This window comes from Miniopterus natalensis, chromosome 1 (assembly GCF_054644295.1).
Source record: "Miniopterus natalensis isolate mMinNat1 chromosome 1, mMinNat1.hap1, whole genome shotgun sequence".
NCBI classification, from domain to species: Eukaryota; Metazoa; Chordata; class Mammalia; order Chiroptera; family Miniopteridae; genus Miniopterus; species Miniopterus natalensis.
In genome coordinates this window covers 97,418,005-97,706,362 of record NC_142081.1, presented here as the reverse complement: position 1 = coordinate 97,706,362, position 288,358 = coordinate 97,418,005, and the positions used below count along the sequence as shown (strand labels likewise).

General features: G+C 43.6%; 5 protein-coding genes, 1 long non-coding RNA gene and 3 pseudogenes across 9 annotated transcripts; 5 read left to right on the top strand and 4 right to left on the bottom strand.

The window, feature by feature from the left end:
* Positions 1–749: 749 nt before the first annotated feature.
* On the top strand, positions 750–2,487 carry LOC107535214 (uncharacterized). Its single transcript, XR_015714265.1, has 3 exons — positions 750–957; positions 1,172–1,339; positions 1,916–2,487. It is a non-coding gene; the product is annotated as an uncharacterized LOC107535214 (long non-coding RNA).
* Positions 2,488–26,452: 23,965 nt separating this feature from the next.
* Positions 26,453–27,329, bottom strand: LOC107535202 (small ribosomal subunit protein uS2 pseudogene; annotated as a pseudogene).
* A 44,041-nt stretch (positions 27,330–71,370) lies between these two features.
* Positions 71,371–72,927, top strand: LOC107535215 (large ribosomal subunit protein eL6 pseudogene; annotated as a pseudogene).
* Positions 72,928–76,964: 4,037 nt separating this feature from the next.
* Positions 76,965–134,043, top strand: ARID3B (AT-rich interaction domain 3B). Of its 3 annotated transcripts, none has more exons than XM_087824315.1 (9): positions 76,965–77,053; positions 79,972–80,587; positions 112,837–112,908; positions 113,106–113,178; positions 125,739–125,922; positions 127,125–127,405; positions 127,587–127,775; positions 129,178–129,276; positions 131,616–134,043. In XM_087824315.1, the coding sequence occupies exons 2-9, from the start codon at positions 80,051–80,053 to the stop codon at positions 131,771–131,773; spliced, it is 1,593 nt and encodes a 530-aa protein (XP_087680441.1). In that variant the 5' UTR covers positions 76,965–77,053; positions 79,972–80,050; the 3' UTR covers positions 131,774–134,043. The 3 variants fall into 3 exon arrangements, with proteins under 3 accessions (XP_087680441.1, XP_087680430.1, XP_016066008.1); XM_087824304.1 differs by having other exon boundaries at positions 127,521–127,775; XM_016210522.2 differs by lacking the exon at positions 76,965–77,053 and having other exon boundaries at positions 79,254–80,587; positions 127,521–127,775.
* An 8,959-nt stretch (positions 134,044–143,002) lies between these two features.
* On the top strand, positions 143,003–156,742 carry CLK3 (CDC like kinase 3). 2 transcript variants are annotated; one of them, XM_087824338.1, is made up of 13 exons: positions 143,003–143,055; positions 146,379–146,530; positions 147,194–147,410; positions 149,250–149,346; positions 149,623–149,689; positions 151,240–151,356; positions 152,092–152,258; positions 153,720–153,814; positions 153,906–154,035; positions 154,288–154,370; positions 154,824–154,903; positions 155,173–155,263; positions 155,884–156,742. In XM_087824338.1, the coding sequence occupies exons 2-13, from the start codon at positions 146,379–146,381 to the stop codon at positions 156,058–156,060; spliced, it is 1,473 nt and encodes a 490-aa protein (XP_087680464.1). In that variant the 5' UTR covers positions 143,003–143,055; the 3' UTR covers positions 156,061–156,742. The 2 variants fall into 2 exon arrangements, with proteins under 2 accessions (XP_087680464.1, XP_087680468.1); XM_087824342.1 differs by lacking the exon at positions 143,003–143,055 and adding an exon at positions 143,857–145,599.
* Positions 156,743–156,763: 21 nt separating this feature from the next.
* Positions 156,764–193,670, bottom strand: EDC3 (enhancer of mRNA decapping 3). The gene is made up of 6 exons (XM_016210524.2): positions 193,441–193,670; positions 189,747–190,066; positions 174,463–174,798; positions 166,025–166,178; positions 161,389–161,606; positions 156,764–159,169 (listed from the first exon to the last, which is right to left on the bottom strand). Exons 1-6 carry the CDS (start codon positions 193,602–193,604, stop codon positions 158,835–158,837), a joined length of 1,527 nt encoding a protein of 508 aa, XP_016066010.1. The 5' UTR covers positions 193,605–193,670; the 3' UTR covers positions 156,764–158,834.
* On the bottom strand, positions 168,316–169,045 carry LOC107535172 (transcription factor BTF3 pseudogene; annotated as a pseudogene).
* Positions 193,671–236,550: 42,880 nt separating the features above from the next.
* On the bottom strand, positions 236,551–239,069 carry LOC107535216 (cytochrome P450 1A1). Its single transcript, XM_016210586.2, has 6 exons — positions 238,233–239,069; positions 237,621–237,747; positions 237,446–237,535; positions 237,229–237,352; positions 236,999–237,085; positions 236,551–236,836 (listed from the first exon to the last, which is right to left on the bottom strand). Exons 1-6 carry the CDS (start codon positions 239,067–239,069, stop codon positions 236,551–236,553), a joined length of 1,551 nt encoding a protein of 516 aa, XP_016066072.2.
* Positions 239,070–253,058: 13,989 nt separating this feature from the next.
* On the top strand, positions 253,059–259,010 carry LOC107535217 (cytochrome P450 1A2-like). Its single transcript, XM_016210588.2, is given in 10 exon segments — positions 253,059–253,103; positions 253,987–254,398; positions 254,401–254,426; positions 254,429–254,529; positions 254,531–254,807; positions 255,326–255,443; positions 255,873–255,956; positions 256,221–256,345; positions 257,431–257,531; positions 258,713–259,010. Coding segments are annotated over 9 exon segments (1,533 nt in total). The 5' UTR covers positions 253,059–253,103; positions 253,987–253,995.
* Positions 259,011–288,358: the final 29,348 nt, after the last annotated feature.

The following is a 288,358-nucleotide window of genomic DNA, read 5'->3' as shown; positions in this document are numbered from 1 at the left end:
AATAATATTTCTTGCTTGCTAACTGAAAAAATATAATTGTAGCCAAAAAAAGAAAGTATAAAAAATTGTGTAGAATATCAATAAAGCGGAACAGTGTCACACCACCTCTGAGTCGTGTAGTCTACTCTCTCCCAGCGCCAATGCCTTACCCGCCTTCGGGACCCCTGACTCCTGCTGTGGCTAGACCGCGGCACCCTTCCCTGGCTTGGTGTGCTGGCACATTCTTTGCCGATTTCCTGAGTCTAGGCTCCTGCTGTGGCTGCTACTGCACTGCTCTGGGTGGCCAACAACATCCAAGGTCACCTGAGGAGTGGACCCACATTTCCACTGTCTGGAAAGTTTAATGGATCCACGAGGAAGGTGGAGTGTGAAATCCAATGCAGCAGGGTAGAGGGGCACAGAGTGTGTGGCACCAGAGGGAGTGCCTGCCAGAGGTTCTGTGCGCCTGGGGAGGAGGGAGAGAGGGTGGATCTGGATGAGTGTGAGTGTGGTAAGTGTGAGTGGTGGCACACTTGAGCTATAAGAACCCTGCGGGGAGCAGGCTGTGCAGATGGAGCTCTAGCTAAGTGGATCCTATTTTGCCCTCAGCACAAGGGCAGACTCCTCTTCCGGGAGCACGCCCTCCAGCTCTTACCAGGACATGCCAGGTAAGTCTCAGGAAAGTGTCATGCAGGCCCCCTCGGGAACCGGCAGTGGCCCAGGAAAATGCTTTACTCAGCAGCTATGTATAGCACTGGCAGAGGGTGTTCCTCGGGAATTCTCAGTTTGAGTCAGGGAGTGCATCTGTCCTGTAATTTTCCAAGGAGAAAGATGAAAATATGAATTTGGAGAGTATCTGAGCTGAGATTCTGGAGCTGCGCTTGTGCCTTTCTGTTCTTCCTCCTGAGATCTGTTCTCCCTCCTCCAGGTGGCTTCCTGTTTGAAGGGCTCTCTGATGATGAGGATGACTTTCACCCAGTAAGTGTCCTGGCTGCCTGTTCTTTGGGGAATGTGGTGCCAGGGATGCCCTCCTCCCTGGGACCTGGAGCCCAAGCTGTGAGGTGGTCATAGGCCTTTAGTGGCCAAGTCTATGTCATACTATTGCTTTCTGAACCTGGCAGCGGGGGGTTGAGGGGTTGTCTGGGATTGTCACAGGGCCACTTTGCTAATTCTGGGTGCCTCCCTTCTCCAGAGGGCCAGGTCCACACCCTCTAGCAGCACACCCAGCTCCCGCCCAGCCTCCCTGGGGTACAGTGGAGCTGCTGGACCCCGGCCCATCACCCAGAGTGAGCTGGCCACTGCCCTGGCCCTGGCCAGTACTCCAGAAAGCAGCTCTCACACGCCAACTCCTGGCACCCAGGTATGGAGAGAGGGCGGGAAGATGGAGGCCGGGCCCCCAGGAGAGATGCTCCCCAACAGTAGAATGGATTTGCCCTTGCTGACCCTGGTGCTAGATCTGATTTGAGCTGAACTCTGCCTGGACCCTCGCAGATTTCTCACTGTGAGACTTTCTTCTCACTTGCCTTTAGGGCTCAAACGACCAGGGTGTAGCACAGTCCTGATTGATTCCTCCTCTTAGTAGTTCAGCAGAACCTCCCCTCACATAAAGTGTGCTTCCCCATTCCTGACATCCTTGACGAGGCCCAGCCTGAAATGGCTTAAGACTCCTAGTGGTAGTTACTGCAGCTTCCAGTACTAGGGTCCAAGGCTAGGCCGGGGGCTCGATTCCATTTCTCTAGAGCGGAAAAGAATGGAGCCCTTCCTGTCCACCTAACGAGCTTTTAGGTACCTCTGTGTGGTTATTTCATGCAGGCCCCTGTTGGGAGGCAGTAGTTGAGCACCCCGGGAGCACCGTGAGGTGATGTGACAGCAGTGGGTATGTGCTGGGAGACTGAGGTGGCTCTGAGGGTGGCCTTGACTACTGGTTTGTCTCTAGGGCCATTCCTCAGGGACCTCGCCAATGTCCAGTGTCCAGTCAGGGACGCCCATCACCAATGATCTCTTCAGCCAAGCCCTACAGCATGCCCTGCAGGCCTCTGGGCAGCCCAGCCTTCAGGTCAGTCTTCCCCGCTCCTGGTATCCATGCGGCTTTTCTGGTTACTTTGGATACTGAGCTTTTTTCTGCTCTCTGGAGGGCCTCCCCACTTGGCATGCTTCACTCCAGGAACAGCCCGGGCATGGCGGTGTAACAGGAGGATACTCCCAGCAGGGGCAGTCGTCCCTGTGACTTCCATTCCTGCACCCAGTGACCATGGCCTGACTCCACTGACCACCTGGCTTGGATACTTATGGCAGTTTTGGTCAATTCATTCATTCTGTGAGCATTGTCTGAGCACTGAGCATGTAAATACTGAGCCTGGACCTGGGTCCTGGACCTGGTGTAGAGATGAGCCGTCCTCATTCCTGCCACAGAGGGGCATCAGGCAGTTAGTTACTGAACTTGGGGAGTAACAGAGCAAGAAGCCCACCCCAGGCTTGAGGTGATGGCCTAGGTCAGGCAAAACTTTTCTGAGAAAGGGGTGTTTGAGCTGATTGTCAAAGAATAGTGAGAGGTTAGCCAGGCAGGGAAGGGGGTGTTTGGGGTGGAGGATGGTGTCCAGGCATGTGTGGAGGGACATGTGACAAACTCAGAACTACAAGGCCTGAGGCAGTTTCCTCTTGGAGAACATCCTGAGATGTGGAGCCAGAGTAAAGGAGAGCTGGCGCCTGCCTGAGTGTAAGGACCAGAGTGCCTGGGTAAGGTGATTAGGCTTGATCCAGTAATCACTAAGGAGCCGTGGGAGGTTTTAAGCAGGGAGTGACACCATCTGCTCTGCTTCATGGCATGGTCACCTTAGCAGCTAAGTGGAAGACCCAAGGGATCAGGTTTTATTGCATGTCTTTGAGCACAGCTGTCTGCTTCATTCTGTTCTCTTTGCTGCTCTCAGTAAGTGTGGGGGTGAGCATCATTTCTGGAACTTGTCAGGGTCAATAAGCCAGGAAGTGGTAGAGACCGGGTTCAAGCCCTGTGGTTTTGTCTACCCCATGTGGCCCAGGTGGACAATGAGGGGAATGGGAGCAGGACCTGTGGACAGCTTGTCCTTTCCATTTCTTCATCCTCCGCAGCTAGAGGCCTGTTCACCTTGCTCTCCAGCTCAAGAGCTTTCAGTGGTTCCATCAGGCCTGCAACCTGAGTCAGAGTTGTTTTGTGCGGGTTTTTAAAAAGGCCTCCACATCTTCCCCCTCCTGCCTGCACAAATTTGCGTTTCTTCCCCACTGCTTTTTTCTTTCCACAGTGAGGTAACTGTTATCTTGGCATCTAACACCATAGATGAGTTTTTGCCTCTCTTGAACTTCTAAATGGAATCTTCAAATATGAGAATATTCATCACAGCATTATTCCCAATAGTTCTAACTGGGGAAAAATCCAAATGTATGTCAACATAGAATTAATAAAGACATTCCACATATTAATAAATACATCCCATGTATAGATGTTATAAATATATCCACCCCATGCTATACTATAAAGCAATAAAAATGAAGGAACTACTGCTATTCACAACAAACTGGAACACTCTTATTAATATAATGCTTAATGAAAGAAACCAGACACAAAAGACTAGGTTAAACATGTACCACATCTTTATCCAGTCCTCTATCGCAGGACACTTTGGTTGTTTCCATGTCTTAGCCACCATGAATAATGTTGCAATCAACATAGGGGCGCATATATTTTTGCAAATACATGTTTTTGAGTTTTTCAGGTATATACCCAGGAGAGGGGTTGCTGGGCCAATGGTAGCTCTATTCTTAATTTTTTGAGGAACTGCCAGACTGCTTTCCATAGGGACTGTACAAGTCTACATACCTACCAGCAGTGAATGAAGGTTCCCTTTTCTCCACAGCCTCTCTAACACTTATTATTACTTGTCTTGTTGATAATAGCCACTCTAACAGGTGTGAGGTGGTATTTCATTGTAGTTTTTATTTGCATTTCCTTAATTGCTAGTGAGGTTGAACATCTTTTCATATATCTGTTGGCTCTTTGTCTTCTTCGGAGAGGTGTCTGTTCAGGTCCTCTGCCCATTTTTTAATTGGGTTGTTTGTTTGGTGTTGAGTTATATGAGCTCTTTATATACTCTGGATATTAAACCTTTGTCAGAGCTATTATTTGCAAATATCATCTCCCATCTGGTTGGTTGCCTCTTTGTTTTGTTGTCAGTTTCTTTGGCTGTGCAGAAACTTTTTAGTTTGATGTAGTCCCATTCATTTATTTTTGTCTTTAATTCCCTTGCCTTTGGGATCAAGTTCATAAAATGTTCTCTATGACCAAGGTCCATAAGTTTGGTACCTATGTTTTCTTCTATGTAACTTATTGTTTCGGGTCTCACATTTAGGTCTTTGATCCATTTTGAGTTAATTTTTGTCCATGGGGCCAAATATAATCTAGTTTCATCCTTTTGCATGTGGCTTTCCAGTTTTCACCACCATTTATTGAACAGACTATCTTTACTCCATTGTGTGTTCCTGGTTCCTTTGTCAAAAATTATCTGCCCATGTGTATGTGGTTTTATATTTGGGCTCTCTATTCTGTTCCACTGATCTGTGTGTGTTTCTGTGCCAGTATCATGCTGTTTTGGTTAGTGTAGCTCTGTAGTATAATTTGAAGTCAGGTAGTGTGATATCTCTGGCTTCATTCTTTTTTCTCAAGATTGCTTTGGCTATTTGGGGTCTTTTGTGTTTCCATACAAAACTGGTGATTTCTCATTCTATTTCTTTGAAAAATGACATTGGTATTTTTATGGGAATTGCATTAAATCTGTGTATTGCTTTGGGTAATATGGCTTTTTAACTGTTGATTCTTCTAATCCATGAACACAGGATATTTTTCCATTTTGTTGTGTCTTTTTCAATCTCTTTTAATAAAGCTTTGTAATTTTTAGTATATAGGTCCTTCACATCCTTTGTTAAGTTTATTCCTAGGTATTTTATTCTTTTAGTTGCAATTGCAAAAGGAATTGCCTTTTCATTTCTTTTTCTGAAGTGTTTTTGTTAGTATACAGGAAAGCAGTGGATTTTTGTACATTGATTTTGTGTCCTGCAACTTTACTGTATTTGTTTATTATTTCTAATATTTTTTTGGTAGAGTCTTCAGGATTTTCAATATACAGAATCATATTGTCTGCAAAAAGTGACAGCTTTACTTCTTCCTTCCAAATTTGGATGCCTTTTATTTCTTTCTCTTGCCTTATTGTTCTGGCTAGGACCTCCAGAATTATGTTGAAAAAGAGTGGTGAGAATGGGCAACCTTGTCTTGTTCCTGATTTTAGAGGAAAAGCTTTCAGTTTTTCACCAGTGAGTATAATATTAGCTGAGGGTTTATCATATATGGCCTTTATTATGTTGAGGTACTTTTCTTCTGTTCTTATTTTATTTAGTGTTTTGTGTGTGTGTGTGTGTCTTTGGGTGTTTTTTGTTGCTGTTGTTAATCCTCACCTGAGGATATTTTTTCCATTGATTTTTAGAGAGAGTGGATGGGGGAGAGAAAAAAACAATGATATGAGAAAGACACATCAGTTGGTTGCCTTCCACCCACACCCTGACCAGGGTTGGGAATGGAAGTTGCAATCTAGGTAGGTGCCCTTGACAGAGAATCAAACCCAAGACCCTTTGGTCTGAGGGCTGATGCTCTAACCACTGAGCCAAACCAGCCAGGGATAGTGTTTTAATCATAAATTGATGTTATATCATATCAAATGCCTTTTCTGCATCTATTGATAAGATTATGATTTTTATCCTTTCTTTTGTTGATGTGGTATATTACATTGATTTGCATATTTTGAACCATCTTTGTGCCCAGGAATGAATCCCACTTGATCATGATGTTTTGGGGTTTTTTTAATGTATTGTTATATTCCATTTACTAATATTTTGGTTAGGATTTTTGTATCTGTATTCATCAGAGATATTGATTGGTCTGTAGTTTTATTTTTTGTGTTATCCTTGCCTGGTTTTGGTATCAGGGTTATATTGGTCTCATCAAATGTGTTAGGAAGTATTGCTTCTTCTTTAATTTTTTGGAAGAGTTTGAAAAGGAGAGGTTTTAAATCTTTGAACATTTGGTAAAATTCACTGGTGAAGCCATCTGATCCTGGACTTTTGTTTTTTGGGAGTGTTTTTTTGTTTTGTTTTGTTTTGTTTTTTGTTAATCCTTACCCAAGGATATTTTTAGATTTCTAGAGAGAGTGAAAGGGAGAGAGGAGGTGAGAGAGAGAGAGAGAGAGGGAGAGAGTGAAACATTGATGTGAGAGAGAAGCATCGATTAGTTGCCTTCTGCACTCACCCTGACCAGAGCTGGGGATCAAACCTGCAACCCAGGTACATGTCCTTGACCAGTAATCCAACCCAAGACCCTTTGGTCCATGGGCCAATGCTCTAACCACTGAGCCAAACTAGTCAGGTCTTTTGGGAGGTTTTTGATGGTTGTTTCAATTTCCTCACTACTAATTGGTCTATTTAGATTTTCCAGTTCTCCATGAATTTAGTCTAGGAAGGTTATATGTTTCTAGGAACTTACCATTTCTTCTAGGTTATTGAATTTGGTAGCATATAGTCTTTCATAACATTCTAGTGTGATTCTTTGTATATATGTGATATCTGTGGTGACTTCTCCTCCCTCATTTCTGACTTTGTTTATATGGGTATTTTCCCTTTTTTCCTTAGTGAATCTAGCCAGGGGTTTGTCAATTTTATTAATCTTTTCAAAGAACCAGCTCTTTGTTTTATTAATTTTTTTGTATAGTCTTTTTGTTTTCTATTTCATTCAATTCTCTAATTTTTATGATTTCCTTTCTTCTGCTGACTTTGGGTTGCTTTTGATCTTCTTTTTCTAGTTCTTTAAGGTGTGATGTTAGGGTATTTACTTGGGATTTCTCATTTCTTGAGACAGGCCTGTAATGATATAAACGTCCCCCTTATTACTGCCTTTGCTATACCACAGAAGTTTTTATATGTTGTATTGTCATTTTCATTTGCCTCTATGTATCTTTTGATCTCATCTTTTATTTTTTCTTTGACTTAGTCATTTTTTAGCAGTATGCTGTTTAATGTCCATGTTTTTGTGGGTTTCTTTACAGTTGATTTCTTCTTGCAGTAGATTTCTAATTTCAAGGCATCGTGGTCAGAGAATATGCTTGGTATTATTTCAATCTTCTTGAATTTATTGGTGCTAGTTCTGTGACCCAACATATGATCTATATATGAGAATGTTCCATGTGCACTGGAGAAGAAAGTATAATCTGATGTTCTGGGATGAAAGACTCTGTAAATGTCAGTTATGTCCATTTGGTCCAGTGTGTCATTTAAGGTCAGTTCTTTTAAAAATATGTCTTTATTGATTTCAGAGAGAGGAAGGGGGGAGAGAGAGAGAGAGAGAGAGAGAGAGAGAGAGAAACATCAATGATGAGAGAGTCATTGATGTGCTGCCTCCTGCATGCCCCACACTGGTGATCGAGCCTGCAACCCTGGCTTGTGCCCTGACTGGGAATCGAACCACAATCTCCTGGTTCATTGGTCAATGCTCAACTTCTGAGTCACACCAGCCAGACAAAGGCCAATATTTCTTAATTGATTTTCTGTTTGGATGATCTGTCTAGAGCTGTCAATGGAGTATTAAGGTACCCAACTATGATTGTGTTTTGATCTGTTTCTGTTTCTTCCTTTAGTTCTGTGAGTAGTTGCTTTATATATTTCAGTGCTACCTGATCAGGTGCAGATATATTAAGAAGTGTTGCCCTGGCTGGTTTTGCTCAGTGGTTAGAGCATCAGCCCACAGACTGAAGGGTCCCAGGTTTGATCCTGGCCAAGGCACATACCTTGGTTGCAGGCTCCATCCCCAGTCCTGGTTATGTGCAGGAGTGGACCAATCAACGTGTCTCTCTTACATCCATGTTTCTCTCTCTCCTTTCCACTCTCTCTGAAAAGAAATTGGAAAAAAAAAAAAATCCTGTGGCCCTAGCCAGTTTGACTCAGTGGTTGGAGCATCGGCCAGAGGCCTGAAGGGTCCTGGGTTCAATTCTGGTCAAGAGCACATACCTAGGTTGCAGGCTTTGCCCCAGTAGGGGCAAGAGCAGGAGGCAACCAATCAATGTGTTTCTCTCACATTGATGTTTCTCTCTCTCTCCCTCTCACCCTTCCACTCACTCTGAAAAACAATGGAAAAAAATCCTTGGCTGAGTATTTAAAAATATATATATCTTCCAGTGAGGATTTAAAAATAAATAAATAAATAGATAGATAGGTAAATAAATAAATAAATAAATAAGTCTTTTTTTTTTAAGAGAGAGTGGAAGGGAGGGAGGGAACGAGAGAGAGAGAGAGAGAGAGAGAGAGAGAGAGAGAGAGAGAGAGAGAGAGAGAAAGAGAGAGAGAGAAGAACATTGATGTGAGAGAAACACATTGATTGGTTGCCTCCTGCACACAGGATCGAACCTGCAACCCAGGTACATGCCCTTGCCTGGGAATCAAGCCCGAGATCCTTTGGTTCATGGGCTGACATTCTAACCACTGAGCAACACTGGCCAGGGCAAGAAGTTTTTATGTTTTCTTGATGTAATGTCCCCTTTAACATTATAAAATGTCCATATTTGTCTCTTGTTATCTTTGTTATCTTGAAATCTATTTTGTCAGATATAAGTATGGCTACACCTGCTTTTTGGCGGATGTTATTTGCTTGGAGAATAATTTTCCACCCTTTCACTTTGAATTTAACTTTGTGTTTCCAGCTTAGATATGTCTCTTGAAGGCAGCATATGGTTGGGTTTTGTTTTTAGATCCACTCTGCTACTATGTGCCTTTTTATTGGTGAATTCAGACCATTTACATTTAGGGTAATTATTGTCGTATGAGGATTTCCTATAGCCATTTATCTTTCATCTTCTGGTAGCTCTGTGCCTCCACTGGTTCTTTTCCTTAGTACTTCTGTTTGATGTTTATGCTTAGTCATGTTTCATACTTCTTTCCTCTGTGTTCTTTTTTCTAAGCTGTGTGTCCTGGTTTGGGGATTTTTGTGTATGTTTACCATTAAGTTTATAAAACATAAAGCGGCATGTATACAATAGTATTTTTTCTTTTGAGTGCATCTGATGTTCATCCTCCTTTGCCAGTTCAGACCTTTACCCCCTCCTTTTATGTTTTTGTTGTCACAAATTATCCCTGCTTGTGCTGTAAGTTTTTTGGTGATCTTACTCATAGCCTTGTAACCTTATGCTCTTTGTTTCAGGTAGAATAACTCCCTTGAGTATTTCCTGGTGAAAAAAAAATCCCTCAGCATCTCTAATTCTGGGAAAGCATTTCTCCTTCATCTTTAAACGATAACTTTTCTGGGCATATTATTCATGGCTGGTAATTTCTCTCAGTCATTTGAATATTTGGTTCAACTCTCTTCTGGCTTGTAGAGTTTCTACTGAGAAGTCAGATGACATTCTAATGGGTTTTCCTTTGTAGATCACTTCCTTCTTTTCCCTGGCTGCTTTAAGAATTTTTTTCTTTGTCATTAACTTTTTTTCAAGATTCTTTATTGATTTTTAGAGAGAAAGGGAGAGAGAGAAAGAGCCACAAATATCAATGTGAGAAACATTGATTGGCTGCTCCCTGCACACCCCCTAACTGGGGATCAAGTCTAAAACCTGGGTATGTGACCTGATCAGGTATCGAATAGCAACCTCTCAGTGCAGGGGAAGACACCCAGTCAACTGAGCCACACTGGCCAGGGCCTTTGTCATTAATTTTTTTCCTTTTTAAATTATTGTTGAAAGTATTACAGATGTCCCCTTATTACCCCCATTGATCCCCTCCACCCAGCAGCCACCCCCACCCCCCAACCCCGTTATTAATTTTTGAAAGTTTTAAAACAATGTGCCTTGGAGAGAGCCTCTTTGGATTGAGGTATTCTGTTTGCTTCTTGGATTTGAAGATCTAGTTCTTTCCATAGGTTTTGGAAGTTCTCATCTACTATTTGTTTGAACAGACTCTCCATTGCCTTCTCCCTCTCTTCTTCTTCTAGATGCCTATTATTCTTTTTGTTTGTTTGTTTGTTTTTGTTTAAAATATTACAGATGTCCCTTTTTCTCCCCAATGACCCATTCCACCCCATCCCACCCCCCTCCCCAGTCCCTCACCACACCATTGTCCATGTTCCTGGGTTGTGCATATATGTTTATAAATTCTTTGATTAATCTCTCTCCCTTTCCCCACCTGCCCTCCACCATCCCTCTGACATTCGTCAGTCTGATCCATGCTTCCATGTCATTGAATCTCTTCTGTTCATCAGTTTAAGTTATTTAGATTCCATATATAAGTGAGATCATGTGATGTTTGTCTTTCTCTGCCTGGCTTATTTCACTTAGCATAATATTCTCCAGGTCCATCCATGCTGTCCCAGAGGGTACAAGATCCTTCCTCTTTACAGCTGCATAGTATTCCATGGTGTAAATGTCCCACAGTTTTTTTATCCACTCATCTACTGATGGGCACTTGGGCTGTTTCCAGATCTTAGCTATTGTAAATTGCGCTGCTGTGAACATAGGGGTGCATATATTCTTTCTGATTAGTGTTTCAGGATTCTTAGGATATATTCCAAGAAGTGGGATCACTGGGTCAAAAGGCAGCTCCATTTTTAATTTTTTGAGAAAACTCCATACTGTTTTCCATAGTGGCTGCACCAGTCTGCATTCCCACCAGCAGTGTACTAGGGTTCCCCTTTCTCCACATCCTCCCCAGCACATGTCGTTTGTTGATTTGTTGATGGCAGCCATTCTTACAAATGTGAAGTGATACCTCATTGTGGTTTTAATTTGCATCTCTCTGATGATTAGTGATGCTGAACATTTTCTTATATGTCTCTTGGCCATCTGTATGTCCTCTTTGGAGAAGTGTCTATTCAGGTCCTTTGCCCATTTTTTAATTGGGTTGTTTGTCTTCCTCTTGCTGAGTGCTATGAGTTCTTTGTACACTTTGGAAATTAGCCCCTTATCAGACACATCCCCAACAAATATGTTTTCCCAGACTGTGGGGTTCCTTTGTATTTTGAGGCTGTTTTCTTTTGCTGTGCAGAAGCTTTTTAGTTTGATATAGTCCCATTTATTTATTTTTTTTGTTTGTTTCTCTTGCCCTAGGACATGTATCAGTGAAAATCCCACTACGTGGGATGTTTGTGACTTTACTATCCATGTTTTCTTCCAGGATTTTTATGGTTTTGAGACTTACATTTAAGTCTTTTATCCATTTTGAGTTTATTTTTGTGTACGGTGAAAGTTGGTGGTCTAGTTTCATTTTTTTACATGTATCTGTCCAGTTTTCCCAGCACCACTTATTGGGGAGACTGTCTTTACTCCATTGTATGCTCTCACCTCCTTTGTCAAATATTAACTGACCATAGTGGCGTGGGTCTATTTCTGAGGTCTCTGTTCTGTTCCATTGATCTATATGCCTGTTGTACCAATACCAGGCTCTTTTGATTACAATGGCTTTGTCATACAGTTTAATGTCTGGTAAAGTGATCCCTCCCACTCTGCTCTTTTTTCTCAAGATGGCTGCAGCTATTCGGGGTCTTTTTTGGTTCCATATAAATTTTTGAAATGTTTGTTCTGGATCTGTGAAATATGCTGTTGGTATTTTAATAGGAATTGCATTGAATTTATAAGTTGCTTTGGTTAGTAAGGACATTTTAATTATATTAATTCTTCCAGTCCATGAGCATGATATATTTTTCCAGTTGTTTATATCTTCCTCTATTTCTTTTTTAAGTGTCAGGTAGTTTTCCTAGTACAAGTCTTTTACATCCTTGGTTAAGTTTATTCCTAAGTATTTTATTTTTTTAGTTGCAATGGTAAATGGTATTTTTTTAAACTTTTCTCTCTGAAAGTTCATTGTTGGTATAAAAGAATGCCATTGATTTCCAAATGTTGATTTTGTATCCAGCTACATTGCCAAAATCATTTATCAAATCTGGTAGTACTTTGATGGAGTCTTTACGGTTTTCTATGAACAATATCACGTCATCTGCAAATAATGACAGTTTTACTTCCTCCTTCCAGTTTGGATGCCTTTTATGTTTCTTCCTGTCTGATGGCTATGGCGAGGACTTCCAGTACTATGTTAAATAAGTGTGGTGGAAGTGGACATCCAAGTCTTGTTCCTGCTTTTAAGGGAAATGGTTGTAGTTTTTGCCCATTGAGTATGATGTTGGCTGTAGGTTTGTCATATATGGCCTTTATGTTGAGGTATGATCCCTCTATTCCCACTTTGCTGAGAGTTTTTTTCCAAAATGGGTGCTGGATTTTGCCAAATGCTTTTTCTGCATCTATTGATATGATCATGTAATTTTTGTCCCTCATTTTGTTTATGTGGTGAAACACATTTATTGATTTGTGGATGTTATGCCAGCCTTGCATCCCCAGAGTAAATCCCACTTGGTCGTGGTGTATGATCTTTTTAATGTATTGCTGGATCCAGTTTGCTAATATTTTAGTGAGTATTTTAGCAGCTATGTATGTTCCTCAGGGATATTGGCCTGTAATTTTCTTTCTTTGTAGTGTCTATCTGGTTTGGGGATTAGGATGATGCTGGCCTCATAAAAAGAGTTTGGGAGTTTTCCCTCCTCTTGAATTTTCTGGAATAGTTTGAATAGAATAGGTGTTAATTCTTCTTTGAATGTTTGGTAAAACTCACCTGGAAATTCATCTGGTCCAGGACTTTTGTTACTCGGAGTTTTTGATTACTGCTTGTTTCATTAGTTGTTGTCAGCCTATTCAGGTTTGCTTTCTAATTCAGCTTTGGAAGGTTGTATGCTTCTAGGAATTTGTCCATTTCACCCAGGTTGTCCAGTTTGTTGGCATATAGTTGCTCATAATATTTTCTTAAAATCCTTTGTACTACTGTTGGGTTGGTTGTTATATTGCCTCTTTCATTTCTGATTTTATTTATTTGGGTCCTCTCTCTTTGTTTCTTAGTGAGTCTGGCTAAAGGTGCATCAATCTTATTTATCTTTTCAAAGAACCAGCTTTTGGTTTCATTGATTTTTTTGTATTTTTTTCTTAGTTTCTATGTCATTAATTTCTGCTCTCATCTTTTTTATTTCCTTCCTTCTACTTCCTTGGGGCTTTTCTTGCTGTTCTCATTCTAGCTCTTTTAGTTGTTGTGTTAGTTGATTCATTAGAGCTTTTTCTTGTTTCATGAGATAGGCCTGAAATGCTATGAATTTTCCTCTCAGGACTGCTTTCGCCGTGTCCCATAGATTTTGGGTTGTTTTCTGTTCATTTTCGTTACTTTCCGTGAAGTGTTTGATTTCTTCCTTGATCTCCTTGGTAACCCATTCATTGTCTAATAACATGCTATTTAGCCTCTATGTGTTTGAATATTTTTGAGGGTTTTTTTATAGTGGTTGATTTCTAGTTTCATGGCATTGTGATCTGAGAAGATGCTTGATATGATTTCAATCTTCTTATATTTGTAGAGGCTTGCCCTGTGCCCTAACATGTGGTTTATTTTTGAGAATGTTCCATGTGTACTTGAGAAGAATGTGTATTCTGCTGCTTTGGGATGAAATGTTGTGTAAATGTCAATTAAATCCATTAGGTCTAGTGAGTCATTTAAGGTCTGTGTTTCCTTGTTGATTTTTTGTCTTGATGATCTGTCCAGTGCTGACAGTAGGGTGTTAAAGTTCCCCACTATGATTGTGTTGCTCCCAATGTCCCTCTTAAAGTCCACCAAGAAATTTTGTATATATTTAGATGCTCCTATATTGGGTGCATAAATGTTTATAAGGGTTATTTTCTCCTGTTGGATTGATCCCATTAGTATTATATAGTGACCATCTTTGTCTCTTGTTAAGGTATTTATTTTGAAGTCTATTTTGTCAGAAATAAGTATTGCTACTCCAGCTTTCTTTTTCTTTCCATTTGCATGGAATATTTTATTTCATCCCTTCACTTTTAGCCTGTGTGAATCTTTTACTCTCAGGTTTGTCTCCTATAGACAGCAGATATTTGGGTCCTGTTTTCTTACCCATTCAGCTACTCTGTATCTCTTGATTGGACCATTTATTCTGTTTACATTTAAGGTTATTACTGATATATACTTATTTAATGCCAATGTTAATGTTCCTTTTATGCTAATGTACCTTTCTCTTGCTATTCCTTCTTTTTCTTAGAGCAGTCCTTTTAGCATTTCTTGCAATGCTGATTTGGTGGTACTGAACTTCTTTAGCCTTTTTTGTCTGGGAAGCTCTTTATTTCACCTTCAATTTTAAATGATAGCCTTGCTGGATAAAGCAATCTTGGTTGCATGTTCTTGCTTTTCACTACTTTGAGAACTTCATGCCACTCCCTTCTGGCCTGAAGAGTTTCTGTTGAGAGATCTGATGTCAGCCTTATGGAGGTTCCCTTGTAGGACACTGCTTATCTCTCTTGCAGCCCTTAATATTCTCTCTTTGTCCTTGACATTTGCCATTTTCATTATGATGTGTCTTGGAGTGGGTCTCTTTGGGTCTCTCTTGTTTGGCACCCTTTGTGCTTCCTGAACTTGTGTGGCTTTCTCCCTCACCAGCATAGGGAAGTTTTCTGTCATTATTTCCTCCACCAAGTTCTCTATCCCTTGATCTCTTTTCTCCCCCTCTGGCACTCCTAAAATGTGAATGCTGTTTTGCTCCATGTTGTCCCAAAGCTCCCTTAGACTATCCTTATGCTTTTTAAGTGTTTTTTCTTTTTGCTGCTCTGATTGAGTGATTTTTTTTCTACCTTTTCTTCTAAGTCACTTATTCTATCCTCTGCTTCATTGAGCCTGCTTTTAATTCTTTACAGTGTATTCTTGATATCAGATACATCATTTTTTATTTCTGTCTGATTTTTGTTTATGTTATGTATCTTTTTTTTTCTTCATGTTTTCACTAAGATTCTTGATCTTATCATCTAGTGCCTTGTTTTTCTCATTAATTTCCTTGAACATCTTTATAATCCTTACTCTGAACTCTGTTTCTGATAACTTGCTTAACTCCATCTCATCAAAGTCTTTTTCTGGCAATTTTTCCTTTTCTTCAATTTTGGGGTTGTTTCTTTGTCTCCCCATTTTGGTGGCTCTTAGTGTCTTTATCTATATATTAGATATATTTCCTGTCTCCCAGTCTTGTGGGGTGGGATTTTGTGTTGTGGATCCAGTGGAGCACACAGGTGTGTATTCCTTATACTTCTGAGCTCTTTGCTCTAGGCATGTCCCTTTTGTGGCTGTCCCTTTTGTGGGTTCTTTGGCTCTCCTGTTATGGTTGGGTCTAGATTATTGTTGACCCATCCTTGGGAGGACTCTCCTCTCAGGTTGGCTAACTGTGTTTCTTAGCCCCAACCTCACTGTGTAAGCTGTTGTATGGGTGCTGGCAAGGCAGGACAATACACAACTATACTTTCAGGAAACAAGGGGTATCTTACAAAATATCTTGACAATCACAATGAGAACAACCCAAGTGAAAATAGAACTGGGAGAATGAAGGGACAACACAAATTCTAGAAAGAAAAAAAAGAAAGAAAGAGAGAAAGAAAAGTAAATCTTAAAGAGGGAAAAGTATAGTGTTGTTAATAGTGATGAAAATTTAGAAAATAATAATAATAAACTAAACTAAAATGTAAAAAATAGAGAAGCTACTGGGAGAAAATAGGGGCAGAGAAACAATTCTGAAAGAAGGTCCAGCAAAAAATTAAGGGAGAGAATAGGAATTAGGATAATAGTTGAAAATGAGAAAATAAAAATACAATAAAAAGAATAAGAGAAACTAACAATCAAAAAAAAGACAGAAAGACAGAAGGGAGAAAAATGAAAGAAAGAAAGAAAGAAAGAAAGAAAGAAAGAAAGAAAGAAAGAAAGAAAGAAAGAAAGAAAGAAAGAAAGAAGAAAAGAAGAAGAGGAGGAAGAAGAAGAAAAAGTTATGCCAATGGCTCGAGAGGAGAGAGAGATAAGTCCAGGGCAGAGAGGGAGTCCAATAAGAGATTTGGGGGAAACTATAGAGAAAAGCAGTAAACTTGTTGGTTATAATGATAAGGTCCCAGCAATTAAGCAGGAATATCAAGGAAGTCTTGATAGTAGAAGCAAGGATAAAGCAAACAAAGCAAATAAACAGAACAAAACAAAGAAACAACAACAAAAAAAAAACAAACAAGATAAGCAAAACAAAATTCTTTAAAAAAATTAATTAAAAATTTTTTTAAAAATTTTAATTATAAAATTTAAAAAGAAGAAAAAACAAATAATTCCCCCCCCCCTTTCTCCTCCTCCTAAGGGAAAAAGAGAAGGGGGGGGGGGAAAGACAGTCAATCAGATGAGTTTCTTCTGGGCAGCTTATGTTGTCTGAGGGTCACTGTTTTTTGTGATTTCAGTTCTCCTGGGAGGTACTTGTGTATCACCCAATGTGAGGAGCCGTCTAGGTTTGGCTCTGGTGTCCTTAGGTAGATGGTTGATCTGAGGCTCTCTGTGGAACACCTCCTCTTGTCAGCTGTTTTGCAACCTTGTAGTTGCCTGGTCTTACTCCAGAGTCTTCTGTAGAGTCTTTAGAATGCAGGATGGCTAGTGTTAGATGCCTATTATTCTTATATTGCTTTTTCTGATGTAGCCAGTTCTTGTAGAGCTCTTTTATTTAGCTTATCCTCAGGTCTCTCTCTTCTTCCCTCTGTGTCATTTCTAGATTCCTGTCTTTGATATCATTAATCCCTTCCTTCATCTGGTTGTCTCTGTTTTCTATGCTCAGTAGCTCATTCCTAATCTCCTTAATTGCAAAAGTCTCCAGGATTTCTGATTGGTTCTTTTTTAAAGTTTCAATCTCTTTGGTAGAGTACTCATTTTGTTCATTGATTTGTTTTCTGAGTGCACTGAATTGCCTGTCTGTATTTTCTTACATCTCTGAGTATTTTCAGAACTGCAATCTTGAATTCTCTGTCATTTATATAACATATTTCCACATGTTCCAACTTGCTTTCTGGAGATTTTTCATTTTCTTTCTGACCTTCCTCGTTATCTTGGTTATTCATGGTATTTGCTGGTGTCCTCTGTGTAGGCATCTATTGTTTTGTTCACCTTTCTCTAGCAGCTTTCTGTGAAGAGATCTTTCTACTGTTTTCCAGTAGGTGGTGGTGAATCACAAGGTTTTTACTTCTGTGACCTCCCAGAGCTTACCTCATGTTTGGTCTAACTGTACAGCCTTGCTGCCTGGGGGTGGGATTTGTTTTGCACTCACAGTAATGGCAACACTGGACCACCTCAGGGTTCTCTCCCCACCTGGGGATCAAACACAGAGGGAAACAGCAATTCTACCTCAATTTCTCTCTATTTGCAGATAATGTGCTCCTCTACCTGACACCAAGAGCAACTGGAGGTGAGTTTTGGGGGTCCAAGGGCAGCAGGGCTCTGTGGCCACATTTCTTTGTCTGTAACACCACCATTCGACAGTGGACAGCCTTGGCAGAACCTCTATACTGTATCCTTGCCTACGCACCTCTGCTGGTTCAAATGCTGTTCACACTGCTCATTTGTCTTGTTGGAAAGCCCACCGAGACTCTCTGTTCCTCCAGGCCAAAGGAAGCACCTGCTACCACTGGCTTCCTCCCCTCTTTGGGCGAAGCTGGTCACCAGCTCCGGGGTGCAAGGCTGCATCCATGTGCTCTCCTCCCTTCTCACCTCCCCTTTTATTCCCAGCTGCCAGTATTTAGATGCTTCAATGTGCGAATCTCTTAGGCGTGCTTCTATATTGAGCAGGGAACCCTTTGCTGAGTTATAGTTAATCAACGTGTTAGAGTTTCAGGGAGAGAGGCCAAGGGGATCTCTCATGCCACATTCCTCTCCTGTTGCTGCTTTAAAGATAGAGGGGATCTCATGAGAAGGAGTCCAGTCAGCCTCGAGGAGCAGGGAGCAGTCCCCAGCTTAGAGTAAGGAAACAGGACCTCAAATCCATCACTACAATGAACTAGATTCTGCCAACAACCTGAGTTTAGAAGCAGGTTCTTCCTAGAGCTGCCAGAAAAGAGCCCAACCCAGTGGACACACTGACTTAAGCCTTGTGGGACCCTCAGCAGAAAACCCAACCAAGCCCAGACTTCTGACCTACAGAATTCTGAGATAGCAAGTGGTATTGTTTTAAGCTCCCAAGTTTATGGTAGCTTGTTATACTTCAATAGAAAATGAATACACATAGCTACACATAATTCTTAGGAAGTTTGGTGTCTCCAGCTGGCCATTCGTGTGCATTGTTAAATTCCGGGGCGGGGGGGTGGGGTGCTGTGTCTACATGAAAGAAAGAGAAGAATGAGTACTGCGGAAATAAGATCTCCTTCCTTATTCTATAAACCTACACTAACCAATATTGTGGACAATGGCCACATGTGAGTTATTAAGTACTTAAAATGTGGCCCATTCAAAATGAGATGACCTGAAAGCATAAAATACCCACTAGATTTAGAAGACCTAGTATGAATAAAAGAAATGTAAAATATCTCATTAAGTATACTTTGTATTTATTACATTTTGAAATAACATTTTTTATATAGTGGATTAAATAAGATATATCATTAGCCTTAATTTCAACTTGTTTCTTTTTACTTTTCAAAAATTTGGTTACATTTGTAGCTTAAATTTAGTTGTAGCTCTTACTATAGTTTTATTGGACAGTGCTGCTGTAAACTCTTTTGTCTCAAAGTTTTTTACGTGTACATGAATTGAATTTTTAAAAACATTTATTTTTTCATTCAACACTAGTTTTAAAAAGGCAATATTTCCATAAGAAATAATGGCAAAGGAGAGAAATCTTAGTTATACTCAGCAAACCTGTTTTCCAAGACTACTTTACTACCCTAGTTGATGCACGCACATGTATGGGAGAGGTTGGAGGGTCTCGGAAGTAAAGGAAGTTTATGAATGACTTAGATGACCAACATCATGGAGATGGAGATGGTGCTTACACCATTATGATTCATCCTTTGAGGCTGGGCACACCACAGTCCTGAGTGAAATCTAAGTTCTAGTAGCAAAGGCGGAGCGGTGGCTGTTATGTGGGTAGATTTCACAACCTACCATTATGGGAGAGTGAAAAAGGGCAGTCTGTCACAGCCAGCTTCACCAGGACACATATGTACTGCCCTCTAGTGGACTATGGTGGCACTTCAGCCAGGCCGATGAGAATCCACTTCTTCCCACTTCTCCCGCCTGGGTCCAAGGAAGCACCATCATTTCAGGCAAGAATTATCCTAAGAGATTCCTAATTGGTCTTCCTCCTTCCACTCCTGTCCACAAGAATGATCTTTTAAAACCTTCATCAGATCATGTTATTCCTCTGTTCAAAACTCAGAAGTAACTTTCCTTCTCACTCAGAGTAAAAGCCAAAGTCTTCACTACCCCCTTACCCCCACTTGTTTGCCCCTTACTCACTCCACTGTAGCCACACTGGGGTGCTTGCTCTTCCTCTGCCAGTATAACACAACAAGCAAGCTCCCATCTTGCGTTTGTTATGTCTTCTACTTGGACTGCCTGGGTTACTCCTTCATGGCTATGCTCAAATGTCACCACATCACCTTGTCACCCTAAATTTAGAAACAAAGCAAAACAAAACAAAAAAAAAGCCCACCTCCCATCATTCTATATCCCCCTCAACCAGATGCTTTTTTTGTCATAGCATTTAACATCATCTGACATATTGCCTGTTTACTTGTTATATATTATATTATGTATTTATTGCCTGTGTCTCCCTACTAGAATGTATACTTCAAAACAGCAAGAACCTGGTCTGTTTTGTTCACAGTTGTATCCTCAGCATCTTGAACAGTGCTTAGTATGTAGTAGGTACTAAAAAATATTTGTTGAATAAATGAACAAAGCAAGAGCAAGGACCCCACTCTGCAACTCTGGCAGTTGTGTTGAGGGAGGCAGTCTTGAGGAATGGAACCAGACTAGTTAACAGGAGCTCACAGGGCAGCAAAAGTTGTGACAAGCTTAGTGTCTAAGTGGGTTATATCTCTTCCCGAATCATATCAGAATCTTGTGAAATGGGTAAACAGGAGAGGATCACAGGAAGCCAATCTATCATACACTTTCCAGGCAGGGCAGAGGTGGGTGGAGAGCCCTGTTTGAGGTTGTGGCTGATCCTTGGTACTAGCTTTTTCCCCTGGGGGCAGGAAGCCCTAGGAAGAGGGGACTGTAAGGTCCCCAGGGGATCTTTCCTCCCTCCCTTGCATGAGGCAGAGGAAGCTACCTGCCAAACCCCTCCCTCAAGGAATGGCCTTGCCTGGGAATGCCCACCACACACACACCCTCTTCTTTTTTTTCTAGTCAAACTCTATTTACTCCTTGGCCTGCCTCCTTCCTTCCTCCCTCTCAGTCTTTACTTCTGATTTCTGTTTCATGGAATTTGGGATTGAAGTTAAACTACAACAATGCTGCCAACACCAAGTCTTACAGGAAAAAAATACAAAGAAATTTAACAACAACAAAAAAAATACATTAATAAAAAAATTCAAAAAAGAAAAAAATTAAAAATAAATAAATAAATGAAGTAAGGTCTGAACAATGAACAGACATTGTATGGTTTTCACTGTTTCACTCTCAAATATCAAAACTTGATGTAATAAAATTATCAACTCTACAAATTTATACAAAATTAATAAAATTCCAATTATAATCTTTACAGATTTCTTTTTAATTTGATTAAATTATCTTAAAATTCATTTGGAAAGAATAAAGTATCTGTGAATAGCCAATATATGTAGGAAGAATACACTAAGGGTTCATGCACCTTACCAGATAAAGTTACCATAATAAAATCCATATGATATTGGCATAGGAAGAGACAAACGAATCAATGTGACAGACTAGAAAAATCTCTTTATAAGAATATAACATATGAAAGATGACTTTTTTTTTTTTTTTGAAAGATGACATTTTAATTCAGTGGGGAAAGGATGATTATATAGTAAATCATGCTGGTATTATTTACCAGGGGGAAAAAATTGGACCCCTATTTTATACTATTTACAAAAGTAAGCGCCACATAAATTAAATGCTAGAATGTAGTTGGTACTACATAACATAAGTTCAAATATTGTTAATTTTGTCCTCATACTTCTATAAAAACATATGACTGATTTCATCACATTTATATTGCACATCTTTAATCCCTTTCCTTTATTATTATTTTTTTCTTTCTTTCTCCCTCCCTTCTTCCCCTTTCTTTTAAAAAATGTCATTTCATGGCTGGGACCAAACAGAGTGAGGAGGTAGTCAGTGTGGGAAGAGCGGGCTCGGTAGTGAATAAGACTGAGGTGTGGGAGCCCGAGCACAAGGTGAGTTTCCACAGGGGAACGCAGATGTGGCAACAGCTGCCCAGCTGGGAATGTCAGCGTCCAAGCCAGGTGAGGAGAGAAGAGAGTTCATGAAGGGGCAGAGCAGTGGCAGCACAGAAGATGCAAAGGACTGATCAAGTAAGTACAGTATTTTGAGGATAATGAGATAATGGGAGCCAAGTTCCTCAGTTTAACAAGTGAAAGGACAGCTGGCTGCAGTGCCTCAGTTGGATGGAGCATTGTCCTGTGCACTGAAAGGTTGCTGGTTCAGTGCCCAGTTGGGGCACATACGGAAGTCAACCAATCAATGTTCTTCTCTCACACCTATGTCTGTCTCTCTCCCTCTCTCTCCCTTCCTCTTCCCTTCTTTAAGCATGTCCTTGGGTGAGGATTAAAAAATAAATAAACATGAAAGGACAGCCTTTGCTAGGTAGCTCAGTTGGTTATATTTTGTCCCAATACACCAAAGTTGAGGGTTCAATCCCCAGTCAGGGCACATATAAGAATCAACCAATAAATGCAAAAGCAAGGAGCCCACTTATCACCCATCATTTAGATTCTGAATGCTAAGAAGCTTGGCAGAGACCATCTTAATCAAATAAATCAAGTAATCAAAGTTAACATCACGAGTAATGCAACAAATTGAAATTATGCCCCACCTGACAGGATGCAAGGGGTGGAACACAGAACCGCTTCGTGATATTCCTACCAAAGTGCGTAACTTGAATCTACACGTGAGGATACAGCAGACAAATCCAGATCAAGGCACGTTCTACAAAATAACAGACCTGTTATCAAAAGTGATCATGAAGGTCAAGAAAAAACTGAGGAAATATTCCAGATGAAAGGAAACTAAAAAGGGATGAAAACCAAAACAAGGTGTGATCCTGGGTTGGATTCTTTTGCAAGGACAGTGTTGGGACCATTGGGGAAATGTGAATGAGGACTGTGGAGTAGGTTGTATTGAAGCACAATTGTCATGTCCTGTTCTGATGGTTGTGTACTTAATGTAAGAGAATGTTGTCTGTAGGAAATACACACAGTATGTGTGTGATTGACAGGGCATGTTGCTGGCAACATACTCATAAATGGCTCAGGATGAAAAAGTTGGTTGCTCTAGTTTTGCAATTTTTCTGTAAGTTTAGAATTATTTCAAAATAAAAAGAAAGGAAATAAATCTTGTTTGAACCACTGATCCAATGGGGGGTGGGAGAAGAAACAAAACAAAATTGCACAGGTACAATTCTAATTCACATTTTTTGGTGTACACATATACATACTTCAACACAAAATAATTGTCAACTTATAGAAAGAATGATTTGATGTATTTCTAGAGAGAAAAGAGTATTGGACATGGAAAGCCAATTTTTGGTCACCCATACCAGTAATCCATGTTATCCATTCCAGCATAATTCCACACACTGTGGCACATCTCTCCTGTCATATTGATTCAATGTGTCCTACAGAATGGCATCCCATCTTTATGGAGAATTGCCTCTATTCAGCTGTGCCTTTAGCAGACTGCCCCAGCATGCTGCCAAGCCAGAATTTTCTTTTTTTCTTTTCTTTTTTTTTAATCCTCACTTGAGGATATTTTTTCCATTGCTTTTCAGAGAGTGGAAGGAAGGGAGAGAGAGAGAGGGAGGGAGGGAGAGAGAGAGAGAAGCATCAATGTGAGAGAGACACATCGACTGCTTGCCTCCCAGGCACGCACCTTGATCAGGGCCGGGGATGGAGCCTGCAACCAAGGTATATGCCCTTAGTTGGAATGGAACCCGGGACCCCTCAGTGTGGGCCCAAACTCTAACCACTGAGCCAAACCAGCCAGGGCAAGAAAGCATCTTCCTATATCAGGTACAGCATAGGATATGACCATTAATACCATAGTCATGGGCCTACTCCCACAATTTCTTTGCTGCAAAGTGGGCCCCTGGACTGCTAAGTGGGATCCTATGATAGTGGATGAAGTACTCAATAAGTCCTTGATGAGTTGTACTGGCTGAGACCCTGCGGGCAGGAAAGGCAACCCATTCCTGGAATATGTGTCTGTTCCTGTGAGAGTGAACTGCTGGCTCTTCTGCGATGGAAAAGGGCCAGTGTGTTCTGGACCTGCTTTAGGTTCACTCAAAACAGTCAGCCTTTGGTGCCATAGATTGGAGCAGTCTCCCTAGGTGTGCCATACATTGACTCTAGGACCTGAAGAGGCCCACCAGGTGGTGTGCTTCCTTCTTTGTGGTAGAGGTAAGATGGTAATAAATTATCTTTTACTTTGGAGTGGGGTTGTCATACCCCTGACAACTGGATTCCTAAAAATTTTATGCATATCAAAGGCCACGACTCTTCAGAGCTCCCTCTGGAATGCATATGCCTCCAGTGTACTACCCACCCTTGTTCACCTGGCCCATTAACTTAGTGTCACTGATGTGGTGGATCAACGCGATTCTCTGCAGTACGCTGCGACAGGCTGAATCTCTTCGGGCTATATTATGACATAGGGTAAGAGACATTGCTCTGGGAGGAAACTTTAACTGTATACTGTTGTCCATTCCATGTAAATGCATATGTTTTCTATCTCTTTTTTTTTCTTTTCTGATTGGGATAGAAATTAACACAGTTTTCAAATCAATGGTTGTATAGTACACACTTTAGGCCAAAGTAACATCTCCAGCCAGTTACCACATCTGGCACAACAGACATAATCAAGACTATATTACCTGGTTGAGCTCATGGTAGTCTGCAGTCACCTTCCAGGATCATGTGGGCTCTGCAGAGGTGAGAATGGCTAATTAAACAGGGTTATGATGGAAACTGCCATCCTGCATCCTTTAGATCCTTAAGGATGAAACTTATCTCTGTTACCCCCACTCACAGCACTTTTCTATGCTGACACGCAGGGGTAAGCCAATTCCAATTATACACTCGGATTGGGAAATGACCATTGAGTGGGTCCAAGCACCCAGTGACCCAAAATAAGCTAAACCTAAGACAGGATTCCAATTATTACCTGCCCCCATTTGCCTCTCCAGCTTCAACTGCAGATGTGGGGGCAGATGACACTTCAAGTCTCCAGTATCAATGTCAACATAGACCCTATGTGCAACAGATCTTGATATGTCCAGGTATTCCCTTTTTCCCAGTGCAGTTATCCAAGTAAATGGCCAGAGATTTCTTTGGGAAAGGACTGGGGAAATCATTGCCATGTGTGTTTTTTTAATTTGTCTTTATTGTTGAAAGTATTACAGATGCCCTACTTTTTCCCCATTTAACCCCTCCACCCTGCTCCCTCTCCAGGCCTTCACCATACTATTGTCTGTGTCCATGACTTGTGCATATATGCATATAAGTTCTTTGGTTAATCTCTCCTTACCCCTCACCCCCCCATCCTTCCCTCTGAGATTCTTCAGTCTGTTCCACATTACCATGTATTTTTGCTGTAGTGTTGAGTGTTCCTCCACCTAAGGACCTGGCCACCTCTTCAGTCATGGAATTCCAGATCTAAAAACTGGCTCAAGTCTAGATACTGGGTAAGGGATTGTGACTTTTTATTGGGGCTACTACCTTCAGTCTTCTAGTCACATATCTTGAATTTCTTCTGCTGGTACAAGCTAAGTGGTACCCTTGACAATTGTCTATTTTGCCACTAGAGATGCTTTGCTCTATTAACCATCTCCATAACTTTCTGTGGGCCAGGTCCTCCTGGCTGCCACTCCAACCTCACTATCAAGATAATTGTCATTCCCTAGCTTCTGGAAGTTAAGCAGTGCCACCTGGCCTATATCATTTCAGGTCCTAGTTGTCTCCATTACTGTCAGTGAGCCAAGTTCTGTAACAGTCTGTTTTACCGTCAGCCTTGGTCTACAGAGGACAGCTACCACTTAATTCTTTAGAGATTCTGTGTACCTCTCACCAGCAAATTCTTTATGGCCTTGGTAAATAGTGTGTCTTCTGGGCTTCTCCATAACATACTTATCTGACAGATCTTCTGGTTATCCATAGTCCATTCCAGCGTATCCACTTACTTGAGTCTTTCCATCCCACTTTCACCATCAGCCATAGCAATTCTAGCATTTAAGCTTGCTTCAGCATGGGTCATTGCTTTTTCCATGCTTCTAGGAGCCATCCTAGTGGTGAGTTCACACCATCTCTCCTTGTGCTTGCTTGGATATTGAATTCTGTAACTCGAGAGATCCTAACTCTTCCCTTTCTTTTATTTTTTATTTTTATTATTTTGTTGTTATTGTTGTTAATCCTCACTTGAGGATATTTTTTCCATTGCTTTTTCAGAAAGAGTGGAAGAGAAGGAGAGAAGGAGGAGAGGGAGAGAACCATAGATGAGAAAGAGACACATCGACAGTTGCCTCCCACAAGTGTCCTGACCAGGGGCAAGGAGTGAACCCATAACCAGGTGCGTGTCCTTGACTGGGAATCAAACCCAAGACCCTTCGGTGAGCAGGCCAATGCTCTAACCACTGAGCACATTGGCCAGGGCTAGACTCTTCCCTTTCCAATTTTATATTCTTTCTCCCTTCATAAAGCACCCTTAGAATTCAGTTCCATGTGTGTCATCTCTGGCTCCTGCCAGTACATTCTGGTTAAGCCTTGCCACTCCTATGGCATATAGTTCCTTTTTCTCCCTTACCAAGCCCAGCACTAACCTAGGGTTATGCTGCAGCTAATCTAGTATAGGCCTAGCAGCTAGGAGGGAAGGTGGGGTAGCTGTTGCTTTGTGAGGTAGAGGCATCTGCATTGTCTTCCAGAAGATAGGGTGTTCTGGCTCTTACTAGGGAGTTGTGGGCAACTTCAGCAGACTCAGAGATTCAGAGGAATTTGTGGCATCAAAATTTTCAGGCATCCACCCTGATATATCCATTCCATGCGTCAGGGTCCCAGGTTTTTTCAACCAGAACCCTAACTTTAACATAAGAGATCTATCTGCCTTATTTGGCACTGGCCTGTCTTTGAAGTCTGTCCCTCAGACGATTAAGTCCTTGGCTTCTCCATCCTCTCACTGCAGGAGATGTGGGTTTCCTGTGTGAACCAAAAGGCCCTCTGATTTTTTTTTCTTTTAGAAACTATTTAATTTCTGCCAGGCTTATTTCCATTCTGTTAAGTGTCTATGGAAGGACAGCTTAAGACCAAGCAGTGGTGGTTCCTTACCACTCAGTGGCCTGAACACTGAGGGCTGCAGACCAGTCTTCAGTGGCAGGCTGAGCGCTCCAGGCTTCAGTCAGGAATTGCTGGACAGGCACAGAGGGCACCGGCGCCTTCAGACCAATCTGCATCTCAGGCTGAGCAGCAGTGACCTTGGGAGCCAGAGCAGTCCATTCACCCTAAACTTCCTCCTTGCTCACAGCCTTTTCAGCAGCGGTCTGCTCTTTCTTTTCAATCTCTTCAGTGTCTCTATAGAAGTAAAGATCAGGCATGACTTCCCATGGGTGTTCATGGGAGATGGTGCCACGCATGCACAGTACTTCCTGGGCCAACATCCACCACCTCAGACCTACTGAGTGAGCCCCGTTGTTGTTGCAGAAGATGGCAATGTCCACACTGTGCAGAGGAGAGTCTGTGTTATACAAAGCAATGGTAAGCAGGTAAACATAAGATGCCTCTGTGAGAGGCTGGTGGTCAGCCCTGGGATCAGTAACTATTGAAGTCTTGTCTCCCAGAAGGCTGCCTGGATCTGGTTAGTAAAGGTTCCAGGAGTGAAGCAGCCGGCAACAGGAGTGGCTCCAGCAGCAGCCGCAAACTTCAGCACAGCTCACTGGCTGATAATGACACTGACATCATGGGGTTTTCAATGGCACGAGCTGCCAGCAGAAGCTTCTCCCAGGTTCTCTTCAGATTTATGATGCAGATGGCATCACTTTTCCTTTTGTAGATGTACTGTTCCATTTGGAAGTCAAGGCTCATACCACCTGAGTGGGTTCCTGCTGCACGAAATTTGAGGACATCCTTCTCCTTTATTCGCAGGGCATCAAGGGCTCCAGACACTGTGAAAGTTTCCATTAAGTTATGTGGGAACCGAGAACAATGCTATATGGGCCCCTCCCTGGGTAGCATAGAAAAGGTGGCCCTCTGATTTTCACACCTGGTTTTCAATTGTCTGTTACTGGCCCTAAGTTGTTAATTATCTTATAGCACATCCACGGAGCTTGGCAATAGCCACCCAGTTCCATCATCCTTATAGCTACTATTCCCCCCATATACCCCAAGTATCTGATACATTGTGCTTTCTATCTAGAACATTCCATTCTATTGCTCTACTCTCCCAATTCACCATTGGTTGTCTGGCTTCCACCTTCCTCCAGTAATGGAATCCTCATTGTCAGATGGGTAGTGATCCAGCTCCAAAAACCCCATCTTATCATCTGCTTTCTCATTTACTCTGGTATGAACTATCTAGTTCAGGTTTTCATGAAAGAGATTGAGTTTAAAATGCAAAACAATTATTAAAGACCCACGCCTGTGAAAAGAGGGAGCAAAAGCAGGATTGGGCTTTTCTCCGGCAGTGGGATGGTGAAGAAGTCAATCTGTAACAAAAACTCAACAAAGGTTCGGGGCAATCAGCAGGTCACTCTGGAGTGGGAAGTTCCATCAGAGTTGTCCAGCATCAAGTCTAAATGGCTGGACCTTACATCTCTACTTTGTTCAGTCACCAGATTCAGGCTGTCCTAGGAAGGACATGACCTCAGGCAAGATGGCCTTCTGAAGATTCTGAAGGAGCTGACAGCTGGAGACTGCTGACCACTCTCCCTGCAGCTGGGCAGCAGCCACCCTGAGTCTCACAGTAACATGGAAGTACATAAATCTTGAGTGTATAGTTTGGTGCACTCACCCAGGTAACCATTCCCCAGCTCAAGAAATAGACATTACCAGCAGCACCACAGAAGCCCCATTTACCCTTTTCTCAGTCAGTGTATCTCCCCAAAGGTAACTATCCTTTTTTTTTAAATCACCATACACTCATTTACCTGCTTTAAAAATTTTTTAACTGTGGTCAAATACACATAACATAATATTTACCATCTTAGCCATTTTAGTACACAGTTCGATAGTGTTAAGTACATTCACATTGCTGCACAACCAATTTCCAGAACTCTTTTCATTTTGCAAAAGTGATCCACTATACTCTTTAAACAACTCTGCATTCCTTCCTCCCCCCAGCCCCTGGTAGCCACCATTCTACCTTGTCTCTATGAATGTGAATAATCTAGATACTTCATATAAGTGGAATCATAAAGTATTTGAATTTTTGTAAATGCTTAGTTCACTTAGCAGAATGCCCTCAAAGGTTCCATGTTGCAGCATGGGTCAGAATTCCCTTCTTTTTTAAAGCTGCATAGTATTCCACTGCATGTGTTTACCTTACTTTGTTTATCCATTCATCTGTTAATGGACACTTGTTTTTCTTCCACCTTTTGGCTATTATGAATATTTATAAATATGAGTGTACTTGTTTTCCTGCTTTGAAATTTTATATAAATGAAATAAATTATACCATGTGTATTCTTTCTTTTTAACTTATCTTTATTGTTGAAAGTATTACAGGTGTCCCATTTTTCCCCCCCAATTGACCCCCTCCACTTCACTCCCACCCCCTCCCCAGGCCTTCACCCCATTATTGACTGTGTCCATGGGTTATGCATATATGCATATAACTTCTTTGGTTAATCTCCTCCCACCCTCCACCCCACTTCCCTCTTTCCTCTGAAATATGATCGTCTGTTGCATGTGTCAATGTCTGGATCTATTTAGATCGTCACATTTTTTGTTCATTAGCTTATTCTTTTTTTTTTTTAAATATGTCTTTATTGATTTCAGAGAGAGGAAGGGAGAGGGAGAGAGAAATAGAAACATCAATGATGAGAGGGTCATTGATCAGCTACTTCCTACACGCCCCTGACCGGCTCCTGACCAGGGATCAAGCCCACAACCAGGGCATGTTCGCCAACTGGAAATTGAACCTCAGTCTCCTGGATCCTAGGTCAATGCTCAACCCTTGAGCCAGGCCTGGCCAGGACATTAGCTTATTCTTAAAGAAGACCCTTCAACATTTCATGTAGTACTGGTGGTGATGAACTCCTTTAGCTTTTTATCTGTGAAGCTCTTTATCTGACCTTCAGTTCTAAATGATAGCTTTGCTGGATAGAGCAATTGGTTGTAGGTTCTTGTTTTTCTCACTTTGAAAATTTTTGCCACTCCCTTCTACCCTGCAAAGTTTCTGTTGAGAAATCAGCTGACAGTCTTATGTGTGCTCCCTTGTAGGTAACTAACTGCTTTTCTTTTGCTGCTTTTAAGATTCTCTCTTTGTCTTTAACCTTTGGCATTTTAATTATGATGTGTCTTGCTGTGGGCTTCTTTGGGTTCCTCTTGTTTGGGACTCTCTGTGCTTCCTGGACTTGTAAGTCTATTTCTTTCCCCAGGTAGGGGAAGTTTTCTGTAATTATTTTTTCAAATAGGTTTTCAATTTCTTGCTCTCTTTCTTCTACTTCTGGCACCCCAATAATATGAATGGTGGGCCTCTTAAAGTTGTCCCAGAGGCTCCTTATACTATCTTCATATTTCTGGATTCTTTTTTCTTTTTGCTCTTCTGGTTGGGTGTTTTTTGTTTCCTCATGTTCCAAATTGCTGATTTGATTCTCAGCGTCCTCTACTCTACTGTTAATACCCTGTAAATTATTCTTCATTTCAGTTCATGTAGCCTCAAATTTGGTACTTCATTATGTCATCAATTTTCTCAGTGGTTTTCGTAATAATATACTTGAGCATCCTTATAAACAAGATTCTGAACTCTATCTGTTAGCTTACTTGGATCTATTTCATTTAGTTCCTCTTCTAGAGATTTCTTCTGTTCTTTCCTTTGTGACATGTTTCTTTGCCTCTGCATTTTGGCTGCTTCCTGGTGTTTGCTTTTATGTATTACGTAGAGCTGCTACATCTCCCGGAATTTGTGGAGCGGCTTTGTGTAGTAGGTGTCCTGTAGGGTCCAGTGGCTCAGCCTCCCCAGTCACCTGAGCTGGGCCTTCTAGGTGCTCCCCTGTGTGGGCTGTGTGCACTGTCCTGTTGTAGTTGAGCCTTGGTTGCTATTGGTGTCACTGGGAGGAATTGACACCCCAGGCCAATTGGCTGTGAGAACCAGCTGCAACTACAGCCAAAGAGCTGCTGTGCTGGACACACCCCTATGGAGCAGGATTTACTTCAGTGGGGCTTTGGTGTTCACCGAGTGTGCCACTTGAGTGTGTCACTCGTGGATCTGGTAGGGTTGTAATCCAGCGTGGTCAAGTCCAACCACCAAGTGCACTGTCTCTGGGGCCTCCCGGGAGGTGCAAAGTCAGCCTCTGCCAGTGCCTTGCCCAGGGCCACCCAACATGAGCTACACAGCAAACCATAGCTGGCTGGTACTTGTGCTGGGTTTGGCGGTGTCCAGGAGAGGCCAAGCTATGAACTAATGCAGGCTGCCACTGGTGCCTGGGGCCACTTATCAAGCCATGTGGGACACGCTGCTGCTTGTTTGAGAGATTTTAGGGAAGTCCTAAGCATAAGGCTCCAGAGGCCATTTGCACAGAAAAGCCACTGGAAATGGCTTGGATGAGCTTGCAGGTAGGGAGGGGCGGGGCCTCTGGGAATCACCAGGCCAGGGTGAAAGGTGTGAGTCAGGTGCTGGAGACTCAAATATGGTGCCTGCCTGCCGGCACTATGGGAGGAGGACTCGCCAAAGGAGCAATGGCTTCTGCCAGCTCTTCTGCCTGGGAGAAAGCTGCTCCTCCACCTCTCGCCCCGATTTCAGGCAGGTTAGTTCCTCCCCAAGTGTCCAGGTTCCTTTCAAGCTGCTGCCCAGCGCTGGGGCTTAGAGGGAGGGCATCCAAGTGAGTCCATGTGCAGGCCCTTTAAGAGGAGCTGCTGGGGCTCCCGCAGCCTCCGGGACCCTCAGCCACAGTCCCCCCTGGTTTTCACAGCCTGAAGTTGTGGGGACTTCTCTTCCCAGCCCTGGAGCCCTGGGCTGGGGACCTGATGTGGGGCTGGGACCCCTCACTCCTCCAGGAAACGTCCACCACCTGGATGTCCCTCCGGGGTTTAAACCACCACTAAGTCTCGGTGAACCAGCCCTGGTCCGCCCGCGTCTCCACCCCTCCTACCCTTCTGGATGCTTCTTCAGGTCCCTGGCTGTGGGGCTTCTGTTCAGCCAGATTTCAGGAGGTTCTGAGTAATGGCGGTTCTGTATTTTAGTTGTAATTTTGATGTGGTTGTGGGAGGCAGCGGGCACAGCTATTACCTACACCACCATCTTGTTTCCTCTCACCATGTGTATTCTTTTGTGGCTAGTTTCTTTCCTACATTATGTTTGTAAAATTTATCCATCTTATTGTATATAGCAACAGTTTATTCTTTCTCATTGATATATAGTATTTCATTGTATGATCATACCTCAATTTGCTTATCTAGTCTACCATTGATGGGCACTTGAAGTTGTTTACAGGTTTTAGCTATTATGAATATTGCTGGTATGAATAGTTTTGTTTGTGTCTTCTAGTGTCCACATGTATGCATTTCTGAGGTTATATACCTAGGAGTTAAATGCTGTTATGTATATTTTGTTTTACTAGGTACTGCCACATAGTTTTTCAATTGGCTGTACCAATTTACCCTCTCAGGACACTGAATAAATGTCCCATTTGTTTCACATCCTCAACAACACTTGATACCATCAGTCATTTTCATTTTAACCATTCTCATTGGTATAAAGTGGCATCTCAATATGGTTTTAATTTGTATTTTCCTGATGACATGAGGTTGAAAATTTTTCATGTTCATCGGTCAACTACATATTCTCTTTTGTGAAGTGCTGGCTCATGTCTTTTGTCCTTTTCTTAATTGAGCTGTCTGGTTTTCCTTATTGATTTTTAGTATTATAGTATGTGTATATACTTTTCAAAGGGTGTTTAATTCTGTGCTGCTAATTGCATGGGCTTGCCTCAGAACCCAAAGGACCCTTCTGGGGCTTACCACAAATTACACACACACCATCTTCTGCCAGCACCCCACCCCAACACATATATAATATAATATTTATTGTATAATATATTGTATATTGTATGTAATATATTGTATGTAATATATTACATAATGTATAATATATAATATAAATATATAATTATTTCCTGAACTAATTGAGAGTAAATGCAGATATAATGCCCTTTTACCCCTAAATCTTTGAGTATGTGTATCCTAAAACAAGTTTATTCTTTTACATAAAAATAAATATCAAATTATAAAATTAAAAAATAGCATTGATACAATAATACTATCTAACTACAGATCTTATTCAGATATCATCAATTGTCTTAATAGTGTTCTTTATAGCAAAGAAAAAAAATATTCTCGTCTAGGATCATATATTGCGTTTAGCTGACAAGTTTCTAGTTTCCTTGAATCTAGAATAACTCCTCAGTCTTTCTTTGACTTCCTTTACTTCGACACTTGAAGAGTATAGGCCAGATATTTTGTACAAAGTCCTTAAATTTAAATTTAGGCTATGCGTTTGGGCAGGAATATCACAAAAGCAATGCTCTGTCCTTTTTGGTTCATTAGATTAGGAGGCACATGATGCTATTTGTACCATTACTGGAGATGCTAATTAACTGATTCCTAGATTAAGGTGGTGTCTGCCAAGTTTTCTATTATAAACTTATTTTTTGTCCATTTGTAATTAATAAATACCGTGTTGGAGGGGCATTTTCATACTATATCCTATTCCTCATAAAACTTTCACCCACTAGTTTTAGTATTCATTGATGCTAAAATTACTAATTTTTTTCATTGAAAACATATATATGACCCAGTAGTTAAAAGATCCAAACAACATAGTGACTATATTGAACAGTACAGTGAAAAGTAAGTCTTCTGAGATCAAATCCTCAGACTCCCTCCTCCCGTTTCCTGTTGTTTGTGTATCCAGTGGCACAGAGCTGTGGCACATGATACTAAAATCCACTTTACTCTCTTCTTCCTGGGCCTGAAGGGTGACAATGTTTCATACTCTGCCTTGCAGTGAGGTTGGGCCCATAAGACTAGATCTGGCTCAAGGGCCATGAACAGAAGTGTCCTCCTGGGTCAAAGCATTTAGAGCCAGTGTATGGCTCCCCAGCTCTCTCTTCCCTTGCTGCAGCAATTGTGGAGGACTTGCCTTTAGATGGTGAAGCCACAAGATGGAAACAACCTGGATCCCTGAGTCACCACATAGAGAACAGCTGCTCTAAAGAGTAGCCCACCTTGCACTGGACACATGCATGTACAAGAAATAGAGGTCTTTGCTGTGGTAAGCAACTGATATTTCAAGTTTAATGTGTTGCTACAACATGATTTAGTCTACCCTGATAAAATTTTTCTGGAGCCCGGCTGGGCGTGGCTCAGCGGTTGAGCATCGACCTAGGATCCAGGCGATCGGGGTTCAATTCCCGGTCAGGGCACATCCCCAGTTGCGGGCTTGATCAATGACTCTCTCATCATTGATGTTTCTACCTCTCTCTCTCTCTCTCTCTCTCCTCTCCTCTCTCTGAAATCAATAAAGATATATATTTTTTTTTAAAATTTTCTGGAATACTTTTCTCACATATTAAAAATATGTATTTTCAGCATAATTTTATTGGCTGTATATAGATATATTATGCAATATTCTGTATCTTCCTTTTCTTACCTAACAATATCTTTGATATTTTTCTACATCATAATATATAGCTCACTCTGCCTTGGTAGCTCAGTTGGTTAGAGCATCATCCTGCTATACCAAGGTTGTGGCTTTGATCCCCAGTCAGGGCACATACAAGAATCAGCCAATGAATGCATAAATAAGTGGAATAACAAATCGATATCTCTCTCTCTCTCTTGCCCTTCCTCTATCTCTAAAATCAATTTTTAAAATTCTTTTTTTAAAAAAAGGCATAGCTCATTCTCCTTAAGATTTGGAAAGTCCCTATTGTATAATGTACTTTAATATATTTAGAAGGTATATTTATTCATTTAAATTTATTGAATAGGTACTACACACATATAGTTAAAAACTAAAACAGTTCAAAAGACTATATGTGAAACTTCTCCCTCCCACGACTTCCTTGAGCCAATATACTTCCCACCAAAAGTAACCAATATTTCCTGTTCCAGAGATACGTTATACATAAGGTGCTTGAATGAACCTCAATTAGTCTCAGGTTTGGCTGACACCCCAAAACAGTAAAGTCATATTTAAAGTTACATGCAACCTGAATAGAGACTGCTCCAAAGAGGACATACAGATGGCCAAGAGACATATGAGAAAATGCTCAGCATCAGTAATCATCAGAGAGATGCAAATTAAAACCACAATGAGGTATCACTTCATACTTGTAAGCATGGCTACCATCAACAAATCAACAAATGACATGTGCTGGGGAGGATGTGGAGAAAGGGGAACCCTAGTACATTGCTGGTGGGAATGCAGACTGGTGCAACCACTATGGAAAACAGTATGAGGTTTCCTCAAAAAATTAAAAATGGAGCTGCCTTTTGACCCAGTCATTCCACTCTTAGGAATGTATCCTAAGAATCCTGAAACACTAATCAGAAAGAATATATGCACCCCTATGTTCATAGCAGCATAGTTTACAATAGCTGAGATCTGGAAACAGCCCAAGTGCCCATCAGTAGATGAGTGGATAAAAAAGCTGTGGGACATTTACACCATGGAATACTACGCAGCTGTAAAGAAGAAGAATCTCATACCCTTTGGGACAGTATGGATGGACCTGGAGAATATTATGCTAAGTGAAATAAGCCAGGCAGAGAAAGACAAATATCACATGATCTCGCTTATACGTGGAATCTAAAGAACTTAATAAACTGATGAACAGAATAGATTCAATGACATGGAAGCATAGATGAGACTGACCAATATCAGAGGGATGGAGGAGGGTGGGTGGGTGGGTGGAGGGGGAGAGAGTAACCAAAGAATTTATATGCATTATGCACAATCCAAGGACATGGACAATGGTGGGGAGAGGAACTGGGGAGGGGGATGGGACGGGGTGGAACGGGTCATTGGGGAGAAAAAGGGACATCTGTAATATTTTTAACAAAAATGAAATTAAAAAATAAAGTTAGATGCAAATCCACCAACACAGGATTTGCAGCAAGAGATTGTAGAAAACCAGCTTTTCACTCTTAGTTCACCACCCATCTCCAGCCTACAAAATATCTGGAAGAGATTGAAAAGGATAAGAGGTTAAAGGTTTTTAGAGAAAGCTATTGGTGTTCTGCGTCATTGCCACCACCCATAACTTCACCATAAGAAGTGTATGCTCTTACCTCACACTTTACTGAGATCACACAGAAGTATATAACATGTGTTGCTTCCTATTTGAAACACACAGCTGCCGATGTCTGGATTATGCCCAGGATGTAGTGAAGGGTGAATGGCTGGTTCTGGCATCCTGTGGGGTAGAGATGAGGCTATGGTTTGGGATATTTCCTCTAGCTTAAATATGGTATGCATGAGCTCATGCATGAGCTCTGTAGAAGAACTGTCTTGGATACTGTTCAAGAAAGCTGCCTAAGAAGTGAGTGGACTTCAGCAGAAGGAAGGTGGAAGCATATCACCAGATGGCCAGGGTCCTGAGAAGGGGTTGTAAACAAATGACTAAAAGCAAAACATTCATCTATGGGGAAGAAACTGCAGAGATGAAGGCCCTTGTGATGGGAGGAATGAGCTTTAAAGAACTCAGGAATACAGCTTCCCTTCCACATAAAAAATAGTAAGCCTTAAACATCTGCAAACCCCAAAGCATGCAGGTGCCACTCATGACAGTATTAGACAAGTACAAACTTTACTGTCTCTCCTATTACTTCCTCCATATGCAACCTTAAACAGGCCTTATGGTTGTATAAGTCATTCACTGAAAAGGGTGCCTGGATGCAGGTGCAAATGAGGGCTGAAATCCAGCCTGCTTTTCACTCTCCTAACCATATGCCCTGGCAGGGTTGGGTCCACTTGGAGGAAGAGTTGCTTTTTTCAACCTGACACAGAGGTTCAGCCCTCTCACCACAGGGTTGCATCCACCCCAAATGGGAACCTTTCTTTGATGTATACAAAGATACCAGATGGACTAGTAGCCACCCTGCTTGAAGGGATCAGAGACAGTAGCTAGCAGGATGAAGGAGGAGGGGAAGCACTGAATGAAGAGAGAGTGGAACTAGTCAGCAATCCTTTTCTGTAGGAGGTGACCCACCTCATAGAGACCCAAGCTGGGAGAGAGGGAAAAGCCTTCGTTTTAAATAAATTTTTAAGTGATGACTATTAGAGGGGACCAGGCATTTTTGTTACTTAACTGATGCTCTTTGGAAGACAAATGTGACAGGAGGACTTTTAATACATGAGTGATCAGAAAAGTTGAGGGGTTTGACAAAGGTTTCATCTAAGGGGCAAAGGAAAACTAGCACCTGAGAATAAATTAATGGGCCAGTGGAAGACAAAAATTAAGGTGCTTTCCACCCTATAGTGGAGACCTCTAGTTCCCTACTGATAGACCTTCTCTCCTTTAGGCACAAAGCTAAGCTATGTTTCCCAGTGTTTCTTGCAATTTGATATAGCCTTTAGATTAAATTCTCTCCAATGGAATGTGACATGGGTTAGGGTTAATATGATGGGTGCCACTTCCAGCACTGGCCTAGTAACCACCCCACCCCCACCCCCGCCCAAAGCTGGATGCAGATGGTGACAGGGCACAAAAGATAACAGAAGGAAGCTGGGTCCATGAAAGACAGCAAGAATGAGAGCTGCCCCATCAAGCTAAAGACCTGTGCAAGACTACTATGTGAGCAGGAAAGAAAACTCTATTTTGTTAAATCATTAAATTTTAAGTTTGCTTGTATTAAAGCAATCATAAATCTTTCAAATCTGAAAAAGCAAAGGTAGGGTTATTTCTTGCTAGGCAAGAGAGAACTGCAAGGAGACACGTAATCTCTGTGAACTAAATATAAGATAGGGTTTATATGGGGCTTGGGGGAAATATGGGATATAGGTTAAATATCAATGATTGCTTTTGATTGGCTCAAAGTGAAGTGGAGTTAGTCATGATTGGATGGGTTTCAAGAGCAGATCTATGGGAGCAGGGTTTGGTGTCTGGGTAATTCAGCCCAAGACTGATATTGACTGATCTGACAGTGTCCAGTCTAAGTACCTGAGGGCAGAGAATTACCTTCAGGCAAGAGTGGAATTTTCCATTCTCATCTCCCTTTTGGTCCTCTTTGATAAGTCATGGAAGAAAGGGAGGCTAAACAGGGATGGGTTTGTTGTTGTTTTCTGTAAAGCACTAGCGGATAAATGTTTTATGCTTGGTAAAAGATACTGGCTCTGTCATAATTACTCAACTCTGCTGGAGCAGCACAGAAGCAGCATAGACAATATGTAAATGTATAACAACTATGTTGCAATAAAACTTTATTTACAAAAATAGGTGGTGGGCCAGATTTGACCCATAGGTCACAGTTTGCCAATCCCAGGTTTAGAACTCTAGATCTAGACTAGATGTGATTATGGTACCTCTTCCAGGGTGAAAGATTTTATAGTTTCCCTAACTTTTTTGATATAGAAAATCTCTCTGAAAGATCTTTGGGACTATAACTGTAACATTTTACCTTTAGTGCAGTAGAAGTTCCTTTTTGTGAGATAAGGGGGATGTCTAAGGCCACCCTATTTTGGCTTATTCCCTGTTCTATTTTAGTGACTTCTTGCAATAACAAAAGGAAAGCTTGAGAGGTCTTTGTTAAGCTTTCAGTCATTTGTGGAGCCATACACTTGAAGAACTCTCCTAAACTTTATTCCCTGCAAGGCATGCTGTGAAGTTGCCTCGGGGTAAAAAAATACTTTCCAAATTCCCTTTCAGTAGTCTGTCTCCAAGTTAAATTCACACCTATGTCCTTAGCCATTATGGCAAGGTTTGCTCACATATATCAGGACTGAAGGGAAAAGGGTCTTTGAGTGAAGTCCTGAATTATTCTAAATGCAGGCATATGCTTCCACCTCAGCTGGGAACATGTGCTCTGGGTGACTCAGATTTTTCACTGCTTTGGGCATACATGTACTTGTCTGCGAATGACCTTGAAAGCACCACAAATATTTATTTTGGGGTTAGAAATAAATTTTAGTGAGTAGATGAATTTGCTAATGTGGAATGTGGAATTCATGAATAACGGTGATCAACTGTATCACTCTTTTTGAAGGATATTTGTTTTCTGTCAGTCAATTGCTATAATAAATTAAGTTGCCATGAACATTCTAAATAAATAAATGGATGTATGAATGAATGCAGCCAACAGTGCCATAAATAGAAACTTACTGCCAATTTGCAAGGAGTAATCAGGAGGCCTTTATTCCACAAATCAAGTACCACTCATTAGGAGCTATCTTGGAACTGGGTTCAGGCCTGAATAATCCAGAATTCTCATTATGGATCCTGGTAAGGTTAGTGGACCTGAGAATATTTCCATTTTAAACTAATTTAAAATGTCTGAAAGAATGCTTTGGTATGCCTCTGTAATAAGAGCTCCACAGATTAAGCATATTTTGGACGAACCATGCCAATGATTCTTCCACTGGGCTGTCAATTCTGTAAGTTTGATCACACAAAGTGGTCCCCGCCTTAGACTCTTTAGTTTGATTTTTGTGTAAACAAAATTGTCCTATTCTAGGCATGATAATCAATGGTATTGGCAGCTTGGCATTGTTAGATTTGTGATGGTGGTTATCAGTTATTAAGAGTTTATTGCTTGCCCGGCCAGGCATGGCTCAGCTGTTGAGCATTGACCTAAGTAAGATCCAGGAGATCACAGTTCGATTCCCGGTCAGGGCACATGCCTGGGTTGTGGGCTCAGCTCCCAGTAGGGGACGTGCAGGAGGCGGCCGATCAGTGATGACTCTCTCATCATTGATGATTCTCTCCCTCTCCCTTCCTCTCTCTGAAATCAATAAAGATATATTCAAAGTAAATAAACAATAATTTTTAAAAAGAGCTTATTGTTTGCCCTGGCCAGTGCGCTCAGTGGTTAGAGCATTGGCCCACACACCAAAGGGTTGAGGGTTCAATTCTCAGTCAAGAGCACTTACCTGGGTTGCAGGTTCTACCCCCGGCCCTGGTTGGGACATACAGGCAACCAATCAATGTGTTTCTCTCATATCGATGTTTCTTTTTCTCTCCCCCCCTTCTTTCCCCCTTCCACTATCTCTAAAAATCAATGGAAAAAATATCCTTGGGTGAGGATTAAAAAGAAAGAAAGAAAACCAAGAATTTTTTTAAAAGACTTTATTGCTTATGAATTCATTGATATTATTTATAAGGGACTTATATGATCTAAAGGAAAATGAGTGGAGCCCAGCAACTAGATCTAGCTACACTATGGCCTAATTGTGCACAACTGTTTGATGGATAGAGTTCACTAAAGGCAAGAGTGCCAACAACAGAAACAGAAAAAGCCCATGTTGAAAGGAGCCTTAGCATATTAAAAGCTGTGTAGTTTTATTGTATCCTACCTTCTGGGTAAGAAATAAAAGGGGGCCCTGTCCCAGTAGCTCAGTTAGTTAAAGCATCATCCAGATACATTAAGGTTTGGGGTTTGATCCTGGATCAGGGCACATACAAGAATCAACCAATGAATGCATAAGTGAATGGAACAACAAAACAATGTTTCTTTTTCTTTCTCTCTCTCTAAAAAATTAATCAATAAAAAATTTTAAAAAGAAATAAAAGGGGGAGAAATTAGAAAAATATACATGTATATATTTATTTGTACAGAAAAAAACAAGATAGATAAACTGAAAACTAATGAGATTGGTTGCCTACAGGAGATGGTGATAGTGGGATGGAGAGAAAAGGAGATGGAAACAGACTGGAAGGGATGGAGAGAGGGGCACCTCTCTGAATACGCATATCTTTTTGTATAGTTCAGAGTTTTAGAACCACGTTAGTGTCTCAAATACTCAAAAAAGGAAATCACTAAGGCTGGGGGGGTGGGGCCCCCAAATGGAATATAACATGTGACCCATCTGCATTTTCAAATAAGTAACTACAATGAAGGGGAGAAACCTAACTTTTGAACATAGTATGTTGACTATATACTCTGAGGCTAAAGACCAAAATAACCTACCGAAAAAACTGGAAAGCAATATTGAACTCTAGTTAGTGTGTTTGTTTTTCACAGTGGTATGGGTTATAATTTTGAAGCTACTTTATGTGTATTCTAGGACTGAGTAAATAAATATATTGTGGAGAATGAGAGCCAGGTTTCTCACTGCTCAAGAGCATTACAAACATGGGAAAATTAAAGACAAGTATTAACCCAGTGGTGTTGAACTGAAAATTAGAGACGTCAATATTTATTCATGTTTTTAATAGGTAGGGAGAGATATATACATACATATATGTATACATTTTATATATAAATTAATAAATATTAAATTTATAATTATGTTAATTATACTATATATAATTTCCTGGCTCTATCTGTTGAGAGGGCCTAAAAGCAACAACACAATAACACCACATGAATAATTCAGATCTTGTCCTCTTATATACTATTCTCCACTAAAGGAACCAGGGATTTTTGCAGAAATGGGTAAGTCCAGAGAAGGTACAAGATGTTCTTTCAGAAAGTGCTCAAAATAACACAGAAGACAGCTTGAAAAGGCTCCCAATAACCAAATCTGAACCATTTTGAGAATTAAAATAATTATATTGGGATAAAATAAGAATCCATTAGTTCATATTTATAAATAAATAAAGAAATGAATATATAACAATAGATAGTGGGGAGGACTGTTCCTTACAGTAGAATTCCAACTATCCCCATTTGTGGAGTCTGGGGATAGGTTTCATGGGAATTCTTTGTACTAATTTTATTAAATGTAAAAAGAATTATGGAATTGAATTAGAAAAATTACCTTTTGGCAACCAATGTAGTAATAATTGTTTTAGGCCACAAGCATGAATGGATGCTAACACTAGTTGACAAGAGTTGATGAGAAACAAAATATTTTTTATAGTGTCTCAGTATCTCTCCACATAAAATACTTATTAATTACAAAGGGAAAAAGAGTAATGGAGAAACACAGACACCACTTTAACCAAATGATCAAAGTTAATATCACCAGTAATGATAAATATTGACGTCATATGCCTCCTGATATGATGCACCAAGCAAAAAATAAACAAAAAAGACACCACTTCTGTATTTTTCCTGCCAGTAATGTGTATCCTCAATTTAATCAGGCAAACTCAAGCGGAAGGACATTGTATAAAATAACAGGCCTGTACTCTTCAAAAATGTGAAAGTTATAGAAGACAAAGACTGTAGATTATTGACTTAAAGGAAAATAAAGAGACTTGACAATTTTATAAGCAATGTGTGATCTGAACCAGAAAAAAAGTTCTTTATTTTGTTTTGATATGAAGTACATTTTGATGACATTTGGAAAAATAGGAATATGAGCTATAAATTAGATAATGTATTGTATCGATGTTAATTTCCAGATTTTGAGCATTATACTATGGTTATGTAGGCAAATGAACTTGTATTTATGAAATACATACTAAAATATTTAGGCATAATGTGACATTGGGTCAACAAATTACTCTGAAATGGTTAACAGAATATGGTAACAATATGGATACAGAGAGATAATGATAAAGCACCTTGGCCAGTGTGGCTCAGTTGGTGGCGTGTTGTCCCATGCACTGAAAGGTACCTGATTCAATTCCCGGTCAGGACACATACCTAGGTTTCAGCCTTGATCCCAGTTAGGGAATGTGCAGGAGACAGCCCATCGGTTCTTCACTCTCACATTGATGTTTCTCTCTCTCTCCCTCACCCTTCCTTTCTCTCTCTCTCTCTTAAAAAAATCAACACAAAGAAAGAATGATAAGGCAAATGTGGTAAAATGGTAACATTTGTAGAGTTTGGGGGAGGTTTCATGGGAAATTTTTTTTTTTTTTTTTGTATTATTCTGACAAATGGGTTTGTTTTTTTTCTTTATTGTTAAAAATATTACAGATGTCCCTTTTTTATCCCCATTGATCCCCTCCACCCTGCATCCATCCCACTCCCAGGCTTTCCCCATACCAATGTCTGTGTTCATGGGTTATGCCTATAAATATATAAGTTCTTTGATTAATCTCTCCCCAACCACTCCCCCTTCCCTGCCTTCCCTCTGAGATCCCTCAGTCTGTTCCATGCTTCCATGTCTCTGGATCCACTTTGTTCATCAGTTTATTTTAATATATTCCACATATAAGTGGGATCATGTGGTACTTGTCCTTAGACTGGCTTATTTTATTTAGCATAATACTTTCTAGTTCTCTCTATGCTGTGCCAAAGGATAAAAGAGCCTTCTTTTTTACAGCTGCATAGTATTCCATGGTGTAAATGTGCCACAGCTTTTTTATCCACTCATCTACTGACTGACACTTGGCTATTTCCAGATCTTAGCTATTGTAAATTGCGCTGTTAGGAACATAGCGGTGCATAAGTTCTTTGTGCTTGGTGTTTCGGATTCCTTAGGATATATCCCTAGAAGTGGGATCACTGGGTCAAATGGCAGGTCAATTTTTAATCTTTTGAGGAAACTCCATACTGCTTCCCACAGTAGCTGCACCAGTCTGCATTCTCACCAGCAGTGTACTAAGATTCTTTTCTCTCCACACGCTCGCCAGCACTTGTCGTTTGTTGATTTGTTGATGGTAGCCATTCTGACAGGTGTGAAGTGATACCTCATTGTGGTTTCAATTTGCATCTCTCTGATGATTAGCGACATTGAGCATTTTTTCATATGTCTCTTAGCCATTTGTATGTCCTCTTTGGAGAAGTGTCTATTCAGGTCCTTTGCCCATTTTTTAATTGGATTGTTTGTCTTCCTTTTGTTAAGTTGTATGAGTTCCTTATATATATTTTTATATTAACCCTTTATCCAATGTGTCATTGGCAAATATGTTCTCCCATATAGTAGGCTCCCTTTTTGTTTTGTTGGTGGTTTCTTTTGCTGTGCAGAAGCTTTTTATTTTGATGCAGTCCCATTTGTTTATTTTCTCCTTAGTTTCTCTTGCCCTAGGAGATGTATCAACAAACATATTGCTATGAGAGATGTCTGAGATTTTGCTGCCTATGTTTTCCTCTAGGGTTTTTATGGTTTCATGTCTTACACTTAAGTCTTTTATCCATTTTGAGTTTACTTTTGTGTATGGTGTAAGTTGGTGGTCTAGTTTCATTTTTTTGCATGTACCTGTCCAATTTTCCCAACACCATTTATTGAAAAGACTGTCCTTACTCCATTGTATGTTCTTGCCTCCTTTGTCAAATATTAATTGACCATAATGGCATGGGTCAATTTCTGGGTTTTCTGTTCTGTTCCACTGATCTATATGTCTGTTCTTGTGCCAGTACCAGGCTGTTTTGATTACAGTGGCTTTGTAGTATAACTTGATAACTGGTATTGTGATCCCTCAAACTTTGTTCTTCTTTCTCAAGATTGCCATGGCTATTCAGGGTCTTTTTTGGTTCCATATAAATTTTTAAAGTGTTCGTTCTAAATCTGTGAAATATGCTGTTGGTATTTTAATGGGGATTGCATTGAATTTATAGATTACTTTGGGTTGTATGGACATTTTAATGATGTTAAATCTTCCAATCCATGAACATAGTATATTTTTCCATTTGTTTATATCTTCTTCTATTTCTTTTTTCAGTGTCCTGTAGTTTTCCGAGTACAGGCCTTTTACATATTTGGTTAAGTTTATTCCTAGGTATCTTATTTTTTTAGTTGCAATGGTAAACGGGATTGATTTCTTAGTTTCTCTTTCTCAGAGTTCATTATTGGTGTATAAAAATGCCATCAATTTCTGGGTGTTAATTTTGTATCCTGCTTCCTTGCTGAGTTCATTTATTAAATCTAGTAGTTTTTTGGAGTCTTTAGGATTCTCTATGTACAATATCATGTCATCTGCAAATAATGACAGTTTTACTTCTTCCTTTCAATTTGGATGCCTTTTAAGTTTTCTTCTTGTCTGATCTCTGTGGCTAGGACTTCCAGTACTATGTTGAATAAGAGTGGTGAAAGTAGACACCCCTGTTTTGCTCCTGTTCTTAGGAGAAATAGTTTTAGTTTTTACCCATTGAATATGATGTTGGCTCATGGGAATTTTTTGTATTTATTTTACAACTTTTCTATAAGTCTTAAATTATTACAAAATAACTTTTTAATTATATAAACTTAAGCATATAGAATGGGAAATTATGGCCAGTAGGACAAAGAACAAAAGCATGAAAAAAAGGGCAGTTCAGTCAGTGGCTCTTGGATAGAGCTTCCTACTTCATACTGTCATCAGCTTGTACCAAGGCTCCTGTGCTCAGTAGCAACTTCTAAGGATCACTGTTTTGGGGTGGCTCTCTAGTAACTTCAGTTTAAAATTTCCAGTAAGTGCAATTTTCTCATTTTTATTACTGTTCCCTGGATAATGTCACTTTAGCTAAGTAACATGAATCCAAAGATCAGTCCTTTGGAGTTTGTGATAAGGTCCTTTTTTTCTTCTTTATTTTTCTTCTTAACAAGGTCTGAGTTTCTCTAATATTGTGAAAATACCCAATCACCTTGTCTAAGGTCATTTAGAAGCCATTTAGGTGGCTGGCAAGGGAATTCAGCCTGTGCTTATTGGTGATAAGGCTGAGTATACTAGGTGAAGACTTTACAACATTTAGCCAACTCTGCCTGTAAGAAGTTAGAATTAAGTATAGGTGGAGAGATTCCTAGTCATATGGGCCTGCCTGTCTTGCCAGTGACCACTTCATAAGAAGACAATCTATGAGTTCCTGAAGGAGAAGAACACAAAATTTTAAGAGCCAAGGATAGTACTTAAGGCCATGAGAACTTAAGTCTGATGATTTAGCTAATTTAAGTTTTAACGTACCTTTTGTTCTCTCCATTTTTCTAGGTAATTGAGAGGATTAAAGACAGCAAGACTTCTACATGAGAGGCATAGCTCAAGAGTAATTGCCCCAGTAAAATGTTCTTCTATCATTAGATAACTAAGTTGGAATATCCTACAGCGGGAATGTTACCTGTAGTCAGGGGAGTCTCCCCCATTGGCCAGGATGGCGCAGGGGGAGGTTCTTACACTGAGCTCACCAAAAGCTGGAAAAATGAATGGATAGGGCCTGAGCATACCAAAAACTAGCAAGATAATTGGATAGAAAAAAAAAGCCCTCCTCTCCCTATCCTTGTACGACCCTGGGTTTCAGCAGGAAGAGGAATGATCTTTGTGACAGAGGTGAAATGAGATTGGTCTTTGAGATGGGAGTCCACCATTCTCCCAGGTTGTGTGGTTCCTAAATAAAACCTTTTTCCTTTTGCACCAGCACCTGGCTCATGAGTTTGGCTTTCTTTGTAGCAGGCAACCAAACCTCTGTTGGTTTGTTTGTTTTTTAATCCTCATCCGAGGAACTTTTTCCATTGCTTTTCAAAGAGAGTGGAAGGGAGAGAGAGACGGAGGGAGAAAAACATCGATGTGAGAGAGACACATTGATCGGTTGCCTACCACATGCAGCCCAACCGGGGCTGGGGATCGAGCCTGCAATTGAGATACATGCCCTTGGCTAGAATCTAACCCGGGACCCTTCAGTCCACAGGCCAGCGCTCTAACCACTGAGCCAAACTGACCAGGCCCGAAACTCTGTTTTTCATTCACTTACAGTTTTTGGTGACTCTAGTGGAACAGCATGGACCTTGGTAAGTCCTAGAGGGCTCAGATTGGGGTCCCAGCTGCCTATCGCAGGCTGACCATGTGAGAGTGGGACTGTAGGGATTTCCCAGCAGCTGCTGAGAGCTTTTCTAGGGGAATTTTTCTGCACTCCTTCTCAAGGTGTCAGCCACCTGAAATGCCTGGCTAGTGAAAGAAAATGGGTTTCTGGGGAGCAGACAGACTCCAAGACTGGGTGAGTTGAACAAGGATGGACACCAGTTTTCCATCCCTGCTACTTGGGCTAGAGCCACTTGGGCTTCATGCCATTTGGGTCCTGTCAGGACTGCTTGTGGTATCAGTTGGCAGGAGGTAAGATGCTAGAAGTTGCTTGTGAGTGCTTATTTGGAATAACGGAATTATGGACCCAAGTTTGGTTCATATGTTCCCACTTTGTCTGGGGTCTTTCTATGGTTATGGTTTAGGTTTTGCACTTTCATGCCATCAGGGGTTGTTCTGTTTTGACTCCTGAAGGAAGCCCACTGGCCTGAATTTTAACAGATTGGTCCATGTACCGCTGTGATCCAGTGACTAAGAAGGAGTGGTTTTCTACTGTAACACTGCTTGGCCTATGTATCTGTTAGACTATGGGGAAAATGGCCCCTAAGTGGTTCCTTAAATTACTACACCATCATACAATTGGAATCATTTTGCCAACAGTCAGGGAAATGGGACAAAATCCCTTACGTCCAAGCATTTATGTCTTTACACAATAAGGATTCAGCAAAGAAAAGCAACAACCGCCCGGCCGGGTGTGGCTCAGCGGTTAAGCATCGACCTAGGATCCAGGCGATCAGGGTTCGATTCCCAGTCAGGGACATGCCCGGCTTGCAGGCTGCAGCCGATCAATGACTCTCTCATCATTGATGTTTCTAGCTCTCTCTCTCCCTCTCCTTTCCTCTCTCTGAAATCAATAAAGATATATTTAAAAAGAAAAAGAAAAAAAGAAAAGCAACAACCTAATGATGCAGAGAAGAGAATTGTCTTCAAAACCCCTCCCTGATGGTAAGACAGGAAGAGAAGGAAAATGAAGAGATGAGTCTCCTTAATGCCCTGAACCCGGGGACCCAGGATTTGCAGCAGGAAGTATCCCCGCCACCACCTGTGCTGCTAGATACTCCTAAGACAGGGCCCAGAGGGGCAACAGCCACCCCTGTATGATGAAGGAATGGATTCCCCCTTGAAGACTCAGCGGGCACCCAATTTGGTCAGGGAGCATCCCTATCCCGAGCAGGACAATTCCCTTTCAGGCAATGTCCTGTAGGGGGGTAAACCAGGAAGGCCAGCCTGCTGGCTACTATGGGCCCATACTCCATTTTCCATTCAGATTTACTGAATTGGAAGAATTCCTACCCCTCATATAGGGAGGGTGCTCAGAAAATGGCAGCTCTTATCACATCCATTTTTGCCACTCACCATCCAAACTGGGCAGACGTACAGGTTCTCCTTAACATCCTGCTGATGGCAGATGAAAGGCGGCTGGTTATAGACAAGGCTAGTGAAGAGGCTGGCCGCCTCCATCAAGAGAATCCCAAGGGGACCCCCAACCCAGCTGGGGCAATTCCCTTGACAGAGCCTGAACAGTGGGGACCTAGCCTCCCTAGAACATTACAAAAGGTGCCTCGGAAAGGCACTTAACAAAAAAAGGGTTTAACAAAAGAGCCTGAATATGATACAAGCCATTCAACAGAAAGAAAGCTAAGATCCTTCTGAATTTTTATAAAGGCTCTACCAGGCCCATGGAAAGAGCACCGATGCTGACCCACGGGCACCAGAAAATGTCCAGATGGTAAACATGACTTTTATTGGGCAAAGTGCCCTGGATATCAGAAGGAAGCTCCAGTGTTTAAACAGGGCATTGGGAATGAATCCCTCCCAGCTGGTGAACATAGCTTTTAAAGTTTACCATGCCCAGGAAACAAGGAAATTAAAGCAGGCCACCATTTTCTTAGAAACAGTGCGGGGAACCAGGAAAGGTGGGACCCAAAAGTAAAGGGAAAGACCCACTAGGCGCCAATCAACGTATTTATTGCAAAGAAGGCCATTTGAGAAAGACTGCCTAGAACTCAAAAATAAAAATAAAAAGGATAGAAACCCTCACCAAAAAATGTTAGAAAGGAATGACAAATCTGATCACAAATGAGAAGGCCCAGGGACTCCCCTAAACACCTCCTGACCTATTACTGTTTCCCCACAGGAGCCCAGGTACAACTAACAGTGGGGAATAAGCTAACTGACTTCCTCGTACATACGGGAGCTACATACTCAGTGCTAAGTACAAAACTAACCAAGAAAAGTTCAGCTGTGGTGATGGTTACTGGAGTGACTGGGAGGTTACAAAAACAGGTTTTCCTTCAACTCTAGAATGCCAGCTTCGGGATCAAAAACTTACGCATAGTTTTCTCTCTATACCAGACTGGCCCATTCCATTGTTGGACCGAGATTTACTTTGTAAATAGCATGCACAAATAACTTTTTCCCCTGAGAAGCAGCAATTATGTTTAGCAGTCCCTTCGGAACATGCTCTCCAACTGCAGGTACTCCCGACTTGCCCAGAAGGAGCCGGAGGTGAACTCTTCCCACCCGAGATCTACAAGCAGGTTGATCGAGCTGTTTGGGCTGATGGAACCCTGGGTAGGGTGGTTAACATCCAACCTGTAAAAATTAGCCTAAAAGAAGGGTCGTGGATCCCACGAAAGAAACAATACCCCCTTAAAAAGCAAGCTTTAGAGAAGAATTCAACCAGTATTGCAGAAATTCTTAAAATCAGGATTAATTTGGCAGTGCTAGTCTCCCTATAACATCCCCATTTTGCCAGTCAAAAGGCCTCACTCTGATGAATAACCTTGGCACAAAAGGTTGGAACTCATAGACCTCACCAGAGCTTTAGAATTATCCCAGGGAAAGAATGTTAACATCTACACTGACTCTAAATATGCCTTCATGGTAGTCCATGCCATGGGGCAATATGGAAAGAAAGAGGGCTCTTAACCTTGGGTAATAAGGACATCAAACATGCAAAAGAGATTTTAAAATTGTTACAGGCAGTGAAACTACTGAACCAGATTGCCAGGATACTGGAAGAAAGGTTCCCAAACAAGCCAGGGAAACCAAATTACCCATAAAGCAGCAAGCCAAGCTGCCCGAGGGCTGCCATTTCTTGGGGCTTTAATTTCCCACCTATACTTGTCAGAATTTAAACCCCATTACACAGAACAAGATGAGGATGGGCCCGTGAATGGGGATTCTTTAACACTAATCCTAATTCTATATGGAAGATCAACACTCATGCTATGATCTTACTCCCTTAAGCTCTAGTATATCTCATCCTCAAACACCTACATGAAGGGACCCATTCATTATAGAAGGGATCTTTAATGAACCTCATTAGACCACGTATGAAGGACCCTCATTTACAAATGACCATTCAGAAGATTATCCAAGTCTGTCAGATATGCACCAAAACAATCCTAAGACAGAACATGCCCCAACAGGAAAGGGGGTACAATATAAAGGGATAGGCCCACAGGGGACTGGCAAGTTGACTTTACACAGATGCCTAAAACCATAGAAAACTTTAAATTTTTATTAGTTTTTGTAGACACTTTTTGTCTGGATGGGTAAAAAGAAGCATATGCCACTAGAACTGAGAAGGGAACTGAGGTAGCAAAACTTCTACTCAAAGAAATAATCCCTAGGTTTGCACTTCCTTACAGCATTCAAAGCAACAATGGACCCTTGTTCACTTCAGAACTCTCCCAGAAGATAGGCAGGCACTACTGATTCAATGATACATGCATCTTGGAGACTTCAATCTACAGGGAAGACTGAGAAAATGAACCATAGAATAAAGAAGACCCTAATGAAAATATGCTCAGAAACACATTTGAAATAGAATGAGGCACTCCCTATTGCCTTGCTCCAGATTAGGGTAGCGCCCTAAAGTGGACTTAAATTAAGCCCTTTTGAAATAGTTTATAGGAGACCCTTCTAAGTTTCTGTTTTATGAACACCTCCTTTATATTTAGAATATGAATCAAAAATCAAACAATATGTACAACATCTAGGGCAAATACTAGCAACTTTGCACAAGTTTGCTCATTGCAGGTATATCTACCCATCTGATGAGTCCTTACACCTGTTCTAGCCGGGAGACAAGAGTTTTACAAAAGACCTGGAAGACTCAAGGTCCTGAACAGCAGCTAGCCAAGCAATGGACCTGTCCCTATCATGTCCTACTGACAACACACTCTTCCCTAAAGCTCACAGGAATCAAGCCTTGGATCCACCACACACGGATAAAGCAGGTAACGCCTGAGGATTCAGATCTCACTACTCCTGTTGATATTGCAAGAGAAAGCTGGGCCTGCACTCCTGAAGATTTAAAATTCCTCTTTTGGAAAGGGACAGCACCTCCCAAAGCTAAGTGACAATGTTACTTTTTGTTTTTATAATCTTCACCAGAGGACATTTTCTCCATCCATTTCTAGAGAGAGAGTGGAAGGGAGGGAGGAGGGGAGAGAGAGAGAGAAACATCAATGTGAGAGACACACTGAATGGTTGCCTGCCATACGTGCCTGGGGCGGGGAGCATGAAACCGAGGTACTTGCCCTTGACCGAAAATTGACCCTTCGGTCTGCGGGGGGCCATCGCTCTAACCATTGAGCAAAACTGGCCAAGGTGACAATGTTACTTTTTATTTTAGTCTGCATTTCCCAGATAGTGGCTTCCTCAGCAAACTTATCCTGTTGTTGGGTGTGCCACCCAAAACCCTGCTCATGATTAGATAATAAGGGATCCTTTAGTCTCCAGCTTCTGATTTCACTACAATTTCTCCTGCATTACTAGGCATATCCCTCACTAAACACTTGATTGTTTGTCTGCATAATAGGTCTCACTTTGGAAGCCCATTGTACCACCTCCTGAAATATGAAACAGTCTACCCGCTTCCCCTTTCAGCAGTGCCGTCCTCTAGACACCGCGTATGCTGCCTTTCTGAAGACAGCAATCCTCCTCCCTGGCGCAAGGGCTCCCCTCCATTCTTGACCCCTTCTTCCTTTAGTAGATAGTGAGAATCTCTGGACCTGGGGATAGGTGAGACTAGGCCCCTTGATAGCAGGAAGAAACTACAGAAGATGAGATCTCCATCCATTTTCCCTTGTAAGATTACAAGAGTCCAGAGTTTTGAAGGGGGGATTGTTCCCTAGGCAGGCAGGCAGGCAGAGTGCCAGGGAGTCTCCCCCATTCGCCAAGATAGCGGCAGGGGGAGGTTCTTACACTGAGCTCACCAAAAGCGAGAACAATGAATGGATAGAAAAAAACGCCCTCCCCTTGTTACCAGACAGGGTCCAGCCTGAAGCTGGTCTGCCTCAAGCCCGCCTGTAGTGTATGGGTCCTTGACTTTGTGTAGGAAAGATTTTGCAACATGAGTCCAGATGGGTTTGAAAATATGTTTATTAATGCCGGGGACAATGAAACAAAGAAGAAATTAGGGTAGAGCCTGGGCAGTTCTCTGCTTTGGCTCCCTAGAAATGTTATAGGAAAGAAGTGAGCCAAGGCAGGGCTGCTCTTAGCTCACTGGGAAGTGAAGGACAGTAAAAGGAGTGAGCTTAGGTGGGGCTACTATAGCTCACTAGGAATCAGAGAAAAAGGGTGTCTTAGAGATAGGATCAAGGGGTGGGCCTGGGTCAAGCTCCCACTGCCCACTGCTCCCCTGGCTGTGAGTCTCATGGGGACCCTTGTAATTAGGAAGAAATAAAAAGTTCATGCCCGGGATGGGGCATGGGCATGCTCTGGAGTGAGCCCACATTGAGTCTTTGTCCTGAGGGCTTTTAATCTATTTTCTTCTCTGTAAGCAGGAGTCTTAGGGGAGGGTTTCAGTAAAATATTCATCAGCTTTCCAGCATTTTTAAATATGCTGATACATTAAAATGAGTGTATAAAGGAGTCTTGGATAATTCTTTTGTCTGTTTTACTTTTATCTTAGGTCTGTCTGGCTTTAGAGGGCTTTTTTGTTATTTGTTTCCCAACTTCATCTGTCCTTGGGTTTAGCTGGCACAAATGGCATTAACTGGGTCTTTGTTCTCTATTTCCCAGGCCAGGGTGATTTAAGTTATATATTCTATGGTTAGGGAGGAGGGTATAAACCATTCGCTCTCAAGTGTCCTTGGTTAGGGAAGATAAGGTCTTACAGTTCATAATCTGGCTGTAAGCTGCCCAAACTGTTTGGCCTTGTTTAATTATCATGTTTCAGTTTCCCCATTCCACTTGCCCAGGAATTTTCCTAGCTTATTACTACCCTACTATACCCTCACTTTCCCTATAAGACCCCTGGGCTTGAGCAAGAACAGGGATGATCTTTGAGAGAGGGAGATAAGATTGATCTTTGATAAGGGAGTCTACCATTCTCCCAGGTTGTGTGTCTTCTAAATAAAACCTCTTTCCTTTTGCACAAGCACCTGCCTCACAAGTTTGACTTTCTTTGTAGCAGGCAACCAAACCTCTGTTTTTTGTTCAGTTACAGGAATACAAAGCTCACTGTGAGTTTCTTAGTCACTGTGAGTGCTGTGGCTTTTTTTCTAATCCTCACCCAAGGAATGAGGATTTTTTTTCCATTGATTTTAGAAAGAATGGAAGGGAGGGGGGAGGGAGAGATAGGGGAGGGGAGAAACAGAGAGAAAAACATACATATAATTGCACTGGCAACCCAGATACATGCCCCTGACTGGGAATTGAACCCAAGACCTTCCGGTGCACAGGCTGATGCTCTAACCACTGAGCCAGGGCTACTGTGGCTTTTTGACAGGGGGATGCTTCAACTCATCCAGAAAAGAAACACACGTACACACTATTACCAATAAATATTCTTAACTCATAAAGGGAGGTAATTGTGTGAGGTCCCTTTGGAGATGGCTCTAATCTATATATCTCACCTTTTTAAGTTTCCCAGTATATACTGGTCACACGTGAGGCATGCACTGGCAATGTCCTCTGCTATTTCCCCAACAATATTTAATGTCGTGCCCGACTTTTCCCCTCTGTGGTGGTAAGTCTCCATTTGAAGTTTTCTGGTGCTATTGGAGGCTGTCCTCATAGGTCTTACAACCAATCTTGTGCATATATTATGAATCTTTCCATAGGCTGATTATCAGTTTGTTTTTTGTATGTTTTTTCTTTTTGTCAACATTTTTTTGAGAAATCAAGCAGCAACCAAGAATCAAACTGACCACCTTTTAGTGTACAGGACGACGCTCCAACCAACTGAGCCACACCAGCCAGGACTTATCAATTTGTTTTTAAAAGAAATTACTGTCCCATCTTGTGCCAGAAGAATGCCCTCAAAGAATATCAGGCACAGAAGCCAGATTGAAGGAGTTCCCACAGGCTAAACCTGGGACAATATGGGCCAAAATAAGTAACAATACTTGGTTGCAGACTTGATCCCTGGCCCCAGTCGGGGGGGGGGGGGGCTGGAGGAACCAATCAATGTGTCTCTCTCACATCAATGTTTCTCTCTCTCTCTCTCTCTCTCTCTCTCTCTCTCCTCTACTCTCTCTGAAAAGCAATGGAAATAATATCCTCGGGTGAGGATTAAAAATAAATTAAATAATGATAGTAATAGATTATAACCCATTGAATAAAATCAGAATCCATGGATTTATATTGACAGATAAATAAATAAAAGAGAAGGAAAGACCCTATAGTAAAAAATAATAAATGCAGAGAGATGATAGAATTTAAAAATCACTATCTGGCAAGCATAGAGTAATTTCATTCAAGGAAGAGCCATCAAGGTACTATAAGGAACAGGATATTCAAAAAACTTCAGGTTAGTTACTCATTACAAAGCAGAAAATAGTAACTTTACAGTAGAAAAACTTAGAGGTGTCCAGGTCTTGGTGATCAAATTTAACATCACCAATATGGGAACAAGCCACAATCTCATGCCAATGGGATCAATGAGAACACAGAATCACTTTGGGGGTATTCCTGACACCTATGCATAACCTAAATCTAATGAAGTATCACACAAAACCAAATTGAGGGACATTCTATAAAATAGCTGGCCCCAGTTTTTCAAAATGTCAAAGTTGAGAGGAAAAAAGACTAAGACTGATCCAGATGAAAGAAGGCAAAAGAGACATGACAACTGAAATGCAATAAGTCAGGTGATCCTGGATTGGATCCTAGACCTGAAAATTTTTTATTGCAGAGGACAAGTAGGACAATGGGTGAAATCTGAATAGTCTGTGGGTTGGATAACAGTGTTTTATCAATGTTAATTTCCTGATTTTGACATATTTGCATTGTGATTATATAAGAGAATGTCTTTGATTTCATTTTATTATTTTATTTTCTTGATTTTTTAGAGAGAGGGAGCGGGATAGGGACATAGAAACATCGGTGAGAGAGAAACATCATGGATTGGCTGGCTGCCTCCTGCTTATCCTCTCATGGGGACTGAGCCCGCAACCTGGGCATGTGCCCTTACTGAATCAAACCAGTGACCTCTTGGTTTGTGGGTTGACAACCACTGAGCCACACAGCCTGAGCTTAAAATTTTTTTTTAATTTTTCATACAAGTGAAAGAAGTTACTGTTTAAAGATTTCAGACAGCAGCTTGTTAGCACAATGTTCTGCTAAAGTGTTGCCTCTAACTTTTTTTAGTATGAGCTTCTACTTAATGACAGCAATTTCCAAAACATCAGGAAACTCATTTATTTTATTTCCTTTTTTTTTTTCTTTTTAATTTTCTTCATTTTGTGTGTGTTTATTTTATTTTAAAATATTACAGATGTCCCTTTTTCTTCCAATGACCCATCCCATGCCTTCCCACCCCCCTCTCCAGACCCTCTCCTCACCATTGTCTGCGTCTTTGGGTTGTGCACATATGCGTATGAATTCTTTGGTTAATGTCTCCCCCTCCACCCATCCACCCCCTTCCTTCCCTCTGAAATTCATCAGTCTGATCCATACTTCCATGTCATTGAATCTATTCTGTTCATCAGTTTATTAAGTTCTTTAGATTGCACATATAAGGGAGATCATGTGATGTTTGTCTTTCTCTGCTTGGCTTATTTCGTTTAGCATAGTATTCTCCAGTTCCATCCATATTGTCCCAAAAAGCACGAGGTCCTTCTTCTTTACAGCTGTGTAGTATTCTGTGGTGTATATTTCCCACAGCTTTTTTATCCACTCATCTACTGATGGGCACTTGGGCTATTTCCAGATCTTAGCTATTGTAAATTGTGATGCTATGCACATAGGGGTGCATATATTCTTTCTGATTAGTGTTTCAGGATTCTTAGGGTAGATTTCTAGAAGTGGAATCACTGGATCAAGAGGCAGCTCCATTTTAAATTTTTTGAGAAAACTCCATACTGTTTTCCATAGTGGCTGCACCAGTCTGCATTCCCACCAGCAGTGTACTAGGGTTCCCCTTTCTCCACATCCTCCCTAACACATGTCATTTGTTGATTTGTTGATGGTAGCCATGCTTAGAAGTATGAAGTGATACCTCATTGTGGTTTAATTTGCATCTCTCTGATGATTACTGATGCTGAGCATTTTCTCATATGGCTCTTGGCCATCTGTATGTCCTCTTTGGAGAAGTGTCTATTCAGGTCCTTTGCTCATTTTTTAATTGGGTTGTTTGTCTTCCTCTTGCTGAGAAGTATGAGTTCTTTGTACACTTTGGAAATTAGCCCCTTATCAGATACATCCTTGGCAAATATGTTTTCCCAGACCGTGGGGTTCCTTTGTATTTTGAGGCTGTTTTCTTTTGCTGTGCAGAAGCTTTTTAGTTTGATATAGTCCCATATGTTTATTTTTTCTTTTGTTTCTCTTGCCCTAGGAGATGTATTAATGAAAATTCCACTACGTGGGATGTCTGTGACTTTACTACCCATGTTTTCTTCCAGGATTTTTATGGTTTCAAGACTTACATTTAAGTCTTTTATCCATTTTGAGTTTATTTTTGTGTATGGTGAAAGTTGGTGGTCTAGTTTCATTTTTCGCATATATCTGTCCAGTTTTCCCAGCACCACTTATTGAAGAGACTGGCTTTACTCCATTGTATGCCCTTGTCTCCTTTGTCAAATATTAACTGACCATAGTGGCATGGGTCTATTTCTGAGGTCTCTGTTCTGTTCCATCGATCTATATGCCTGTTGTTGTACCAATACCAGGCCGTGTTGATTACAATGGCTTTATAGTACAGTTCAATGTCTGGTAAAGTGATCCTTCCCACTCTGTTCTTTTTTCTCAAGATGGCTGCAGCTATTTGGGGTCTTTTTTTGGTTCCATATAAAGTTTTGAAATGTTTGTTCTAGATCTGTGAAATATGCTGTTGGTATTTTAATAGGAATTGCATTGAATTTATAAATTGCTTTGGATAGTATGGACATTTTAATGATATTAATTCTTCCAATCCATGAGCATGGTATATTCTTCCACTTGCTTATATCTTTCTCTATTTCTTTTTTCAGTGTCAGGTAGTTTTTCTAGTACAAGTCTTTTACATCCTTGGTTAAGTTTATTCTTAGGTATCTTATTTTTTTAGTTGCAATGGTAAATGGTATTGGTTTTTTTTAGCTTCTCTCTCTGAGAGTTCATTGTTGGTGTATAAGAATGCCAGTGATTTCCGGATGGTGATTTTGTATCCAGCTACCTTGCCAAATTCGTTTATCAAATCTGGTAGTACTTTGATGGAGTCTTTAAGGGTTTTCTGTGTACAGTATTATGTCACCTGCAAATAATGACAGTTTTATTCCTCCTTTCCAATTTGGACATCTTTTATGTTTGCTTCTTGTCTGATGGCTATGGCAAGGACTTCCAGTACTATCTTAAATAAGTGTGGTGAAAGTGAACAACCCTTTCTTGTTCCTGTTTTTATGGGAAATGGTTTTAGTTTTTGCCCATTGAGTATGATGTTGGCATATATGGCCTTTATTACGTTGAGGTATGTTCCCACTATTCCCACTTTGCTGAGAATTTTTATCAGAAATGGGTGCTGGATTTTGCCGAATGCTTTTTCTGCATCTATTTATATGATCATATCATTTTTGTTCTTCATTTTGTTTATGTGATGTATCACACTTATTGATTTGCAGATGTTGTACCAGCCTTGCATCCCCAGAATAAATCCCACTTGGTCATGGTGTATGATCTTTTTAACATATTGCTGGATTCAGTTTGCAAGTATTTTGTTGAGGGTTTTAGCATCTATGTTCATCAGGGATATTGGCCTGTAATTTTCTTTCTTTGTAATGTCTTTATCTGGTTTTGGAATTAGGATGATGCTGGCCTCATAAAAAGAATTTGGGAGTTTTCCCTCCTCTTGGATTTTCTGGAATAGTTTGAATAGAATAGGTGTTAGTTCTTCTTTGAATTTGGTAAAACTCACCTGTAAATCCATCTAGGCCAGGACTTTTGTTTGCTGGGAGTTTTTTGATTATTGCTTCAATTTCATTTGTTGTTATTGACCTAATCAGGTTTTCTGCTTCTTTTTTTTTTTTTTTTTTTAATATATTTTTATTGATTTCAGAGAGAGGAAAGGCGAGAAAGAGAGAGAGATAGAAACATCAATGATGAGAGACTCGTTGATTGGCTGCCTCCTGCACGCCCCCCACTAGGGGTCGAGCCCAAAACCCGAGCATGTGCCCTGACCAGGAATGGAACACCGATCGCTTGGAGCCTAGGTCAATGCTCAACCGCTGAGCCATGTCTGGTTGGGCTCTGCCTCTTCTTGATTCAGCTCTGGAAGTTTGGATGCTTCTAGGAATTTGTCCATTTCACCCAGGTTGTCCAGTTTGTTGGCATATAGTTGCTCGTAGTATTTTCTTACAATCCTTTGTATTTCTGTTGGGTTGGTTGTTGTATCGCCTCTTTCATTTCTGATTTTATTTATTTGGGTCCTCTCTCTTTGTTTCTTAGTGAGCCTGGCTAAAGCTGCATCAATTTTATTTTTCTTTTCAAAGAACCAGCTCTTGGTTTCATTGATTTTTGTATTTTTTTTTACTCTTGATGTCATTAATTTCTGCTCTGATCTTTATTATTTCCTTCCTTCTACTTCCTTGGGGCTTTTCTTCCTGTTCTTGTTCTAGCTCTTTTAGTTGTTGTGTTAGATGGTTCATTAGAGCTTTTTCTTGTTTCTTGAGATAGGCCTGTAATGCTGAATTTTCCTTTCAGGACTGCTTTCGCCGTGTCCCATAGATTTTGGGTTGTTGTCTGTTCATTTTTGTTACTTTCCATGAAGTGTTTTGTTTCTTCCTTGATCTCATTGGTAACCCATCCATTTTTAATAGCATGCTATTTAGCTTCCACGTGTGTGAGTATTTTTGAGTTTTTTTTATAGCGGTTGATTTCTAGTTTCATGGCATTGTGATCCAAGAAGATGCTTGATATGATTTCAATCTTCTTATATTTGTAGAGGCTTGCCCTGTGCCCTAACATGTAGTCTGTTTTTGAGAATGTTCCATGTGCACTTGAGAAGAATATGTATTCTGCTGCTTTGGGATGAAATGTTCTGTAAATGTCAATTAAATCCATTAGGTCTAGTGAGTCATTTCAGATCTGTGTTTCCTTGTTGATTTTTTGTCTTGATGATCTGTCCAGTGCTGACAGTAGGGTGTTGAAGTCCCCCACTATGATTGCGTTGCTTCCAATGTCCCTCTTAAAGTCCAGCAAGAAATTTTTTATATATTTAGGTGCCCCTATATTGGGTGCATAAGTGTTTATAAGGGTTATTTTCTCCTGTTAGATTGATCCCATTAGTATTATATAGTGACCATCTTTGTCTCTTGTTAAGGTATTTATTTTGAAGTTCATTTTGTCATAAATAAGTATTGCTACTCCAGCTTTCTTTTTCTTTCCATTTGCATGGAATATTTTATTTCATCCCTTCACTTTTAGCCTGTGTGAATCTTTTGCTCTCAGGTTTGTCTCTTGTAGACAGAAGATATTTGGGTCCTGTTTTCTTACCCATTCAGCTACTCTATGTCTCTTGATTGGACCATTTATTCTGTTTACATTTAAGGTTATTACTGATATATACTTATTTAATGCCATTTTCCCCCTTTATGCTGATGTACCTTTCTCTCACTAGTCCTTCTTTTTCTTAAAGCAGCCCTTTTAGCATTTCTTGCAATGCTGGTTTGGTGGTACTGAACTTCTTTAGCCTTTTTTGTCTGGGAAGCTCTTTATTTCACCTTCAATTTTAAATGATAGCCTTGCTGGATAAAGCAATCTTGGTTGCATGTTCTTGCTTTTCACTGCTTTGAGAACTTCATGCCACTCCCTTCTGGCCTGAAGAGTTTCTGTTGAGAGATCTGATGTCAGCCTTGTAGGACACTGCTTATCTCTCTCTTGCAGCACTTAATACTCTCTCTTTGTCCTTGACATTTGCCATTTTAATTATAATGTGTCTTGGAGTGGATCTCTTTGGGTCTCTCTTGTTTGGCACCCTCTGTGCTTCCTGAACTTGTGTGGCTTTCTCCCTCGCCAGCATAGGGAAGTTTTCTGTCATTATTTCCTCCACCAAGTTCTCTATCCCTTGTTCTCTTTCCTCCCCCTCTGGCACTCCTATAATGTGAACATTGTTTTGCTCCATGTTGTCCCAAAGCTCCCTTAGACTGTCCTCATGCTTTTTAAGTGTTTTTTCTTTTTGCTGCTCTGATTGATTTTTTTCAACGTTGTCTTCTAAGTCACCTATTCTATCCTCTGTTTCATTGGGCCTGCTTTTAATTTTTTCCAGTGTATTCTTGATATCAGATACAGCATTCTTCATTTCTGTCTGATTTTTATTTATGTTATGTATCTCTTTTTTCATGTTTTCACTAAGATCCTTGATTTTATCATCTAGTGCCTTGTTTTTCTCATTAATTTCCTTGAACATCTTTATAATCCTTACTCTGAACTCTGTTTCTGATAACTTGCTTAACTCCATCTCATCAAAGTCTTTTTCTGGCAATTTTTCCTTTTCTTCAATTTGGGGGTTGTTTCTTTGTCTCCCCATTTTGGTGGCTCTTAGTGTTTTTATCTATATATTAAATATGTTGGTGTCTTCCAGTCTAAAGGGGAGGGATTTTGTATTGTGAGTCCAGTGGAGCCCAGAATTGTCTTTTCCATATACCACTGAGCTCTTTGCTCTAGGCGTGTCCCTTTTGTGGGTGTCTCTTTTGTGGGTTCTTTTGCCTTTCCTGTTGTGGTTGGATCTAGATTTTTGTTGGCCAGTCCTTGAGAGGACTCTCTTCTCAGGTTGCTTAACTGTGTGTCTCAGCCCCAACCTCATCATGTAAGCTGTTGTATGGGTGCTGGCAAGGCAGGACAATACACAACTAAACTTCCAGGAAACAAGGGGTATCTCACAAAATATCTTGACAATCACAATGAAAAAAACCCAAGTGAAAATAGAACTGGGAGAGTGAAGGGAGAACACAAATTCTAGAGAGAAAAAAAAAGTTTAAAAAAGAAAAGTAAAGCTTAGTTAGACAAAAGTATATTGTTGTTAATAGTGACGAAAATTTAGAAAATAATAATAAGAAACTAAACTAAAATGTAAAAAATAGAGAAGCTACTGGAGATAAAAGAGGCAGAGAAATGATTCTGAAAGAAGGGCCAGCAAAAAATTAAGGGAGAGAATAAGAATAGGATAATATTTGAAAATGAAAAAATAAAAATACAATAAAGAGAAGAGAAACTAACAATTGAACAAAAAGATAGGAAGACAGAAGGGAGAAAAACAAAAGAAAGAAAGAAAAGAAGAAGTAGAAGAAGAAAGTTATGCGAATGGATTGAGAGGAGAGAGAGATAAGTCCAGGGCAGGGAGAGAGCCCAGTAAGAGATTTGGGGAAAACTATAGAGAAAAGCAGTAAACTTGTTGGGTATAATGATAAAGTCCCGGCAATTAAGCAGGGAATATCAAGAAAGTCTTCAAATTAGAATCAAAGATAAAACAAAACAAAGCATACAAACAAAGCAAAAAAGAAATAAAACAAAAAAAACATGCTAAGCAAGGCAATTTTTTAAAATAAAATTTAAAAAGAAGAAAAAAATAATTTTTTTCCCTTATCTCTTCTTCCTAAGGGAAAAATCAAAAAAGAGGAAAAAGAAGACAATCAGGTGAATTTCTTCTGGGCAGTTTATGTTGTCGGGGACTCACTGTTTTGTATGCTAATTTCCGTTCTCCTGGGGGGTACTTGTGTATCAGCCAATGTGAGGAGCTGTCTAGGTTTGGCTCTGGTATAGATGGTTGATCTGAGGCTCTCTGTGGACCACCTCCTCTTGTCAGCTGTTTTGCAACCTTGTAGTTGTCTGGTCTTACTACAGAGTCTTTTGTAGAGTCTTTAGGGTGCAGGATGGCTAGTGTAGCTCAGGGTATTGTTCCCCTTACTTAGAGGTTTCACTGTCAAGCACTCACTGTGAGGGAGTTAGTCTCTGCTCCACAGCCAGCTCCTCAGTCTCTACCCTGTCCTCTTATTCTAGCTCCCCATGCTCTGTCCTGCTGTAGCTTCAGATTGATTTCAGCCTGTTTCCTCTCTGTATGGGCTCAGTGGGTTCACTTAAAAAACCTTCCAGTGAGCCCTTTGCCTGCCAAGCCCCCAGCAGGGGTTTCAGCTTTTCCTCCAGTTTCCAAACAACAGTCCCTTAGTGTCTTATTCTTGTAATGTCCTCCTGTGAGCTGCTCTCCCTTCCCCCTCAGGACCGTGCCCTGCAGGGGGTACCTGGAGCCTCAGTGAGCTGAACCAACCGCTTTCCTCTTGGGGGTGGTGCTCCCAGGCTGCAGGAGAGGTAGGTGCGCTCTGCCCCGCCCTTCCCATGTCTGGTTGGCTGGCCGCACCAGGCACACCCCTCAAACAGTCTACTGTTCAGACCCAAATCCCAGCTTCTGCTGGTCTGTCCGCCCAGTGCATGCGGAGAAGGTGGAAGCCAGTTTAGTAATCAGAAACTCAAAAACCACAGAGCAACATGCAAGCAGAGAGTCATCTCGCTGCCCACGCACCAAGGCACCCAGCAGGAGGGGACCCAAAGTCAGCTCCATGCAGCTCCCTGCACCACTGATTTCAGTAAAGCTGGGGGGGCTCCATGCCCCACCAGAGCACCACTTAGGGCTGGTCCAAAATCCGAGACTCTCCCCACCGGAGCTCAGCGCCACCAGGGCACCCTCAGGCCTGGTCACAAATCCCAGACTCTCCCCACCAGGAGCTCAGGGCAGGAGGGCTCTCCTCCCCTTCCCCACATCACGCAGATTCAGTGCTTTCTGGGGCTCAACACACTGCCTTACAGGGATGCAGAGGGTCCCTGCATGTGACAGCTCAGTGCAGACCTCTGATCCCTTACCTCTCGGGTGCCGCACACTTTGGGACAGCCTTTCCTATGGCCGGCACCCTGAGCATTAGATGCTGGTCATGGCTGCCAGGAGAAGCTTTGTTTCCTAGAAAGATGCCGTCCCCTCCTCACGAGCACACTGCTCCCCTAGTCCCTCTTCCTTCTGAGCGGGGCGCTCCTTCCTCCGCTCCGGGTGTGGGATCCCCGCTTTTGGAGGCCAGTCTGCACTCCCAAGGGGAGGGAGCTTTGCAGCCTCCAAGCCTCGGGGCTCGGAGCCCAGCACAGGCTTCAGGGGGGGGACTCCCCTTTTCTATGCCCCACTCTCTTACCAGACTCTATGGTGTTTCTTCAGTGCTCCCTGCTGGCAATATGTCCACTCAGGCATGTTTCTCTGGTTTTTTCCAAGCTGGCTATGTAGGATTTTAGGAGTAAATTGAGTCAGTGGCTGGGGGGGTGGCACACTCTGCTGCTTCTCACAGTGCTGCCATCTTCCCCCTCCTGGTGTCCATTTTTAATAGGGATACTTGAGGAGGTTAAAAAAACCTTTCTTTCCATGATATTTTGAAGTCATGGGCCATGAGTCAGAATGTTAGCGTGTATTGGTTGCTCCTTGCTGTGTTTAACAAGATATTGTAAGAGATAAGCTCAGGCAAGAACATACTGATTTGCAAGCAGAAATGAAAAGGAATAGGAGTCCAGAATTGGGGCCTTGAAAGGTTGGAGAAGCCATTGAACCTCAACAGCAGGAAAAAAGACTGAAAGGCTTTGAGAAACAAAGGTCCCCGAAGATATTTCAATTAAACAGAGGAATTCAGCACTATTGCAAACAACTGTTCAAAGGCTTTCCTTCCTCCTAAGCCTGTCATTTCATGTGGCCCCCCTGTAACTTTCATAAAGTTGGAATAGAGAGGCAGGCATGGAGTAAAGAAATAAAGAGCCCAGCTGGCGTGGCTCAGCAGTTGAGCATCGGCCCATGATCAAGGAGAGCTTGTGCCCTGGTTGAAGGCTTGATCCCCAGTGGGGGGCGTGCAGGAGGCAGCCGATCAATGACTCATCATTGATGTTTCTCTCTCTCCCTCTCTCTGAAACCAATAAATACATATTGATTGTCTTTATTAAGACATATAAAAAAAGATAATAAAGAAATAAATGGAAGCGCTGGCTGGTGTGGCTCCATTGGTTGAGTGTTGTCCCATGCACCAAGAGGTTGCCGGTTTGATTCCTGGTCGAGGCACATGATGGGGTTGCAGGCTCGATCCTCAGTGCAGGAGGCAGTTGATAAATGTTTCTCTCCCTCTCCCTTCCTCTCTCTTCTAAAAAAAAAGAAAACCATACTAAAAAAGAAAGAAATGGGAAAGAGAGAATGGGAACCAGGACCCAGTCATGTCCAAAGCAATTATGGAATCCTGGTAGATGTACATTATGAAGACTCCCTTTCCTGGTAAGTCGCTAGCTTAAACCCGATTTTGCTCTTTAGGAAAAATTGTCTTGTCATTTTTCTCCTTATTCCTTGGTTCTGCCTCCTGGCAAGTCCTCCCTTAGCCATTGTCCTCCTTGGCTACAGTGAAGAGGGAAGCATGCCCTCCTTGGGGATAATCCAGCTGTTTCTAATCTTTTGTTAGTGTCCTATGTTCCAGTTCTTTTAGCTGGTACTCTGCAAATGCAAGGTACAGGCAAGCTTCATGTCCACTATGATCTGGTTTTACTCTCTAATTTAGGATTTCACATAGCTTCTTTCAGCCAAATTACAAAGCTAATATGCAACCATATCGATTCTCTGTGGCCCACTATTATAAAGTGTATATTGAAAAATAAAGTCAAATGGTTACAAGTCAAATATTTACATTGATAGGAGAAATATAACATGGTGGTTAAAAGTATAAATTGCAGTTAGATAGTACTGGGTTCAAATCTCAGCTCTGCTACATGTAACTTAATGTTGGGCAAGTGACTTAATTCTGGTAAATATTAGTTTTCTCATCTGTAAAATGGGGATTATTGTGAGGATTAAAGAATAAAAATGTAAGTGAAGTGCTTACTGTATGATAACTATCAGTTAAAAAGTACTGTCGATTTTTCCTTAATATATAGTTTTCTAATTACCAAAGAAAGTAAAAAATTAACTTCTCTGTACTGTTCTCTTAAAATTGATGTCTTTTGTGTTTTTTGTTTTCTTTTGTTTTTTAACTCAGAGAGGAAAACCTTAACAATAGAAAATGCATATTACTGTCCTTGATAATTCAACATTCAAAGTTAGTGCTTGAAAGTAAAGGTTTTTGATGGATGTAAAGCCCATGGGCATGTGTAGGTGTCTTTGGACACATTTATAGCAATCGATTGGCCCCACGATTCTTCCAGCTATCCAAGCTCACTGCTCAGGCACTCTCTCCTTAGTCTCACCAGCACTTGTTACAAGTCTGGGTTATAACAGCTCTGTTAGATGGGCCAAATGGCTCCCAAAGAGCCTCAACCAGAGGTACAAACCTGTGTAGATGCCTTGTTCTGGGTCAGATGGTTTACATTGCCTCCTGCTCCCTTTTGTCCTGGCAGTCTGTGGGATAGCTGAGCACTGGGGCCACCACAGAAATCTGAATGGAGCTTTGCAAAGACAGCTTTCAATTAAGTATCAAGGACGGTGAAATGATCCAATGTTTTCAAAGATGAGTCACTTTGGGATTGGCCTTTTTATTTCCCAGGTGAGGGAAAGAATAATACAGTCAAGGCAGTTCTCAGAACTTTGGCAAATCCCAGTCACAGGATTGGAAAGGACCTTTGCAGTGAGAGCAGCTACGTGCAGGGGAATGCTTGTTGCCCAGTGCCAGGAGGCCTCATTTCTTAGAAGACTTTCTCAAAGTTCAGGTTTGGGCCTTAGTAACTAGGTGCTGGCAGGTCCCCAAGATTGACTGGCTTGTGGAGGCTGACACATCATATAACTCAAGACATCAGACACCAAATACCAACTCTCTGATTCAAATTATGAACATTTTGTGAAAGGACCCAGGAGTCAGTGTGATGGCATATTTCTCCTTCCCTGAACCCCCAGGAAAACACTCTGGACACTGAAAGAGGTCCCCTCAGGAATGTATAGACTTGATATACTTCCTTTCAGGCACCCCTTTGAACTGTCATGTTCTTTCTTTATCCTGCTAATACCATTTGCTCAGCAGAGGCTCTACACATGCTAATTGAGGCTCCCGGACACTATACCTTGATTTCAGAATGTGAAGAAACCTTACTCATCAGGTTGTATTGTAATATTCCATGACAGTAAAAGATACAGTAACTGTAGGACAGTCCTCAGGGTAATCACTAACTGAAAACCTCTCATGTAGCCAATGCAAGTTTAAAATGTAATCACCATTAATTTCTTTTTTTTGTTTTGTTTAAAATATTACAGATGTCCCTTTTTCTCCCCAATGACCCGTCCCACCCCGTCCCATCCCCATCCCCAGTCCCTCTCCCCACCATTGTCTATGTCCTTGGGTTGTGCCTATATGCATATAAATTCTTTGATTACTCTCCCCACCCACCCACCCTCCTCCATCCCTCTGACATTCGTCAGTCTCATCTATGCTTCCATGTCATTGAATCTATTCTGTTCATCAGTTTATTAAGTTCTTTAGATTCCACGTATAAGCAAGATCATGTGATGTTTGTCTTTCTCTGCCTGGCTTATTTCACTTAGCATAATATTCTCCAGGTGCATCCATACTGTCCCAAAGGGTATGAGGTTCTTCTTCTTTACAGCTGCGTAGTATTCCATGGTGTAAATGTCCCACAGCTTTTTTATCCACTCATCTACTGATGGGCACTTGGGCTGTTTCCAGATCTTAGCTATTATAAACTGTGCTATGAACATCGGGGTGCATATATTCTTTCTGATTAACGTTTCAGGATTCTTAGGATACATTCCTAGGAGTGGAATCACTGGGTCAAAAGGCAGCTCCATTTTTAATTTTTTGAGGAACCTCCATACTGTTTTCTATAGTGGTTGCCCCAGTCTGCATTCCCACCAGCTGTGCACTAGGGTTCCCCTTTCTCCACATCCTCACCAGCACATGTCGTTTGTTGATTTGTTGATGGCAGCCATTCTGACAGGTGTGAATTGATACCTCATTGTGGTTTTAATTTGCATCTCTCTGATGATTAGCAACATTGAACATTTTGTCATGTGTCTCTTGGCCACCTGTATGTCCTCTTTGGAAAAGTGTCTATTCAAGTCCTTTGCCCATTTTTTAACTGGGTTGTCTGTCTTCCTCTTGCTGAGTACTATAAGTTCTTTGTACACTTTGTAAATTAGCCCCTTATCAGATACATCCTTGGCAAATATGTTTTCCCAGACCGTGGGGTTCCTTTGTATTTTGAGGCTGTTTTCTTTTGCTGTGCAGAAGCTTTTTAGTTTGATATAGTCCCATATGTTTATTTTTTCTTTTGTTTCTCTTGCCCTAGGAGATGTATCAGTGAAAATTCCACTATGTGGGATGTCTGTGACTTTACTGCCTATGTTTTATTCCAGGATTTTTATGGTTTCAAGACTTACATTTAAGTCTTTTATCCATTTTGAGTTTATTTTTGTGTATGGTGAAAGTTGGTGGTCCAGTTTCTATTTTTTGCATGTATCTGTCCAATTTTCCCAGTACCACTTACTGAAGAGACTGTCTTGCCTCCTTTGTCAAATATTAACTGACCATAATGGCATGGGTCTATTTCTGGGGTCTCTGTTCTATTCCATTGATCTATATGCCTGTTGTTGTACCAATATCAGGCTATTTTGACTACAATGGCTTTGTAATACAGTTTGAAATCCGGTAATGTGATCCCTCCCACTGTTTTTTTCTCAAGATGGCTGCAGCTATTTGGGGTCATTTTTGGTTCCATATAAATTTTCAAAATGTTTGTTCTAGGTCTGTGAAATATGCTGTTGATATTTTAATAGGAATTGCATTGAATTTATAAATTGCTTTGGATAGTATGGACATTTTAATGATATTAATTCTTCCAATCCATGAGCATGGTATATTCTTACACTTCTTTAAATCTTCCTCTATTTCTTTTTTCAGTGTCAGGTAGTTTTCTTAGTACAAGTCTTTTACATCCTTGGTTAAGTTTATTCCTAGGTATCTTATTTTTTTAGTTGCAATTCACCATTAATTTCAATAGGAAAACATTTTACATGTTCCCTCAGTCCCAAAATTGATACCCACTCACGCTAAAACACCACGTCTCATTAAGATGGGCATAATTACATCAATAATTAATAGTGGCTATCATAGACACACACTAAAGGCATTTTCCCTTCACTACTTATGACTAATATTATTATTCTATAATATGGCCATTTATGTGTTCTTTCTTAGCTTTTATGTCTTCTACATTTAAGATTAAATTTATAACAACACACATACAAATGATATCCAATATTTATACAATTCAGCCTTTATTTTAAAAAGTAATAAAAGCAATGAAAACCATGCAAATATTACTTTTACTGAACAAGTTGAAATGCAACAGACACAATGTGTAAGATGATCCTTGTTATAAACAAGCAAAATTATGAGAAATCTGATGGGATGGGAGAACTTAAGGTAATATATGCCAACTATATGACAACAATGCAGAGCAGTTTTCTTTAGGTACTCAGTGGTCCAAGAAGTACACCCAAACAAATCTAGCCCAATGGATGCAAAGAAATGTCTTGAGTATCAATTATCCTTGATTTCAAAACAAATAATCTCAAAACTTATTGGTTTAACTTTAAAACAATAAACATTATTTTTCACTGGTCTGTGGGTTCTCTGGGGTTTTCTATTGGTCTGGGCCAGCAATAGCCAAGCCTAGATGATCTACAGTGGCCTGGCTCACATACCTGGTGGTTGGCAGGCTAGCTGATCAAAACTGCCACACTCATCTGGCAGTTCGTTAGTCAGATGGGACGATGACCACATGTCTCTCATCATCCATCAGGTTAGCAGGAGTTTTTCAGAAGGTGGTGGAAGAGTTCTCAGCAGCAGGAGAAAGCAAGTGATAACTGCAAGCACTTTTAAGACTTTCCTTGTATTATATTTGCTAATGTCCCATAGAACAAGCCAAGTCACATGGCTAAGCCTAGATTCAGAGAATGGAGAAATAGACTCAACCTCTTGATGGAAGAAGCTGAAAAACACAATAAGTCCACACTTAACGTGGTTAATAGGTTCTGTGACTTTAAGTGAAATAATATATAGCAAAACCAATTTTACCATAAGCTAACTGATATAAACAAGAGTTAAGTTCTCACAGCATCTCATCAGTGTTATAATGAAATGTTATTCAAGGACTTGTTGTACTGTGGCTATTTTGTTTAATCTAGCATACCTTGGAAGCCAAAGTAGAGAGATGAAATGATATCCTTGTGACCAGAATGGGTGTATATCTCTGGATTGAAATATTTCTATGAAGGAGGTGGGGGCTCCTCTGATTTAATTACTGAGGTCATCTAGTAAGGCTGGTCTCTTGGGTATTCTATTATACCTGAAGCAGAGATAAAACTAGAAGTGGGCAGAGGCTTGGGATCTACAGGTACAGGAAGGAATTTAGGTCTTGATCCCAAGAGCAATGGGAAGATATAGAGTATTTTAGGAAGGAGAGAGATAAGATTACTTGGGCTGCAGTGAGAACAGTAATTCTAGAAGCTTTGCTAGGAAGAGGAATAGTGAGATAATACTTTAGTCACAAAATATGGGGTCAAGGGACAGGTGTTGTTTTTTAAAGAACAGTTTACTGATTTTTAGAGAGAGAGGAAGGGAAAGAGAAAGAGGGAGAAACACTTATGTGAGAGTGTAACATTAATCGGTTGCCTCCTGCATGCCCTCTACTGGGAATCAAGCCCAAAACCCCAGCATGTGCCCTGACCAGGAACTGAACCTGCAATCTTTTGTTGCACAGGACGGTGCCCAACCAACTGAGCCACACGGGCCAGGGCCAGGGGTTTTTTTTGTGTGTTTTTTTAAGCAAAAGATGGTTAAAATTAGAACTTGTTTGAATGCTGACGGAAGGATCCAATATTGCAAAGGGTTAAAGGAAAAGCCCAGAGAATTGGGAAGAGAAACTGCAGTACACATGGAAGTTTGGCTAAAAAATAAAACAAATTATCATACAATAAAATTGACTGTATTTTTGTCATATATTTCTATTGATTTTAACATGTGTAAATTCATGTAGCTGGCACCAAAATCAGGATACAGAAGAGTTCCACCACCCCAAACCCTATTTTGCTATCCTTTTATAGTCACTCCTTCACTCCTAACTCCTGGCAACCACTTACTTATTCTCCATCATTATAGTTTCAATCTTTTCAAGAGTGTCATTCTGAGACTAGATTCTTTCACTCAGTATAGTGCCTGTTGTTATAACCCCAAGTTGTTCGATATGTCAATACTTTACTTTTATTGCTCAGTAGTATTCCATTGGGATCAGCTTCTGATAGTATTCCTCAGGTCAGGAAATGATATCACTATTCTACCAGTTACTTGAGCCAAAAACTTTGGCATCATCCTTGACTCTTCTCTAACCTGTACATCCAAACCATTAGCAAATCCTGGTGGCTTTATTTTCAAAATACACATAGAATCTTCTTATACCCCACTACTGTCATCTATTTTAGGTCACCATCATCTTCTGCCAACACTAGTGTTTCTACTCTTACCCTCCACCTTCACAGTCTATTCTCTACACAATAGCTAGAAATATCTTTTTATGAAGTCTGACCAAGTCACTCTTCTGCTCAAAACTCTCCAGTGATTTCAGTGGTAACAATCCAAAGATGTCACCATGGCCTACAAGACCCTGAATGATTGGGCCCCAGGCTACCTCTCTGATCTCATCTCCTACCACTCTCTCTGTCACTATTAACTATAGTGGTCTCCCTGCTATTCCTATATCATGTCAAGCATATTCCTGCCACAGGTCATTTGAATTTTCTGTTCCCTCTGTACGAGACACTCTTTCCCTTGCTATCCACATGGCTCACTCCCATCAAGTCAATTTCAGTTTCTGCTTAAATGTCCCTTACCAATAAGTTCTTCTCTAACATCTAAAATAACACCTACCTGAGAGATTCCAAGATGGTGGTGGATTAAGTGGAAGCCACACTGACACTCTCCCAGGACCAAACTGGAATTACAACTAAAATATAGAAAAACCATCCTGAATAATCAAATGAAGACTAGCTGGAGAGCACCCTTATAACCAAGGACATAAAGTGGAGGAGACTGCATAGAGACTGGTAGGAAGTGTGGAGGCACGAGAGGGCTGGCTGGGCTCCCACAGTCAGCAGCTGAAGTTCCGGAGAGATATCTCAGCTGTGGGGGGTTCCCACTGAGAACTTTGGGTTCTAAATCCCAAGCTGGGCTCACCAGCCCAGAGCACCAGAACTGAGAAAGGTGCCCATATAACATCTGGCTGAGAAAAGCAGCAGGGTATCTGTCCACCAGGGAGAGATAGCTGGAAATGCAGGAACCCTCTTTTTTTAAAAAAATAAATTTTTAGAACACAATGAATTGCTTTTATTTTGGTATGCATTCACATCTCAGCAATTAGTGGTCCTGAACAGAAAACTGGAAAAATGCAGCAATTTTCCAGGATAGGCACCCTCTTAAAGGGCCAACACACAAACTTTTGTGTGCAGCCAGCTCACCTTGAGGTCCAGCAGAGAGAAGGCAGAGTGGACTAGAGCTGTATGAGGAGAATCCAGGGTTGTGGACTCCGAAGATAGAGCTCAGAGGGAATCTGTCTGGATTCCTATGCTGAGTCATTCCTCCATATGGCAGAGGACATCTTTCTCAGGCAGACCTTCACAATCCAGGAAGCTTCCAGGAGGGTATGAGGGGGCTATTGCCCCACCTGTTGAAAACCTCTCCACTCACCCTGTGGAGTTTATGCCTTGCTGTGTTTTACAGCCTGAGGCCCATTAAGACTCTTTGTATAACAATCAGCCTCTGAGCACTTTGAGTCTCTGCCTGATCTGCTTCTGGACCAGGGGCTTGGAAAAGCAGACCTGGGTACACATCTTAGTCCTGTCCAAATTCACCCAGTCCAGAAGAGGGAGCCACAAGCTATGGATTGCTGAAAGCTTCAAACAGGGTACTCAAAGCCAGTCACAAACAGCATCTGACATTGGCTTGCACCAGAGACCATCCAAAAAGACTGGGAGTTGCAGCAGATCTACCTAATACATAGAAACAAACCCAAATCGTCAGACAAAATAGGGAGGAAAAAAACCAAGTCTCAAATGAAAGAACAAGAGAATACTCCAGAAGAAGAGCTAAGTGAAATGGAGATAAGCAATCTATCAGATATAGAATTCAGAATACTGATTGTAAGCATGCTCAACTGCATGAGAAAAAAAATGGAAACTATGAAGGAAATGAAGAATATTAGAAATAAAAACTACATTAGAAGGAGTAAACAGCAGAGTAGGGGAAGCTGAGGATTAGATCAGAGAATTAGAAGACATGGTAGAAAAAAAATCACTCAATCAGAGAACCAAAAAGAAAAAACAATTTAGAGTTCTCTTTCCCATCTTGCAAGACGGAGGGTGAAAAGAAAACCGAGAAGCCGGATACTAAGGAGAAAAAAACCTGACACTAAGGAGAAGAAACCTGAAGCCAAGAAGGCTGATGCAGGTGGCAAGGTTAAGAAGGGTAACCCGAAGGCCAAGATGCCTAAGAAGGGGAAGCCCCACTGCAGCCACAACCCCATCCTCATCAGAGGAACTGGCAGCTATTCCCAGTCGACTATGTACTCCCGAAAGGTCATGTACAAGAGGAGGTACTCAGCTACTAAATCCAGGATTAAAAAGAAAAAGGAGGAAGTTCTTGCTACTGTCACAAAACCAGTTGGTAGTGACAAGAATGGTGGTACCCAAGTGGGCAAACTTTGCAAAATGTCTAGGTATTATCCTCCTAAAGATGTGCCTCAAAAGCTGTTGAGCCACGGCAAGAAACCCTTCAGTCGGCATGTGAGGAAACTGCAGGCCAGCATCACTTCTGGGACCATTCTGATCATCCTCTCTGGGCTCCACAGAGGCAAGAGGGTGGTTTTCCTGAAAGAACTGAGCAGTAGTTTGCTACTTGTGACTGGAACCTGTCCCTTAATCAAGTTCTCTGTGGAGAAAACACTAGAAATTTGTCATCACCACCTCCACCAAAACTGACATCAGTGACGGGAAGATCCTCAAGCATCTCACTGATGCTTACTTCAAGAAGAAGAAGCTGTGCAAGCCCTGGCACCAGGAGAGTGAGATCTTCGACACAGAGAGAGAGAAATACGAGATTACAGAGCAATGCAAGGTTGACCAGAAAGCCGTGGACTCGCAGATTCTGTCTAAAATCAAAGCTGTCCCTCAGTTCCACGGCTACCTCTGCTCTTTGTTTGCTCTCACCAATGGGCTTTATCCTCACAAATGTGTTCTGAATTTCTTACGAAGAACCTGATTAAACAACTGATCTGTTTAAAAAAGAAAAAGAAAAAGAAAGAAAGAAAGAAAGAAAGAAAGAGAGAGAGAGAGAGAGAGAGAGAGAGAGAGAGAGAGAGAGAAAGAAAGAAAGAAAGAAAGAAAGAAAGAAAGAAAGAAAGAAAGAAAGAAAGAAAGAAAGAAAAGAAAGAAAGAAAGAAAGAAAGACTTAAAAACAGGAGGATAGTGCCAAGAAAGAAAGAAAGAAGAAGAAAGAAAGAAAGAAAGAAAGAAAGAAAGAAAGAAAGAAAGAAAGAAAGAAAGAAAGAAAGACTTAAAAACAGGAGGATAGTGCCCTAGCCAGTTTAGTTTAATAGTTAGAGAGTCAGCCTGTGGACTGAAGGGTCCTGGGTTCAATTTTGCCCAAGGGCACAAACCTCAGTTGCAGGCTTGATTCCCAGCCCCAGTCAGGGCACATGCAGGAGGCAACCAATTGATGTATCTCTCTCACATTGATTTTTCTCTCTTTCTCTCTCTCTCTCCCTTCCACTCTTTCTGAAAAAGCAATGGAAAAAAATGTCCTCAGGTGAGGACAGTTTAAGGGAGTTGTGGGACAAAATGAAACATAACAGTATTTGCATCACAGGAGAACCAGAAGGGGAAGAAAGTAAGCAAGGGATAGAGGACCTGCTTGAAGAAATAATGACAGAAAACTTCCCTAACCTGGTAAAGGAAAAAGTCACACAAGTTCAGGAGGCACAGAGAGTCCCAAGCAAGAACAACCCAAAGAGGCCAACACACAGACACATCATAATTAAAATGTCAAAAATCCAAGACAAAGAGAGCATCTTAGAGGAAGCAAGAAAAAAGCAATCTGTTACCTACAAAGGAGCTCCCATAAGGCTGTCAGCTGACTTCTCATCAGAAACTCTACAGGCCAGAAGGAAATGGCATGAAGTATTCAAGGTAATGAAAAGCAAGGATCTGAAACCAAGACTACTCTACCCAAAAGGTTATTATTCAAAATAGATGGTGAAATAAAGAGATTCCAAGACAAAAAAAAGGCTAAAGGAATTTGTCACCACCAAACTAGCATCGTAAGAAATGTTAAAGGGCTTGCTGTAATAAGAAGTAGAAATAGAGAGAAACATAGGCATAAAGAATTAAAATGGCAATAGATAAGCACCTATCAATAATAACCTTAAACATAAATGGATTAGATGCTCTAATCAAAAGACACAGGGTAGCTGAATGAATAAGAAAACATGACCTGCCTGGCTGGCATGGCTCAACAGTTGAGTGCGGACCTATGGTCCAGGAGGTTGCAGTTCAATTCTAGGTCAGGGCACATGCCAGGGTTTTGGGCTTGATCCCCAGTAGGGGGCATGCAGGAGGCAGCCAATCAATGCCTCTCTCATCACTGATGTTTCCCTTTCTCTCCCTCTCCCTTCTCTCTGAAATCAATAAAGATATATTAAAAAAGAAAAAAGAAGAAAAAGAAAATATGACCCAAATATATGCTGTCTACAAGAGACCCACCTCAAAACAAAAGACTCACACAGGCTGAAAAAATAGTTTTGGAGGTCTTTAGGAAGAGATCAACTGCAATACAATCATAGTAGGGTACTTTAACACCCTACTGACTTCACAGGCTAGATCTTCCAGACAAAAAGTCAACAAGGAAACAGTGACTTTAAATGACACACTAGATCTGATGGATTTAATTGCCATTTACAGAACATTTCACCCCGAAGCTGCAGAATATACATTCTCCTCAAGTGCACATGGGACATTCTCAAAGACAGACCACATGTTAGGACACAAAACAAGTCTCTACAAGTTCAAAAAGATTGAAATCATATCAAGCATCTTCTTGGACATTTACACCCTGGAATACTATGCTGCTGTAAAAAAGAAGGGTCCCTTACCCTATCAGGCAGCATTGTGTGGCCTGGAGAGTATTGTGCTAAGAGAAATAAGCCAGTCAGAGAAAGACAAGTATCACATAATCTTACTCATACGTGGAATCTAATGAACAAAATAAACCTATGAACAAAATAGAGCAGAGACACAAAAGCATGGTACAGACTGATGAATCTCAGAAGGAAGGCAGGGGTGGGTGGGGAGAGATTAACCTAAGAATTTATATGCATATATGCAAAACCCATGGACACAGACAATAGTGTGGTGAAGGCTGGAGGGGGATGTGCAGGGTGGAGGGGATCAGTGGGGGAAAAAGGGGACATCTGTGATACTTTCAACAAATTAAAACACAAAATAATAAAATATCAGCTACCTGACACCACTGTCTAAACCTTATCCTGCTGTGTTCTTCTTCATAGCACATATCCCCTCATAGCAGATATATATTTGTTTCTCTGTCTCTCTGCACTAGAAAGATCCTTTATGACAAGGAGCTTTTTTGTTCAATGCTCAACAAGCACCTACATGAGTGCCTTGCCTGGCATATAGTGAGAGTTCAATGAACATTTTTGATTGCATTATAGGAAGAAAGGATAGAATGGGAATACATGTAGATTTCTAGATTTTAGGGCATTCTACATTTTCTGTTACTTATATGTATAGTAAGATAATTAGAGGAAGGGGTACAGTAAGTGTTGGGTTGGAGATCTGCAGACATGGTGGAGAGAGCAAGTTAACCAGAAAAATATAATGAAATTTCCAGGCCCTGTTCACAGTCCATTTAAGGTTGAAATTATTAATTTAGTGATAATCTGTTCAACAGGGCAATTTTCTATGACAAGGCACAGGCATGGAGAGGCATGTTGATCCATTCAGGGTAGAGTACTCAGTTGGGGAAAAATGTTGGACAGGCTTAAGAGTAAATAAGAGCAAGATTGTAGTGATGTACCATTAAATCTAAGGTGGATAAGGAGGGAAGTGAAGAGTGAAGACTAAGCACAGGCTTTCAACAGATTGTCGGTCCTGACATAGTGAAAAAAACAGTTATGGTGAAGTTCATTTTTCTTGTTAATCATCCCCCAAGTATATATTTTTTCCCATTGATTTTTAGGGAGGGGAAGGGGGAGGGGAGGGGAGGGAGGGAGAGGGACATGGATGTGACCCGGTTTGGGTAATCAAACTCGCAATCATTGGGGGGGGGGGGGGGGGCGGCACCTCTAACCATTGAGCCACACCGGCTAGGGCTATGGTGAAGTTCTTGAACAGTCGAGGTGAAAGTATATCAGGCTGTGACTGGACAGTATTCCTGACGTCAGAGCATTTTTGGTGATAAGATCCAGGTTTTTGACTGGGATTGAGAGGCTGATATTAAGAGTCGCTAGAGATAATGCACGGATGTTGATTGGGTTGTCCACATTGACTATGAAATTATCAAGATGGGAGACAGAAGAAAGTAAGGTATGGGGTTGGATGCACAAATAAGTAGATGCTCTCTACAGAGGCGGTTAAATGGGTGAAGAGTCTTGACAGTAAGCGTCGGAGAAGTAACGCTTTTTACGAGGTGACAGTGTTTGGCACATAATCCCCCACCTTTGGAACCTCGAAAGTGAGAATACTAATGCCCATGTGACGGGTGTTCCAAGTGATGCCTCAAAGGACAGCCAGGTCTCAATCCACGAAAGAATGGAGTTCAGAGAAAAGTTGATCTGGAAGCGGGAATCTCAGAGGCTGGAAAGGGGACGGCAGCAACAGAAAACACTGACACTCCTAGTTCTTGATTTACCTTCTTCCCGACCTGCCACCCGCGCAACACCAACCTCCGCAACCCAGAAAACGCGCAGAAAAACCTGGTGAACACCAGCTCTTTTTCAACTCCCGCGGAAGTGCTCACAACCGATCGCTTCCACGTCCGCGCTTTTCCTTTGGCGGAAGCTTCCGCCAACTTTAATGCGCTTCCGCTCACGACTTACTTGGGTGGAGCGGTCCCTAGAAGTCACTTCCGCCTGACTCCGCCCCTCGATCCCCTTTTGGCCGCTTCCGGCTTCAGGCCGCACCCCATCCCGTGAGGCCCCGCCCTTTCCCCCAGCCCAGGGTGGACAGGCGGGCCCCGCGGCGCCGCTTCCGGTGCGGGCCCCGCCCCGGCTGTGGCCCTCGGTTTCGGACCAGTTGGAGACGCAGCGTTAGCGCCGGGGCGTGAGCATCCGCCTCCTCCGCAGCCGGCGGACCTCGGGCGCCCCGCATAGGTAAACTGCGCGGGCCCGGCTCCCTCAGCCGCGGCGGGAGCAAGGGCTGTAGCAGGTGGAGGGGACGGAAGGGTAAAAGGGAGGCAGGTGTGCAGGGGTAGACGTGAAGGCGCTGGCCGACTGAGCGCGGGGGTTGCGGGGGAAAGGTGAGAGTGCTGGGAGGAGACCGGAGACGCCCTGCGCCCTTTAGGGTGATTGGAGATAAAGGGATGGTCCGAGTAAAGGCCCCCCCCCCGGGGAACTGAGAAGGCGAGATGGGTGGGATTGGGGCGATCAGAGAAGAGCAGGCGGATTGGCTGCGAGGGCTTGATAGAGGTAAAAGTGATAAGGCTGGATTGGGCAGGGGTTATAAAGAACCGGGGTGGGGGAATGACCGGGGAGGGAGGTGTGGGGCTTGAAGGGGCCGAGGCTAGAGAGATCCCGCAGCGAAGGTAGAGGGAATGGTGAGCGAGGCTGGGTTCAAAGCTGCAAACAGTCGGTTGCTCCAGTCTTGGTGGTCCGGGAACTTTAGGGGAAATGGGGGAGGGGGCCGTGTGAGGGGACGAAGTGGCTTAGATTTCTGAGATAAGTTTCTAAATGTAGGCAGGTGGTATTGTTGTTTGGATCGACTGGCTGCTTAGGGACGGAGGAAGATGGGCTTTTGGCGGGGAGGGTGTGTGTAATTGAGTTGTAGAACTGAGTCATTTAAATCTTACTAAAGAAACTGAGACACAATCCTCCTCTGCTGGGGACAGCATACAGAGAAGATGGTGCCACCAGAAGCAGTTGTTCAATAACTGGCAAGACTTGGCTGAAAAATTTCCGGCTCGTGATTGACTGTAATGATTATAAGGAAATTTAAAATGGCCAACGAATTATTAGCTTTATTCTTTTGTTTAATTTTCTTTGATGCAAATTGTTTTTATTTTAAATGAGCACTTTTGCTGACTATTTAATGTGGGTGTAAATCTTTTCCTGCTTTGTTACACTATAAAAAGGGCTAAAGCAGAATGAAATTATGCTACAGGCATAACTCACACTTTCTAAACGGCTAAAAGAGGAATTAAAGGTAGTAGGAGGCAAGCTGGAATTTGAATCTTTCTCAGAATATAAAAGGCAAAAGCTTCTAAGAGAAACAGAAAATTAGACTTTTATCTCTATTTTTTTGCCTAGCTTGAAAAATTAGACATTTTTTTTCTCTAACTCATTAAAATATTTATAAATCCAAGCAGTTTTTATTGCTAGGGATGTGATTACTTCCCCATGAATTTTTGAAGATGCTAGACATTTAGTTTTTTTTAACCTTTCTACCCAATCCTAAAACAACAGAACAACGTGAATATCAAGTCCCAACCTGTTCAGTGCATTCTCCTTTCATGTGATAATAACATTGTATGCCATATTGCAAGCCATGTTCACCTAAAATTTACCCAGGCGTAGTAGTGATCCCCATGCAGTTATGGATCCTTGCTGAGGAAACAACTCAAGTGAAGATTGTTGGGGGTAGGGACTTGGAGAGTGAGAGGAAAAGAGCTTGTGAAAGGGGTGTATATTTGGAGACTGATTGGTAAGAATGCCTATAAACCAATCCCCAGAATACACTTGACCTGAAAGCCTTTTCTTTTTGAATTCATCATAGAATATAGTAGAAGTGAATCAGAACGAAAGGGGATGTGAAGAGTTTACTTGGCTGTTTATAAAAAAGAAGCATTAACTTGTTTAGATAATATTGATATCTGTTTCAAATTAATTAACTTTAAAATCTCCAGAGGAATTCCTCCTTGTTTGTTCTTGCCTCCTTGGGGGGCATACATTCTTTTATCTTGTTGAAGTTAGATTCTTTTTGAGGGTATAATGTCCAGTTGTCGTGGCCTACCCACTTGAAAAGCAGGCTGGCAATTTGATCTGGGAAATTTGAAAAGTTTAGACCTAAGAGCAGTTTGCTGGATTCTTCTTTTCTGTGAAAGAGATCATTCTGTCTGCCTAATAGGTCTGTGTCTAGCTTGGATGATAATTTCTTTCTCTGATGGGCCTGAGAACATAAACAATAATTTCTCTTTTGTAGGCAAGCCCTTTTTTTCCTTTATTATTATGGCTTTCATACGCACAACTTTTTTTTTAAATCCTCACCTGAGGATATTTTTTCCATTGATTTTTAAAGAGAGTGGGAGGGAGGTGGGTAGGGGGAGAAACAGAAACATCGATGTGAGAGAAAACATGTCAATTGGTTGCCTTCTGCACACACCCCAACTGGGGCCAGGGATCGAACCGGCCACCCTTCGGTGCGTGGGCTGATGCTTTAACCACCTAGCCACACTGGCCAGGGCAATACACACAACCCAGTTGCCTTTCCAGTAATAAACAGATTAATGTTTGGTAATGCCGAAGGAGAGAGATCAGAACACAGATGCTTGTAGACTTGATTTTGTCTGGATTTGCGTCTTTAAACCTGCACCATCTATCACTACTGAGATTCATCCCATATTTCCCTCTTAAATCCTGTTCCTCTTCTTCACATCCTTCCCTGCCTACCCACCCCTGAAATTCCCACCACTCACTCATCCATCTTAAAATTCAGGTTTAGGAGCATGTATTTATTTCTTTTTTTTCTTTTAGTCCTCACGTTACGATATTTTTCCCATTGCCTTTTTAGAGAGAGTAGAAGGGAGGGGGGGAAAGAGAGACAAACATCAATGTGAGAGAGACATATCGACTGGCTGCCTCCCTGGCAGGGAGCCAACCCACAACCAAGGTATGTGCCCTTGACTGGAAATTGAACCCAAGACCCTTCAGTGTGCTGGCCAATGAGGAGCATATATTTAGTGTTCAGAACTCATACCCTTTACTGGAGGGAAAAAAGCCTTTTATACCTGTTTTACATAGTGTTTGTTTGTTTTTTTCCTTTTTTTCTCCTTTGTGGTTTCTATTAATCACTTAAGGTTTAGACCCAGTGTGCCTGCTGGGCTGTGCCCAGGTTCAGAGCCATGCCAATTGGTGGGTGAAGCACTTGAGGCCCTGATGGAACCGCTGCAGCATCAGCCACCACAGCAGCAGCCATCGAACCTAGCTCCTCTGGGGATGGATGCCAGAGCGAAGCAGGGACAGCAGATAAGAGAAGCCCAGTTCTTGTATACCCAGAAGCTGGTCACACAGACTCTCCTTTCTGCCACATCTGGGCGTCCTTCTGGCAGCCCTTCCCTGGGTCCCTTAGCCAGAGTTCCTCCGGCCACAGCAGTGACCCGAGTTTTTGAACGGAGCAACGCAAACTCAGAGCATGAGGAAGAGGAGGGAGGCTTGGAAGATGAGGATGGGGATGATGACATTGCAGAGGTGGCTGAGAAAGAGGCCCAGGCTGCTTCAAAATATTTTCATGGGCAAAAAGTGGCTCACCAAGACCCCAGAGTGGCACCCGAATCTGGTCTCCTTCCAGTACCAGGGCTCCCACCACACGGACAGCAAGCTCAAGAAGACCATGCCAAAGGTGCTGCCAAGGCCCCACCTTCAGTCTCCGCAGCTGGGCAGCCAGGCTGGAAACAGGATGAGCAGCTCAAGCAGGTCAGTCTTCTGGTGGTGGGGGTCATTTGTTCTGCCTAAAGGCTAGCCAGAGAGGGGTACTGGACTGCCAGGGCCAGGGTCTATGCCAGTCTGTGCCTTCTCACCCCGCTTTAGTGACCAGCAGCCTAGGCATTAACAGACTGAATTTTTTTGTCATACTTGTTTTGATTAAAGCAAAGAAATGTGTAAGTTACTGCTCATATATTGTTACAAGTTTGAAGTAAAAAAATATCAATACAGTCCTTTTTTTGAAGGAAGGATGAGGTAGCAACAGTGTTATGAGGTATATCTAAATATGAGACGTGTAATTCTTATTACAGATTTTCTAGTAGTAAAGTAAACAATCTTGCCTAAGACAGTTTCTTAGCTCCAGGCTAACCCAGGAACGTGTTCTTTAAGGACAGTTTTATTGTTTTGCCGCTAAATGTAGCTGACAAGAAGCACTTGCATTGTATATGTTTTCTAACAGAGAGCCTTGTAGACAAGATTTCATTTCACTAAAGGTAGACCTCAAAATTCTCATTTTAGCCAAGGCTAGCTTAAGTGATTTTTAAACATAGCTGAGCATTAGCATCATCTAGGGAGCTTTAAAAATATATAGATTGCAGGGTCCTAATGAATTATATCAGAGGGTGGAGCTTAAGGAGTCTTCTTAACCAAGCCTTTGACTTCTAATTCCTCTTCTCTTTCTGACCTGCAAAGCAATTTTTCCTCACCCAAAGAATGGGAGCAATGTTAAGTTGTTCTGGGTAGAGTGACTTACTGGTGCTTAGGCAAGGAGTTCATGATAAAGCTAGTAATATTTGCATACTCCCCATAAGAACATACTCTTCATGTGGTCCAGTGCTGCTGTTTAGAAATCAGTCATGAAAAGCTGTGGATTTTCACAGGGCAACTAAAAGTCGCATAAGAAAAGTTCTTTGGAACCTGAAAAATCAGCCTTTCTATAAAGGAACCTGTGCAGTTCATCTGAGTTTACAATAGCAGTGTTGGCAGGAGATTTCCAGAGTCAACAAAGTGGGGTTCAAGTCCCATTCTCTTCCATTTATTATCCACTGATCTTTTGATAGGGCTCTTCATCTCTCTGAACCTGTGTCTTCTCACAGATTTAAAAAAATTTTTAGTGACTTAAAAGGAAATTTTTATTGTAATCGCTGGTTGCAAAATGGCAATCACACACCCTTATGAAAAACTTACAGAAGTTATCAAACTTAGTGGCTAACAGAGAGATATTTAAATATTTTGTGGATTTACTTGCCAACAGAACAAAAAAATTAGAAGGGGAGTACAGGCATTTTATGGCTCCATATTGTTTTCATTCTCCTGTTGGCATACCATTTCTCTTGTGTGACCCAGTGCTGAACTCAGTGGTAAAGAAGTGCCACATTGTGAAAGGGTGACTGAACACAAGCATAAGTGAGAACTGGTGCAGAGTGTACCAGGGAACAAATGAATTAGCACATCTTGCCAAGTCTCACTCTTGAAGAATGGCACTTCCTGTGTTAATTGAAAAGAAATGTAAAATGGGAGAGACAGAAAAAAAAAATAACATAAAAGGCTTCTGGCTCTTCTTTCTCGATTCCCTTTCCCGAACTATGACAGCACACTGTAATGTTTCACAGGCTTGAATTATCACATATTATTCTGATACTGTCTGTAGGGAGCCTAGTATGGGCTGCTTAGAGAGACAGTCTGTAATTGAAAGTTCTTTCAAGAGGAGGACTTCTGTCAGGCCTGCCGAGGGAATAGAAGGATGTTGTGAGGATTAACTGAGATAGCATGTGGTAGGTGGTGGTGCTCCAGGTGCTCTGTAATCCAATCAGTGCCACCTCTGCTGATTTTGCACAGACCTGCTCTGAGTCAGGGAAGATGCTGAGACACACGGATGTTTTCCCTCAGATCGCCAGGAAGGTAGTGGCAGAGATAGGATAAGGATCAGAAAAGCCCTGTGTCCGCAACAGCAGCAGCAGCAACCTGGCTGCCAGCCCAGACCTGTGTCTCAGCTGATTTCTCTGGTGTAGCAAGACATCTGTGAGTTGCCGGCAGCCCCTGCACCGCTGGGTGGTTGGCAGGGTTCCATGCTGGCCGATGAGTCAGCTTATAGTGGGATCCGGCCCTGACAGCACTGGGAAAGTTCAGGCCAGAGGCGACTGAGGCTGCCCCTGCCTTGGCAGCTGGCCAGCCTTTGTGTGTGTGCGGTCGTTCCTAGAAAGTGCAGCCTCGTGCGAGGAACAAGTGGAGCTCCAGAGCCTTTCTGTCTGCAGGAAGTACAGCAGGTGTTGAGGTCATGCCTTTAGAACTTTGAAAAAAGAGACTTCAGAACTGGTGTGTGTGTGCACACATGTGAGCTCAGTGGCAGGCACCCAGTGCTGTGTTCTGGACAGCAGCAGCCCCATGGCTACACAGCTCACTGCTCAGGGGACCTGGTTGTTGGCTTCTGAAACTCTGAGTTCATTTTAAGTCTCTGAGGCAAACTCTCCAATTATAGACTGCCTGGCAGAGCACTGCCAGAATGTTTTATAAATGCCAGCGTAGCTGAGGCCTAATCTCACCCCCTGAATTTACCTTCCCCCTGGATTTGGAGATCAGGAATTGGTAACAGTGACTTAAAACCTTAGATGTGTACCTTCTTTTCCTTCTGAATTTAATTTTACAAAATCAATTTGGTCTGTGCCCTCCTTTTTCTGATCCTGCTTTTATTTATTTATTTTTAAATTTATCTTTATTGTTGAAACTATTATAGGAGTCCCATTTTTCCCCCATTGACCCTCTACACTTGCTTCCATCCTCCTCCCCAGACCGTCACCCTATTACTGTCTGTGCCAGTGGGTTATGCATATATGCCTGTAACTCTCTTTGGTTAATCTCTTCCCACCCTCTACCCCCCTTCCCTCTTCCTTCTGAGATACAACAGTGCGTTTCATGCTTCAGTGTCTCTGGGTCTATTTAGTTTGTCAGATTCTTTTGTTCATTAGCTTCTTCTTAAAGAAGACTCTTCAGCATTTCATGTAGTACTGGTCTGGTGGTGATGAACTCCTTTAGCTTTTTCTTATCTGTGAAGCTCTTTATCTGACCTTCAATTCTAAATGATAGCTTTGCTGGGTAGGGTAATCTTGGTTGTAGGTTCTTGCTTTTCATCACTTTGAATATATCTTGACACTCCCTTCTGGCCTGCAAAGTTTCTGTTGAGAAATCAGCTGACAGTCTTATGGGTGCTCCCTTGTAGGTAACTAACTGCTTTTCTCTTGCTGCTTTTAAGATTCTCTCTTTGTCTTTAACCTTTGGCATTTTAATTATGATGTGTCTTGCTGTGGGCCTCTTTAGGTTCCTCTTGTTTGGGACTCTGTGCTTCCTGGACTAGTAAGTCTGTTCTTTCACCAGGTAGGGGAAGTTTTCTCAGATTGTTTTTTCAAATAGGTTTTCAATTTCTTGCTCTCTTTCTTCTCCCTCTGGCATCCTAATAATACGAATGTTGGTGTGCTTGAAGTTGTCCCAGAGACTCCTTATGCTATCTTCAAGTTTCAGGATTCTCTTTTTGCTCTTCTGATTGGGTGTTTTTTGTTTCCTCATATTCCAAATTGTTGATTTGATTCTCAGCGTCCTCTACTGTTGATTCCCTGTAAATTATTCATCCTTTCAGTTAGTGTAGGCTTCCTTTCTGACTGGTTGTTTATTATGTCGTTGATGGTCTCACTAATTTCCTTAATAGTCTTACTAAGATCCTCGGGCATCCTTATAACCATTGTTTTGAACTCTATATCTGGTAGCTTGCTTGGCTCCATTTCATTTAGTTCTTTTTCTGAAGATTTCTTGTGTTCATCCATTTGTGACATGTTTCTTTGCCTTCACATTTTGGCTGCTTCCTGGTGTTTGTGTCTATGTATTTGGAAAAGCTGCTGTGTCTCCTGGAATTTATAGAGTGGCTTTGTGTAGATGTCCTGTAGGGCCCAGTGGCTCAGTCTCCCCAGTTACCTGAACTGGGCGTTCTAGGTGCTCCCCTGTGTGTGCCGTGTGTACTGTCCTGTTGTAGTTGAGCCTTGGTTGCTGTTGGTGTCACTGGGAGGAATTGACCCCCAGGCCAATTGGCTGTGAGGACCAGCTGCAACTACAGCTGAAGAGCTGCTGTGCTGGAGACACCCCTATGGAGCAAGGGAGCTTTGGTGTTCACAAAGTGCACCCCTTGAGTGTGTCACTCGTGGGTGTGGTAAGGTTATAATCCAGTGTGGTCGAAGCTCACCACCAGGTGCACTGTCTCTGGGGTCTCCTGGGAGGTGCAAAGTCAGCCTCTGCCAGTGCCTTGCCCAGGGCCACCCAGCATGAGTTATACAGCAGTCCATAGATGGCTGATACTTCTGCTAGGCTTGGAAGTGTCCAGGAGAGGCCAAGCGATGAACCAATGCAGGCTGCTGCTAGTGCCAGGCCTGGGGCCGCTTATCTAGAGGTACAGGGCATGCTGAGACCAGCTGCTACTTGTTTGAGAGATTTTAGGAAATTCCTAAGCATGAGGCTAGAGAGGCTACTTGCATAGAAAAGCCACTGGAAATGACTTGGATGAGCTTGCAGGTAGGGAGGGGCTGGGTCTCAGGGAATCACCAGGGCGGGGCCAAAGCTGTGTGTCAAGTTGATGGAGATTCAGAGAAGGTGCTTGCCTGCCTACCTGCTCTGTGTGGGGAAGGCTCATCAAAGGAGCAATGGCCTCTGCCAGCTCTTCTGTCTGGGAGAAAGCTGCCCCTCCAGCTCTCGCCCTGAATCCAGGCAAGTTAGTTCCTCCTCAAATGTCCCAGGTTCCTTTCAAGCTGCCTCCCAGTGCTGGAGGTCAGAGGGAGTGAGTCTGTGTAAGTCGGTGCTCTGATCCTTTAAGAGGAGCTACCTGGGACTCCCACAGCCTCTGTGTCACTCAGCCATAATCCCTGCTGCTTTTTACAGTCCAAAATTCTTGGGACTTCTCTTTCCGGCACTGGAACCCTGGGCTGGGGGGCCTCATGTGGGACTGGGACCCCTTGCTCCTCTGGAAACCTCCACCACCAAGATACCCTTCCCAGTTTTAAACCGAGGCACCTGGGTTTGGGACCTGGGCTGCCGTCTCCACCATTCAGCCCAGATTCTGGTCCTGATCTCCGCCCTTCCTATCGGTCTCAGTGTGCTTCTTCAGTTCCCTGGTTGTAGGGCTTCTGTTCAGCTAGATTTCAGGAGGTTCTGAATGATGGTTGTTCTGTATTCTAGTTGTAATTTTGATGTGGTTGTAGGAGGCAGCAGGTACCACGGTTACCTACACCACCATCTTGTTGTCTTCCTCATCCTGCTTTTAAAGCAGTAAACAATGTGCTTGGGGATTTAACCCTTTTCGGTCGTATTAAACTTGGACATGGGTGTCGTACTGGTCGGATTTAAGAGCTTTCAGAGAAATTATGAACTGGTACATGAATGGAGTTAAGATTCGTAAGGTTCCTTGCTGTGGTGGCTGAGAGCAGACATACGACCGGAACGGTAAAAAAGCTTTGGTGGCTGAGAGTAGACAAACGACTTCAAAGGGTTAAAAACCTTTTTTTAAGTTGTGCTTTGAAAGAAGGGCTAAAAAAATAGTATCACTGGGAGAGCCTATGGAAACCATTAGGATCTGTGAGACTAGTTTTGTTTTCGTTTTTTTATTGTTCAAATTATTTTGTTTCTTAAGCAATTACTAGAGAACTAGAGAACAGAAATAAAGGATCTCTTACTTCAGGAACAATTACAAAGATTGACACAAAATGATCTTATTGTTAATGTGCTGCATTGTTCATTTTGTTCTTTTACACAACAGACTTTTAGAGAGGCTTCTCTGGGCCAGGTCTGTGCTCCACGGACAAACAAGGCATGCTTCTCCCTCAAGGAGCTCATCATGGTCTAGCAGAAGCACTGTGGGAACCTCAAAAGGGGTTGGGTTTTGGGTTACAACAATTCCACCCTTTCCTGATTCAGCTGAAGCCTAACTGCTCAGTCTAGGCTATGCTGCAGATACTTTATTTTCTTTAATTTTTTTATGTTTTTATTGATTTTAGAGAGAGGAAGGGAGAGAGAGAGTAACATTAATGAGAGAGAACCATTTATCGGGCTGCCTCCTGCACCCCCCCCCCCCACTGGGGATGGATTCCGCAACCCAGGCACGTACCCTGACCAGGAATCGAACCGGTGACCTCTTGGTGCAGGGGACAATGCTCAGCCAACTAGGCCACACCAGCTAGGGCTATGCTGCAGATATCTTAAAACAAAGTTTTGCTTCAAACATTCACACACCAAGGAAGAAGTTAATTTTGTCTGTAGCAAAGCTAGCATAACTTGGTAAACCAACAGGAATACTCAAAGGCATTTTGCAAGATTTTGATGGGTGGGGGAGGTGGCATACATCTACCAACTGAAATGCAAAAGTTGAAAAGCTTAAGGGCTCCACAGATTATCTTTTGCTTCTGAAATCCCTTTTTTAGAACATATGAAGTCAAAATAATTTTGTGGATTCTCTTTGAAAGATCTTTTAGAAAATAATTGCTTCTCAAGCCTGGATCCTTAGAGTATAGTACTCTGACATCAGAGTGATGGGAAGATGAATAACACCACTGAGCCCAGGGTTCTAAAGCCAATCAGATTTCAATGGGCAGAGTAAATAATTGTAAAAAAAGACAAGAGACAAAGAGCTGAGGGGCTCTTCTGTCAAGGGAAATCAGTAGAGCCCTGTCAGCGTACAACTGACAAGAGGGTGTTCCTGGCCTATTTAGCGGTGGTCTTCTGTTCTCCCTAAAAGAGGGCAGTTCAGGCAGTACAGGCTTTGTCTTAAACCCATTAGTGGAGTCTGGTTTCCAAAAGGGCATAGACTCCCTCCCATAGAACAGAAAGATGAGCGATGGCTTGATAGGCATGTGAGAGCCACAGTGTGTGGGTCTAATTTGGTGCATACTTTGGCAGCCACATCAGTTACTGACTGTGGAAAAGAAGAAGGATGACTGCTTGGTCTCCAGAATCTGTTACCAAGAGTCCCTCTAAGTAGTAAGGTGTGTTCTCTTGGGTTCAGCCTGCTTTTCTTGGTACATACTGCATATTCTTGGAACATTAGATGCTTTTTGTAAAGATTGTGCAAACTATTATCTGGAAAAAAGTAAGGTCAAAGCTTTCCCCACTTTCTTTGTAGGTTTATCTTGCCTGCCTTATCATCTAGAATCACAGTGGAATCCATCTAGATCAGTGACTTTCAATTGGAGAAAATTCTCCACCTCTTCCTGACTCCAGGGGTTGTTTGGCAATGTCAGGAGATATGTTTGGTTATCATGACCGTGGTAGAGGTGGAGAATATGCCTCTAGCCAATAGTGGCTAGAGACCAGGGATAGTATTAAACACCCTACAATGCACAGGACTCTCCCACAACAAGGGACTATCTGGTCCTGGCCCAGCCAATGTGGCTCAGTGGTTGACCTGTGAACCTGGAGGTCGTGGTTTGATTACTGGTCAGTGCACATGCCTTGTTGGAGGCTTGATCCCCAGTAGGGGAGCATGCCTGAAGCAACTGATCAATGATTCTCTCTCATCATTGATGTTTCTATCTCTCCCTTTCTCTCTCTGAAATCAGTAAAAATGTATATAAAAAGAAATATCTGGTCCAAACTGTCCCAGGGAATGGTAATCTTCTCCCATCATCATCAGGGAGTGATTTTTAAGATAATCACAATGGTGTGTGTTTTTTCCCTTTTGATTTATTTTATTATTATCTCCCTTCCTCCCAAGGTATAGTAAGCAACTAAAAGTCATCTTCCTATAAACACAGATTGTAATTTCTCTTTATGTTTGCTACTACTCAAGTTTGTTGGCCATTTATCTGCACCCTCCCAGAGTCATTTCAGACCTTCCTAAAATTTCTGCATTGGATCCATTTATTTCAGTCTTCCTAAGAGCTCAGAATTATCCAGAATCAGAGATTTTGATGTATATTTTCACTTAGTTCTAGATCCTATGTTTAAAAACTAAAGGTATTACAAAGGCAGAAGAAGAATATGAGTGTGAAAGATTTTTGTAAAATTAATACTGTCATACAAAGGTTAGGTTGAATTGTCATTAGCACCTGAATACTTTTTGGAGCTACAACTTTTTAGTCTTTACTACCTTTGTAGATAAAATGCTCCATAAAACCTATACACTACTCTAAAACAGCTCTTTTTTCTAGAGCTATGATCAAACTCTAATATTCTAGCATTCTCTGAAACATTTCAAGATTATGCGAGCTGAATCTATTGCACTTTTGAAGTTGCTGCTTCCACATTAAAATAGGGAAATGTGGTATTTCTTCTTTAGGTAGAGGTAAACTTCATATTGAAGTCTTACAAATACAAGATCAGTGACTTGACTTTGGTCCTGATCCTTTTTACCAAATACTTAATTCCTGCATCTGTGTCCCAAATCACATGCCCTCTTAATTTTCAGAGGACTTCATTAGTGAACCCCCATTTCCCTGATTCTATGGACTCGCTGTCTTCTGAAGCCTTTTCCACATTCACAGGTGTTCTACTATCTCCTAAATTTAAAAAAAACAACTCCTTAATAAATCACCTGATTCAGTTGTTACAAGGAAATGAGAAGTCACTTTAAAATCTTTCCCTTTCAGCACATCTTCTAGCTTGAACTATCTACCCATTCCCCACAACGAAGCTTCTCAGAGGAATTGCTTGCACTCCGTACCTTCACTTTGTCACCTCCTACTCTTATCATTCTTTAGTCTGGACTCTCTTTTTCATGTCCTTGAAGTTTTTCTTGGTAAGGCTGCCCAGTGACCACCATGTTGCTAAGCCCAGCCTGCTCTCACTTCATTTGATCTCTCAGCATTATCAGGTAGAGTCGATCCCTCTCATTGAAACACTGTCTTTCACTTTTTATAACCCCTCTGTTAGCTTATTTTCCTTATCTCTTCCTCTTTTTAGAAGTCCAAGTTCCCCAGAGCTCAGTCTTAAACTTCCTTCTCTTTAAGTTCCCCCTGGGCAATTTCTTTCACTTTCATGGCTTTAAATACTATTCTGCAAAGCTTTAATTCCAATACACATTGTTTGGGCCCATGTTTCTATTCTGAGCTCAATGGATATATTCCCACCTATCTTCTTGATATTTCCACTTAGATGTTTTACTGACATCTCAAGTTTAACACATAAAACTGAACTCTTAGTTTCCTGCTTACTCCCCTACAATTATTTCCTCCTTTATTTTTCTTCTCTGTAAATGACATTTCTGTTGAGCTGGTCATTTGTATCAGAAACCTTAGAGTTTACAATCTTTCATAGCTCTTACTTTGCTACGCCATCTGGTAATGTTCAGTCCATCACCAAGTCATCAATTCTTCATCTAAATATCTAGAATCCTGCCACTTCTCTTTGTCTCCACTATCACCTACCTAATCCAAGCTACCTACCTATTGCTGTGGAGATCAGAGCAGTAGGTAGGTAGCTTGGATTAGGTAGGTGATAGTGGAGACAAAGTTTGTTTTCCCTCCCCCATTCTAATTGTAAAAGCCAAAATCTGCATAATCTGACCCTTGCCTGCTTCTCCAGCCTTATTTTTGCCCATGTCCTAATCTATCACTATATTCCAACTACCCTGACCTTTGCATATTCTAGTCCTTCTGCCTAGAACACTCCTCCAGACTCTTACCCAGTCTTTAGTTCTCACTTTAATGTCACTTCCTCACGTCCAGTCAGGATGGCCAGATAGGTGAACATAGTTGTACTTGTATCCTCCCACAACCATATCAAAATTACAACTAAACTTCAGAACAACCATCATTCAGAACTGCCTGGAATCTAGCTGAATAGAAGTCCTACAACAAGGGATTTAAAGAAGAAGCCACCTCGAGACTGGTAGGAGGGGTGGAGATGCACAGAATGGGCTGATTCCACACCCATGTGCGGTGGATAAAAATTGGGAAGGATATCTTGGCTACCGGGGTTCCCCCTGAGGAGCAAGGGGGTCCCACCTCTACACCAGGCCCCCAAGCCCAAGCTACTGGGAAGAGAAGTCCCCCTAACTTCTGGCTGTAAAATACAATGGGAATTGAAGCTGAGTGAGACAGAGGGCTACTGGAGTCCCAGACAGTTCCTCCTTTTTTAAAAAAAAATTTATTTTAGACAGAGGAAGAGAGAGAGAGAAACATCGATTGGTTGCCTTCCATATGTGCCCCAGTTGGGGATTGAACCCACAACCTGGCTCTGTGCTCTGACTGGGAATCGAACCCTCCATCTTTCAGTGTACAGGACAACACTCAAAGCAACTGAGCCACACCAACCAGGGCAACTGTTCCTTTTAAAGGGCCTGCACATGGACTTACTCTGACTCACTCTTTCTGAGCTCCGGTGCTGGGATAGCAGCTTGAAAGGCGCCAGGGACATACGGGGAGGAACTGAAGTGTCTGACATCAGAACAAGAGCTGGGGGGGAAGGGGCAACTTTTTCCCAGACAGAAGTGGTGACAGAGGCCACTGTTTCTTTGATGAGCCCTTCCCCAACAGAGATGGCAGGTGGACGCCATATCTGAGTTTCTATCAACCTGGTTATCACTGTTTGCCCTGGTGAATCCCTGGGACCCTGCCCCAAGCTATTTCCAGTGCCTTTTCCATACAAGTGGCCTGTCTTGGCTCACACTTCAGACTTTCCTAAAATCTCTCAAGTAGCATCTGGCCTCATTGTGCTCTGTATCTCTCACTAAGTGGCCCCAGGCCTAGCACTAGCAGCAGTGCAACTGGGCCTCTCCTGAGCACCTCCAAACCCAGCACAAGTAGAAGCCATCTGCAGATCACTTTGTAGCTCAAGTCAGGTAGCCCTGGGCAGAACACAGGCATGGCTAACCTTGGCCTGCACGTCCTGGAAGGTTCAAGCCAGTGTACCCAGTAGACAGCTTCAGACCACGTTGAAACACCACCAGCCACCCCCACAGTAACACACTCAAGGGGTGGACTCAGTGGGCACCACAGCCCCGCTGAAGTAAGTCCTGCTTTGTGGGGCAGGCCCCTGCACAGCTGATCTTCCATGATGGTCAGTGGTCACTGACAATCCTTGCAGCAGATCAGCCTGGGGGTAAATCTCTCCCATTGACGTGCCAACAGCAATCAAAGCTAAACTACATATGGAGTGCCCAGCTTGGGTGATCGGGGAGGCTGTGCCACGACCCTACAGGACACCTACTACATTAGGCCACTTAACCAAGTCCAGGGGATGTATAGCTCTTTGTACATAGAAACAAACACAGGGAGGTTGTCAAAATGAGGAGCTAAAGAAAAACGTCCCAAAGAAAGAACAGAACTCCAGAAAAAGAACCAAACAAAATGTAGACCAGCACCCTATCACAGGCAGAGCTCAAAACACTGGTTATAAGGATGCTCAGTGAATTTAAGGGAAGAGTAGTTGAACTGAGAGAGAACTTCAACAGCATAAAAAATTACATGGAATCATAAAAAAGAACCAGTCAGAAATAAAGGATTCACTAACTGAAATGAAGAATAATTTGCAGGGAATCAACAGTAGAGTAGATAAAGGCAAGAATCAAATCAGCAATTTGGAATATAAGGAAACAAAAACACCCAATCATAACAGCAAAACGAAAACAAAATCTAAAAAAATTATGATAGTGTAAAGAACATGTGGGACAACTTAAGCATATGAACATTCACATCATAGGGCTGCTGGAAGAAGACTGAGCAAGAAATTGAAAACCTGTTTGCAAAAGTAATGACAGAAAACTTCTCTAACCTGGTAAAGGAAATAGACATACAACTCCAGGAAGCACAAAGAGTCCCAAATAAGGTGAACCCAAAGAGATCCACACCAAGACCCATCATAATTAAAATGCAAAAGATTAAAGACAGAATCTTAAAAGCAGCAAAAGAAAAGCAGTTGGTTACCTAGAAGGGAGCTCCCTATACGACTGTCAGCTGATTTCTCAACAGAAACTTTGCAGGCCAGAAGGGAGTGGCAAGAAGTACTCAAAGTGATGAAAAGCAAGGACCTACAACCAAAATTATTCTACCCAAAAACTATTATTTAGAATTGAAGGACAGATAAAGAACTTCCCAGACAAGAAAAAGCTAAAGGAGTTCATCACTGCCAAACCAGTATTTCATGAAATATTAAAGGGCCTTCTTTAAGAAAAAGGGGGGGGGGGATTAAAAATATGAACAATAAGCCCTGGCCAGTGTAGCTCGGTTGGTTAGAGCATTGTCCCATGCACTGAAGGGTTGCCAGTTCAATTTTTGGTCAGGGCACATACCTAGGTTGTGGGTTCGATCCCCTGTGGGGTCATGTATGGCAGGCACCTGTTCAGTGGTTCTCTTAAACATCGATGTTTCTCTCTCCCTCTTCCTCTCTAAAATTAGTAAAAACATTTTCTCTGGTGAGGATTTTTTTAAAAAGTAATAAATGGCAATAAATATATATCTACCAACAAATGAATCTAAAAACAACAATAAACAAAGAAGCAGAACAGAAACAGACTCACAGATACGGAGAACAATTTGACAGTTGCCAGATGGTAGGGGGGTTGGGACTGAACAGGTGAAGAGATTAAGAAGTACAAATTGGTAGTTATAGAAGAGTCATGGGAATGTAAAGTACAGCATAGCGAATATAGTCAATAATATTCTAATAACTGTTCATGGTGTCAGATAGGTACTAGATTTATGGGGATGATCACTTAATCACTTGTGTACACCTGAGACAATGTATGTCAACTGTAATTGAAAAATAAAAAATGATTTTTTTTTTTAAATATATCTTTATTGATTTCAGAGAGAGCAAAGGAGAGGGAGAAAAAGATAGAAGCATCAATGATGAGAGAGTCATTGATCGAGCCCACAACCCGGGCATGTGCCCTGACCGGGAATCGAACCCCAATCACCTGGATCCTAGGTCGACACTCACCCCTGAACCACGCCCAGCTGGGCGAAAAATAAAAAATGATTTAAATTTTTAAAAATTACTTCTTCAACCCAGCCGGGTGTGGCTCAGTGGTTGAGCATCGACCTAGGATGCAGGAAATTGCTGTTCAATTCCCGGTCAGGGCACATGCCCAGGTTGCTGGCTGGATCCCCAGTCGGGGGTGTGCCGAAGGCAGCCAGTCAATGACGACTCTGATCATTGATGTTTCAACTCTCTCTCTCCCTCTCCCTTCCTCTCTCTGAAATCAGTAAAGATATAGTTTAAAAAAAAATTACTTCTTCAGTGGCACTGTCTTTACCTTTAGTGTAGATCAGTTTATATGCTGTTGTTTAACATTATAATTTCACATTTGTGTGATTTGTTTGTTTGATATCCGATTCCTATACTAGATGGTAAGCTCTAAGAGGATAAGGACTGTATCTGTCTTATTATCATTGTATTCAAGTACCCAGCAGAGTGATGGCAGATAAATATTTGTTTCTTCTCCTTTCTTTTAATTTGCCGTTTTTCATGTGAATGACACCATTTTGCTTCTTTAAAAAAACAGACTTTATTTTCTAGAGCATTTTTTAGTTCATAGCAAAATTGAGCAGAAGGTTCAGTAATTTCCCATATACCCTCCGCCCCAACATATGCGTAGCCACTCTCATTTGTTGCAGTCAGTGAACCTATATTGACACATTATCACCCCAAATCCATAATTTACATTAGGGTTCACTGTTGGTGGTGTACGTTTTTTGCATTTGGAAGTGTATAATATGTCCCCACCATTATACAGAATTGTTTCACTGCCTAAAAATACTCTCTGCTCTCCCTGACCCCCAACACTTGGCAACCATAGTTTTGCCTTCTCCAGAACATTAATATATTTGGAATCCTACAGCATGCAGCCATTTCAGGTTGCCTTGTTTCACTTAGTAATATGCATTTAAGATTCCTCCATGCCTTTTCATGGCTTGATAGCTCATTTCTTTTTAGGGCTGAATAATATTCCATTGTCTGGAGGTACTATAGTTTGTCCATTCACCAACTGAAAGACATCTTGGTTGCTTCCAAGTATTTGCAAGTATAAATAAAGCTGCAATAAAACATTTGTATATAGGTTTTTGTGTAAACATAAGTTTTCAAGTCATTTGGGTAAGTACCAAGGAACACAGTTGTTGGATCACATGGTAAGAGTATGTTTAGCTTTGTAAGAAATTACCAAACTGTCTTCCAAAATGTTTGTGCCATTTTGCATTCCCACCAGCAATGAGAGTTCCTATTATTCCATATACTTGCCAGCATTTGGTGGTGGTAGTGTTTGGGATTTTGGCTGTGTTTTTTTTTTAATTAAAATTTTCATTAAGATAATTGTAGACTCACATGTAGTTGTAAGAACTAAGTTACAGGATCCCTGTACACTTTGCCTAGTTATCCTCAATGGTAACATTTTATAAAATTATAGTAAACTATCACAACCTGGGATTTGGCATTGATAAGATCCATTGATCTTCTTTAGGTTTCCCAAGTTTTACTAGTACTTTACGTGTGTATTCTGTTATAAATCCTGTTTAGTGTATGTTTAACACTTCTGAAATTCTTGTTATTTGATAAATGCATTTGAAGCTGTAGATTTTTTGTTAGGGTCGCACTTTTGCTATATCCCACAAGATTTGATATGTAATGCTTTCATTTGTTAGTACTAAATACTTCTTAATTTCAGTTGTGATTGCTTCTTTAACCCATGGGTTGTTCAGGAGTTGTTTTTGTTTTGGTTTCTTTTGTTAATCCTCACTGGAAGATATTTTTTCCAATGACTTTTTTTTTTTTTTAGAGAGAGTGGGAAGGAGGGAGGGGAAGAGGGAGTGAGAGAGAGAAACATGGATTAGTTGCCTCCTGCATGCGCCCCAACCAGAATTGGGGATTAAACCTGCAACTCAGGTATGTGCTCTTGACCAGGAATCAAACCCGCAACCCTTTGGTGGGAGGACAGACACTCTAACCACTGAGCACACTGGCCAGGGCTCAAGAGTGTCTTTTAGTTTCCAAAATATGTGGCGTTTATCTTCTTTCTTTCTTTCTTTCTTTCTTTTTTATTGATTAGTTTTTTTTGTTGTTTTTTGTTTTGAGGGAGGGAGGGAGGGAGAAGGAGAGACATCAGTTTGTTGTTCCACTTATTTATGCATTCATTGGTTGATTCTTGTATGTACCCTAACGGGGGATGGAACCTGAAACCTTGGCATATCAGGACAACACTCTAACCAGCTGAGCTACCCGACCAGGGCCAGTGTTTATCTTTTTAAAAAAATATTAATATATATCTTATAATTAAGCTCTAACCATTATTGTTAGAGAACTGGTATGGTGTCAACTTTCTGAAATTTGTTACAGTATTCTTGGATCAATTTCTGTAAATTCTCCAAGTGTGCTTGGAAAGAATGTATGTTCTTTATTTGATAGATATGGGGTTGTATATCTGTCTATTGGATCAAGCATATTATTGTTTAAATCTTTTAATCCTTACTAAATTTTGTTTGTGTGATCAGTTTCAGAGAGGTGAATCAAAATACTCCAGTTTAAGACTGGCCTTGTTGGGTTTTTGTTTGTTTTTGTTTAAATATGTCTTTATCGACTTCAGAGAGAGGAAGGGAGAGGGAGAGAGAGAGATAGAAACATCAATGATGAGCGAGTCATTGATCGGCTGCCTCCTGCACACCCCCGACTGGGGATGGAGCCCGAAACCCCGGCATATGCCCTGACCGGGCATCGAACTGCGATCTCCTGAATCCTAGGTCGATGCTTGACCACTGAGCCACACCCGGCCAGGCTATTTTCCAGTTTTTAATTCTCTCTTCAGTTCTGCCTAGTCTACTTTATAAGTTTAAAAAAAATTATTTATCTTAATATTGTGTTCAATTTTTTGGCTTTCAAAAATCTGCCTGTTCTTGTCTCATGGTTTCTCATAGCTCTTTGAACATCTTTAACTTTTAAAAAATTTTATATTATGGAATTGTTGAAACTTTTTTTTTTTTTGGTGCCAAAAATGAGGATGTTAATAGGGACTCTTGTATCCAAGCTGCTAAAAACTGCAAGGAAATCCACAAAAATTCTAAGAATGTGGCATTTAGAGGTACAGTGTTGCAAGGAAATCGTATCTTCTGTCTCTGCCCCATGCCACTAAATCCTTTACTCTCAGCTCCAAGAAACAGCTCTGAAAGGGAAAGGCAAATTAGCATTTTCCATAGAGTCATTTCTTGGGGTTTCTTGTGTTTTTGTGATGGTTTGGGTTAATGGGGCTCATCAGTTCCTTTTCAAAGCAGATTCACTTCCCCAGGATTTTGGATAGGGCAAGTGGTAGCGTCCTCGTACTTCCTTGAAACTATCCTGCCTTTCTAGAGTCTTCTCCATTGGAACATCCAGGTGAATAGGGTCTTTTTTTTAAAATTGATTTTATTGGGGTGACACTGGTTAATAAAATTATATAGGTTTCAGGTGTACAATTCTATAATACATTGTGTGTTTACCACCCCAAGGCAAGTCTACTTCCATCACCGTTTATCCCCCTAGACCCTCTCTACCTCCCCTGAAACTTTTTATTACGGAAATCTCAAACGTGCAAAAGGGTGAACGGTAATGAGCCATCTGCGTCTTTTACCCAGCTTTCTCAACAATTCCAACATTCTCCCATTCTTTAAACATGATTATTGTAAAGATGCTTTTAGGTTATTCTATTATCTCTAATTCTTAGGGTGAAAGTTCTCTTTATGTCTTGTTACTCTTGTTTATGATGGTTATTTCCTCTTGTGGTGGTTCATTTTTGTTTTTTTCCAATGTAAGCTCATTTTGAGTTGTAATTTGTTTTTATGGGAGTCTCACGTGCTTTGTATTATGAAGGCATTCCTAAGGGGAGTTTGTTTTCTCCTCTGCTGGGGCTGGATGAGATTAACTGGTTGTCACTGGTTTGGGTAATATGAATTTGGAGCCTACATCTGTGCCTGGTGAGAGCCTGGGTTTCCATTTCTTATGGACCCTCTTTTTCCATGAGGACTGTAACAGATGGCAAGGTTCCTTGCTTCTTCTTCAGGCTGGTGGGCAATTTTTAGGCCCCCGTTATAGGGGATGGGACTGTAGTCCTTCATGACCTCTGGCTTTATGCATTTATCTCAGTTCTGGTTCCTGGTGTGCAGGGTACCTGCAGCCTAGACTCTTCTCCCTTGTGAGTAGTTAACTCTCCAGTCCTCAGCCTTCAGCTCTTAAGAACTCTCTCTAGGTCCTATTCTCCCTTAAGCCCTTCAGTTTAACAGCCTGCTCACTGGTCACTGATTCCTTCCTTTTCGTTTCTGACACTGTGCACTCTACTTTCTTTCTTGGTTTTAAGCTTAGCTATACGTGTAGGAGGTGTGGAGTGTTAAATTTTATCTACCATTTCTAGGCTAGGTTTTCTTTGGAGAGGGGTTAGAGTACCTCCACATCAGATTATCCTCATCCATGGTTTTTTTGCTTTGTTTTTTATTAATAACAGACTTTTTGACCTCGTGTGCCAGGTACTTGCATTATTTCATTGAGTTTTGTGAGGCAGGCCCTGATATTACCCCCCTTCATGTGTTTGTTTTCTTTTACAGATAAGGGAAGAAGGTGATAGTGGGCTGCTTTTGCTTATAGTTGGAAAGCTGGGCTATGAACCCATACATGTTTTTCATTGATGAGAGAGAGGGAGAGAGAAACATCAATCAGTTGCCTCCCATATGTGCCCCAGCCAGGGATGGAACCCGCAACCTAGGTATGAGCCCTGCCTCAGAATTGAACCTGTGACCCTTCAGTGCATGGGAGGATACTCTAACCAACTGAACCACACCATCCAGGGCTTCCCTTTTTGTGTTTTTTTAAATGTGTATTACAGGCATATTTTTTACTTTTGTGTCCAACTTCTATCACCTAAGACCATAAGCAATTTTCATCATTAACATTTAATTTAAAGTATTATTTTTAAGTAGTTTAATTTTTTAAAAACATGTTATGGAAGTTATATTGACTCAAATAATTTTAGAAATGTAGAAAGTAAAGGTCAGCCTGATCCTCCATGGGTCATTGTTGTTAACTATTTGGTCTAAACCTTTTCAGAGCTTTTTTTTCTTCACAGAAATATTTTGAAGTTTTTTTTACTCATTGTTAGGCTATTCTTTCGTGGGTGTTTATAAAGATCTCTTTATTAATGCTTTTATAATCACTTGTCTCAAAATGACCTAAGATGAATAGATGCTCATAAAAATTAAAGTAATACTGTATACTTAAAAAATATATAGTGTCTTACTGCCTGCTTTCTCCCACTCTCCCCCCTTCCTTCCTAGAGGAGGCCACAGTTAGGCATGAATCAGTTTCTAGGGCTATTATTGTACGTTTACCTATTTACATGTACAGCCACAGCACGCACGCTCGCGTGTGTGTGTGTGCACGCACACATGTGCAGCATAAATACAGACTATCTTTGTAGATGCTGTGTAACCCTATGCCTTTGTGTCTCTATATCTGTGGGAAGATAGATTATTCTAAAGGTTGAATTTGCAGTATCATCATACTATCTTTTCATATGTTTGCCTTTCGTATTTGTTCTGTCACTTACCTGCTTTTGTAGCCTTTGCCCTTTTTTCTTTCTTTCCTTTTTATTGTAAAAAATGCATTTAACAGATTTTTAAATGCACTGTACCCATTGTTAATTAAAAACACATTGTTGTATGGCAGCTCTCTAGAACTTTCTGATCTTGCATGACTGAAACTTGTACCTATTGAACAGTAACTCCTTATATCTCCCTCTCCCCGCCTCTGGCAACTACCTTCTACTTTCTGCTGCAGAAAGTTTGGCTACTCTAGATACCTTGTATAAGTGGGATCATGGCTTAGTTCACTTTATTTACATTTATTTAAGGTTTTGTTTAAATATTTACATTTTTAATATAATGTCCTCCAGGTTCATCAATGTTATCACATATTGTAGGAATTCCTTCTTTTAAATGACTGAATAATATTCCATTTTATGTATATACAACATTTTCTTTATTCATTCGTCAGTGAACACTTAGGTTTATTCCATATCTTGGTTGTTGTGAGCATTGCTACAGTGAACATGGGAGTGCAGATATCTCTTCAAGATCCTAATTTCAGTTCTTTTGGATAAATATCTAGAAGTAGGATTGCTAGATTATATGGCAAATATGTTTTTTACTTTTTCAGAAACCTCCATACTGTTCTTCATGTTGGCCTGCACCATTTTATATTCCTACTAATAGTGCACAAGGATTCCAATTTCTCCACAACCTCTCCAACACTTATTTTCTGTTTTTGTTTGTTTTTATAATGGCTATCCTAATAAACGTGAGATTATATCTCATTATGGTTTTGATTTGCATTTCCCTTATGATTAATGATGATGAGCACTTTGTCATATACTTGTTTGGCCATTTGTATGTATTCTTTTAAGAACTGTCTATTCACACCAGGCTGGCATGGCTCAGTGGTCGAGCGTGATTTATGAACGAGGAGGTCACAGTTCAATCCCAGTCAGGGCTCATATCCGGGTTGCAGGCTTGATCCCCAGTGCAGGGTGTGCAGGAGGCAGCCAATCAGTACTCTCTTTCATCATTGATGTTTCTGTCTCTCTTTCCCTCTCCCTGTCTCTGAAATCAGTAAAAATAAATGTTTCTTCATGTCTTTTGCCCAGTTTTAAATAGGGTTATATATTTTGTTGCTCTTAAGTTACAGGAGTTTCTTATATTTTTTGGATATTAATCCCTTTTCAGATATATGGTTTGCAAATATTTTCTCCCATTCTATAAGTTACCTTTTCACTCTGTTAATTATTTCCTTTGCTGTGCAGAAGCTTTTTAGTTTGTCCCATTTGTTTATTTTTGCTTTTGTTGCCTGTGATTATGGTGTCATATCCAAAAAATCATTACCAAGACTAATTTCACAAAGCTTTCACCCTATATTTGTTTCCAGGAGCTTTACAGTTTCAAGTCTTAATTCCACTTGGAGTTGATTTTTATGTATGGTGTAAGATAAGGATCCAATTTCATTCTTTTGCACATGGATATCCAGTTTTAACCAACACCATTTGTCTAAGAGATGATCTTTACTTCATTGTGTGTTCTTGGCAGTCTGCCAAAGATCAGTTGACTGTATGTGTGTGGGTTTATTTCTGGCCTATGTATTCTGTTCCATTGGTCTGTGTCTGTCTTTAGGCTAATATCATACTTCTTTGAGAGAGAGAGAGACACACATTGATTTGATTCATTGGTTGATTCTTATATGTGCCCTGACAGGGGATCAAACCTGCAACCATGGCACATCAAGACAGTGCTCCAACCAACTAAGCCACCCAGACAGGCCACCAATAGCATACTTTTTTATTACTATAGCTTTGTATTATGTTTTGAAATCAGTAAGTATGAGGCCTCAGCTTTTTTTTTTTTTTTAAGATGTTTTATCAGTTTTTAAAGAGAGAGGAAGGGAGGGGAGGAGAGAGAAACATTGATGTGAGCGAAACATCAATTGGCTGCCTCCTGCATGACCCCTACTGGGGATTGAGCCCATAACCCAGGCATGTGCCCTGACCAGAATCGAACCGTGACCTCCTGGTTCATAAGTTAGTGCTCAACCTCTAAGCCACGCCAGCTGAGCAGTGAACCATTCTTGCAACCAGTTTTGCATCCCAGGGATAAATCCTGCTTGATCATGGTGTATGAGCTGTTTTTAAAACATATGTTTTTATTGATTTGAGAGAGAGAGGAAGAGAGAAGGAGGGAGGGAGAGAGAGAGAAACATTGATTGGTTGCCTCCCATACGCACCCAGACCACAGATCAAACCACACCAGGACCAAGGGTCAACCTGCGACCTGGGTATGTGCCCTGACCAGGAATTGAACCAGCAACCTTTTGGTGCATGGGATGACGCTCAACCAACTGCACCACACTGGCCAGGGCTTAATGTGCTGTTGAATGTGGTTTGCTAGTAGTTTATTAAGGATTTTTCATCTATATTCATCAGGTAGTTTTTCGTAGTATCTTTTTCTGTCTTTGGTATCGGTAATGCTGGCCTTAGAAAATGAGTTTGAAGTATTCTCTCCTCTTTAGTGTTTTGGAAGAGTTTAGGAAGGATTGGTATTAATTCTTCCTTAAATGTTGGTAGAATTTACCTGTGAAGCCATCTGGCCCTGGGCTTTTCTTTTGTTGGGAGGTTGAATCAGTTGATTACTGATTCAGTCTCCTTACCAGTTTATAGTCCTGTTCAGATTTTCTATTTCTTCGTGACTCGGTCTTGGTGAGTTGTCAGGTTCTAGGAATTTATCCCTGTCTTCAAGGGCAGCAATTTTCAACCATTGTGCTGCAAGAAGAATTTTTAAAACATGCAATGCTACCTGACCTCTTTTCCCTTAGATTGTCAAATTAAAAAATGACAACAGCCAACACAACAATTGCCGTTTGGTGTGAATGAATCAAAATTATACCGTTTTTTGGTCAGATCAGCAAAAAATATAATGTATTTTTTGTTGTGCTGCAGAATTTTAGTAATTAGTTTATGTGTGCCATGAGATGAAAAGGGTTGAAAATTGCTATTCTAGGCTATCCAAGTTGTTGGCATCTAACTGTTCATAGTAGTCTCTTATGTTCCTTTTTATTTCTGTGGCAGTTGTTGTAATGTCTCCTCTTTCCTTTCTGATTTTGAGACCTTTCTCTTTTTTTCTTAGTTAGCTAAAGGTTTGTCAATTTTGTTTATCTTTCCAAAAAATACCCAACTATTAGTTTTGTTGATGTTTTTCTATTCTGTTTTATTTCCACTCTAATCTTTATTTCCTTCCTTCTGCCAAGCTTTGGGCTTTTTTTGTTTTGTTTTTCTAGTTCCTTGAGGTGTAGAGTTAGGTAGTTTACTTGAGATCTTTGTTTGTAATGTAGATGTTTAGCATTTCCCTTTTAGTACTGCTTTTGCTACATTCTGTTAGTTTTGATGTGTTGTGTTTTTGCTGCCTTTCCTCATTTTACTATGCTGTTTTACTATTTCATATTGACCTGATTTTTTAATCCTCTTGTGTATTGTCCCTTGTCTTTATGTTTCTACTATTTTTTACAGATAGTTTAAATTTTTGATATAGCTAAATACTGATCTTTCCCTTTATGATCTTTCCCTCATTAGGATTTTTTTTTTAATTATTATTTTGTAGTTGTATTTTTATATGTAGATCTTTACTCCATCTTAAATTAATGGGAAAGATGAGAAGTAGGGATCATTTTTAGAAAGCAGTGTTATTTTCTAGCAAACGGATAGCACCTTCATGTGTTGCATGTTCCCTTAATGTCAGAAATTTAGGTTAGTTCTGATTTTTTTTTTACTGTTATAAATAAAATTGTACTGTATTTATAGTCATTTCCCAAGGGGAGATTCATAGACCAGAATTACAAGATCAGGAGGAGACTGAGAAAGTGAGGCAGTTACAAACAGAGACTTGAAGCTGCAGTGCCTGCTTTCGATTCTCAGTTGCATTGTTTTGGTCATTTGTAACCTTCTTCAAGTCACTTAAGTTCCTTGTGCCTCAGTTTTGTCATCTGAAAAATGGGGGTAATAGTACCTACCTCAGAGTATTGTGCTGAGGTTTAAAAGTTTAATACACATAAAACACTAGTACAGGACCTGGCATATAATAAGTATTCAGTCATTTTTATTTATTTATTTATTTTTTAAAATATATCTTTATTGATTTCAGAGAGAGGAAAGGAGAGGGAGACAGAGATAGAAACATCAATGAGAGAGTCACTGATCGGCTGCCTCCATGCCCGCGACCAGGGATCGAGCCCGCAATTCGGGCATGTGCCCTGACCGGGAATCAAACCCTGATCACCTGGATCCTGGGTCGACGCTCAACCGCTGAGCCACGCCCGACTGGGCCAGTCATTTTTAGTTGTTGCTGCTGCCTCTGTTGTGTTTATTGTGACATTCTGGGAAGGTTATGCCATTTTTATGTTTCCAGTATGGGACTTTAGGTGAGTCCATTGCCCCAACCCTTGTAATCACTGAGTATTAGCATTTTTTAAAGCTTTGCTAATTTTACATCTGAATAATGAACTATTCTTTTAAAAATGTGTGTGTGTGTGTGTGTGTGTGTGTGTGTGTGTGTGTATCATTGATTTTAGAGAGGGAGAGAAAGAGAAAAACATCAATCAGTTGCTTCCTGTATACAACCCAACTGGAGATGGAGCCCGCAACTTGGGTATGGGCCTTGATGGGAAATCGGTGCACAGGGCCATGTCCCAACCAGCTGAGCCACACCAGCCAGGGATGGACTTCTTTTTTTTAAATGTACACTTCTTTTACCCTCTTGAACCTTAAAATTAAACTGCTATCTTTAGAAAATAGTTTATGTTTAGTTCTAGTTCCCTTTTGTGGATTCGTATTTTAGAAATTAAAGCCCATCTTCTTTTAATTATGTGATTTCCCCCAAATTTATCACTTAGCCTGCGTACAGTGATTCTCCTAAGCTTATCCCTGTGGTTTGTTCTTCAAGTCTTTACATTCATTTGAGCTCCGAGCCCCTCTATCATCTGCCAGACCCTTCTGCCAGGTGCACAAACTGGCAGAGGAGTAAGTCACCCTCCCTATAAGAAAGAAACTCATATCTCAGGAGAGGTGGTAGACAGCACAGGGGCAGCTGGCATCAGAGTTGGAATGTGTACACCATGGTACCAACCCCTGAATGGGGGCGTGGGGTTGGGAGAAGCCCTTAGGAGGATCTCTCAGAATTTTAAATGAGGCTGACTTTGAAACACAGCATGCAGCTGTGTTCTGCCCAAAGAAACCTGCTCTGTGCAATCCTGAACTTGAAAATGAAAGGGATTTTTTTTTTTTTGCTTATAAAATAATTCATTATAGCATTTTTTTTAAAATGTGTTCTGCCCTGGGTGGTGTGGCTCAGTGGTTAGAGTGTTGGCCTGCACACCGAAGGGTCAGGGGTTTGGTTCCTGGTTAAGGGCACGAGCACATACATGGGTTACAGGTTCAACCCCCAGCCCTGATCCAACACATGCAGGAGACAACCAATCTATGTGTCTCACATCAGTGTCTCCCTCCCCCCCTCTTTCTCTCTCTCTCTTCCCCCAACCCCCTCTCTCCCTCCCTTCCACTCTCTCTAAAAATCAATGGAAAATATATCCTCTGGTGAGGGTTAACTAAATTAATTAATTAATTTAAAAATGTGTTCTTCCTATACATTTAAAATATGTAGTTTGAAAAAAAAGACAAAAAATATTTTTTTTACTTATTTATTGATTTTAGAGAGAGGAAGGAAGAGAGAGAGAAACATTGATCTGTTCCACTTATTTATGCATTCATTGTTTGATTCTTGTATGTACCCTGATTGTGAATCAAACCCACAACCTTGGCACATCCAGACAACGCTCCAACCAGCTTAGCTACCCAGCCAGGGCTGGAAAAAAATGTCTTCTGAAACTTTCCTGAAGCATTGACTTCAGGTAAGTTTCCTAACCTCTTCAGGTCTCAGTTTCCCCTTCTGTCAGTTGCAGGTTCTCCCACTTGGCTCTCCAGCTCTGAATTCCTGAGCCCTGTGGTGTGACTATATGTCAGCAGCCATTGTGAAGTTTAAGTGGTAGGTAGCTCATGAGGTGGAATGAGCAGTGCTGCCAACTCAAGTTCTACAGAGAAAGGGAACTGGGACTTTCCTCTGGGGCTCTCAGTCTGACTTAGACTTGACTGGGCCAGTTCATTCACTCTAGTATAGAAGTGTCTTCATCACCAACATTGCATTTTAGTTTTTCTTCCTCCTTTTGTAGGAACACCCCATTTCTGGGCAGTCTTCTTAATTATTGCATGGAGTGTTTATGTGCCTAGATGGGAAGGTAGGACTGTGCCCTCTCTCTCCTCCCCTACCCGTTCTCCTTTCTACTGCTTAATCTGAAAAGTGTCCCTTAGCTCCTTTTCCAAGCCACCGAGTTTGAATTGATCCTTGTTGCTAGTAAGAGGTGGGGAGGCCCTTTCTGGTTCCTGCTAAAGTGTCCTGACCTTGGAAAGTGTGCATCTGATAATTATACCTCTGGTGCCTCTAAGGCCTGAACCATTTAGCTAAGAGCAGTAATCCTGATTTATCAGGAGGGTTTTGTAGTCCAACAGTGTTGCATATAACAGTATCTTTTACTTCCTGTGACTCCCCTCTCCTTTTAGGATTCTCCTACAATCTTGCCATTACCCCCTTGTACATGTCTCATTACCTTCAGGAATCATTTAAAACTGGGGGGAGGACAAAGATGTTTTTTCTTCCTACCAAGATGGGAATTGGGCTTTAACATTGCAACATCATCAACCCGGCCAGCAGGGGAACAGTCACAAGTGTGGTACAGGTAATACCTGCAGAGCCATGGGTCTAGCCAAAGGAAAGGTAGTTTATGTATTACTTATTTTAAATAATAATAATAATACTAACAACAGAATATTGAGCCCAAGTACTTCAGTTACATTTGGCATTTCAAAGTAATTGGTGTCCGTGAGCTTGGGATCTGCCCCTTAGAAGTCTATTTTGCTAAAGACTACTTTGAGGTTCAGGTCAAAGGAATTTGTCCAGATCCTTGACCATAGAGAATAGACAGAAAGGAAAAACATAACTCTTCTGTGTCGTCAGAGAACACAAGAATCTCTAAAAGTTGTCAGTGTATGATGGTGTTGTTCAAAGGACAGGACAATTTCTTCAGGGTTGTGGAATATTGGAGCCCAAGTGGTGAGTTGGTTGGTTACTTAGCCTCTGTACTTTAAACCTGAGGAAAGGGTTAACGCCTGTCCTGAGGAGGAGTGAGGAATGGGATCTAAAATTGCTTTGGACATCTGAACTGTGCTTTAATAAGATATTCCAGGTGGCCAAGGGGTAATCCTAAAATAGCCTAGATACTTAATTGCTTTTAAAGTCAGCTCTCCTGTCTCTGGGGAGGGACAGCTCTAAGGAATGCAGTGCTGGCTCTTAAAATCTTAGAAGCATAGTCTGGTTGCTCCCCCACCCCCACCCCCCGCCACAAATCCCAGTAAAAAAGAAAGGCCCAAGGCAGCCTTCTTGGGTAAGGAGACACTGATTAAATTTCTCCTCATCGGAAGGTTGGCATTAAGCCTTTGTCTCTTGCTGCTGCCAGCCTGGCTTCCTCCAAGGCTGTGGGATTGGTCTCATCACCGCCCCACCACCACCACCACCACACATACACATCCAAAGACAGTGGTCTGTTTTTATTAGTGACCAAAGGCTGCCTTCTTGCTTGATCCCCTGTGTGGTGTCTCTCCATTTCCATTAGAACATACCTTTCTCATGATAAGATCCAGGTTCATCCTTCTCCTTCTCTTTCATGCCTTCAGTCCAGATCCGCTTGATTCTCCGACTTGGCTGCATCTTAAGACAGTCATTTCTCCCTGGCTCTGCCCCTACCGCCCACCCAGATTCACAGTGGGGGCTGCTGACCAGTCCCAAGCCAGCCTCAGTGCCAGGTTTCCCTCTCAGATCTTCAATACTGTTTACATAAGTAATAAATTGACATTGTAAATCATTACTGAGGGGCACAAAAAATATTTTTTAAATGAGTCATACTGTTCTGTTACTTGAAAGACTAAATATTATGAAGATATCGTTTGCTAAAATTATTCTATAATTTCACTGCAACCCAAATTTTCATTGTTGGGGGTGAGGGCAGGTAACGGGTCTTGACATATGTTTCAAAAGTTAATCTAGAAAAAACAAACAATTGTTTTTTAATTGTCTCTCTCCATTAAATTAATTGTAAGCCCCATGAGGTCAGAGGCTCTTGCTTGTGTTCTTTTTCCCTCAGACCCTTTCGCAGTACCTAGTATATCCCAAGGGATCAAATGTTTGTACATGAATGAATATAATGAAAAAAATGATAAGTGAAGGTTCACCTAATCTCAGTCCAATTAGGTGTCTACATACATTTGTATGTGTATATTATATTTTTTCCAACAAAAATGGGTCATTAAAATCATCTGAATTGCTAGTTTAATCATTTGTTTTGCTTTTCAGAAAACATCTACGTCCCCACTGTTCACAGTTCAGAGTTTAAATTTCCTCCTGGTATTCAAGGCATCTCACAGCCTGTTTTCATCTTAACTATTCAGACTGGCATCCTCCCTGCCAAAACACACCTTGTTTATCCTTCACTCCATGCTCATTTAAACTGTAAACCTCCCCTCAGCCCTTTGTTCCAGGCCAGCTTTGTCTCTACCTCTGATCCCTGCTCCTCCCCCACCTTCCTGGGCACTTTGTGTTTTGGCTCTTGTTGCCTTGCTCTATTAAATGCTGTGTGTGCTCAGCTTGATTTTCCACCTATGTGGGAATGGCTTTTTTCTCCTCAGGAAAACAGTGTTGAATGAGTTTGTCATAGGATCTTCACTTCTCAGGACAGAAAAGGCTCCTAGAGGACCCCTTGTCAGCCCTATCTCATGTTGGATTCCACACCATGACATCCCAGACAGATGGTCATCTAGGGACGGGAAGCTGCCCACCTCCTGAGAAGGCCCACTCCATTACCGGGCAGTTCTGATTGTTAGAAAAGCCCCTCTTCCCCTACCTGAAATCTTCCTGGTTACTTTTGCCCAGTGACTCTAGTTCTGCCCTCTGGGGCTTAAGAGAAAAAAGAAAAACAAAAAACAACAAAACCCCCACCTGCTTCCTCTTCCACATGGCAGCCTTTTAGATTTTCACTCTTCCAAGGTTGAGGTGTTGAGGTTTTTTAACTTTGAGTAGCAGTCAGCGTAAACTCTAACTCATTATTTTTGAAGGCCTTTTATGTGCATGTCGCAGTGCTAGGTGCCATATTCTTCCAGTCCCCTCAGGTGTAACCGCTTCTCTCTCTCTTCCCCCAATCCCCTGTCCCCTGGGGGAAGATGAGGGCTCATCCTACCCAGGATATTCTGTTTTGGACATTAGCAGTTCTTATTCCAGTACCCCAGGGAAGTCTCCTGGACAAGTATATTCAGACTGATTTTTTTTAAGTCCATGAGATGAATTATGAAATAAAAGACACCCCCCCCCCCCATTGATAGCAGCCACCCAGGGCCATGACTGGGCATTATAGGCATTCTATGGACAGAAAATTTGGTTCTTCTTTTCCTCCCTCTCTCCCTTCCTGATGTCCTAATCCAGAACACTCTCTACTGTTGTTTCAAGCCACTAGGCAGCGTGGTATAACAGAGAGACAGATAGGCCTGGGTTTAAATGCTCTGAGAGACCCAAGGCAAATTACTTGAGCTCTTTGATCCATTGTTTTTCCATCTCTAAAACCACCACCTCTAAATTGTAGAATTAAGTAAGAAAATACTTTGTTAAGCTTCGGGTCCAGTACTTGCTACACAGAAGATGCATAAACACTACCTTCCTGCTCCCTTTTCTCCTTCCCCAACCATCTTTCACTACCATTTTTGAGGGATTTAAAGGCAAAATGCCCTCTGGTTTCCTGGGGGAAATGAGCTGAATGTGTATAGTAGCCAAAGCTTGACTTGGCCGGGTATTTGGTAACAAACTGTCATTTTCCTGTGAGCTCCTAGTGAGATCAAAGCTGTTAAGAGAGGTCTCAAGTAGGAGAGGCTGAGAAGGTTGTCAATGACAGTAAGTTACAATTCTGGCTGCTGTTGCCTCTTGCACATACTCTGGGCTATTGAACACTGCCTGCTGCCCACCGGCTGACAGGGGCTGTTCCCCTGGCCATTAGACTTGGATGCAGTGATTCTTCAACTGGAAGGCTTTTCTTGGGGACACCCTCTTGATCCCTAAACTGTTGAGCCGGCTCTTTTGGGCTTTTCCCCCCATACTTACCTCTGTTGCCCCCCTGCTTTCCTCCAGTCTAGCGTCTCAGTCAGTCACACTCGGCATCCAAGAAAAAATCATTTCTGGGCTGATAACTTTTCAGCAGTGACACCCATACCCTGTTGATAGGCCAGGAAACCTGCTGCCCACAAACTTGAATTGCATAAGTGAAGCAGTGTTTTGCAGCAGTTGGTCAGAGTTAAGAACCAAGAAAATAACTGCTGAAGCCTGTAATTCTCCCAGTAAAAGCAGTGGGGAGAGCAGAACTGTGAGGTCTGAGCACCTATGGGGGAGCCCATCCCTGTGTTTCAGCAGATGTGTCAGTGCTATCTATATGCTGGGGGCTGGGCCTCCTCTGACAGGATGCTTATAGGCAGGGACACAGATAACCAAAACCCAAGTGACACAGCCCAGAGGAGAAAAGTGTTAATTCTGCCTAGTGGGCAGAGGTGGAGGCTTCATGGGGGAAGCAACATTCCAGCTAGACTGTGAAGGATGGGCAGGGTTCAGGAATTACTCTCACCTCAGCCCAAAAATCACATGAAGCAGGGTTGACTTTTAACTGCCCAATACAAAGAGAGTAATTTGAAGAGAGCAGACATTTCCCCATCAACCCCAACTGAACTTTTTGTTACTGTTGTTAATCCTCATTGAGGATATTTTTTCCACTGATTTTTTAGAGAGAGTGGGGGGCAGGGGGGAAGAAAAAGAGAGACATTGATTGGTTGCCTCCCACACGTGCCACAACAGGGGCCAGGTATTGAACCTGCAACCCAGATACATGTCCTTGACTGGGAATCCAACCCGCAACCCTTTGTTGTGCTGTCCGATGTTTTAACTACTGAGCCACATCGGCCAGGGCCCAACTAAATATTTTAAAGTAAGTAAAATTGTTCCTGCTTTGGAACTGGACAACAGGGAACACTTGTCTCCTGGGCAACTGTTTTCCCTGCATTTCTTTAAATAGTAACTGACCTTCCTATCTGTAGAATGGGTTAAACAGTGAGATTGCTCAAAGAGTTTAGTGTCCCATTTCTCTCGTGTTTTGGCAAGTCTCCTTGTCCTCTCTGGTCATTGAGATAGGGGCATGTCAGACTAAAATCCCATCACTAAGCAGATTTTTAAGCTAAGTGGTTCACATTTAGTGGGCAGAGCTGGAGAAAGTGACCCCAGCCCCCATCCTCCAAGGCATTCTCCTCTGTTCCTGGAGCTGTCACACTTGGGTGTTTATTGTCACACTAGGCACTGGCCTGCGTGCTTTTACACTCCTCTCCTACTGTGGAAAACCCTGTCTGAGATTCTAGGTTGTGAATTCCATCCTCTCCACCTAACTGAGTGTTAAATAGTTTGAGTGAGCATTCACAGTGCTGGAAGTTACTGTAATTAGCAAAAAGACTGTGTTTTCATCTCTCCTGGTGATAAAGAATCCTGTGAAGAACCAGCTTCAGATCTCTAGGTAGAGAGAGTTGGGAATTCAGCTGCCACAGTAAACAGCTGACATAACAGAAGCAGCAGTGATCCCCCATTAAATAAATGTCTTTCAGCCGATAGGGCCTCCCGGGATAATTGACTTTCCAGCAGGAATTACTGGCTCAAACAAAATCACTGGGCATTAGAGAAGCCTGCTGCATCCTTTAAAAGGAGGACTGTGACTGTCTGGTTTTGCTGACCTGACAGGCATCATTCATCTTGATTATTTATTGTCCTAGTCACCACCAGATGACACCAGATTTCTGTTGACTGAAATTACAACATGGGGGTGAGTTTTGGCTTTTTAATTTTTTTTTATTAATAGTATTCCACCCACTTGGTTATTGGCCTCCCTGAGCTGAAGTTGCTGTAGGCTGATTTCTACAACATCTGCTTGGGGAGGTGATGAGTGCGTAGTCCGATAGCATTCACTGAGCACTTCCTCACACGTCTTTTACTTGATAAGCAGGGAAATAATTTGGCGTAATTCAGCATAGCCTGTTTCATTTTAGCTGACAGGATATCACTTCTTGGTTATGCTTACCTCCCTGTGTGCTAGATTGCTGCTGTGAGAAAGTGGGTCTACACCTCAGATACCACTTGGGAGTAAGGGAAGAAAAGGATGGCCCCCAAATATGACCTCCTGCTTTCAGGCAAGCTTTATTAAAGGGAGAGGGGACAACTTTATTGGTATGGTTTCACAACAAGATCCTTATGCAGTTCAAAGAATGTCCTCCAAGAAACCTCTACTCTCCATTCCCAGATGCCCCTTCCCAACCTCTTACACATCCCAGCCAGCTGGGTGGCATGTGTCTACATGTGCACGTGTGTGAGTGTGTGTGCCTGTGTCCTGGGGAAGAAATGAGAGGATGTGATGGACTCACTGGGTCAGGGAAGAACAGCAGACTTCTAATATGACATTTTATACACCAGACTAATAGAGGGTGGGTTTTACTCTCCTGTATGGTATATGTGTTTCGTTTTGTATATTTTTTGAAGAGATGTTCATCAAGCATTCACTGGGGCCTAATAAGTGTCAGGCAGTGTGCTGTGTGCTGAAGATACAAAGATGAATAAGACACCTTTGCTCTCAAGGAGCTTATAGTACACATAATTCCAAAATAATATGTTAAATTCTGAGCTCAAAATGTACAGAGATTGCTTCCAGAGTACTTAGCACAGCTGGGAGTGAAGAGGAGGCTGTCCATAGGAAATGATGCCTGATTTGAGGAATAAGAGTTACCCAACTGAATAAGGCTAAGAAGCAGATTTCAAGAACATAAACAAAGGCGTATTTATATTTACCGTTTCCTCCCTTCAGTTTAATGGTATTGGTTTAACCTAATCAATTACATTAGGATTAGGTTTTCACTATTTCTCTAATGAAAATGAACATCAACCAAGTGGCACAGGGTTTCTGTACCCTGGGAATAATTTCAGGCCCTGGGGATGCTTATATCACTAGGGAGTTCTGATTGCTAGATTTAGGGCTTCTAATGGTTAGGCTTGCTGACACCACAACGTCCTGCTGCCTTTGACCCCCACTTAGAGTGTTGTATGGAAAACCAGGCTAGCTATCTTCACAACATACCATAATATACAAACACACCATAAAATACACAAACACACATACCATGTAGAACCTGCAGAAAAGTGGTACATCTCAGAGTGGTGGCTTCTTCCAGAAGATTAGCTAGGGATGAGCAGGTTCTCAGGAAACAGGGCCTTGGTGTCCTCCTCTTCCAGGATTCTCAGGTATAAGTATTTCCCACTCTCCTCCAACAAATGGAGATGATTCTTCCACCTGACTCCCTCTCATTTTGGAACCATACTTGAAAGTAAAAAAAAAAAAACAAAACAAGGTCTCCCTATAAGGGTGGCAGAGATAGTGACTTGAGCAGTGTAAGCCAGAATAGCACAATTGCTAACGCTCTTGATCTTCCCTCTAAACAATTGCCTTGTTCTCTAATGCTCTTTTCCTACTCCCTTCTGAACTCTGCTTTGTTCCCCCTTTAGAATGGTGGTTTGGCTTGGAGTGATGATCCAGATGGATGCCGAGGAAGAGAGATCTCTCGAGATTTTGCCAAGGTCTGTAATGTTTCCTTTGTGATAAAGGGGCAGTTCTGCAGCGGGTCATTGTATCTGATCCCCAAAGAATAGGATTGGAGTGGTCTATGAGTCATATTTGTAGTCATTCAGATGGTGTGTATCTCTGGCGTAAGGCTTCCTGCATAAGACGGATTTTTCATTGTGTGTTTTTTTTGGTGGGGGGATTGGGATTGCAGCTGTATGAACTGGACGATGATCCGGAAAGAAAAGAGTTCCTGGATGACCTCTTCATCTTTATGCAGAAGAGGGGTGAGTGTGCGTTATTTCAATTCTTTTCATATTTATTGAGTGCCTATTGTAGGCAGTTCACACTTCGGCTGAACTCCTCCCCACAGAGTGCCAGAGTCTTAACTCAGGAAGACAGGGCCATTTACTGCTAATTGGTTATGAACCTAGCCAAACAATTGACAGCCAGATTGAAGAGGGCAGATAGGGCCTTGGCAGAGAATGAAGGGAATAATCATTCAGACTTGGTCCTGCCTTATTTTTGTCACCCTTCTGATTAACGGGTCTCAAGTCATTTCAAATTTAAATACTCACTTAAACTAGTATGTGGGGCTTCCTATTGACGCATCTAGCCTTAGGAAAACTGAGAAAGGCCAATGAAAGAATAGAGGCCCCTCAGGACTTGTTGGGAGGGCCGGAAATGACCCGTGAAAAGGATAAGCTCTTTTTCTAACCCATTGGCTCTTTGATTTTTGCATCCACTGGCTTGGTGGGGGCATTCCTGCAGTTAAAGTTTTGGTACATGGGTGTCTGCTTTATTATACCTTCCCACTTCTCTCCTCCGCTCCTCACTCTCCCTCACCCACTCACTTTGGACCATGATTTGACTGAGTCTTGAGCCCAGTGACTCAACCACCTGGCTTTATAGCCTTTCATATCAATGGATTCACCAGCCGGGACAGCCCTCAAGAAGCATGGCCAGAACCCAAGCCTCTCTAGGAGAAGGTCCTCAGCAACCTGTGTAGCTCCACCGTCATCATGACCTCAGTACAAAGCCATGGGAGATCACTACTCCCACCAGCCTCTTCCCCAGGATTATGCATCCCTTGGTTTTTGTGTCAGCTCCTTCATTGAGATCTGGCAATGAAATGTTCCTCTTATCCAAGGCTGAGCTATAATGGCAGCCTCAGCTGCTAAATATTCTGAGTGAACTCCTCTCCCTCCCCCCGCAACCACCCTCATCCCTCTGTCTTTCCCACTCTTTCTCCTTCCTTTGCCTTCCAAAGCTGAATTGCCCTCTTAGTAGCATGCCTGTTACTTACTTTGTCATATCTTTGCTCACAAAAGGCAGTCACAAGTTTTGAGGTTCAGTGCCTCCCATCCCCATTTCCATGCATATCAAAACCATCGAAACAGCCTCCAACTGTTGTGTGGAGCTGCCTGTGTCAGTGAAAAACAAGAATATAATCCCAAAAGATAACGTGACTACAGCAGAGAAACACCCTGGTTGCCCTGGGAAGGAGAAATCCACTTAATACTTTTGTCTCCCCTTCCAATTACTTTTTAATTATTTACAAGCTCCACAAGGCCAGCTGGTGCAAACCCAGGAGGTGATTTCATCTCAGGGGCTGTTATAGCAATAAAGATTTTAATCAGTGCTGTAGCTACCACTGCTTTTTTTTCCACTTCATTGTTTTTCTCCCTTCCCAGAAAGATTTTTTTTTTTTTAATTGAATTTAGAAAAAAGAAGGGATAGGGGGAGAAAGAGAAACATCAATGTGAGAGAGAAACATCGATCAGTTGCCTCCACACACACCCAACTGGAAATCAAACCTGCAACCTGGGTATGTGCCCTGACCAGGAATCGAACCCACCACCATCTGGTGCACCAGATGATGCTCCAACCAACTGAGCCACACAGGCAAAGGTGAAGGATTTTTGAAGGACAGTGGAAGTTATGTCAGCCTAGCCAAGAGTGAAGATTCATAATTGTTTCTTTAGTACTATGTGTTCCCACTAGACTAGGAGCTCCTTGAGGACACCCACTTTGTCATTTCTTTGTGCACCCACTGCTAGCACAGGGCTAGACAGGGAGGTGCTCAGGCCATAATTGGAAGTCATCAGTAGAAAGCAGTGAGTGCTAAGTCTCCTGCTACTCTGCGTACTGGGGGCTGCCAGACTGCCACCTGGTATATTGCTGGGTGAATCGAAAGCAGGAGTAAGTGACTCCTTTTGATTGTGCCACTTTATGATTATTCAGGCCCTCCATAAACCTTTTTCCTGTCTTCACTTATGTTAGGTTATTTCACTATTTGCTGGCATCACCAATAGAAGGGAACTGGATGAGTCAGTTTTGCTACTTGTTAATTGCTCTAATATAATGTTTCTCAGCCTTAGCATATGACTTTCAGGACTGGATAATTTTTTGTTGTGGGAGTACCCTCCCCCAGTTGTGGTAACCAAAAAATGTCTCCAGGTATTGTAAATTTCCCTGTGGGACAAAATTGCCCTACTGATGAGACCACTGTCATAGAAGGATGGGAAAGAGGGTGAAGATCTAAAATTTCCTCTGCAGATCAACTCTTTATGGAAACCATCTTACTTCCACTCAGATAGCAGTATCTGAGAGTGGTGAGGCCTGTGTCAAGCCATATTGCGAGGGCCACTTCTGTGGCTGAATGCCAGACAGACATGGGTGCTGGGCCCCCATCCTGGGATGGTGTGTGTGCAAAGGAAGCCTTGGAGAGGAACTGAGCTCCAACATGTCAGGGTCATGGGAATGGAGGAAGCCACACAGGTGGAGACAGAAATGCAGGGATGTACATGGCCCAAGCACAGCTGGAAGAACCCTTGTCTGTCCTGGATGAGTCAGTTGTAACCAGACAGAAGAGCCATGTTTGGCCAAGAAGTTAGCGCTCCCGGCTATGGACATAGTGGAGTTATTGAAGTTAAAACACAGGGTGTCACCAAAACTGGGCCTTTAGGACACTTGCCGTGGTGAACAGTGTATAATTAGGCTGGAGAGGGGAGACTGAGGCAGGGGAACATTGCGGAGTTGTTCCCTTAAGTTCAGTGATCTCCCTTGCAAACTCCTGTTTGATCATCTGAATTAGAGTGGGCTGTTCAAGAGGGCTGGGAGCGGATTGCACTTTTGCTCTCTTTGTTCTTCATACAGTGGTGAAACCAAGGGCTCCTAGACATTTGTGACTTATTTGTCACTCTCAAATTGGAGTGTCTGGGGCACTCAGGAGCCAGATCTTGTTAGCTGGGCCCAAGGAAAAGCCTTATAGACCTCCACAGCAGGTCATCCTCCAGAGCTAATATGAAGAATAAGTGGTAGATTTCACAGGAGCCACTGAAAACTGCCTGAGTTTGAAAGGCCTGGTGACGCAGTCCTGGGCTGTGAATGGGGCTGGGCAGCCTTGACACAGCAGGCTGTACCTCAGAGGAAGTGGACAGGGCTCCGAGGGAGGCAGCACACACCACACTTCCCCAGAGGACTGCAGGTGATGAACCTGATATTCATCAGGAGGTTTCTGGCTGTAACTGCTGCTTTGTGTTGGCTCTTTTGCTTGTTAATGCATTTGGGTAAATTGAATGTAACATATGGGCCTGTCAGCTCCAGGCACCTTGGTTGCTAGGCCAGAGCTGGGTAACTTGTGCCCTGGTGACCCCTTCCCCACCTGCAACAGAGCAACCTGCCCTAGAAGGAGCCTGAGAAGAGGCCTAGGCTGTACCCAGCTGGGCTCACTATCTCCCACCTGCCTCTGATAAGTATAAAGTCAAGGCTATCATCCCACCCTTCCCCATGATCTTGAGCAAATCTTTCCTTTTCTGGGGGATATGGTTTATTGATATATAAAATGAGAGGGTTCAGTTGAAGTTAATCTGGAAGTTTCTTCCAAGTTCTGTATTCTCTATTATGTGTCCATGATTGTGTCTATTGAGCTACCAACAGGGAAGACCAATCCTTGATGACCAAAAAAAAAAATCTTTTTAAAGCAATTTTCTATCAAAATAGTTGTGTCAAAACTAGACCTAGGCCAGCGTGGCTCAGTGGTTGAGCATCGACCCATGAACCAAGAGGTCGTCGGTTCAGTTCCCGGTCAGAGTACATGCCCGGGTTGCAGGCTTAATCCCTATTAGGGGGGCTTGCAGGAGGCAACCAATCAATGTGATGTCTCTCATCGAGGTTCCTCTCTCTCTATCCTTCTCTCCCTTCCTTTCTCTCTAAAATCAGTAAAATTTTTTTTAAAAAATAAACCTAGACCAAGGATCCTCAAGACCTAATGTTTCTCCCTTTTTCTTGCTGTGTTTTCCCTTTTGTTGACTGATACCAGATTGAATTAAACAATTTGCCTTGATTCTGCTCCCCCAAGTGTTTCTCTAGAATGAGTATAGTTAGATTTCAGTACTCTGGTACTCCTTTTTGCTCACCTTTTGCCTCCTGCACATGCGTGTGTAAAATATACAAGTTTCTCTGCCAAAACTAAAGCCAAACAGTGTAGATAAAATTCTGTGGCTAATGGAACTCACTGTGTGTGGTTTCTGAGGTGGCGTTCCCTGGTGGATTTTCCAGGAGGAAAAGGGGGTGGTGGTGTTAATTTGGAAGTCTGATAAGCAAAGGTTTATAAACAATTCCATTCTTCCTTCATCAGTGAAGAAGAAAGGTTTGTTCCTTGAATTCCCTAATGTGGACTCATCAGAAGAGGACAATGGTTTTGCTGTTTTTATTATTATCCCATGCACTTTACAGAACCCTTTCAGCCCATTATCTGATCTGCTGCTCCCTACAGCTCCAGCTCTGTGGGGTAGAGAGACCAAAGATTATCACTTAGCCAATGAAGAACCAGCCCCCAGGTTAAGTGACTTACCTTAGGCCACAGAGCAGATTTAGCACTTGGTTTCCTAACTCCTAGGCTAGTGCTCTTTTCCTCTCTGCGCTGCCTTTGTGAAACTGGGCCTGTAGCGCCAGCAGTGGATAAGCCTTGTTTCTCCAGTCTTCCTACAGAGAATGCTGGTCTGTCTCCACAGGCTGCTATAATAGCTGATTAACAGGGCAGAACTCTTTGTGCAAGCCCTCTTTCTCAGGGAAGGGCAGATTCACGGTGGCACAGAGGCTGCCATCTGTCAAGGCAGGATGGGGTGGGTTAGGGTTAGCACAGGAGACAGAACCCCCACCAGCAGGATCTTGCACACACTCAGAGCACCCACAAGTAAGGCTGTCCTCTCAAGCCCCTTCCCTAGCTGGGCACAACAGGCTAAAGAACTGCTTGGTTATGTGGAAGAGTTTTGTCAAAACCTCCATTCCTCCTCCACCAGTTTTGCTCAAGGCTGCAAACTGACCTTGGTTTTCCCAAGTGGATTGTTGGATCTGTTTTTGATATGTATATACAAAGAATTTACTGTGGGAAAAGGGCTTGGTCCGCCTCAAAGTGCAATTTGAGTGTTTTTCCTTCTGTTGTGTACTTATCTGTCCATCTCAGGCAAGGAAATGTTCATGACATATATTGCTTTGCCTTTCAGTGGATGCAGTTTCTTGTATATTTTTCGTATCTTGCAGTAAATGGTCTGTTCTGTGGACACTCTTCCTGATAGACTAAATTATGTTGTCTTTGTCAGATGAAATAGGCTTTAGGGCTTCATTTTCTAACTTTATCCCCAAATGAAAGTCTAAAATGCAAATCTTTGTCTCAGGATTAGCCCTTTGTCAGAGGCCTGATCTTTTTCTCTCCCCAGGTGATCCAACTAGTGCTGATGTTCTGTTTTTCTTTTTTCCACATTTGTTTTGTTGTGTGCTTATTTTATAAGAGAAAGTTTATTTAAAGTCACGGAATAGAAGAAGCAAGCTGTAGAAGAAATGGACTCAGGGAACAAGTTACAGAGGCAACAGTAGGGCCCTTGGAGCTTAGAGGGAGAGAAGGGTAAAGCTAATAGGCCTCGAGGGAAGAGGAGGGAAACAGGAACACCTTAGGCATGCTCCGGAGGAGGACAGCGCCTCCTTTTCTCAGGTTTAGTAGTTATTTAATGCCCTATAACTACCCAGTTATCTATGATAGTGGGAAGGGATCCTGGTTTTTGAAAGGCCCACTTTTATAATTAAATTCAGCTTCTCCTTCAAAATCTTTTATTGGTACTTCTAGCACTTGGTAAAATTGGGTTGATAGTTTTGTCTCCTTTGTTCCAAGATGAGCTAATATTCAGTAAATTGCCCAAGGGTTGGTATAGGGAAAGTTTGAAGCGAGGATTTGGTTCACTTACAGTGTGGGAAAATCTGGTGGGTTTTGAGAAGCTAGTGGCATGAATTGGCAACAGAAGCTCAGACAGCTATGCACTGCTCAGGCCAGAAGGCCCTGGAGTTGTGCCTCTCCCCTGCCAGCCTTCCACTCTCTCCTGGAGACACCAGCAGGTCTGTTGATCAGCAGCAAAGTAGAGAAGACCTGGTGGTTCTTCTAACTCCTTGGCCAACTTCTTTGAACACAGTTTTTAAAGAAGGTGACAGCATAGTCATAACCATAATTTTATTATCAGCCATAGTAGAATACCGCATTGCACATACTGTTGAACTTCACCCAGAGGCAATTAATCTAAGCCAAAGTATCAAAAAGAGCGATGAATTTCAAATTAGCCTCTGGGGTTGTGGGGCCTCCAGAACTCCCACGTATTGCTAGTGGGAACATAAATGTGCATAACAACTTTGGCAATCTGGTAGTGTTCACTAAAGCTAAACATATGTTGTCCCTATTTCCCAGCAATTCTGCTCCTAAGTGTACCCCCAACAGAAATAAGTGCTTATATTCACCGGAAGACACATGTAAGAGTATTCATTATAGCCAAACACTGGAAAGAATTCAAATGTGCACCAGTAGTGTAGAATGGATAAATAAATGGTGCGTCATCACATTGCTGGTGGAATTCGCACAACAGTAAAAAGAATGAGCTCTTGTACCCAACAGGGATGACTCTCATAGACACAAGAATATATACTACATTAGTCCATTTAGTTAAAGCTGTAGAAAATCAGCTGTGGTGATACATGTCAGGATGTGATTACCTCCTGGGTGGGCAGGGTGCTGGGTGGGTAGTGTGTCTTGATTGGGAATGAGAGATGTTTTCTTGGGTGCTGGAAATACTCTGTGTTTTATGTGAGGAATGGTTGCAGGGGTGTACACAGAATACAAATGAGCTATATACTTAAGATGAGTGCACTATACTGTATGTCAATAGACCCACTCATTGGGAAATCAGAGGTGGAAGGTTTACGGTATGCATCAGCCCATTTCTAGGATATTTGTACACCCTGGCTTCTGCCCTGTCTTGCTAAATGGTCAAATTCACACTGCACTGCTCACCACCAGACACCGCTGCTCAGTTTCCTGGAGGCAGGTATTTTCAACATAAACAAATCAGGGTGATTCACCAGTAATTTCTCTGCTTGTTTCTGGGGAGCAGGACTAGAGCAGGTTAAGAATTAATATGCAGAGGAACATGCAGAAAGCCTGCTTGCCTGCCTGTCTGCCTGTGCACGTTACCCTCTTAACATGGATCTTAACTCTTCCAGGCTCCCTAGTTGGCCTCCCCACTCTCTTGATGGGCTATGGAAATGAATAATGATCTTTTTCAATGCCAGGAAAGAGCAGCAAGGGTCCCTGGCAGGGCTACACCTGGGTCCTGGGCCCTCACCCCTGATCAGTAGGCAGGAAAGCAGCCATGTGACTCTGACTGGGGTCCCTGCTCCCTCATTGCTTCTGGTCTTCATTGGAAAGTGCCCATTCTCTTCTGGGGAAGACATGGCCTCCCGTACTCCCACCATCCCCATCTTTGTAGCTCTGTCTTCATAGTCTGAGTAGTAGGAAGGAGTGCAAAGTGCCAGGGAACAGTGTTTGGCTCATCTGCTCAGAAAGCTTCTATCACATCTTTGGCCTGCTGATGCTGGTGCCCAGAAGCATTCCCACAACCAAGGGTTAAAACCTAGAAGTCTCGCTGCATCCAGGGCCTCATAAAAGCCTTTTCTACACTGCCCCTGGGCTGCCTTGGGCTCCCTGACTGAAATCTGATAAGGGGCCTCTTTGTTAGGACTGTCAGTCTCCTTTATTGAGGAGGGAACTGGAGAGCAGCAACATTTCTTGGGGTCAGGATACTGATAAGGCCCTGGATTCCTGTCAGAGGGAGCATGATTAATTACTCTCAATCCTGCCTCCTGCTTTGATAGTAATGACTGACAGTTCACAGGCTTCCCCATCAGGTGCTCATACACCCTCTGAGAGGCTACTTGGGGCTGACTGAGCCTCCAGCAAGGCCAATGCTAGTGACCTGCAAGGAGCTCTCTGCAGTGGCTGTTTGCTTCTTTCCTGGCTCTAGGCAGGTTGCTCTTACGTGAAGAGCCTTCTTACTTATACTCCAATGTAATCCAGCCCAGAGAGCAGTCCTGAGACCACCCCTTCCCCTAAGGCTGAGGAAAGAACCATTGCTTATGGCCTTGAACTTCACAGATGGTCCTAAGCCACCCAAAGCCCTGAACAGAAGGTCCCAAACCCTCCATCTCTAGGTGACTTGGTAACATTATTTCACTTCAGGCAAACTCCTAAAATCAGGTCACCCTCCCTTTGGTAATAACCACAACTACCACTTTTAAGTTTTTATTCATAGTCCCATAGGACTTTAGAACTGAAAGTCATCTAATCCAAAATACTCATTTCACAGATGGAGAAACTGAGGCATGAATATGTCACTCTCCCACCCCCACCCCAGAATGATGTATCGTTCTCTCTTTTATTCAGGCAGGGTAAACTCAGCTGAAAGGACTCTCCCCCTCTCTTGTCATAGTTGAGTCTCCTTGGGACAAAGGAGATGGCTACCAGGTCCATTAGGCACAGAGCAGACTGCAGAGACAGACTAGCCTGAGGATCTTGCCTCTCTGTTAGTTGTTAGGAGAATGAAGCCAGGGCAGGATTTGTGTCTGGATTATCTGGATAACGTGGGAAAACCAGACTGTTGTCTAGAGCTAGTGTTTGGAATAGACTCAGCTTTGTTTTCTCACAGTTCCACAGTATCTACCTGCACTGGGAGCTACTCTTAGCTGTTTTGCAGAGGGTCAGCCGCAACAAAGAATGCTCTCCTTCCCCTCATGCACTAATCTCTGGAGCCACACGGGCCCATGTGAGGGAACACAAGATCCCCATATGCCCATAGTAGGGCTGGGCCAGAGCAGGACTGCGGGGACCACCACCAAGGTTCCAGTACACCCTGAGCCTGTGGTTTCTTTGTGGAGATGCTGGGAGGAGGTCACTTTTGGTTAGGTTTACAGCCTTGACTTCAAATGCCACTTTGCCCCTTCCTTGCCCTCTCAAGTCCTTTGCCCCCAAACAGTTCTCAGCCTAATGTAGTCACACTCCTTGTGACTGTAAAAAGGTGAATTTTTAGTGAAATTTCTACATCTATAACATTGTTGTCTTTGAAAGAAGCCATCCATCTCAGATGGCTAGACCTTTAGTGCAGTGACTGTTCAGAGTGAATTTACAATTCCTCTCTGGGGAGCTGGCTTTCAGAAGCAGTTTGAACCACACTAGAAAATCTCTTGCCTGGCCGGTGTGGCTCAGCAGTTGAACATCGACCCATGAACCAGGAGGTTATGGTTCAATTCCCGGTCAGGGCACATGCCCAGGTTACGGGCTTGATCCCCAGCAGGGGGTGTGCAGGAGGCAGCCGATCAATGACTCTCTCTCATCATTGATGTTTCTATCTCTCTCTCCTTCTCCTTTCCTCTCTCTGAAATCTATAAAAAATATTAAAGAAGGGGGAAAAAGAAAGTCTCCTGGTTTGTGGCCAAACAAAATCAGTATAAACAGTCACTTCATCCTATTCTACTGGCCTGCCTCCATGTATGGCCACTTCTAAAAGTAAAATACACCCTTTGCGTTTGACTAAACACCACTAGAGAGACTCATGAAAATAGTGCAAACTCTAAAAGCTATTCACAGATGGAGCTCCAAAACTCCATGTTAGCTGACTTTCCAAGGTGACTGTTCTGAAGGACAGCACTCTGTCAGCTGGACAAGCCCTGCTTGGTGGCAATGCCTATTCTACATACATCACAGACCCAGTCAACTTCGCCTCTTTAACAGCCGTTTCCCCTTCTCTTTGTCCCCACTGAGTGAAATTATGTTTTCTTTACCTTCTCAAAATCTCCAATTCTTTGGCCATTTCTTCTGCTGCTCATCATCTTGTTATGGAATTTGGATGCAAAGAACTTGACCACTCTAGGCCTCAGTTCCCTAGTCTGTTTCATAATGAACCTGTTAGGGCCTGAGTGGGGAAGGTGACTTCCTTCAGCATTAAACACTTAAAGCTAGTGGAGATTCCCAGTTGGGTTACCATGGATATGGTTTCTTTGACTCTGAGAAGCTTTTTTTTCCCCATCTGCATGGTAGTTTAGTTTATTAAACATTATAGTATTCAAGCCATGGTGAAGAAAAAACAAAACAATCTCTGCCTTCAGTCCTCCTGGGATACCAGATGAACATATACAAAACAATGAGAAAGTAATTATTTACTGAACTTGGAGGGTTTATAATAGAAATTCTGAAAGGGAAGACAGCCACATGAACTGAGATAGTTAAAAAATTATTCCTGGAGGCAGTGAACATTGAAGGCCAGTGTGGGGAGGGTTTGAGCAGAGGCAGGTCGCTTTAGTCTTGATGAGGAGGGAGAGCACAAAACAAAAGCTAGAGGAGAAATGAACTAGGTTTTGAAGGTGATAGTGAGGAGACCCAACTAATTGGAGAGTGAGTGGTTGATACGTGCTGGAAATAGTTCCTACTTGATCTTCTACAGGGTGTTGGGAAACTTGGTCATGAGATTGAACAGGTGGGGTGGGGTAGGTAGGCAATAAGAGTCTTTGTAAGTTTTTAAACAAGGAGGTAATGTGGTGAAAGTGTTTTGCAAGTTGAGTGCATGGATAAGAGGCTGCTGCAGGAATCTAATTGTGAGCCAGTGAGGGCCTGGTCCAGCGTGGTGGCTACAGGCTGGAAAGGGAGACACCTTTGCGAGGTACCTCAAAGGAAGAATCAGTTTAGCTTCCTAACAACTTAAAGTTTGGTGATAGAGGAGAGAAGAAGAGTCAGTGCTGCCTCTGAGCTTCCTGCCTAAAACCTCAGAGAATGGTGTGGTGTTGGAAGAAGGAAGCAATGGGAAAAGGGAGCTAGCTTAGGGGGTAAGTAAAGGTGAGCTCGATATGAACTCTCTGACTTGGAGTGAGCAGGTCACACATGTGAAGATGTTTTGGAAGCTTCTGGAAATGTGAGCTTAGGGAGCCTATGTGAAGGTGTGAAGGGACCTTGGGAGTGGTCTTCCTAGAGTCTTGAGGCAGTGCTATGGAGGTTGTGAACTTGCCAAGGCCTTTAGTGTGCTCAGGCACACAGGCCTCCAAAAGGAAATGGACCTTAGTCGTGTCCTGCCAGGAGGCTAGTTCTGCTGCATCTGGCTCTTGTGTTATGACAGGAGTAAAGTTGACTGTCCAGAATGCCACAGAGAGAATAAGTTAACCAACATACAAGCTGTGTCTTAGGAGTATACCAGCAGTCCTTGAGAGTTTACCTATGAGCCTTTGAGTCTAACTCTATGACCTCTTTGTCCTTGATCCTCCAAAGGCCAATTGGTCAAGACAAAGGCCCAAGAGGCCTGGTCTTGCCATAGCAGTCCCACTTGTTCATGCTTACGCTGCTTCCTCTTCATAAATGTGGGAGCCTTCTCTCTATTCTCTGGCTTGAATTATCCTATAAAAGAGCTGATGAGGCCAACATTCCAGGGCTGAGAAGAGGTTGCCATTCCTTGAGGGAAAAGAAGCAGGACAAGCCAAAACAAATAGCCCTTCTCTAGTCAGGCTGGCCTAATATCTACTAAGCAGTCAGTGAGATGGGGACAGTAGGCCAGAGGAGGAGCAGCCTGTGTACAGTATAAGGAGTTTGCCATTAAAAGGCAACAAGTCTCAAGCCCTGCCCTGGACCGTGACCCTTCTCTTTGGAATTCTCCCCTCTGACCTCCAGATCATTAATCGGAAGACTGCCAAATGACAGTCATCCATCACACCTCCTGACTAGTGCCTGTGTAAGGCACTTGGCCCCACCCTCCCTGCATCCCCTGGTGCTCATTAGTGGGCCTTGCTGCTCGGTGCCAGGTTTCCTTGTCACGGCTCTGGCTCCTCTCACTTCCCTTCAGGGCCAGGGTGCGGAAGCTGCCCTGACCCTCCCCTCCCTTTCAAAGGCCAGGATGGGGTGGAGTGATTAGTGAGGAGAGAATTGTTGAGTGGCTTTTTACTCCCCTGGAAACCTGTATTTCCTGCAGCTCCTTTGGTAAGGTGGAGACACAGGAGAGAAAAACCCATTCTCTCTGGTGCAGCAGGAGAGGAGGAAGCAGGCAGTTATCCAGGTGGATAAGCCAGGCAGGAGATCCCATCAGGGGAGTCGGGGAAGCTTCCCTTGAGAAGGGGTCTGACTGGTGCATGAAGGATGCAGATGAGTGAGTTGCCACATCATTAGGAAAGAGTCTGGACTCAGTACTGCTAGGAAAATAAAAAAATGTAATCCAACCCTCTTATTTGTAGATGGGAAAATATATCCAGAGAGGCTATGTGTTTTACCCAAGGCCACACAGCCTGTGAGTAGGACCTGTCTTTCTGTTCATCCCAAGAGAAGTGACAGCTACTTTGATAGCTTCCAGGCTTTGGGAGTTTGAGTTAAATTATACTTCTAAGCAGATTTAGTGAACATATTTTCAACTGAACAAAAAGTGGGCATGCACAAATGTTTTTTTTTTTCTGCTTCAGGATGATGTAACTCTCTATTTCTCTCTTTGGACAATCACAGGGACCCCTATCAACCGAATCCCTATCATGGCCAAGCAGATCCTAGATCTGTATATGCTGTATAAGCTGGTGACAGAGAAGGGGGGCCTGGTGGAGATCATCAACAAGAAGATCTGGAGGGAGATCACCAAAGGCCTGAACCTGCCCACATCCATCACCAGTGCTGCCTTTACCCTGAGGACCCAGTGAGTGGCCAGGGCCTTAGGGAAAGGAAGCTGAGACTGGAGAAAGGGGATGTTTTAACTTAGAGGAGAGAAAGGAAGAAAATTCCATTGTACAGTGAGCAAGATGAGTGGGATTCCTGAGACAACCAGGAGCTTTCTGAGGTGAATCACCTCAGTAAACCAAAGTAATGATGAGAGCTGGCACTTCCCAAGCGGCCTGTGTGCTACTGCTTCACTGTTTTGTTGCCTTCAAACCTCACTATGAACCCTGTAAAGTAGATTCATTCCCATTTTCCAGATGACCAAAACTGTCTCAGAGGTTAAATTGTTTGGCAAAGGCCATACCAGCTAGTAAGTGGTGGAGCTGAGATTCCCACCTGGGCCTCTATCCCTGAAATCCACACTCTTTCCAGGACACTGTCTCCTACACTGCACCTCCACCCTAAGCCTGGCCCTTCCTATCTGACACTCAGCTTACCCAACAACATGGGACCCAGGAGAAGGCAGGCGGTCAAGCCCCACTGGGGTTGGTGAATGATTTTTGTCACCCTTTGAGTTCATTACAAGGTTGATAGAAGCAGTGAAACCAAGAGCAGCTGGAGAATAAAGACCAGAGGGGATTCTCTTCTTTTATAACACTCTGGAAGTTGTTCTTTGACTATGGAATAAGCAACTTACGTATCACTTAGGTAGCATGTCATGTCCTTGTTGAAAGGAGAAGGGGTTTATCGGAGCTGTTCCAGTAGAAGTGGGTCAGAGCTATAACCAGTGCAGCAAACCTTCCTTTAAGGTTCTTGGGTAAAGAATTGCTTCCTGGGACATCTGACACACAATGGGAAGAATTGCCCGTCTGACCAGCCTGATTTGGGATGGCTAGGAGATCAGGAGCTGGACAGTTATGTCACAGCACTGGCCTGATTTCTCCCAGGGCACTAAAAAGATGCTACGATGACCATGAAGCATTAACAGAGTTGTCCCTTATTTCCCTTAGTGAATGACACCTCCACTTTGAGCATGCTCAGAACTGAGTAGCAGTTAGAGAAGCCTGGGCCAGGGTGGTCAGAAGTCCCAGACTTTTCTCTCTGTCGGGCGCTCCAGGTGGTGGTCCTCTGTCCTAGAAGCTAGCCTACAAAGGCTGCTTCCACAGACCCAGCAGCTTAGACAGGGTGGCTTCTGGTGCCATGTTTTGGATTACTCTTCCTTGCTTTCTTCCTTCCCTCCAGGTACATGAAGTACCTCTATGCTTACGAGTGTGAGAAGAAAGCCTTGAGCTCCCCAGCTGAGCTCCAGGCAGCCATTGATGGCAACCGGCGGGAGGGCCGGCGGCCCAGCTACAGCTCCTCCCTCTTCGGCTACTCACCCACTGCCACTGCTGCTGCCACCAGGGCCGCACCTGCCCTTCTCTCCACAACCAAGATCCGCTTCCCTGTCCTTGGGCTGGGCTCCAGCAGTGGTACCAGTGCCAGCAACTCTCTCATATCCCCAGCAGCTACTCTCAGGAAAGGTCTGCAGGGCCCTGAGGGAGTGGGGAGGAGGGAGGAATGGAGCCAAGTTTCTGTGTCCAGGGCCTGGGTGGAAGGGTAGGTTGTGGATTGGTCTAGCTCTGATGCCTTTACCAGGTGATGGAGTCCCAGTGACAACAGTACCTGTGCCAAATCGTCTGGCTGTGCCTATGACTTTGGCAGGCCAGCAGGCTGGCACCCGAATAGCCACACTGGAGCAGCTGCGGGAACGGCTAGAGTCAGGAGAGCCGCCTGAGAAGAAGGCATCCAAGCTATCAGAGGAGGAACAGCGCCTCGTGCAGCAGGCCTTCCAGCGCAACTTTTTCAGCATGACACGGCAGCTGCCCATGAAGATCCGGGTCAATGGCAGAGGTGAGTGTGCCAAGCCACACTCCATTCAGGGGCCCATTCATGTCCCCTGAGACTGGGGTGGAGCTCCCCCAGCTTCTGCCCTTCAGGCCCCCAGAAGGGTCTAGGAGCCACATGGGGCTTCTGTGGCCACTGAGATCTCAGTTCACCAAGCTGAGGTCATTTTCTAAAGAACCAGAAATTGCCTCTGGCAGTGCCCTATCCTCTAGCAGTAAGAAGAAGCAGAGTTCAACGAGGAGGAGCCAGAGGCCTTCAGGGACAGTAGCTGTATTTTTCTCCCCCACCAGCCTTTTGATCTGTCTAAATTAAAGGGCTCAGCCTGTACTCCAGCACCTTACCGGATGTGGGGATATAGACAAGCGCAGGGCAGATCTGGAAGAAAGTCAGCACCTCTATTCCTGAGGCTCAGTGAGGGGCCAAGTTGCCTCAGTCCAAGCTTCCAGTGTTCCTCAGAACAGTGGGAAGGAGGAACCACAAGTTTGGCAGCATAATTGACACCCTTTCCCTTCCTCTCTATTTTTCAGGTGCCCCACCTTCATGTCCCCTGAACCACATACTCCATGTCCCTTATTCCTCTCCCCACCCTTCCCTCCTCACACACATTTTCTTTGCCATTATTGCCTTTGATGCTGTCTCAGAACAAACATGAAATAAGCATGTGTGGGGAAGAAAACAGGTGTGGAGAGAGGAGCTGTGCATATTCCCAGGCAGCCTGTCCCTCTCCAGCCTTCCCCTGGATGAGGAACAGAAGGAGGTTGGAGGTGATGGCCCAGACAGCAGGGTTCTGCTCTGTTACCCATTCAAGGCCAGGTGCCCCGGTCCTGCACAAGCCAGAGGCTAACAGAACAGGCACTCACCTGGAGGAATTCTTGGCCCTGTGCCTGATGAGCAGGCAGAGGTGAGCTGGGCAGAGGCCTTCCACAAGCCCCAGATGCCCAGGCTGAGATGTAGTACCAGGTGCTGGGTAGGCAGCCCCTCTCCTTGAGGACCTCTCAGCCCGGTGATGGGGAGTAAGAGGCAACAAGAGGCAGAGACTGGGTCTTCCTGATCTCCAGTTTCCCAGCTGATGGGTAGTGGGTGCTAAGTGAAATTTGCCAAATTGCTTTGAAAGCACCAGCACACAGCTGTGAGCCAAGGGCAGCCTCCTTGCTGATGGTGATCCCTTTTTTCTTCAATCAGAGAGTTGGGGAGGTGAAGTGGCTCAGTGGAAAAAGCAAGCAATAGGACATTAGTACACCTGAGTCCTCGTGCCAGAACTTATGCTCAGGAGAAGGTTATGTAGATGCTTTCTAACAGTGGGCCTCAGCCTGCTATGGCCAGACCAGGAGCATGGGAGAGCCTCGGAAAGGACAACAGAAATGCTGGAAGGCTTGACCAGGCCTGCTGTCTCCCTTGTCCCCAGCAGAAGACAGATCAGAAGCCTCTGCTACAGCGCTGAATCTGACCACAGGCAGCATCGGGAGCATTAACATGTCTGTGGACATCGATGGCACCACCTATGCAGGTGAGGCCTTGAAGCTCGAGGGAGGCTCACAGTGTGGTGGCCAGCCTCAGTGCAGCTGCCTGACTGGCCCCACTTGTCACCCTCCTGTCTGCACACCTTCCTGGGGGTGGCTTCCTTTTAAGTAGTTTCAAGATTCTGCAGGAAAAATGGTTCTTCTGGGCTAGTAGAGGCTGAGGATCACTAATATGATGACAGATTCCCTCCACCTTTTACAGAACAATAGAAACCCTGCACCTAACCTTTTTGGACCAATGGTTGGCTTGCTAATTGAGAAGTCATTTAATGTAAAGAATCATAATTCTATATCCATGCCTTAAACGTTATATGCTAAGATTTTGTATTGTGAGTCCACCATATGGTCTTCTAATGCATGGCCTCCTTCCTTTGTACTTCAACTGTTCTCTTTCTAAACTTCTGTCATTTCTTTAAAATGGGTCATAGACAGACACAGGCAAAGGGATCTGAATGCAGCAGAATTGGCCTATATATGTTGGTGATTTTTCCCGTCATTTTCAGTTGTCTCTCCCTTAGTCTAATTTGGCGGTTGGTTGGTTGGTTGGTTGGCTGGTTGGTTGGTTGGTTTAGCCCCTTTACCAAGCTTTTGCAAGGTGGTCAACTTAGTTTTCATAGTAGCAATCCTCTTCCCACTCCCATTTCATTCGTTTACAGATGAGTTTGGGAACAAACTCGACCAACTCTTGTTAAGCACAGCTTGATGAGTTGGGGCTAAAGAGGCTGGGCATTCTAGCCAGTGGCCTTCTGCCAGGAGCCCGGGCATCAGCCACCTGTTTTACAGAATGCATGGGAGGTGCCTTTTCCATCAAAATGGGGTATTTACTCTGAGCATGTTTCTGGCCCTTTGAATGCTCCTGTGTTAGGGGCAAGGCCCCCTCGGGGCACCACCCTGTAGGCCTCATGCTCTGGATCTCTGCTGGACTACCTGCTGTGGGCATCAGGTCAGGGCCAGGGGAGCTGCAGAGTTCCTGGGAGCAGCCTGCAGAGAAACTGGTATTTAGAATACAAGGACTGTGGACTTAGAATACAATGCCAGGCTGCCTCACTAGCTACCACATGGTCAGTGCTTCAGAGGCCACATTCAGAGTTCTCTGCCTGATACAGGAGGCCCTCAAGGAGACCGGATGAGCAGGGCCTGGGTGCTCTTTGCCTTTTGATCGTGCTGTGGTGGTCCAGAAGGTTTGGGAGTTGGCAGTGGATTCATGGAGAAAACAGGGAAGGAGGATGTGAGGGCCTCATCTCCACATCCTTTTGTCCTCTATCAGGAGAAAGAAGATGATGCTCTCTTCTCTCTCAGAATGGGGAGCACTCAGAAGAGTGTTGAAAGCTCCTCAAACCTCACCTGCCTCAATCCCTGTTACACCAGTGTGCTTTCCCAGTGGGTTCGCAGTCACCCAGGCCAGAAACCTGAAAGTTGTTCTTGAGAGCCCCTCATGCCCATTCTGGCCCCCAAGAGCTCAGCAGACCTCGCTGCTGTGTGCTGTCTCTCCTTCCCTCTTCTCCCCTCCTCTCTCCTTCTCTACCCTCCCCTCTTCCCTTTCTTTCTAATCTTTTTTTAATGTTTTTATTGATTTTAGAAGGGAGGGGAGAGGGATAGAGAAATAGAAACATGGATGATCCCCTCCGCATGGCTCATTGGTTGAACATCAGCCGATGAACCAGGAGGTCAGGGTTCGATTCCTGGTCAGGGCACATGCCCAGGTTGCAGGCTGGAACCCCCAGTAGAGGGCATGCAGGAGGCAGCTGGTCAGTGACTCTCTTTCATCATTTATATTTGTATCTCTCCCTCTCCCTTCCTCTGAAATCGATGAAAACATATTTTTAAAAAGAAAGAAACATCGATGGGAGAGAAAAGTCAGTACGCTGCCCCCTGCACGCCCCCTACTGGGGATCGAGCCTGTAACCTGGGCTTGTGCCCTGACCAGGAATCCAACCATGACCTCCTGGTTTACATGTTGACACTTAACCACTGAGCCACACCAGCAGGACACTTTTTCTAAGAATCCAGTTACAGCCTTCCCCTGGAGACTTTCCTGACCAAATCTTCCCTGCTCTCCAAAACCTTTTTGTTCCCACAACACCTTGGGGACACTTCCCTTAGAGCATTTGTGATATTTTAGCAAAATTACTCTGCTATGTGTCTCCCTCACCAGCCTATAAGCATCTGAAGCAGGACAGTGTTCGGGACTTCTGTCAGCACGTGTGGACAGCAACTTTTGTCCAGAGTGGAGCCTTGCAGTCAGGCAGCAGTAAATCAGTGGAAATCAATAGAACCACCTCTTCTCTCTTTTTCTGCTCACACTTGCTTCTCTTCCCCACCCCAGGTGTGCTATTTGCCCAGAAGCCTGTGGTTCACCTCATCGCAGGGTCTGCTCCCCAGAGCATCAACAACAGCACCAGCAGCAGTTCTCACTGCTCGCCAAGTCCTACCTCATCCCGGGGCACCCCCAGTGCAGAGCCCTCCACCAGCTGGTCCCTCTGAGGGGCAGGACCCAGCTTCCACTACTCACTCTCCTGTTGAGAGTGAAGGAAGTTGATGCACAGAATTTACCTCATCTCACGGATCCCACGTCAAATACCGTTTGACCAGATGTTGAGAGTTTGGACAGGTCTACCTGCCCAGGCTCCATTCAGGTCCTGCTGTACTCTGGGGACAGGGAGAGGCTGGAGGGGCAGGACACGGCAGCGTTGTCCAATCAGGGATTGTCCTGGAGAAATGGGTGGGGCCAGCTTCCAGGGGATTCCCAGGCCACCTCCCATCCTGGGCACAGTGTATTGACAATCTGTAAGCCAACATAGGCTGAAGGCCCTCCATATCCCTTCCCCTTTAATTTATTTTCCTTCCCCTGCCTTCTGCCATAACCCCAGGGTCACTGGTCCCTCCCCCTGCTCAGTGCCCTGATCTTTAACTCTCACATGGATCTGCTAGGAGCCAAGAGCGTGCCTTCGTAGCCCTACTCTGCTGAGCATGAGATGGGGCCTTCGTTGCCTACCATGTTGGTTCCTGGGATGTAGGTCCCTCAGATTCAAGTCTTGAAGCAGTCCTCAGGGCCCTTTATTCTCCCTGTAATGGACCCAAGAAAGGGCACATGGGGGCAATCCTCGGGTCCCAGGGCCCAATGGACATCTGAGGGAGAGGCAGAGCCTCCAGGGGCTGCCTAGGCAGGCCCTAGCACCCACTTCAAACTGACCCTTTTCTGACCCTCAGGCCTCATGCTACCCACTCACCCTTGTTGGCCAGCTGTCCCAGGAACAGCCCACTTGCCCTTTGGCCACCTTTCTTTTCATGGGGCCATCTCCACCCCAACATCCCCAAGCCTGCTGATGTCAGATTCATTGAAATACCTCAGATTTGTAACTATTGATGTTTGACTCTTCAGGAAGTATTTGCATCTCTGAAATCTTTTTTATATGTGTTTCGCTGACTTGATTTTTTATTTTAAAATTTTTATTGTTATTATAGCACCAAAGAATGAGAGCAGATCACCCCAAAGCCAAACAAATGATTTGGTACCCCAGCCCCTCTGGCCCTTCCATGAAACCCCACTGAGGAGGCAGGGAGACAGACAGTAGAGATGACTCAGGGATCAGAGCGGCGGGGAGGAGGTGGGGTGGAAGCCTACCTTCACACAGGTTGGGTCCTGAAACCACACCAGTTCTGAAGATGGCCCTAGACCCATTTTCTGCTAGAGCAGGATTAGTCCCAACCTCTACCCCCCACTCTCCAGAGGGGGCAGGATGTCTCCCTTTCGCTCCACACTCCCATCTCAGGACAGACAGGCCATGGGCCTTAGAGAATGAGATGCTGAATTGTGTCTCCTCTTGGACCTGGGTTGGAGCAGGCTGCTCTTGGATTGTAAGAAGAGCTGATTCTCACACAAGGCTTACCTCGAAATCAGTAAGCCCTGCAGTGTTCAGTAGACACCACCCACTGTGACATTTCTGGGTTGTGGTGGGAGCCCATGCTGGCTCAAGCCCACACCTGACTAACATTAGTCCTGTCTAGGAAAGGGAATTCCGGAACTTGAACACAAAACATGCCTCAGCCTGGTAAGCTGCAGCTCTGCTGAACCGCATCTTCTCTCTCCCCCCCCCCAGCCCTCCACACACACAGCCCCTCCACCAGGGCTCACCCTCTTCTGGCCTCAAAAGCCTTCCTCCCTTACCCACCAGGCAAGTGTAGGGTGTGGGCAGAGAAGGGCATCTGGGATCTGGTGCCAGGGAAGAGCCCAGTTAGCTGGCACTGGGCCCACCTGAAGGTCTCACAGACATTCGCCAGTGTGTTTTTCTCAGGGGTTTGGTCACGAAGAATGGACTCTTCCTACCCAGAGGATACAGGAACAGCACACTGTTTTTCTAGTCATTGGATTTGCTCCCTTATGCAGCTGGCCCAGCCTCCCTGTCTCAGCAAACCGTTGCTGACCTCAGGACAATATCAGGGTCTCAGCCTGAAAGCCTGAGAGAGGGGATGCCAGCAGGTGTCCCTAGGAACAGGGCCTGGGCCAAGAGGAACCCTCAAAGTACAGTCCTGAAGGCCCCACAGGCAGGCAGCCCGGGCAGCTCTGTCCCCTCCTCCTCCCCATTTATGTGTGTTCTAACCAGGATAAAAGTGATAACACATGGGTAGCCCAAGCAGTGGATAAATACCTCAGACGTCCTCTTGCAGCAGGTGTCTGTATATGTTGTGGTTATTTTCTATCTTACATGTTCTCAAATGTTTATATTAAAATAAACCTCTACCTCTTCACACAAGCGGGTGGGTGTTTTCAGTGACTACCATTGGAGAGTACTAGGGGAGAGGCTAAAGCCTTCAGAATAAAAAGGGACTGAGTTTACTGCTCTTCTGATCCACCAATTCTTCCTGAACATTTTCCCCTTCCTTCACTGCTCACCGGTCTTTTCACTCAGCCTGTCTTCTGTCTCAGCGGGGTATCTCTGGTGTTGCCTGATCACCAAAACTGCCTCCTGTGGTGGTGCATCAGTGTCCTGGCAGGCACAGGCCTGGGGGAGTAGCCTCCATTTAGCAAGCCCCCCGTTTGTTTGTTTGTTTGTTTGTTTGTTTGTTTGTTTGTTTGTTTGTTTGTTTTAGAGAGAGGAGAGAAGCATCGATTTGTTGTTCCACTTATTTTTGCGTTCATTGGTTATTTCTTGTATGTGCCCTGACCACAGATTGAACCTGCAACCTTGGCATATGGGGCTGATGCTCTAACCGCCTGAGCTACCTGGCAGCAACTAGCAAGCCCTTTTTGAGCTCCTGCTGATAAGTGGTCCCCATACCTATGGAGCTCACAATCTTATGTGGGAGGCACACATGACTAGACAAAAACCAATACTTTAGAATACAGCATGACTGAAATAGTAGACTATTGAAGGGCCAATATATGCTGGGGCAGCTCACTAGGGAATCTATGGAAGCCTTTCCAGAGGCGGTGACATTTAAGCTGAAAAGGTGAGATTTGCCAGCTGAAGATATGAGGAAGCCTCAGCAGAGGAACTGATACCTATATATGGAAACTTGGTAGTCAGGACCTGGCCAGTCCTAGGATTGGTGGGTGGTGCAGAGGGGAAGTGGGAAGAGGTGCAGCTGGGGCCAGGGAGGATCCCAAGCTAAGGGATTTGGGCTCCATTCTCAGCATCAGGGCACTGCCAATGTGGTGGGGGGGGTTTTCAAAACCCACTTTTCTAGAAGGTTGATCTAGAGCCGGGAGACATTCTGGGTGTGAACACCTGGAATACCCCCTGGGACTCAGGCATAGACTGAGAGTGCTCAGTATTTTTCTCTGCCATGATGTACATTTTATGGGCGCAACCTGGTTTTGGCAAAACCAAAAGAAATGTGCAGAGGTAATTATTGGGTGGGTTTATAATTGACCTCCTCCATCCCACACCATGCACCTCACCTGTCTCAACCCTCTGGTTGCAAAGCGGGCATCCCTTCTCTGCCATTTTGAAGTGCTAGAAAATGAGAGTGACTATGGGACAGTCTTAAATCTCTCACAGATTTTTAAAAATCTTTTGAAAGAAATTGCTAACCCTTCAGTACTTTAATTATTGATGACCAGTAGTTGGCATCACACCTCACAACTTCCTGTGACACACTGGGGGTCTGTCCCGTAGAGATTCAGTGGACCTAGTCTAGGAGAGCACTGAGAGATTAGCACAAGGGGGTCTGAAGACATTTGAGATGGAAACAGCAGAGTGACGAAGCACTGCTGAGAGAAGTGGCAGGTAAGAATCTAGGGAGAAGGCCCCAGGCCACAGCAATTCTATCCCATTCAATTCTTGAAAACATGAGACTATCTCAGAGCCTGAGAAACAGAAAAATTTCTCAAAGTAGACCCTTCAAAGAAGTTCATCTAAAGATACCATAAAGTAAAAAGACAAACTGGGAGCCCGGCTGGCGTGGCACAGTGGTTGAGCGTCAAACCATGGACCTGGAGGTCATGATTCCAAGTCAGGGCACATGCCCAGGTTGCGGGCTCGATCCCCAATAGGGGGCATGCAGCGGATTGATGATTCTCATCGATGTTTCTCTCTCTCCCTCTCCCTCTTTCTGAAATCAGTAAAAACATGTTAAAAAATAAAAACCTAGGGAGAGAGATTTGCAACACACAACTAACAGGCATAGTAGCCAGAATGTATTCTTTTTAATGCTTATTAAGATACAAGCAAAAAGAAGGGAAGGTGGGGCAAAGTTATGAACAGGTGTGCAGAGAGGAAATACAAATGGCTGAACCTCACTAGTGATCAGGGAAATGCACAGAAAACCATTGCACACCATTGGATCACCACAAACTTTAGTGTTGAGGTTCTAGGTCTTGAGGATGAGGAGCAGTGGGAACTCACACTGCTTGGAGAGTAAATTGGTCAAACCGGTTTGGAAAACACTTCCACATCGCCTATTCAAGTAGAACGTACACCTCCTCTAGGGCCCAGCAGTTCTGCTCATTCTGAACGCGTGCCCAAGGAGACCCACAGCACTGATGGCAATAACTTGGCTGTGAATCTACCAATTACCAAACACTGGTGTGTGCCACGCTGGTGGAGGCCAAGGACCTGTGGTCCCAGCCACAGGGAAGGATCTACAGATGGATGAGGTTACAGACCTGGGCCTGGCCTCAGGGCAACCTTAGGCTGGGGGTACTCATACAGGAAGCACTAAGGAGTATGATCCAGCAGTATTTTTGGATTCAGGAAATTTTTGGTCACCTGTACAGTCTGGAGGGGAAGAGTGAGGCATCTTGCTCCCTTCCCCAGTGCTATTCCATCAGCATCTCCCAGCCATTATGTCCATTGTTTGGGTCAAGGCATAGTCCCAGGCAGAACCCTGTGAGAATGGAGCTCTGAGACCAGGGTAGGGTGATGTCCTGAGGGAAAAACCAGACCAAGATAGGAGCCAACCACCCCTCCCGTTTCCCAGACTTCCCTGCAGGAGGTGGGCTCTGAGCTGGCCCAGATGCAGGCTGAGCTCCAGAAAGTCTGAGAGGTGGTGAGAGCTTGGGACTCAGAGCTTTTCATTGATAGGTGAGCCTGCCTTGCCAAGGAGTGAGGGCCTCCCAGGACCACCTAGAGATGATGCAAGGACCAGGCAGCCTGGGGTGGGTCTAAGCTCTGCTCTTGGCCCTTGGTAGAGACAATCTGATCCCGACTCAACTGATTCCATCAAGCCAGGCAACCTCCACCCACCTCCCAAGTTCGGCCCTACCTTTACCTCTCCAAGTGGCCTCTGTCTCAGCCCCTTTGGTTCCGAGTCACAAGGGCCCAGTGTGGTCTTAGGGGGCCTGGTCAACACAGCAAAGGAAGACCTCTCTTCCAATCCCACTCCCAGCTTAACCTGGGTCAGGGAACAGCCAGGACCGCCCAGGCCAGTTCTCACTTCCTGCAGGGGCTGCTGCAGCTCAACCCCTTCCTGTCCTTGAGTTCTCCCCTCTGCCCCTAGTGGGGCCCACCCAGGACAGTCCTCTGGTTCCTCTTCCGGCCTTGAGTTTGCCCAATCCTGGGACTTGGTGGGGACAGCAGGACCCTGTCCCCTTGCCCCCACCCCATTCTGAGCATCATTAGCCAACCAAAGCCAGGGGGCTACTCAGCTGGGACCAAGGTCTAGTTCTAAAGGGCAACAGAGAGTGTGACCCTTGGACATTGACCTGCTGAGTAAACTGACTAGCATCATAGGATCACTAAGGGTCAGAACTCCTGAGTCCTGCCAACACCACTCCCAGTGTACAGACAGGACCAGAGCCCAGAGACAGCAAGAGGTTTCACCAGGGCCACAGGCCGCAACCCATCTCCATCATCATGGAAACCCTGCTTCCTGAGGCCCAAGAGAGGATTCCAGCGGCCTCCCCCACAGAATCTTGGGTTTAAGCAGGGCATGGCCTGCTTCCCTCACTTGATGTGGAGGAGGTGCCTCAGTGTCAATGAGCAGCACTCACCGTGCCCCTCCAACCGACACTCCAGCCTCTGCAGCTGTGTCAGGGTCCTGGGATTAAGTGAAGGGAAAATGAGGTCCCAGTCACACCCAACCCACCCAGCAGGAAGGTAGCAGGAAGGAAGCAAACTGGGACTGTTATGGGCTAAACTGTGTCCCCCGCAAAAATGTGTTTGCGTTCTAACCCCCAGTACCTTAGAATGTGACCTTATTTGGAGATGGGGTCTTTACAGAGGTGATCAAGTTAAAATGAGGTAATTTGAGTGGCCCCTAATCCAATATAACTGGTGTCCTTATAAAAAGAGGAAATTTGACCAAAATAACATAAAAAACATGCACACATGGGGAGCTTTTTTTTTTTTTTTTTTTTTCCAGAAAGAGGAATGGAGAGGGAGAGAGAGAAACATCAACATGAGGGCCAAATACCAGTTGGCTGCCTCCTGCAAGGCCCCCTACATGGGGATCGAGCCTGCAACCCGGGATTTAAGCCCAGGATTCAGGCACCTGTGCCCTGACCGGGAATCAAACCAGTAACCTTTTGATGCACAGGACAATGCCCAACCAACTTAGCTACACCAGCCAGGCAAAGGAGGAGCACCTTGTTAACATGAAGGCAGAGACTGTAATGATGCATCTACAAGCCAAAGAATGTCAAAGACTGCCAGTGACCACCAGAAGCTGGGGAGAGGCAGGAACAGTTTGTCCCTCACAGCCCTCAGAAGTAACCAACATTACCAACATCTTGATCTCAGACTTCCAGCCTCCAGACTGTTTCTGTTATTTAAGCCACACACTTGTGATACTTGGTTATATTAGCCCTAGCAAACTAATACAGAGGGCAAATAGGTGAATGGAATCAAACCCCATTGGCAACTCTCTGACTCCAAAGGGACCCTGGTTTAGAAGGGGACTTTCACCTCAAAGCAGTCATGCCTGCAGCAGCGTGAGGTGTATAACAGTAGGCAACATTTCATGACTGCATGCCGTGTGCCCAACACAGCACTGAGCCTGTTACAGACCTGTTGAATTTCACCCTCACAGCCAGCTGGTGGGGAGGAAAACTGTTCTTGTTCTTGTTTTTTTTTTTTTTTTTCACAGATGAGGCCCAGAGAGGTTGAGTGACTTACCCAAGGTCACACAGCTAGTATGTGGAGCCAGGATTTTTTTTAAAAAAGTTATCTTTATTGTTGAAAGAATCACAGATGTCCCCTTTTTGTCCCCGTTGACCCCTTCTACCACCCCACACCTCCTGGCCTTCACCACACTATTGTCTGTGTCCATGGGTTATGCATATATGCATACAAATTCTTTGGTTAATCTCATCCCAACCACCCACCCAACCCTACCATCCCTCTGAGATTCATCAGTCTGTTCCCTGCTTCTGTGTCACTTGATCTATTTTGATCATCAGTTTATTTTGCTCTTTAGAGATCATGTGATGTTTGTCTTTCTCTGACTGGCTTATTTTGCTTAGCATAATATTCTCCAGGTCCATCCATGCTGCCCCAAAGGGTAAGAGATCCTTCTTTCTTAGAGCTGCATAGTAATCCATGGTGTAAATGTCCCACAGCTTTTTAATCCACTCATCATCCACTGATGGGCACTTTGGCTGTTTCCAGATCTTAGCTATTGTAAATTGTGCTGCTATGAACATAGGGGTGCATATATTCTTTCCGATTGGTGCTTCAGGATTCTTAGGATATATTCCTAGAAGTGGGATCACTGGATCAAAAAGCAGTCCCATTTTTAATTTTTTGAGGAACCTCCATACTGTTTTCCATAGTTGGAGCCAGGATTTAAGCCCAGGATTCAGGTACCTGAGCCCACAGTCTTTTTTTACTTTTTTTAAATTTATTTTTCAATTATTAGTTTCAGGTGTACAGTACAAAGATTAGGCATTTATATACCTTCTGAAGTGATCCCCGATAAGTCTAGCACCCACCTGGCACTATACACAGTTATTACAATATTATTGACTATATTCCCTATGCTGTGCTTTACATCCCCATGACTGTTTATATAAATGGCAATTTGTACATCTTAATCCCTTTACCTTTTTCACTCAGCCCCCTAACCCCCCTCCTTGAACCCACAGTCTTAACCACTAATTTGAGAATAGTGAAGACCATAGAATCTTGGGAATGACAGACTGAGGTAGAGACCCAAAGAGTGTCAGGGTGGAAGGAGTTGGAGGTTGGGGATAGGACTGGAGGTGGAACATGCTGTATAGGCCCTAGGAGCCCCTCCCACCTCCCACCAGCCAGATGTTGATGCAGCATCCAGACCCTATCCAGTTGCTGCCCCATTTCTCTGAGATTCTGTGCCCTGCTGTAAGTTTGGTCCATCAGCCACTCCCATAGGACCCCTGCCCATGACCCAGGGTCAAATTCTAGGTCATCCTCCCTGGACAGGCTCAGGGCCTGGAGGCACCCATTTGCTCACAGAGGTTAGTCTGGGAGGGGGGGCTCCCCAGGGTCTAGAGAGAGTGTAGAAATTACCTGGGCAGTCCTTAAGGGGCAATAGGCTGGAAAGCCCTAGAGTTGCAGCCCAAGTTGGCACTAGTTTTGTGTGTTATTTGTATAGGGCTCACTTGGTGTCACTTGCTTCCAGGAGTCTGAATGCACAGAGGGCCCAGCCCCAGGTCCTCCAACACTAGTAGTCTGCTATCCTTGTAGCTGCTCCAAACAGATCCCTGGTTGCTGGTGGTTCTGGCCCAGCTCTTCAGAGTCTTGTTCATCTGTGAAGACTCCCATTCCACTCAGTCATGGCTCCCCTCCACCAGGGCTATGGGGCTCACCTGCCTGGGATCTGTCTGTTCAAGCTATCCCCCAGGCCTTTACCCATGTAGTCCCCTTCTTCCAGAGCCCCTGATCTCATCCTCTGGGACTCAATCCTTCCAGGAGGCCTTCTCTGACCACCCCAGTACACAGAGGCTTCTCCAAAATCCATGCTTCAAGTCTGGACCAAATGATTTAAGGCTGGACAGTACCTGGCTGCACACCACTAGAGAACACTGTTTTCGGTAGACTACAGTGTGAATGGTGATCACGGGAGCTGTGCTGTGTGGAGGCCCCACTCCAATCTGTCCCTCTTGGTCATTCTCTTTACCATGGTGTCCCAAAAGCCCCTCACCCAACTTCGGAATCCCCCAAGGACAGGACCCAAGCTTCCCTGCTTCTCTGCTCCTGGCACAGGTGGACACAGCCCAGCTTAGTTAGTGCCCTGGGTTTCCTGTGGGGCTGACCCTGCAGCTGCTTGACCCACCTGGGTGAACATCAACAGCCACTCCTGCAGTAAGGTTGTGTCCTGAGCCTGGGCAGGGGTCTCAGCTGCCCCCATGGAGGCTCCCCCGTTTCCATCCCCGTTCTGCTCCTGGCCCTGCAGGCCTGGCACCAGCCCCTCCTGCAGGTTCACTCACTCTAGGATCCCTAGGTTTCTTCCCAGCCTTTCTTGTAGGTGTTAGTTCTTTTAGGCATGAAGAATCCTAAATGGTAGAACCCCAGGCATAACAGCGGTTGGACCACAGACTTTGGCGAGGGAGCTGGGAGATGGCTCCTATTTTACTTAAGAAAAAGAGAGAGCTGTTTTGTTACTGGGAGGCAAGGACTCCTGGTTTCTCGATGGTGGGAGGGCTGGTGGGAAGATGGACCCGACTTACCCCTTAGAACCTAGCGCCCTAGGACAGGAGTCGGGACAGAAGCCCCTCTGAGTGCCTCCACTCTGCTACCCACACGGCCCTGGCTTCCAGGGGCCATGGAGACCGCAGCAACACGAAGCGGTGGGAGGAGGGGACCACCCCAGAGTCGACCCATCTCGTCTGAGTGGTTGAAATGATATGACTCAGGTGAAGTGGACGGGACTGCTGGCCAAGCATTTGGTCCAGGCAAGAATAGCAACTCAATCTCTGGCCCCTGAGGCCATGCGAACGGGGTGGGATCTAGAGGCGGGGACACCTGGGTTCCCTCCTCCTCTGCGCACTTGAAAACGCTCCGGAATCTCTATGTTGGGGGGGCGGGGGTGTATCAGGTTGGCAGGGAACTAGGAACCGGTCGTGAGGATGCCTTAACGCATCCCGTTTTGCTTAGCTTCGGCTGTTTACTTTACGTGGAAACGGTGGAGCTAATGGCGAGTTGAACATCCCCTCAAGCCACGCTGTCAGACCCCAGTTTAAGGGGGAGCCAGAGACCTAGAACTTCCGCGACCTCCGAACTCCGGAAGGGATGGCTCAGCTCGGAACGAGCCCCTGGCGTTGGAGAGACTCTTGCACCAGGGGCGTGCCCAGCCCTCACCAAGGAGAGGGCGTGGCGTGGGCGGGGACAGAGAAACCCAGGCAGCCCCTGCCACGCGGCGCCGGGGAGGGGGCGGGCCTGGAGGGATGCCCTGCCCCTCCCGCTCCTGCCCTGCGTGGCTTGGGCGCAATTAGAGGATCCTCGGGTCTGCTTGGCTGAACCACGCCAGCGGGAGCCCCGAGGCGTGCACGCTGGTGAACCACGAAGTCTCCCAAAGGGCTCGACCTCGGGTTTTCTATTCTGGGAAATGGGGACTGGTTATCCCGCCCCGACCAAGCGCGGGACAGTGGGTGGAAGGGTTTTGTTGACTCAGGGGTCTTCGAGTGACTCGGAGAAAAGATGGCCAGGGGGGCCTGGCCGCGGCAGGGCGCGGGTTCTATTTAACTGAGAAACAAGGATTGTACCCTTGCTGCGGTGATCACGGAAAAGAAAAGCCTCCTTCTCCAGCGGCCCCGCCTCCGGGGCTCCTGGGCGTCTTCCCAAAAACTGCTCAGCGTGCAGCCAATGTCCCCTCCCCCCGAAAGAATGTGGTCTCGTTTGCTTCCTTCATGAAAGCGGGAGTCAAGACTGCCTTCCCGAGCCTCGGGGCTGGCCGGGTCTCCACTGAGGCGACGGCGTAGCATTGCCTTTCTCCCCGCGCGCAGAAAGGGGTTGGTGGGCGCCGCCGGCGTCGCGCGGCACAGCGGGCTGAGTCCTCTGGCCAGGTATTGGCTCCACCTTCCGGCTCCCAACTCCTGCAGGCTAGGGAGCTCCCACCTAGCGTTTCGGGTGCCTACGTGCGTCGCATGGCGACGGGGGGCGAGCCGCGGACCTCTCTAAGGCTCTCCGGGAACTAGTCTCTACTGAGGCCTCAAGGATCAGAGCCGAGAAGGCGAGTCCTCCAGAGCCTTCGAGTTGGGAACTAGAGCAGCCAGGATAAGGAGCTGCGCCTGCCCACAGCTGCGTCACGCGAGGGGCGGGGCCGCCGCGGGTGGAGGCTAGAGCCGGAAGCGGAAGAGACCCTGGGGCGGGAAGTGGGGCCTAGTCGCAGCCGGAGCCTGAGAGACGGTGAGTGTGGTCCCAGGCCCACGGGCGGGGTGGGCGCGCCGGTTGCGGGCCCCTGGGTTTCCGGGTTGGTGTCGGCCTGCTTCCTTTGGTTCTTCTCCTCGGCCCACCGCAGGCCGCATCCCCGACCTCTCACCCCTGACCCGCCGCTTCTTCCCCGGAGGACGGTCACCGTAGACCTCGACCTCTCGATCCCTCGGTGTCGGAGTCAGAGCCTGAGCGGCCTCTGAGGCCCCTGAAGAAATTCAGTTTCGGCCCTGCAACTGTCCGCAGAATGGGGCCGGTTGCTACCTAGGCTAGCCTGGTGGGGCCTTCAGATCCCTCCCCGGCGTGAGGCTTGGTCTGCAGTCTCCTCGTCCCCTCGCGGCCCGGAGTTTGATTCCGACGAAGGCTGGCGTTCCTCCCGCCCCCGCCCCGGTCTTTCCCTGGCCGCCATTGGCGGCGGTTACGGGGGACAGAGCTTTGAGATCTCTGGGACCCGGGGCGTCAGGAAGGGCCGCGAGCGAGGGCCACAGGCTCCCGCGTGTTTTGTTGTTTTGATGGAGCCGCTCCAGCCCGGGGGAAGGGCTAGATCAAGCTGACAGTACAAGTGCCTGGGCTGCTCCAGGTCTGGGAGTTTCTGTGCTCTAGTTCCCGGTGCGGGTACACTGGTGGAGCTGGGGTGGGAACTGCCTGAGCCAGGCCCCCGTCTCGAGGTGGAATTGGCGGCCTTCCAGCTTCCCTCCTCCATGCCCTTGAAGAGGAGGAGCATTTTACCCGGTGGTGGCGGCGGCTTGCAAGGTGGCAGGTTTGAAATTGCAGTGGTGGAGAAGCGTCAGCCAAAAATAACCATGGGGTGCTTGGGTGGCTGGGATCCGGGAGAGCAGCCGCTAACCTGGCTGGCTGCTCTTGTCAGCCTAGTTCACTGGCCAGTAACAGCAAATGAGAAGCCGACTAGGTCTGTGCTCAGAAAAGCTGGCATCCTCCGCCTGGTTCCTTCATTGTGTAGAGCAGAGCCTTCTGGAGCATAATTGTGGCCCTTAGCTTCTTTAAACAACCCATTTGCTGGGGTCTCAGAGAGTGATAATTGAAATGGGCCCTAGAGCCCTGCTGGGAATATAATGAGGGGCACCAGGTAGACCCAGTTCTTCACCTCCTTAGAATGTGTTGAAGGAGAGGTTATTTCCTCAGTGATTTCCTTGTGTGTGGCTCTTTATAGCTTGTCATCTGCTTTGCCAAGTTGGCTGAGAGGTGTTATCTCCATTTTCCAGGTATAGTAAATGGTAACCAAGGCCTAGAGTGGCTTGGTCACGAGGCTAACACTGGGATTTAGTTTAGGATTTTCAACCCAAAACTCTCTCCCCCCACGATCCCTTGGAAGAGATTTATAAAATGCCCTTAAGGCATTTAACACAGATGCAGAGGTGTTACCTGGAATCTTTGTAATGTTAATGAAGAGCTGCCTTCTGTACCTCTTGTGGGCACAGACTTAGGTTAGGCCATTTGACCTAAAGACATGTGCTAGGCATGTTAGTAAAGGAATGATATAAAGTAATCCTCACAGAACCCTGTAAGAGATTACTATACCCTAGCTGAAAGAGGAAGCTGAAGGTCAGTAGTTTAATAACTTGCCTAAAGGCACACAACTAGAAGTGGCAGTGCCAGAATTCAGATTGACATCTATATCTATCTGACTCAAGCTGTGCTCTTGGCCTTTAATGTGAACATGTGTTGACTTAAGAATCATCTGTGTCCCAGGAGGGAGTTTTTGGCCTGGTGTGGACTAGACCATGGTGCTTTGTCTGCCCAGTGAAGATGGGCAGGGCATCTATCCTGGCCACTGGAGCATCTTCTGGGCCACTTAGGGAGAAGTGAGATACTTGACTTCATTTCATAGCTTGGGCACTTGACCCAGTGTAATTGCAGGAAAACAGTGAAACATTAGTCAGCTGATCATCAAAACAGAACAACAGTCTTAAGTGCTTGAGGAGCTGTGGGTGATTTTACGCAGTATTTATCTCCAAGGATTGCTGGGACCCAGACTTCCAGGTAGACAGGGGAAGACACCTGCTCATGGAATGATTGAGGGCAGAGACTTTTTTAGGATCACAGAGAAGCTCCCAGGGGTTTTGTCAGATGTGCCTTGCTGCCCTGCTCATTCCATTTTGCTCTTGTAACAGACTTACCATGAAATGGGGCAGTCTCAGTAGGTTTGTCCAAAATGTCAGGCAAACCCAAGACTGATCACCATTGGAGATTGGCTATGGCCAAGCAAAGGGTTGGGAGCAAGGGTGGCCAAGATCTCTGGCCCAGCCTTCCCATGGAGGCAAGCAATGTCAGGGTTTTCAGTGTGGGTGGAACAGGGAGCTGGCTTCACATAGCCATCTTTCTCAGCTGGTGGCTGATCCAGCCTGGCAATTTCCTATAGTGGATATAAGTCCTTGCTGAACAGGGATAGTAAGGTGGGCCCTTTTGGCTGCCTCCCTGAGTACATCAGCCTGAGATGGGCACAAGAGAAAGGTACCGAAGCAGAGGATCTAGAAGAGGGGACAGTACTGTTGGCTAGAGGTAAGGCACTGCCCAGCATGGCACTGAAGGTGGTGTGAGGGTGCTAAATGGGTGTCGGGCAACACACTTGAATGCTCTGACCCTGGCATCTTTAATGGTGCTGACCCCAAGTATGGACCAGCAAGGGCTGGCCAGACTCTTACGCGGGCTAGGGAATGTTTGTGGGACCACATGCACCTTTTTCTCCAAGAGCTTGTCTTCTTGTTTCTGCCTGTAGCTTCTCACACAACTTGTGGTCCTTACTTCCTTGAGGGGGTCCAATTCAGGGCCTCCACAGGCAACTGGGCTTTTCAACTTGAGCACTTTACCCCTAGGCTTCTATGTGTTGGCGCCCTGCCAATAGCCATCTGACTCTGGCCTCTGGCTTCACAGAGGTGTTTCACAGGACCCCACAGATAGGCAGGAGGGAATAAGCACAGGAGGCTCCCCTTTCTCCTAGTCTCCTGTGATGGTGCTCACCAGTCCCTCCATGTTCTGTCTCAGCACCTGCCCTGGCTTGCCCGGTTCCCCAAGTGCTCAGGCCACAAGGCCAGTGATGCTGTGCTGGGGAGGCAGCTTTTTATTTGTTCATTGGCAGAGAAGGGTGTTACCTACTGTCTGCTCTTTGACCACTGTGACCTCAGAGTTCTTTTTCACTTCATAAATCCCTGGGAGGGGCTGCCCCAAACAGAACAATGGGCCTCTTCTTCAGGATTGCCTAGGCTGCTCAAGCAATCCAGTGGCTGGAGGTGGCTGGCTGAATGTTTGTTTAGCAGGGCTGTCTATTTCTTGTGACCTAGATGCATCACTGTAAGCGATACCGCTCCCCTGAGCCAGACCCATACCTGAGCTACCGATGGAAGAGAAGGAGGTCTTACAGTCGGGAGTACGAGGGGAGACTGCGATACCCATCTCGAAGGGAGCCTCCACCCCGAAGATCTCGGTCCAGAAGGTGAGAGGGAACTGGGTCAAAAGGAAGGGCTCCTTCCCTCATCTGGGCTAGAGACAGTCTGGAGGCTTGTGGCAGCCCCAGGCTCCTTCAAGTGACTGCTGCCTCTGCTTGGCTGCACCTATATCACTGTCCCGTCGTCTTTGGGTTCCTCCCCTGATCTAACCTGCATTTCCTGGCCTTAGTGTTGTCTTCCATCCTTGCTACCCCTTCTTTCTCTGTCCTTGAGTCTTCCTTTTTCTGGCACATTCTCCATTTTCTAGGCAGCATCTTCCCTGCCAACGTCTGAGCCTTCCTCAGTGGGAATTAGAAACATAACCTTAGTTCTTTCCAGAGGTTGTCCCTATTCCTATCTCAACCCTAGACCAAAATTTCAGCCTCAGCAGGCCACAGGGAGCTCCGAGGCATTGGAACCCTTGATCACCTCCCAGTGCTTTGCCTCCTGTGGCCCTGGAGGGATTCTGTCAGTAGCTGAGGTTCTGGAGGTTGGACTTGAAACACACATACTCCCCCTCCTCCTCTCTCCCCAGTCTGGGTGCCTCTTCTCCAACAGGCTACCCTTGTGTGTCCTTTGTAGAGGCCTCACTACTCTTGCTTTGTAGCAGGAGCCTGGCTGGTGGGAGGAAGGGCCCTGTCTGACCAGTGTCCCCATCTGCCTCTTGGCAGTCATGACCGCCTGCCCTACCAGAGGCGATACCGGGAGCGTCGTGACAGTGACACATACCGGTGTGAAGAGCGGAGTCCATCTTTTGGAGAGGACTGCTATGGATCTTCACGTTCCCATCATCGTCGACGGTCACGGGACAGGGAGCCGTACCGGACCCGCAAACATGCCCACCATTGCCACAAACGCCGCACCAGGTCTTGTAGCAGTGCCTCCTCGGTGAGTGGTGTCCAGAGTGTGCTTGCTGGGCCTTTAGGGCCTCATCTGTTTGTAGCCTTTTCTTAGGTTGGCTGGTCTGGGTGAGTACCACTAGCCCTACACACGTGCATTTGGGGTGTGTGTGTGTGTGTGTGTGTGTGGTCTGGTTTAGGTATACTGAGCTGAGCAAAGGGCCTGGCTTCTCTATCTTCTGGCCCATTGGCATTGCCAGCTGTAGGGGCTCTGGTTCTGGCGCTGGCTGGCCCCTGGCCTGTGTCTTCACACTGCCCCAGGCACAGGCTGCATGGGTGCAGAGTGGCCAGGTACACCTCTTAGGGATCCTAACAGGGTTGCTGGTGTGTGATCTGGAGCTGTGTCGCCTGGTACTTCCCACCGAGAGATTTCCTCCACACATAGCTGAGTGCCCGACTGGTGTGGATTGCACCCACTTCTGCAGTCTCACTTCCATGCCCCTCCCCAAAGGCCCAAAAGCTGGAGTGCCCACGGGTAGGGGAGGGTCTTCTTATCAGTCAGCTCAGACTGGGAGCATCCCTTCTGACCTCCAGCCAGGCCTTCTTCAGCCTAGCCTCTTCGCATGAGGGGCAGCCAAGACAACGGACCAACTGGCTGTGTGATGGGACATGTAAAGAAACGACAGAAAGGCCAACAGCCCCAGGCCTTGTCCAGTTGCGGGCCACATGCCAAGAACAGCCTGTGTTTCTAGTGCAAAGTTGTATAGATCTCTGCTGAGACCAGGAGCCCACACTGCACTCACCTCTGGGAAGGAAAGCCTGTTGTGTGTCTCTGAGGTTATGTCCTGTCTTCTCCTCCCTATCCCTCTTCCCTCCCTCACCCTCTCGCCAGCCATGAGGCCCCTGAGGAGTAGTGGAGGAACTAATGGAGGGGCCAGGCATCTTCTCTGCTGAGCTCTCTGGTGACTTCTTTGAGTGGCCATGGGTTGCAGGTTGACTATGGGCTCCCATCATGGCCTGGTGGCCTCTCTGCACACTGCCACAGGAGGGCAGTACAGGGCTGTGGCTCTGCTTCTCTTTTGGTGTCTTCTATTGTCATGAGGCTCAGGATGTGCCTGGCCTCTGAGTAGCATGGGTGTCAGGGCCAGGGCAGGAGCTGGCTTGGGGCCTTTGTGGGCCGTCGTGGTAGGAGGCCTGAAGGTTGAATAACCCAGAGAATCGCTGGCTCCTACCCTGCTTGAGGTTGGTGGCAGAAAGGCTGCTGCTGGAAAGCCATTTCTGGTGGTGATGTCCAAGTCTGGCCATGGATGCCGTCTGGGGGCTTATATCAGCTGGGCTCTGAGTGGCAGCTGTTGAGTATGTACAGGGCTACATGGGCAAGACAGGCAGGCAAAGACAGCCTGGGCATTCTGCAGCTGAAGCCAGAGTGGCCTCTGACCATTCTGGATGATTGGATCCAGGCTGGGACAGCCACATTCTTGCGCCATTTTCACTTCGTCTTTGCCTTGGCCGAAGCATACTGGGAGGGCTCGGGAGGGGAACACTCAGTGGAGAAGGATGTCAGGGCTGTGGCTCTCGGCATGGCCCGGCCCCTTGGCGGCAGAGGCTGGTCGTCTTTCTGAGCGTCCAAGTTGTCTTTACATACCTGTAGCTGTTTTTACTTTTCTGTTTTTGAAGTCAGTTTGTGTCTTGACGTGTCCCTTGCAATATCCCTATCGTTATATATGCTGTGTGCCTTATGAAATGCTGGGATCTGGAAAATCCAACCAACCAACCCACCGGCTCCTCACCGTCTCCACCTCTGCCTTTGACTGACACCTCAATCTGTCAATCGGAACCGCCTACCATGCGATTGGTCGGATGGCGTTTCGGGGGGCGGTGCATGCAGAGAAGCCAACAGAGCAGTAAGCGCAGCAGCCGAAGTGTGGAAGATGACAAGGAGGGCCACCTGGTGTGCCGGATCGGCGATTGGCTCCAAGAGCGATGTACAGCCACCTTTCGTAAAACTTTACCTCTCTACTTTCTACCCCCTTGTTAGACCAGACCTCTCCTGCCCGGAGGGGCCTCTAATGCGCATGGTGCCTTAGTGGGGCCACCAGTAATTGCCTGAATGACACAAACGCTAGCAACTTCTGTTTTTAAGAGTGTAGCAGTGAGAGAGAAACCTTTTTTGTTTTTGAGAATTTGAATGCTGTGAACTTGCAGGAGCTGCTGACCCTCTGCCTTCCAGACCCTAATGCCTCACTTCTTTTCTCTCCTAGATGAGATTGTGGGGAACCTGGGCGAAGGTACCTTTGGCAAGGTGGTAGAGTGCTTGGACCATGCCAGGTAAGCTTTAGCTACAAAGTCCTTATCCTAGCTGTCTCAGTTGAGCCACTTGTTGCCTATACCTGACTCTTCCACTCTTAGAGATGAAGAAAGATGCCCAGGGGTTGCCCATGTCCCCCAGCTGTTGTGGGGGGGCTGGGTACCACTGTACTGCAGTGCTCCATGTTCAGAGGGGTGCTTGGAGAGGATAGTTAGACCCAGCAGTCCAGCTGGCCATGGAGCCCCAAGATAAAATAGTTACAGTGATTGAAAGGAAACCTCCCTGGGCTCCCAGTTCTCATTTAAATACCCCTTGGATCCAAGAGGTTAGGGTTGGGACTAGTGAGCATAGGAACATATAGACTATACTGTAACCAGAGAGAGAATTGGCAGGTCTGAGAGCTGTGACACTTGGGAACTGCTAAGCTTTCTGGGCTGTACCACTCTGAGTAGCTCGAGGGAAAGTTAGCCTCTGGAGTCACTAGGGCAGGCTCAGGGGGCCTTTAGGGGATTCAAAGGGAATCAGCCAGTGGGGTTGTGAAGAGGCAGAATTCAGCTTGGCAAAAGGACCTTATCCTCAGAGCCTTTTAACCCCTGATGACTGCCTGTGGAAGTGATGAGCTCCCTGTGTTGAGGGTTGGGATGCCATCGAGGGATCCTGTTCTAGGAGGAGGCTGGTGGCCATTCCTATGAGGTCCTTTTCTGTCCTGAAAATCTGAGAAAATAGGATAGGGAGGGAAAAGCAGGGTATTCTCTAGAAGATATCCCTGCCCTGGGGCCTGTAAGCCTTTTCATAAGCACTATGGCCAGCCTCACAGAGGCCTCAGAGGCCACACCCTTGCAGGACAGCTGCTCACTCATTCTCCTCCCAGCACCTGAACTTTAGTTGTTCCTTCCTGCATCAGTAGGTCATCCTGGGAGTGTCCTATGAGTGTAGGGGTGGGGCTGGGGGAGAAGTGCAGAACAGGAATTGTTAAAATCCTCACTGGACACTGAACAAGGGTTCCTATCACTCAGTGGTCTCTGATAAATGCTGTGACTGGTAAGCAGGCAGGTGGGGCTGGAGGGAGTGTGGTAAAGGGAGTGACCCTTGGCCTCCAGGTGAGAGGCCTCTGCTCCTGGCACCTGTAATCTCTTGCCAGGCCTTCACTCCATCCTGGAACCCCCACCCCAAGGGGATCCATTTGCTCAGACTTGCAGATGTGCTCAGGAAGATCAGGAGACAGCCTGGCAGGGATCAGGGCTGACTAGCCTACAGGTTGGGTTGAGTGAGCTCTGGGGCTGGTGTTGGTCAGTGGGATAGGCCTCTATTCCTCTGCCCACTCTTTCTGGGAGCTGGCAGGTAACTGAGACCATAAAAGCCTTAGGTGCCAAAGGAGCTTGCTGTTAGGAGGGTAGAGATCTGGTATTGCATGGGACAGACTAGGCATCAAGTAGCTGCTCTCCTCAGGGTAGGCTCTGTTCCTGGGGTCCTGGGTGGTGTCTGCCAAGAGTTGCCGGGTTGGGGTGGAAGGTGGGGGAAGGGCTGGGCAGCTTCTCATGAGAACCTCTGCTTCCTTCCCCGGTGCCAGAGGGAAGTCTCAAGTTGCCCTGAAGATCATCCGCAACGTGGGCAAGTACCGGGAGGCTGCCCGACTAGAAATCAATGTTCTCAAAAAAATCAAGGAAAAGGACAAAGAGAACAAGTTGTGAGTGTCGGCAAGAAACAAGGAAAGCTTTCATTGTAGACAGCATCCTCTCTAGTCCTAACTGCCTGGACCTCCTGGGGCTGAGCAGTAGTATCCTCTCACTTGGTTGGCACCATGCCTTCTCTGTACACTCAGAACTAGGGGAGTTGGGTGAGTGAGTCTTGCTGGAAGGAGCCTTTGGATTTCAGTCCAGGTTTTACCGTGACCAGTTCTGAGTTCTGAGGCAGGCCTCCCAGCCCTGCATTTGTGGATTGGGGGGGCCTTACTGGGTGTAATGGGCATTAGACAGATATAAACTAGAAGCAGGGGCTGGCATAGACACCCAAAGGAGTGCTGCCTTTGGCACACAGATACTGAGCCCTACAGACTCAGAAATCTCCACTGAAGGAATTAAAAAAGGCACTGCTAGTCCTGTGGAGTATCCTGGCATCATTCTATCTTGGAGATGCAGAGATTATGCCTGTATCTTAAGTAGGTGAGGCAGTAGACCTCAGACCAAGATGCCCCCCCATCCCATCCCCTTCACAGCAGTAAGTTTAGTCCTTGCTCAGAGCTGATCTGGGTGATGGCTGGTGGGGAGATGTACTCTTGCTGTTAACCGATTCTCTTTCTTCATGTGTATCTGCATTGTAGTGTGTGACCCAGTGGCCTAGGAGGGAGTGGGGACTGGCTTCATCTGAGGGAGGGCCCCTCGGCACAGAGCCTGAGCCCCATCCATCCATCCTTCTTCCCTAGCTTGTGTGTCTTGATGTCTGACTGGTTTAACTTCCATGGTCACATGTGCATCGCCTTTGAGCTCCTGGGCAAGAACACCTTTGAGTTCCTGAAGGAGAATAACTTCCAGCCTTACCCCCTACCACATGTCCGGCACATGGCCTACCAGCTCTGCCACGCCCTTAGATGTAAGTGTCCACCCTCAAATGGAGCATGGGGCAGCCACAGACCTGGCGGGAAAGTCACCTGGTGGTCTTGCTCTTCCCCATTCACTCCAACACATTGCTAACCATTTTGCTGAGCCTGATACATACCAGGGCCCCTTTGACTGAAAGGCCTTTAGGTATGAATCTGTGCAGATGAAGATGCTGCAGTCTCCTCCATGGGCCTTCTGAGCCAGCCTCTGCCCACAGCACTCAGGAATAATAAAAGAAGAGCTGCTCTAGAATTTTCCTAGCTACCAATCCCATTCCCTCCTTCCTGCAAAGGATGAAAAGGTCCAAATGACCTGGGAGATCCACCCACAGCTCCTGCCCACATGGACACCCTCTGCCTAACTACCACTTCCCATCTGCCTTGCCAGCCTTTTTAGAGCATATTTGGTAACCGCACTTAGCACCACAGGATTTGTGGTGGTTGGAGCAGGACAGCAAGTCTTCTTGGAGAGGAAGTAGATAGACCTAGAACAGGGACTGTGTAGAGATGGAGGGACGGTGAAGAGCACTCCAAAGCAAGGCAAGTAGCTCAGTGATGGCCTCGAGTCTGGCATATGTTGACACTGGTGAAAGAGGGCCTGTGTTCGGGAGAGGTGGGCCACACTGCTGTGAGGGTCTCGAGTGCCAGATGGGAGCCTGGAGCCTGAAAGTGCCACCATTGGTGGGAAAGGGATTGGAGGAAAAAGGAAGATTCCTTGCTTAGGGCTAGGAATGAGAAGAGGCAAAGCTGGTTTCATGGGTGGTCCTGTGCTTGGTTTAATGCTCTGCCACCAGCTTGACATTTAATTTTTGAATAAGGGGACCTGCGTTTTCTTATAGCTCCCATAAATGATGTAGCTGGTGCTGGGGAGAGAACTGCCCCAAGGCTGATGCTGCAGCTTTGGTGAGAGATCAGGCTGAGTAGGCCTGGCCCCCTGCAGGGAGAGGTGGAAGGAGGTGTTTTATTTATTTTTTAAATATGTCTTTATTGATTTCAGAGTGAGGAAGGGGGAGGGAGAGAGAGATAGAAACATCAATGAAGAGAGTCACTGATCGGCTGCCCCCTGCACGCCCCTTGCTGGGGATCGAGCCTGCAACCCAGGCATGTGCCCTGACAGAGAATCGAACCGCGATCTCCTGGATCCTAGGTCGATGCTCAATCGCTGAACCACGCCCGGCCAGGCGGAAGGAGGTGTTTTAAACTGAAATTATCTCCCTCTGTCTTCTCAAGCATTCAGGCCCTCCAAGGCCCCCAAGTACAGAGAATCTTTCAGAAGGGAACCCAGTGCAGAGGCAGAGCTGCCTCTGCTCCCTCAGCCCAGTGCTGAGGTTATGGTGTGAGCGTCTCTGGCAGACTGGCTTTGGAGGATGGCTCTGGCCTAGAGCTGGGCAGGAGCCAGAGAAGAAGCCTAGGTTCTCAGAGTCTGCTTCTCTCCTCTCCTCCTGCCTTTCCAGTTCTACATGAGAACCAACTGACCCACACAGACTTGAAGCCAGAGAATATCCTATTTGTGAATTCTGAGTTTGAAACCCTCTACAATGAGCACAAGGTATTGGTGGGGAGAGGGTGAGGCCCCACTCTAGAGCTAGGTTACCCATTGGGACAGAGTCCTGACCTGGCTCTCCTTCCTTGCCTCTCAGAGCTGTGAGGAGAAGTCAGTGAAGAACACCAGCATCCGAGTGGCTGACTTCGGCAGTGCTACCTTTGACCATGAGCATCACACGACCATTGTGGCCACTCGTCACTACCGCCCACCTGAGGTGATCCTTGGTGAGTGGTTGTGTAGCCCCCAACCCAGATAAAGTGGGCTATTGCTGGGAGGGAATGAACAGAGCAGTGGTGTGCCTGCCTGCCACCCAGGACCACTGTAATGAGTCACTATGATTGTCAAATTGGCCTTGTTGAGAAAGGGACCTATACTGGGATTTGGGCAAGAGTCCTGTCAACCAGTATGGCAGCTGCCCTGTGATCTCTAGGCTGGGAGCACAGAATCTCATAGCCTCTCTCCATTTTGGCTTTCAGAGCTGGGCTGGGCACAGCCCTGTGATGTCTGGAGCATTGGCTGCATTCTCTTTGAGTACTACCGGGGCTTCACACTCTTCCAGGTAAGGCCGCTCTGACACTGCCCTGCTACCCTGGGTGCTAATACTCTGGCAGGGTACAGGGGCCTGGTGTGGGAAGACCTTCCAAGGCCCATAGTCGGCATATTGTGAGATTTACTCTTGAGTGTTGTAGATGCTTGGGAAGGAAGAGGTCAAGATAGCTGGATCACTTAGGGGAGTCTTCAGCTCAGCCATCAAGGATGGAGGGTTGGGGCTAGAGGAGTGAGCATTCAAGGCATGAGGCACAGCATAAGTGAGGGTATGGAGATGGGCTGGGGCAGATTGTGTTCTAGGGAGAGAGTGAGAAACATGGGCTTATCCATGGCAAAGGGTAGCAGGCTACCGCAAGGTCAGAGAGACTGGGAAGGCACTTACCTATCTTTTTTGTCCCTTATCCTCCCTGAGGGGCTTAGGCTGGTACTGACCCCTGCTTACTGTATCCCTGACCTCTTATAGACCCATGAAAACCGAGAGCATTTGGTGATGATGGAGAAAATCCTAGGTCCCATCCCATCACACATGATCCACCGAACCAGGTAAGGAGTCCTGACCCATAGGCCTTTCCCATTTTGGCTGAGAGTTAACAAGCTACTGCATTCTTTGCAGAATATGCCAAGAGGCTCCTCTAGGTTCATAGTAGCCTTCCCTGTATGCCCCCCAAAGTGTCCTGACAAACCTGCTGCCCAGAGCTTCCTGCCCTGCTGGGTCAGCCCAGGATTCCCTGCCTGGCTTTGCTGCCATTCCCCAGGCTCCTACTGCCTTCCCCACCCTCTACCCACAACTGATCACCTCCCTTCATTTTTAGGAAGCAGAAATATTTCTACAAAGGGGGCCTAGTTTGGGATGAGAACAGCTCTGATGGCCGGTATGTGAAGGAGAACTGCAAACCTCTGAAGGTCAGTTTCTGGCTTCCCCCAACTCAACTCATGCCAAGGAGACCCCAGGCACTGGGCACACATACAGCAGAGACAGGCCAGGCAGCTAAAGGCTGCTCCCTTGCTCCAGCTCTATGGGAGGCTGCACCTGAGGCTGCTGGGTGCTGACAGTGGGGCATCTTTCAAACTGCTCCAGAGAGGCCCTTAGCCCTACCCTTTCCCAGTAGGGTGGCTATGAATGTAATTGGGGAACACGAGAAGAGCCTGCTACTTCCTGCCCCCCTCTTTTCTCAATTTTGGGAAAAACTAGGCAGGACTGAGGTGAGGGGGAGGGAAGATGTAGACATGGCCAGAAAGCCTCTGTCAACTGCATTTGGTGCACGGACAGTGAATTTCGCAGGTGATTTCTACCCATCTCTCAGGACTTTGCATGTAGGGGCAGAGGCACCAAACCAGCAAGACACCCAGTAGCCTGACAAATTCAGAGCAAAATGCTCTAACAGGCATGAAAAGAAAGGAGTCGCTTATTGTCCAAGAGGGCAGACATAGTCCTCCAGGAGGCATCGCTGCCTCCTCCACCCATGCAGCAAGGCTTCCCTCGCCCCTGCCATCACACTGAGGCACCTTGTGTCCCTGAGCAGAGTTACATGCTCCAAGACTCCTTGGAGCACGTGCAGCTGTTTGACCTGATGAGGAGGATGTTAGAGTTTGACCCTGCCCAGCGCATCACATTGGCGGAGGCCCTGCTGCACCCCTTCTTTGCTGGCCTGACCCCTGAGGAGCGGTCCTTCCACACCAGCCGCAACCCCAGCAGATGACAGGCACAGGCCACTGCACGAGGAGATGGAGAGTGGAACTGGGCTGCCTGGCCCTCTTTCTCCAGCCTCTAACCACCAGGCCCCAGGGCCAGAGCCACCCAATGAACAGTGCAATGTGAAGGAAAGGCAGGTGCCTGCAGGGGCGGAGACATGATGCCCAGCTGCCAGAAAGCACAGATTTGACCCAGGCTATTTATATGTTGTAAAGTTATAATAAAGTGTTTCTTACTGTTTGTAACCCCTGGTACCAGTGTGTCCGTCTCCAGGCTCCTTGCCTTCTCCCTTCCCTATCTTATTAATAAAGTCTTTCTTAGCAGTTCAGCTTGTGGACAGCTAAGTGTGAACTGGGCCAGGCATAGAAGGGCTAGCCAGTGAAAAGACCGGAAGCTGGGGTGTTCCTTTGGGCCCAAAAGGGCAATTTAAGCCCTGAGATGGCAGGCGTGCTGAATAGCCCTAGAAGGCACCTGGGCCCTGTCCTGCAACTGTTCCCCTGCTGGCCCTTATACCTCTCAGCCCCAAGGGATATAAGGGGGAAGACCCACTGCCGTTCAACAGGCAACACCTAGTTTTACCCATCCTAGCCCTTTCCCTGGCTGGAACTTTAGACTCTGTGTCCAACAACTATGGCTTACTGAAGGCTGTCAAGCGTGGGACAAAGTGGGCTCCTAGGGCTGGGGTGGCAGTACCTCACCAGCCTACAGAGTAGAATTTACCAGAGCACAGGGCTCCCATCATTCAGCTTTATTTTAGTGCTGGCTTTTGGTTCCCCAACAGCTGCATGAATGATAGTCTTGACCACCTCATTGGGGCCCCTTGGGGACTGGGCACTGGATGCCTCTGAAAAGAGCCACAGACAGAGGAATGATGCTTATCTTTAGTACCACTGGGGAAGGCCCAGCTCAGGGCAGGATAGAGCTCCAGTGCCACCAGGAGAGAAAAAAGACTTGGGCACAAATTCCCAGTGGCTCCTCAAGAACACACCCCCCCCTTGCCCCCCCGGGTAAGCAGTCTTTGGGGCCAGGGTTCTTCTAATTTGTTTTCCACTACCCAATCAAGGACCAACCACATTAACAGGCAGCCAGAACCTGTTTAATGATTGCTTACTAAAATGCCTGTAATTCAACACTCCTCCTCAGATTATGGCCTTGTGACTAAAAGGCCCCATCTTGGGAGCTGTTTGGTCCTGAGAGTGAGCAGAGGCTCAGGGAGGATACATAGCACAGGGTTGACAGTGTCTGGCTTCCTCCCACTGCTGGAGACAATTTAACATTTCAGGAAGGATGGGAGGAAAAGAGGGACCAGTTCTCTCTGCCCCACCTTATCTGTTCCTGGCTAGGCTCCTATAAGGAAAGTGATAAGCAGCCTGAAATCAGGGCCTACCTACCCTGTATCTGCAATCCTTGGTGAGGCTTTCCACTCACCCCTTTAATAAGACTGGGTAGGCACAGAGCAGAAGGAAGCCTGAAGCCCTGAAAAAGGCTTTAAAGCACAAGCCTTTGCAAGGGCAGCTGCCAAGTACTCCAGGGTGTGGCTCCTGTTCTACCAGCCCCCAGGGCCTAGGCCTGCAAAGGTCCAGGGGCTTTGTGCCTTAGGACCTGACCAGCAGTGTGTTCCTATGGCTGAGTCCCACCAGTCAGGTCATCCAGAACTAGCCTCATTTTGGCATCTGTGAGACAGGGCAGTGGCCCCAATTGTACTTATAAAGTATATAACCAAAAAGGGTTCAAACAAGGGAAGGACATGTGCCCTGCTCTGGGATAATAGCTACAGAGGACCATTTCAGGGGAAGAACAGAGGGGACACAACAATAGGGTACATATGTGTGGGGAAAGTGTTGGCCTAGGACAGAAGCACCATGGAACCTCTACTGGCTCCCTCTACTGGCTCAGCACCAGGCACCCCCAGGGGCCTTCCCAATACTGAACATTCAAGCTGCACCCTGAGGCGCCTGGCCTCAGACTAAGCAAATGCTCAGCCCCCAGCTAGAGAGAGTATATGGGGTTATGGGGCACTGTTGGCAAGATGGGCGTCATGGTTCTACAGTAACAACCTTATACTACTTGTGCTGAAGACAACAGAAATACAGTGTAAAATCCCAGTACAGTAAAACCATCCTGATGCCACTACCTTCCCTGCCTCTCAGAGTGATGTAGAGAGGAGGAAGGACATTTTTTCCTTGGGAAAAAATCCCAGCATAAAACCCTGGATCAGCTAAGGAGAAAGGGTCAAATCAACTTGTGGGGCTCAGGGGAGGTCCACAGCCCTCAAAATGAATGGGGAGTGCAAGTCTGCCCTCTAGTGGACAGCTGCAGTGCAGCCAGTCGTACACGATCAGAGGAGGGGAGACAAAGCCAACTCAAATAGAGTGAGTACAGGACCTACCCAACCCCCGCAAGGTGCTCGTGCAGGCCCAGTGACTGTAAACCTAAAACAGTTTGTGAGCCGCCTACGGTCTGTAAACAAAGCCCCACCTGGCCATGTAGGGGACTGAGTGTAGAAATGCCTGGAGCCATTGCACATGCAGCCTGCCACCTTGCCTCACACACCCAATGGGAAAGCCTTTCCTGGTGAAGGGCAGGTGACAGGTCAGCTTTAAATACAAGTTCTCAAAAGAAAAAATATATATGATCTGTTCTCTCACAGAAGAAACAAACCCAAAAGGGAAAAAATTTAACAAAAAGGTCCATGAAGCTTCACATCCTTAAGGCGTTCGTTGTCAAGTCCAGTGTCAGAAGCAGCAGGGGACTACAGGGTGCAGCCTTGCCAGAGCCCCTTTAAGCAGAGTGTAGTGGGATGACAAACTTGCAGCCAAAGGGTGAGTGGTAGTTGATCCCCACCTCCTGGAATACCTGCTGGGGAATGCCAATGTCGCACAAATAGACGCGGCCTGCATGCTCTCCCAGTGGCAGAGGCAGGCCCAGAGCCAGTGACCACTTGGCATCGATGCCCTGTTCGACTTCATGCACGGGAGGATCTATGCTTAGTACTGGTGCCCGGTTCTGGTTGGCCCAAGCCACAGCTGCCTTGTACCAGGGCTGATCCCGCAGGAAGGCATTCTCAGGACAATCTAGACAGTTGATCACCAGGTCCACAGGGCTAGTGGGCAGATCTGTAGGTGGAAAAAGTATCATCTGAAAATCCCTCTAAGCAGAGAGCCCAGGCTGGGAGTAGAGCCCAGGTGGCTCAAGTGTCTTGTTCAGACACCACTCTGATGCCTCTCCATAGGCCAGCCTTCTAAGGCTTGGTGGGTCTGGGTGCTAGAGACCAACGGAATGTCAGCCAGATGTTACCACTGTCCTGGAACTCACAGGCTGAAGCACTGTCCTGCTGGATGTGCACAATCTTACTAACTCCCTGGGAATATGAGCCTAGCAAGGCAAGGTCTACTGCCAAGTCAGCACTCACAGGAAGGCCCTGACTGCCATTTGCTGACTGGCCCTAGAACTGTGAGCGAGCAAGAGCATGCTCACTTACTCTGCTCTGGGCCAGCCTACTCACCCAGCTGGAGCTGCCTGCCCTAGCTGGCCTCTCTCACTATTCTATGGAAATGGGTCCTCCTTGCAGCCCAACCTTAAGAATGGGGAGGGAACCTATCACTTTTCCCAGGCATTTAAGGCTTCTCTGCTCTAGGCCTCAGGGACAGTGTTAAGAACAGATATTCCAGTGGCATGTAACTCTTAAAAAGGCGAAGAGATTAAACAGAATTGCAGAAATCAGACCAAACTCAAGGGTTGGCATCCTCAGGCTTGCACAGTCAGATAGGAATTGCCTGGAACGGGCATCACATAGATTTCAAGAGAGGGCACCTATACCAGGCCCCCTTCCTAGCTCTCAACCTAAAGTAATGGTATATCTCAATTAGAGACCCATGGCTTCCTTACTTAGGACAGGGCACCATTGGTCTGTGTGCCCATAGTTACCTGGCCTGAGAGTTAGGAAACTGGCTCAGGCTCTCGCCCCAGCTCGCAACCTGACCCCTGGCAAAGCCCTTTCTCTGGGCCATATTTGTTCTCTCCACTTCTCCCATTCTCACCCCTTCCAATCAGACTTTACCCCCACTCCTCCACTTGAAACTGCTCTTCCACACTGCTAAATTCAGTGGTCAATTCTCATTCTTCACTTGAACTTAACCTAAAATATCTTGCTGATATTCACATAGTTCATCATACCCTCCTCTGCTGCTCACTTGCCTTCCAGGTACCAGACTCTCCTAGTTTTCCTTCTCCTTCACCTTCACCGACCACACGTTCCCTGTCTCCTTTGCTGGTCTGACTCCCTGACTTGTAAACAAAGGCAGCCTAACAACTTCTCTATCTACTCTCTCTTCCTAGGAGATACCTTATACAGGCTCATAACAGCTTTAAATACCACATACACTTGTAACTCCAGAGTGGATCCTTTCACTAACTCATATATACATCAATCAACATTTCCACCTGTGGATCCGGCATCTCTGAGGTTCTACTCTTCCCTCACAAACCTCATCCCTTAAGTCTTCCCATCTCAGTGATGGCACCTCCATCCTTCCAGTTACTCAGGCCAAAGACCTTGGAATCACTCTTCACCCTTCTCTTTCTCTCATCCCCTTCATCCAATCTGTACACTATCTTCAAAATTGATTCAGAAACTAACCACCTTTCACCACATCCACTGTCTTAGCCACCATCACCTCTCTCCAATTTATCACAACGGCCTCTTAACACCTCTCTTTGTAAGCCAGCCAGAATGACCATTTGGAACCTGAGATGTAGCTGGAGTACAGCTTTCTTCTACTTACTCCTCCAGTGACTTTCTACTTCACCCTAGTAAAAGTTCAAACTCCTACAGTGATCCCCAGGCCCTTTATGACCTGACGTGGAAATGTCTCCGTCTGTTAACTCCTCACCCAGTCCTCCAACACTCTCTTCTCTCTTCCCTGCTTTATTTGTCTGCATAACACTACCATCTGACATAACAGAAGTGTTAATTATTCATCTCTTCATCTATCCTAACCAGAATGTTAAGCTCATGAAAGCATGGATTTAGGGGAGGGTGGGAAATCTATTGCCTTATCCCCAGTGTCAGGAACAGTGCCTGCTCCATAAATACTTGTGAAATGAATAAATGGATCCCCAGCTCTCCATTTGAGTATGGGACAAGGAGGGTGAAGGGATGGGAAGTAGGCAAGTCAACACCAAAGTATTTCCCATTTCTACTATGACTCCTTACAGGCAAAGCATGCCTTATACTCATGGTGCTTTTCCACCTGTCGCCACTGGGCAGCACAATCAGATCATCAAACTACTGAGGAGGGAGGTGACCTCAGCCCAGCCCCGTGCAAGTGCTCACCTTTGAGACTAGACACTTGTTGGCCTTGGGTCTTACTGAAGAGAGATAGCTCGTTGGTGATGGACTCTAGCATCTTGACAAAGTTGGGCAGGAAGAGGATGACCTGGACATCATGGTTGGCTAGGTGCCTTCCACAGCTGATACCCTGAGCCCCCTTCACATGGGGCCCACAGAGCAAAGCCACTGTAGGCCTCTGGTGTACATTTTTGGGATTCAACCTGGAATAGAGGTAAAGAAGCATCTCAGTTGCAGACCTGACAATCCCTTGCACCCTAAACCAAGCGAGTGCCTCCACACCTGTTGCTCTTAAGAGTTCCTGATGGTCCCAGGTTGCAGAGGTCTATAGGGTGTCCCCCACACCCCACTGTAATGTCATCTGCTGGATCTTCTCACTAGGTAGTTCACCCAGATCTTGTTCTACAGAACACTGTTTTCTGACCAAGAACATTTACTGTTCTCACAATGTGAACCTATTAGGTCCAAACTCTGCTTGACCTCTGCAGCCTTCTTTGTTTTCCTCCCCAACAACATGCCTGCCCCACTGCAGTAAGTCTGGTCTCATCCTTCTCTCCTGCACTTGTAAAGCTCTTTCTTGCTTCTGCTCAGTTTCCCCTGCCCAGAAAGCCCACCTTTTCTTTGAAATCCAGCTCAAGGTTTACCTTTTCTAGGATTACTCTGGCTCAGCTTCTAAGAAACTCACAGCAAGTACCAAACAGGATAGTTCTAAATCGTCCTCAGTTGGTTACCAGTCCAAGTTCTCTTTACTGAGCTGCCAGTAAGCTTTAATAAGGGCAATGCTGTAGAGACTAACAGGACCTACTTCATAGGATGCTGTGTGGATCAGCACTGAGAATAGGGCCCAATGGATGTTGGCACTATTATAGTACTGATCATAGAGGCAGCAGGCTAGGGGCTTCCTGGCGGCCTAGGCTGGCAGCTGACTTGGACATCCACTTCCTGATGAAGTAATTTTTAGTTTCCTGCCATTCAAGACTGAGACCTCTCTGGTCTCAGAAAAGCCACAAGTAAGGTTGGAGAATTAGCCCTGGAGCTGTGCCCAACTCACAGGCAGTACAGTTTGCCCCCAGGGCAGGAAGGTCGGGGAAATGCACAGGACCAGGCTTAGGTCTCTGCTTGTGTTGCAGCAGTGACAGTCACTTACTGGTCTCCCAAAGGGAGAAAGATGACAGCTGCTGTCACTCCAAAGAGGAAATTCCTGCCCTCCAAATAAATCTGGGGGAATACCATTCATGTCTTCCACTATATTTGCATCTTAAGGAAATATGGTGAGTGCTCCCTTCAGACAGACACTTCAGAGTTCTGGCATATGACTCACCCACATCTGTTTCCTAAATGGAATCTCCCTCTCACAGAGGCATCCCCCATCGGAGGACTCAAAGCAGACCATGGCACCCACACACAACAGCAGGGGGCAGGGCACAGCCACTAGAAACACCTATCTACATTGGGCACCTGGTTCCCCCACATATGGGCAGGGTCACATAGGCAAGTCTTTTGGCCCTAGCTCTGAGCCTTAGTTGGCTCAAAACACCGGACTACTCCTTACCTTTGAGGTGAAGTTACGAGTATCAAACCCACTGCTGCTGTGAAAATACAGTGAAAAAGTGCATGATCTTTGACATACATGAAAATGATTACTAATGTGGTAATCTTCCTCAAAGGAAAGATTCTTGGGTTCTGAAGAACTATCCAGCAACTGCTGCAAAGGATAGGAGAAGGCCCTTCTAAGAGTTCAGACAGGTACAAGGACAGCCAGCGCCAAGAAGCTGCCTTGAAAGGAACATAACTTTGTGGGGACATTCAGATCCTGCCCCAAAACTACTGTCTCTGGGAAGCCACTTTAATGGCCTCGAAGACTCCTGGGAAGAACTTATTCCAGGAGCTGCCCCAATGGCCACTTTGTGAGGAGATGCGGCAGTCACCAGAACCAAGGGCCTGGTGCTTCCTCAGAGGGCAGCTTGCACTATTCCCTCCTTTGGGGGTAGAGAGTGTGTCTCCATTGCCTCTTCCCTGGCACAGGAGAGGCCAGGTTGAGAAGCCAGCCTAAATCAAGGGCAAGGAGGAATAAACACACCCACAACTCTATAGGGCAAGGGGAATGGAAGAGTAAGAAGGGGAAACCTCACATCCAGCTGGGCTCACTTTAGACACCTCTCTTGCACAAGGCTGCCATTATCCCCTTTACTGACAAATCCAGCAGACATTTCTCAACTCTATTTCTGCTTGATCTCTCAGCGGTACCACTGCTGACCATTCCTTTATTCTTCAAACACTCTGTCTTGGGTTCTGAAGCACTATCTTCTTGGTTTTCTTACCTCTCTGGCTTTCTTGGCCATTTTGGAAGGCTCCTCATCTCCTAACTATGCCTTTAATGCTGATGTTTTCCAGAATTCCACTCTAGGCCCTTCCTTCCTTGATACCCTCTTTCCTTACAGGACATCATCTATCCTATACCACTTATGAGCTGATGACTTCCAGATCTCTTATCTTCTGCTCAGATCATCTTCTAAACCTTAGATCCAGACTGCTAATGGTCTATATGGCTGTCTCACAGGCTTCTCAAACCTAACATATCCAAAACAAAATCCACCATCTCCTCCAAACCACTCCTCTTCCCACATTCCCTATCATGGTTAATGTTATCACTATCAGAAAAGGTATCCATGTTGGGAAGCTTGAAGTTCAGTAACCACAGACACTGCACTTTCCATCACATTCATTCAATGACCCTGCTTTGTTGATTTTATCTTTAAAAAAATCCTTCACCTATCTTCATTTCTCTGATCCCTACTTCCCTGGTTGGCGACACCATCATTTAACTCAGTTTTCTGTTACAATTTGCTAATCGGTCTCAATGCCTCCACTTTTGCCTCCACTCAGTCCACTTAGCCAAAATCATCTTTGTAAAATCCAAGACTAATCATGTCACAGCCCTACTGAAATCCCTTCAGCAGCTCCCTACTGCTCAGTTGCACCAAAGCCCTACTTTCCAGCCACAGAGAATGACTTACGGCCCAGCTCCCACCACTTCCATGGTCTCTCAATTCTCTCTGCTCTTGGCATATGCTGCTCCCTAGATCTTGACTACTTTTCCCCTTTCCTACTGTCCCTGTTAAATCCCTCTTGCTCTGCAGGACTCAGCTTGGATGCCCTGCTCTAGGAAGGGTGACTAGCTTCTTCCTGGACTAGAAAAATGTGGCTTGCTGGAGAATCTTCTGTTTCCTCTACCATAGCACAATACTTTTTGGAGGCCTCATCAGGCTACTAGAGGGCAGGAGCAGTGTTTTATTCTTTACTATATCCCTAGTCCTAGCACAAGGCTGGTACACAGTATCAGTAAATGTCCACAAATAAAATTAAGCACTGACACCCTGGCCGGTTTTGCTCAGTAGTTAAGAGTGTTGACCTCTGGACTGAAGGGTCCCGGGTTCCAACCAAGGGTATGTACCTTGGTTGCAGCCTCGGTTCCTGTCAGGATGCATGCGAGTATCCTGGCATCATTCTATCTTTCTTGGAGATGCAGGGATTATGCCTGTATCTTAAGTAGGTGAGGCAGTAGACCTCAGACCAAGATGCCCCCCCATCCCATCCCCTTCACAGCAGTAAGTTTAGTCCTTGCTCAGAGCTGATCTGGGTGATGGCTGGTGGGGAGATGTACTCTTGCTGTTAACCGATTCTCTTCCTTCATGTGTATCTGCATTGTAGTGTGTGACCCAGTGGCCTGGGAGGGAGTGGGGACTGGCTTCATCTGAGGGAGGGCCCCTCGGCACAGAGCCTGAGCCCCATCCATCCATCCTTCTTCCCTAGCTTGTGTGTCTTGATGTCTGACTGATTTAACTTCCATGGTCACATGCGCATCGCCTTTGAGGTCATGGGCAAGAACACCTTTGAGTTCCTGAAAGAGAATAATTTCCATCTTCATGGTTAGAGCATTGGTCTGCGGACTGCAGGGTCCTGGGTTCCGACCAAGGGCACGTACCTCAGCTGCAGGCTCAGTCCCTGTCAAGGCACGTGTGGGAGGCAACCAGTCGATGTGTCTCTCTCACATCGATGTTTCTTTCTCTCTTTCTCTCTCTCCCTCCCCCATTCCACACTCTCTCTGAAAAAGCAATGGAAAAAATATTCTTGGGTGAGGATTAAAAAAAAATTTTTTTTTTAATTAAGCACTGCTCCTGATATATGAACCCAAATGACAGGTGGGAAGGTATCAAACTCCAGCTCTCCCACCCAACTGTCAAAGTGGTTCTGGAAGTTCTCAGATATGGAACTCAGGATTGATTTGTATCCCAGCCCCTTTGAATGACAAGTACCAAAGGCTGGGTCTCTGAAGGTTCTTAGAAGGCAGGCCTCTAATAGCAGCAGTCTCAAAGCCAGCTGTTATCAGGAAAGAAAGGGTCAAAGGGTGGCTTGCTGGGAGAAGAATGAGGACTTCCAGGAGATGGGTTAGAGAAGCAAATAAAAACCTCCAGTATCCAGGAAAGTGTCTTCATAAAGGCGGTCCCATTAGACGAGCAGCAACTGTCTAATGAATGCCTTTTGTGTGAGGCCCTCTGGTGGGGCCCAGGCAGAGCAGCATCAATCCACACTCAGCCCCCACCAATCTAGAGACATTTACCTGTTGGGTCCTCCAAGTAGAGTCAGTGCCATCTGACTGGCACACACGCCTGTCACCTCCAGTCTCCGCTCCAGAGTCAACCCATGCTTTTCAGCCACAGACAACAGCTTTTTATGTAGCTCATAGGAAACACTTGGGACAACCAGGCCAGAGTCTGCAGTTCAAAAGGAGGTGTGGAGAGAAAGGGGCAGTGATTATAGGAAACCAGCTTCACAAATAGGTGTACTCAATCCAGGATTCTGTGAAAGCCACGACTTTGAGAATGACCCTCCCCTGACCCATCTGCCTCAGTTGGAACTAAGACATGCTATGCAGCCCAGGAGGCTCAGGCAGTGGATGGGGAACTGAGTAACAACTTGTCAGGTTACCACAGAGCAAGGTTTGTGAAGCTCTGACCACAAAGACCAAATCTACCAAGATATATTTGGTACTACCAAGAAAAAGCCAGCACAGAGCATGTAATAGCAACCTATGAACCACATCAAAAGAGAGCATGCTTGTCCCAAAGTGGGAGAAATGCTGTCCTGACATAGGGTTTTCCTTACAAGCAAACCCCTTATCCTTTCCCAGAAGTGGAACAAACATTACCTAACCTTCCCAACCCTCTGGTCCCACTGGTTAATTTCAAGGCAGGATGACTTGTTCATCCCATCTGCTACCCACTTCTTCTTCCTCCTCTCTTCTACTTGCCCTTCCTCTTTGCTTAAGAAATTTCAATTAGCAACTTGTTTTCTCAAAAAATTTGTCCTTTTCTGCCCATTTGGGGTGAATGTGACCCAATACTCATACCACAGGGAAAGAGTACACAGAAAGTAACCTATGGCTTGCTTTAAACTACTCAGAAGAATCTTGAATATTTTATTCACCATAAATAGAGAATATAGAGAGAATCTCTCTATAGAGGTTAGAGAGAATCACAGTCACTGAAAGTACTTGGTTTTAAAAGGCCAAAGTCTGTAGCAGCTGGTACACTGAAGTCTACAGTATTACATAAATCAGTATCAACATACCATGTGCCATTTCAGGGCCCAGAAAACCAGGACAGAATAAGCAGCTTTTGCCTTGACAACCAATGCTAAAAGTCACTGGGAGCAGACCCTCTGCCAAAGGGCCCCATTTGGCCTCACTGGCTGATGGACTAACAGAAATGGATTCTCATTAGAAGTTATTGTGGACCACATGTAACTAGTTCTGTCTGGCTAGATTAGATGTCTTTTTAGATCCTATGTCGTCATCTATACTGGATTGTCAACTCCTGAAAGTAGGGAAATAAGCCTGTACACTACTTGGGAGTCCACCTCCTCAACTTGTCTTAGCTATATTTATCAACACAGGTGAGCTCTCATCACATACTCAACCATACAAGTGATGCAAAGCTAGTGCTATTTCTGGTCTGACCAAACTCTAAGGTGGAAGTTCATCATCATCATCCTATTGGTTCCAGAGCCTTGAATAGAAAAAGTTGTCTTTCTCACTGACCATTTCAGGAGAAATTTCTTGAGGGTCTATTAGGCATCCAGTCCTGCCTATAAAGATTTTTTTTTAACCAGGCAAAGAACTTTATTAACCTTTGTTTTGAACTTTATCCCCAGGCTTCTTCAGCTTAATTAGCTACAAAGAATGATTTGTGTATAAGAAAAAACCAAAAAGAGCTGCAGTGTCCAAGGGCTTGGGCTTAAAAACATTACAGATCTAGTCCTGACCAGTGTTGTTCAGTGGTTAGAGCATCAGCCCACACACCGAAGGGTTGTGGGTTCAGTTCTGGTCAAGAGCACATACCTGGCTTGCAGGTTCGATCCCAGGCCCCAGTCAGGGCGCATGTGGGAGGCAACCAATTGATTTGTCTCTCTTGCATCGATGTTTCTCTTTCTCTCTCCCATCGATGTTTCTCTTTCTCTCTCCCCTCCCCATCCTTCCTCCTCCCCCCCTCCCTTGCACTTACTCTAAAAAAGATCAATGAAAAAAATATCCTCAGGTGAGGATTAATGACAACAAAAATATTACAGATCTAGATTTTATCAGATCTGTGAACAAAACTTGAAAAGGCATTCATAGTATAAAATAGCAGCTCCCAGTAACTTCTTTTTTTAAAGAACATATATCTTTATTGATTTCAGAGAGAGGAAAGGAGAGGGAGAGAGAGAGATTAAAAACATCAGTGATGAGAGAGAGTCACCGACCAGCTGCCTCCTGCACACCCCTCTGGGGATGGAGCCCGAAACCTGGGCATGTGCCCTGCCTGGGAATCGAACAGAGATCTCCTGGATCCTAGGTTAATGCTCAACCGCTGAGCCACACTGGCCGGGCCCAGTAACTTCAAGTTTATCTTCTTCAGAAGTTGACTTGATTCATTTTACTTTATTCTTGGAAACCTCATCAAAATCCTCCACAAGATCTAGAACTTCATCATCATCTTCCCTTCTGGTAGCAAGTGGTGCTTTCCCATCCACAGACAGTTTGGACTGAGCTTTACCAGTCTCCTTAAAGCAGTCAAACTGTCTGCCCCACACTAGTCTAAGGGGCTGGGTAGCACCTCTGTCAGCTGCTTTATCTCAGCATGACCTGTAATGGTGAAAGTATTGCTACCAGAGATGCCTGAACTTCAGGTTTGTTAAGTGAATCACTGTTCCTTGATTTGGGAACATATTCACCTCCTCAATACCAGAGATACTGTTTACACTCAACTTCTTTAAGGAGAATTGCAATTTTTATCATTTGCTCTTCCTGTTCTGTGAATCACCTTCTTTCTATGAGCAGTTCCTTTCCCACTAATACGAACTTGTGCCTGAAGTTTGGCAAGTTTTTCCTGGTTCCTGATAGTTTCTTTCATCTTGTTGGAAAGGAAATGGGGCCACACAGGGGACGAGGATCGATGCTCAGGGATCTTTGGTAGACCAGCTGAGAACAAGTGCACACACAGGGATGCAAGATGGTAGCTAGAGGTACCACAGATTCTTCTTCTTTTTTAAAAATATGTTTTTATTGATTTCAGAGAGAGGAAGTGAGAAAGAGGAGAGACAGAAACATCAATGATGAGAGAGAGTCATTGATCAGTTGCCTCCTGCAAGCCCCCTGCTGGGGATCAAGCCCGCAACCCGGGCATGTGCCCTGACCAGAAACTGAACTGTGACCTCAACCACTGAGCCACGCCGGCCAGGCGGGCTCACAGATTCTTAAAACCACATAGAATGAAGGTATGCCTGTACATTTTAAGAACAGGATTCTAAGCACAAATATGAACCAAAAGCACCCAGGTCTACACCCTCTCAAGGGAAGGTGAAAGAGTAATTTAATGTAATGATGATAAAGTAAAAAATGTGCACGCATCAAAATTAACACTATCCTTGTGGTTAATGGAGCCTGTCTACCTGGCTGAGTCCTATTCCTGCCTTGGGCAGAGACAACAAATAGTGCCATGAGGAGCATTATTTCCTCTCACCCTTTGACAAATATCAGTCACTGATGTACCAGGTGCCAATGCTGGAGGCTGCAGCCTGACCTTGCATGTCAACAGCTGATTAAAACAATCGTTTTTATGTCCTGCTCCAGACACGCACATGTTATCAAAACTAATTAAGAACCACTGATAGCAGTGTAAAACTGAACAAATTCTCAGGAGGCCTAAGCCACTTACAACCCTAAACCTGTCAGACAAGTCACGCACCTCTCTATTCCAAACACCCTCTTTATCTGCACAGTCATGCAAGGGAGAGCTTTCCCCCAGGTCTGTGCATTTCTTCACCCCCTTGTTCTCTTTCTGTTGAATTGGAAATGGGTCAGGGTAGTGAGTCTTGGGCCTGCCACCCTACAATCAAGCTTGCTTTCTGGGTCTAGGTCTCATGCTGTGCCCTCTGCCGTTCTGAGGGCTCTCTAGAGGCAGGCTGAGCACTTTCTGCTGCCTTTATCCTCAGTCCTTAACAGTATAAAAAGAGAGCTCATCCCTTCAGGTGCCTACATTCTGCAGCTGGAAACTGTGACTCTTACCATCTCCTCACTGATCTGGGGGTGAGGGTGGGGGCGGTAAGGGACACTGCTGATGAACTGGCATATTTTGTAACTTAGGGAAAGACAAGGGCAGGAATCTTTTTAGCTCAGTCTGCTGTTGCAAAGTCTGTTTCTCTGAAAGGAATGTGCAAACACCGCAACATGTTTCTTTTCAACATTTACACACAAAGTCCAACCAGTCGGACTGGCTTGTCAGAAACAGGCAGAGGGAATAAACTCCAAAGGAAGGGAACCAAGAACATAGCGTGTAAATTGCAAACAAGAACACTGCCAAAGCTTGAACAGGGGCCAAGCCTAATTATTTTTGGGTTGGAAGGTGGCTCTTTATTGTTCAGGAATCAAGGCAGTAAAATCAGTAGGTAAGGCTTCTCTTAATATTAACATGTATTTTATAGCTGTTGGTGAAACAAGGAAGGGAGATATAATTATAGCCAGTTGGTGACAAGCAGAGAACTTCTTAGGATCTGGTGAACCTTAGGGTATCAACGAAAATGGCTTAAACACACTCAGTACAACCAGGAGAAAAGATCCTTCCAGACTGCAAAACTCATTCCACAGTGTGAGGTGAGGGCCATGGAACTGAATGGCCCAGCCACCGAACGAGCCTGCCCCTCCTGCATGTCCTTGCCACTTCTGCACTGCTCTTCCAATACCTAAAATTTCAGGCCTTTCCCTCCCTACAGACACAATACATGTGCATGTTCTCACACCCTCCATCACACTTCCCACCCTCAGACATCATCCAGCACCATGTCCAAGCCTTCCCCAGTAGCCTCTGAATGGAATCCCTCCCTGTCCTTCAAACCTCCCAGCCTTTCTGCTGTGTAACAAGGCTCCCACAACAAAGTGTCATCTCATATCTAAACTCAATCCTCACACTGACATGGCCCTTTAGTTGGAAAGGTTGTGTGTGTCCCATGTCTTATCAATGAATAGCACGGCTCATTTATGGGCGTGGGGATTAATCCAGGACTATGAATTCTGATTCCACTCTGTGGTGGTCACACAATTGGGTGACGATATCACATTGGGTTTTGTTTTGTTTTTTTCCAGTATAAAACCACTGGTAAATTCATACCCCAGATCCACAATGAATAGACAGCCCCTGCATATTTGCATTAAAGATACCACTAAATGCAGTTTGGTGTCAAGTTATCTCTGAAAGGAGGATTCGTTACAAGAAGTGTAAATACTCCTAGTACTCTTTTGTTGTTGTTAATCTTCATCCAAGGATATTTTTTTCCATTGCTTTTCAGAGAGCGTGGAAGGGAGAGAGAGAGAGAAACATCAATGTGAGAGAGACACATCTACTGGTTGCCAAATCTCCCAGAGGCTCTTTCCTCACCAGCACTTGCCCAACCTAATCACTAATTTCTTCTTCTTCTTTTTTTTAATTTAAAAAAAAATAGATATCTTTATTGATTTCAGAGAGAGGAAAGGGGAGGGAGAGAGAGATAGAAACATCAATGATAACAGAGTCATTGATCGAGCCCACAACCCAGGCATGTGCTCTGACAGGGAATCTAACCCCGATCCCGCGGATCCTAGGTCGACGCTCAACCCCTGAGCCACGCCCGGCCGGGCTCTTCTTCTTGCCTGATGATATCCTGCCCATGCTTCAGGGCTTCTGTCCTGTTCCCCTTGTGAAGCCTGCCCTGATCCCCCCAGCCTTTAGGACCTTTCCTGCTTCTCAACACCCAGTGCACCCTCACTGGACTCCAGGCATATACAGTATATTACCATTTCCTAGTACATTTTAATAACTTGAACACAAGGACTGTCTTTGAGTGACTTACAATAACAAGCCCAGTGTTTTGACTGACCCAAAGTGTCTTAAATATTTCTTTTAGAATATTATGAATTTTGAGCAAAGATTATTCTCTGAAGCCTTACCACTCTCTTTAACCAGTGTTCTTTGGGGACCTCTCACTATTGAACACAGAGTGCTCACACACATCCAGCATTTTATAGCCAAACTTAACACACACAGATGTGGCTACTGATACCATTATTTAGCAGGGTAGGTCCGAGCTGGAGGAATGTCTGACGATCCGTGACTGCTGGAGACAGCAGCACTGTCAAAGGGACTCAAAAGGGCTTTCCAGAGATAAAAGACTTGTGTTAAACAAAGAACTAAATTTAGTTACTTCCTGATTGTGTTTTCCCAACCAATAGACCTTTTATACCATTGTCCCCCCAGCCCCCCCAGTTGGCTTAGAATATTGCCAAGAGGAAGAGTATGAGCAATTAGCAATGCATTAGAAACTGTTACCACCACTTAGCATGAAGTCAATGTATGGAATACCAGCAGCAAGCTCTCAGAACCTAAAACCCCAGCTATCACCAAATGGGCAGTAAACATCTTGTTCGTCTTTTGCCTCTCTGAGGATTAGTAGAAAACAAGGTATTTGAGGTTCTAAGACATGAGTGCAACAAGGCTAGACTGAGGAGCTAATTCAAGCCACTTTCTGTAACTGCTGATCTAAGTGGCCCATTTCTGAGGAAATACTAAAGAGAAAAGATTGTAGTCTGTTTTGCCATTAAATTGCCCTACTCATACTACATACTTCTTCCTCTTTAACTTAACACATTTAGAAGAGGAAAGAAAACAGGATAAGAGCCTTTATCTCTCTGGGCCTCAAAGTCCTCATCTGTAAAATGAGTAAATTATACTAGGTGATCAAGTAATCCAACACATTTTATGAACCTAGGTTGTTTCCCCACATATTCCAGATAGTTTGCCTTATTCTGATCCTAATATTTGGATAGTACATACAATTGGAAAAGTGTCCCCAGCTATGCACTATCTGAATAACACTCAGTAAAACCTGTTTTGAGACTTATGCCTTGGAGCTGAAGCTGAGATAAAAATTACCAATAGGAGAAGCTGCTCAGCAAGGTAACTGCTTGCTGGCTCCATTTCCAGCATAGACCCTGCTTAGCAAAAGGGCTTCATTTCCACTCCTTAGCACTCTGAGACTCTGCTGATTCTCACTGTGATTCTCTCCCTGTTAGCCATTTCACTCCAAGGCTGGCGATCATCTCCCCGAACCCAGGAATTTCCAGGGAAATCACATGCTGAATGACCAACCACCTCAGTCCAGAGAGCTACCAGTGGAGGCAGTAAAAGGGGAGCAGTCAGAGGTAGATAGATGGCAGGATCTCAGGTACTACCAGACCTGCTGGATGATAGCTGCCTTCGAAAAACTTAAAACCTGGCCACTTAAATTAAGCCTGATTCTGAGCTACACTGCTGGCCTTTACATAGGTGGTAAAAATCAAAGGAGTTCAGCAAGATACACTCATTGCCACTTAAGGAAACTACCTAAGTAAAGAGGTACCTCTGCCAGAGTCTGCTACTGAAAGATGGAAACAATTTAGGAGTCTTTCTTACCTTGACAGTCTGCTTATTTTTTTCATATGGAAAACAGGTACAAACTTATATACTCAGCAAAACCAAATACAACAGAGTCCTACAGCTGTCTACAAAAAGGCCAGATCTGATTCTCCTCCAAATGTAATTAGCTGTCTCTATAATTCTCCCTATAAGCCCTAATAGCATTCAAAATTTGCATTCTTTATATTCAAAACTTCAAACCAAAATACACATTATACTCAGTTCCTTCTCTGCCTATTAAAATGATTATGATTACCCCTTTAGCTTAAGATCATTCAATAATAATGGTTTTCAAACTGTATTCCAAGAAGCCCAGTTAAGAATGTAGTTTGGGAGGGATAGGGATGAGACAGACCATCTCTCCCACAGCTGCTTTTATCTGCCTCAAATGCCATATATTTGAAGATTCTAATGATTAAAAAAAAAGAAACTTCAAAAGCACTGTGGTAACAGACTTAGACTATCATATACAGTGACTTATATAATTACCAAGGCACTGTTTTGTTATATGAGAATTATGACTAGCCAATCCTCAATGACCAGGGCTGGCATGAGATGAAGATAGCTTAGTAAACAAATGTAATTTATTGAAACCCTAATTTTGGCCAGTGGTTTCAACCATACATCTCCAACTGTTTTTTACTCCAGCAAACAACTAGTAAAAAAGAGTTGAACTTCTGTTAAAATGTACAAGCAGTAACAGGGAAGCCAAAGTGAAAGCAGATTTGATTATGTGAATCTAGATAGTTGGCCCCTATGCTTTTTGTTATTAACCATAACATACTAAATAAACTGCAGAACAGACCCTGCCAGATGCAGGATATAAATGGACATATAGAGAAATCAACTCTCCCACAATGGTAGGTAATTATGTTGTACTGGCCATAATCCCCAAGAGACAATAATAATGGTCAACCACTAAGCCACTTTAGTTAATTCCTGCTACAAGACTGACTCAGAATCTGGGTCATTCTGTTTCAAGCATAATAAGAAGGGAAAAGCAGCCAGAGGGAATGTGGGACCTGGTGCAACTCACCTGTGCAGAACTCCTTGTTCACATTGTGCGGCACTGTGATCCGCCGGTAGACTATGGGCTCTGACTCCAGGATGTTCTCATCATGGCGATACCGAGTAGGCCTTTCATTTGGGATGCCTCGGGAACGGGTACCACTTCTCCTCTCGTATGTATCAATCTCTTCAAACACAGCTGCCTTGTCAAACAGGGCTAGGTTCCCTTCAAAATCAAAATCTGTGTCTGGAATCTCTTCAATATCATCCCCGAAGCACTCGTCATCTTTATTCTTCATTTGGCCATTCTTTAAACCACTTTTCTTTGGAGTTGCTTGATTTGGGTGCCTGCTACTAGATGACCCTGGAGAAAAAATAGGAACTAAATTTAGTATGCCCACAGAAAGTGCTCAGTAGAAGTATAATATGCATTAGTCCTTTATGGAGAGTGTTATAGGAATTAGATGGTAAGCTATTCTTCAATCATATTAAGTAGCACAAACTACCACAAATCTCATGAAATAACAGATTTCATATATTACCCAAGTAATAGTGAATATAAAATAAGCAGTACTGCTGTGGCCGGTATGACTCAGTTGTTGAGAGCATTGTCCCAAACACCAAAGTGTCGGCAGGTTCAATTCCTGGTCAGAGTGCATACAAAAGGTAGCCAATCGATGTTCCTCTCTCTCTCTCTCTCTCTCTCTCATCAATGAGAACATATCTTTGGGCGAGAATTAAAAAATAATGATAATGAAATAAAATAAGTCGTACACCTGGAAATTTTAACCAGTTCTGCCCTTCATAAGGAAATTGGTAATGACAGAAGCCTTTTTTTTGAAAAAATTTATTAATCCTAACCTGAGGATATTTTGTTTCCCCATTGATTTTGAGAGAGAGTGGAAGGGGGGTACGGGGAGGGGGAAAGAGAGAGGGGAAAAAGCAAAAAAGAGAGAGAGAGAGAAACAGCGATATGAGAGACACATTGCTTGGTTGCCTCCTGCATGCGCTCCAACCAGGCTGGGGATCAAATCTGCAACCCAAGTACATGCTCTTGACTAGGAATCGAACTCGCAACTCTGATGCGCAGGCCAACATTCCAACCACTTAGCCACACCAGCCAGGGCTGAGAGAGGCTTTTTTGACAATCGAATATCAAAAAAGTGGAAGGACAAAAATACAGTAGTTTCGTCCCACAGGTTTGGGTGGTCTGATTCTGAATGTCAGGCACTTAAGAGAGAAATACTCCAATGTAAAAGACCAACTCCTCATAACCTGAAGCTCATAGGAAGATACTATTCAACTGGCTCTTAAGCAGGCAACCTTTTGATTTTTAATTTGGTACCAACCTAGAGCCCAGTGGGAGGTAATCCCTGGTTTAGACAGATTCCTGATTCTGAGCCAGATATACATCTTCCACTGTAAGTCGGTATTTTCACTTATAAGCCTGTCCTCAGATCTTTTGGTTAATGTGATCTCTTTTCTCAGAATTTTATCACTTCTGGGTAAACAATTTCTGAACCATCAAATAATGACAAGGACCATATTGACCTGATCCTGCAGAGGCCACACCAAGATACACATCAGCAATAGGGTAGCCAGCCACTCTGTCTCTGAGACTCCATTTGGCTGCCACATATCAGTCAACTACTCCCCTAGCAGCGAAGGCATAAGACCCCACAGAATTCTCCAAACTATTAATTCTCAGAGAATCCTGAATTGAGTTTGTCCTCTGATCCCCATCTGACCACCTGAAAGGGTGGACCAGGTGACTGGTATGTCTAACTGAACCTCCATCATGGTCTAAATAAATATAAGGTACTTCCTTGGAGAGACTGGGCTCCTCAATTACTGAAAATACTCAAGTAGAGGTTAGGATGATCACAAGCAAACCGTCTCACACGTATCATCCCAACTATCCTGTTCTCTTTGCTCACAGCAATGCCATTCTACCCAATGGGCCATGAGTCACAGACCTAGGACCTAGTAACTTGATATATAATCTTATACCTGTCGTCCAACTTCTCAGTTCCCTTGCATGTAAAATGCTCACTGTGTATCCCCAGTGGGGTTTCTAGCATGTAGTACACAGTCAATAGGTATTTAATGAATTAAAACCAGCAAGATTAATTACAATAATTATTTTGAAAGATGAGTACTATGCAAATGTAACTGGTGTCCTAATCTTCCTAAATGCCAAACACTGGTATGAAAAAGGGCTGTGGCTGGCACTAAAAATAAGATTTAGGCCTCTGAAATGAAACTAAAGCTGACCAAAATTATGAAGGGAAGGAAAAGCTGGCTGAGCCACCATAAATAGCTCAGATTAATTATGAACTACTAAGAATCTTGTCAATGTCTGGGTTAAGTTCCAATTCCAATAATTTAATAAAAGCATTTAGTGAGAGCATGCTGTGTGCCACAGCTAGGTGCTGGGAATATAGTATATAACCAACACATGCTACTGAAAGAGGTAGAAGGAGAGATATATAAGCAAATAACTAAAGTATGATGTGATGAAAGTTGTAATAGAAGCTTATATAAAGTGCTACAGAAATATGGATGAAAAAGCAGAGCTGGATTAGGAATGGGAAGAGTAGGCATGAAAATACAAAGTCAGGACAACACCATTAGCAATGTATGTTTGTAGGGGAAGAACTAGAGAAAAAGTCCAGTTTGTGCCCAGCTGGCATGGCTCAGTGGTTGAGCACTGACCTATGATCCAGGAGGTCAAGGTTCAGTTTGCGTTCGGGGCACATGTTCGGGTTTCGGGCTCGATCCCCAGGAGGGGGCATGCAGGAGGCAACCCATCAATGACTCTTTCCCATCACTGATGTTTCTATCTCCCCCCCTCCATGAAATCAATAATAACATATTTTTTTTTAAAAGTCCAATTTGCAAAATTATCAATGTACTGCCTCAATATTAAATCAAACCATTCTATTAGGAAACAGGTCTCTAGCCCAGTGGTATGTGCATACCCAGGAGTGCACAGGATGGTCCACTGGGAATAGAGAGACAATACTAAATATTATATTTACATTCTTTTAACTAAAACCAATAATAAATCAATCATTATGAATTTAATGTATGGATAGTAACTGGTACTCTTATGAGGTTCACGCCAGTATTTGAGATATCTGAGCAAAGAGTGATGCTCCATAACAAGAAGTGTATAGATGCAAGTAAGGTGACATAATTTTTTGTGTGTGGTAAAATATATGTAACATAAGACTTACCATTTTAACCGTTCTTTTTTTTTTTTTTTTTAATATATCTTTATTGATTTCAGGAAGAGGAAAGGAGAGGGAGAGAGAGATAGAAACATCAATGATTAGAGAGTCATTGATCGAGCCCGCAACCCGGACATGTGCCCTGACGGGGAATCAAACCCCAATTGCCTGGATCCTAGGTCGACGCTCAATCAGTGAGCCACGCCCGGCCGGGCATCATTTTAATCATTCTTAAGTGTACAATCCAGTGGCATTAAATACATTCATATTGTTGTACAACTACACAAATTTTTTACTAAAGCATACAAAAATGAAGGAGTGGCTTAAAAACACTCCTATAAAGAAAGGTATTAAAGATAATACTAATACATGCAATCCTTCGTGAACAAAAGAATGGCACAGCTAACACTTCCCCTAGCACTCTTATAGGCCTTCTTTAGCCAGCATGAGGCTTTTAAAAAATTAATCTAATCAGATAAAAGAGATGAACTCCCAAATTAAAAAGTATCAAGGTTACTCCAAATATGAATCCCTATGGACTATCACTGGTTAACTGCACCCTAAATGTAAATGCACTACATCAGGAATCTACAGGCTATAGCCCTGGAGCCAAACCCAGCCCCCTGCCTGTTTCTATAAATAAAGTTTTATTGTTTGTTTACATATTGCCTAATGCTGCTTTTGTCCTTTAGGCAAAGCTAAGTATTAGAGACAGAGACCTTATGGCCTGCAAAACCTCAAGTATTTAAAATCTGACCCTTATAGAAAATTTGCTCACCCTGCTCTACATCATGCTTCTCAGAAGTATTCTTTATAGCTATGACTGCCATTAAAATAAAAAAAAATTAATTAACTGACCCAGGACCAGTTCTTTGAATATCTGTTTCATTAAAAGTGTTAAGTGTGTCACTTCTTAAACTACTGTCTTTGAACTCCACACTCACCCTTTGTGAGTCGGAACTGGAACTCTACAAACTACATTTTTTCTTCCTTAGCTGATTTCCTCTTAGGTTCCACCACCAGCAGTAGGTACCTGAAGAGGCTGGAAGGGAGGAGGAAGAAGGCACTTTTTCCTCCTTTGCTTGCTATTTGCACCAGCACTGCCCTAGCAGTTGGTTCCAGTCTCCAGCTTTTCTTTCTGACATGCATAGACACAACCAGCTCATTTCACCCCTCAGAAGTACTGGCACCAGCTCTGTGAAGCCCCTTCTCTGAACTCTGAGGTTCTGAAAACCCCAACCTCTTCCCTTTGTTTTCCCTCTCTGGATGTCTTTTTTTGCTTTTTTAATCTTCCAACACTTAACCAATTCCCTATATTAATTTTTTTCTCAAAGAACTAGCAGTTACTAATTTTCCTTAATTTATACCAAAATTTTAAAAATTAATGACTCACAGTGAATCACTCTGTTCTAACCAAATAATGTTTAATAAAAAAGAAATATTTTTAAATATCTGAATAAAATATTACTGTAAAAATAGTTCATGTTTATCGAATCCTTTTTAATTTGTACAGGTAAAGACCTTTCTGATTTACAGACACATAGACATACAGAGAAATAGAGCATATAGCTTCAATTCTAAATCTCAGACAGGAGTTGAGAGTAAATACAGAAATATAAACAGATATCAAAGAGCTGATCTTCTCCCAGTGTGCATAAAAATCTTAATTGATTTGAACAAAGTAATTGACAAACAATCAGAAAAGACTTTAAAAGACTAACAAAGCAAGTTCTCAGGTAATGATGCTGCTGCATGGTGAAGTGAAAATTTGAAGAACTCTTACTCTTGACTTTGTAACTTCAGTACTGCTTGCAACTTTTATAAAAAGCACATATTTCTTTAGTAACAAAAAAATAAATTCAAATAATTAGGAAAAAAAAGACTAACACAGCAGATTCTCTGTTGTCTCCCACCCAACACAGATTATATTTCTAGAAACATTAATCTCTTTATAGAGATCAACAACTGTTCAAACCATAAAGCCAAACTCCCAATTATTGCTGCTACCAATGGGGAACAGCTTAGCTCTAAACGAACCAAAAACAAAACAAAAATACATTAGTAGTAGAAAGGGAAAATACTAAAGAAACAGAAAGTCAGCCAAATTCTATTGCTGCTCTGGACTTAGCCCTGGGAGCCAAGAAAAGATGCCCCTGGGGTTCATCTGCTCATGAGGTACATCACTGGTTATTTTTTAACAGATTTACTGAGGTATAACTGGTATACAAAAACTGCACATATTTTATGTATTCAATTTGATTAATTTGGACATATGCATACACCTGTGATACCATCACTACAATCAAGGTAATGAACATGCCCATCACTTCCTGCCACCCCCCCAAAAAGCCAATGACACACGTTAATCACTCTGTTCTAATTAAATGTTAGTTATTTAATAAGCAAAAAATATTTTGAACTGAACCATATTTGAACCAGTAAAATATTACTGTAATATTCACTTCATGTTTATCTAATCCTTTTAAATTTGTACTTTTGTCTCACATCTAATGTATATAATATATAGGTATATTAAATCAATAAATTGATGATCCAATCAAGAGTTCTTATCAATGTCACACAAACAGTTAGTTCTATTTTTGTTGTTGTTGTTAATCCTCACCCAAGGACATTTTTTCTATTGATTTTTAGTGGAAGAGAGTGGGGAGGAGGGAGAGGGAAGAAGGAGAGAGACTGGGGGGGTGGGGAGAGACAGAGACAGAGACAGAGGGAGGGAGAGAGAGCAAGAGCAAAACATCGATGTGAGAGACACTGATTGGCTACCTCCCGCATGTGCCCTGACTGGGGTGGGAGATCGAACCTGTAACCCAGGTAGGTGCCCTTGACTGAGAATCCAACCCAGGACCCTTTGGTTTGTGGGCCAACGCTCTAACGATCCACACCAGCCAAGGCAAAATGGTTAGTTTTGAAGGAGAAAGTATAAGAAACCTAATGAAATATCAATATGATGAGTCAAATACTTCATGCTTATTTTAAGGCACTATTTAGGCCAAAGCATAATTCCTCTGAAACTGAATATAGTTTATTTTGAAGAAAGGAATGGGGGTAGTCTACATGAGTATAACATTTCAGCCATCTGCACTTATAATCACACCACTGCTCACTGAATCTAAAACACCATTTCACTCATAGGAGTACTCTGATTGGCCTTTTCCTATATGTATTCATTCAAAGTTTTTTCATTAAGCATCTGCTGCTATCTATTGGGGTCTATGCATGGTGCTAGAGATGAACCGTTAACAGTATCAACCTAACCCTAGTCTTGACCTAATGTTATACTCACCCCCTTACTATCATTCCAAATAATTCCTGCAGGTCCTATAGTCAAATTGCCTGCATTTTCCAACACAGCACCTTCAATAGACTTTTGCCACAGGTAAGCAATTTTAGTATGAATGGTTTTTTTCCCCTTCTAGTAGACTTGTTACCTATCCAACATCCAGACCCTTCTACCCTCACATCAAAACCCAGTTTTGTTCAGGTACCCTTTTCTCAGGTGAGAAAGCTAATTTCTAAATCAATCATGGTGGTGCTCATGCCAATAACTGACTTAAGCACGGGCATGCAAAGCAGTATTGGCCAAGCAGACATGATAGGGCAGGGGCTAAGGGGGAAAAGATCTTGCAGCAGTTTCCGATAAAGGTTCCCTCACTCCTGAGGAACTCCTGGTTCTCCACTGGGCAATTTTGCCTCCCATGGGACATTTGACAATGTCTGAAGACATTTTTGATTGTTACAACTGGTAGTGGTTGGGGCTACTACTGGCATTGAGTAGGTAGAGTTCAAGGGATGCTGTTAAACATCCTACAAAGCACAGAACAGTCTCCCACACACACAAAAATTACCTGACCCAAAATATCAAGAATACTGAGGTTGAGAAATGATGCTGAAGATGATACACTGGAAGAGATGGTGTCTTTTCTTCTTTTGAAAAATGTTAAATCTGGGTGAGACACATGGAACTGCTAAAGCCAGCTAGTATCCATTTTTTAAAAATATGTCTTTATTGATTTCTGAGAGAGGAAGGGAAAGGGAGAGAGACAGATAGAAACATCAAATGATGAGAGAGTCATTGATCGGCTGCCTCCTGCATGCCCCCCACTGGGGATCGAGCCCGCAAGCCGGGCACGTGCCCTGACCGGGAAATGAACCACAATCGCCTGGATCATAGGTCAATGCTCAATTGCTGAGCCACACCAGCCGGGCCAGCTAGTATCAATATGAGGACAAAGTCTACACACAAAGGAGAGCTTGAGAAAAACAAGGCTGAAGCCCTTATTATACTATACCAGAAAATGTCAAACCTCTGGACTTACTGTAACATTTCTTTATTATTTGAGCCACTGAGTAGGGTTTCCTATTACATCCAGAGCATCCTAACTGATACACTGTCTAGTACTTTAACATTTACTGTGAACTTTTTCACAAAGATTACTTCATTAATTCTTATAATACTCTAAGGTATTAATAAGGTATTAGATAAATGTGAAAATACTTTAAATGGTTATTATTGTCTATAGTCATTTAGACAATATAGATGAGGGTAAAGGAAGAAAGACACTAAGAACTCCCCACTTGTTATTTTTTATTTATTTTTTTATTGATTTCAGAGAGAGGAAGGAAGAGGGAGAGAAAGACAGAAACATCAATGATGAGAGAGTCATTGATTGGCTACTTCCTGCACGTCCCCTGCTGGGGATTGAGCCCATAACCCAGGCATGTGCCCTGACTGGCAATCAAACCACAATTCCCTGGATCATAGGTCGATGCTCAACTGCTGAGCCATGCTAGCCAGGCTTTTATTTTAATCCTCACCTGAGGATATGTTTCTATTGATTTTAAGAGAGAGGAAGGGGGAGAGAAGGGAATAAGGGAGAAAGAAGGAGAGAGAAAAAACACATCGATGTGAGAGAGAAACATCGATCCGTTGCCTCCCATACACGCCTGGACCAGGGATTAAACCCACAACCTTTTGATGTATGGGACGATGCTCCTACCAACTCAGCCACCTGGCCAGAGCCTACTTGTTATCCTGCAGAGCCTATGTACCTGGCACCATCTTAGGCTTTGATACACACATTAACTCAGCTTGTCTTCAAAACAACCTGATTAAACTTACCATTCTACAAATGAGGATACTAAGGGTGCCTTAAATTTAAATAGCTTATAATGTCTGAGTTGGAACTTGAACTTTAATCTGTCAGATTCCCAATTCTGCACTATTTCCACATATAAAAATGTAGAAACAAGAGTAGGGATACCATGTAACTCTGATAGACCTAGGCAAAGTTAAAAGAACTAGTAGAGAGGATTATGTCTAGAAAATGAGCATAGAAGGCAAAAGCAAAAAACCTATTCAATACAGCACAATGGTAAAAAATGAAATCAGAAAGCAACAGGAAACAAGCATTCCTTTCAAAAAAATAACTTTTTGTTAAAGCATCTTACTTTTCATAAAAGATTTCTCCAAATATTTTTATGTGGCCGCATAAATTATAAATACCATATTGATATAGGGTGGGGCAAGAGTGGGATCACAGTTGTTCATAATACAATGATTAATAAATAATAATATAAGAATAAACTCTGTGTTTTCACATACTCACAACTATAAACCTACTTTTGCTCAACCCTGTATATACATCATACCTACTGATGAACTTTTAAGCTACTTCTCATTTTTATTGTTATAGGCTCAGCCCAAACACATGATCTCTGATGACTCCAGCTGAAAAACCACTCAAATTTGACTACTAGCAGTGTGGGTACCGTTCATTTAGCACTTACCCTACACTACTTACTTTGTTCTGTAGTTATCTGTGTTCTTAGGCTAACTTTCCAAGGAGCGTATAAGCTAACAGTGGGCAGAACCTGTCACCCAATACTATGGCTAGTTCACCATAAGTATACAAATCTCTACTGAATTAAGGAATAAAAGAGCCACATCAAAAAATAAACAGCCCAGCCAGGCGTGGCTCAGCGGTTGAGCGTCGACCTAGGATCCAGGTGATCGGGGTTCAATTCCCAGTCAGGGCACATGCCCGGGTTGCAGGCTCGATCCCCAGTCGGGGGTGTGCAGGAGGCAGCCAATCAATGACTCTCTCATCACTGATGTTTCTATCTCTCTCTCTCCCCCTCTCCTTTCCTCTCTCTGAAATCAATAAAGATATATTTACAAAAAAGAAAAACAAACAAACAACAAAAGTTAAAAGTCTAAAAGGTTATAAAGAAAAAGCAATTTAAGATTAACTATGAGAAAGAAAGGGAGTCATCAAAAACTATGACAAGTGTGTTGCATAACTGAAAAGGACAGGAAGATGAAGTTGTCAATAATAATACAAAAAGGAGTATGTGGCAAGGGCTTCAGAGGAAAGGAATTCAGTCATGTCTAGTATGGACTGATAATGAGCTATATTGGACTTATTACAATGACAAATGAAGACAAGCAATTAATCAATGGAAGAAAAGACGGCGTCAAAAAGCAAAATGGAAACCATTTTTGGCTTGGCCCTGAGGACTCCACAAACATAACTTGCAACCAAACCCAGAGCTATGTCTTTAGAAGGTGTCAGGTATTTTCTTGTGCTCTCTGAATATAGATGTCTCATTCATTCATTTGACAAATATACACTAAGAACCAACTATGTTCTAAATTCTGTAAGGAAAGCAGAGAGAGAAAAAAATTTCTAAGAGGAATTACTGACATCAAAGGTCAGCAAGAGAAAGATAAGAGAATGTAAAATAAATGAAAGGCAGGCGATTGTCTCTTATTCTTCTCTTTCCTCGTACTTTAATACAAATATTGGGAAATCCTGGATGAATATACTGCCTCAATACTTGACTGACTTAGCCCAAAGGGCCTGGTTCTGTATTAAACTGGCCTTTGGTCACTGGGAGAGAAAAGCATTTCCCTTAGAAAAGATAAATAGTGCTTCCCAAATTTCTTTATCTTTCAAATATGTGTTAAGACTGGAGGCTGGCAGTCTTCCCCTTGTCATTTTGCTGCCAGCCTTTGGCGCAGAGGCCTCTTAGCCAGGATAACTTATAACAAACCCATTGTTGTACAACCCTCAGTGTCATTTATTTATTGTAAAACGAATCTTTTTCCTGCACTTAGCAAGCTAAAGGGCACCTTAAGGTCAAATTGCAAATGTTTTAGTGCCAGACTCAACGGGCTTCCTGAGGAGGTGCCTGAAAATATCTGGGACCTTCTTTTCAACTCTCAAATTCTAGGCCCTGGTACTCAGTTAACTTCTTGGGCTCCAGCAGCAGCACCAAAATTTTCAAGTCTATTGGAAAGATAAAGTACAGCCAAGGAGGTTAAGAAGTCATAGCAGGACCATGAAAACTTGGCAAAAAATAATTCTGTGACCTCAGTTGGAGGGTTCACTGTCGCACTGAATAGACCATACACAAACCTGTACCCTTAGTAAACCTGAAGTAGTTTCTCTCTCCTCCCTGAGACTGATGTTCCATTCATCTACTTGAAAATATTCTAAGTGGTCAGTTCAATGACCAAAGCCATAGAAACTATTTTTTATAACTGCCCCCCACACGAAGAGATTAGAATCTGTTTGTGCCAAATCTCTCATCAATGTTGGATTAGGTAACTAGAACCAACAAATCCCTCAACAATTCATTACTAACCTTGAAAGAATACTTAAATGCCAGAATTGAAGAGGAATTACTATATTCCTATAGTTTTATCAGTCTACTAGTCTCAACATCAATTCCCTCAACATACCAGAGGGAATTCTATTTATAGATTTCTAATAAGAAATCTAAATCTAAGTGAGTAAAACACTGATACTCTACATTACAACTGTGGTGGGAAGAAACCAACCTATTTCTTTGGAATCCTTCCAATGCTACATAAGTACCAAATACGTCAATCTCTGGCAGACCTTTCTACTCATCTTACAGGGCCACTGAACAGATAAATAGATGTAATTCTATCTTCTATCACAAACCAATTCTGAACCACATTTCATGATCAAATTCCCAGGCCACAGATATTTCCCACACAATCTGGATTCAAAAAAAGTTCTCTGAAAGAGAATAACATGTTTCTTCCCATGATCTCTTTATTTTATTTACATGGCAGTTAATCTAGGAAAAGGGAATGGACCAATTAGCAAAAGCAGAAGCAGCATCACCCAGGGTATTCTTTTGAAAGTGACTGCACTTTCTAACCTACCAAAGTAAATAGTTAAAGATCATATAAATTACTTTTTTGAAGTCAAATGCAGTCTTTCAAGAGAGTTGTTATGATCGTTAGTAATGAAAAAAAATTGAAAAAACTGATAGTCTTACCAACATCCAGCAATCACATTCCTAGATATTTACACAACATATCTGAAAACTTCTATCCACATAAAACCTGTACACAAATGTTTATGGCAGCTTTATTCATAATCACCACAAGCTGGAAGCAACCAAGATATCCTTTAAGAGGCAAATGGATAAACAAACATCTATACAATAAAGTATTATTCAGCAATAAAAGAAAATGAGCTATCAAGCCACAAAAAGAAATGGAAGAATCTTACATGCATACTATTAAGTGAAAGAAGACAGTTTGAAAAGGCTAGATACTGTATGATTTCAATTATGTTATAATCTCGGGTGGGAGGAACTGGATGAAAAAAGTGAAGGGATTAAGAAGTACAAATTGATAGTTACAAAATAGCCATGGAGACGTAAAGTACAGCATAGGGAATATAGTTTATAATACTGCAATAACTATATATGGTGCCAGGTGGACACTGAAAATATCATGGGAACACTTTGTAAAGTATATGATTGTCTAAACACTACGCTGTACACCTGAAACTAAAATAATACTGACTGTAAACGGTAATTGAAAAATAAAAATTTTTTAAAAATTATGTGATATTCTGGAAAAGGCAAAACTACAGAGATTGGTAAAAAGATGAGTTGTTGCTGGGACAGGAAGAAGTAGTCAGGAATGAGAGGTTGTGGAAGGAAAAGGAGAAGGACAGAACAGGTGAAACGGGATTCTCCATGAAACTGTAACAACGGACACAAGACACTTTATTTGTTCAAATCCATAGAACTGAAGAAAGCAAAGAGTGAGCTTTCATGTACACAATTTTTAAAAAATCACTGAAGAGGTTGGAGGATCTCAGGATGGAATGCAAAATGTGACAGAATCTGTCACAAACATATGGAACAAGTCAATGAAGGGGCTGGGGATACAGATTAGTAATTCTGATACTGCTATACATGTATACTGGAATTGAATAATTTAAGTCAATGGATGGCAGATGGTAGAAGACAGGTATCCCACTGTTGAAGTTACAGATAAGAAAAGGAGGCTAGAATGATCCACATGCTAACAGATTAAAATTGCAGATATTAATATAAACTCATGTTTAGCCTCATACAGTACAGAAGTTACATATGGAAATACTTATAGGTATGTGTATACACACTGGTTAAGTATGCACATGTATTTCACTGCTCTGTCAGCTTAAGGGCAATACCCAGTAGCAGTGAACATGCCTAGTGCCCAGATCATGGTTTGAAATACCATTCTCCAATAAAAGACAACAGGGCTCCTTAGAGACATGGCTGATTCTAGGGCTGGGGCAGGAAACACAGAAGATAAACCTGGAGCCTCTTATAGTGCTAGAAAATAAAGAACTACTGGTAAAAAACCAGTTTGTTTGTTTGTTGTTGGTTTTTGTTTCCCAAGGGCCAAAGCTAAAATGATGAGCACTAAAATAAAAAAATAAAGCAGTATTGAATTTAGTCCATGCTGATAAAAATACATGATTGACTAAATAAATACATGGGGGAGAAATCTCTGGTGCAGAAGAATTCCAAATAATTTATGTAGATACTCTGCATAACTCCTCACTCTTTAGGTGTGGGCTATATACAGTGACTTCCTTACAGAGAGCACAGCTTGTAAAAGGGGGAAAAGAAGTCACTTTACAGAAGAAACCTCACACACACTACCTCAGCCAGGTAATCAAGGTCAACATCAAAAGTCATAAACCATTTTGATAGTATGTAATGAAAATAATGCTTTATCTCTGTGGTCTTCCTCCCCAAAACACATAACCCCAGTCTAATCGTGAAAAAAACATCAAATAGCAAATGAGGGATATTCTACAAGATATCTGACCAGTATTTATCAAAACTATCTAGGTCATCAAAAACAATGAAAGTCTGAGAAACCATCAGAGCCAAGAAGAGACATCGCTACTAAATGTAATGTGGTATGCTGGATAGGAACCTGTAACAAGGACATTAAGAAAAAAACTAAGGCGCCCTGGCGGATATGGCTCAGTGGTTAGAGCACTGGCCTCTGCACCTAAGGGTCACAGGTTCGATTCCTGGTCAAGGGCACATACCTGGGTTGTAGGTCCAATCCCTGGCCTGGTCGGGGTGCATGTGGGAGGCAACCAATCTATGTGTGTCTCTTGCATCAACGTTTCACTCTCTCTCTTCATCCCTCCCTCCTTTTCACTCTCTAAAAAATCAACAGAAAAAAACCCTTGGGTGAGGATTAACAACAACAAAAAAACTAAAAGAAAAGAAAGAAAAAAACTAAGGCAATCTGAATAATATAGACTTTAATTAATAATAATGTACCAACACTGGTTAATTAATTGTAACAAATGCACCATATTAATGTAAGAAGTTAATGACTGAGAAAATATGTAGAAAAAATAATATATAATGGTTAATAAAGATGATCTCCAAGTGTATGAGATTATAAACTGCTTGAGTATTTAAACTTTTAACAAACGAGTAAATATTTTTGGTAAAGAAAAAAAGGTCTGGTTTTGTTTGTTTTTTTAAAGAGAGAATAATACAACAAAGTAACAAAGGTTAAACTCTAAATGGAAAGACTCATTTTCTATCCAAGTATTCTACAGTTTTTGAAAGGACACAGAAGTAACAATTCAATTTCAGTCTCAGGTTTTCAATCATTGTCAATTCAGACAGTTACTTAAGAAGCACTAAGAGCCTTGGCCAGTATGGCTGTGGTTAGAGTGCCAGCCCATGCACCAAAGGGTGAAGGGTTCGATTCTGGGTCAAAGGCAGGTACCTGAGTTGCAGGTTTGATCCCTGGCCCCGGTTGGGGCACATACTGGAGGCAACCAATCGATGTGTCTCTCTCACATCTATGTGTCTCTCTCTCCCACCTCCCTTCCCTCCTTCCCTTCCACTCTATCTAAAATCAATGAAAAAATATCCTCAGGTTAGGATTAACAACAACAACAAAAAAGCACTGAAGTACCTTGAAATACATATTTTCTTAATTTTCAAAATTTCAGTAGTTTATTCACAGAATCAGGTATTTTCAAAACTTAAAAATGATGACCCGATACTGGTGTCACACAGATTCTAGTGAATCTGTTACAATTCACTATTATATAACAGATTCACATTATTTTAGTGAATATGTTATACAGCAAATCAGATTTTAGTGAATTAACTATGCTTCTATAATGAGCCAATAGCATTCAACAATTTGTTAGTACTAAACAAAAGTGGACATCAACACATCCTAGTGTACACTCTCTGGATGTGCCAGTAGGGACAGTGAATACAGCAAATTAAAAATTGTCGGTCTGTCAGAAACTAAGATCACAGAGATTTCTACACAAGTCACTTCGTCTTCTCTAATTGAGGCTGGGAGCCAAATCACAAGAAGAAGTTATTTAAGAATCCCCTGGAACAGCCCAAGTGCAGGTTCAACTCAGACATTACTATGACCATCAGTCACCAGATTAAAAACGGTATCACTTCTGTCTACATGAACTCTAGACAGATTTTTTCTTGAAGAAAGGGAAGTGGTGGGAAAAGGCAGGGAACTGGTGTGAGTCTCTAACAGCTTATAACTTTTTCCTTAATATCGTATAGCTCTGGAATAAGAGAACCGTGCTATATTTTTGTGAAGATCTGCCAGCATCCTTTTGTATTAGGGTAATAAAGGACTTGTTTAAAGAATAGCAGTGGATAAGAACTTATAGCCCTCAAACATCAGGTTAAGAAGAAATATCAACTTGCTCCAACTTACAAGAGTTGTGCCGACGACGGAAACTTTTGGACTGACTCAAGGTCTCCATGTGCCTGTCCACATAGCTCTTGGAGCACTGCTGCTGCTGGGGGGAAACGGCAGCATCCTGGCTCTTCACATCTGTCCTCTTAGGGATGTTCTGAGGGGCACTGCTGGAAGAGGTTGGCTTCTTGACCAACCTGCCTGTGCCATTCTGATTGATACCCACTTGGTACCCAACACCAGAGGGGCCTAAGTCTGTCTGATGAAGGTCTCCAAAATGTTGGTTTTCTCCAGGACCTGGTATCTCCAGAATTTTTAACTCCATAATGTCACCTGCCCTGAAATACACAAAAGAATCCAATTCTCAAAACTATAATAGTGGTAACAGTGATGAAACTGGAATCAATAGCAACCAGCTACACCTTTGCAGGGCTGTATTTCAATGAGTTATCAAAGGCAAAAACTAGGAAAGGTGGTAGAGCACTTAAAGACAAGACTAAGCCACCTACATTCAACTGACACAGAACTGGACTTTAAAAAGCCCTAGTGTTAATCACAAAACTATCATTAGTATCTTAGATTTCCAGAATGCTTAATAGCTTTTTTTCATTCATTCATTCACTTGCTCATTCAGTAGGCATGTACACAGTACTTACTATGTGGCAAGCCCTGCAATGCGAATGGGGTATATAGAGATGAAAAGCAATACATGCCACAAAGAACTCACAGTCTGATCAGCAGAAAAGACAAGTAGACAATCAAAAGTGTTAAATACTATTGACAGAAGTGTGCGTAGGAGACCAGAGAACCCAAAAGGAAAATATGGACATTAGTCTGGCAGAGATGGATGAAACACATACACTAAATCTGGGTGGGGATGGAAAATACATGTTGGCCAAGCAGGAGAGGCATCTCAGGCCAAGGCTCAGAGACTAAGAAAATGTGGCCCATTTGATGAACTGCAAATGTTATGGTGTGACTAAAGGGAAGGATGCTTGTGGAGGGCCATTAGGAGGTAAGGCCTGTGAAGGTAATCAGGGGCCAGTCATAATCACATTGGCTTTTTCTTTTTTTTAAAATATATCTTTATTGATTTCAGAGAGAGGAAGGGAGAGGGAGAGAGAGAGATAGAAACATCAATGATGAGAGAACCACTGATCGGCTGCAGCCCACAACCCGGGCATGTGCCCTGACCAGGAATCGAACCCTGATCGCCTGTATCCTAGGTCGATGCTCAACCGCTGAGCCACACCCGGCCGGGCCACATTGGATTTTTCTGGTCGCTGTAGGTAGAGAAACTAGAAGCAGGAGCCCCAGTCAGGAGACCACATAAGAATAAGAGGGGATAAACAGGGCAAGTGACAATGAAAAACGAGAAAGGAATGTGGAACCATGAGACATTTGGAATCCACAGAATTTGGTGATAGGAGGATCAAAGAGAAAGAAGAATTAATTATGATTCTTAAGTTTCCAATTTGAGTGAAAGGTGTTATTAGTCACCTATTAAGGGTAGATTTTTGGGGGGGGGAAATCTGCAGGTAACATGAGTTCAGCTTTGAAAATCTTTTTTTTTAATGTTTTTATTGATTTGAGAAAGAGAGAGAGAAACATTGATTGGTTGCCTCCCACATGTACCCTGACCGGAGATCAAACCTGCATCTTAGGTATGTGCCCTCATCAGGAATCAAACCAGTGACCCTTTGGTGCACGGAATGATGTTCAACCAATGGAGCCACACCAGCCAGGGCAGCTTTGAAAATCTTAAATTGAAGATTTAAGGATATCCACCTTGAAATGACCAGTAGACAATTAACATAAAGTGTCTGGAGCTCAGAAAATGGTTCTAAATTAAATATTTGGTATAGGCAAACAGAGAAGTCATCAGTAATAACAATGGTCAGTTTATAAATATTCTCATGGGGACAAATGACATGATATATGCAAATCATTAAGTCTAGTAATTAGTTATTAAGAATACAATAAATGTTTATTACTACTACTAAAAAAATATTTGGGGTCTCATTAATGTATAAGAGGGTACACATGAGATTGTCTAGAGAGTACAGAATGAGAAAAGAATCAAAGATAGAAATTTGAGTAACCCAATCTTAAAAAGTGAGAAAAAGAACCTGGAAAAAAAGAGATATACAGGAATGGAGGAAAACATGGAAAGAAAACCCAAAGTGGTGACAGAAAAACTTAAAAAAGAAGACATTTCAAAAGTTAGGGAGCATTTAGATAGATTATAATTGAAACACTGCCACTGAATCTGGCAGTTAGGTTATCTGAAACCCTGGCAAGAGCTAGTTCAGCAAAATGGTAAAGTTAGAAAAAAGATAAGGGGGGCTAAGGAGCAACTAGAGAATGAAGCCACAAAGGGAATGAAGGCAGACTATTTTACTCTGAAAAGAACTGTGGGTGTAAAGAGAAGTAAATCATAGTTGCAAATGTAAGTTGTATGTGAGATGGGGGAGTGTCTGTACTACAGGGAATGTTAAAATGCAGAGGAAAGATAGTATAAATGTTGAAACTAGAGACACAAAAAAGATGGATAAGGGCCCAGCCGGGTGTGGCTCAGCAGTTGAGCATCAACCTAGGATCCAGGAGATTGCAGTTCAACTCCTGGTCAGGGCACATGCCCAGGTTGCGGGCTTGAACCCTAGTCAGAGACAGCCGATCAATGACTCTATCACTGATGTTTCTCTCTCTCCCCCTCTCCCTTCCTCTCTCTGAAATCAATAAAGATATATTTAAAAAAAAAAAAAAAAAAAGATGGATAGGGTTTCAATGGAGATAGAAAAGGATAGCATATAAAGCATACATGTTAAGGTGAGTCCTGAACACAAAGGATATTTTTTCTACTGAGACTTCAGAGGAGGTAAGAAATAAGATTGGGCCCGGCTGGGCATGGCTCAGCAGTTAAGCATCAACCTAGGATCCAGGCGATCAGGGTTCGATTCCCAGTCAGGGCACGTGCCCGGGTTGTGGGCAGCAGCCGATCAATGACTCTCTCATCATTGATGTTTCTATCTCTCTCTCCCTCTCCTTTCCTCTCTCTGAAATCAACAAAGATATATTAAAAAATAATAATAATAAGATTGGATACATGTACAGAAAAGGTTATGTGTGGATATTGTTCAGAAAGTTAAGGAAGCTCTTGCCTGACAGTTTTTTGATTTTTGTTTAACAGAAGTTTGCCGCACTGGTGAAAAGAGGGATGTGAAGACAACTGAACTTCAGATATGCAAACACTAAGAAAAACACATCCCTGTAACTAAGGACCTTAACTACTGACTACAATGTGCTTCCGGAGATAAATTATGATATAGGGCTACAACGAGAGCTACAGTTATGCAGGGGAAAATCATAAACAACCTTAGATTAAGAAAGCACAGTGATACAAAATCTGAAACCATAAAAGAAAACAGAAAGGTTATTCTGAATTTGACTCATTTAAATAATGTAATACTACTGCGTGCTTGGTAGAGAGAAGAAAAATGTTTCACAATCCCTGAACCATTAGCTGAAAGCTAATTATAACAGTTACTGAAACAGCAGCAGGACTACAAGATCAAAGATTGCAAAATCTCATCTCTGACAAGAAGACTCTACTGAAAAGCAGCCCTACACAAGAGAATATTGGCAATCTGGCCTAGGTTCAAGCTCCACAGACCACCAGATTAGATTTGGAAGAATCAGTCAGGACACTTACCTGAAGGTGACTTCTGGCACAAGGCACTTCACTCCATTGTGGAAAGGCCGGGTGAGAGAAATGGTCTGGCTGACCTGATCCACTGCTGAAACTCTTCCCTGATAGACACCCAAGCTATCCCCACAGTTGATGGACACAATACTGCCTAGCCAATCCGTAGCCATGTTTCGGATGTGAGACCACTGTGGAGAGAAGAAACCAGGCAGTGTACTTTGAGAAACAAACAAATCTTTTTTTTTTTTTTTTAAATATATCTTTATTGATTTCAGAGAGAGGAAAGGAGATGGAGAGAGAGAGACAGAAACATCAATGATGAGAGAGTCATTGATCGAGCCCATGACCTGGGCATGTGCCCTGACCGGGAATCGAACCCCGATCGCTTGGATCCTAGGTCACCACTCAACCGCTGAGCCACACCCGGCAGGGCAGAAACAAACAAATCTTTAATTAAATTCAGTAAAGAATTATGCCAGGCTCTGTATCACATGTTGCTTAATAATACATATTCTGTCACATCCTTAATTGATCTAATAAAACATAAAAAATGAAACTATTTTTCAAAAGGAGTATTTATATTAATGAAAAAGCAGTATCATTTAATATGTATACATAAAGATCTTATAGTTGCTTTGAAGCACATGTACTGGATAAAGATACATATTTACTCAGACATCAAATGACACAAAATATAGGTTTATAACCTATATTTTAATATATCTGCCATCAGAATGCTTTTAAAAAGAATATATTATAAAGAAATAACATACAAAAAATAATACTGGTAATGTCAGAGAAGCTCATATCAGATTAACCTTCTGTGATAATGATAAATTCTGGACAATTTTTTTTTTTTAAAGCTGCCGAAGGTATTACAGAACACTACATCTAACAACTACAGAATATACATTCTTTTTAAGTCTACATGGAATGCTCACCAATGTATGCTGGGCCTTAAACTAGTATCGATTCATTTCAAAGGACTGAAATCAGACAGTATATTTTTGGTCCGCAACAAAATTCAATTTGAAATTGATAATAAGATATCTCAAATATTTAGAAATTAAGAAAGACATTTCTAAATAACCTATGAGTTGAGGAAGAAATCAAAAAGGAAAGTTAGAAAATAGTTCAAACTCAGTGATAATGAAAATACAACATTTGTGGGATAAACTTAAAACAGGACTCAAAGGGAAAATTAGAGCTTTAAGAAATTATATTTAGAAAAGGAGAAAAGTTCAAAACCAATGACTTAAGAAGCTAGGAAAAAAAGAGCAAATTAATCCTAAGTAATTAGAAAGGAAATAAAAAGCAAAAATCAATGAAATAGGAAACAATTCAGAAAAATAAACAAAACCAAAAATTAGTTATTTGAAAACAATACTTTATAAATCTTTAACTAGATTAACCAAGAAAAAAAGATAAAACACATATTGTAATAAGAGAAATGAAAAAGGGGCCCAACCGGCATGGCTCAGAGGTTGAGCATCACGACCTATGATCCAGGAGATCATGGTTCAATTCCCAGTCAGGTCACAGGCCCAGGTTGTCGGTTTGATCCCCAGTGGGGGGCATGCAGGAGGCAGCCAAACAATGACTCTCTTATCATTGATGTTTTTATCTCTCTCCCCCCCTCTCCCTTCCTCTCTCTGAAATCAATAAAGAAATATTTGGGGGGGGAGGGAAGAAATTAATAAGGGGACATCACAGGCATTAAAGAGATAACTTTATGCCAGTAAATCTGACAACTTACATGAAATAAATCTTTGAAACACACAAGTTACCAAAACTGATACAAGAAGAAAGAAAATCCAAGTAGTTTTATATCCATTTTAAAAACTGAATCCATCAAGAAAATGAGAAGACAAGCTATACACTGAGAGAAAATATTTGCAAAAAACAAACCTGATAAAGGATTGTTATCCAAAGTATATAAAGACTTCAAACTCAACAACAGAAAATGAACACTCTGATTTAAAAATTGGGCAAAATATCTGAACAGACACCTCAGCAAAGAAGATATATAGATAGCAAATAAGCAAATGACAAGTTGCTCCACATCATACGTCATTAGGGAAATGCAAATTAAAACAACAATGAGATCCTACTATATACCTATCAGAATGGCCAAAATCCAAAACATTGACATCATCAAATGCTGGCAAGGATATGGACCAACATGAATTCTCATTCATTGCTGATGAGAATGCAAAATGGTACAGCTACTTTGGAAGACAGTTTGGTAGTTTCCTACAATACTAAATATACTCTTACCATATGGTCCAGCAATCAACACTCCTTGGTATTTACCCAAATGAGCTGAAAACCTATGTCCACACAAAAACCTGAGCACAGATGTTTTAAAAGCCTTATCTATAACTGCCAAAATCTGGAAGCAACCAAAAGGTCCTTCATGTAAGTGAATAGACAAAAAAACCGTGGTATACCTAGGCAATGGAATATTATTCAGTCCTAAAAAGAAATGAGTTAAACCACAAAAAGACACCGAAGAACTTAAATGGATATTACTAAGTAAAAGAAGCCAATCTAAAAAGACTACGTACTCTATAATTCCAAATATATGATATTCCGGACAAGGCAAAGCTATGGAGACAGTAAGAAGATCAGCAGGTGGCAGGGGCTTTGTGGGGAGGCAGGGAGGTATGAACAGGTAGAGCAGAAGGATTTTTAGGGCAGTGAAACTATACTGTATGATACTATAATGGTGGATACATTTGTCAAAACCCATTGCCCTAGCCAGTGGCTTAGTAGTTAGAGCATCGGCCCACGGACTGAAGGGCTCAGGTTCAATTCCAGTCAAGGGCACATACCTCAGTTGCAGGGGGTGCGTGCAGGAGGCAACCAATTGATGTGTCTCTCTCACACTGATGTTTCTCTCTCCCTTCCACTCTCTCTAACAAGCAATGGAAAACATATCATCAGGTGAGGATTTTTAAAGAACCAAAAACCCATAGAAGTACAACATGAAGAATGAACCCTAATGTAAACTATGGACTTTGGGTGATAAGGATGTGTTAATGTAGGTTTGTTGACTATGAGAAATGTACCACTGTGATGGAAGATATTGATGGTTGGGGAGGCTATGCCTTAGTGGGGGCTGGGGGTATATGGAAAGTCTCTGTGCTTCCTGTTCAATTTTACTATGATCCTAAAACTGTTCTAAATGATAAAGTGTATTTACAAAAGAAAATAATTGATTGAATCTTTAATTTAAAATCTTTACACAAAACTCCAGGCTTAGATGGCTTCACCAGTGAAATTTTACCAAACATGTAAAGAAGAAATAATGCCAATCTTTTTCAAACTTTCCGAAAATACAGAATGAAACACTTCCCAACTCATTCAACAAGTCCTGCATAACCCTGATATGAAAGCCTGACAAAGGCATTAAAGAAAAAAAAAAATCAATGTCCTAGCCCAGCTAGTGTAGCTCAGTTGGTTGAGCATCATCCCATGCACCAGGAGGTAGACGGTTTGATTCCCAGTCAGGGCACAAGCCCAGGTTGTGAGCTCGATCCCTAGTAGGGGGTGTGCAGGAGGCAGCCAATCCATGTTGTTTTCTCATCGATGTTTCTATCTCTCACTCCCTCTCCCTTCCTCTCTCTGAAATCAATAAAGATATATTTAAAAAATAATAAAATAAAATATATCTTTATTGACTTAAGAGGGAGTCGGGGAGAGAGCGCTGAAACATCAATGACGAGTCATCACTGATCAGCTGCCTCCTGCACGCTCCTGACTGGGGATAGAGCTGCAACCTGGGCATGTGCCCTGACCAGGAATCGAACTGCCACCTCCTGGATCCTAGGTCGATGCTCAATTGCTGAGTCACGCCCGGCTGAGCAATAAAGATATATTTTTTAAAAACACAAAAACCAGAGTTTGTTCTTGTGTTATTATTTATTAATTATTGTATTATTTTCCATACAAACAACTGTAAACCTACTTTTGCCCATCTCTCTATATAAAAAGAATTATATACCATAACTAAGGGATTTAGTTCAAGAATGCAATGCTGTTTCAATATTATAAAACAAATCAATATAATCTACCATACTTATAGGCTAAAGAAGAAAAACCACATGATCACAGCAATTGATGCAGAAAAAGCATTTGACAAAGTTCAACACACGTAAATGATAAACACTCAGAAAAATAATTTTATCAATTTGATAAAGACCAGCTATAAAAAACTTACAGATAACATTACACTTATGGTTAAAATCGGCATGCTTTCCTCCTAAAATCAGGAACTAGATGAGAGTGTCTACTCTCACTAATACTGTTCAACATAGTACTAGAACTTCTTATAATAACGCAAGCAAAGGAAATAAAAAGCACACTGATTGGAAAGGAAAAATAAAACTGTTCTTATTTGCAAATGACATGATTGTCAACAGAGAAAATCGCAAAGATTTACATAACAAATTCTTAGAATAAGTGAATTCAGTAAGGTCACAGATACAAGACAAACATACAAAGTCCATCTTATTTAATTTTATTTAATTTTTTATTTTTTTAATCCTCACCTGAGAATATTTTTCCATTGCTTTTTCAGAAAAAGAGGAAGGGGGAGAAAGAGAAACATCGATGTGAGAGAGACACAATGACTGGTTGCCTCCTGCACGTGCCCCAATCAGGGCCAGGACAGAGCCTACAACCGAGACAGTGCCCTTGGCCAGAACTGAACCTGGGACCCTTCAGTCCACAGGCTGATGCTCTAACCACTGAGACAAACCAGCTAGGGCCATCTTATTTTATTATATTAGTAATAAACCAATGAACACTGAAATTTAAAATGCAATACCATTTACAATTACTCAAAAAATGAAATACGAGGTAGAAATCTAACAAAACATTTACAGTATTTATATGCTGAAACTATACAATGCATATAAAAAAATCAAAGTTATAAATGGAGAGACATACCATGTTCATGGATTAAAAGACTCAACATATGTCAATTCTTCCCAAATTAGTATAAAGGATTAATGCAATCCCTATCAAAATCCCAGCAAGATTTTCTGTTACTATAAAGATTACATATGGAAAGGCAAAGGAACAAAAATAGCTAAATCAATTTTGACAGGAAAATAGGAGGAATCAGTCTAGCAATCAAGACGGGAATTTGTGGGAGGATAATCAATGGAATAAAATAGAAAACCCAAAAATAGACCGAAGCACACAAATACACCAAACTCCTTTTTGAGAAAGTGAAAAGTAATCCAAAGGAGGCAACATAGCTTTTACAACAAATGGTACTGGAGCACATGGATATCCATCAATAAAAATGAACCTTGCCCAGCTGGGCATGGCTCAGCGGTGGAGCATCGACCTAGGATCCAGGAGACTGGGGTTCGATTCCCGGTCAGGGCACATGCCCGGGTTGTGGGCTGTAGCCAATCAATGACTCTCTCATCATTGATGTTTCTGTCTCTCTCTCTCCCCCTCTCCCTTCCTCTCTCTCTGAAATCAATAAAGATATATATATTAAAAAAATGAACCTTGACCTAAGTCTCATAACTTTAATAAACATTTACTCAAAATGGATCTTGTATTTAAATGTAAAATATCAAACTATAAGACCTTTAGGAAAAAGATAAGAGAAATCTTCAGGGAGGCAAAGAGTTCTAAGACTCAACACCAGAAGCATGATCCATAAAAAGAGAAACTGATCATTTGGATTTTCTTTTTTTAATTGATTTCAGAGAGAGGGAGAGGAGACAGAATCATCAATGAAAAACACTGATTGGCTGCCTCCTACATGCTCCTAATGGAGATGAAGCCTGCAACCTGGGCATGTAACCTGACCAGGGCTGAACCAACAACCTCCTGGTGGGTGGGATGACACTTAACCAAATGAGTCACACCAGCTGGGCTCAAGTGGATTTCTTGAAGACTAAAAACTTTTTCTCTGCAAAAGACTTTGTTAGAAGAATAAAAAACACAAGCTACAGACTGAGAGAAAATATCTGCAAACTACTTATCTGACAAAGACAAAGGGTTAGCATCTACAAGATATTTAAAAACTCTCAGAACCCAATAGTAAAAACAAAACCAAAAAACAATCCAATAAAAAATGGGCATGAAAAGACATTTCAACAAAGATATACAAAATGGCACATGAAGCCCTGGCAAGGTTGCTCAGCTGGTTGGAGCACTATCCTGTGCACCAAAAGGTTTCAGATTCAATTCTCAGTCGGGACACGTATGAGAGGCAACCAATCGATGTTTCTCTCTCCCTCTCTCTCCCTGCCCTCTCTCTAAAGTCAATAAACACATCATCAGGTGAGGATTAAAAAAAAAAAAAAGGCACATGAAAAAATGTTCGACATCATTAACCATTAGGGAAATGCAAATTAGAACTATAATTCGGTATCACTGCACACCCATCAGAATGCTAAAATAAAAAACACTGACAACACCAAGTTCTGGCAAGGATGTGGAAAAACTGGATTACTCATACATTATTGATGGGAATATTAAACACCTTGCTGACTGGCTATTTTGAGCCAGAACTCACCCGTGCAGCTGGCTACTTTTCCAATTTTTAAAAACTCCACATTGTTTTCAGATCTTAAAATTACTTAAATTAATGTAAGTGCAGGCACGAGTTATCTGTGACCGGTCAGCAAGGTATTAAATAGCGCAGCCATTCTGGAAAACAATTTGGCGATTTATAAAAAATCTAAACATGAGACTTCTACATGACCCAGAATATGCACTACTGGTCATTTATCTCAGAGGAAGAATGATTTAAGTGTACACAAAAACTTTTACATGAATGTTTTTATCGGGTTTACTCCTAATAACCCCAAAGTGGAAACAACTCAGATGACCTTCAACAAATGAATGGTTAAACAAACTGTACATCCATACCATGGAGACAAAGTGAAAAAAGGCAACTCCAAAAGGTTACATTCTGTATGATTTCATCTGTAGAACACTCTTGAAATGACAAACTATAGAAATGGAGAAGAGATTAGTGGTTGCCACGGGTTAGGGAAGGGGTGGACGCAGGAGGGAAACAGGTATGGCTATAAAAGGGCAACATGAGGGATCTTTGTGGTAATAAAAATCTTTTGTGTCTTAACCATATCAATGTCAACATTCTGGCAGTGATATTGTGCTATACTTTTAAAAGACGTTACCTATGGGGAAAACCAGGTAGGATACATGGAATCTCTCTGTATTGTTTCTTACAAGTGCATATGCATCTGCAATTATCTCAAATAAGTAGTTTAATTTTAAAAACACAGTCTTCTACCGTGTTAAAATAAGAAAATCACGTATGACCATATCATATCAACAAATGCAGAAAGATCACTTGATAAAATTCAGTCTCCATTCATGATATCAAAAAAAGGCTGGCTTTTACAAACAGTTATAGTTAACCTCATATTAATAGTGAAATAATAAATCCTTTCCCCCTAAGACTGGGGAAAGGCAAGGATATCCACTCTCACCACTTCTACACTTCTATTCAAAACTATTCTGTAGGGCCCAGACAGTGCAATAAAACTAGAACTGAAAAGCACAAATACTGGAAATGTAGAAGCAAAACTGTCTTTATTTGTAAACTATGCTGTTGATTGTGTATACAGAAAACCCCAAGGAATGTACCAAAAAAAAAAAAATCCTACTAGAACTAATAAGTGAATTTAGCAAAGTCACAGGATACATGCTCAACATGGACAACTATATTCTACAGAATAGCCACAAACTGAAAATGAAAGTTAAAAAAATACTATTTGTAATAGTATTAAAAAACATAAAATACTTAGGAATAAATCTAACAAAAAATGTGTAGGATCTCCAGTAGAAAGACTGCTGAGAAAAAAAATTTTTAATATCTAAATAAATGGAGAGGTGTACCACATTCATGGCTTAAAGACCTTAATGTTGTCAATTCTCCCCAAATGGATAAAACACACATATTAATAAAAATCCCAGCTGGCCTTTTTGGAGAAACTGAAAAACTGGTTCTAAAATGCATATGGAAATGCAAAATAGGAAAGTCAAAACAATTATGAAAAAGAAAAGTTAGATGTTTCACTACCTTATATCAAGATTTACTATAAAACGGTAGAAATTAGCATGGTATTGCTGCAAGAACAGACAAACAATGAAACAGAACAGAGTCCAGGAATAGACCCACACACATACACATACAGTCAATTGATTTCTGATCAAGGTACCAAGATAAATCAATGGAGAAATCAAAGTATTTTTCAATAAATGGTGCTAGAACAACTGGATGGATATATTTGAGAAAAAAATAACCTATTCCTAGCCCACACCAGATACAGTTGGTTGGAGCATTGTCCTGTACACCAAAACATTGAGGGTTTGATTCCCAGTCAGGGCACATACCTAGGCTGAGAGTTCAATCCTTGGTCAGGGCACATACAGGAGGCAACTGATCAATGTTTCTCCGCTTCAGTTTCTCTCTCTCTCAAAAAATCAATAAAAATACATCCTCAGGGAGGATTAAAAAAAAAAGTCAGCTTCTTAATACAAAGGCATATTTTCTATGTTGTACATACTACACTGAATTCACATATCAGTTTTCTTCTCATTGGACATTCAGATAATTCAATTTTTCACAATTATAATTAATGCAGCAATGATCAATTTCATTTGGTGCTTCTTAAATTATTGTCTTAGGATAGAGCCTCAAACAGTTAAAAGGTAAAATCACCCTTTTGTCAGATTACAATGTACCAGAGCAGAAAACTATTTTTTTCTCTAGATAGGTTTAGATAGTCATACATTTAAAATAATGGTACTATAATAAAATACTTTAAAAGGTATTCCATAGCCCCACCAGCATGGCTCAGTGGTTGAGCGTCAACCTATGAACCAGTAGGGCATGCCGGGGTTTCAGGCTTGATCCCCAGTAGGGGGCATGCAGGAGGCAGCTCATCAATGACTCTCCTCATTAATGTTTCTTTCTTTCTCTCTCTCTCTCTCTTTCCCTCTCTCTCACTCTCTCCCCCTTCTTCTCTCTGAGATCAATAAAAACACTTAAAAAATAAATAAAATAAAGTAAAATAAAATAAAATGGTATTCCACATAATATTGCCCCATCCCTAAATCACTCCATTGGAGGCTACCTCCCAGGCAGTGAAGCACTTCAAGAAAACTTTCAGATTTATGATGGCAAAAAGATGGGCCTGCCTTCTATTATAATCACCACAAAACAATGAAAGAAAAAAGAAAAGGTAAGCCATAGTCAAGGAGAAAATATTCACAACAGAAATATCTGATGAAGGACTTGTATCAAAATATACAAATCAGCAATAAGAAAACAACCATTTTTAAAAGCAGGCAAAAGTTCTTGAATGGCCAATAAACATATGAAAAGCTGTTCAACATCACTAATTATCAAGCAAATGCAAATTAAAACACCAGACGACCCAAATGTCCATAATGGATGAATGGATAAACAAAATGTGGTATATACATACAATGTAATAATATCAGTCTTAAAAAGGAAGTTCTGATATATGTTACGGCATATATAAACCTTGAAGACATTATATAAGTGGAATAAGCCAGACACAAAAGGAAAAATTTAATATGATTCCACTTATATAAGGTTCCTAGAGTAGTCAAACTCAGAGAGACAGAAAGTAGAATGGTGACTGCCAGGGGCTGGCAGAGGAAGGAATGGGGAGTTACTGTTTAATGGGAACAGGGTTTCAGTTTGGGACAATGAAAAAGTTCTGAAGATGGATGGTGGTGATGGTTGCACATGTGAATGTGCTCAATGTCCTTAACTGTAACAGTTAAATATGGTTAAAATGGTAAATTTTACATATATTTTACAATTTAAAAATTATCAAATCAGGGGGAAAAACACACTAAGATACCATTTTGTAGCCACTACAATTGTTAAAAATGAAAAGCACTGACAGGTAATACTAAATGTGTGTGACAATGTGGAGCAACTGGGACTTTCTTACAATGTTGATAAGGTAAAATGATAGATACAACCACTTTGGAAAACAGTTTAGCAGTTTCTTATAATATGAAACACACACCCATGACCCAAAATTTCATTCCTAGGATCTACCCAAGAGAAATGAACACATATATTCACAAAAAGACTTGTAAATGAATGTACATTCGGGGTAGGCAAAAGTAGGTTTACAGTTTTGAATACATCAAACAGTTTAGTCTTAATTAATTATTGTACTATTTATTTGTATTACAACTGTAAGCCTAGTTGTAAATCACTATCTCATGATTGCATAAGTCCCCTAACTGGTCTCTCTGCTTCCACTCCTGCCCCTCCTATTCTTTCTCTACACAGCAACCAGAGCAAATTTTCAAATGTAAATCAGTTGTCATGACCCTGCTTAACAACTGTACTAGTAATCAAGACCACCTTCCTTTCCATGGACTGTTGTCTCTACGTGATCTCATTTCTGCTAACCTCAGTTTCATCTCTTATCACTCTCTCCCCACTGTTCTCTAGACACACTGGCTTTCCTACTGTTCCTCAAACATGTTAAGCTTTTCCTTCCCTCAAGAACTTTGCACCAGGTATTCTCAGAACACACTCTAGCCAGCTCTGTGAATGGCTACTTCTATCTTGTGTTTCTGGTATCCGCTAAAATGTCACCACCCCAAAGAGGTTTTCCCTGGCTACCCAAACTGTTCCCCATCACCCTCCAACATCTTACCTTCTGTTATAATCTCAGAATAAATCACCATATGAATTATCTTCTTTGTTTATTTGTTAATCTCAGAATAAATCACCATATGAATTATCTTATTTGTTTATTGTGTCACCCCACTAGACTGTGAGGTCCACAAGGGCAAGGAACTTTGACTATCCTGTTCAGTCAATAACCGTGCCTAGAACGGAAGAGGAACTCAATAAATATTCAATGAATGAATGAATGAGACATAATAAACCTGACAGAAGTTAATTACTCAAAGTCTAGAGTACCTAAATATTTATATCTAAATGCCTGGTTCTTTTTGGAAATGGTTCTAAAAATACAATATCCTTTAAGCACACTCTATGTAAAATCCTATATAAGATATGACATCTAACACTGCCCTACACACTGAAGGAAGTCAGGAAATAGCAGATAAGTATATATATAACATACAATATTAAGTACAAAATGAAACTGGCTTAGTGTCTTCCATGAAAAATAAAAAATAAATAGAATAGCATTTCAAGCTGTTTCAAATATTAATTCCAGAAATATATCCACATAAAATATAAAGTCTAAAAAAGGAAAAATAACAAAAAAAAAAAGCATACAAAGGAGCAAAAAAGCAGTCCTGTGGTAAAAAAAAGTATGTCCCATCAGAAACACAAAAACCTAAAGACAAACTCAGGTAGTTCTATAGTGATCTAAGTATCACAAAACTATCCTGACAGAACAGAAAATAAAAGAAACAATGCATTAGCAGGCTCATCCATAAGACTTTTTTTTTTACATTATAGAAAATTTCTAACATACACAAATGTAAGTAGAACAGGATAATGAATCCTCATATATCCATCACTGAGTTGCAACAATTATCAACAGATCTATAAGAATTTAAAGAGATCAGGTAAATTTCTCACACAACACAATTTCCACAACACTGATGATAGTAAAAGGAACAAAATACATACATACTTCAGGCTTATTTTCCCCATGATGACCAGCCTTTGTCTACTTAATGTCACAAAAGTATGAATTTCTTTTCCTATCATTTATACTCATCATGATTCTACTCTGATGTTTATTTTAAATAGATGCAGAGTGGGAAGGCAGGGGTGGGTGGGGAGAGATTAATCAAAGAACTTATATGCACATATGCATAACACATGGACACAGACAATAGTGTGGTGAAGGCCTGGGGGCGGGGAGGGATATCTGTAATACTTTCAACAATAAAGATAAACTTTAAAAAAAAGATGGAAAGTGAAAAGTTATAATAAGAATTAAAGTACAAGAAATTAATCAGATGTGAAAGGACTCTCACTTACTTCCTTTTTTTTTTTTTTTTTTTGGTTAATCCTCACCAGAGGCTATTTTTTCCCCATAGATTTTTAGAGAGAGGGAGGGAGGAAGGGGCAGGAGTAGGGAAGAGGAGAGGGAGGGAGAGGGAAAGGGAAAGAGAGAAACATCAAGGATAAGAGAGTCATTGATCAGCTGCCTCCTGCATGCGCCCTACTGGGGATGAGCCGGAAACCTGGACATATGCCTCGACGGAGAATTGAACCATGACCTCCTGGTTCATATGTAAGATGCTCAACCACTGAGTCATGCTGGTCTGGCTCAACATATATCTTTAAGCCACTGATGTTGTATGTTCAAGTTTATATTATGTTAATAACTGAGTAAAATTTTTAAGTTTTAAAATGTGGATTGCTGGTATTTTTCTATTTAGTTCTATATTAATAGAAACTTTTAAAAAAAGTAACCACTCAATATGGAACAAACTGCCCTTTTATCAGAAACTTCCCTCTATGTAAAATACAACATTAATACATTATTCAAAACTTAGCAAACTGGTTTATAGGCATGCTTCATTTTATTGAGCTTCACTTTATTTTGCTTTACAGATGTTGTATTTTTTACAAATTAAAAGCAAGACCTTCCACCAGCAAAAAGATTACAACTCACTTTATAGCAATACTTGTTTTGTTGCAGTCATCTGGAACCAAAACTACAATATCTCCAAGGCGTGCCTGTATTCTAGAAAGAAAATTTCTTTATTAACTGAAAACAGTAAATCAAGTGGAGTGCTACCATCTGGGTTCTTAATCAGATGAACACACTAAGGAAGGGGGCTTCATCAGTTATAGGGCTAACCAGTTCATGTCAAAAGAAGAGCTACAGCTGAAGCAGAAGATAGAGAAGCTACATGGGAACAATCTTTGATGTTTTTTATTTTTTACTTTTCTATCAAGGTATAACATATGGTAAGTCTACATATTTTAAATGTACAGCTCAATAAATTTTTACGTGTTAATTCTCCCACATAACCACCAGCCAAATCAAGACACAGAATGCTTCAAATACCCCAAAAGGTTCTATTGTGTACTCACAAAGGTAGCCATTATTCTATCATGAAAGATAGCACAGCCTGTTTTTGAACTTCATATAAATGAAATCATAAAGGTCCTCTTTTAAATTGTTTGGCTTCTTTTGCTCAGTGTTACATCTCTGAGATGAATTCACCCTTGTTGCATGTAGCAATAGTCCATTCTTCCTCATGAATATGTAATATTATATTACAGAACTATGCCTCAATGGATTTAACCATTCTATTGATAGCTGAGTTATTTCCAGTGTAGAGGCTATCATGAATAATTAAACATTTCTCTATGTGTCTGTGGTGGACAAGTGTATCCATTTTTGCTGGGCATTGTATACAGGAAGTCAGAGTACATATGGGGCTATTTTGCTCAAATGCTGGACTATGAGAATTTCCAGATTACCGAATGTCACACTAAGTATGAGAATTTACTATATTATTTCTCTTGTAAGAAGCCTTTAGATAACAAAGTCAGATAGCTCTAAATAGTCTTCCACATGTTATACAACCGAGGCAGTTGCTGAAATGATTCATAAACTACAAATAAACAACTTGCCCATTACAGGGCTACTAGCTTCCACCTCAATTGTCACAAGTGACAGCACTCACAGCATTCAGATCCAAAGAGCAGCCTCCTTGGTCTGCTAAGGAGAATTACATCAACTGTGGATGAGTAAGTGGTTAGTTACCGATTTCTGAAAACCTAGGTATTTTTCCATGCTTCTATCTGAAAAGATACTTATAGAATCAAAATCTTGGGAATGGCAGAGATCTTAAAAGAAAACATCCAGTACAATCCTAGTACTAAACCTGTATCTTCCACAAAAGGCAGCATAGTGAAAAGAGCATGGACTCCTGAGGTCAGATATCACAGGGCCTGGTTCACTTCTAGATTTCACCACTTGTCGACACAATGACCTAAGCAAATTATCCAAATTTGAGTTTCAACTACAAAATGGGAATTATACCAATTATACCACCACCTTACAGGACCACTGTAAAGATTAAATGACAGTCTATATAGTTTCTACCATACAGCAAATTCTTCAAATGTCTCCTTTTAGCAGAAAGAATACTGGCCAGATAGGGGATTTATGGCCCTAGAGAATCATACTGTGAGGACCACCACTCTTCTCACCCAAACAAAACTACAAAAATACCTGAATTACCTCTGCAGCATCTTGGAAATGAAGTCCCAATCTTCAAACTAGAATACACGTATCCCCAGAGGTACACAAAGATATGCAAACAAGGGGATCAATTTCCACACTACTTTTCATAAACCTGATCTGCTTAGATAATCAATAAAGATTTTCAACCATAACATTTATTATTTCAAGACAGGGATCAGAGAAGTACAGTTCATGGACCAAATCTGGCTCACTACCAATGAAATTTTAGGGGAACACAAGCATACTCAGCTGTCTGCCTATTGTCTGTGGCTGTTTTTGCACTACAATGAAAAGGTTGAGCAGTTATAACAGAAAAGCCTACCATTTGGCCCTTTACAGAAGAAGTCTAATGACCCTGCTTTAGGATAAAATTTTGTGGAAAATGGATGGATAAAAATTCAAAAAGAAAGGAAAAAATTCCTAGAATGACCAATTCCTAGAATGATACAAATGACCAACACTGACTCAAGAAGTAATAGAAAATGTGGATAGACCTATATCAAGTAAAGAAATTGAATTAGTAATTAAAAATCTTTCCCAAAAAGAAAAGCCCAGGGACTTCATTGGTAAGGTCTATTAGACATATAGAAAGAAATAATTAACAATTCTACACAAACTCTTTCAAAAAATGTAAAAGGAAGGAACGCTCCCCAACTCATTTATGACGGTAATATAGTTGACCCTGAACAACGTGGAAGTTAGGGGCAGTCTAAAATCCCTGAACTTTGACCTCCAAAAAACTTAACATTGTCCCTTGGTGTCCACTGGGGATAGCAAAATCTGCCAGTGCTCAAGTTCCTTACATAAAATAGCATGAAACAATGCATACAGTTGACCCACATAGGTAGATTCCCAACTGAGGATGGAAAATACTGTTTTCCATCCACAGTTGATTGACTCTGTGGAGACAGAAACCCAGGGATATGGAGGGCCAACTGTATATTTATAGAAAAAAATTCAAGTATAAGTGGATCCACACAGTTCAAACCTGTATTGTTCAAGGGTCAAGTGTATCACTCTGATAACTAAGGCAAAGACATCATAAGAAAAGAAAATCTCAGATCAATATCCCTCATGAACACAAACACAAAAATTCTTAACTAAATATTAGTGAATTGAATTCAGTCACATATAAAAAGTATTATACACCACAACTAAGTGGGGTTCATTACAGGAACACAAGACTGGCTTAACATCTGAAAATAATGTAATATACCATTTATACATACCTTAGAGGGGTTTTAATGTAATAAAGGTTATTTGTATATTTTAAAAACATCAAATTGTTATTTTATTTAGCTTTGTATTTATTTTTAGAAAGTAAAAATTTACAATGTCAGAAATTACATCCTTGACTTTTTTTGTTAATCCTCACCGAAGGTTATTTTTTCCATTGATTTTTAGAGAGTGGAAGGGAGGGGAGGAAGGGGAGGGAAATGCGGGGGGGGGGGGCGGGCGCCGGGGGACATTGATGGGAGAGAGACACATTCATTGGTTGCCTCCTGCAAGTGCCCAGAACAGGAACCAGGAATTGAACCTGCAACCCTTTGGTGCACAGGCTGACACTCCAACCACTGAGCCACACTGGCCAGGGTGCATCCTTAACTTTTTAAAATTAAATGTTTAAACTACTTAAATTTATGATGAGAAATTTCAGATGCCAACTCAAAAGGAAGAGATTTCCTAATGTTCTGGACATTTTCAAGCAAAAATATTTTAAGACCACACTGACCCTGAATATGCATGAAATGACAACTGGAAAAAGAATCACTCATGCCAAAGCAACTTCACCATATCTTCAGACAGCCAATAAAGAAATTCCTTTTTATAATTTGACAAATTCCAACTCCTTTTAATGTTTAACCTCACAATTAATTTATTCTTGTAGAGTACCCAGACTTAAACCTAAAATTCCAGGTGTGAGCCACCCAGTGCTGGGGTCAAGAGATACAACAACCTTCCTTGATCTAATACTGCAGGTGACACCAGTTCTTCTCCCATGCTAACCACACCACTGATTCAGATGACTGAGATTCCACATCTTTTTATACATGAGCCCCTCCTAAGTCACATCTCTACCTTCATTAACTGGTATAACTGAATTTTTTGGACTCAAGTGCAATTCCTCATGTTTATATGACCCTTCCATTTCATTAAGTTGCATTGGGTAAATCTTGAGATTAACCAGATGATACTTTTTCTCTTTACTTCATCAAGGACACAAATTTGCTAAGCAAACCTTCCAGATAAGGCTTCAAAGACATACTATGTATAAAGAAAGTGACAGAGCCTCAACTCAGATCACCAGATCCCAGCAGTGTTGTGTCCATAAATCAAACCCGTCAAGACACAGATAAAGTCATGACTCCATCTACTTTTACCACAATCTGGCAAATTCCCCCATCTCACCCACCGGGCCTTGCTAAAATTGACAGATACTATACAGATACTATATACACTTTGAGCTACCAACTTGGAAGTCCTGTTCAGTTGATCTGCTGAATTTACAAGAACTCTAGAACCCTGCTACTCTGGCTGAGACTAACAGAAAAATGAAACATTTTCCAATCTGTATTAATTACAGAATCTCAGGAATCACAAGGATCTTAAACATTTTCTAGTCCGATATTTTTCAAACTATAGGTCTTTAGCAGTCAGTCAATTTAGTGAGTTGCAATCAATTTTTTTTCTTTTAATGATATAATATCAGAGGGCATCGTAGAAAGGGTAAACTTTTGTGTGTACACACACACACTTTATGAGTGCAGGGGATGCACTGAGTCATGATGTAATATGTATCTAACTGTGGGTCAAAAAGTTTGAGAGACACTGCTAGTTCCACAGCCCTATTCTCACTAGAAAGCTCCACCAAAAAAATTCTTAGTAATCAAAAAGTTATTTGTAAACACCTTCACTTCAAACAGAGAAACCAACAAATAGGAATTCTGTGCTGAGTACACCTAATCTGCTACTCATTAAGAAAACGACTAGAATCCATCGGGGGTTTCCAGCTGACTGTCCAGAAGACAGTCACTTATGCTTGGATGAGATCAAGACCAATATCGCCTGGCAGGAGAATGAAATCACTTTAGTCTGTGGCTAGGGAAGAGAACAAAAACCATTCTGGGTCTGCAGGTCCTCATCTGTTACCAGGGGAGAGGACTGTTAGGATTCCAGCTAGCTCTGGAATTAGGAGATGTACTGAAAACCAACCGGCCAAGCACGGAGGACTATGCCTTCCACACAGCAAAACATTTTAACTTACACGTCAATTATTGAAAAAGTCAATCAATATCACACAAAGAGTACTGACAAAGAGCTCAACCTTACTCCAACAGCAAAAAAGAATCAAGGGGAAGTTCCTAGGATTCAGCAGAAGCTGGGTCTTGGAAGGTATCATTTTCTCAGCCACCCTTCCCTTCCAGACCCCCGTTCATCTCTGTTCTCAAGCTATCAGTCATGGGTGTGGCACTCGCGCTCTTCCCTGCCACCTTACTCTACTGAGTAAAAGGAAACTGAGGAATGAAGCAATGAGTGGGCGAGCTGCAGTAGCCATCAACAAGGATAAACCAGGAGTCTAGGCCGCTTAAAGCCGCACACCTCACTGCATCCCCAGGCTGCTTAGAATCCCGCGGTCCTGGGCCTCCACCTCAAACCACGCCCCCGAGGCAACCCCTAGTACCAGGCCTTCCGCGCGCCCGACGCGGTCTCGAGCACGTGCCCACCTCTATAAAAGTCTACGAGGCCTGGAAACTCGAAGCCTTAATGCAAACCCGCCTGGCCGCCCCGGAAACCCTCTCCCACGAGCGCCCACAAACCAGCCGCCGCCCCTTGTTCCCACCTCCAAGCCGTCGGTCCCGCGCCTCCTCTGCACCCCAGGCCAATCCGCCCAACCACGAGAGGGAACCCAGAGACCGAAGGGCAGCTCCAACCCACCCCCACAGTCCGGGCCACCGGAAGTGCGCCTCGTATCCACGCCACCGTCGTGAGGTCACTTCCTGCGCGACGGCTTGGAAACCGGAGAGCAGGCACTGGGGGGCGGGGCGCCCGGGAAATTTAAGAGCTTGGGAGCTAGCAGTTGTGTTACTGGCTCCGACTATTTATATCGGCTGGAGTCCTGGTTGGAGTTGGAGTGCTACCTGCACCCTCCCCGAGCCCGGATGCCTGGGGGACTCTTTCTTGTAGTCTTGATGACAAGCTCCGGCTTTACCTCCAGTCCCCCTTGCGCCAATCTCCGAGCAAAAAACCCTTTGGAGGCGAGGAGTTGTGACTTGGGACCCATCCCCGGTCAGTTGCAGCCGTGGGACGGAATAAGTAGGCCTCCAGGGTGGATTAAAGGAAGCAAGAAGTTCCCTTCGTCGTTGATCTTCTGAATTTATCACCTTCGGCTCATTTGGGGGTTAGTGTCAGCCAATCTGTGCTTGAATGTCCTTCTTTCCCCCCGCCCAATCCCTGCATCGGCCCCAGTACTAGTTACTGGAGAAAATGCCACACCCCGCACCCCACCTGTGGCATTTTGTTTTGGTAGTCTTAATTTTTGTAAAACGCAGGTGTTTAGGGCCAACACTGAATATCATGAGGAATTTTAGAGCTTAAAATTTACAAGGTTATCTTGAAGCCTGACACCTAGTTTGAGAACCACTGCTTGAGCAGGCAGCATGGGGTAGGGCAGTGGTTCCAAACTTGACTCTTCAGAATCAGTTGAGGAACTTTATAAAATTTCCACCTTCCAGGGACTCTCCCCTCCCCTCCTTGGCCACCAGAGATTCAATTTTAGTAGGTCTGGAGGGGTCCTGGCATCTATTATGTTAAAAGTTCCTTCTAGTCAGTTCTGAGCACACCCCAGGTTTGGGATCCATTGATGTAACATCTTGTGGAGGAAAAAGGGCCACATGCTAAACCTAACAAGCTCAGGAAAGGCCTTCAAGGTGGCCTTGCAAACTCAGAGACATGAAGTAACCACAAAGAATGGTCTGAAATTAAAATTTTAACTGAGAAGCAGTTTATGGTGGGTAGTCATGTCCTATGTTCTGGTCATCATTGTTCTGGCCACCATGGCCAGAAGAATACCTAAGGAACTAACAGTAAAGGTAGAAAAAGATCCCTATTGTACAGGACAAGGCCTGACAAGCTAACCCAATAATTACTGCTCCCCCTGAAGTCCTGTAGAAAAACAAAACAAACCAGTCACACTCCGGTCAAGCATAACCCCATTACTCATTGTAAGACATTGTGTTTAAATCATCCCTTTTATGTTTCTAAGGGTCCCCCCCCCCCTTGTTTCATGTTACAAAAGCTGACAACCTAACAAATTATCAAATTATTAGAAGCCCCTTTACCGTAGTTGCCTTTGTAGTTACTGAGTATAAAATGTGGGAAGAACTGAGGGTCGGGGCTGCAGTTCGGCTCTTACATGGGTGAGGCGCTGCAACTGTAGCCACTGGCCAGCTAATAAAGGCTCCAAAAATTCAAACACAAACTCTGGTGGTCGTCTGTCGCGGGTCACACCAGAACACCTAGGCTAGTATCTTCCCTAACAAAGGTTAATTTTCACCTTAAATGAAGCCTGTTGCTTGTATTTTTTGCATCTATGATAACATATCTTTGGAATGTCAAAGTAATTTTTCTTTTCCCAGACCCCTCAAAGCACAGGCACTGCTCTACAGAGACCACAAATCCCCGCATTGTTATTGAATCAGCTGTTGACTGTTAACTATCCTGTGCCCACCTAAGTAAAAGAAGTGTGTATCTATCATTTTACTTTTTATGCAACCCCAGAGATTTCCCTGCTTTGCTTTCTCCCACCTCCCTAATTTATCACCAGTGAATTTCATGTAACCCACTTACGTTTCCTTTTTTGATTGTAATGCATAAAACAAAGTGCAAAACTGCCATTCTCCAGAGCATTATCTCAATGTGCTGAGGATTTGGCTCCCTGGCAATTGTTGACAGTTTGGCTCAAATAAACTCACAAAAGTTCTTCACAGGTTTGAATGACTTCTTATGTTAACAAGCTACAGGATTGAATACTGAGTTGAATTTATTTATTACAAACAAGCTATGCAATTCGAGATAAACTGTAGATAATAGCTAACAAAGTTGCTGTGAAGTTATGTGAGATAATTTGTACCTGAACATGGTTGATATTCCCAAAATGATTGGCCATGGGCTGATGGTTGTTGGGGCTGGGTGATAGTATACAGGGCTTTATTATACTATTATACTGTCTACTTTTGTGTATGTTCAAAATCCACCACGATAAAAAAATGTTTGGTTTTTTTTTAAATTTATCTTTATTATTGAAAGCATTACAGATGTTCCCTTTTTCCCCTCCCATAAAAAGTTTTTTTCTTAAATAAATATTTAAACACAATTAACTGGTCAATGTCCAGCTTTACCAAGGCCAATAGAGCCTCATTTGGTGTGTTAATATAGCTCAAATAATATTAGGTATGAAATGGTTAAAATAGGAGCACCTCAAGCTATGTAGCAGCCAGGGATAAGTTTAACATTACACTGAAAGTGTAGTGGTGTTTGTTTATGACACATGTGTGAGGCATTCTGGAATCAAATTTAACAATGATTGCCTGGCCAATGTGTCTCAGCGGTTGAGCATCAACCTATGATCCAGGAGATCATGGTTCGATTCCTGGTCAGGGCACATGCCCGGGTTGCAGGTTCGATCCCCAGTCAGGGGCATGCAGGAGGCGGCTGATCAGTGACTCTCATCATTGATGTTTCTATCTCTCCCTTTCCCTTCCTCTTTCTCTGAAATCAATAAAAATATATTTAAAAATTTAACAGTGACTATTATAGTAAACTGTGACAGAAAATTGTAACTACAAATAAACAAACATAATTTGTAAGTAAAAGAAAGAGATTCCTAGATTTCAAAGAGTACTTGTGGGGGAAAACAAAACAGCTAACTGGCTGAGACCCAATCTCAACAAAACCAAAAGTTGCCTTCCTGGTTTGATAAAATTAGCTTATTTGGGAAGCTTTAGGCAATTGTCAATCAACAATAGAATGTTAGCTGCTAAAAGTTGATGAATAGCCACTGACCTGGAAAGAAAAGTAAAAAAAAAAAGTCACAGAATAATATGTATATTATAGTATCATTTTTTGTGAAAACAAGCCACATATGTGATGTTCCCAAAACAAACAAAGAAGTTACATGTGTAAATGCACGGAGAAAAGTCTGGAAGGAAAGATACCCTCTAAACTGTACTGTAGCTACCTGGAAGTATGGGAGTAGGTGAAGATTTTCACTTTTTACTGTGTCATGAGCCACATAATATTTCTGTCAATTACAGACCTCATAAACGACAGTGGTATACCATATAACCTAGGTGTGTAGTAGGTTTGTGGAAGTGCACTCTATGATGTTCACACAGTGACCAAATTGCTTAACAGTGCATTTCTCAGGACATTTCCTGTTGTTAAGCAGCACATAACTGTATATACTTCTGAATAGTTAAAAAGATTAGATGTAATTAAAAATGTTTAAACACTTTATAAAATTGTTTAAAAGAGTTCTGAAATGGAGCTTCTTAGGAGCATTCAATCCACTTACTGACCTAGGAAAAGTTAGCTCCCACTTCACCAAAAACAGAGCTGGCCATTCAGAATGGGACACTGGTTATTTATGCAGAAAAGTGTGTTAAAGTTATTAAAAATTATAACTTCATGTGCACTGTCATTCAGTGGGGAAATCCATTTTAACAACTTGGATCCCAATCGGAGTTCCCACTTACACCCACAAAAAAAGGGAGTTTGCAGCATTCCTTCCTTTACCTCAGCATGGTGAAGAATACAAAAGAGCAGAATTCAGGCCTTACAGACACAGGTAAGGACACTAAGAACTCCGATACCATTAGCAAGCCCAAGTCCCCCCACAAAGTGAGAAAATTCCCAGCTTAATTGGAGCAGAATACCAGCATTTTACAGGAGTATTAAAGAAAAACAAAACCTCCTGATAGCAATACAATCAGCACTTGTTTAAAAATTACTTAAAGTGAAGGTTAAGGAAGGGCATAAGTAACCCAAGACTGGCAATGAGGCCCTGCCATTAGGACATAACAATCCCAGGACACAATATCTTGGCATCCAGAAAAGGTTCCACAGAACTTGGAAGAGGAGAAAACCAGGCTCACCACAACAGAGGCACTTTTCATGGTCACACATATTTAAGGACTTTCATCAGCAAAAACTAGAAACATTTCAGAACTCCTCTACCTTACAGTAATTGTAACATATAAATTGCTTATTCATTACATAAAAAACAGTAATTTTAAAAAAGTATATATAGCCCTGGCCAGTGTGGCTCAGTTGGTTGGCACATTGTCCCATATACCAAAAGATGGCGGGTTCGATTCCTCATCAGGGCACATACCCAGATTGTGGGTTCAATCCCTGTCTGGGAGTGTGCAAGAGGCAACAGATCCATGTTTCTCTCTCTCCCTCTCTCTCTCAAATCAATAAAAAAGCATGTCCTCAGGTGAGGATTAAAAACTATTTTAAAAAATGTATATGTAAATAGGATGTTCATTTTACAGTTCTTTGATTCATTCAGTAAGCATTTATAGAGGGCCTGCCTTCTAGGTGCCCTGTTCTGTGCTGCGTACTGGGATAGGGATAAAGACAGAGCTGCTGTCTTCAAGGTGTTCATATTCCAGAGGGAAAAACAGAGAATTACAAAAGCACCAAGTACTATGATAGCATATAAGAGTGGCCCCTAACAAGGAAGTGGGGGAAGGGAGCACTAATGGGAGCGCAGGGTTTTCTAGATGTGACATTTGGCTGAGGTACAAAGGATAAAAATGGATTAGGTGAAATTAATTAGGTGAAAAAGGTCATACCAGGAAAGGGAGAGGTGCATAGATAGCCAAGGAAATGTGGGTGAGTGTGGCCCATCCAGGGAAATACATGTAATTCAACTGGATAGAGTATATATGTAAAACAAGGAAGTGATGATAGATTGATCTAGAATGATAAGCAGGAACCAGATCACAAAGCGCTTTCTAGTCCCTAACGAGCTTGAATTTATCCTAAGGGCAATGGGAAACAAAGGAAGAGTTTTAAGCAAGAAACTGCTTACAAAGGGAGTGAGGCCAGATAACAAATAAGGACAATCCAAACTAAGGCATACTGGTGGGGTTATGAGGTGAAGACCGACATTTAAAAAAGATGTTTAAAAGACAGGATCAACTCCCAGGTTTATGGCTAAGGCAAAAGATTGTTTGGTGGTGCTATTTGCTCAGGTGTGGAATGAAGAGAATGAAGAGGTTGTGGGTAGGCAGCAACAGAGGAGGAAAAGAAGGTAGGTGATAAGTTCAGGTCGTCATATGTGAGCTTAAGGTACCAGTGGGAACAGGTAAAATCCTTAGATTTGGAAAACTGGAGGCACTGCCCTAGGCCCCACACTTCAGATGGTCCCCACCCTGGTTCTCCTCAAGACAAGCCTTTCTCTGTGGTGCTGAGGGGACATGACTACTCAGAGCTCACATCCTCACCTTCAGACCTGCTCCATTTTTCATTTCTAGGGTTCCCAGATTCCCTCCCCAATGGCATGGGGCCACTTTCAGCACGTAGACAAGCCTTTCCCCAGGTCTGTCCTTCTAAGGGAGAACTTCTCTGCCATTGTGCACCACTACTAGGTCCAAGGAGTGACCAAAAAAGTGGCTTTTTGGAAGGAGTATGGATAGAGTTTGGAAATTCAGGTTGACATGTTCACACATGTGGGCCTAAGAAGCCCCCACAGTATAAGGTAGAATAGGGGTGGGAAGAATAGGGGAACAGGTCAGGGACCTCTGTGTGTACTCTTGCCCTGACCATGCTCATGTTAAGAGTGGGCCTGCTGTTGCGCATCTGGTGGGAAATGGTATGTGGATCTGAAGCGCAGGAGAGAGAGATATGATTTAGAAGTCATCAATAACAAGGCTATAATTAAAGTCCCAAAATGGGTGATACGGTCCAGGGATAGCATGTAGCATGAGAAGAATCAAAGGCCAAAAACAGAACATTTAAGGGATATACACAGGAAGAGAAAGATTCCAAGGAAATTGAGAAGCAGAGCTAGGAAAATAAGAAAATCCAGCAGTTGGTGATGCCAAAGAGACCCAGGAAGAAGAGAATTTTAAGAGATTAGTTGACATACTAAATACTGCAAAGAGCTCAAATCAGAAGACTGAATATGTCCATTAGACGTAGCAACTAGCAGGTCTCTGGAGATTTTGACGGGTTTAATAGTGGAGTAAAGGGGTCAGAGATCAAATATCTGTGGATTGAGGAGAAAATGGAAGGTCAGCATATGGAGGCAGGGAATACAGACAACTTCAAGAAGATTGACTATGAAGGTAACAAGTAAGATACAGTGATAGCTACAGAGGCAGGTAGAATAAGGTAACAACAGTTCAGTGGCAGAATTTACTATGCACCAAATTCTCTTCAAGACTTCATAAACTCCCAAGTTAGAAAACTCTACCAAGAATTACTGATGATCTGAACTAGATAGACCCTACCTGACCCTAGAGTCAAGTTCCTGGGAACCACTGTAGGTAAGTGGGCACTGGTCTCTCCCAACATGTGGAAGGAGAAATTTTTTTTTTAATTTAATTTATCTTTATTGTTGAAAGTATTACAAATGTCCCTTTCCCCCCCATTGATCCCCTCCACTCTGCACCCCACCCCCCAGGCCTTTACCACACTATTGTCTATGTCCATGGGTTATGCATATATGCATATAAATTCTTAGGTAAATCTCTCCCACCCTCCCACCCATCCCTGCCTTCCCTCTGAGATTCATCAGTCTGTTCCATGGTTCTACAACTCTGGGTCTATTTTGTTCATTGGTTTATTTTGTTCATTAGATTCCGCATATGAATGAGATCATGTGATACTTGTCTTTCTCTGACTGGCTTATTTCTCATAGCATAATACTCTCCAGGTCCCACCATGCTGTCTCATAGGTTAAGGGATCCTTTTTTACAGCAGCATAGTATTCCACAGTATAAATTTCTGAGAAGATGCTTAATATGGTTTCAATCTTCTTGAACTTGTAGAAGCTTATTTTGTGTCCTAACATGTGATCTGTCTTTGAGAATGTCCCATGTGCACTTGAGGAGAATGTATATTCTGCAGCTTTGGGGTGAAATGTTGTGTAGATGTCAATTAAATCCATCTGATCTAGTGTGTCATTTAGAGTCACTGTTTCCTTGTTGATATTTTGTCTGGAAGATCTATTCAGTAAAGTCAGTGGAGTGTTCAAGTCCCTTACTATAACTGTACTGCTGTCGATCTCTCCTTTAAAGTCCTCCAGAAGTTTGTGTGTGTGTTTTTTTTCTGCCTGTGTGAGTCTTTTGTTCTGAGGTGGGGATCTTGTAGACAGCATATATTTGGGTCTTGTTTTTCTGTGCCTTTTGATTGGAACATTTAATTCATTTATATTTAAGATTATTATTGATAGGTAGTTATCTATTGCCATTTAATTTCTTTATGTCTATGTTTCTCATTCTCTCAATTTCAATTTCTTATTACAGCAGTCCCTTTAACATCTCTTGCAATGCTGGTTTGGTGGTGATAAACTCCTTTAGCCTTTTTTTGTCTGGAAAGCTCTTTATTTCACCATCTGTTTTGAATGATAGCCTTGCTGAATAGAGCAGTCTTGGTTTCAGATCCTTGTTTTGCATTACTTTGAATACTTCATGCCATTCCCTTCTGCTCTGTAGAGTTTCTGATAAGAAGTCAGCTGACAGCCTTATGGGAGCTCCTTTGTAGGTAACAGATTGCTTTTCTCTTGCTTTCTTTAAGATGCTCTTTGTCTTGCCCAGCCGGGCGTGGCTCAGCGGTTGAGCATCGACCTAGGATCCAGGCGATCGGGGTTTGATTTCAGGTCAGGGCATATGCCCAGATTGTGGGCTCAATCAATGACTCTGTCATCATTGATGTTTCTATCTCTCTCTCACTCTCCTTTCCTCTCTCTGAAATCAATAAAGATATATTTAAAAAAAAAAAAAAAAAGAAGAAAAAAAAGATGCTCTTTGTCTTGAGTTTTTTGCATTTTTATTATGATGTATCTGGGCATGGGCCTTTTTGGGTTGTTATTGCTTGGGACTCTGTGCCTCCTGAACTTGTGTGAATTTTTCCTTCACCAGGTTAGGGAAGTTTTCTGCCATTGTTTCTTCAAACAGTCACTCTAACCCTTGCTTATTTTTCTACATCTTCCGGCATTCCTATGATGCAAATATTGTTATGTTTCATGCTGTCCCACAGCTCCCTTAAACTGTCCTCCTGTCTTTTAATTGTTTTTTCTTTTTGGTTCTCTGATTGAGTGATTTTTTTTCTACCTTGTCTTCTAATTTCCTGAATTGATCCTCATCTTCCCCTAATCTGCTGTTTATTTCTTCCAATGTTTCTTTTTTTAAATTTCTACCATGTCATTCTTAATTTCCTCCATAGTTTCCATTTCTTTTCTCATGCTTTTGAGCATCCTTATGATCAATATTCTGAACTCTCTATCTGATAGACTGCTTATCTCCATTTCACTTAGCTCTTCTTCTGGAGGATTCATTTGTTCTTTCATTTGGGGCTTTTTTGGTCTCTCCATTTTAGCTGCCTGTTTGGATTTGTTTCTATGTATTAAGTAGATCTGCTAAGACTCCCAGTCTTTTGGATGGTCTCTGGTGCAGGCCAGTGTCAGATGCTGCTTGTGACTGGCCTTGAGTACCCTGTTGGAAGCTTTCTGCAATCTGCAGCTTGTGGCTCCCTCTCCTGAGGCTGGGTGTGTTTAGACAGGACCAAGATGTGCACCAAGGTCTGCTTTTCCAAGCCTTGGGTCCAGAAGCAAATCAGGCAAACACTTAAAGCACCCAAAGTCTGTTTGTTATTCAGTCTCTTAATGAGCCTCAGGCTGTAGGAACTCCACAGGGTGGGGTGAGAGGTTTTCCAACAGGGTGAGGCATGTGCTTCCACCCCCAGGCAAAAGCTGCTTGGATGAACTCTGCAGTATGGGGGAATGACTCGGCACAGAAACCCAGAGGGGTGCCCTCTGAGCTCCATCTCCAGAGCCCACAACTCCAAATTCTACTCACACAGCTCTAGTCCACTCTGCCCTCCGTCTGCTGGAGCCCAAGGTGAGTGGCTGCACATGAAACTTTGTGCATTGGCTCTTTAAGAGGGTGCCTACAGTTCCAGCCATCTCTCCCTGACAAACAGAAACCTGGCTGCTTTTCACAGCCAGATGTTATGAGGGCAGCTTTCTCAGTTCTGGTGCTCTTGGCTGGGAAGCCTAGCCTGGGGTTTAGGCCTCAGAGTCCTCCTTGGGAACCGCCTACAGGAGACATCCCTCTGGACCTTCAGCTGCTGCCTGTGGGAGCCCATGAGACTTCTTGTGCCTGCACACTTCCTACCAGTCTCTATGCAGGCTCTGCTTTAGGTCCTGGGTTATGAAGGTGCTCCCCAGCTAGTCTTCAGTTGAAGTTGATTATTCAGGATGGTTTTTCTATATTTTAGTTGTAATTCCAGTTTGGTCCCAGGAGAGTGTCAGTGAAGCTTCCACTCAATCTGCCACCATCTTTAATCCTCCTCAAATAAATTCTTATAAATTTTTTCCACAAGTTTTGACATTATTGGACCAATAGATCCTACCTATCAAAATTACTCTAAATGTAATGGATTGAATTTTCCAATCTAAAGACATGGATGAATTTTTTTTTAAAGAAAGACTCAACTATATGCTGCCTACAGAGACTCACTTAGGCTTTAAAGAGACACATAAGCTCAAAGAGAAGAGATGGAAAAAGATATTTGGATAGTTATACAAAATAGACTTTAAGCCAAAAACATTAACAACAGACAGAGAACATCATTACATAATCATAAAAGGGTCAATTCATCAGGAAGATATAATTATAAATATATATGCACTTGACATCAGAACACCTAAATACATTAAGCAAATACTAACAGATACGAAGGAAGACATAGACAGCAATACAATAATAGTAAAGAATTCTATAACCCACTTTCACCAATAAATAGATTATCCAGAGAGAAAATCAATAAGGAAATATTGGACTTTAACCATAGTTTAAACCAAATTAACCTAACAGAACAGTCCATCCAACAGCAGCAGAATACACATTCTTCTCAAGTGCCCATGGGACATTCTCCAGAATAAATCATATAATAGGTCACAAAGCATGTCATGACAAATTTAAGAATATTGAAATAATTCCAAGTATCCTTTCCCAAACACAATGGTATGAAACTAGAAATAATTAAAAGGAGGAAAATGGAAAATTCACAAATATGTGGAAATTAAACATCACACTCCTGAACAACCAACAGGTCAGAAACAAACAGAAATGGAAACACACCAAACCAAAACCTATGTGGTGCTGCAAAAGCAGTCCTAAGAAGAAAGTTCACAGCAATAAATGCCTACATCAAAAAAAGAAAGATTTCAAATAAACAATCCAGCTTTATGCCTCAGGAACTAGAAAAAAGAAGAAAAAAAAACGAATCCCATTGTTAGCAAAAGAAATAACAAAGATCAGAGCAGAAATAAATAAAGCAAACACCTGAAAAACAATAGAAAAAATTAACAGAACTAGAGTTTTTAAAAAATAAAATTAACAAACCTTTAGCTAGACTCATCAAGAAAAAAGAGAAGACTCAAATAAATAAAACCAGAAACAAAAGAGGAGATATTGTAACTGAAACCACAGAAACACAAAGGAGCACAAGAGGCTGTGATGAACAATTAGTTGCCAACAAATAAGATAATCTCAAAGAAATGGAGAAATTCCTAGAAACATACAACCTACCATGACTAAAACATGAAAATCTGAATAAATCAATACTAAATACATTGAATCAGTAAACAAAAACCTCTCAACAAAGAAAAACCAAGAACCAGATGGTTTCACTGGCAAATTCTACCAAACATTTAAAGAAAAGTTAACGGCAATTCTTCTCAAACTCTTCCAGGAGGGAACACTCTGAAACTCATTTTACAAGGCCAGCATTACCCTGCTACCTAGGCCAGAAAAGGATACTACAATAAAGCTACAAACCAATATCTCTGGTGGACATAGAGGCAAAAATCGTTTTTTAAAATATTAGCAAACTGGGGCTTCCAGTCAGGGATGGCAGCATAGGTAAAAGAGGTACTTGGAACCTCTCACAACAAAATTATAGAAACTAAACTACATCAAAACTAAACTACAAAACAGCCATCATTCAGAACTGCCTGAAATCTAGCTCAACAGAAGTCCTATGACTAAGGATATAAAGAGGAAACCACATTGAGACTGGTAGGAGGGGCAGAGATGCTGAACTGTCTGGTCCCACACTCACGTGTGATGGTAACAGAGAGGATCATTTTGGCTGTAGAAGTACCCCCCACTCCAAGGAACCAGGGGCCCCAGCCCCACACCAAACCCCTCAGCCAAGGGTTTGAGTGCCGGGAAGAGAAGTCCCTATAACTTTGGGCTGTAAAAACCAGCAGAGATTGTGGCTGAGTGAAACAGGGCTTCTGGAGTTCCATGCATTTCTTTTAAAGGGACAGCACGGATTTATTTGAACTCACTTGCTTTGTGTTTCAGTACTGGAACCGCAGCTCAAAAGGTGTCAGGGACATATGAGGAAGAACTGGGTTGTTTGGCATCAGAGTGAGAGCTAGAGGGGCAGCTTTCTCCTAGACAGAAGTTCTGGCAGAGGCCATTGTTCCTTTTTTGAGCCCTCCCCCCACAGAGCCAGCAGGACACCATATCTAAGTCTCCATCAACTTTGCTGTTGCTGTTTGCCTGCCCTTATGTTTCCCTGAAACCCCACCCCACCCAACTTTTGGGCCTATCCAAACCCTTTCCAATGGTTGTTCCATACCAACAGCATATCTTGGCTCATGCTGCCAACTTTCCTAAAACCTGTCAAACAAGTAACATCTGGTCTTTGTGTACTCCATACCTCTTGCTAAGTGGTCCTAGGCTTAGCACTAGAGGCAGCCAGCTTTGGTTGGCAGCTTGGCCTCTCCCAGGCACCTCCAAACCCAGCACAAGTAGCAGGCATCTGCAGATCACTCTGTTGCTCATGCCTGGTGGCCCTGGGCTGGGCACAGGGGGAAGTTGACTTTGGTGTGCATCTCCCAGGAAGCAACAGAGCCTGTGCACTCAATGGATAGCTTCAGACCACACTGAAGTGCCACTTAACCACCTTCATGATTGACACACTGAAGGGGTAGACTCAACGGATACCTGAGCCCTGCTAAGTGATTTCTGCTTTGTGGGGTTGGCTCCTGCACAGCAGATCCTCCACAGTGGTCACTTCTAGTCCTTGGTGTAAGTGGGGGTAAGTTCCTTCCATTGAAATACCAACAGCAATCAAGGTTCAACTACAACAAAGGGGGCACACAGCCCACAGGGAGGGGCACCTTGAATGCCCAGCTAGGGTTACTGGGGAGGTTGTGCCACTGGCCCTACAAGACACCTACTACATAAGGTTGCTCTACCAAGACTGGGAGACATAGCAGCTCTACCTAATACATAGACAAAATGAGGAGACAGCCAAAATGAGGAGAAAAAAAAACAAAACATGTCCCAAACGAAAGAACAGAACAAAACTCCAGAAAAAGAACTAAACAAAATGGAGACTAGCAATTAACCACACACAGATTCAAAACACTGTTTATAAGGATGCTCAGTGATCTCAGTGAGAACTTCAACAAAGAGATGGGAAACATAAAAATAGAGATAGAAAACATTAAAAAGGACCAGTCAGAAATGAAGAATACAATAACTGAAATGAAGAATACATTACAGGGTATCAACAGTAGGGTAGATAAAACAGAGAATCAAGTCAGCAGTTTGGAAGATAAGAAAACAGAAAACATGCAATCACAAAAGCAAAAAAGACAATAGAATATGAAAATAAATGAAGATAGTTTAAGGAGCCTCTGGAACAACTTCAATTATACCCACATTCACATCATGGGAGTGCCAGAAGGAGAAGAGAGCGAGCAAGAAATTGAAAACCTATGTGAAAAAATGATGATGGAAAAACTTCCCTAACCTGGTGAAGGAAATAAACATACAAGTCCAGGAAATACAGAGAGTCTGAAACAAGATAAACCCAAAGAGACCCACACCAAGACACATCATAATTAAAATGCCAAAGGTGAAGACAAAAAGAGAATATTAAAAGCAGCAAGATAAAAGCAGTTAGTTACCTACAAGGGAGTGCCCATACAAATGTCAGCTGATTTCTCAAAAGAAACATTGCAGGCTACAAGGGATTGGTAAGAAATATTCAAAGTGATGAAAGGCAAGGACTTACAACCAAGATTACTATCCCAGCAAAGCTATCATTTAAAACTGAAGGACAGATAAAGAGCTTCCCAGATAAGAAAAAGCTAAAGGAGTTCATCACCACCAAACCAGTATTACAAGAAAGGTTAAAGGATCTTCTTCAAGAAGAAGAAAACAAAAGGTCAAAAATATTAATAGCCTTGGCTGGTGTGATTCAGTTGACTGAACATTGCCCCATGCACTGAAAGGCTGCTGGTTTGATTCCCGGTCAAGGCACATACCCAGGTTGTGGATTTAATCCCTGGCCAGGGTGCATACAGGAGGCAACCGATCAATGTTTCTCTCTCACATTGAGTTTTCACTCTCTCTCTCTCCCTCTCCCTTCCTCTCTCTGTGTAATCAATGAAAACATTTTAAAATTTTGAATAATAAAATGGCAATAAATACATATCTATCAACAATTACTTTAAATGCAAATGGGTTAAATGCACTAATCAAAAGACATACAGTGGCTGAATGGATTATAAAAAAAGACCCTTACAGGAGTCACTGGGTCATTAGCATCCATGGAGCAGTATTATCTATATAACTTTTTACTATGAAAAAACTTAGTTATTCATAAGAGTAAAGAGAATAGTATAATAGGCCCCCCATGTGCCTTTCATTCAGTTTCAATAAGTATCAACGTTTTCCCAAATGTTTTCATCTTTTTCCCCAACTATATTTTTTCCTAGAGTATTTTAAAGTAATCCCATGATAAATTGACAAACAAGATAGGACCACAGACATGGAAGCATGAAACTGACAGATCTCAGAGGGAAGGAGGGTGGGAAGAGATTGACCAAAGAACTTATAAGCATATGTTCACAGCCCAGGGACACAGGCAATAGACAGGGGAAGAACTGGGGAGGAGTTGGGGGGAGAGGTAAAGGGGAGACAATGGGGGATATCTGTAAGACTTTCAACAATAAAATAAAGTTTTTTTAAAAGACCCTTATTCTGTTTACAAGTAAACATATTCTGCTTACAAGTGACTCACTTCAGATCAAAAGACAAACACAAACCGAAAGTAAAGAGATAAAAAAGCCCAGCCAGCCCGGCCGGGCGTGGCTCAGCGGTTGAGCGTCGACCTAGGATCCAGGAAATCGGGGTTCGATTCCCAGTCAGGGCACATGCCTGGGTTGCAGGCTCGATCAATGACTCTCTCATCATCGATGTTTCTATCTCTCTCTCTCCCTCTCCTTTCCTCTCTCTGAAATCAATAAAGATATATTTAAAAAAAAAAAAAAAGCCCAGCCAGTGTAGCTCAGCGGTTGAGCATCGACCTATGATCCAGGAGATTGCAGTTCAATTCCTGGTCAGGGCACGTGCCCTGGCTGCGGGTTGGACCCCTGGTGGGGAACGTGCAGGAGGCAGCCAATCAATGACTCTCATCATTGATGTTTCTATCTCTCTCTCTCCCTCCCTCTCTCTGAAATCAATAAAGACATATTTAATAAAAAAAAAAAAAAAACTCAGAAAAATGAAAATTAGAAAAAAGAGAGATAAAAAAGGATATTTCATAAAAATGGAGGGGAAAGGCTGGGGTAACAATACTTATACTAGACAAAATTGACTTTAAAAAAAAAAAAAAGGCTATAACAAGCGACAGAGAAAAACCCAGCAATTCCACTTCTAGGTTTTTATCCAAAGAAACCTCAAACACTAAATCAAAAAGACATATGCATTTGTTCATCAGAGCATTATTTACAGTAGCCAAGATATGGAAGCAACTTAAGTGTCCATGAATAGATGAATGGATAAAGAAGATGTAGTACATATGTACAATAGAATATGACTCAGCCATAAAAAAGAATGAAATTTTGCCATCTGCAACAACGTGGATGGACCTAGAGGGTACTGAGCTAAGTGAAATAAGTCAGACAGAGAAAGACAAATGTCAGATGATTTCACTTATATGTGGGATCTAAAAAACAAACAATCAGAATAGAAACAGATTCATAGATACAGAGAGCATTTTGATGGTTGCTAAATGGGAGGGGAGATGGGGGATGGTGAAAAAGTGAAGAGATTTAGAAGTACAAATTCATCATTACAGAATAGTTATGGGGATGTAAAGCACAACATAGGGAATATAGTCAGTAATATTGTAATAACTACATATGGTGTCAGATGGGCATCACATTTATCAGGGTGATCACTTTGAAGTCATATAAATGTTTAATCAAGGGGTTGTACACCTGAAATTAATATAATATTGTACATTAACCATAACTTAAAAACAAAAAAATATTTTGTAAAATATTAGCAATCTGAATTCAACAGCACATTAAAAGTATCATACCTCATGATCAGGTGAGATTTATCCCTAGGGTGCAAAGATAGTTCAATATATGCAAATCAATAAATGTGATACACCATATTAGCAAAATTAAGGATGAAAATTATATAATCATCTCAATAGATGCAGAAAAGCATTTGATGAAATATAAAATCCTTTCATGATAAAAAACACTCAACAAATTGAGTATAGAAGGAATATATTTCAACATAATAAAGGGCATATATGAAAAGCCCACAGCTAACATTATACTCAATGGTGAAAGGTGAAAAACTTTTCCTCTAAGATCAGGAACAACACAAGTTGCCCACTCTCACTACTCAACATAGTACTGGAAGTTCTAGCCAGAGCAATCGGACAAGAAAAGAAATGAATGGCTTTCAAATTGGAAAGGAAGAAGTGAAAATGCCTTTGTTTGAAGATGATATAATCTTTATGGCCCTACCATTAGATTGCTAGATTTTACAAATAAAAATATAGGATGTCCAGTTAAATTTGGATTTCAGACAAAAGAATTTTTTTTTTACTATGTGTGTCCCAAATATTGCATGGGGTATACTTATACTAAAAAGTTATTAGAGCTCTTGAGGGCCAGCTTGGAAAGGGATTTATTAGACCTGTGCCTTTTTCTGTTCCCTAAAAAATGCCCCCTTAAAACAATCAAAACAAAAATTACCAAGGAATGAAAAAAAACCACCTGACAATAACATGAAAAACAGGTTTAGTAAGGGGTTGCCAAATGAACTCTCTAAAGTGTTAATCAAAGAGAGAACCACAAAGGAGCCTAGTATGTCCTAAGATAACAAAATACAGCAACTCCTCATCCTCTGTGTGCATCTTTTTAACCAAATGAACTAGACCAGGAAGGCAGACTTCGGGGCAGCAGTTTCTAGTGTAGTAGAGAATCACTGTATAGGTAGAGATGCTGATATATATGTTTGCGTATATATACACATCAAACCAAACTGCAGATAGAAGTATAGCTTTACAGATGAGGAGGAGGAACAGGAGATTTTAGAAGGTCTAGTTGGCCCCAGGCTGCACCTGCAGCACCTGGGACTGAGCTGTGATGCTGGGCCCTTGTCACCCAGCTCACCACAGGGGAGGCGGGTGGCCCTGGATGGTACCTCGGCGCTCTCTGGGTCCCCAGTGTCAAGGGCATAGATGAGGGAGGCAACAAATCAGAATGACTGGAATTTTCCATCTCGATTTGCTTTGACCACATGTATTGAGCTGCCGCCTCTTGATATTATGTTTCCAAAAATGGTATCCATTAGGATGGGAAGAGAACGGACCTGTAGAAATGTTTACCTTTCAACTGCCCGTGGATTTGGGACACTCTGGATGGAAGACTCATGCCCCAGAATAAGAACAGAGAAGAAGAGACCAGGTGACGCTCTGTCACCAGTCCAAGGACGTGGCTCCCTCCCCAAGGTCATCTCGTCTAGAGATTTCTCTACCAGGTCATCTCAGCTCAATAACCCTACGAAAGCCCTGATCTGTTGTGTTCCTTCGCTGTATGGTTTCTGTAATAAAAAGTGTTAATCCACGTTAATCTTTGTGAAAATTATTGCGTGCAACAGTATTTTCTCGTGTACTTCTCTTTCCTAGGTGAATTATCCCTCTTTCCTTTTTTATTTATAAATGTCTACTTTTTTAAAAAAGACAAACCAATGTGTTGTAGACCTCTATATAACCTACCCCTTAGCCTCATATTATAGGTATGTTATAAGAATGGACATTTTACTTGGCTTTAGAATGTTTGACAAGTGAAATAATCCTTAACTGATCAAGTTCTTGCTACTAAAATGCTTGTGTTTTTCATCGTGACGTTGTGTGCTTCTAAATTAATAATCATTTTTGTTATAAAAAAATGGAGTGAATTTATATTAGTCTTGGAAACTAATAATAGCATTGTAAATTTATGAGATGATTTTAACAGGAAAAATTATAGAAGAATATAGTTATTTTAATTGTAATATTACTAACTGTAGGGTGAGAGGGGGTCCCGTGTGGTGAACTATGTTATAGCTTGTTACTCACAGTTTCTTTTTGATCATTTTTTCGGTCTCTGAGGTGAAACGAGTTATTAATTGAAATTTGTAAACTCTCATATGCATATTGTATGTGTAGCAATGTAATCACACTTTGTCTTGGAATTAAACTGTTTGGAATCACTGTAAAAAAAAATACAGCAATGAGACTCAACAGAAATAGTTGAAGTTCAATATTGTCATTGAGACATACCCAGCAACAAACTGCAAGTTATCAATGAAGGGCACACAGTAGGTCAGAACTGAGTGCTCAAGAATTGAGGATTCTGTGGGATTGCACCATGTGGAGCCTTCATTTTGATGAAACTTTAAAATAAAGAGACTGCTTGGCCAGGAGTGGCTCAGCTGTTGAGCATCAACCTAGGGTACAGGAGATCGAGGTTCAATTCCTGGTCAAGGTACATGCCCAGCTTGTGGGCTCGATCCCCAGTCGGGGGTGTGCAGGAGGCAGACAATCAATGACGACTCTCTCATCATTGATGTTTCTCTCTCTCTCCCTTTACCTGCCTCTCTCTGAATCAATAAAGATATATATTTTTTTAAATAATAATAAATAAAAATAAAAAAGAGACCAACTGAAAAACAAAAATGAATTTATTAAGCTTGCCAAGCAATAGAGACCTGCATTAAGTTGGAAATACAGTATTTCCCAAATAACCCTCAGTCAGTCTTCTGTGTTACACTGAGTAGGCACAGAAGATTCTGATTGGCCCCTAGAACAAATATGAACAGCTTCAACATTCTATAAGGCTGGTTTATCCTGGCCTCCTGGTCTCTGATGTGATTTATTAAATTGAGATATAATACATATGCCATAATACTCACCCTTGCAAAGTCTCCAATTCAGCGTTTTTTTCACTATATTCATGAAGTTCTGTGACCATCGCCACTAATTCCATATCATTTTTCTTATTCCAAAAAGAAACTCTGTGCCCATTAGCAGTCACTCCCCATTCTTCCATATAGTATGTGGTCTGGCTTCTTTCACTTAGCATAGTGTTTTCAAGGCTCACCCATGTTACAGCATGTATTAGTGCTTCATTTTTTTTTAAGGCTGAATAATATTCCATTGTGGATATTACACATTTTGTTTATCCATTCATCAGGTGATGAACATTTAAATTATTTCTACTTTTTTGGCTATTATAACACTGTTATAAGCATTTATGAGCAAGTTTTTGTGTGGACATATGTTTTAATTCTCTTATTTATATACCAAAGAGTAGAATTTCTAGGTCATATGGTAACTCTATATTTAAACTTTTTCCAAGGCAGCAATGTCATTTTACATTTCCACAGCAATGCTTTTTGCAGACACTAAAGTATATCATGCTTCCTTAAAAAGACACTCAGAAGCCTCCAAAATTAGGCAAACAGATAATTCATGAGAACTTCCACTAGAGATAACTATTCCATCTTCATACATACTATGGCAGCTATAATTCTCACAGTGGGAATAGCACAAATAGAAAAGGTTAAAAGTTATCTCTGACCTACCAGAAATCACATATGACCCCATTTCTGTTCTGAAAACCCAACAAACTTAATTTAAATTTATTGACTAGAGTTGTCACAGATAATCTTATAGTCTGTGATTTCCTCTTGGTCAACCAAGAGGAAGTCTGGGCTACTGCAAATACTACTTGCTGCACCTATGTAAATACTCCAGGGAAAATATAAAAAGCCACCTGACCCTCTACAATAGGTCCAAATGAATTCTGGGACATGTTTTGATTGCTTGGGTTTTAATAATCTAGGTCCTTGGCTTCCAAGCCTATCAAGAGACTAATGGTCATTTTGATTCTGATAATTTCATCTGTTACAATTGACCGATATAGCCTGTCCAGAATATCAAGTACTAGTAGGGCCCTACTTAGTAGGGCAGCCATTGTCACAACAGATGTCCCAATAACATCTTACAACAGAAGAAGAAAAGATTAAACTTGGTTCAATTATAGACTATATTCAATTATAGAAGTGGATGCTCTTCTTAATCAGCAAAGTGATCTGAGTCAGCAAAATGTTGGCAATGATGAAAATCTGGATATAATGGATGAATGTCCTGAGGCTTAACTTTGTCTGTACTTGACCAAAAAAGACTGAGGAAGAACAGCTCCTGATCTCTGCAACTGATTTGATGCTCACAGATAGACCTCAGTATTTTTATAAACTGGCCTGATGCTCATAGGCCACTTTGTTCTCCAGTTCTTTTCCTATAGAACACCAACCTCACACAAGGTTATTTTGAGAACATGATAAAATAAAACAAAATAAAGCCGCTTTCATAGAAACAGAAGTAGAATGAATGTGGGGAGGGGGGATAAGGAGTTATTGTTTAATGGGTATAGAGTTTCAGTGTTACATGATGCAAAGAGCTATAAGGATGGATGGTAGTGATGATTGCATAACATTATGAATATACTTAATGCCACTGAACTGCACACTTAAAATGGTTAAGATGTTAAATTTTATGTGTATTTTACCAAAATTTAAAAAATGTAAAAAAACAAAACCACTTCATAGTTTTTTCTAAGCACAGGTAAATGCAAGGTCATGGAGCTACCCACTAAATGCCCAACCATAGAATTATCCCCATTTTTTGACAGCATCCAATCTAGAGCTAACCCTCCCTTAAACTTCTCAACCAAATTCTAAATCCTATAATAAGTTTTTTCTAACATCCTCTCATTGAGATACCCTACAGTTCCTTGTGGTGTATGTTCTTCCTCACTGCAATGAATCATAAACCCCACTTATTTAACTACAGGTGTGTTCTTCATAGTCTTTGGCTGAAGGGCATTGACAATATATATAAATTATATTTCTAATTTAAAGAGAAATTCAAGTTATTTATTCTTTTCTTCATTTTATAAAATAAGCATTCTTGTAACTACACCCAAATTAGAAAGAGAACTTTATCTCCACATGTCCTATTTCAATGGTAACCCACTCCCTCCCCACAAAAGTACCTATTCTCCAGACTTGTTTTTTCATTCTCACCTGAGGATTTTTTTCCATTTATTTATTTAATTTTTTTTAGAGAGAGGGGAAGGGAGGGGAGGGGAGGGGAGGGGAGGGGAGGGGAGGGGAGGGGAGGGGAGGGGAGGGGAGGGGAGGGGAGGGGAGGGGAGGGGAGGGGAGGGGAGGGGAGGGGAGGGGAGGGGAGGGGAGGGGAGGGGAGGGGAGGGGAGAGAGAAACATCGATGTGAGAGAGACACATCAATTGGTTGCCTCCAACACCCGTCCCCCAGGTACATGTCCTTGACTGGGATTTGAACCCCTGACCCTTCAGTGTGTGGCCGACATTCTAACCACTGAGTCAAACTGGCCAGGGCTCTATAGACCCTTATAGTAATAATTTCCGTGTTGTTTGTAGATTTATCACCAAATGTGTACTGTTCATTTCCTAAAATTTAATATATCTTTTAAGTCTCTTTATTTTTATTGATTTTAGAGAGAGGAAGAGAGAGAGAGGAGAGGGGAGGAGAAACATTGGTTGGTTGCCTCCTGCACACATTCCTACTGGGGACTGAACCTGCAACCTGGGTATGTGCCTTGACAGGGAAATGAACCGGTGTACGGGATGACCACCAGCTAAGCCACACCAACCAGGATTTAAGTCTCTTTTAATCTACAAGTTTTCCCTCCACCTCTTTCTTTTCCTTATAGTTATTCTGTTGAAGAACCCAAGCCTTTAGACTGGAGTTTCCCAAAGTCTGAATTTTAATGACTGCACACTTATGTTTCCACTCAGCATGCTTCTTCATTCTCTGAATTTATTGAGAATTGGCAGCTGGATCCAGAGCCTTGGTTGGACTTTGGTTCAGCCTCTTGCAATACAGTCGGTAGTGTTGGGTTCTTTCATCAGGAACCACATGTCTGGCTTTCTCTGTTTTTATATTAGCAGTTGTTGGGCGCAATGCCCAGATTCATTAATTTATTGGTGGCTACAAAATAGTGACATTTTAATCCTATTGTTTGTTTTTAATTTATTAATTGGAATACTTTTATTACAAGATACTTTTTATCTACTATTAATTATCTATAGGTATAGTTCATGTAGAAATATAGAATAAATGCTTGATTTTTGCCTTGGTTTTTCACTTTACAAGATAATAGATTGGTAACCAACTGATATTTTATGAACTCATGGATTCAAACATATTTGATGGGTTTGAATCAATGGAAATATTTTTATGACACTCAAATTATTCTATCTTTGGCCAGTGGAGCCTTTTCCATAGGCTCCTGAATGACTTAATCCACTCATGGTCATCTTGTGGCATCTTTACTCTGTGGTATGTGCAACTATTTCAGGCTCATCTTCTACATTTCTTACCCCATATCTGCAGCCAGTGTTTCTCCAAGAAGCCCTGGATGGTAATATACACATTAGGAATTCTCATTGCTATGAGTTGGTCACTCTTTCTAACACTTAGAAATACATATATACATAATATATATATATATATATATAAAACATATATACCTTTAACTTAACCTTTTCTATATTACATCTGTATCTCCTTTCCTCCAAACCAAAAATCCTGGTTCTCAAGGATACGGGGGATTATGAATTAGAATATTCTCATTATTAATTACTCATTTGTTTTATCCCATATTACCCTATAGTCTCAAAATAGAAATATTAATTTTATCATTACCAATATGATTACTGAGAAGTTACATAAATTGTGCATATGCTATCCCATTCCCCTCTCACTTTTTTTAGAAAAAAGGTTGACAAACGTTCTCATTTTTTAGTGTTTTAATTAAACTGTATAATTCAGTGGTTTTTAGTATATTGAAGAAGTTATATATGCTGTATACCTGAAACTAATACAAAATAATATTGAATGTAAACAGTAATCGAAAAATAAAATAAGTTGTACAATCCATTATCTAATTCCGGAATATTTCCATCACCCCTAAAAGAAACTCTGTACCTTCCATTACCCCATCCCCTGTCCCCTGACAACCACAAATGTACTTTCTGTCTCTATGGATTTGCCTGTTCTGGACATTTCATATAACTGGAATCATATAATATGTGGCCTTTTGTGTCTGGTTTCTTTCACTTAGCATGATGTTCTCAGGCTCATCTGTGTTACAGCATATGAAACAAGTTATTTTTTAAGTAAAAAAAAAAAAATCAAATTTTTATTATTTTTTTTAAATAAAAAAATAAATAATGATTGGGCATCAAATTTCTTATCCCTTATACAATAAAGAAGCCTGCTCCAGCTAACTTTGTGTGTTTCCTGCAGGGCCTGAAAGCCTTGGTGAGTATGAGCTATCTACCCCTGCCAGAAAGCACGGTGCATGAAGGGCACCTGCTGGCCACTGCACACTGCTTCTGGAGGACAGCTTGGCTGGGGCTCATGTCCCAAGATGCATCTCTCCTTAATCTCTCAAACCAGACTAGCTCCTGGCTATGTGGGTCCAGCCTCTGCCAATACTTGGTACCACTCTCTGCCATCCCAGATGAACAGGGGCTTTCAGCGTTGAAATCTGGGCCACAGTCTGCTTATGCAGCCCCACAATCAAAGGTCTTGTTCTCCATCTGTGACTAGCCTTGAGTTCTAATGGCTGCAGGGCCTGAGCCAGATATGACTAGTGAGGAACAGATGACAACTTTTGAGCTGAGATTCTCTCTCTCTACACTGACCAGAGCCTACCCTACTGGACGCAAGTGAGACCATCTTCAAGGAAGGCTATGCACAGATGTCCCCAAGACCCAGTAACATTTCCCCCCACCCCCTACTCCCAGGCTCTGGACCTCATCCTCCCATATGCATCTGCCTGGTCACAATAAGTAGGATAATGTTTTTATGACTCAGCAATTTGGGAGGCTCCCGAAGGCAGGGGCTGTGTTTTCTCATTTTATACCCCCCAGGGCCTGGTCCAGAGAATGCTGTTAATCAATGAGTGCTCCGTTAGAGAGAGTGGAAGACAGTGTGCCCAACCAGACTGTAAGCTGCCGGAGAGCAGTGGCTTCCGTCCTTCCTTCCCCTCCTACAGTAAAACTAGACACAAGATTGGGAACAGGATGGGAATGTAAATGAGTAATGGCTTCATTCAAGATTCAAAAATCTCCACCTGGATAATATCTTTATTAGCTCAGGAAGATGTTTCCTACACATGTCTGGATACGTAGGTATGAATTTTGTCTATCACATTTAATAAGCTGTTCTTAAGCACTTAGATATAATAAATGCAAACAAGCAAGTACAATGCAGGCTAAAATGAAAAGTTCTTTGCATACAAAAATTTTAAAAAGACATCTTGATACAGGGCATAGAGAAATAGATGGTGATTGAATTACCACCCCGTCACTCCCAACCTGATCCTGGTACCTAAATATAGGACTGTCTCAGCTCTCTGTTCTTATAAGGCACAAGTCCCCAGCTCCTCCTGGACAGGAACAGAGGCCTTGTAAGGCCAGGAGGAGCACTGTTCCTATCTGCAGAAAGGAAGGCAATCCCCCCCCAGGCACAGTGTCCCAGACCCACGTGGTCAGACTCCTCAGCCTCGTTCAGGTGGGGAGACCACCTCTGTGCCTGCTGCTTCCCTTCACTTTTGATGGCTCCCAATTGTCAGTGAGATCAGACGGGCCTAGTGTGGCTTGTTCTAAATGTTTCTCAAGCCTGTCAGCCCTCAAAGAAAGCCAGCTAACTGCTGGTCCTGGGAGCTTCCAGAGTTCCTCAGAGGTTTCCAGAGGACTGAGAACCTCCTAACCCTACTAGACCTCCTAGCTCAAGCACTATATCAGAAGGCTCCATCAGTTCCTGAGTGGCCCCTATAGTGTCCACTGTCAGTAAACAGAAGGGAAAGTCCAGGGTGGGGTGCAGACATGATCTTTCAGGCTTGCCTGCAGCAGACAGCAAAATATCAGCCAGTGCAATATATGTGGGTTTCAAGCCAAAGCTTAGAAGTCACTGGGTCAGCCTCCTGCCCTGTCTGGGCAGCTGGGCCAGGGAGACAGATATGGGTCTTACTTCAGTCCATGTACTTGACCAGGGCTGGTGGGAAGGACATGGTATGGGAGGTAGGGGGATCTCATTGTGGCACTGGGCTTGGCTGAGCTTCCTCCATCCCCACTACCACCAGAGACACAAGTCTGAGTGGCTTTTACAGGTACATGGCTCTGCAGGGGTCTCAGCCCCCTAAAAGCGAACCTGTACCTGGAAGTGCTCACAGCGGGCATACTTCATGGTCAGCCCATAGATGGGGGTCATGTCCACCTTCACACCTGGTAGCATGCTGAATTCTACCTGCTGCAGCAGGATGGCCAGGAAGAGAAAGACCTCAAAGCGGGCAATGGTCTCACCGATGCACTTCCGCTTGCCTAGGCCAAAAAGAATCACCTGCTCACTCAGTGCCTTGTTGATAGTGCCATTGGGGGTGAGAAACCGTTCTGGCCGGAACTCAGATGGGTCATCCCACAGTTTCCTGTAATCAGAGAGAGGCAGCTAAAGTGGCAGCCTGGAGGCTCAGAAGCATCTAGTGGGTTGCACCCTAGCCCAAAAGAGTAGAGGATAGGCAGGTAGTCAGGGACAGCAGGGTCTGAAACTTGGAAGAAGGTGAAGTTTCTGCTGCCCCATCTCAACTTACTGGTCGTGGTTGATCTGCCACTGGTTCACAAAGACACAACGCCCCTTGGGAATGTAAAAGCCACTCAGATTTGTGTCTCTGGTGGTACTGGGGAGGGAAGAAGCTCAGTCAAGCTCAAGGCCACAATATCACCCTACCTCCCATACCATGTCCCTGTCACCAGCCCTGATCAGATGCATGAACTGAAGTAAGGCCCAGTATCAGACAACAGTAGATCCATGGGGCCTCACCTGTGGGGGACAGTGAAGGGGACAAAGGAGGAGTGTCGGAAGGTCTCCAGGATGAAGGCCTCCATATAGGGCAGCTGGGATCTGTCAGAGAGCCGGGGCCGCCGTGCCCTCCCAATCACTGTGTCTGCAGGGCACAAAGGACCAGACAGATGAAGGGGCCTCCCAGACCTTGGCCGGGTCCCCTGCCTTGAGCACTTTGAAGGAGGCCACCACCTACCAAGCTCCTCCTGGATTTTTTTCTGCACACTGGGGCTCGTCACCAGGTACAAGAGGCTCCAAGAGATGGCTGTTGTGACTGTGTCAAATCCTAGCCAGGAAAGAACAGAGGGAGAAGTTAGGCGGTTGGTGTCCAGGGCAGCTGGGCACAATAAAGGCAAACGGGTAGCTCATACCAGCTCCAAAGAGGTCCATGACGACATTAACAATCTTCTCGTCTGACAACTGGATATTGGCGTTCTCATCCAGCTTCTTGTCCTGACAGTGCTCGATCAGGCTGTCTGTGATGTCCCGGATGTGGCCCTGAGTAGAGAAGGCCCACAGGTGAGCAAGATCCCAAACCCAGACCTACCTCTCCATCCAGACCTGGCCCCTTACCATCCAAAGTATCTTTGTTCAAGAGGTGACACCCCCACTCCCACCCCACCCAAAGCTGTCATCCCAGCTTCTCTCTGCCTGTCCAAGGCTCTCTCCTGCCCCAACTCAAGGGACATCTGACAAACAGAGTCAGAAGACTAATTTTTTAAATTCTTCCTAACTGGCCTAGGTTACAGCATGGACTGGCTATTCGTTAAATACTGCTGTCTGACAGAAGGATAAAAGGGCTGGTCAAGAAAAAGTTCTATTTCCCTGCCATGGCTGGAGTCCCATCTATTACTGACTTCAAAATCCAAGGGTGAAGGCCCCTAAGAGTCTGCCAAACCCAGTGCTGCTCCAGTTATCACTGACCTCCTGACCCCTGACCCTGCCAGCTCCTCACCACCCACCTGCCTCTCCCCAGCCTGTACCTTCTCAAACATTTTATAGTGTTCCTTAACCTTCTTTTGCATGAAGGTGTAGAACTTCTTATTCAGGTCCTTGAAGATACTCAGGGCAGGGTTGGGTAGGTAACGGAGGATAGGGAAGAAGTCAGTCAGATTTCCAGAAGCAGCCATCTCTCCGAACTCATTATTCAGGTTGACTATACTAAGTAGCTCTTGGTCATCATGATCATAGCGCTGACCAAAGCACATGGCACAGATGACGTTGGCCACTGATACCACTATATACCTGTAGGGGTCAAAGTGTCCAACCCCTGCCATCAGCTCCTGGAACTTGCTGATGAGGACCTCAGCCTCCTTGCTCACATGCTCCTCCAAGTAACAGGAAGATGAGGAAGCTGGGTCTGAGGCAATGGAAAAACTCTTCAGGGCATTCTGGGCTAGGCGCCGGCGGGCAGCCCACATAGGTCCAGAGTCTGGGTTGAAGGTCATGCTCTGGCCATCAGAGATCAGGGTGAAGCTGTAGAGGTCGGGCCTGCCCTTGAAATCATCGCCCTGCTGCACCAGAGCCCGCCGGACGGTGTCCAGGCCACTGAGCACCAGCACAGGTGTGCAGCCAATTCGGATCTCTAGCACGTCCCCATAGCGCTGGCTCAGCCGCGACAGGGCCAGGTGTGGGCTCTTCCTCAAGGTCAGCATGTGTCCAATCAGAGGCCAACCCCAGGGCCCTGGTGGACTCTTCAGGCCTTTGGGGACCCGAGGCTGCCAGGCCCTTAACACCCAGAATACCAGGCAGAAGATTGTGGAGACCAGGAGAAGTTCCGTGGCCGAGACGGAGATGGAGAGTCCAAACACAGAAAACATGATCAGCGTAGAGATGGCAAGGTGGCCGCTGAAAGGTGGGCAAGAGGGAAAGATCAAGATATCATATGGGGGAATAGGAGGAATCAGTGTTCTAAAGTATCAGCATGCTGGACAAGAGGAAACATCCCAAACTGCTCACTGGGCATGAAGGGGAGGAGGAGGTGGGAGAAGCTGTTGAGCTGCCAAGAACTTCAGCATTCTTCATTCAGTCCTGGCCACAGCATATAAGGTAGGCTTCAGTAAGGCTCAGAGAAGGTAAGTAACTTGCCCAAGGTCACGTAACCAGGAAGTACTGGATTCATATGCCCAATCCAAATTGCTTAATTCTAGAAGACCCTCTCTTATCTGTACACCAGTCTAAAACAGTGCTTCCCAATGTCACTTAAAATCAATTTTAAATCTACTCACTTAGCATCATCCTAAACAATCATATCTGTGTGAAAGTACAGGTTTGATTTTTTTTACCTAACATGTTAAAATAAAACACATAATTGACGTGTATCACCTAAATCCCCTTGAGTTCTACCCACCACACTTACAGAAATGCTGCTATCAGGAAAACTAGGCATCACCCACTCCTTTAGCCTCATTTCACATATGAAGAAATTGACCTTCAGGGGGGCACTGACTTGGCTAAAGTCACCCAGCAGTGATCAGACCTCTTAGCAAAAGTTCCTTGAGAGGTTTTCAGCTCCTGTCATAGCTGCCTCCCTTTGAAGAGTGGTCCCAGAACACTCAGTTCTCTCCTGCTCAACCCCAGGGTCTAGGGTATCCTGCCAGCCCCTGGAACAGGGTGGGAAGGGGACAGGGGATAAGAAGACCACTGCCTAAGCCACTTTGTTCTCAGCCCCAGCTCTCTGAGTTCAACCTACCCACAGTTAAAAATCAGCTGGAGACAAGCTAGATTGAGGTCCCAGTCACAGAAATCTAGGCCAGGGTTTTTGTTGGGCTCAATTCTCAATGAATGAATGAATAATCTGGGTTTCCCACCCCCATTCACCAGAGAGCAGAGAATAAATGAAAGGCTCCCAATGGCCAGGGCTGCAAGAAAACTCCAGACTGGCATGAGGTAAATTAGGAATGGATCTGAACCTAACAGAGGCTGAGACAATACTTTCTAGGCTTGCTCTAGAAAGGGTGTGCAAATTCACGGACTACTGTCTCCAAGGCATAAGGCTCTAACTGGGACATCTTCAGGGTGCCCTGGACTGGAGGACAGGAGACCCAGTTTTTCAGGTTCCATGGCATGGCCTTGGACTGGTCATTTTACCTTCCTGGGTTATATTACCTGGGAGAGGGAGTGGGACGTGATCTCTGATTCAGGGTGCCTAGCCAGATCTCAAAGAAGAGAAAACTCAGCTGTGATCTGGGGAAACTCACAGTCTGACTAGTGAGTTTTCCCTACAGTAGAGCCACCCAAGATGGGGAGGTTAGCTACTTGGTTCCTACCTCAAGTACTATAGCTCTCTGTCTAGGGAGGCTTCCTAAAGGAGCCGGATCCCAAAGCACACACACAAAGTCCTGACTCCCTAAGTGAACTGGGAACACTGCTAGGCCTTGGTATGCCATGGTGTCCCCTTGCACACATTGGGTGCCCCCTCCATTCATGCTGACCACCCTCATCACACAACCTGAGGAGAGGCTGTATATGCGCCCAGCTTCCGTCAACTGTGTCCTTATTCTAAACAACCAAGTGATAGGGAAGCCCAAGGCATTCAGAGTCAGTGGGGGATAAAGCTGGAGCCTGGGTCCTGGAGTCCTGAAAGGGATCCATCTGCCTGTAGAGTTCTGTACTAGCTGCAGGACATTGGACAAGTCCTGCCCGTCCCTTGGCCTCAGTTGCCCCTTTAGGGAGCTGGACTGCTTGGCCACTCCTAGCCTTCTTTTTGAGGTGCTAGACCAGTGAATACCTGGGAATGCCTGGAGGCATCAATATTTTCCTATCAATATTGGGAGGAAGGGGGCAAGCCAGAAGTCCCGGCACTCACCTGTGGCTGTGAGGAGGTGCTGAACTGAGCTGGGAAAAGGTGGTCTCTGGAGTCAGGACCCCAAAGAAGATCGGAGAAGGCTCCAAGGAACTGTCACCTTTAGGGTGAGGGTGAAGGCACAACCAACTTTATAGGCAGCTTGCGTGCGTGGCCACGCCCCTTGGCTCAGGGATGCGACTAAGGGAGGGGCGGCGTGAGGGAGGGGCGGCGTGAGGGGGGGCCTGGTCGCTCAAGGGTGGGTGGGAAGTAGGGGAGCGGGGGCACCGGGCCAGGTAAGAACCCACTGTGGGGACGCCTCATCCAAGTTCCGGCACATAAAAGTGAGAGCGCTGGGCATACCTGGGACCCCCAGTTCCAAGGTCCTTCTTGGACAGCGCAGAGCCCAGGTGAAGCGGGTTTGGGGAGAAGTCACAAGGACAGCCTGAAAAGAGGGTATGGAGGGGAGCCTCCTACCCCGGGCACAGGGACGCCTCACCCTCATTTTTGCACCCACTGAACGTGCAAGTGCCTCCCCCTCAGTACTAGCGGACGGAGGCCAAGCAGGCGGGGCGGGGCTGCCGGGCGGTGACCTCCCTTCTCCGGGTTACCGAGTCCCAGCTCGCGTGAGAAGCGCGGCGACCCCTGCCCCGAGGTCACGGGGCCGGAAGGCCAGCGGCGCCGTAGGGCTGCCCCTTCCCCCGCCCAGAGTTTCCAGAGCCCCCGGAGCTCCCAGAGCCCCCAGAGCTCCGGCAACTAGCAAAAAAGTGCGTGCTCCCTACCGGGAGCAGAATAGAGAATGTGCGTTCAAGCAGAGCGCTCACTAGCGGTTCGGGGCCGCCTCCAGGGGGTACCTCCAGCCGGGACCCACCAGCCCTCTAAGTTCCCTCTTGGTCCACGGGGTTGCTAGCTCTTTGGCAGGGCAGACAATAGGGCGGCGAGGGGGACTGCGCGGCTAGCTCCCGGTGGGCGAGGAAAAGGTTAGAGGGGAGCCCTCGGGCCGGGCAGGGGAGGGGGTCAAGGGCCTGAGGAGGGGCGCCCGGCACGGACGCCTCCCCAGGCTCGCGTGCTAGAGTCTGGAACCTCCCTCCAGGGGGCAGACGTCACGTGGCCCACCCCCGCTCCACTTGGCTTCGGGTGAGGTGCCCGGTAGTTGCGTGAGAAGGCCGGGGAGTCCCGCACAGTCACCCCGCCGCCCAACGGCCTGGCCCTAGTGGGGTCCCGGCACAGTCACGCGAGGGGGAAAGGGGAGTCGGGGACTGGACTCGTAAAGGGCTAGTCTCTAGCATAGCGAGGGGGTGGGGGGAGAGGAGGAGCGGAGCCCTGCGGGTGTGCTATGGGCTGTGGGGGTGGGGCGGTGCAAAGGGCCCAGGTTTGCGTGCGGAGCTGGGCATTTGTCTGCGAACGGGCGCCTGCGTGTGTCTGTATTTTTGGACCACGCCTGTGACAGGACACGCAGCCCCAGCGCCGCCCCGCTGGCCTGGCTGGCTGCTTCCACGCTGTCTCCAGCCTCTGCTGAGTCCTCCCCGTGTGGGCTATCCAGGCAGAAAAAAAACGTATTTGCTCGTCTAGCTCAACCTATCCCCAACTAACCACAGCACCCGCCCCCCAAGCCGTGCTCCCCAACCCATCGAATGGCTCCACCATCCCTGAGCTGGCCCAGGTCAGAAAACAGCCTCATCCTGACCCCTGACCTCCCCCCGCTCAGCCAGAGGCCACCTCATGCATTGCACATTTATCAACCACCTACTTTGAGCCCAGGCACTGTTCTGGATGCTAGTGATTGATATGCAAGTGAACAAACCGACAACCTGCTCACATGGCACTTACATTCTAATTTGGTATGCGTCGGGGAAGACAAAAAATGTCAGAGAATGACAGGTACCACAAACAAAAACAAAGCAGAAAAGGAGTAGGGATCACGTGAGGAAAGGCTGCAATTCAAATTAGGGTGGTCAGGAAAATCCTCACACAGAAAATGACACTGAGCAGAGGTAGGAATGTGGAATCAAGACTCAAGGTGCACAGATATCTAGAAGAAGAATGCACCTTGCAAGATATTAATAACTGGTAAAGGAGTTAAACCCAGCTGTATTATGCCCTGGCTGGTGTGGCTCAGAGGTTAGAGTGTTGGCCACACACCAAAGGGTCAGGGGTTCAATTCCCAGTCAGGGACATGTACCTGGGTTGCAGGTTTGATCCCTGGGCCCAGTCGGGGCACTTGTTGGTGGCAACCAATATGTCTCTCACATTGATGTCTCTTTCTAAAAAAGAATTAGTGGAAAAAATATCCTCAGGTAAGGATTAACAACAAAAAATCCAGCTGTATTATAGATGAGGCACATGACCAGGGTGATGTTGGGCCCAAAGTACTCAACTAATGGTGGAATGTAGGCAACAACAGATAGGAGACAAGAGAGCAGCTATTGCTGAGCTTCCAGTTTGCCCAGCATTGTTCCATTCATCCCATCTTCTATGTCTCTGGCTCAGGCCACAGAGCATCATGATGCCCAAAAGAGGTCTGTCCTTCAATCCCAGTTGGAGCTAGAGTCACAGAAGGAGAAAGAACCTGTGTGGAAGTTGTGGCAAGGAAGTGGGGAGCAAGGAACTCCCAGATCCCTCATTCTGCTCTGCAGCCCAGTCTGTCCTTCGGCTCCCCAGAGGCTCCACCAATGCCCAGACTTTAGAGTATCATGGCAACCTGCTCATCAGGACTGGAAGACCATCTGCTAAAGCTCCTGACCAGAGATCCAGAAGACCCCTTTGTTTCACAGAAGAGGCATTGTTTTGCTCACATTCTCTAAGGGACTCTTGATCCCAAAGAAATTCATAATGAATTAAGCCAATTCCTTTCTCACTTCTCAGCCAGAGAGACTGATACCAAAAAGAAAGGGTCCAAGGACACATGGCAAATCAAAGCAGAGTCTAGAACTCTAGACTCTTGCTTCCAGACCAGGGCTATTCCCACCATGATTTATTATCCCAGAGTAGCAGCAAAGCCCCAGAAGGCCAAAGGGGGACAGCCTCGGTCCCTGGGTCAGGGCTCCCATCTCCCCATACTCCTGAACAAGAGCCTGGTACAGTGAGGGTTAAGGGAAGCGTTGCACTTCTCACCAAGTCCTGTCTCCACAGAACAGCTTCCCAGATGAAGGGGGTGCTCAGGAGCAACTGGCAAAGAAAGAGGGAGACAGACAGGAGGTTAGAGAACCTTGGCTAGGAGCCAAACAGACAATGCTGGGTCAAAGTTTGCATGCCTTTGCGTGAGAAGCTCTTTGGCTGATTCCCTAACAATCAATACCAGGAACAGGCAGGGAACAGTGAGGAGCAGAGAGGACTCTGGGCTGGAAGGATAGAGACCACTGAGGGTCTTGGCCCAGCAGAGTGATCCAGCTTAGAATCTTCAGCCAGCACTGTTGAGGGCTATGTGGCATGGGGATGGGGAGAGAGCAAAACCCACAACAAACCTCTGCTGCATGGTGGAGGCAGGACCCACACCCCAAACACAGCCTATGCTGAATCTGGAAATGCTACAGGAGCTGTGAGAAGTTGGGGTGGGGGCAGGTAAAGGGACTCTGGGAGAGTGGGGGAATGAAGAAAAGATATGGAGTATGAAGGGTACAGGAAGGACATTTCTGGCAACAGTACAGGACATAACAAGAACAAAGCCTGGGACTGGAAGGTTGGAGTGAAGGTGTTTGAGAAGAGTACAGTTTGCACTCAAACTGTATGTGTAGAACTGGGACTTGCTTCCCAATGTGTCTTCACCCCACCTAGCTACTCTCCATCCCACTAGACATCTGGACCCCAAGTGCCTTCCCCCTCCTACCTATGCCCAGAGAGCCAAAGAGATTTGGTTTCAGGGCAGGGTTCAGGGCTCAGCGGGGCAGTCCCCTACCCCACCCCCAGCTCCCTGGCTCTTGGTTGCTGTAGTTAGGGTGACAATAATTTCCCAGGATAGACTTGGTCTAAGCCTGTTGTCCTGGTGTAAATGTTAAAAGTGCCCTCTTTCATTCTCAAGAGTCCTATTTTGAACAATAAACTATATGATCATGCCAGTAATAGTGGCATGTGTGCCCATGAGTGATCTTGTGTGCCCAGCACCCATTCTCTCTTCTTCTGGCAATATCACTTCTGTTCTTTACCCCACCCCTACTCTTAGCCAATAGATTTGGAGAAGCTGACTACACCCAGGCTACTACCAGGGTGGCACATGACCCAGGCCAGGCCAGTGAGAACCCAACAAGGGTTTTCCTGAAGTTGTCGAAAAAGAGAGGTTCTCTTTCTGCCAGGGTAGTTAAGCTAATTTGAAAATAAGTCTGGGCCTATCAGTGACCATTTTTTAAGAAAGCCTATTTTAAAATGATGCCCATTCAGGGGAGAGCAAAATGGGGAGGTGAAGAAAGGGAAAGAATTGATGACATTGAGCATCTAATTCCAGTTATTCTGAAACCAATGAAGTTCACCCTAAGAGCATATATGTTCTGTGATTCAATATCACCACCATCAAATCAGGGTCTCTGAGGAGCCTACTTTGTTAGCCAAATGCTCCTGGATGTGCTTTCCCAGTCTCTGCCAAGACCTATCAGGGCACAGCCTGGCTGTCCCACCAACCAGTGACGGGCCACTCAACCAACTTAGGGACCCTATCCCAACTGCTCCACCACTTGTAGACTCCTAATAGCCATCTCTCCACCTTGATTTTTCCTTCTTTCATCCTTTACTTCAATTTTGTCCATGTATCCTCCATATTCCTTTCCAGAGCTATGTGCTTTGTGGGGAGGTTGACTTCAAGCCCCCAGACTTAGGCAGCGGGTCCTGGTTGGTCTGAACCAGTCATTGTGGCTTCAGTTGCCTTGTTAGTGTTTGGTTTAAACTTGGATTTGTGACATGATTCTGACCAATGATATGTAGGAGAAATCTGGTGGGATAGCTTTTAGGAAAGGTTTCCTCACTCTTCAAAAGGATACATGGCCAGAGATGCACTCTTGTCCCTCTGGCCCTTGTCATGTCTGGATGTGATGGCCAAAACTGCAGTAGCCATAAGGGAGCCAACCTAGGAGAAAGGCTGACCTTCCAGAAATTTGCAAAGAACCAGTTTATTTTATTCAGTGTCCTCGCAAGAAACAGGACCCATTCAAACTGGTCATTGAGGAGAGTTTAATAAGTGGACTATTTACAAAAGTGTGGGCAGGGTATAGAGAAACCAAGACAGAATAGTGGTACCATTGGACTAGAACAGAGAGGAGCCCTCACTGTCTTGGGCTTGAAGGGCCAAGAGGAAGAAAATGTTCCTGAACTCAGAGAGAGAGGCTGTAAGGAGAGAAGAGCTGCCTGGCAGGAGCTGTGGCCTACCATGGTGACTTTGCAGGGATGGTCTGGAGAAAAAATACCCCTTTCTCGCTCTATTCCCTCACTTCCATCTCATGCCAATGCCTTCCACAGACTGAACCCAACAAGAAGCCAAAGGATGGGGGAGCCCCTTGACACAGTTTGCAGAGGTCAGCCTCTCAGTGCTCAGAGCAGGGCAGAGAAGTAGGGGGAGTAGATCTGTAGGTCAAAGAGGATTTTCAGTACAACCTGGATCTGCACTTACCTCATCTGTCTGTCTGCCTGCTGGTTGTAAGTCTCCTCTATGAAAGCAAGGCCTGTCTTACTCACTGCTGTAAGTTTCCTCCTAGAACAGTAGAAATGAAACCAAAGCAATATCGCACTGTGTTGTTAGTGCCATGAGAGAGCTATGCCTAAAGGAGGGGGATCCGGACCAGAGTAAGGGTAAGGACCTCTGGAGGAGATGGCCTGGAGCTTAGTTTTGGAGGATCCACTTTAATAGAGAGATGGGAATGCTTTGCCATTAATGCATCATTGTACTGCAATGTGAATTAACATTTCTAACTTGAACTGCTTTCCCCCCATATTCTGACTCTGAGGAAAATTACTTAATATCTCCAGGCTCCATAAAATGAGGCTAATAGTAGTACTTACCTCATAGGGTTGCTATGAAGTTAAAACAGAGATGCCCAATGTAGGTGCTCAATAAATTTTAGCTATTAGAATTATCACTTGCAATTTCCATAAAACTAATACAGGAAATCCCCAAAGCAGGGTCTTTGCAAAGCTTCTGTGCAGGTTAGCATTCTTACTTATGAACAGCAATTGATTGAACAGCTTTTTTCTGAGTGCAAGCTGTGTGTCATCCCTGTGCTAGAGACTAGAGATATGAAGAAAAGCAGAAGCTGCCTTGACCTTCAGGGAGCTCACAGTCCAAAGGAAGACATTATGATGGGTGCTGCTGAGGAGGACAGTGTGCAGCCTGTAGGAACTCAGAGAAGGGGTTTGAACCCAGTCAGTGTGGTGACAGCTGAGCAGGGTATAAAATGAGCAAGAGTTGACCAGTGTGGCCTGGTTGGAGCATCATCCCCTGAAAGGTTTCTGGTTTGATTACTGATCAGGGTACACACTTAGGTTGTGGGTTGGGGTGCCTATGGGAGGCAACCAATTGATGTTTCTCTCTCAAGTCGATGTTTTTCTCTTTCCCTGCCCTTGTCTCTAAATCAATAAGCATGTCTTCAGGTGAGGATTTAAAAAAATGGTTGAAATGGTTAATTTTGTTTTATATTTTATATTTTACCATGATAAAAAAGTGAAAAAATGTCTTAGAACTGTGTAACACAAATAGTGCACTTTAATGTAAACTATAGACCTTAGTTAGTAATAATGTATCAATATTTATTCACCAGTTGTGACAAATGTATCACACTAATGCAAGATGTTAATAATAGGGGAAACTGTGATGGGGAAGGAGGTATATGGAAGCTCTCTGGAGTTTCCATTCAATTTTCCTATAAACCTAAAAATGCTATAAAAATAAAATCTATTAATTTTTAAAATCTATGCCAAAAACGTAACATAGCATGATTTCATTTATATAAAGAACAAAAACTAATATAAACTATTAGAAGTTGAGGTCATGGTTACCCTTGAGGAGGGACATGAGGGGGTCTCTAGGGTACTATAATGTTCTGTCTCTTGATCTGAGGCTGGTAACATGGCTTTGTTAAGACTGTCCAAATTCATTGAGCTGTGCACATATCTGCATTTTTCTGTATGTATCTTACAATTTAATAAACAGGTTTTAAAATTTTATCTTTGTTGTTGAAAGTATTACAGATGTCCTTCCTTCCCCCCCCACCATTGATCCCTTCCACCCTACATCCACCCCACCCCTAGACCTTCGCCATATTATTGTCTGTGTCCCTGGGTTATGCATATAAGTTCTCTGATTAATCTCTCCCCACTCACTCCCCCACCCCCACCTGTCTGTCTGTTCCATGCTTCTATGTCTCTGGATCTATTTTGTTCATCAGTTTAATAAAAAGTTTTAAGAAAATATTTAAAATAATAAGTCAAGTAGTCTCTCACATAGAAGTCCAAATAATTTATGTAACTGCTCTGTGCTCAAGAGAGGGGAGCAGAACTAACTCCCCACTCCTTAGGTGTGGGCTGCACAAGGTGACTTCTTTCCAAAGATCACAGTATGGAAAGGGGGAAAAGGAGTCATCTTACCGTGGAGAAGGCTGATAAATACGACTTCAGTCATCTGATCAAGGCCAACATCAATCACCCTAAGTCAAGTTGATAGTGTGTGCTCTGAATATGATGTAATGAAAATGACACTTTGCTTCTGTGGTCTTCCTACCATTAACCCATGTTTCTTACCATGAGAAAACATTGGACAAATTCCAACAGTGGGACATCCTAAAAATACCTGACCAGTACTCCTGAAAACTGTTAAGGTCATCAAAAGCAAAGGTAGTCTGAGAAGCATCGAAACCTAGGGGGCCTAAAGGGGCATGATAACTTAATGTAATGTGGTATCCTCTTGATGGGATCCTCAAACATAAAAGGACATTGGATAAAATCTAAGGAAATCTGAATAAAGTATGACTTTAGTTCATTAAAATAAGAGAGAGAGAGTCTGAAGTGGAGGAGAGGGAGAGGAAGAAAGGAGGAGAGGACCAGCCAGGCATGGCTCAGCGGTTGAGCATTGACCTAGGATCCACGGGATCGCAGTTCAATTCCTGGTCAGGGCACATGCCTGGGTTGTAGGCTCGATCCCCCGTTGGGGCTGTGCAGGAGGCAGCCGATCAGTGACTCTCTCATCATTGATGTTTCTATCTCTCTCTCTCTCCCTTCCTCTCTCTGAAATCAATAAAAATATATTTAAAAAAAGAAAGAAAGAAAGGAGGAGAGGAAGAAAGGAAGAAAAGAAAGAAGAAAGGAAGAGAAAGTCAACTTTTAAAGTTTTTATTTTTCAATTACCATTAACATACAATATTATATTAGTTTCAGGTGTATAATACAATGATTAGACATTATGTAACTTATGAGGTAATCACCCCAATAAGTCTAGAACCCACCTGAACCATAACAGTTATTACAATATTATTGACTATATTCCCTATGCTGTATGTTACATCTCCATGACTGTTTTTATAACTGGCAATTTGTATATCTTTATTTTTAAAATTTTTATTGAATTTATTGGGGTGACATGGGTTAATAAAATTATATAGGTTTCAGGTGTACAATTGGCAATTTGTGTATCTTAACCCCTTCTTATTTTTCACCCTTCCCCCTCCCATCTGACAACCATCAATTTATTCTCTATCTCTGAGTTTGTTTCCATTTTGTATGTTCATTTATTTTGGTTTTTCTTAAATTCCACATATAAGTGAAATATATGGTATTTATCTTTCTCAGTCTGACTTATTTCACTTAGCATAATACCATTTAGGTTCATCCATGTTGAAAATGGCAAGATTTCATTCTTTTGTATGGCTGACTAATACTCCATTGTGCATATATAGCACCTCTTCTCTCTCTCTCTCTCTCTTAATCCTCATCTAAGGATATTTTTTCCCATGCATATCTTTAGAGAGAGTGGAAGGGAGGGAGGAAAGGAAGGGGGGGAGAGAGAGAGAGAGAGAGAAACATTGATGTGAGAGACAGATTGACTGGTTGCCTCCTGCACATACCCTGACCAGGACCAAAGAGCGAACCTGCAACACAGGTGCGTGCCCTTGATTGGGAGTTGAATCTGCAACCCTTTGGTGCTCGGGCAGACACTCTAACCACTGAGCCTCACCAGCCAGGGCTATGCCACATCTTCTTTACCCAATCTCTATCCATGGACACTTAGCAACTTGGTTGCTTTTATATCTTGGCTATTGTAAATAATGTTGCAATGAACATAGGGGTGCATATGCCGTTTTGAATTAGTGTTTTGGATTTCTTCAGATAAATACCCAGAAGTGGAATTGCTGGGTCATATGGTAGTTATATTTTTAACTTTTTTAGGAATATGCATACACACAGGTATGAAGCTATATTTCATTTTGGTTTTGTTTTGCATTTCCCTGATGATTAGTGACACTGAGCATCTTTTCATATACCATCTGTATGTCCTCATTGGAGAATTGTCCATTCAGGTCCTCTGCCTCTTTTTAAATCAGATTATTTGGTTGTTTTGCTGTTAAGTTGTACAAGTTCCTTATGTATTTTGGATATTAACCCCTTAGATGTATCATTGGTGAATATCTTCTCCCATTTAGTAGGTTGTCTTTTCATCGTCTAAAGTCTCCTTTGCTCTAGTTTGATTTATTTGCTTATTTTTCTTTTTTCCCCTTGCCTAAGGAGACGTATTTTAAAAATATTACTAAGAGCAATGTTAAAGCAGTTTTCTATAAAACTTAGCCTAACTTCAAACCTTGACTTTTGTTATTGAATGAGCTAAACCCAGTGGAGGCACAGACAGAAAGCAGCTTTCCTCTGCCTCATCTATGGTCTTCAGACACGCTCTGCACACTGTCAGGTTCCCCACCTTGCCCCTTGACACTGGCATGGGTTGAGCCCACAGCTTTCTAATTTCCAGGAAATAAAAACTCAGTCCAGTCTAAATCAAAATTTCCTTTTACCTAAGTTACGGTTTGTCCTCAGCCTCCTCTCAGATCTGATACTGTGGGAAGGGAAGAGGCATGTTCTCTTTCTGCACTACTTTTACCCCTGCCCTGCTGGCCTCTCCACCAAGGAAGGGAAAGGGAGGGTGCTGGAAAAGGAGCCAACCTCTTTTTACTTGGCTGATGCTATTTATCTTCTCTGGGCTAAAGTTGCCCTCACGTGTAGTGGATGTTTCAGCGCTGGCTTTTCATAGAGTGCCAACAGTGTCCTCCACACTGCACAGTCCCTAAAGTAGCTGCTGGACTCTAGCTGACCTCTTGCCTGCCCCCAGTTCATTCCCACAGAAACTGCCCTACAGCTTGTCACTGCTGGCGTCCCCTTCCCTCTGCAATGAAGTCCCGTTCATGCAGCTGAAGTCCAGCTCCCTTCAGCATCCCACCCAGCCCTAAGGAGATTCACATCCTGGTAAGCTACCCAGCTCCAGCCATGCGGGCTGCCCTCTGCTACCTTCACCTTCACATGCTGGGCTGTTCAGTCTCTGTGTCCACATATTTTCCCTAGATCCAGGGATATGTGTCAAGCAGGAGCAGAGTGTAGCGTCCAGAGCACAATCTTCTAAAGGTTGCAGTCCCAACTCTAACGTTCTGCTAACACAGCTTCTTTGTGCAGCCATTACCTTGTTTAATACGATAACAGTATTAATTTCTACCCCATAGGATTATTGAGACTATTTTTCATTAATACATGTAAAGCTCTTAGAATAGCACGGGGCCTATAAGCATCCAGTGTTATAAAGTGTGGGCTCAATACGCACATGCCACAGTCTCCCTCACCAGCACCCTACCACCTGGACTCGAGGCTGGGGAGACCCCTTCCGGCAGGCATCCCACTCTTAAAGTCTGAGTCTCCTGGGACTCCCTTCACTTGGCTTTGTGAGATGGGGAGTTTCCTCCTTCCTTCCCCAGGGGGAGGAGAGAACTGCTGTGGGACTCCTTACCAAACAGCAGCTCCCTTTCATACAATGAACGTCCACACACCTTCACAGAGGTTCACAGAGAGCTGGCCTTTGTCATGTCTACTCTCTCTCTCTTCTCTATATAGACATACAGCTAGATGTACATTTTAAAATAGAACCCTTAAAAACCAAGTTTCAGAAATCATGGCACTTTATCTTCAAACACCACAGCATTAATCTCCTAAGAAGATCTCCTAAAATATTCTCCCACATTACCACTATGTTCACACTGAAGAACATTAATTCCATAATTTGTCATTTCCAGTCCTTGTTCATATGGGTTAAATTGTCCCAAAACTGTCTTTTGTAGCTTAAAAAATATCTTTTTAATTCCAGGTCCAATTGAGGCTCACATACTGCATTTGGTTATATCTCTTTAGTCTCTTTGCTTAGAAAAGGTCTTTGCCTTTTAAAAAATAATAATAATAACATTGACCATTTTGAAGAGCGTGAGCCAGTTGCCATGTGGAACAGCCCACAGCATGGATTTTCTTCATTCACTTTTACCATCTCTTATCAGGAGGGAGGAGGGTGAGGAGACTCTCTTTAGAATGCAGGATCCTCATCATCTCTTGGTTTCAGATTAAGGACTTGGGCTAAAACTTAGGGGTGGCTGGAACACTCTTATCCTTGTTTGTTTTTGCAGGTTGTTGGAAGGGTAATACAGAACACCCTTCTGAAAAGGAGCAGTGAGCCTCCTGCCTGGCCTGGACTCCGTACCCAGGCAGAGTCCTTAACCATGGGCACAGTGGAGGGAAGGCTGGACTAGCTCAGAGGCCTCTCACTCCCAGCACCCTGCCTTGCCCTTGAGAGAAATAATCTCCCCCGACCTTGGACCTTGGAAGGAGCTGGACGTTCCTCCCCAGGGATACTACCTATCCCTGAGGAGCTGCTCCTGGGCCTGAGTAGTAGGTGGAGCCAAGGGATCATGACCCAAGACCAAGGGCTAATCCTTCCAACTTTACTCAGTGACTTTGCTATCATGTGACCAGGACAACTGGGTCAACACAGCTGTTTATAAAAGGCACCCTCACCTGGAGCCGGAAGCTCTGTTCCAGCTCCCACAGCCCTGCTGATCTCAAGCACCTGCCTCTACAGGTACCTTTCTTGGGCCCATTTCCCAGTCTCTGGGACTCCCCACCCCCAACTCCCCTCAACACACACAACCATATATCTTGGGAACAGTGGAAATGGAGGGATGAGGGAAACCTCAGTTAGACATAGAAGGCCTGAGTTCTAGTCCTTACTGCCTAGCTCCAGACCTCAGATTCTCCATTTTTAAATAAGCAGCTTGGACCAGGCCATCTCTAAGGACCATGAGTGTGATTGGAGTGAAGAGATGGGGAGTGTTCCCCCCTGGCACAAGGGCAGCCCTGACTGTGGCTGCAGACCAACCCCAGCCTCCAAGACTGGGGCGGGGGCATCTTTGAAGGAGGTGACCTTCTTGATTTTGATAAAGACTATTCTGGGAGAGGGGAATTACAAGCCATTTGCATCAATCCTGGAACCTTCTCTTCTCAGTGTTGCTGGATGGGAACAGCTCTTTATTCCCTGGGTATGAGGCGATATTAGAAGGAAGCCAGCTGTCAAAGTGGGGCCCCTTTGACACAATGCTCAGCATACACCCTGTGCTGGGGGCTCACAGGGGGTGCTTCCCCACTTTGAAGTCTTCACTTGCCTCTACTCCAGCCTCAGAATTGGAAACTGAGGTGATGGGAAGAGGGGAAGGCCATGGCTGGGAGTTCAGACACTTAAGTTGGGAATTGCAAGGCTTCTTTCCAGCCCTTAGGTTCTGTGATGCATTAAGGGTGAGCTCCAGGCATGCAGAAGCCACGGTGCACATAATTTAGTCTTTCTGGTGTCCAGCTGAGAGCCAAGCACAGGACATGTGCCAATATTTGTTGACTAAGTGAGTGAATAAAGGAAGGTAGGAAGAGCTCCATCTTGATCCTGTCTGGTTCTTCTTTCTTCTTCCCTGCAGTTGGTAGAGATGGCATTGTCCTGGCCCAATTCCCTCTTGGCCATGGAGCTTCCCCTGGCCTTCACCATCTTCTGCCTGGTATTCTGGGTGTTAAGGGCCTGGCAGCTTCGGGTTCCCAAAGGCCTGAAGAGTCCACCAGGGCCCTGGGGTTGGCCCTTGCTTGGACACATGCTGACTCTGGGGAAGAGCCCACACCTGGCCCTGTCACAGCTGAGCCAGCGCTATGGGGTCATGCTAGAGATCCGAATTGGCTGCATACTTGTGCTGGTGCTCAGCGGCCTGCCCACTATCTGGCAAGCCCTGGTGCAGCAGGGTGATGATTTCAAGGGCAGGCCCGACCTCTACAGCTTCACCCTGATCTCTGATGGCCGGAGCATGACCTTCAACCCAGACTCTAGACCTGTGTGGGCTTCAGCCGGTGCCTAACCCAGAATGCCCTGAGGAGGTTTTTTCCATCACCTCAGACCCAGCTTCCTCATCTTCCTGTTACTTGGAGGAGCATGTGAGCAAGGAGGCTGAGGCCCTCATCAGCAAGTTCCAGAAGCTTTGATCCCTGTAATCAGGTGGTGGTGTTAGTGGCCAAAGTCATTGGTGCCATGTGCTTTGGGCAGCACTTTCCCCAGGGCAGTGAGGAGATGCTCAGCCTTGTGAAGAACAGCCATGAGTTCGTGGCGTCAGCCTCCTCTGGGAACCCTGTGGACTTCTTCCCCATCCTTAAATACCTGCCCAACCCTACCCTGCAGAGGTTCAAGGGCTTCAACAAGAGGCTTGTGCAGTTCCTGCAGATGATGATCCAGGAGCACTATCAGAACTTTGACAAGGTGAGCCCAGTATACAGGTAGTGAAGGGGCACCCTGCAGAGCCTGGGTGTGTCCCCTCTCACCCAACTCCAAAGTACCCACACAGCTAATATGCTGCCAAGGCCTAGGAAGGCTCTGGGACCAGCTGTGGGACCTGAAGCTAATCCTTCTCCCCCTTTGGTCTCAGGTTCCTTATCCCTATAGCCATCTCAGACCTGCTCAAAGCCTGGAGAGCCCTGTTGTGGGGGATGTTATGAGTGAGAAGGCTTTTGTTCTGCAAGAACCTGAACCCTGACAAAGACTAATTCTCAGCTCAGGTGTCACTTTGCTTCCCTTCTCACACTAACCTCCTCCTTTGAAATTGGATCCCTGGGGTTATTGGTAGGAAGGGTCAATAGGACATGAAATGATACCTTAAGCCCTCCTGCTGTGAGCCTAACCCAATGACTGGAGGTTGGGGAGGTGCCAGGTGGGATGGGGCAAGTTCCAGCCTTTGCCCCTGGAAGTGCTGGAGTGCCTCTAAACTTGTGATCCCTCAGAACAGTGTCCAGGATATCACAGGTGCCCTGTTCAAGCACTGCAAGATGGACTCCAGACCCACTGGTGGCTTCATCCCTGAGAAGATTGTCAACCTTATCAATGATATTTTTGGGGCTGGTAGGAGCCACACCTTTGCCCCTCCATCCATCAGTGTCTGCTGTTCACCCACAGCAATTCCCAGCCCCCAAGTACATCAAATAATCCTTGAACCTCATGCCAGATGGTGCAGGACACAAAGACCTGGCCCGGTTTCAGGGTTTGAGCCCAGGTTGTGCCAACTCCCAGGGAAAACTCAGCTAAATCCTTCTCCTCCTGTAGACCTCAGTTTCCCCATTTGAACAATAAAGGGCTCTCTGACCAGTAAGTTTAGGCCCCTATAATTCCAGCAGCTAATTATGAAACCAGTGACTCAAGGTTGGGGCTGGGGGGTCAGGGGAGGGAGAGAGAGAGAAAGATAATGCTTGGTACACATATGTAGGTGCTTGGTAAATATTGGTTTCTTGTTTCTGTCTTACTTACTTCCTTACCTTGCTCCATGCTTCCCAGGATTTGACTCACTCACAACAGCCATCTTCTGAAGCCTTATGTACCTTATGACAATTCCTGAGATAAAGATCCAAGGGGAACTAGGTATGCAGGGAGAAGCCTTGGGGTCCCAGATAACTTGTTCAATATATTTATAGCTGTTATGTGCCTACTATATACAAGCCCTGGGCATACAATGATGTCTACCCTTGTCTAGAAGATACTGGGGGAAGGTTAGTGGGTTTCAGCCATGTAAGTAGACATAGAGTGACACCACATAGAGTGACATTTGGTATAATAGGGGACACAGATACCATGGAGCAGTCAGGACAGTCCCTCTAAGCCCTGTCTGTCCTCTGTGGCCTGAAGACACAGCGATTGGCAGGGCACAGCAGCCCCAACTTCCCAACAGATCCCAGCTGCCTTATATGGAGGCCTTCATCCTGGAGACCTTCCAACACTCCTCCTTTGTCCCCTTCATCAGCCCCCCCCAGGTGAGGCCTACCTATTCTGCCCTCTCACCTTTCTTCCTTGTCCTATTTTCTTCTCCCAGTTTCTCAGCTCCAGCCCTGGCTCAGACCTCAGCATCTTTTTCCTGACCATGACACCGAACTCACAGATTCTCTGCCCCTAGTCAGTCCAAACACAATAAAACTATCCAGCTCTCATTAGATAATCACACTTCTGACCTCAGCTCTCATTCACCTCTGCTCACTTTCTCTCCCTACAAGTACTCTCAATGCAATCAGCCTGGCCTCACTGTCCCTTACAAGCATGATCCAGCCAGCCTCCAATTTTGCTTATGCTGGGCCTTCTGCTTGAAATGCCTTCTAATCTCTTCTCTGTCTACCAGAATCTTGTCCCTGCCCAAAGTCAATCTTTTTTTTTTTTTTTACTATATCTTTATTGATTTCAGAAAGAGGAAAGGAGAGAGAGAGAGAGATAGAAACATCAATGATGAGAGAGTCATTGATTGGCCGCCTCCTGCACACCCCCAACCAGGTATCAAGCCCACAACCCAGGCATGTGCCCTCACCGGGAATCAAACCCCAACTGCCTGGATCCTAGGTCGACGCTCAACCGCTGATCCACACCTGGCCGGGCCCAAGGTCAATCTTGATACAAACTTCCCCTCCCCTAGAAGCCTTTCTTGACTCATCTAGCTGGCACAGCTTCATTTCTGTTATTTGGTAGGACTTACAGCCATTTGTCCTTGATTATGTCCTGGGATTTTAACAATGTTAAGAGAGATAGTGAACACTTCCTCTGCCCACATGTTAATCTAGTTATTCCTAGAGAAATTGTCCTCACTCCTCAGCCAGGCTGGGAACTCCTCAGGGCTCCAGAGAATGGTCAAATGCACAGCTAGGCACAAACAGAAGTGTAGTAAACACCTGTTGGAGTGGAAAAACAGGAACCAAGAAAGGGGAAGGATAATTTCTCCCCTTCTCTCCTCCTGATATTTCCTTCCAGTATAGAATATGAAGCCTGTGGTGGTCAGGCTATTGGGTTGTGGTGGAGGTAAGAGCAAGAAACACCCAGAGATGTACCCTCGTTTTCCAGCCCCTGAGCCTGACAGCCCTTTTCCTTCCTCAGCACAAGGGACACAACACTGAATGGATTCTACATCCCCAAGGAACGCCATGTCTTCATAAACCAATGGCATATCAATCATGATCAGTAAAAAATGTATGCAGTTCAGCTGCCAGGAAAGCTATTTGTCCTTCTAGGAACTGGTTATATAATAAAAGAATGGTGCCTCAATTGCTACTTAAGTTTTCTCTAAGTGACAAAATTTAGGTTTATATTTCTCAAACTTTAGTGCAATAAGAACTAACCAGGGCCCTGGCCAGGTGTGGTTCACAGGTTAGAGCGCTGGCCCACACACCATAAGGGTTTCGGGTTCAATTCTTGGTCATGGGTACCTACCTGGGTTGCAAGTTTGATAGCTGGCCCTGGTCGGGGCGAGCGCAGGAGGCAATTAATTGATGTGAGACACATCAATGTTTCTCTCTCTGTCTCTCTCTGTCTGTGTCTCTCCCTTTTTCCCTCTCTCTTTCCCTCACCCTCTCTCCTTCCCTTCTACTCTCTCTAAAAATCAATGGAAAAATATATCCTCAGGTGAGGATTTTTTTAAAATGAATTAACTAGGAAGAAGAAGAAAAAAAGAATTAACCAGGAGATTGGTTATAGATTATGGCACCCCATTCCTCCAAGATTCCACTTTGGGAGCTAAGGTAGAGTACTGAGGTGATTCTGATGTAAATGGCTTAGGGACCTCTGTATGGAAAATTGCACTTTCATCTATAGGTAAGGGGACTACATAATTTACCATCCAAACAAGGGTACTTCTGAGTGTGGGATGCTATTAATAACTACTCCACCTTAGCCAGGTAGCTCAGTTGGTTGAATTATTGTCCCATATGCCAAGGTTGGGGGTTCGATCCCTGGTCGGGGCACATACAAGAGTTGACCAGTGGGTTCATGAATGGGTGGAGTAACAAAAGTTGATGCTTCTCTCCCTTTTTCCCTTCCTTCCCCCTCTCTCTAGAGTCAATAAATTTTTTAAAAATTACTCTAGAACAATAAGCACACCAAGATATACTATGGATTCCCCTTTTATACTGATTAGAATGAAGATAATTCAATATTAAAAAGCACTGTTTTCAAGGCTGATCATTTTAGAAAGAGCTATATAAAAGAAAGAAGCATTAAAGTACAGTTTCGTCCCTTTCTCCTCTTATTGCTATCTATTCTAACACTGGTGGTATCAACAGAAGTCTGTTTAGAAGTCTCTCCCCTGGATTGTCCTCCCAGGGCCTCCCAGCCCAAAGATCCCAGCTCCTCTGTTCCTCTTGCAGGAAGCTGTGGGGGGACCCATTTGAGTTCCAGCCAGAGGGATTCCTCACTGCTGATGGCACTGCCATAAACAAGACCTTGAGTGAGAAGGTGATACTCTTTGGCATGGGCAAGCACCGGTGCATAGGGGACGTCTTGGCCAAGTGGGAGATCTTCCTTTTCTTGGCAATTTTGCTGCAGCTGCTGGAGTTCAGTGTGCCATTAGGCTTGAAAGTGGACCTAACCCCCATCCACGGGCTGACCATGAAGCACGCCCACTGTGAGCATGTCCAGGCACAGCTACGTTTCTCCATCAAGTGAAGAAGACACCAGCACACTGAGGCAGAAGGAAGGATGGCAGTCACTCATCAGCCTCAGCCCTTTTTTCTTTCCTTCTATTTTTTAATAACAGCTTTATTGAGATATAATTCATGCAGAAGAGAATTTTCCTCCTCTTCTCTTCTAGGTTCTTTGACTGGTCTAAAATTAAATTGGCATATATTAAGAGGAGAAAAACAAATTTGACTTTGTACATATGGGAGTCCATAGAAATATGAGACTCAAAGAAGTCACCAATGCAGGCAGATTTTATACCTTTAAAGCAAAGAGAGTTATTTGTAAAGATTTGACAAAACAAAGGAGTTTGAGTTTTGGGTAGCAAATTAATGAAGAAGTAACAAAGTTTGTTTATACAGCCTTCTTGACCTTGAATTCCCTATCTCTGGTGATAAGGATGACTCCTACCCTCCTGGTATAGTAAGGATACCTTCACATAGGAGATTTATTCCCTGCTTCTATGAAGGGCAGAGAATCCCTTTTGTATTAGCTGTTTCTTAAGTATCTTTAACTTAAAGTAATCAATATGCCAAAATGGAATATTATAGGGTGGCTTATTTTGCTCCCCATCATTCACATATCATATAATTCACCTCCTTAAAATGTACAATCCATGGCTTTTAGTATATTCACAGAGTTGTGCTACCATACCACAATGAATTTTAGAGCCTTCCCATCACCCAAAAATCAATCAAACCCATACTCATTAACAGTCATTCCCCATTCTCCCTTAACCCACCTTCCCTGCCCCACCAGCCCGAGGAAATTACTAATTTTCTGTCTCTATAGAGTTGGCTACTCTGGACATTTCATATAGATGTAATTATACAGTAAGTGGTCTTTTGTGACTGGCTTCTTCACTTAGCATGGTTTCAAGTTTCATCCATGCTGTAGCATGTACGGTTTCTTGAGTACTGAGACTGAGCTCATGTTTGTTTCCTTCAGTCATTGGTGGGTACAGCTTTCCCTACTCTCTCTTCTCTCTTTTCCTGTATGATCCAAGTCTTTGAACACTTAAAGAGAACAGGGAGAAAAGGACCCAGTCTTGTGGGCCAAACGCAGATAGATGAATGGGGATCCCTCATGTCCCATCTTCAAAAGGTAGAACATCTGACTTCTCACAAGGCCTTGGTTTGTTCTTCCATAGCTGGGAAGGACAAACTCCCAGAAATGCTTGGGCTACCTGCAAAAGCCCCAGGTCTCATCGAAGGCACTATCAAAAGAATGAAAAGGTAAGTCACAGAATGGGAGAAAATATTTGCAATTCATATATCTAATAAGAGATTAATATCCAGAATATAATTAGGAACTCCTACAACTCAACAACAACAACACAAAAAAAAAAAACCAATTCAAAAATGAGCAAAAGATTGAACAGACAGTTCTCTAAAGAAGATATACAAATGGGCAAGTACATTAGTTATTAGGAAAATGCAAATCAAAACCACAATGAGATACCATTTCACACCTCCTAGGATAGGTATTTTTAATAGCAGGGTGGTTATAAATATAAGCTGTTATATGTAAGCCTCATGGTAACCACAAAGCAAAAACCTAATACAGATACACACAAAAATAAAGACAAAGGAATCTAAACATACCACTACAAAAAATTATCAAATCACAAAAGAAGAGAGCAAGAGAAGAAGGAAAAACAGAACTACACAACAATGAACAAAATGGCACCCTGGTCAGTGTGGCAGGTTCAATTCTGAGTCAGGGCACATACCCAGGTTGTGGGTTTGATCCCAGGTCAGGACATACACAGGGGACAACTGATCGATCTCTCTCTCTCTCTCTCTCTCTCTCTCTTCTCTCTCTCATCAATAAAAAACAAACAAATATATCTTCAGGTGAGAATTTTTTTAAAAGGCAATAAATACATACCTATCAATAATTACTTTAGATGTAAATGGACTAAATCCTTCAATCAAAAGGTATAGAGTGGCTGAATAGATTTGAAAAACAAAAACAGAAAGGTCCAGCTGGCTTGGCTCAGCAGTTGAGCATCGACCTATGATCCTGGTCAGGGTACATGCTTGGGCTGTGAGCTGGATCCCCAGTAGGGGGCGTGCAGGAGGCAGCTGATCAATGACTCTCATCACTGATGTTTCTATCTTTCTCCCTCTTCCTTCCTCTCTCTGAAATCAATAAAGATATATTTAAAAAACAAAACAAAACCCCACCACGACCCATCCATAAGCTGCCTACAAGAGACTAACTTCAGAATAAGGACACACAGAGACTTAAAGTGAAAGGATGAAAAAGATATTTCATGCAAATGAAAACGAAAAGAAAGCTGGAGTGACTATATTTATATGAGACATAATAGACTTTAAAATAAAGACTGTAATAAGAGGAATGGGGACAGTGACTCAGTGATCCAGAGACAAGTTTGTTGCATATTCACTGCACTAACCACAAGAAAAGACATTTCACTAACAAGCTAAATTGGCATTCAAAAGCCAGGCTCCTGGCTTTGGGTTCAAGATGGTGGAGTAGGAAGATCCTGAGCTCACTTCCTGTCATTAACACCAAAACTACAACTACATATATAACAGGTATCTCTAAGAATGACCTGAAGACTAACTGAACAGATTTTCTACATACTATTTAGCAGTAAAAAAGAAGAAATTTTTACCTTTTATGACAGTATGTATGGACCTGGAGAAAATTATGCTGAGTGAAATAAGCCAGTCAGAGAAACACAAGTACCATACGATTTCACTCATATGTTGAATCTAATGAACAAACTGAACTGATAAGAAAAATAGAGACAGGCTGGCCACGTGTGGCTCAGCCATTGAGCATCGACTAGGATCCAGGAGATCGTGGTTCGGTTCCCAGTCAGGGCACATGCCTGGGTTGCGGGCTAGATCCCCAGTTGGGGCATGCAGGAGGCAGGTGGTCAATGACTCTCATCATTGATGTTTCTGTCTGTCTGTCTGTCTGTCTCTCTCTCTCCCTTTTTCTCTCTGAAATCAATAAAGATATTTTTTTAAAAAGGAAAAAAGAAAAATAGAAACAGACTCCTATATAGAGAGTAGGCTGACAGCTCGGCAGGGAGGCTGGGGATGAAGTGATTGAGCAAAAGAGAAAAAAGAGAGAAAGTACTCATGGACGTGGACAATAGTGTGGTGATTGCTTGTGGGAGGGGAGGTGTGTGGGTAGAGGTGGGGGGGTATAAGAGGGATAAATGTTGATGGAAAAAAATAATAATAAATATCTTTTTAAAAGCCACATTAAAACCACAATGAGATATTACCTTACATCTGTCAGAATGGCTATTATCAATAAATCCAGAAATGGCAAGTGTTGGAGAGGATGTGGAGAAAAAGGAACCCTCATGCACTATTTGTGGGAATGCAGATTGGTGTAGCTACTATGGAAAACAGTGTGGAGGTTCCTTAAAAAATTAAAAGTCAAACTGCTAAAAAACCCAGTGATTGCACTTTTGGGTATATATCTGAATAAACCCAAAACACTAATTCAAAAGAATATATGCATCCCTATGTTCATTGCAGCATTACTTACAATAGCCAAGATATGGAAGCAACCCAAGTATCCATCAATATACCAGTGGATAAAAAATGCTGTGATATATATACATATACATATACATATACATATATATTCATATATAATGTAATATGATTGGGCCATAAAAAAGAATGAAGATCTTACCATTTGCCACAACATGGATGGACCTGGAAAGTATTATGCTAAGTTAAATAAGTCAAACAGAAAAAGACAAATGCCAATGATTTCACTTATATCTGGAATCTAAAGAGCAAAATAAATGTACGAACAAAACTAAAACAGACTCATAGACACAGAAAGCAGATGGGTGATTGCCAGAGGTTAGGGGGGTTTGGCGGACTGGGTGAAAGAGGTGAAGGGATTAAGAAGTATAGATTGGTAGTTACAAAATAGTCACAGGAATGTAAAGTACAGCATGGAAAATACAGTCAATAATATTGCAATAACTATGGTTATCACAATTGTGGTGCCAGGTGGGCATTGGAAATATTGGGGGAGAAACACTTTGTAAAGTATATGATTGTCTAACCACCATGCTGTACACCTGAAGCCAATACAAAATAATATTGAAAGCAAAGTGTAATTGAAGAAAATTAGAAGTATAGCCCATACCAAAAAAGAAGGAGGAGGAGGAGGAGGAAAGAAAAAGCCACATTGACATGGGCAGGAGGGGCAAAGACTCAATCTAGTCAGGACCTACTCTATCCCCCATTCTCCATACAGTGACCAACAAGTGGGAGGGATATCACAACTGCAGAGGTCCCCCCCCTAAAGAGCAAGTGCTCTGAGTCCCAGCTTGGGGGACCTACACCAGGAAGAGGAGCACTCATAACATCTGACTTTGAAAACCAATGGGATTTACATCTGGGAGAGCCAAAGGGCCCTGTAGGAAACCAAGATTGCACTCTTTCCGAATCCCAGAGCAGAGGCAGTAGTTTGAAAATCACCTGGGTCATATGTGAAGGTGACACCTTCACAAATTTTAGGGCAAGTGTTAGAGAAACATGTATTTGTTGGAACTTTCTTTAGGGACAGAAGTGCTGGTCGGTACCATTTACCCCCTTTTTTCACTCTCTTACCTAGCTGGTCTGACACTGGCAGGCACCATTTCTGACAATGTCCCTTAACCATGCTAACACTATTCACCCCACCCTGGCATTTTCCTGAGGACCCAACCAGGCTGGCAACCCTCCAAAGCTGCTCCTGCCCTGCCATACCTGGTGGGTGGTCTTAACCAGCACCAGTACATAGCAGTGTGTCTGCAACAGTCAAGGCTGGGCCTTGCAGCCAGCCACACCGAAGGCCTTCCCTGCCCACCAGAGTGCCCGCAGCAGTTGGGCACATCCAGCCAGGCCAGCGACCAGTCTCACTTATGTCCTTAGCAATTGTGGCCCAACCACAATGGGAGTCCATACTTGTCTACATGGGCACACCTCTGGAGCACCTGGCTCTGTGACAAGGGAGGATTCCACCACTGGGCCCAACAGGACACCTTTTAAATAAGGCTGCTTTTTCAAGATCAGGAGATGTAGCTGACCTACCTAATACATAGAAACAAACAGGCAAAATGAGGATACAAAAGTATATGTTACAAACAAACAAACAAACAAAGACAAGCATAACCCCAGTAAAAGAACTAAACAAGACACAGCTAAGCTATCTACTAGATAAAGTGTTCAAAGTAATAGTCATAAAAACGCTCGTCTAACTCTGCTGACAAGTGGATAAACTCAGTGAAAACTTCAACAAAGAGATAAAAATTGAAGGAAAAAAAGAACCTATCAGAACTGAAGAATATAACAATTAAAATAAAACAAAATACCCTAGAGGGAATCAACAGCAGATCAGATGATGCAGCAGAATGGATCAGTGATCAGAAAGACAAGATAGTAGAAATCACCTGATTAAAACGTAAAAAAGAAAAAAGAATAAAAAAGAATGAGAAAAGCCCTGGCCAGGTGGCTCAGTTGGTTGGAGTGCCACCTCGTACAGCAAGAGGTTGCAGGTTCAATTCCCAGTCAGGGCACATATCTAGGTTATGGGTTTGATACCTGGTCGGGGGATGTACAGGAGGCAACTAACTGATGTTTCTCTCTCACATTGATGTTTTGCTCACTCGCTCTCTCCCTTCCTCTCTCTAAAATCAATAAGTGTATCCTCAGGTGAGGATTAAAAAAAAAAAAGAATGAGGATAGCATAAGGGACATCAAGCATACTAACGTTCACATCATAGGGGTTACAGAAAAAGAAGAGAGAGAAAGGAACCAAAAACCTGCTTGAAGAAATAATGGCTTAAAACTTCCCTAACCTGGTGGAGGAAACAGACATTTAAGTCCAGAAAGCACAGATAAACCCAAACAAAATGAACCCAAAGAGATCCATACCAAGATACATAATAATTAAAATGATAAAATATAAAGATAAAGAGACAATCTTAAAAGCAGCAAGATAAAGACAATAGTTACATACCAGGGAATGCCCATGCAACTATTAGCTGATTTTTCAACAAAAGCTTTGCAGGCCAGAAGGGAGTAGAATGATATATGCACCGTGGTAAAAGGGGAAAACCTACAACCAAGAATACTCTACTGGGCAAGGTTATGATTCATAATTGAAAGAGAGATAAAGAGCCTGGCCAGGGGTGGCTCAGCAGTTGAGCACTGACCTAGGATCCAGGAGATCGTGATTCGGTTCCCTGTCAAGGCACATGGCCTGGTTGTGGGCTCAGTCCCCAGCAGGGGGCATGCAGGAGGCAGCTGATCAATGACTCATTGATGTTTCTCTCTCTCTCTCCCTCTCCCTTCCTCTCTGTGAAATCAATAAAGGTATATTTATTTTAAAAAAGAAGAAAAAGAAAGAGAGAGAGAGAGAAAGAGAGAGGGAGGGAGGGAGGGAGGGAGGGAGGAAGGAAGGAAGGAAGGAAGGAAGGAAGGAAGGAAGGAAGGAAGGAAGGAAGGAAGGAAGGAAGGAAGGAAGGAAGGAAGGAAGGGAAAGAGAGATAAGGAGTTTCTCAGACAGGCAAAAACTAAAGGAGTTCATCATCACTAAACCAACATTACAAATAATGTTCATTGCAGCATTATTTACAATAGCTGAAAGCTTATCTTTTTTAAAAAATTTATCTTTATTGTTGAAAGTATTACAGATGACCCCTATTTTTTCCCCCCATTGATTTCCTCCACCCCACATCTGTGCCCTCCCAGGTCTTCACCATACTATTGTCTGTGTCCATGGGTTATGCATATATACATATAAGTTCTTTGATTAATCTCTTCTTGTAAGATCAGGAACAAGACAAGGATGCCCACTCTCACTCCTTTAATTTAACATAGTATTGGAAATCCTGGCCAGAGAAATTAGGCAAGAGGAAGAAGTAAAGGACATCCAAATCAGAGAGGAAGAAGTAAAACTGTCACTATTTGCAATTAACATGATACTATATATAGAAAACCCCAAAGATGTCACACAAAAAACTGTTAGATACTAATAAATGAATTCAGTAAAGTTGCAGGATACAAAATCAATATTCAGAAATCAGTTGCATTTCTATACACTAATAACAAACTAGCACAAAGAGAATAAAGAAATAATCTCATTTACAATTGCATCAAAGAGAATAAAATACCCAGGAGCTGTTGTTTGCAAATATCTTCTCCCATTCAGTTGGTTGCCTTTTTGTTCTGTTGAGTTTGTACTTATTAATCTCCTTCACCTATGCCCTCATCACCCAACCCTCTGGCAGCTATCAGTTTGTTTATTGTCTATGAGTCTATTTGTTTTGTTTGTTCATTTGTTTAGTTTTTCAGATTCCAAGTATAAGTAAAATAATAAAGTATTTGTAAAGTTAGGCTATTTGAGATTTTCTTGTTTCTTGGGATAAGCATTTATTGCTATGAACTTCCCTCTTACAACTACTTCTGCTGCATCACATAAGTTTGACTTTCTCTGACTTATTTCACTTAGCATAATACCCTCTAGGTCCATGCATGTTGTTGCAAATAGCAAGATTTAATTCTTTTTATGGCTGAGTAATATTCCACTGCATATATATATTACATCTTGTTTATCCATTCTTCTCTGATGGACACTTAAGTGCATATAGAAGGAACATACCTCAACATGATAAAAGCCATATATGACAAATCCACAACTAACATCCTACTCAATGATGAAAGAAATTGAAGATAGCACAAACAAATGTAAAGGTATTGCATGCTCATGGATTGGAAGAGTTGATATTGTTAAAATGTCCATATTAGCCCGGCCAGCATGGATCAACCTATGATCTAGGAGACTGAGGTTTGATTCCTGATCAGGGCACATGCCTGGGTTGTGGGCTCAATCCCCAGAAGGGGGTATGCGGATAGCCAATCAATGACTCTTTCATCATTGATGTTTCTCTCTCTCTCCTCCTCCTCTCCCTTCTTCTCTCTGAAATCAATAAAGACATATTTTTAAAATATAATATAATGTCCATACTAACTATCCAAAGCAATTTATTGATTTGATGCAATCCTTATAAAAATTCCAATGCTTTTTTTCACAGAAATAGGACAAACGATCCTAAATTTGTATAAAACCAAAAAAGACCCCAAATAGCCATAGCAATTGTGAGAAAAAAGAACCAATCTGGGGACATCATGCTTCCTGAGTGCAAGCTATATTACAAAGCTATAGTAATCAAAACAGTATGGTACTGGCATAAAAACAGACACATAGATCAATGGAACAGAAATAAACTCACACATAAACAGTCAATTAATTTATGACAAAGGATCCAAGAATATACAATGGGGAAGGACAATCTCTTTATTTTTAAATTTCGTTTAATATATCTTTATTGATTTCAGAAAGAGGAAAGGAGAGGGAGAGAGAGAGATAGAAACATCAATGATGGGAGAGTCATTGATCGAGCCCGCAACCCGGGCATGTGGAATCGAACCCAGATCCCAGGTTGACACTCAACCGCTGAGCCACGCCCAGTTGGGCAGGACAATCTCTTTAATAAATGGTGTTGAAAAAAGCTGAACAGCCATAATTCAAAAGAATAAAATTGGACCACTCTCTTACACCATACACAAAAATTAACTCAAAACAGATTAAAGACTTGAACATATGACCTGAAACCATAAAATTCCTACAAGAAAACATAGGCAGTAAGCTCCTTAATGTCAGTCTTAGTATGATTTTTTAAAAATTTGGCACCACAAATAAAGGCAACAAAAGCAAAAATAAACAAATGGGACTACATCAAACTGAAACACTTGTGCACAACAAAGAAAACTAAGTAACAAAATGAAAAACAATTTACTAAATGGGATAAAATATTTGCAAATCATATACTTGATAGGGGGGTAATATCCAATATGTATATGAAATTTATACAACTTAAGAGCAAAAAAAATCCAATTTTTAAAATGGGCAGATATGAATAGACATTTTTCCAAAGAAGACATACAGACGGCCAACAAGTATGTGAAAAGATGCTCAACATGACTAATCATCAACAAAATGTAAATCTAAACCATAGAAATATATTATCTCACACCTGTTAGAATGGCTACTATCAAAAAAGACAAGTAATAACAAATATTGGCAAGGATGGAAAGGACAGGGAATTCTTGTGCATTGTTGGTGAGAATGCAAATTGGTGTAGCCACTATGGAAAACAGTATGGAGACCCCTCAAAAAAATTAAAATAGAACTACCATATGACCCAGCAATTCCACCTCTGGGTATTTATCCAAAGAAAGTGAAAACACTAACTCAAAAAGATGTATATGCTCCCATATTCATTGCATTATTTACAATAGCTAAGATATGGAAACAACCTAAATGTCCACTGATAGATGAATGGATAAAGAAAATGTAGTATATATAATGGAATACTATTTAGCCATTAAAAAGAGTAAAAAGTGAAATTATGTCATTTGAGCCAACATGGTTGAAAATCAATAAGGATATATTTAAAAATTTTTTTTCAAAGAAGACTTGGCCAGTTTGGCTCAGTGGTTAGAGTGTCAGCCCATGCTCTGAAGGGTCACAGGCTCAATTCCCGGTCAGGGCACATGTCCCGGTTGCAGGCTCAATCCCCTGCAGGTGGCATGCAGGAGGCAGCCGATCAGTGACTTTTTTATTATTGATGCTTCTCTCTCTCTCTCTTCCTCTCCCTTCCTCTCTCTGAAATTTAAAAAAAAAAAAACCACACACATTTTTTTTAAAATATATCTTTATTGATTTCAGAGAGAGGAAAGGAGAGGAGGAGAGAGAGAGAGATAGAAACATCAGTGATGAGAGAGTCATTAATCGGCTGCAGCCCACAACCCGGGCATGTGCCCTGACCGGGAATCGAACCCTGATCGCTTGGATCGTAGGTCAATGCTTAACCACTGAGCCACACCCGGCCGGGCCACACATATTTTTAAAAATAATAATAAAAATGAGGATAGTTTAAGGGACCTCTTGGACAACATCAAGCACTCAATATAGAGAAAGGAGAAGAAAGGGAGGAAGGAACTGAAACTTTATTTAAAGAAATAATGATCTGAAAACTTTTCTAACCTGGTAAAGGAAACAGACACCCAAGTCCAGGATAACAGAGTTTTAAACAAGATGAATTCGGATGCTGCTCTACTCAGTCCGGCTGCATTGCTGACACTCTGGGACTCACTATCGTGGATACTGTGTCAGAAGCAAAGGACACTTTTGCCTTAAACCTTTTGCAACACTTGGGTGAGGTCCACCCAAAAAATGTGTTTTTCTTGCCCATGAGAACCTTCTCTGTTCTGGCCATGGTCTTCATGGGGGCAAAAGGAAACACCACAGCCTAGATGGTCCAGGCACCTTCTTTAAGTAAAAGTGGTGGTGGAACTGAAGATATCCAATCGCATCTCACCAAAGTTAACAGAACCGGCATGCAGTACTTCCTTAGAACTGCCAACAGGCTCTTTTTGAAAGTCTTATGATTTCAACTCATCTTTCAAATATTCCTGCCACAAATTCTATTTAGCAGAGATGAAAGTGCTCAACTTCTTCAAAGCTACAGGGGAGGCTAGAAAACACATAAACACCCGGGTAGCTAACAAGACAGAAAGTAAAATTACAGGTTGTTGTCTCCAAATTCAGTTAATCAAGTTAATTGTCTGGTTCTCATGAATGCCTAGTTCTTCAAAGGAAACTGGATAATCAGTTTAACAAACAGCAGACCAAGGAAAGACCATTTAAAATCAGCAAGGCACTCGCAGGTTTGGCTCAGTGGTCAGAGCATCAGACCTCTGATTGAAGGGTCCCGGGTTTGATTCAAGCCAAGGGCATGTACCTCAGTTGCAGGCTTGATCCCCAGTTCTGGTCAGGGCATGTTCTGAAGGCAACCAGTCAGTGTGTCTCTCTCACAAAGATGCTTCTCCCTCTCCCTTCAACTCTCTCTGAAAAAGCAATGAAAAAATATACTGGGGTGAGGATTTTTTTAAAAAAGGATATATGCACCCCCTATGTTCATTGCAGCACTACTAGTAACAGCTAAGATATGGAAGTGACCTAGATGTCGATCAATAGGAGATGTGGCACCTATATGTGGAATATTAGTCAGCAATAAAAAAGAATGACATCTTGTTACCTGCAACAGCATGGATGGACCAAGAGGGTATTACGATAAATGAAATGAGTCAGAGAAACACAAATGCCAAATAATTTCACTTATATGTGGAATCTAAAAACAACAACAAAAGAAAACAAAGCAGAAACAGACTCATGGATATATAGAACTAGATGATGGCTGCCAAAGGGGAGGGGAGTGGGGGGATGGGAATTTTTAAATAAAGTCTATCAATCACAAAAACAAAAAGGCTAGTAACAATAAAATATTGCCAGAACATTAAAAAAAAAAAAAAGACCCAGGATTTCTCTCTGGCCACATAGCCCTGGGGATGGAGCACTCACTGTGCTCACTTCCACAGTGGCAGAGCCCCCCTTTCCCACTCTAATGCTCCCTAATTTCACCTCCAGTGTTTCCACTTGCAAAATAGTGGCAGAGAGTTGGGTTAGTTGATCTCATAAGAGCCCTAAGTTCTAAGTGTATAATAAGCTCACTTTGTTCTTTATAAAACGAGAGAGCTATTCATTACGTTTTATCTCCTGTGCATGAGCAAGGCTCCTCCCCACTGCAAAACAGACAGAAAAACAGAGCCTGAGGATGCTGAGGTTTGGGCTTCTTTCCTCCCTACACACACCTGACCTGCCCCTCCAGCCCAAGGCTCTTTCCAGGGACACTGGTTTATTCTTGGAGGGACCAACTATTTATAGTGTGACTTTAGAGTGCCCACCCAGGTGTGGGGAATAAAAGAAGGAAAATGATGGAAGAATACTCCAGGAAGGTCTTAGAAGGAGGTAGAAGAGAATGACACAGAAAAAAATGGCTGTGCCCACTTATCTCTCATTATTCCCTGCCTTCTGGAATGATTCACCCAGACACATGGATAGTCAAGTGGATCTCTGCAAAGTTAGTCGTGTTTTCCTATTGACTTTTATTACTGTATTAGGAATGTGTTCTGCAGGAAAAAATAGCCATTAATTGTTCAAATTGAAAATTTCATAAGAAAGTAGCCCAAATAGTTACCAACCCCAGGTGTTAAAGTCTAGGAGTAAGTTTACAGTTTTGACCCTGCCAGCTCCCCTTTCCATGTTGCCCACGTATAGAACTGCTGGACCTCACTTCTACCACTTCTCTGAATAGAAACCACAGACTAATAAGGGTAAGCTGCAATGCCACCTTTGAACAGCAAGAGGTGTGATCTACTATATGCCATCTTCACTCTTGCTGAAGACTCCTTCTATTATTTTTTTACTTATTGTTGACAGTATTACAGATGTCCCCTATTTCCCCCCCTTCTCCCCCCTCCACCCTACCTCCGCCCCACCCCAGGCCTTCCCCACACTATTGTCTGTGTCCATGGGCTACCCATATATGCATATATGTTCTTTGGTTAATCTCTTCCTGTCCTCCCCCCCTCTGAGATCTACCAGTCTGCTCCATGCATCCATGGCTCTGGACCTATTTTGTCAGTTTATTTTGTTCATTAGATTCCACATATAAGTGAGATCATGTGATATTTGTCTTTCTCTAACTGGCTTATTTCTCTCAGCGTAATAATCTCCAGGTCCATCCATGCTGTCACAAAGGGTAAGAGATCCTTCTTTTTTACAACCACATGGTATCAGTTTATTTTTGCTTTATTACTAATCAAGACTCAGCTTTATCTGTCCTACAAATTATGATTCTCTGAGATTATATGAAAATGAGCCAGACCTTCCTTTCCAACGTGTTCATTCAGTGGCATAATTACCTCAACATTCTGGAAAGTAATCATGGCTGTGGCTTTGAAGAAAATAATAAATTTAAGAAGTAAAATCAGCTGGACTCTGTGCTGAAATCTTAAAGGGAGGAAGCACCTCACCTGAGCTCCATCTGTCTGAGTCCATGCCTGTCCTCGTACCCAAAGCCAACTCTTCAAGAAATCTCCATCTGAAAGAAGACTCAGCTCACCTGTCAATCATAGGAGGAACAGCTCTGCCCTAGGGGACCCCAATCTGGGGAAGAAGACAGAGTCCTGCCCTGAAACCTGAGGCTGAGCAGGGCATGACCCTGTCCTGGACATCACAAACTGAGAAGGAGATGCAGCCCTACCCGGGGCTCAAGTCTAAGGGGGAAATAAGCCTGCTCTGAGAGTCCCAATCTGATAATGGGCCTCAGGCCAACCCTGGGAATCTTGGGAAACATGGCCTTGTCTGAGGAAGGAGGCATGGCCTTGCTCTGGGAGCTCCAGTCTGAGGGGATATGGTCCTATCCTTCAGAGCCACAAACTAGTGTAAAACTCCATTGATGCACCCTAGTGGCACATATAAAGACCCCAACAAGCAACAAGCAGACATTGCCAGACTTTGTCAATCCAAGACTCAGCCAAGGCCCAGATCCCTGGGGAGTTTCAGGCCCAGTCGTCACCCAAGAGTCACTGCCCCATCTGGCTCCCTTTGGTCAGGAGCTTCTCACACACACCTGGCCAATATTGAACTCATTCAGGCTGGCCTAGGGCCTCTCTCTGGCCAGAACCAGCGTAGGAGGAATTGGACATAGACGTTTTGTTCCCCCTCCTTCCTCACCAATCCTGCCCCCATAGCAGGCTGCAGGCAGGCTGAACCTGTTCTGTCCCACCCCTTGCTGGGCAGGTCCTGGACACTCATCACTCCAGACTATTCTCCCAATAACCCTAGGAGGTGGGAGCCATTATACCCCCTTTACAGATAAAAAACCCAAAGCTGAGAAAGCGTGACCTGGGAGATGGGGCGGGACTCAGGGCTGTGTCCTCTACACCTTGTGCAGAGCCTCTCTTTGTGCCTTGCCTCACTCCCTCAGTCAGGACTTCCTGGATAGAACAGGGCAGCCGAGAAATGCAGCATGATCAATGAACCACGTGGAGAGGCAGAAAGAGCACTTGGCTGGAGAGTTAGGAGCCCTGAGATCAAGCTCTAGGTGGGGTGAAATTGGCCGAATCCCTCCCCCTCTCTGGGCCTCAACCCCCATCTTCAGCCACCCACGAGGTCTTCTCCAGTGCTGTAAATCTGAGGATTGGGCCATGAACAATGACCTCTGCTCTGCCAGCCTTACCTAAAGCTATAGGCAAAATCCCATGAGGGTCTGGCAAACTTTGAGGGGTGGTCCACTGGGGTGGGGTAAATTTGGTGATGATGAAATGATGGGAAAAGCCCTTAGCCGGGAATCCCGCCTCTGCCTCACAGGGAAAAATAAGTGAGTTCTCTAAGCCTCCCAGCATTTCCAGTTCAGATCCTTCCATCTCAAGGATCTACTACCATTTATATCTTAGTTTAAGTTGTTGAGAGAGGCACTTGATCAATTCAAGCCATCTTTCAGGGCCAGGCCATATAGGTCAGAGGTCACATGTTAGTCAGTGATTGAGTCCCCTTGGAGCTGTGTCCACCACTGGTCCAAATAGTCACAGCACTCAGTGACTTCAGCAGGTGGGCCCTGCACACAGGGCCCAAGAGGGACAATGACACAGGGGAAAACTAGAAGAGCCACATAAGAGCCACTGTTTGTCATTTTCCTGTCCTGCCCACCCCTCTTTACACCCTCAATGCAAAGCAACCTTGCTGTTGCCTTCAGTCCTCCCTGACCCCCTAAGACTGACAAATTAGAGGAAGAACCACCACTGTTCTTACTCCAAACCAACTTGCCCCTTCACTGAAAGGGGCTATGGCACTGGCCAGGTGGTCCTGCCTAGCTCCTTTTTTCCTCAGGATGACCTTTCTCCCAGGATCCCCTGAGTCCCTATGCAAATGTATCCAGTCCCTGAGAACCCTTCAGATCTGCCCAGATACTTTTCAGTCTTAAGGCAACTTGCTCCCCAAGGAAGGATTTCCAATTAATAAAGAAATCTGAGAAGATAGCAGACTATCTGAAAGAAGGGTGGTGAATGCATTGTCTGGGGAGGGGGTTGGTAATCAAGCAGAAGCTATATTTTCCTAGTCCAAAGCTTGTGTGGTTAAAAAAAAAAGTCAGTTCATCATGCCCTGGCTGGTGTGGTTGAGCATTGTCGCATGCACCATAAGATTGCTGGTTCAGTTCCCAGTTAGGGCACATGCCCAGGTTGCAGGCTTGGTCCCCAGGGGGGGAGCATACGGGGGGGAGGGTATGTGGGGGGGGGACCTGATCAATGTTCTGCTCTGACATCGATGTTTCTCTCTCTCTCCCTTCCTCTCTCTCTGAAAATCAATAAAAACATATTTTTTACAAAGTCAGTTCACAAGTCTCTGCCCCCTACCTTATCCTTGTCATTGTTCCTGAGGTAGTCACACCCTTAGCCCCTCCCCATCCGGCAGTGATTCTCCCTTCAATATTAGCCTCCCAAGACCCTGCACTCTGGTTATTCCTCCACCATGACATAACATCAGGTTTGCAGGATCCCCCTGGAGTTGGGGCTGTAATTCAAAGATGTGCAACTGTGGTAGTGGGCCCTAGGCTATGCAAGGGAGTGAACACTTTAGGGTAAGTGCCCATTACCTCACTCTAATGAAGAAGGCAGCCTCTGGTCTCCACTGAGGCCACCTGCGCTCTCCCTGCTGGCCCCTTGTGCCAGTGGATTTTTCTGGTTTTAGAAGGATAATATAGTGACACTTGATACACTTCCCAAGGCCACCCCTTCACTTCTGCACTCCCTACTTCATCCAGGGCCAGTAATTAATAATAGTCCAATCCCCAGTGTGGTCTGGGAAAGGGGAAGAGGTTAAGGCAGGAGGCTGGCTCACAGAGGCCTAAATCCCAGCTTCTCCACTAACCCTGGGCCAGGTGCACAACCTTTCTGAGTCTAGATTGTCTCAACTTGCCACTGTGCATGGCCCATGATCCTACCTCACAGGGTTGGTGGGAAGCTTGATGAGATAAAATGTGTAAAGTGCCAGGTATTAGGTCAATGCTACATACACATACCAAGAATGCTGGGGAGGGTAGTCTCAGGACAGGACCAAACCAATGACATGTGTGGCATGTGCCACTGTGCTTACAGCAGGCACACATGTGTAGGTCAGCATTCCCAGAACCCTGTGCCCTCTTACTATTGGGGTCTTGCCAGGGCCTGGACTCAGCCCACTTCCTTCCACTGCTCCCCCCACCCAGAAGCTGGGGGGTGTTGGCGTGCCAGGGAACAATGGGCCCCCAACCCCTTCCGGCCCATTGCGTGAGAAGGAACTGCAAGAAGGAAACTTAACTCCCAATGGAATAGGCCACCGCCTCTCCCCACCCCCATGCCTGTCCCAAGGAAACCTGGAGCCCCGCACCCCCACCCTGTGCTGCTCAAGAGCAGAGCCTATCACTCTTAGTACATTCTGTCCCTACTACCTGGTCTGGCTTCCCCTACGCCCTTTTTCAGAGGCATCCCTGACCTCCTCCCCAGGGACTGGATTGGATCCTCCTGCAAGAGTCTAGGGTCCTGTTCTCTTTCACCTGTGTCCCCAGCATCTAGCCTGACTAGAGCAGTCTTCATGGGTGTTGACCAACTGAGTGCAGGAAGCCAGTCGAGAGATGGTCAGGGCCCAGGGGCTGAGCCAGGAAAGATGAAAGAGAAGAACCTATCTCGGGGTTCAGCCAAAATTCCTACACTGCAGACAGGGATGAGGTCAGGGTTCTGGAAATCCCTCCAGTGAGCACAGGACACACTGCTGGGGCGGCCGAGGTTGCTGTCCTCCAAAAGTCCTTCCAGCACTCAGGGTTTAATTTGTATAGCAGCACCTTTGCCTAGATCCCTACCTTCCCCCCCCCCTCTCTCTCTCTCTCTCTCTCTCACACACACACACACACACACACACACACACACACACACACACACACAATCGCCCTCACTCTAGGGAGTCCAGTGCCTACACTATCAGAGTAGGGGTCCTCTGAGGTAGGAGTGGGGGAGGTGTCAGTGGAAAGCTACTCTTGCACTATGCTTGTCCACATCCAACTCAGGGTTCATACCAGGTGGACTGCTGACCAGAGACTCTGGACAAGACACCCATCTGGGCATCTATTTCCCCACCTAGAATCTGTGTGTTGGGGAGTGGACTGAACGAGATCTTCCTTGCAGCTGAGCCCTCCTGGCCTGGGTGTGAGATGGACACTCTAGCCCTGAGCACCACCTTGTTTGATGTGTGGGTGGAAGCTGAGTTCTGCCTGGATCTTCACCAGCTACTCATTTTCCACATCATGGTCCCCCAAAGCTCTGGGCAGGGTCTCTGCTCCCCCACCCAGGAAGGTGTCATCAATGGGTCCAGGATTCCAGGTTCTTGGGTATGACCACTGCCAGTGAGCCAGAGCAGAAACAGGTTTTGTAAACCTGCCTGATTACCCTGCCAGGCACCTCCCCATATCCACCCCACCTCCAATCCAGGAACTGAGAGTCCTTGAATCTTAAGGCAAGGACTCTCAGGCTAGAAAGTAAGTAGCTCTCTTGGCCCTAAGGGCACAGGATGTGGCAGGCACACCTGTAAACACTCACCTGGCTGCAAGCATGCACATACCTGGCTGGTGTGCTGACCCACCTGAACATAACACCTAGCAAATTCATGCACATGTATACATTGACCCAAGCCCACACTTGCCCATGTGCATGCACTCAGAGAGTGGTGTCTCCATTTCTGCAGCCTTATACATACATGCCCAGGACTAGCATTTTATATGCATGCCCACCCCTACCCCCACTCCCCACCAGCTTACTCCTACCATACCAGGAAATACATCATTTTGTGGACCCCACACCACCTCCACTTTGGAGATTCAGAGGACACTACGGTGTGGAAGGGTGGTGGGGATGAACCCCAGGCAGGACCCAATGGTAACAATGAGATCTAGTGCTGTGTAGCAGATGGTATGCAGTGAGTTTTTGTTCCCAGCAATGCTACCAGTTCATTCATCCATTCATACAAGCTCTTGTTAATAGGTAACATTTCAAATCAGTGGAGAAAAGATATATTATTGAATAAACAATGTTGAAAAAAGTGGATGACTACCTCTCTCCTACCACCAAAATAAATTCAAATGTATCTAAAATTTTAATGTTAGTAATAAAACCATAAAAGGCTAGAAGTAAACATGGAATTCATATTTTTAAATATTTGAGAATGAAAAGGGCCTTTCTAAATTTCACAAAAGTCCAAAAGCTATAGAAGAAACTATTGCCCTGCAGGTTTGGCTCAGTGATTAGAGCGTCGGCCCATGGACTGAAGGGTCTTGGGTTTGATTCTTGCCAAGGGCATGTACCTTGTACCTCGGTTACAAGCCCTGGTTGGAGCACATGCAGGAGGCAACCAATCGATGTGTCACTCTCACATCGATGTTCCCCTCTCTCTCTCCCACTCTCTCTGAAAAGCATTGGAAAAAATATCCTTGGGTGAGGATTAAAAAAAAAATAAATTATTGCTTCTACTAAATAAAAAGAAATCATTTCTGCATTTAAAAGAAGCATAAGTCAACTCCAAAGACATACAATGAGTGTGTGCTGGATATCTTCCATTTTGCCCCTCCAGATTTCCTCTCTCCCCTGCTCTCTGTAAAGGGAAGCTGACTTGCAGGGGGTTCATCCACTGGTTCCCTTGCCCTCTGGTTTCTAATTGGGTTCATGGAATGGAAGCTCCAACAATGGGAGATGGGAGATGGGAGATGTATCCTCTCAGGCATGGCTTTCCCTGCAGCTCTCTCTCTCTGGGGCTCAAGTAGCTGCTTCCTCCAGTGGCACCCTTCAGGCAACTGACTACCACTCAAACTCTCCCTATTCCCTGCATACATACTTGTAAGTATCCCTGTAGTAAACCTTCCTCAAATTAAACTGATTTGAGCATGTCATCTGTTTCCTGCTGGGACCCTGCATGATACATAGATAAAAGGTTAATTTCCTTAATATGCAAAAAGCTTCTTTAAAAAAATCCGATAAAAATAGACAAATAAAATGAACTGTTAACAGAAGAGGAAAACACAAATGAATTTTAAAATATAAAGAGAAACTTGGCCTCATGTAAATAAGAGAAATATAACTTAAAATTGATAAGCAATTTTTTACCAGATTGGCAAAGATGAAGTCTGATAACACATTGTGTCAGCAAGGGGGTTGAGAAACAGGCACCATATTCATTATTACCTCTAAAAAGTGAATTTGACAATATTTGTCAAAATTTCTAAAGTATGTGCCCTTTTAACCTGCAAGTCCACTGCTAGAAATGTGTCTTTCACTTAAGCTTAACAAACGACAATACACTCAAAGATTTTTTTTGCAGCATTCCATTAATTCCAATAATATTGAAATGACTAAATAAATTATAATAGATTCATAATAATATGCATTATATAGAAGATGAGGGTATCTAGTTTTGTTAAAATTTATGTTTTTAACTTCAGTATACTAATATATGCAGAGACTATCCTATGAGAGTGTATAAGTAAAAGCGAGTTTCTTCTCCTGAGAAGGTAATAGATGTTTTGACAGAGATTTCATCCTTTTGTAACTTTTGGATTTTATGCCACAGGTAGAGATTTCCTATTTCAAAATAGGAATTTATATGATATTGATTGAACATCTGCCACACACTAGGTGTTGGAGGTACGGCAGGGAACAGGTTAGCCTGCTTATCTTCTGCTCTCAGGAAGCATAGTCTAGTGAAGAGACAGGCACTAAAAAAGTAAACATACAAATAAATATCCAGTTTAAAATTGAAATGGGTGCTATGAAGAAGCAAGGGCACTATGAAGAGGCAAGTAGGGATGATGGCTTTAGATGGGTTGATCAAGGCAGGCTTCAAAAGAGAAAGAATTAAAGAGGGAGAGCAGAGGAAAAAGAGTTCTAGGCAGAGGGACCAATATGTGTAAGGGTCCAGAGGCAGGGAAGGGCTTACTGTGTTCCCGTGGGCAAATTACCACCCCTCGCAGGGAAAGCATAAACTCACCTGTGAAATAACCCCAGGGAGAGGCTCAGAGAGGAGAGGTGGCTTTCCCAAGAAAGTGGATGAGCGAGAACTGTCACTTAGATTGTTTGAGTCCATGAACTCAGTGCTATTCGGGCTGTGCATTTGGGGACCTCTTGTAGGATGGCAGAGACCAGAAGTAGAGGTTAGGGGGGGAAGAAGTTGGTCATTCCTCTGGCTCTGCCCTTCCTCCCCTGCCAGCTCAGAGACTGAGGGAGGAAAAAATCAGAGGCTTCATGCATGTGCAAGCATGTACACACATGCCATGAGCACCAACCACATCCCAGACAGCTGAGTTGCTAACTTACCATGGTCATCTTAGGCTTGGAGTCAGACTCCGTCTACTTTGCCCCAGCCTTTGAAATGTACCTTTCCTAAAATGCTGCTTCTTTTGTAAACAAACCTCAGTGCATGCGAGTATGTGTCTTTGTGTACCTGCAAGTTCACATGTGCAGCATTCTCAGTATGTTTATACTGAGCGCTCCCTAAGGACAGCAGTCCATTTCCTTGCTGCATGTTAATTTAATCCTCACAACAGTCTTGTGGAGTGCACACTGTTATTTACCCCTTTCTACAGATAAGGAAACTGAGGCCCACTGGCATCACATCCATTGCCCAGCAAGTAAGCAGCAGAGGAAGGACTCAAACCCCAGGCTGATGGATGGCACAGCCCCTGCCATTAGCTGAGCGCTAGATAAATGTACAATAAATAAGTGAATAAGTGAGCCTCATGGTACAGATGGGGAAACTGAGGTCTAGATAGGCACCTAGGAAGCTAGTGTATGGGCAAGACCAAAAACCCAGCTTTCATTCTGCCTGGCCAGGCCCCCTCCCAACCACTACCACCCTAGGGCTGTAGGATCCTGTCTAGCTTTTGCCAGGCTCCCACACAGCCTGGAAAGCAGGCTGTGGGTAGGACTGGGCAGGATCTCCTCTTTGTCATCCTAGGGTCTGGTTGAACTCTCTGGCCATTGTCCTCACCCCTGGGATGCACCTGAGGAATCAGACAAGAGGCAACCTTCTCCCCAAGGACACAAACTCACAAGCTACTTGGGTGAAGGGTGAAAGTCCTTGAGCCTACCTTTCTGTAATGGGGCCTGTGCTAGGCCAGTGTAGAGCCTCGAGGTAGGAAGTGAGCACATCCTACACACAGGCCTGCCTCCCATGTACCAGTGTCCCCTGTGAGTTTCCCTTCTCTGCAAGATCTGTTTCCCTGGAGGAGTGTACAAGCCCAGGATACTGGAAAGCCATAGTCTGCACACCCAGACGACGATAAGGACTCCATGAAGGCCCATCCCTGTACCTGAATGCCCTCCTCCTTCATGTTTCCTACCTGGGCCATCACTGCCATGAAGGGGAGGGAGTTGGAGGGGGGAGTGGGAGGGCTCTTCTCCTGTGTACTAGGCACCTTCTTCCCAGCAGCCATACTCTCACATTCTCCTTGCCCCAGAGGAGTGGGGATTGCCCCTAAATGCCAAGCTGGAAGGCATCCTAGACACTCACTACAATTGTAGTCTTCAAAGTCTGCAAATTTTTTCTAGTAGCAGGACTCATTGTTCAAAGGAAAACTTACCACCTTGTCCCTCTCCAGACTGCTTGGTGTACAGGGGCCAGGTCCCTATGCTGTCTCACTGTGATCTGCACGAATGAGAGTGCCCCTTCTTCCCCCACCCCTGCTGCTGTACAATTCTGTGCCCCTCTTCCCGCAGCCAGCCACATTCTCGGTTCTCAGGCTAGGATCTGCTCCCACCCTCCTGCTTGGAGCTGGAGCCATGAAAGTATAGTCTGGGCTGCCCCCTCGTGTCCACTCAGAGAAGCACATGCTTTCCAACACATCTGACAGTCATTGCAGCCCTGAGGACCCCATTCCAAACAGACAACCTTAGGAAAAGTGAATTTGCTTTGCAAATGCAGCTTCAAGACAAGTCTCCAGCCCTAGCCAGTTTGGCTCAGTAGTTAGAGCATCGGCCCCCGGATTGAAGGGTCTCAGGTTCGATTTGCAGGCTTTATCCCTGACCCACACTGGTTGGGGCATCTGTGGGAGGCAACCAATTGATGTGTCTCTCTCATATTGATGTTTCTCTCTCTCTCTGAAAAGCAATGAAAAAAATATCCTTGGGTGAGGATTAAATTTAAAAAAAAAGATAAGTCTCCAGTCCTTCCTACCCAAAAATTCTAGGGAATCCACTAAAAACAGCCAGAGACTCTCCCCACCCCCTCTCCATCTTTTCCCAGTCTGGTCATTATAGACCCATCTGAATAGAAATTCCTGGTCCAATTCCCTGCCAAGAGTCCAACTTCCTTTCTCTTACTTCCAGAGGCAGGGAGCTCACTGGAGGCAAGGGGAGCACTGACCTCCTGGCACATTGCTCACTTACCTGGAGCAACAGGTAAGGAAACAAGAGTTACAAGTTCACTGACAGGCACACAGATGCAGTAGCCAGTTCTACAAGCTCATACACCCCGATTCTCCTCTTCTCAGGGCTCTTATATTCAAAGGAATTAAGTTCTAGAATCTAGGGGATGCCTAAAGCCCAGCTGCCCCCTTAATTCTGCTTGAGAATCAGCCATCATTCCCTGAGCACTTGCTCTCACCAGGCCCCTCCTGGTGTTTTGCCCTATTAGTCCTCATGACACTCTGTGAGGGCAGTGTGCTCATGCTCACCAGGCAGATGGAGACGGGGGTGCAGAGGGGAGGTCACTTGCCTAGGATGACACTGCTAAGTATCTTCAGAGTTAAGCTTGACCTCAGGCTTGCTGATGGCTCCTGAAGCTCAGAATTCCCTGTACCCACACATGACATCTGGGCCCAAGCCCGGCCTGCTGAGAAGGTTCAGAGCAGACTGTGAATCCAGAAGTTTGTCCCCAGCCTGCCCCTCATGCCCCTCCAATCCCAGGCCTGCCTCCCACCTTGGGGTCCAGGATCATTCCACCCAGAACCCCCTGCTCTGTACCAGCAACTCCTCTGTGCCTAGATGGAAACATCTTCCCCAGCTCACAGCCGCTTCACTGCCAAGCAAATCCAGGACCTAGGCCTGGGGCCTCTGGAACTGCTGTATGAGAGCCCCCATCATGGGGCAGACGAGAGAGCTCAGGCTCTGGGGTGGTGCTGCAAATCACCTTCCATGGGTCTCCTTGCCATACAGATAAGATCTAGATACTACTGTGTTCCTTGAAGGGTCATGACCATATGAGATCAAATGTACAAACACCCAGCACACAGTTCAAGCAAGTGTGCCTTCCTTCTCGTCCTCACCTTGCACTTGGTATTTAGGAAAATCTCAGGGGTGTCAGCAGTGCTGAGGCTAGGCCAGATGCTGGGGGATCAGCACAGTGGTGGCCTTGGAATCCCAGAACAGCGCAAGGTGGGGAACCCTTGGGAATCCCAGCAGCCAGGTGCTGATCTGGCTGTCTCCTATCAGCACCCCACTTGGAAAAGCCCTTCCAGAGCCAGAAGGGGCCACTGGGGCTTCTAGAAAGGCTGGTTACCACCTCTCTGTGAAGGAATAACCAATCCACATGCTTTCAGGAAGTGGCCTCATCTCCCCCCAGCTAGCAGCCCATTTCCCTGTCCTCCTCCACCAGCAAGCCCTGTGACACTCCCAGTTTGGGAGGGTCAGCTCTGCCTCTGACTCCAGTTGAGCCTGGGACAGGGTCTTCCCCAGGATCCTAGCAGCCAGCTTTTTCCAGAACAGGCATGCCTTCTCTTCTGGCCTGGCCAGGGAGATGCTGGCCAGAGCCTAGTGACTTTGCTCCGCCTCCAGTCCAATTGTTTTCCTATCCCCTTGGGATCTGCACTCTGGCCACCAGAAGGCACTGTTCCCCCTTCAGACCTGATGAGACCACAAGCTAGCACCATCTCTACTACGAAAAGAGGGCAGAAGGCAAGTCATCACTGGGAGTACAAAGAGGAGACATGGACTTTGTCTAATCACTGCTATTAATATTGAACTTCTCACACAAGACCTTACCTCATGCTCCCATCCCCACGATGGGGGTGGGGTCAGGGGTCAACGGGCAGGATTCTAAGTCACTAACAACAAAAACTGACTTCCAGCTAACATAACAAAAGATAAATGCACTGCTCACAAAAGCAGCAGAGACAGTAGTCAAGGAAGACAGCAAACAGGAGACAGCTAAGACTGCGCCTCTCATGCAGCCTGAACAGGATGCTGCCCCTGGCCTCCGCCTTCAGCTGCCACTGAAAATAATTTCCAAGTGTCCCTAGTGTTTGTGGCACCTCTGTCACACACCTTCACCCTAGCTTACTTGAAACCTCATGCTCCTTCTGGACCACAAGCTCAAGGAAGCAAGCAGTTTCTCCCAAACTTTGATCCCGTCACCCCAACTTCAATCCTTCACTTATTCAACCAATGCTAGGTCAGTGTGGACATCAAACACCTAGGACCCCAGTTCCCAGACTCAGGAGCACCTGCATTCCCTCTAAGGCTGCTGACTGCTGACTGGCCACATGGTGGAGCTGGGGGAAGAGGTTGCAGAGAGCTGGTGGCACTACTCCAGGCTGAGGAATTAAAGCTGCATTGGGGCAGGGGGGTCTTGAGGGATAAGAGGGCCACCTCTCCAATCAGAACTGGCCTTGGCTAGACAAAGAAGTGACATGGACCTCTAGGAGGCCTGTATGTCAGGAGAGTGCCCCTGGAGACCCAGAGGTGAAGAGTAGGGGTCCAAGAAGATGGGCTGTGGGAAAAGACAATAGGTTGGCAATCCAGGGCCTTCTCCTTGGTATGGGAGCCCTGGAACCTGTGGCAGGAGTAACAGCAGAGACCCCAAGGAGAATTCAGTCACTCACTTATTCATTCAACACACATTTACTGCTATAGGCTCAGTGCCACCAATGAAGAAAGAGGAAAAGGAGCCAGTCCCTGTCCTCAGAGATCTCCCCCCACCCAGAAACCACTGTTTAGAACCAAATTCTGAGGTGCTGTACAATCAAAGGGAAGAAACATTCCCCCCACCCCCCGGGGGTCCCTGGAACCCACTGAAGAGGGCCCCATCCTTGACTCACAGGTGGCTTCTGAAACTTCCTCTGGCTCAGGAAAGGTCACCTTCCTATCCACCTCCACCCCACTCCCAACCAAGGTAGGGGAATTTTGAAAGCTGCCCTGATCTTTGACAGCGACAAATGTTAGCACCAGGCTTATTCACAGGTACAACACCTGGCAAAGAGGATTTGCATGTTGATTTGCAAAAGCTTGGCCTGAGGCTCAAGCCAAGCGAACTTCCTGCTCTTGTTCCTCATTCCCCCCACCCTGGGCCAAGTTTCTAACCTTCGCACAGCAGAGAACCCCAGGACCCTTTTTTTGCTTTCCCCCAAACAGTTCCCATGAAGAAGTCAGAACAGCACCAACTGGGGTTTCCAGTCCATAAGGCAGAGCCTGGGAACTTCTGGGTAGGTTGGTCTAGCTCAGCTATGACACCTGGCAAGTGAAGGTTTCTGAGAAGCTCTGAGGGGGAAGCCTCAACCTGTAAGAGGTTTTGCAAGCCCAGGACTCTAGTTAAGAACCAAGGAAGCTTCTGGACCTGCCCAATCCCAGCAGCTTGGGTCCCAGAAAGTGGTGAACACGCCCTCAATATTGGGTGAATGGATGACAGAGGGCTTCCATTCATCAGCCATTGTGAAACTGGAGGCTCAGGAACAGACAAAAGCCTCAGGGAGTTAGAATTGAATGCTTAGAGGACAGCAGGGGAGAGCTGGGACTACACAGCCTGTTTCAGGAGTCAGAGAAAAAATATTCCTGTAACTGCCAGTGAAAGTGTGCCTTGTGCCAAAGCACTGTGCCAGCGACTCACTAGTTCATCTCAGTTTAGCATTATAAGTACCCTGTGAAGTGGACCTCTCACTCCCATTTTAAAAGTAAGGAAACTGCCCGGCCGGGCGTGGCTCAGAGGTTGAGCATCGACCTAGGATCCAGGCGATCAGGGTTTGATTCCTGGTCAGGGCACATGCCTGGGTTGTGGGCTCAATCAATGACTCTCTCACCATTGATGTTCCTGTCTCTCTCTCTTCCTCTCTCTGAAATCAATAAAGATATAAAAAAAGAATTTTTTAATAAATAAATAAATAAATAAATAAATAAATATGAGGAAACTGAGGCTCAGAAAGGTTAAGTGACTTTTGCTGGGCAGGGGGAGACCAGGACTCTAACCCAGAAGCTATTAGGATAAATTGGCTGAGAATGATGCCTCAGCATAAGGCAGGGTCAGCTTCTTGACTTGATGCAGCTCATGGAAGCCTGCTCTCCTGCAGATCGGGAAGAAGAGGCCACAGGGGAGACCAGGCCTGGCCCACGGTTGGTTCCCTGAGCCCTTAGCAGCTGTGGATATCAGCTTGGTCATCCAGCCAAGCAGCCCTTGACATTTAGATGGCAGGGGTCACTGTGACCACTTGCTGTCTCCTGGTTTCTGGCCTTCCCTAGGGACCCTCAGCCCCAGGCATTGGTCCAGTCTCCCTGGCCACCTTCCTGAAGCACCATCCCCCTTTGTGCTACTTCTGCCCCTTGACCCACCTTCACGGGTCAGTGAGATCCTGCAGCAGGGAATGGGCATTCACACCAGGTCTGAATGACCTCAAAGCCCATGCTCTTTCTGCTTGGTCTCCCTGCCCCCAGGTGTCCTCAGAGCTGTTTCCTGTGGGTGCCAGCATCAGGCCTCTTTTCCAGTGACTGCTCCTTCCACCTCCCACAGTATTTCTCTGGAGGAGGTTCATTCCCCAAGGGCTTGGCAGAGCTCCCTGATGGGGAAGGTGATGATAGGGCCAAAGAACTGCATCAACAGCAGGAGGGCCAGCCATGCAGGGTGCCCCAAGTGCTGTCAGCAAGGGAAGCTGCTCACAATCAGCTCAGCCTCCGCACCTGCTCTGCAGGAAGTTGAGGGGACTTTGCTGGAAATCTGCCTTTAATCTTGGCTTCCTGTTTTCTGCCCTGGGGGACGCCCAGAGGGGACTGAGTTTCAAACTGTTTCACACCAGCTTCTCTAAACTGTCATCTCAAAGCAGAGGCTGGGGGAGGAGAGGAGGTATGAAGGTGAGAAGAGAGGCCATTCCCTTTCCAGGAGACACTAGGCGCAGAGCACAGCCCACCCATAAAGGTGCTTAAGCTCGAGACCTTTAGTCATCAACAATCAACCCACTTTGCATCAAGCTAGCCCAGTTGGTCATACCATCAAAATGCAGCCCAAAGTCCTGAGCTTTATTCCCTACATCCAGGAGTCTCCAGCCTCTCTTTTCCCCTTTCCCTCACACCAGACAGGTAGCCAAGCCTAAGAAAGCTAGTGCTTGAGCCTACCGGGCAGGGACAGGGCTCCTTTTAAATTTCCTCCCAAATCCTAAAACCCAAGGCCCCTACTCTAATGATTTCCTTTCCTAAAGTCCACTGCACAGGGAAGCTGGTTCTCCAGGCTTTGGAGGTCCTCGGATCTAACCCCTGAGCCTGGTCTACAAAAGGCGACTCCAAACACTGGTTTGACATCTCCATGTCTCATAGGCATCTTCAACTCAGTTTGTCCAAAATCTAGCTCCTGAGCATTACTCCTAGCTTGAGCCTCTCCCAGGCCGTCCCACCTCAGCAAAGAGCATCATACTTTCCCCCAGTGCTCCAGCATACCTGAGAACCAGGCCTGCTTTCTCCTGTGGCCTCACTCTCCACAAACGGCCCTTCACCAAGAGCAGTCACATGGCTCTCCTTTGTCTACCAGATCCCACTCTCATTACCACTGGTGGGATTAGCAAAAGCATCCTCACTGGTCTCTTGACCTTCACTCAGTCATATCACTTCCCTGCTTAAAATCCTTCAATGGCTCCCTAGTATTCATATAATAAAACCCAAACTCGTGTAATAAAATCCCTAGTCCACAGCACCCTACAGATTCTGGCTCCTTCCTCTCATACTACTCTCCCCCACTTGCTGATTTTGTCATCCCTGCCTTCTGTGCCTGTCTCTCCAGACTGCTCTCCTCCACGAAGCACTGATCACCTTTATAACACAGTATCTAATTGCCCTGTTTATTGATTTATCCTCTTAAGCAAGACCCATGCTCACTCTTTGCTCATTTCCTCATCTCCAGCATTCAGAACAGTGCCTAGCACTTAGTAGGTGCTCTGCAAGTATTTGTTGAATGAGCAAATGAATGGGGATGTTGGAAATTAATTGGCTCTTCCACTAGAGGATTGTTCTGTGGGACAGGGCCCTTTATTGATTTGTCACCTGTGCCTGGGGTTCAGGGAAGTTTAAAATTTGTTTCACTCTGCTGTGAAGAGGTGGAGCCAGGATTCAAATACAAGTCTATTTGACTCCAAAGTTCATACTCTGGGCCACATAAACCCAGGGGAAAAAATTAAATGCATTTGAGGCTAAGGGAAGATAGACTAGTAACAAAATTGGGACAGGGATTAGAGCATTTCCCCCAAATCCCCACAGTCCTTTCCCATTTTGCTAGCTGACTCAGCCAGGGTAGAAAGATGTCAACTTCTCCCTTCCAGAAGCCTTTGCAGAGCTGCTGAAATGTTTTCCTTTAGGCTGAGAGATGGCCCCATCAGGCCCCATTTTATCATTCTATCTTGACCTCAGAAGAAAGGGGAACCAAAGGAGCTGAGCACTCTCTCTACCCCCTTCACCCCTAGGCTGTTATCTTGCTGAATCTGCACCATCTCTCACGACAGAGGTGTATTTTGAGCAGGATCTTACAGAAAAGGAAACTAAGCTCAGAGACCTTAAGTAACTAGCCCAAGGTCGCACAGCTAGTAAATGGCCCAGCTGAGACTTAACCTCAAGATTTGAATACTAAATTCATGCTTTCCTCCACTACACCAACCATAGCTATCTCTGAGATTTACTGGAGTCTCCTCAAAGGGCAAGGGTGTGACTACTTCTTCCCTCCTTGAAGGGCTGGCACCTTACTAGGAAGCTGGCCCAGGGGTGCATTGGGTCAAAGGGCCAACTGGTGATTTGTCTAGGGAGGCACACCCAACTCCTGCTCCTGGCATGTAAGACTCTACCATCTGCAGCCACACTGTCCCCCCAGCTCACTCTCCCACAGGGCCTTTTACTGTTCACCTCACTAATTTTGAATTTCAAGATTTTGTCAATACAACTAGTTTCCCACACTTGAGAATGCCCCTACTGTCTGCCCACCTAACCCTGACCCTTCCTTCAGGGTCCAGTCCCTAGGAAGTACTTTGACACCCACTACCTACACTGGAGTCTCTGGTCTCTTCCCCATCACTGCCCCCCTAGTCTGTGCCCCCCACACATGCCCTGATCTTGTAGCTCAAA

Coding starts and splice junctions, on each gene's coding strand:
- ARID3B (XM_087824304.1), top strand. CDS start 80,051: ATGGAACCGCTGCAGCATCAGCCACCACAGCAGCAGCCATCGAACCTA. Junction 112,909..113,105: donor TCTCTCGAGATTTTGCCAAG/GTCTGTAATGTT, acceptor TTGGGATTGCAG/CTGTATGAACTGGACGATGA. Junction 127,406..127,520: donor AGCAGCTACTCTCAGGAAAG/GTCTGCAGGGCC, acceptor TGCCTTTACCAG/GTGATGGAGTCCCAGTGACA.
- CLK3 (XM_087824338.1), top strand. CDS start 146,379: ATGCATCACTGTAAGCGATACCGCTCCCCTGAGCCAGACCCATACCTG. Junction 147,411..149,249: donor CTTGTAGCAGTGCCTCCTCG/GTGAGTGGTGTC, acceptor CGGTGCATGCAG/AGAAGCCAACAGAGCAGTAA. Junction 151,357..152,091: donor AAGGACAAAGAGAACAAGTT/GTGAGTGTCGGC, acceptor CTTCTTCCCTAG/CTTGTGTGTCTTGATGTCTG.
- EDC3 (XM_016210524.2), bottom strand. CDS start 193,604: ATGGCTACGGATTGGCTAGGCAGTATTGTGTCCATCAACTGTGGGGAT. Junction 190,067..193,440: donor GTGCCAGAAGTCACCTTCAG/GTAAGTGTCCTG, acceptor TGTGTATTTCAG/GGCAGGTGACATTATGGAGT. Junction 166,179..174,462: donor GAACAAGGAGTTCTGCACAG/GTGAGTTGCACC, acceptor TTTGAACTGCAG/ACTCTGGCCTGGTTGTCCCA.
- LOC107535216 (XM_016210586.2), bottom strand. CDS start 239,069: ATGTTTTCTGTGTTTGGACTCTCCATCTCCGTCTCGGCCACGGAACTT. Junction 237,353..237,445: donor AAAAATCCAGGAGGAGCTTG/GTAGGTGGTGGC, acceptor TGTGCCCTGCAG/ACACAGTGATTGGGAGGGCA. Junction 237,086..237,228: donor CCCTTCACTGTCCCCCACAG/GTGAGGCCCCAT, acceptor TTCCCTCCCCAG/TACCACCAGAGACACAAATC.